The sequence below is a fragment of the Oncorhynchus kisutch genome, linkage group LG20, assembly GCF_002021735.2.
Source record: "Oncorhynchus kisutch isolate 150728-3 linkage group LG20, Okis_V2, whole genome shotgun sequence".
NCBI classification, from domain to species: Eukaryota; Metazoa; Chordata; class Actinopteri; order Salmoniformes; family Salmonidae; genus Oncorhynchus; species Oncorhynchus kisutch.
The window spans coordinates 29,277,411-29,481,826 of record NC_034193.2 but is presented as its reverse complement, the minus strand read 5'-3'; the positions used below and the strand labels follow the sequence as shown (position 1 = coordinate 29,481,826).

The window sequence follows — 204,416 nt, the reverse complement described above, 5'->3', positions numbered from 1 at the left end:
GGGAGGAGGGGAAACATTGAGTGACGGCTCAACTGGTTTCTGCTGAGGAAGGGGGCCGAGACAGAGAAAGAGTGCGAGAGAGCGAGACGGATAGAGAGAGGTGGTGGAAGGTTAACTTAGTACAAGCATTAGCGGAGCGCAGTGACATCGAAGCCTAGGCAACCAGAGTGGTACATTGATGCATGGGGGTTCACATGGAACCGAACAGATAGTTCAAACCACAGTTATGCCACTTCTGTTGGGCAATGTTGGGGGGCATTTATCATCGTAATTATCTCACTGCACCTCTTTTCCTTTCATTAAACAAGTATCAAAAGACTTGGAAAGATGAGAGAGATCAAGCATACCATTTGAGGCCTGGGGGACCTTGGGAAGCATGGAGTAACACCGTGTGTTAAAATGTGAGAGCAAATGAGAAGAACAAAGAGAAAGAACAAAAGAAGGGGAGTGAGAGTGAATAGAAGGGCAGAGAAAAGGAGTGAGGGAATAAAAGAAGAAAGGTGTTAGAGTATGAGTTAAAGGAATGACTGGTGGGGCAGCAGGAGAGGAGAGCAGGTATATCTTACTATCGCTAAGTAGAGAGAACCCCGCCGTGGAGAGAGGGGAGGGGAAGGAGGGAAAGGCAGTTGGGAGATATGACGCAGATTAAGTAGATGTGTGACAGTTGATCCCCGAAATCGACACCCATGCAGCAACTGTACAATGTCTTCTTGTGGCAGAACCAGAGCATTGATTCGGTTAATGCCTGCCGACTGACGAGAAACAAATGAGAAGACCCAGGTAAAATGTATTTTAAAGAGAAAAGATAGTGGCATAGAATATTAAAGCTACCAAAAATGGACTTTGAAAGTCAAAGACACAAATCTCTAGGAATTGGGTCAGTGGTTAACTGGTGCATTACTTGGACTTTATGGAAGTATCATATGTCATTGGTCAAAGGGTCATTTAGATTTATGCACTTTCAATCAGTTCTGTAATGTATCTCACTTCAAGTTTGAAATATTCTCAGAGTATGGTTGTTTTTCTTACTTCACTTGTAAGAGAAAACTGTGGCCAGTTTTGTAGATAAAAAAAATAAAGCCTAGTCTAGCCTAGTATTAACCCAGTTTGATGACGCCATGCAAGTCCAGATCTTTCTCTAAATCTAATACTCTAAATCTAAAACGGTTGTCTTCCCCACTGGTTTAATTGACCACTTGTGTAACAGCTCATTTTAAATGGGCACCTCCTGACCTAAAGGGTGTTACGGAGTTTCTTCTAGAGAGAAACAGAAGTTGTCATTCATCCGTGATGAATAACCTGACAAGCGGTAATCTCGGGCACCACCTATGGTCATGGTTCATTGATTAAGACACTTCAGGAGGAAACGACTCCATTTGCTCCCGTTTGCCTTACTCATGGGTCTGTGGTTAAGTCTCGGTCGAATGTAGTACAACGGAGGGACATAGGAAAGGTATTTACACATTTCTTGAACAACCATTCGGTTTTAACAAAGAACCTTAAAGACGGAAAAGCAATGAATGTGGTACAATAAAGTGACATAGGAAATGTATTTACACATTTCTTGAACTCTCATTTGGTTTCAACTAACAATTTATGGATTTGTGGGTGACCATTTGCTTTAAACAATGCACCTACCATGACTCGAGTGTTCATTTACATTTACATATGAGACATTTAGCAGACGCTCTTATCCAGAGCAACTTATAGGAGCAAATAGGGTTGAGCGCCTTGCTCAAGGGCACATCAACAAATACTGAGAAGCATTGTTCGATACTGAGAACCAATGGGCTTTCCGGGCCTTGAGTTCAGATGCGCAGGCAGCTGCGGCTGACCTTATGACCTAGGTCTCCTCTCCCTGCAGATGGGCAAAGCAGCCCCATAAAATTAATTGTACCTTAGGTGAGTAGTGAAGGGCCACATACATATCCTGAATCCCAAATTAACCCTCAGGCCCTGTACTCTAGGCAATTGTATTGATTTAAAAGGATTCACTAGATGTCTGCAGTATGGCAACTACACCTGGCATATCAGAGGGCAAGATGGAGCTACCACCATATTGCTTACACCCATCTAATTAAATCACATCTACACAAGTGCCAAGGGGTTGATTTGGGAATAAGTGATAGATGAGCAAATTAAAACTTGATGCACTCTATGTATGCATGCTTACAGTAATTGACACACGGTCACAAACAAAATATTATAAGGCTTGATACATATGTTTTCTTTTAAACGCCATATCTGTGTTCTGAATAAAAATAGCCTTGACTTCAACTATTTCATAGGCATTACATTAGTGTACAGAACAAGTGGCAAGACACATACTCTTGATAACTTCAATGTGTACAGTACACATGTCAAACGTCCCGACCTTACATGTATATCAACCAAATACAAATGATCGCTGTACAAGCACTTATTTTATTCTCAGCCTTGAATTGATTTTCCTTCGGTGTCCCCTGACATTTTAATGACACATTTTATGCTCCTTTTCCTCTGCCAATGTCTCTCAGCACCCCTCTTCTCTCCTTCATCCCCCCCCTCCTCCCCTCTTCAGCCAGGCTGGGTCCTCTCAGCTGTTGTATGGCCTGCCTGACCTCTGAGATTTGGGGGCTGTGAAAAGGGTCGGCCTGTCAGTGTCTCCCTCAGGGTAGCGCAGTGACATTTAACTCAATATCCTCGCTCGCTCTCTCTCTCTCTCACTCCCTACCTACCTCCCTCCCTCACTCTTGCTGATCTCTGTCTATGGGTGCAGTGTCAGTCAGTACCCTCTGTGCTGCCTGTGATAACTTGGGGTGGTGTAACCCAGGCACCCCGGGACACCCACAACACCCCTTCCTGCCACTCCAACAGCAGCACTAACGTGCCACACCGTCATGCCAGCCTGAAAGATCGCCATGTGCTGCCTTAACCCCCCACCCCCGGATCCTATATGCGTCCCGGTTCTGTGCGAGTGATAACTATCGCAGTGTTGCAGCTGTGTGGGTAGCTAACTTACGAAACATGAACGCAGCCTGTTCCTGCTGACTTGCACAGTTAAACTTCCAGTAACTCAAAATGTCAGAGCTATGGAGGCGCAAGTAACTCAGCTAACATATGGAATTGTTTTAAGATGGTCATAACATGTATCATTTAGCTATTTGATTTTGAATTAGGTATTAGGTATTAAAAAAAGTTGAATTATATAGAATTTGGCATTTACTACTATAGCCCTTAGAAACACATTGAATAACACATTCATAAGTGGCAAAAAAGACAGTTCAAAAATTAATCATAAGGAATAAGGTTTTGAAGTGTCTGTCCTACATCTAGGAAATATATGAAAGCACAGAAAATTTAGCTTGGGGGGACACACAACCCCTTATTTTTGTTGGCACAAAACTACCTCCATACTTCCATTAGTTTGTATGGATTACCTTCAGAAGAGTCCCGTGACACTTGTGGGGGTCTTTGAGCAAAACTGAGAACACCATAGAGTGATCATAATAGTTTGGACGCTGCAGACATTTTCAGGATGTCTCACGGTCTGACAAACACCACTGTAGCTCAGCCACCTTCCACCGCAGATGCGGAAGGCCGACATAGGCGGATGCGGTAGAATGAGACGCAGCCAAAAACGGATATCTCTAGCTTAAACTGACGGGTGCGTCAATAGACTCTTAAGGATTTATAAACTAACACTGCCACCAACCACTAACGTCCGCATTGAAATGGGCATGAAATATTTGAATGCTAATTGGGGAACATTAACTTTGTAATTTGGCTGAACTATCCCTTAAACTTTGAGATAACATGTACATTTGGTCTTTCTTCATAAACTCAATTATTCACTGGGTGTTCATCAAAGGTAGCTGTCTGCTTCATGGATCCTGTATGTGAGATACCACCCAGTTCCCTTGGCCCAGTCACTGATAAGTTCATACAGTGACATAACTCAATATGTATTGAAAACCAATAGGGACAAAAAGCCTGTTTACAACATGTGCACAATTCCAAAATACTTCAGAGCCTATCCACAGAGAAAGGAATGTACATAGCTTTAACTCTGGCCAAGTTCTGGAGTTAGCGTAACGTTAATTAGCTGTCGTACGAAGCAAATGCCTTCTGTGCAGGCCTTAAGACCGATTTGTTCTGCAAATTCAGTGTTAGCAATGAAATAACATCGATAAAAACATGAAGGTTGCTGTGTTGAGGTATTGACAGCGCTGCGTTAACTAGTAGTACACGGTCAAGGCTATAGATAAAGTAGCTATAGCGTTGGTATTAGCAGGGTTACTTGTTACAGCATTAGATACAGTAAGAATAGAAGTGGCAGCTGAGTCTCTATGTAGTCAGAATGACTCACTGGATATAAATAGCCCAGGTGACACCATGCAACTGGGCATAGCACCCAGTGTCATTTTATTTCGGGAATGCAGTTCCATAAGGTTTAGTTCCATAAGTCATACTTTTACGCATTAGTGGGGACCTTTAGATGTCGGGGGCCATTTTAGGACTTTTCCCTGCATCATGATGGGGCCTTTACTTGTCGCAAAGGGCATTCAGCAGTACATGGTTGTTCACACCATTCCTTTCACTTAGGGATATCCCACGCACAAGACTCATGGGAGCCGACAGGAAAACGAGCCCTGTTGGATGGGAGCAAAAGAGGCCTCCTTGTTTCTGACATAGTGTCATTAGTTTTGCTAGCTTGTCAGATTTGAATAGGCATTAGCATTTGACTTTTCCATTCATAGCGCAATAAGTGTGGCAGCAACTGAGGTAGCTACATGACAAAAAGTATGTGGACAACTGCTTGTCGAACATATCATTCCAAAATCATGGGAAATAATATGGAGTTCGTCCCCCTTTTGCTGCTATAACAGCCTCCACTCTTCTAGGAAGGCTTTCCACTAGATGTTAGAACATTGCTGCCAGAACTTCAGCCACAAGAGCATTAGTGAGGTCAGGCGCTGATGTTGGGCGATTAGGCTTGGCTCGCAGTCTGCTTCCAAATCATCCCAAAGATGTTCGATGGGGTTGAGGTCAGGGCTCTGTGCAGGCCAGTCAAGTTCTTCCACACCGATCTCGACAAACCATTTCTGTATGGACCTCTGCTTTGTGCACGGGGGCATTGTCATGCTGAAACAGGAAAGGGCTTTCACCAAACTGTTCCCACAAGTTTGAAGCACAGAATGGTCTAATTGGTAAAAGAGCAAGTCCATATTATGGCAAGAACAGCTCAAATAAGCAAAGAGAAACAACAGTCCACCATTACTTTAAGACATGAAGGTCAGTCATTTCAAGAACTTTGAAAGTATCTTCAAGTGCAGTCGCAAAAACCATCAAGCGCTATGATGAAACTGGCTCTCATGAGTACCGCCACAGGAAAGGAAGACCCAGAATCGCCTCTGCTGAAGAGAATAAGTTCATTAGAGTTACCAGCCTCAGAAATTGCAGCCCAAATAAATGCAGACACTTCTCAACATCAACTGTTTAGAGGAGACTGCGTGATGATGGTCGAATTGCTGCAAAGAAACCACTTATAAAGGACACCAATAAGAAAAAGACTTGCTTGGGCAAAGAAAAACGAGCTATGTAAATTAGATCGGTGGAAATCTGTCCTTTGGTCTGATGAATCAAAATGTGCGATTTTTGGTTCCAAACGCTGTCTTTGTGAGACGCAGAGTAGGTGAACTCTGCATGTGTGGTTCCCACCGTGAAGCATGAAGGAGGAGGTGTGATGGTGCTTTGCTGGTGACACTGTCTGTGATTTACTTAGAATTGAAGGCACACTTAACCAGCATGGCTACCAGAGTATTCTGCAGCGATACGCCATCCCATCTGGTTTGCACTTAGTGGGACTATCATTTGTTTTTCAACAGGCCAATGACCCTCCAGGCTGTGTAATGGCTATTTGACTAAGGAGAGTGATGGAGTGCTGCATCAGATGGAAAATAATTCCAGGTGAAGCTGGTTGAGAGAATGCTAAGAGTGTGCAAAGCTGTCATCAAGGCAGTGGGGTGGTTACTTTGAAGAATCTAAAATCTATTTAGATTTGCTTAACACTTTTTTGGTTGTGTCATTTCATCATGTTGATGTATTCACTATTATTCTACAATGTAGGAAATAGTAAAAATAAAGAAAAACCCTTGAATGAGTAGGTGTGTCCAAACATTTGACTGGTGCTGTATGTGCATTCGTAACCTACTCTCTTGAACTTCTTTCTTCGAATGACTATCTGTAATTGCAAATGGCGCATGCTAGGGAATGACACTGCAGGAATTGATGTGGCCAAGAATAGAAAAGTACAGTACAGGGAAACTATCGGAAAAGGTTTGATAGGCATCCCGTTTTTCACAGAGCAATGATCATAGAGCATAGTCATATGATGCATTTTTAGGTCTAAACTTAACACTGCTATTTCCTTCACCCCTCACCTTATTGGGGTTGTGAAAGGAAGGCATATTGATGGACAGAGCGCCTTGAAGGACGAGTGTTGATGACAGCAAGACGAATGAAAACAGAGACTGGGAGATACAGGAGAGAAATGTGATATTTGTTTTTATATATAGAATGGAGTGCGAGAGTGATCCACATTTTTTTTGCACGAGTCCACCCAGCAACATGGGATCAATATTATTGAATTACTTAAATGACATTTGCACCTAGTCATTTCTTTGTGGCAGAAGCTTCATGCAGGGGTATAGCAAGCGAAAAGTCAAATTCTACAGCATCAAGTAATGCGTTCTGTTGTTCATTAATGAGTTAATAGTATTACTTGAGATTCTGCCGTAAGCCATTCATTGACAATAACCCTTACTGGGGTGCTTAACCAATGAGAAACGTTGACCATATGAAAGTCCAATGACCCCTCACATTCTACCTCAGCCCACTTCAGTGTGGCAACTCAGAGCGCCACCCTATGGACAGCAAATAGACAACACTTAGTTGGTTGATATGTGACTAAACTATTGGAAGGTATTTCATGGCGAAATGTGAACACGCAGCGCCATGCTTCTCTCATTTGAGGCGCAGAGAATTACAGCCCCAAAGCTGACTGTCATAAAAAGGTCCCTGAACGAAACGTCGCCACAATAAAAAAAACATGTAGAGGTAGTGTGTGCAGGAGTTCTTTAAAAAAAATATATATAATTAAACTGGATTTCATAACAAAAGCACTAGTCCATGTCAGTTTCAAAATCAATTTAGGTTGGTATAGAATGAGGATTAAGAAATGGGATTTAAATTATGAAGCCCCCAGAAGGGGCTTGAAACAGAGCCAGAAAGCCACAGTACAAAAAAAGAGGGGGATAAGGGTATCATTCCTTTTAATATGACAACAAACTGCAGTGGTTAGCAAAGATAAGACAAGCAATGAATGAAGAACTTCATTCAGATTCTTGCTTTATTGGTCAACTTGATGAGACTACAAAACGAATTCACAAAAAATCTCTTTCAAGTAATCAAATCTGTACAAACCTAAATTGTGTGGTTTTTACAGCTCTGGCTCGTATGAATCTGTGAAAAGGGTCATTGTATGTGTGTGCGAGTGGAGGGCATGCTTGCTTTCCTTTGAGACAATTGACACATTTAACCTCTCCTGCTCGAGGATATTCAAATGTCTTTCTTGAAGCGGGAGTAGTCACACGGCACATACACATCTGTTTGATATTTTACAGTACAGGGGACAGGGAAAAAACTAACTAATCCCCCTTTGCACAAACACACCATCTGTTTGCACGAGTTTGCTGCTAAATTCATCAGGTCAGCTGTCTCCCGAACCCAGCTTTTTTCAGTCACAATTACTGTACAGAACGACACTGTGGTTCCATCCTTTCAAATGGGGCAAAGTGGTAAGAGAAGGGGATAGTACAAATCTCTCAAATTTTCGCACATAATGCACACACACGCACACACTTTTTAATGCTCGCTTGCAGACGGAAACACACGCATTCCATGTCTCGTTCTCTCAAACACCCACTCATAGACAATTCATAGCATTACATGTTTTTCTTACGATAAAAAAAGGAAAAAGCCCTGGGTACTGGTTTGATTTCTGGCTGTTTGGTGAAAGAGAGGAAAGAGAGGTAGAGAGGGCAAACATGGTGGGAGTGCAGGTGGAGGCTGAGGGAGGGGCGAGTCATTTCACTTCTTGGCTTTCCTGGGGGGGGTGACAGGACGTCCGGAGCCCATGCCTCCTCCACCCCCATAGAACAGCTTCTTGTCTGCAGGCTTCAGGATCTGGGAAGGTTTGAGAACAAACAAATAAGAGAATTGCATTCAAAATCAAGAAAACCCTATAATACATGCTAACTATATAATACTATAAAAACATTAGTGCAGTTTTAAAATAGTACTATATTGGTCCCAAAAAGGGGAAATGTGTTTACACCAGCTAATACAGACAAGTACCATTACAGACAAAACAAATGACACGCAGACAACGTCCTCAACACAGTACTAAAACTTAAAGATTAGAAAGTTAGTGATATCCCTTTACCTGGAAGGAGCACATGAGGGTCTCGTCCACGCTCATCATGGCTCCGGCGTTGTCAAACTCGCCGCAGTAGTTGGGGGCCGAGAACAGTGTCACTAGCTGCCTCTTCGCAAAGAACTCGTAGCCATCCTCAACCACCTGAGGAACGAAGTAGGGCTGTGTTCAGTAGGCACGAAACGGTATGAAATGGAGTGAAATGAGGAGGTACAATCTGAAATTGACCAATAAATGCAAGTTTTTGTTTTCCATTGCAAAACCAACCCCGGTTTGGAATGGGTTAACAGGGATTGTTGTGATTTTAAGGAACCAAGGTAGCTTTGTCCTTCCTCCTTTAGCTATGTAACACTGTGGACAAGTGTGCAAGGCATTCTAGGCTTATTCACTTTCAAACCACAGAGCCTGTACTAGAGGGAAGTAATTTATTCATATCACAAACAAAACCACTAAACTGTTTTAAGGCCGGGCAGTAAACCTACTGTTGTGTTAAAGGTGTAAGATAAGATCCACACCTTTAACCAAACATACTAGAAGTCGACCGATTAATTGGCATGGCCGATTAATTAGGGCCAATTTCAAGTTTTCACAACAAACGGTAATCAGCATTTTTGGACGCAGCTTATGGCCGATTACATTGCATTCCACGAGGAAACTGCTGACCACCTGTTATGCGAGCGCAGCAAGGATCCAAGGTAAGTTGCTAGCTAGCATTAAACTGATCTTATAAAAAAAACTATCAATCTTCACATAATCACTACTTAACCTAGTAATATCGTCAACTATGTGTAGTTAACTAGCTTGTCCTGCGTTGCATATAATCAATGAGGTACCTGATAATTTATCATCGAATCACAGCCTACTTCGCCAAACGGGAGATGATTTAACAAAGGCACATTCACGAAAAAAAGCACAATCGTTGCACAAATGTACCTAACCATAAACATCTTGACTTTCTTAAAATCAATACACAGAAGTATATATTTTAAACCTGCATATTTAGTTAAGAAATTCATGTTAGCAGGCAATATTAACTAGGGAAATTCTGTCACTTCTCTTGCATTCATTGCAAGCAGAGTCAGTGTATATGCCAGAATTTTACATAATTCTGACATAACATTGAAGGTTGTACAATGTAACAGCAATATTTAGACTTAGGGATGCCACCCGAAATACGGAACAGTTCCTTATTTCACTGAAAGAATAAACGTTTGGTTTTCAAAATTATAGTTTCCGGATTTGACCACAATGACCAAAGGCTCGTATTTATGTGTTTATTATATTATAATTAAGTCTATGATTTGATATTTGATAGAGCAGTCTGAGCGGTGGTAGGCAGCAGCAGGCTCGTAAGCATTCATTCAAACTTTACTGCGTTTGCCAGAGGCTCTTAGCAATGCTTTATTATAGCGCTGTTATTGACTTCAGGCCTATCAACTCCTGAGATTAGGCTGGCAATAAATACTGAAGTGCCTATTAGAACATAAATAGTCAAATGAAAAATAAAATACAAATGGTATAGAGAAAAATAGTCGACGCGTCATAATTCCTATAATAACTGCAACCTAATATTTCTTTACTGGGAATATTGAACCACCAGCTTTCACATGTTCTGAGCAAGGAACTTAAACATGAGCTTTTTTACATGGCACATATTGCACTTTTACTTTCTTCTCCAACACTGTTTTTGCATTATTTAAACCAAATTGAGCATGTTTCATTATTTATTTGAGACTAAATAGATTTTATGTATTATATTAAGTTAAAATAAAAGTGTTCATTGTTCATTCAGTAGTGTTGTAATTGTCATTTAAAAATTAAAATAAATAAAATTATATATACACACACACACAAAAAAAAATACACGTATAAAAAAAAACATGTACACAAAAAAATATATATATCATATATATTTAATATATACACATTAAAAAAAACGTCTGATTAATCTGTATCGGCGTTTTAGGTCCTCCAATAATCGGTATCGGCGTTGAAAAATCATAATCGGTTGACCTCTAAAACATACAACCAAATACTTATCACTAGAGACAAAATATTAAAGGTGGAGCAAGTAGGATTTTCATCCACAAATGTACCCACCCACATTTCGTCACAAAACAGGCCAAGTATCACAATACCACGGGGGGGGGGGGGGGGGGGGGGGGGTAATCGGGAAATTCAGAGTGGAGCGCCCTAGCGCCCTGTTCGCTCTGAATGCTTGTGCCCGTTTTCTAACCGTTATGCAGATGTGCTGCGCAAAAAAACTGTCACTGATATTCCCACTTCTACTCAATACAACACATATTGACTTCACACTGTTCACTTTATTAGTGCGTAGAATGTTTGATTTGCTCATATTTGCAAAGCCTACCTGTGATTTGCCTGGAAGAATGGGAGGAAGGAATATACTGTACATGCATAATGATCTTTATGCCTCATAAACAGACACATCACTCTCTCCAACAAACATATACACACACTGCACAACACTTTAAAAACGTTAGGCACCAAACAGAATCTAAAGGAGAAGCAGAAATAGATTTTGTATACACAGTTAAAGTCGGAAGTTTACATACACTTGGAGTCATTAAAACTCGTTTTTCAACCACTCCACAAATTTCTTGGTAACAAACCATAGTTTTGGCAAGTCGGTTAGGACATCTACTTTGTGCATGACACAAGTCATTTTTCCAGACCTCCACAAGTCTGGTTCAATTTCCAAACGCCTGAAGGTACCACTTTCATCTGTACAAACAATAGTATAAACACCATAGGACCACGCAGCCATCATACCGCTCTGGAAGGATACTAGTTCTGTCTCCTAGAGAGGAACATACTTCAATGCGAAAAGTGCAAATCAATCCCAGAACAACAGCAAAGGACATTGTGAAGATGCTGGAGGAAACAGGTACCAAAGTATCTATATCCACAGTAGAAACGAGTCCTATATCGGCATAACCTGAAAGGCTGCTCAGCAAGGAGAAAGCTACTGCTCCAAAACCACCATAAAAAAAGCCAGACTACGGTTTGCAACTGCACATGGGGACAAAGATGGTACTTTTTGGAGAAATGTCCTCTGGTCTGATCAAACAAAAATTGTTTGGCCATTATGACCATCGTTATGTTTGGAGGAAAAGGGGGAAGCTTGCAAGCCAAAGAACACCATCCCAACCGTGAAGCACGGGGTGGCAGCATCATGTTGTGGGGGTGCTTTGCTGCAGGAGGGACTGAGGCTATTCACAAAATAGATGACATCATGAGGCAGGAAAATGGGGATATATTGAAGCAACATCTCAAGACATCAGTTAAAGCTTGGTCACAAATGGGTCTTCCAAATGGACAATGACCCCACGCATACTTCCAAAGTTGTGGCAAAATGGCTTAAGGACAACAAAGTCAAGGTATTGGAGTGGCCATCACAAAGCCCTGACCTCAATCCAATAGAAAATGTGTGGGCAGAACTGAAAAAGAGTGTGTGCGAGCAAGGTGGCCTAAAAACCTGACTCGGTTTCACAAGCTCTGTCGAGAGGAATGTGCCAAAATTCACCCAACTTATTGTGGGAAGCTTGTGGAAGGCTAACGTTAAACAATTTAAAGGCAATGCTACCAAATACTAATTGAGTGTATGTAAACTTCTGACCCACTGGGAATGTGATGAAATAAACAAATAATTCTCTCTACTATTATTCTGACATTTCACATTCTTAAAATAAAGTGATGATCCTAACCTACCTAAGACAGGCAATTTTTACTAGGATTAAATGTCAGGAGTGGTGAAAAATTTAGTTTAAAATGTATTTGGCTAAGGTGTATGTAAACTTCTGGCTTACATTAGGCCTATATGAATCCTAGCTTTGAGTCTCATGAGTAACAGACCCTTTCCCTTTCTTCCTGTGCCAATCAAATGTTAGAAGGTTGTTAGCAGGCTAGGTAACATGACTGAACAACATTTGTGAACAAACCTATAATTAGCAACACAGGATTAGTTTCAAACGGCCAGTGACATGGTTTGCGAAATGATATCAAATGCGTGCGAAATCGCGCTGGAAGAAAAAAGGTAACTTTGGTAATATGTATCATATTCTTTTTTTTACTGTTTGAGCTAGAAACTCCTTGAACTGAAATTATAAATAAAATTGACTTTATAAACATTTTATAACAGGCCCCAGCTGGTTCTTTAGATCAGAGGGAGCGACAAATTTGGTAGTATTGTTTAGAAACAGCACTACGGTATTCTAAAATGTTAGTATCATAAGCATCATGACATTTTGGTACTGTAATATTACCGTGGTACTGGTATACCGTGCAACACTAATTATAAGAAAAGAGTTTATGATATGATCAGTGAATGCATAATGTAGTTATTTTGTAAGATATTTCTCCCTATTAGCTGAAATCGTATTTTTTCTAAGCTATTTTAGCTGTCACACTCATTGTTCGGTCCTAATCTAGCATAGAATCATGGGAATTTGTTGCACTGAGGTTGTCTCCCTTTCAAGGCATGTGTTGCTAGGCAACCCCCCTGGACTTGCCTGGGCAGGCCTGCTCCCCCAGCGGCCTAAAGCCAGGGTGAGAAACTAGCGCTATGAAACAAAATAAATACTTCACTCTGAACTACAAAACTTTAGACTAGGATTCATGATAGTGTTAGACTTAGCAATGAAAATAAAAATTAAAACGTGATGTTTTATTGGGAATTGCAGCTGTTGGTAAGTAATGAATACGGCAAGCTTCTAAAATGACTTACGGTAATCTTAATTTAAGGACGCATTTTTTCAAGTCTTTTTTAACTCTTATTTTACCAGGTAAGTTGACTGGGAACACATTCTCATTTACAGCAGCGACCTGGGAAATAGTTACAGAGGAGAGGAGATGAATGAGCCAATTGTAAACTAGGGATGATTAGGTGACCGTGATGGTATGAGGGACAGATTTGAAATTTTGCCAGGACAACGGGGTTAATACCCCTACTCTTACGACAAGTGCCATGGGATCTTTAGTGACCACAGAGAGTCAGGACACCTGTTTAACGTCCCTTCCGAAAGACGACACCCTACACAGGGTAATGTCCCCAATCACTGCCCTGGGGCAGTGGGATATATTGTTTTAGACCAGAGGAAAGGGTGCCTCCTACTGGCCCTCCATCACCACTTCCAGCAGCATCTGGTCTCCCATCCAGAGACCAACCAGGACCAACCCTGCTTAGCTTCAGAAACAAGCCAGCAGTGGGATGCAGGGTGGTATGCTGCTGGCATTCTAACAAGTCATCAAATAAGAAGCTGTTCTTAATTGACTTACCTGTATAAATAAAGGTTAAATAAAAACAGTATACCTGCCCGGGATCTTTCTGCTCCCTAAACCCCCTCGGTAGTCACTGACCTGGTGGGCCCTGCAGATGAGGTCCATGTCGTGCTTGTGGAGGAACTTGGTGACCACGTCGGCACCAAAGGTGAAGGAGACGCCACGGTCATTCTCTCCCCAGCCCAGCACATCCTTGTCCGGGTCTGCCCACAGCAAGTCGCATAGCAGGCCCTGGTCAGGCACGTCCGTGGGCCGCATCACCCGCCGCACCTGCTCCATAGACTGGAGATCAGGGGACAGGCCTGGGGGATGGGAGGATATAAAAAAAAAAATTATGAGGTATAGACTGTCGCACGAGAGATAGCTTGGGTGTAAAGCTTGTATAATATAGATTTTTAATATGGCTTTTCAATTACAACCACCTAAAAGATCATTAAAAATAATACCCTTTACGATACTGGAACTAATCTCGGTGATGTCCATTTCTCAGTCTGCCTAAAGCTCATCGGTCATGGTCTGAATGGCAAAAACTACAGCCTACATCCCAGCCTGGCCCTATCCAAAATATGTAATTTTTCTCTCTCTCAGCTGAGTTTTTCCTTTCACTCTTTCTACGCAGTTCATATTCTACAGTTGCAATGGGAGTTCACATGGCACATTATGACAAGGACACAAGGGTATTTCAAAATCAACCGGAAATGTGTGCAGAGGAGCCATTTGATAAATATTACAACTTCATACCTCCATGACAACAAAATATCTTCTCGTCGACGATGGCCGCCACAGGCAGGCAGTTGAAGCAGTCGGTGAAGGTCTTCCACAGCTTGATATTGTACCGCCTCTTACCTACAAGGGGCAATATCTAAATTAAATCTAGGGCGTATTCAGTAAAATGAACAGTTCAGAATGTTGGGAATTGCAACGCAATGAATAGAGATGACGATGCCCAATTCTTCATGACATAAAATAATTTCTGTTATACAAAATGCATTTCTATCTGAACGTTTTGTAATGTGTTCCACCCGTCAAAACTGAACCCTGATCTTCAAAGCTAATTAACCCGGTCTTTGCTTTGTCCCGAAAATCACTCACATAATTTATTGAATTCTTATTTTGCGCTTCGCATAATACATGCTCTGTAAGCAACCAATCAATTGTTTGTCGAACTTTTAAAAAAATGTCAAAGTTCCTCACAAAAACTCAAGAGTTCAGCTTGTTAGCGCAACTTTTATTTAATAATGTTTTATTTGGCCAGTCATGTTGAATTAAAGTCATTATGGCATTGGGGGCATAAGAGTTCAGAATGTTAATACATTTATTCTATATACTGAAGACATGGGACGACTTGAGATCCGTGTGGCAACATCCGATGCCTAACCATGAAAATTCAAGTTAAGTGTATGGAGAATAGGGTTGGGCAGCATCCAGATTTTCATATTGTCATACTGTTCTTCTCTCATCCCGCAATTTACGTTATTATCAGCTTAGTACACACACAAAGAAAAGCCCACGAAGTGCAAAGACAGGCCATCCAGCTCACAAAGTTATACATAAATTAGGTAGGTGCTACCTAATGTCATTTTTGGTGAGTTTGGAACTTTACAAGCGAATGTGAACGAGAGACATTGTGCAAATGAACACATTTTTGACGCATGCTTGTCTGGAGGAAGAACAGTACAGTACTGGCTCTGGAGCAGCATGTGTACACACTGTCTGTGTGGAGTCGCTAGGGCAATGGGCCTGACTGCTCTACTTGGAGAAGATGGGGGAGGAGGCCACGGGCTGAGAAAAAACACAAGGAAAATCAAGAGAGCAGTGGCAGCTGCACAGATAACTCATCCAAAGGGCTTTGAATTCTCAAACACGGCCAAAAGCTAATTCAATATGATGCCTTGTCATCTTATTAATTCAGCCACTTAGATAACAAGCAAGTTAAACTTAGGTGTAGTGTTAACACAGAATTCTTTGTTTTCCACATAGGACAAAATATCAAATAAGAAATATTTTGCGGCTTTTTGTAAACGCAGATCTAAAATTCTTCTTATTGTAATTTCTGCTCTGCATCAATTCTGTCCTTCAGTTGACCTTCTCTACTCGGATGAGTATTCACAAACGAGCGTTCTATCATTAAACAGCGCTCTGACTGATGTGTAGCTACTTTTTTTTGGTGTAGCCAGCCTACTTTTCTCCAGTAAAATGCAAGATTAACATTAAGCAAAACATTTGGAAAGGTAGCTGGCTACATTCTTTCTATAATAAACATTAGAATCCCCCCCCCCCACCTTTATTTAACCAGGTAGGCTAGTTGAGAACAAGTTCTCATTTGCAACTGCGACCTGGCCAAGATAAAGCAAAGCAGTTCGACACAAACAACACAGAGTTACACATGGAATAAACAAACATACAATCAATAATACAGTAAAAAAAAAAAATATATACAGCATGTGCAAAAAAATACCTTGATTTTTCATTGTAAGCTCATTTACATGTGTAAAAAACACTTGACTTTCAATATAAAACACGACCCCTGTCCATATGCAGTCAGTCAGTCGACCTCTCTCAACCTCTGAATGCTCGGCTATGAAAAGCCTGACCGGTTGCACCCTCTATAACCACTGTTTATATTATTTAACCCTGCTGGTTATTTATGAATGTTTGAACAGCTTGAAAAATGATCTGGCCTTTATGGCCATGTACTTTCATAATCTCCAACCAGTTCGGATTTAAGTATAACTTTTGTATGACTGACACCATTAGTGAGTGGTCTAATGCTTTATTATTTTATAATTCCTTCCCTCCGATTTCATATTCATTATATAAATAGGCCCATGTGCACCTTCATCAGATGATCTGCAACATGTCGGCTAAAGAGATTTAATTAATTAATGCATGTGAAAGTTTTTAATATTGTGATCTGTTATCCAACGATGATTATCATCATCATTATTATTAACCCTGCATTATAATTACATAAAAGCCCCTTAGATAGATATTCTGTGTTTTTATTTACAGTAGGGATGGACAGCTGGAGGCATTTTGTTTTTCCACAAGTGTGGTTTTAGAGTAAAACATCGAAAACATTGCAAAGTTCGCCCATTTTGGCCTTTAGGCTACACTTTACAATAGGACAAATCATTGAATTTGATCAAATTCAGTTTAAAAATGTATATGTTAATTAAGTAGTCTTGCTTGTCTCAGAGCAGCGCGAAACGCAGCTGAAATAGTTGACCACATGCTAAGCTATAGCTTCAAATCCTATTATAACAATTGGATGACTTTGGGTGTTCCAGTAAGCAACAATTTGTTGCCTTCACTAGCCTACTTTATTCCAATATTTCTGTCATTCAGTGATATTTATTATGGATCCATCCAGACAATGGATGGACAACAATGCATTTGGTGGACTCGGTAAGAGTCAATTGTCTTATCCCATCGCACAGCCTCGGGAGAGGTGAAGGTCGCGAGCCGTGCGTCCACGAAACACAACACCGCCAAGCAGCACTGCTTCTTGACAGAATGCACGCTTAACCCAGAAGCCAGCCACACCAATGTGTCAGAGGAAACACGTCCACCTGGTGACCGTATCAGAGTGCACGCATCTGGCGTGCCACAGGAGTCGCTACAGCGCGATGGGACATGGACATCCCAGCCGACAAAACCCTCCCCTAACCCGGACAACACTGGGCCAATTGTGCGTCGTCTCATGGGTCTCCCGGTCACAGCCAGCACGGGTATCGAACCAGCATCTGTAGCAACACAGATTGCACTGCGATGCAGTGTCTTAGACTGCTGCGCCACACAGGAGGCCCCATCGACAAAATGTTGTGTTGATCAATTGCCTTGGACAAAGTATCAAAATACTAAAACACTACTTAAACAGGACTATTAAACAATTTAATTTAAAATGTTTATTTTATGATCACAGAAAAATAAATTATGAAATGCTAATTATATAAAGCAGCCCATGTAATCATATGCCAGAGAGTAGCCACAATCGGCCCAGGCACCAACTAACAGATTTGGGCCAGATAACTCACACCGGAATAAGCCTGAGCTCAATCTCCGCATCCTAGCCGTAAGTAATACTGCCAGACTCGTACCACATGACTTCTGACTCTCAGCTGAGTGCCCTGACTCTCAGCCGGAATTGGCCCAGATCCAGTGTGCTAGCTGGGGATGGACTCACTGATGGTTGAAGATGATGAGCGATTGGCAAAAGCATCACTCTAATCACAGTCAGAAGACAGTTGAAGAAACTTGAGTGAACATATGGAAAGGCTCTTTTGGAAGACATTTTTATTTTTTTATGTTTTATATTTTTATTTATTTAACATTAACCATGTGTTTGTTCTCTTGTTTGTTTTGTACTGTTCTGTAGTTGACCCAATGATTCATTTGACAAAGAACTTTGCGTAGTGCCGGCCAAGGCATGGATCAAAGCTGGCGAGACATTCAATTACATCATTAATAGATATGCTGGACTCTATGTCAGAGAGGTTTTTTTGGAACCACATTATGTCTATTGTCCTGCTAATAGCCCTTGTGAAAACATGTTTTCAAAAGGCCTCCATGGCCGACAGAAGTTGCTTACTTTTTCCCTCTTCCACTCATTCTCATAGTCATTTGTTTTGGTTTGTATTGCAAATGAGGGCATAAACTGGTTCAATATCCCAGCAGAGTAAGTAGACATTTATGTAGTAAAATTAAGGTTAAATAAAAATAAAAGACCAACACTTTTAACTGCACATTACTCAACACTAGCTAGACTCATGTCATCTACGGTAGGCCTACAGTATACAGTGGGGGGAAATGTATTTAGTCAGCCACCAATTGTGCAAGTTCTCCCACTTAAAAGGTGAGGCCAGTCATTTATCATAGGTACACTTCAACTATGACAGACAAAATGAGAAAAAAAAATCCAGAAAATCTTATTGTAGGATTTTTAATGAATTTATTTGCAAATTATGGTGGAAAATAAGTATTTGGTGACCTACAAACAAGCAAGATTTCTGTCTCTCTGCCTCTGTCCTCCACTCGTTACCTGTATTAATGGCACCTTTTTGAACTTGTTATCAGTATAAATGACACCTGTCCACAACCTCAAACAGTCACACTCCAAACTCCACTATGGCCAAGACCAAAGAGCTGTCAAAGGACAACAGAAACAAAATTGTAGACCTGCACCAGGCTGGGAAGACTGAATCTACAATAGGTAAGCAGCTTGGTTTGAAGAAATCAACTGTGGGAGCAATTATTAGGAAATGGAAGACATACAAGTCCACTGATAATCTCCCTCGATCTGGGGCTCCACGCAAGATCTCACCCCGTGGGGTCAAAATGATCACAAGAATGGTGAGCAAAAATCCCAGAACCACACGGGGGGACCTAGTGAATGACCTGCAGAGAGCTGGGACCAAAGTAACAAAGCCTACCATCAGTAACACAATACGCCGCCAGGGACTCAAATCCTGCAGTGCCAGACGTGTCCCCCTGCTTAAGCCAGTACATGTCCAGGCCTGTCTGAAGTTTGCTAGAGAGCATTTGGATGATCCAGAAGAAGATTGGGAGAATGTCATATGGTCAGATGAAATCAAAATATAACTTTTTGGTAAAAACTCAACTCGTCGTGTTTGGAGGACAAAGAATGCTGAGTTGCATCCAAAGAACACCATACCTACTGTGAAGGCCCCACATGGGGGTGGAAACATCATGCTTTGGGGCTGTTTTTCTGCAAAGGGACCAGGATGACTGATCTGTGTAAAGGAAAGAATGGATGGGGCCATGTATCGTGAGATTTTTTGTGAAATCCTCCTTCCATCAGCAAGGGCATTGAAGATGAAACGTGGCTGGGTCTTTCAGCATGACAATGATCCCAAACACACCGCCCGGGCAACGAAGGAGTGGCTTCGTAAGAAGCATTTCAAGGTCCTGGAGTGACCTAACCAGTCTCCAGATCTCAACCCCATAAAACATCTTTGGAGTGAGTTTAAAGTCCGTGTTCCCCAGCAACAGCCCAAAAACATTGCTCTAGAGGAGATCTGCATGGAGGAATGGGCCAAAATACCAGCAACAGTGTGTGAAAACCTTGTGAAGACTTACAGAAAATGTTTGACCTCTGTCATTGCCAACAAAGGGTATATAAGAAAGTATTGATATAAACTTTTGTTATTGACCAAATACTTATTTTCCACCATAATTTGCAAATAAATTCATAAAAAATCCTACAGTGTGATTTTCTGGATTTTTCCCCCTCATTTTGTCTGTTATAGTTGAAATGTACCTATGATGAAAATTACAGGCCCTCTCATCTTTTTAAGTGGGAGAACTTGCACAATTGGTGGCTGACTAAATAATTTTTTGCCCCACTGTATCTAAAAATATTTTTTTCATCTCACATTGTAGATCTCCTGATTTAAACCCGATCGAACTTGTTGCAACTAAAATGTAGTTGAAATAAACATCTGCATGTTTGCCTGGCATGGATTGTGCCTCCATCTTGACGCTCTGCCAATGATGCGACTCTCCGCCAAAAGTTGCATTTAGAGGATTCTAAATTAATATACAAAAGGGGAATTTTTCATTAGATATTCTCACAGACCAGATTTGCCATAAGGGGCTTTTATATAATTTTAATGCAGGGTTAATAAAATTAATAGCTTTATAAATAAGGATGCATTATGAAAGGAAAACGTCATGCACAAGAGACGGTGCTATACATTTACATTTATTACAATTTTCTTTAACCAATTTTGGTCTTTATCCTCTCTAGGGTAGGGGGCAGCATTTGGAATTTTGGATGAAAAGCATGCTCAAATTAAACAGCCTGCTACTCGGGCCCAGAAGATATGATATGCATAGATTTAATTTGGATAGAAAACACTCTAAAGTTTCCAAAACTGTTAAAATAGTGTCTGAGTCTAACAGAACTGATTTAGCAGGTGAAAACCTGAGAAAAATCCATTCAGGAAGTAGTTTTTTTTGTGGTTTTGTAGTTTTCTATTCAATGCCATTACAGTATCCATTGACTTAGGACTACATTTGCAGTTCCTATGCCTTCCACTAGATGTCAACAGTCTTTAGAAATCGTTTCAGGCTTGTATTCTTATAAATGAGGGAGTAAGACCAGTCTGAACGAGTGGATCCTAACGTGTCGCAGAGCTTTTTCAGGCGCATGTGCATTTCTTGTTTACCTTTTATATTGACGACGTTATTGTCCGGTCAAAATATTATAGATCATTTAGGGTAAAAAAACAACCTGAGGATGGAATATAAACATTGTTTGACATGTTTCTATGAACTTTACGGAATTTCTTGAACATGGGGTGAGACATTCTTACTAATTTGTAAATAAACCCAGTTTGTTATTTAGAATGATTTATTTCTGTTTTTAAGAGGGAGAGAAACCAAAAGAACACCGTGCCTTTTTTCTGGAAAATCACCAGTCCACACGTCAAGTGAAATTCCCCCAAGTTCTCTCTTAACTCCAGGACCACCTTATACAGGACTCTAGCGGCAGAGGAGAGACTCAGACTGAAAACGCCTCCATTAATTACCACAGTTTAGACTACCGATAGTTCAGGGTTCTAACTCCCCTTGTGATAGTGTGGTGCAATGACAGAATACCACAAACGGTCAAAGCATAAACTTGCAACTTTTAAAGAAAGAACCACTGTATTTACAAACACGTGAATGGCTCAAATGTTCATAATGTAAGTTAATGTTACTGGTGAAATGACGAAAGCGATCTGCTTTATCCCCTAACGCATTGCAAAGTTGACTGCAGGTATTTCCTTAAAAAGTAGCTACAAATATAAACATTTATGGAAAAACTTCAAATAAATAGCTTCAACGGTAAAAATAATAATAATAAAAACACGCCGTGGCTATTTCCAAATACAGTATACCACCCAAGCCTGATAGAGAAGTCAGAATACCGCTCATGCTGTAGTGCTTACAATTATCCTTGTGTACTCACATTTTTTATATGCATTTACTGTGTGTGTGCCCATGACTGTTATGCTCATTTATGAAGCCTCATGTGGATGCAGGTGCTCTTTCGTATTTTTTTTTATGTCTGTCTGTGTTATGCATCTGTCCAAGCCCCAACAACTCACACTCATCGTAGAAGCCGTATATTCTGTTGATGGAGGCACACTCGTGGTTGCCCCTCAGCAGAAAGAAATTCTCTGGGTATTTGACCTTGTAGGCCAGCAGCAGGCAGATTGTCTCCAATGACTGCTTTCCTCGGTCCACATAGTCCCCCAAGAACAGGTAGTTGCTCTCCGGGGGGAAGCCTCCGTACTCAAATAGTCTCAGCAGGTCGTAGTACTGACCGTGGACGTCACCTGTGAGTGGGCAGAGTTGACCATGGTGTGTAAGGTCACAAGATAGTTACAGGAAAATGTTTGTTCAGGTTGTTACTGTATTGATGTTTGTGCTCAAAACAGAGAGGGGACTAAAATAGGCTGTTGGGCACCGTCACCCACAACAAAATGCTTCAGTTAAATTAGCTAGTAGGCCTAGTATTATTTTTTTCAGTGTTCATTGTAATGATTCCTTTCTGTCGAGTGTTGGTAAACAGATAGAGAATTTCCTAATTGCCATAGTCTACATATGGTGCTGGCAGCACTTCACTTTTCTACACTTTCTTCTCTTATTGCTAAGGAGCATGTCTTCTGTTCCTGAGCCATCTCCTGTCTTTACACTTTGTATAGCTGATGTTAATGGTGATGATGATTAATCGATTTCCCTTCTTGGAACTAACAAAGTTCTACTACTTTGATGAACAACATTTGAGGCACCTGTTTCCCAACCCCAGAAATTACAACTTGGCCTCACCACAAATCTTGAGTGGCGCCTCGAGTTCGAGCAGTATTGGCTGGCTGAGGAAGATCTCCCGGGACTTGAGGCAGAGGCCACGAATCTCGTTCTCCGTCAGCTGCACATTTTTGCCAGGTCGGGAGCCCTTCACTGGACAGGAGACAAGGACAAAGTGAATACTTGTTCATACACAACACTGTGCCTCATGTGGAGCGAGATAACTGTGTAGCTGTTTTCAACTGACTTTTCAGCAGCCGTGAATATCAAAGCAACTCGACAAAATCTTGAGGGAATCCTATGAATCGGAAAAGGATATTCATATGATAGGTAAGATATACAAAAACTTGCAGAAAGCCTATCCAACTGACAACTTCTTAGGAAAAAAAAGAAACTAGTGAACCCAATACTTAAAAATAACTGATATTGGCACAAGATGGGGGAATTTTGGAACATAACTAATAAAATTACAGTTAACAAAAATGTAGGCTTAATCCAGTTCAAATGTATAGAATTTATTATACAAGACACAAAATTCACAAATTATATAGCACAACGACAGAGTCATGTCTTAAGTGTAAAACTAACAATGACTCAATAATCCATGCCTTCTGGGAATGCTATGAAGTCCAAAAGGTATGGGTGGAGTTAGAAAGTTTGCTGTCAGAAGTATTACAATGTAAATGTACTTTTAATCTGTCTGTCTGCATATTTCAAGACATGTCATGAAGGTGCAGTAAGGTACCTGATGTGTTGGACGATACTCTTCTCGTCAGTTATATTGAAATAAATTATACTTAAACTGGAAATCAACCAATCCTCCATTGTTAAGACAATGGAAAAATCATAGGGTAGCCTAGTGGTTAGAGCGTTGGACTAGTAACCGGAAGGTCGCAAGTTCAAACCCCCGAGCTGACAAGGTACAAATCTGTCGTTCTGCCCCTGAACAGGCAGTTAACCCACTGTTCCTAGGCAGTCATTGAAAATAAGAATTTGTTCTTAACTGACTTGCCTAGTTAAATAAAAGGTAAAATAAAAAAATATGATTCATTATCTAATTATTGAAAGAGTGTGGGCGACGGAGAAGACCAAAATGGTGCAATTTGTGGTGGAGAGTAGTGCAGGTACTGGGGATAGGGGTGAGGTCTGTAGGTTGTCCTTTTTGTATTGTTTGAATTAAAAAAAAAAATATTTAACAAAAAATGTACTTAATTTGCTTTCTGGCTTTCGAAACATATGGCCCTTATCTTTCATCAGTGAGAAGGAATCCTTCAAATAAAAGACACTTACTGTAGCAGTTTTTCCCAGATCCATACAGCTATAGGTGCCTCCATCCGACTGGACTAAACATCCCAAGTTAAGCTTACATAAAGGTATTCGGAGCAAGCTAGATAGCTATTTAGCACAGGTGGTCGTGTCTGTCTTCAGTCTGTTTTCCATAAACAAGCACTTAACATGAAGATATGGCTGTGTGGGAACAATAACCCTAACCTAGAAAAAGGCGCATATCAATTTAACCTTTTGTTTTCTGAAAATTATTGCTGATATGAAATAGAGGTTGACTGATTAATCGGAATGGCCGGTTAATTAGGGCCGATTTCAAGTTTTCATAACAATCGGAAATTGGTATTTTTGGACACCGATTTGGCAATTTTTTTTATTTAAATGTTTTATTTTACACCTTTATTTAACTAGGCAAGTCAGTTAAGAACACGTTCTTATTTTCAATGATAACCCACCCTTCCTAGGCTAACTGCCTTGTTCAGCGGCAGAATGACAGATTTTTACCTTGTCAGCTCGGGGATTCAATCTTGCAACCTTACAGTTAACTAGTCCAACCCTCTAACCACCTGCCACGCATTGCACTCCACGAGGAGCCTACCTGTTACGTGAATGCAGTAAGAAGCAACGGTAAGTTGCTAGCTAGCATTAAACTTATCTTATAAAAAACAATCATATTCACTAGTTAAACTAGTAATATCATCAACCATGTGTAGTTATCTAGCATGTCCTGCATTGCATATAATCGATGCGGTGCGCATTCACGGAAAAAGGACTATCGTTGCTCCAACATGTACCTAACCATAAACATCAATGCCTTTCTTAAAATCAATACACAGAAGTATATATTTTGAAACCTGCATATTTAGCTAAAAGAAATCCAAGTTAGCAGTCAATATTAACCAGGTAAAATTGTGTCACTTCTCTTGCGTTCAATGCACAGAGTCAGGATAATAATAATAATTATTATGCAATAATAATAAACGTTTTGTTTTCGAAATGATAGTTTCCGGATTCAACCATATTAATGGCCAAAGGCTCGTATTTCTGTGTGTTATTATGTTATAATTAAGTCTATGATTTGATAGAGCAGTCTGAGCGGTGGTAGACAGCAGCAGGCTCGTATGCATTCATTCAAACAGCACTTTCGTTCATTTTGCCAGCAGCTCTTCGTTGTGCTTCAAGCATTGCGCTGTTTATGACTTCAAGCCTATCAACTCCCGAGATTAGGCTGGTGTAATCGATGTGAAATGGCTAGATAGTTAGCGGGGTGCACGCTAATAGCGTTTCAAACGTCACTCGCTTCAAGACTTGGAGTAGTTGTTCCACTTGCTCTGCATGGGTAACGCTGCTTCGAGGGTGGCTGTTGTTGATGTGTTCCTGGTTCGAGCCCAGGTAGGAGCGAGGAGAGGGACGGAAGCTATACTGTTACACTGGCAATAGTAAAGTGCCTATAAGAACATCCAATAGTCAAAGGTTAATGAAATACAAATGGTATAGAGAGAAATAGTCCTATAAATACTATATTAACTACAACCTAAAACCTCTTAACCTTGAATATTGAATTCTCATGTTAAAAGGAACCACCAGCTTTCATATGTTCTCATGTTCTGAGCATGAAATGAAATGTTAGCTTTTTTTTTTACATGGCACATATTGCACTTGAACTTTCTTCTCCAACACTTTGTTTTTGCATTATTTAAACCAAATGTAACATGTTTCATTATTTATTTGAGGCTAAATTGATTTTTATTGATGTATTATATTAAGTTAAAATAAGTGTTCATTCATTATTGTTATTATTACAAATAAATAAATAAGCAGATTAATCGGTATAAGCTTTTTTTTTGTCCTCCAATAAAATCGGTATCGGCGTTGAAAAATCATAGTCGGTCGACCTCTAATATGAAATAGAAGGTCCTTATGCTTCCAAAACCATACTGCAAGAGATGCGTCTTAATGTTCAGAATGAGCGTTGGGACTCATAACAAAACCCCCCTGTAAAGAAGACACCTTCGTCCAATGAATTATACGTAATGTAACGTAACTGTGAGTTATGTTCAAGGGTTAGCCAACTACCTATCCAGATAAAAGGTGTCTGCATACTAAGTTCGGTTTGCTCTTAGCACAACACAATATATTAATTCAATGATTTGTCAAAGGACAAAAGTACATGTGTTAACGTGTTTTTGAACATTTCAAGAACATTTGAACTTAAATAAAAATTATACTTTGAGGAAAATTTTGACATTTTTAAAAAATGTTTCTCACATAATAACATTTGTAAGTATGCATTAAGGTGTCTGGAATATAATAAATATGGTAAAAACAAAAGTTAGACATTAATAAAAGCATTACTATATCTTCCCAAATATTTTTTACAATGGTGGGGCGTGGTAACTTCAAAACAGCGCCCCGTCAGGCTTCTATTGTATTTTAATGAAACAGGCAGGGAGCAGGCCTCGAACCCTCAACCTTTTTGCCCAAAGTCCAGCGCGCTATCGACTGTGCCCCAAAAGCATGCTCAAGCGGCAGTCGATATCCGCGCTTATAAACCAAGGGTCGTTACAATATAAATAATTTGCTCGATCAGACGAAAAAGAAAAAAATCGCTTACACCAAAAATAACAAAAACGTCACAAAATGTCGTCATAATATATGCGCGACCTGTTTCGACTGGGAAGCATACGGTGAGCTTTAGTCGTTGATGCTAGCTAGCCTGTGAAGTTGCTAGTTCACCACAAAAAAAAGTGGGGAAAAAGAGCTGTTCTTACCTTCCAGAAGTCGCTGTATGATGGAGTCGATGTTTAATTTATCGGCTTCTGCCATAATATTCCTGTGATAATTTTTCCGTTTAAAATAATATTTAAAAAAATGTAGCAGGCTTGTTAACTAGGTGTGCTAGTTTAATCAGCTAATGTTAGCCCGCTAACCTTGCGCCAGATTATGCCTTAATAGTTGAAGTTGGGGGGGAAACTTTAATGGATTTCCCCGAAGAATATTTGAACAAAACGCTTTAATTATCGACTTTTCATACCGGTTTAGATTTCACCGAGTTATATTTCAATTTGTTTCACCTTCAACTGGATAGCACCCAGCCCTCAACAAAAGGACCGCTGAGAAGCGAGCAAGAATAACGAAGTACTTCCGGGTTACGATTTTTTTTGGACGCTTCAGAATAGAGGTCCTATCCTGAACACGTTGTAAATGAATAATTACAGCGACATTTGTGGAAAATGTGCACAAAAAGCGTTCTGTTATATACAAGTTATGATACAAAGAATTAGATCAACAGTGTTTTGTCTGTACACAATTTACTGCACATTGTTGCCGCAATGAGCACTTCTAGTTTCCAAATCCAGAGTTAACACCCCCAGATGCTGCTAATTTTGAAGCAATCAGGGCAATCAGTTTAAATCCATTCCGTTGTTCAAATTGTACGAACATATTGGACCATACACAATTTCCTGTACAAACAGGTAAACACGCTTGGCACACCTGTATTAGGGGAGTTCATCCCATTCTCTGCAAATCCTCTAAAGCTCTGTCAAGTTGGATGGTGAGTGTTGCTGCACAGCTATTTTCAGGTCTCTCTGGCTGGGCCACTCAAGGACATTCAGAGACTTGTCCCGAAGCCCCTCCTGCATTGTCTTGGCTGTGTGCTTAGGGTCCTTGTCCTGTTGGAAGGTGAACCTTCGCCACAGTCTGAGGTCCTGAGCGCTCTGGAGCAGGTTTTCATCAAGGATCTCTGTACTTTGCTCCGTTCATCTTTGCCTCGATCCTCACTAGTCTCCCAGTCCTTGCCCCTGAAAAACTTCCCCACAGCATGATGCTGCCACCACCATGCTTCACCGTAGGGATGGTGCCAGGTTTCCTCCAGACGTGACACTTGGCATTCAGGCCAAAGAGTTCAATCTTAGTTTCATCAGACCAGAGAATCTTGTTTCTCATGGTCTGAGAGTCTTGAGGTTTTACTGAGGAATGGCTTCCGTCTGGCCACTCTACCATAAAGGCCTGATTGGTGGAATGCTGCAGAGATGGATGTCCTTCTGGAAGGTTCTCCCATCTCCACAGAGGAACTCTAGAGCTCTGTCAGAGTGACCATCAGGTTCTTTGTCACCTCCCTGACCAAGGCCCTTTTCCCCCGATTGCTCAAATTGGCCCAGGCGGCCAGCTCTAGGAAGAGTCTTGGTAGTTCCAAACATCTTCCATTTAAGAATGATGGAGGCCACTGTGTTGTTGGGGACCTTCAATGCTGCAGAAATGTTTTGGTACCCTTCCCCAGATCTGTGCCTTGACACAATTCTGTCTTGGAGCTCAACAAACAAATCCTTCGACCTCATGGCTTGGTTTTTGCTCTGACGTGCACTGACAACTGCGGGACCTTAAATAGACAGGTGTGTGCCTTTCCAAATCATGTCCAATCAAATGAATTTACCACGGGTGAACTCCAATCAAGTTGTAGAAACATCTCAATGATGATCAATGGAAACAGGATGCACGTAAGCTCAATTTCAAGTCTCATAGCAAAGGGTCTGAAAACATATATAAATAAGGTATTTCTGTTTTTAATATTTTATACATTAGGAAAAAAGCGAAAAACCTGTTTTCGCTTTGTCATTGTGAGGTATTGTGTGTATATTGATGATAATATATATTTTTAAATATATTTTAGAATAAGGCTGCAACGTAACAAAATGTGGAAAAAGGGAAGGGGTCTTAATACTTTCCGAATGCACTGTATATTTTCAAAGAAGTCATTATTATTTGGCCCATACCGGTTAATTAGCCAGATATGTTTTTGGTCCAATAGTATATTTAAAATGATCAATTTTCCTTGAGGATCGTTTAGCACAGTTTGCACAATCGTATCAAAATTGTTGTTAATTAATATAATCACCCCTTTTGAGTTTCTTTGCCTATGAAAAATATATATTTTTTTCTCTTTTAGCCAGGTAAAAATGTATATTTTTTGTGATCTGTTAAGCCATAACAGTTGTAGCTGGTTATATTTATTTTCCCACCACAACCAATGTTTGTAAACTTATTTGACCTTTTCTGCTGCTTTTGAGACACTGTTCGATCCCTCCTTGGGGCACTTACTGTTAAGTAAATAAAACGCTAAACAATCACAAAACAGCAACTATTTGTCACTATGTATTATTATACTAATATGTATTCATTATAGAATTGTCAGTTATTGATGAGCTTCAGCTCCAGATGACAAACTCCATGGGAGTGTGTGTGCATGTTGTATTTTCTTTTTCCTTGTCAGCCACCATCTCTCCTAACCATGACCTCTCCACCAACTGTGAGTAAGCACAACTGCACATGTTCATTGTGGGAAATGGATAACACAATCTGTAGGCCTAAATATCTCCAATCCTAAAATAAAACGGAGCATACATATAAAAACAAGTAGTTACAATATATTGACATATTTACATACATCGTGTGTGTGAGAGACTGTATATATTTTATTTTTTATTGTTAGCCACCCATCTCTGCTTTTCTGCTTCATAAAAAGCTGAGGTCTGGAACTCCTTCCAGGTCATCTCTCTCTCTCCATTTCTTGGCCTTGGTTGCCTGATGACTCACCCTGAATTTTAATCGCTACATACATTCATTGTGGAGAACAAAAGATGTGGGATGGGTAGCCAGGGAATGGCTTTGGTACATAAAAATATCTAATAAATCAAACTGTTGCTTTAACTGTGAATGTACTTTATTGCACACAATCCTCAAATAAAATGGAACATACATAAAATAAACAATGTATTTACATTGGGTCTAATGTGGGGTTTTCTCTTAGAGTGAGGCCTGTTTTTCAACTCAGAAAAATTACACAATAGTCTTATACAATATTAACAGTCACACTTTTATTGGATAGATATTTAGAGTAATTATGTAGATATTGATAATGGATATGTAGTCGTAGATATCTCCAATCCTAATATAAAATGGAACATACATAAAATAAACAAGTAATTACAATTTATTTACATTGGGGATAATGTGTGTGTGACAGAGACAGAGAGTGTGTGTGCATGTTGTGTTTTATTTTTCCTTGTCAACCACCCATCTCTACTTTGTCTTGCCAGGCCCAGTGTATGCACTTCTGTGTGAGGCTGTCGGGCAGTGGTGGAGTGCATGGCAAATCTGAAAGAGAGATGCACAAAGTGACAGTAAGTAATCAGCTCAACAACATGTCTGTGTGCACATCTGTTGGTGAGAGTGAGCATATGTAATATAATTCTGAATAACCTGTATCCATCGGGGAATCCTCAAAAGTTTCTCCATCCACGTCCAGTGTAGTGGGAACTGGTACAGCCGGTAAATTAAATACCACAGCGGAGGTTGCTGTCGCTTCTCGGCCTTTTGGCTCAGATCAAGTGTAGTTACTTTGACAGTGCTGCACTTGATCGAAGAAGTGATCGCAGGCCGGAGGGCGCCCGGGAAAATTGTGCTGTTTTGCAACTCCCCCCCCCCCCTACTGTTTTGTGTTGTCTGCTAGCTGGAGTGGCTTTCTGGCTTGTTGGCCTGCTAGCTTTAGCTTGGCCTGCTAGCCTCCTGGCCATTTAGGCGTGGCAGGCTTTGTTTGTTTGTTTGGTTGACTGTATTTCCTTTGTTCCCCTTGTCCCCATCCACCTTGTACCTTTAGTTTATCCCCCAAATTGCCTTTTGTCTCAGTTCCTTGTTGTTTTGCGTTGTCAATTGGGGGACTTTTGCTGGCCGGCCTGCTAGCTGGTTAGCCTAGCCTGGTCTGCTGGTGAGGCTTGCTAGCTTTCTCGGCCCCCAAGTTTGGCAGGTGTTGTTGGTCAGTGTATCCCCTTTTGTTATCCCCTTATTTCCCTCTTACCTCAATTATTTTGTTTGTTCGTCTTACCCCCTAGTTTGTCCCCCCTTTTTGGTTTGTGTGCTTTGTTTGTTTTTGTTGTGAGGCCTCTTGGCTTGTGGGCCTGCTAGCTGGTAAGCTTAGCCTGGCCTGCTGGTGTGGCCTGCTAGCTTCCTAGCCTTTGTTTAGTTTGTGTGGTTTCTTTTTTGTCTCTCCCTTTTGTGCCCTTCCCCTTTGTGGAAAAAAATATTTAAAAAATTCCCCTCCTTGTTACCCTTCCCTTTGTTAATAAGATTAGCTTTGTGCTGTGCTAGATAGTTTGTTGTGTGCCCCGTGGTGCTGGTAGGCCCTGTTTAGCTAGCCTAGCTGAGCCTGCTAGCTCCCTCGGTTGTTCCACCCCCCCCCTTTTTCACTGGTGTTGGGTTTAAAGGGAGTGGGCTTCCATCATGTCAGCAGCACAGGCTGGCATGAGGAGGCACCATGCAGTGCACCTCTTCTTAAAGGAGAAGGGAGGAAAAAACAAGAGAGTTATCCCGATTGGATTTCTCCAGAAAATTCCTCCAAAAAGAACTCGGTTTCCATCCCACGCAGGTAAACTGCATCTTAGCCCTCGCCTATGGGAAAGGCTTCGATGTCAGTTTTGCCAATGCCAGCTTCCTGGAGGAGTTCTGGGGGAAACTCCAGAACGCCCTGAACACCCAGGGGTCCCTCACAGCAATGTTTGAGGTGACCAAGCTGACGGATAATAGCATTAAAACCGTTATTATCCGTATGTACAATGAAACCGGACAGCCGGAGGACGTTGCAGTATGGCTGGGCAGGTACTGCAACGTGAAGGGACCCTTGGTCCAGGTGAAGGATCCCGATGGGACCTGGACAGGGACCTGGAGGGTCCCTGTCCAGCAAAGGGAGGACCCTGGGGCTATGGTGGGTTGAAAGCCATCCCATCCACCATAGTCCTCAGAGGGAACAGGGGCCATGTTCACTACCAGGACCAGCCCAAGCTGTGCCGTTAGTGTGGTGAACATGGCCACCTTGCAGACGCCTGTCAAAAGGTTGTCTGCATGAAGTGGCAGGAGGTGGGCCACCGCTACGAGGAGTGCACGAACGGAAGGTCTGTGGCGAGTGGTCCCACCTCATCCTCGGCTTCCCTTCCTCCTGGGTCAATAAGGCCAGGGCTGGAAGGAGGGAGTGGGCGGCTGCGGACCGGGCTTTCGAGCGCCAGGTGGTTGGAACGGCAGTTGCCGAGGAGGTGGTTGTGGAGCCGGTGGTGGAGGAGGTAGTTATGGAGCTGGTGGTGGCTGTAGTGGAGGGTGCGGAAGGTACAGTGGTGGAAGAAGTGGGAGGAGAGGACCCCCCCCCCCCCCCCCCCCTGCCCCTGCCCCAGACTAATGTGACCTCTGAAGGAGAAAGGGCCGAGAAAGACGGTTCTGGAGAGATTTTTAGCGAGAGCTCCCCAAGTGGGTCAGACATTATAGGGACGGTGTCGGAAAGCACCATGGAGACGGTGTCAGGAGATACGGGAGAAGGGGGGGAGATTCTGGAGGAACACCTCCCCCCACGAAAAAGAAATGCTAAGGAGCTCTCCGACCCCAAACAGGGTGATGAGAAAAAAGAAAAGGTGGAATGGGAGAGCTCCCAGGGGGAGGAAGAACCTAGAACATTCCCCTCCAACTCCCCCAATTAAGTCTCCTTTTTAAGTCCAGTTTTAACCTCCTCTCCCTTCCAACCCACTTTACCCCAGAGGGAGAGAGAGAAATTACCAGAAAAGTAACCCCCTTTTAACTGTTCAAATGCCTTTTATTTTAGCACTGTTTTTACTCACCCCTTTTATGGCTTTTAAAATCACCACTATAAACGTGAGGAGTGTAAAAACAGCAATGAGAGCACAGTCAGTTTTATCCTTTTTTAGAAAGGTTTAACTCAGATGTGTTTTTATTACAGGAGTGTGGTCTACCCTTTTTATCCTCTTACAGCAAATGGGAGGATAAGTGGCAGCATGGGCCCTCCATTTGGAGTGGTTCCAATTTTAACAAGAATGATGGTGTTGCCATTTTAATCAAGACCCCACGGGTGGTGGTGAGGGGGGGCACGGTGGTGGTAGGCGGGCGTGCTCTTCTAGCAAATTGCACTTTCATGGGGAGGGATTTTAATGTGCTAAATGTGTATGGTTTTAACGACAAACATGACCGGTGCGCACTTTTAGAAGACCTGCAGTCCCACATGCTAGGGAGGGATCCTCTAGTGGTGGGTGGAGTTTTTAACTGTGTTTTAAGTAGAGCAGACAGGTGAGGATTTTAAGGTAGATAGGTCAAGTGTTTATTGCAAGGTTTGTGCAGGGAATTTAAACTGACTGACTGTTTTAAAACCCTGATTCCAAGAGAGGAGGGCTACACCTGGACCAGTGGTGACGGCACCAGAGCCTCTCGCATTGACTATTTGTTTACCCAGGACTGTCCCCCAACTGATGCTAGAATAACCCCTGCTTTCTTCTCAGATCACGTAATGCTGACGTGCACCCTTTCACTAACTTCGGGTGTGACTGTGGGAAGAGGGCCCTGGAAATTGAACTGCTCCCTTTTAGAAGATGATAGAGTAGCTATTCCATTGAAGGCCTTCACCAAGTTCTGGCCCACCCTCACGTGCTTGAAGGAAGCACTGTGGTCCTCCCGTAACCTGCTGGTAGCGAAACAAGTAGACACCACCCCCCAGGCAGTGGCCATGGTAGCCACGGAAGCCCTGGGGTGGTACGGAAGGAAGGGGGCCTCGACCCCAGGTGAAGGGTCCCCCACACCACCCTAGGTCCCGGCGGCCACGGCCTGACAGCGCTGCAGCACCTAGGGCGATGCGCCTAGGGGAGGGATCTCCTCTGGGCCCCGAAGGACGGGACAATGATTGATTCGGGAGAGCAGGAGGAGGCTAGTTTGATAAGGACTCACCCCACTCCTGAACAAAGGATCAAAGACAGCCTTTTAACAAAGTGACTTTTTAACATGTTTCTCATGTCTTAAAAAGGTTTTACCTTTGCTAAATCATTTGTACACATTTTAAATGGCTTTTACAGATTTGAGGTTTTTACAATGAAAAGTACTTTTACTCATGGTTGTTCTTATTGGTTTTAACAACATGTACTTTTTAACTAATTTAAATGTAACCTTCAAATGCAGTGTTTTATGCTTTATTGCCATTTTTATGTGTATGAAATGATGTAAAAAATGTATGAGCTGTTTTTAAAGGAAATGTGACAATAAAAACGTTAAAATTAAAATAAATAAAAAGCTTTCTGAAGTTCGCTTGATAAGTGTAATATCTTGCGTGGAAGTGTACTCTCTGGCTGTTTGCATCCTGGAACTGCTGGCCACATGGCCAGCCCCTCTTGATTGCTCCACTTGCTGTACACGGTTGATCTGTATCTTCTGCCAGTGGATTGTCGTGCTTGTGTACACTACGACTCCGTGTGCATTAATATATTGGTAGCTCTTGCTGCCACAAACTGTAATTTACCTTACACAACTTGCCGACTGGCTTGTTCTATGTCTGTTGTGAATTGCTTAAATTCATGGTTTTTCCCTTCGGCCTCGCCTTGGCACCCCGCACTTTCACAAAGTGCATGGATGCTGTCCTGTCCTGGCACCTCTCACGCCCCGAGGATTGTTGAGCCTCAATTACCTGGACGATTGGCTTATTTGTGCACATCAATACAGCTGTACTGCTGGCCCTGGGGTCTTTCCTTCCACATCTGAAAGGAAGACATGTACTGGTGAGAATGGACAACTCCACAGTGGTGGCTTACATCAACCATCAGGGTGGACTGCGGTCCCACCGCCTCCATCTTATGGCACGGGAGCTCCTTCTCTGGGCTCAGGGCTGTCTAGCGTCTCTATGCACAGCGCACGTACCTGACATCCTGAGTGTGGCAGCGGATATGCTCTCGAGGGTCCGCCACTTTGGGACTAGAGCCTACATCCCCAGGTGGTGCAGCACCTGTGGGAAGGTTCGGGAGGGCGCAGGTGGACCTGTTTCCTCCCTGGACAATGCACACTGCCCCCTGTGGTACTCCATGTCGGAGTCTCCAGGGCCTCGGCTTGGATGCTCTGGCTCAGCATGTGGAACCTCAGTAGGGCTGGAGCTTTATGCATTCTCCCCTTTTCCTCTGATCCAGGCTGTGCTGGACAGGACCAGGATGGCAGAGCATTGTCTGCTTCTGGTGGCCCCTTTCTGGCCCAGGCGACCTTGGTTCAGCCTTCTCCTATCCCTGTTGTCTGGGACATCTTGTCAACTTCCCCTGCGACCGAACTTGCTGTCTCAGGCCGGGGGAACTCTGTGGTACCCAATACCACACTGTCTCAGTCGGTGGGCTTGGCCACTGAACGGCACCAATTATCCATGTTAGGACTACAGGAGGGTGACATGACCACCATGCAGAGCGCAAGGGCGCTGGCTACAACCGCGGCATACCAGTTGCGCTGGCGGTTGTTCTGCTCTTGGTGAACTGGTATTGAGGTTGTGCAGTATGTCCTCCAATAACTGCAGTCTCGCTTGGATGAGGGCTTGGCAGCCTCTACACTGAGTGGGTGTTTGGCCTCTATATCTGCCTGCCATGTGGAGTGGATGGACAGGCCAGTGGGGCGCCATCCCTTGGTCTCCAGGTTTATGAAGGGGATTCGTCGCCTGCGTCCAGTGGGCGACAGGCTGGGGGCTGTCCTATGGGCTGGGCTATCAAAGCAGAGGCTCTCACTGGATCGTGGACACGATTACGACAGCATACCGCCTGGCTGGCATAACAGTGCTGGGATCTGTGGTGCCACATTCAACACGAGGTGTGGTTGCATCCTGGGCTCTATTGAGAGAAGTGCCCCTCGCTGAGATCTGTGCTGCGGCCAGCTGGGCTTCCTCTTGCACCTTTTGCTAGGTACTTTTGGGTAATTGTGGCACCTCCCTTTGCGTTTGGTTCAGCGCAGGGGCCGCCAATGTGGAAGGGGGTCCTGGCACAGTCCCAGGAAGGGGAGGCGACGGCCAGGACCCCCTTCCACATTGACGGCCCCTGCGTCTCGGTCCCGCGCTGGGACTTCACCGCAGGCTGGCCAGGTCCCTCTAGCACCAACTAATCTGGTACGTGTATACCAATATATTGGAGTGATCCAATATAATGAAACATAACGAAGGTTACGTATATAACCACGGTTATGTGAACTATATGGATCACTCCAATCCTCTATGGTGCTAGAGGCGCCTCAAAAATGATGTAGAGAACATGTCACGGCCATATATAGGGGCGGACAACCAGCCGTGACACAGGTGTACACGGGAGTAAATCTGTAAATACCCACCTCGGATGTATCCCTCTGCCACGGAGTGATACCAATATATTGGAGTGATCCATATAAACTCAGCAAAAAAAGAAACGCCCCTTTTTCAGGACCATGACTTTCAAAGATAATTTGTAAAAATCCAAAAGATATTCATTGCAAAGGGTTTAAACACTGTTTCCTATGCTTGTTCAATGACCCATAAACAATTAATGAACATGCACCTGTGAAACGGTCGTTAACATTAACAGCTTACAGACGGGAGGCAATTAAGGTCACACTTATGAAAACTTAGGACACTAAAGAGGCTTTTCTACTGACTCTGAAAAACACCAAAAGAAAGATGCCCAGGGTCCCTGCTCATCTGTGTGAACGTGCCTTAGGCATGCTGCAAGGAGGCATGAGGACTGCAGATGTGGCCAGGGCAATAAATTGCAATGCCCGTTCTGTGAGACGCCTAAGACAGCGCTACAGGGAGACCGGATGGACAGCCGATCGTCCTCGCAGTGGCAGACCACGTGTAACAACACCTGCACAGGATCCGTACATCTGAACATCACACCTGCGGGACAGGTACAGGATGGCAACAACTGCCCGAGTTACACCAGGAACGCACAATCCCTTCATCAGTGCTCAGACTGTCCGCAATAGGCTGAGAGAGGCTGGGCTGAGAGGGGCTGAGAGAGGTTGGGCTGAGAGAGGTTGGGCTGAGGGCTTGTAGGCGGCAACAACGTCGACAACAACGTTGTCACCGGCAACAACGTCGCCTATGGGTGACAAACCCACCATCGCTGGACCAGACAGGACTGGCAAAATGTGCTCTTCACTGACGAGTCACGGCTTTGTCTCACCAGGGGTGATGGTCTTATTTGCATTTATCATTGAAGGAATGAGCGTTATACCGAGGCCTGTACTCTGCAGCGGGATCGATTTGGAGGTGGAGGGTCCGTCATGGTCTGGGGCATGTGTCACAGCATCATTGGACTGAGCTTTTTGTCATTGCCTGCAATCTCAACGCAGTTCATTAAATCAAATCAAATCAAATCAAATTTATTTATATAGCCCTTCGTACATCAGCTGATATCTCAAAGTGCTGTACAGAAACCCAGCCTAAAACCCCAAACAGCAAGCAATGCAGGTGGAGAAGCACATTACAGGGGAGACATCCTCCTCGCTCATGTGGTACCCTTCCTGCAGGCTCATCCTGACATGACATCCTGACATGACCCTCCAGCATGAAAATGCCACCAGCCATACTGCTCGTTCTGTGCGTGATTCCCTGCAAGATAGAAATGTCTGTTCTGCCATGGCCAGCGAAGAGCCCGGATCTCAATCCCATTGAGAACGTCTGGGACCTGTTGGATCGGAGGGTGAGGGCTAGGGCCATACCCCCCAGAAATGTCTGGGAACTTGCAAGAGCCTTGGTGGAAGAGTGGGGTAACATCTCACAGCAAGAACTGGCAAATCTGGTGCAGTCCATGAGGAGATGCACTGCAGTAGTTAATGCAGCTGGTGGCCACACCAGATACTGACTGTTACTTTTGATTTTGCCCCCCCTCACCCTTTGTTCAGGCACACATTACTCAATTTCTGTTAGTCACATGTCTGTGGAACTTTTTTCAGTTTATGTCTGTTATGTTCATACAAATATTTACACATGTTAAGTTTTGCTGAAAATAAATGCAGTTGATAGTGAGAGAACGTTTCTTTTTTTGCTGAGTTTAGCTCACATAACTGTGGTTTCATATGTAACCTTCGTTAGCTAGCGCCGTTGGCATTAGCTAGCTAGCAGCGCCAGCATGTTAGCTATGAAAGTATCTATCCAGCAACAATGTCAAGGTCAAAAATGAAAAACTATGTTGAGCCATGCTGACATCGTAAGAAGTCAAATCGGACTGAAACAATTAAGACTGAATGTACAGAATGTTATATTACATCCAGGTTGGTTTACAAACCCCGTTGACAATGCATGGGAAACTGTTTAGGGTCATTTAGCTAAAGACCGCCCACTTCACCTAGTTCCATTCTAAAGCAATTGTGTTTTTGTTTCAGTTTCACAACTTCCGGAAACACTAGCAAATTACCTCAGAGCGGCGACTAGCTAATAATAAAAAACATGCATCGTTAACACAAAAAACAAAACATGGCTTACGTTTGGGAACACACACATGGATCTTCGGAGGTCGGATGGGATCACCGTATCCCATCCGTCCATGATTAATACTTACTTGACATGATAAAATTGCGTGAAGTTACATATGGGGACATTTTTTATTACTTTGTGTTCTCCTTGGGAGTGGATGGTTCCACTATGAAAAATTAGAAGAGTACAGAGGCACTTTTTTCTGATAACTAGTTCATTGCATCCACCCCGCAGTGGAGCCCAGTTTCATAATATTACCAACTGTCCCAACTGCTTGCCGTAGTTGAAAAAACAGCACTTATTTTAGGGCATTTTTCACCCTGCCAGATCCTGTTAGTTCTATTGAGCACCGTGGCACCAACTCGCCTTCCGAACATTCTATTCCCAACCTATTGTTCTACGTCACAATGCCTGCTTCGCAATTGTTGGCAAAGAGACATGCCCACGTTAAACTCATACACAGAACCCAAAACGGTGGCGCGTGCGCCATCGTGCATAAATGCATTTTGTCCCCCCAAACCAAACGCGATCACGACATGCAGGTTAAAATATCAAAACAAACTCTGAACCAATTAGATTATTTTGGGGACAGGTCAAAAAGCATTAAACATGTATGGCAATTTTGCTAGCTTGCACTTGCTAGCTAGTTTGTCCTATAGCTTGCTTTTGCTAACTAATTTGTTCTGGGATATAAACATTGAGTTGTTATTTTACCTGAAATGCACAAGGTCCTCTACTCCGCCAAGTAATCCACACATAAAACAGTCAACCAAATTGTTTCTAGTCATCTCTCCTCCTTCCAGGCTTTTTCTTCTCTTGACTTTATATTGCAATTGTCAACTTTCATAAATTTGGTGCATTACTGCCACTGACCTCGTTCGTCTTTCAGTCACCCACGTGGGTACCTGCTTCTATAAACCAATGAGGAGATGGGAGAGGTAGGACTTGCAACGCCCTTGGCAACGCAGACGCTCATTGGCGCGCACGTGCAGTGTGGGTGCAATAATTGAATAACATGTATGTCTAAATTTATTTTGCGACGCTTGGGCACGCGAAGAAAGCGGTGTAGTCAGCCTGTTAGGCTTACCTCAAGTACTTAACTAGGTTACAGGTATTTGGTGAGTGCACTCACTGTTCAACTGGGTACACAATTGTGATCAACAGTATTAACGATGGCTGGCGCATAGCCGTTAAACATTTTCGGGTCATGGTTAACTATATTTTCTTTCCGAAAAAGGTGTAAACCTAAACAAAACGCATGTCCCTGTCCTCTTTTTCAAGATGTGGCAGATGTTTTATTTTAAACAGCCAGAAGACATTTTTAAATTATGAAATAATCTATTTTTTTTTACAATTTGTTGTTTCTAAATGGCTGCTGGGTAATTTGATATTCGCCAATTGGTTTGTTAGTAGGCATTGGATGGAGCGAACGCTGCGCAGGTTCACAGAGTTGCAAACCAAATGGATAGGTCTAGCTCATTGATTTGTAGATCTGACGCAGTTGCCATCTCCGATTACGAGCCTAGCAAGTGTCACGGATTAGTTACGTAGTACCCACAGAAGGCCAAATGGAGGCGCAAGAGCTATAAACCCATTCTGGTTTTTGCCTTAAACCCTAACCCTAGTTATAACCTATTTTAGCCTTAACCCCAATTCTTGGGTAGGGTAGCCTAGAACACTTTAAACTATTTTTGTAATAATATTATGTTAGTAAATACCATTATAGTAAATCAAACCCTATGCAAGCAATTAATAAGAAAAATACACTTTCTCAGCTGCTTCACCAATGTCTGTAAATTAATAACTTAAATGCTAAATATTTCCAATAGATGGCAGCATAAGACCACGAAGCATCAGTTATAGGCATTGTTTGACATAATATAGCATGCAACCAAAGACTATGTCCCATGATTTTCTAAAATGGTCATACTCATTACTTTACAGGTAGCTATTTATCTCATATTAGGCCTGTGTTGCTTTTGGGAGAGCAACAAAATTGTGACTATAGCAGATATTGAAACCTGGCCAAATAATCACTAGGCAGGTGCACTAACTTCCACCCTAGTAGATATACATGTAAAAAAAGCATCTTCAAATAGAAAAGAGTGCTCCTCCGAGTGGCCGCCTCTGAATGTGTGACCAGAAGGAAATTTGCAGACCTGCAACCCTTGGACTGTGTGTTGGTTTTGTCACCTGGAGCTGAAAAATAGAGAGATGGGGAGGGGTGGAAGAGTGCAGTTTAAAGGTTTATCATTAATAACTGACACAATTCTGTAATGAATACATATTAGAATAATAATACACAGTGACAAATAGTTACTGTATTGTTTAGTGTTTTATTTACTCAAGTAGTGCTCCAAGGAGGGATCGAACCATGTCTCAAAAGCAGCAGAAAAGGTCAAATAAGGTCACAAAAATGTCCGTTACGGGTATACACGACTGGCCGTACACAGTAGGCAGCTGATTGTTTGCGGACCTCCAAAATACCATAGAAGAAGAAACGGATGTAAGCTAAGCGGTTTCAGCTTCCTTGGCAACGTGAGGCTTTTTATAGCTACATTTTGCTAGCATGTCTTCAATAGTGTTGGATTTTCGTGCATAAATAAAGTCACCTGTGAGTAGTTTGTCTCGTTTCCTAGTTTATGCTAGCTATTGTTTTGCGGTGCTAGAAAACGTGATGCAGAAGTAGCTTTGCAACCTATTCAAGCCAAATCGCGTTGCTAGCTAACGTTAGCTATGTTTTTATCTAGCTAACGTTAGCCGGTAGAGTTCGCACCTGTTAGACAAAAATGTCCACATACCATTTGTATCGCGCAGTGCAGCTAGTTATTGTACTTTCTGCACGTGTGACCCATGCGGCCACAGATGGAGGAGTCAACACAGAGTCTTCAATAACAACGAACAGTCCAAAAACCTATGAGCCTTTCAGTACCACTGACCCGATGTATACCGTTTCAACTGTTGCATTGGATACTTTTGCAACTGCTTCTGCTGAAACTGTCACTCAAGATGGTGTTTCCACGGTAACCAATGACCTGGCTCCATCATCTGAAGCCACCACCGAGCCAGTCATTGAAACTGTCCCACCTCCTGTTGAAACTACTGCCAAAACAAGTCTGATTCCAAAAGGTAGGTCTATTGTCTATTGTAATTGAAAAAATACATTAGTGCACTACAATAGTTTAGAGATTAACCTTTGCTGTCTTGTAGTGTGTTTATGTGATTTGACCCCAGACTTCTGTGATATTGGCTGCTGCTGTGACATTGTGGACTGCGACATCCCTGACTTGAGCTCTGTCTTCAATGGATGTTTAGATGAAGTCATGTAAGTTTATACGCCTGTGCATTTGCCTTGGGGTCATGACTGTCCAGGTTCGATCCTCGCATGGGACGCTGCATTCACCGCCACTGTTCGCTACATTGGTGTCAAGGTGGGATGTACAGTGCATTTGGAAAGTATTCATACCCCTTCACTATCACTAGCCAGTGAATTTTATACTTTCCATGTTCACATCCAGAACAGCTGTCCTGCCCTTTTCCAGAGTGGTTCTCTCATTTAAAAAAAATTGCATTACATTAACTTCAAAACTATTTATAGTTTTACAACCACTTGAGGACTCTAACCTCCTATCTTATAGACCACATTGTTTCTACTGGGCCTTCAAAAGCTTGTACAAAGCTTACATTACCTTAAATTGCTACTCAACTAGAAACTCACTTCTATGGAACAAGGTTTCACACCCTTAATCAATTGTGGCTTATTTTAGCTGCTAGGGCTTTAACAGAGGATTTGAACCCCTATACATCACATATATGTATCACTCAATGCATGCACTTATTTTAACCTGATTTGGTTCTTTTAGATATAGGTCTAGACTCACCCAGCAATATCTTAGCAGTCAGGAGATTAAGAGCTGACTCCCCCGAAGAGGGCTGCGCACAACCCACTTATCTTTCCCCTGGATCAACAAACAGTTGATTTGTTTTTTTTCTTGTTGGTCAAGACCAATTAATCTGGGTCACGGCACCATGTGTTAGCTGTTGATGTCATTCTTCAATAACACAGAGATCAAAGCAAATCAGGGGGAGCAAAATCTATTTATTCAAAGAGAACAAATCAGTTATGCTGGAAAGTAGATGTTTATTCTTCACTGTCCTCAATGGTTTCTCCACTGAAAAAAAGGAGACAGGATGTAGTTATACCCAAGCCTAGCCTGTGGTTGACCAATTAGAATTCATTGCAGTAAAATTGGGGCAATGGCAAAATACCAAGTATTCTGTTTGAGGCTCAATGTATAGACAATTCGGACCAATGAACTTGCCACATGTAGCTATGAGTCCGACTGAAATTCCTCCCGTGTCCCTGACTCATTAATCTTCAGTTCCCCATTACAAAGAAACAACTATTTCTATTGATCATTAATTCCCTATTACAGAAGAGCAACTATTTCCATCGATGGTTAATTCCCTCTTGACCTTTAGTCCTCTGTGTTGTGTATTTATCGTTAAATATTCTTACAATAGCTAAGGGTCTGAATACTTAAGGTATTTCAGTTTTTTTTAAATGTATTATTCATTTACAAAAAAATCTAAACCTGTTTTCACTTTGTCATTATGGGGTATTGTGTGTAGAGAAATGTTTTAATTTAATAAATTTTAGAATAAGACTAACGTAACAAAATGTTGAAAAAGTAAAGGAGTCTGAATACTTTCCGAATGCACTGTAAAGTGATTTATTTAGTTATGTATTGCTAAAGCACATCAAGGAACATTGATTTGACCAATTGAATTGTTTGTTTTACAGATATGGTGAATGCATTGAGAGCTGGTTGATATTCAGAGTCAATGTGGATCCTTCATGCATCACTGTCACAAACAAATTTGTCTGCATTCGACCAGAAGAGGGTAAACACACACACACACACACACGCAAAAAATCATTTTCCTGATGGTGATCCATCCATTCCTTGTCTACAGATAATACTACAGTTTCCCAGATCCTTCCAGCTCTTGCTAATACACCATTGGACTCCTCCTACCACTTCTCTTGGAAGGGATCTGCAACTTATAGTACCCACACCAAAGACTTCTACAGGGTATGTTGAGATGTGGTGTCTGTATAATAATCTTAACCAGCGATTTAATCATTCAGGCAGGCCTAGTAATTTTTCTCTCTGATCGGTCTTGTTATTTTGTCGCAGGTTGATGACACAATCATGTCCCATTTCAACAGCTCCTCCATTCGTGGGGTCCTTCGACAGCCTTCACCAGGGGCCGCCACGTCTTCCTGTGTCGACCGTAACCCTGCCAGTAAGATGGCACCTGTTCAGTAGCCAAATGTTGTTGAACCTTGCAGATAGACATGCCATGAATAGAGTTGACATGATTCCTTTAACAGTCAGACATTTTTGTTCTAAATAGCATATTTCTATCTGACTGTTGGCCAAAGTTTTGTCCTTCAGAACCGTGTCCCTATACTCTGAATAAAGTATAAATCTTACGCACTGCTGCAGTTGGCTGAAGTGCTGGGTGGTGCTAATAATCTTGGGAGACTGGGGTCTTGTTCATTTGGCACCAAATGGAAGAAAACTGACTGAAACAGGGATGGTCTACCAGGATCTGTCCAATAAGAATTGCTCATGTTTGTTTTGACCAGCACTCAAGTAATACCTTTTGTATTACGACGTTTTTGGTTTGTTTTATATTTCTATTTCTGGTCTCCCCTTGTAGGGTTCCTGAGGTCTATTTCTCTCTCTTGCACCCGCACACTGACTCCCCTATCCTGTGCCACAGACCCCAGTCTCAATGCACAGTCCTACTTCCATGACATCAGCCTACTCAAGGTTAGTGTGTGTGCTAAAGTTTTGGATGCATGCGTACAGTATCTCTATAATATAAATATCTTGGGCCTATTGCAACCACCGTTGGCTTCCGTATTAACACAATCTCTCGTTAAGTGATCAATACAATCACCCACAGAACTGATTTCAATTGCAACCATTATTGGCCACTTGATTTACCACTCCCTAAAGCTGATGTCAGTGTTAAACTTTTAGTTCAAAATCTTTGAAGACATTTTCACCCTCTGGTGGGTATTATTGAACCTGCTTATTGAGCAGACCAAGGGTAGATGGAACTATTTGTCAATCATACCATACAAGGGTCGTTCCACCTCAAAGAACAAGACTATTTCGACACCAATCATCTCAGATTGTTCTGAAATAGTTTCTGTGGTTAGTAACAGATACAATTAGCATTCCTGAAACACTATTTTGTTGAAATATAATTTGATCCCTAAGAAATGAAGCTAATTAATTGCGTGGTAAATAATGCAATCGACTTCAATTACACATGTCTTTGAACGGAGGGATTCACAGGGAATAAATTACATAATATGGAGAAGCAATACTCCAAGATGCAGCTTCATACTACAGTGGTTCCTCCTTTAAAAGTTGCGAGCTTACGGCGTGAGACTCATAGGTAATTTCTGGTTCAGTATGGTAACTTGCGTCACCACTTCATTGCTTGGGGGCGTCTGTGGCTTTTGACCATTTTTACGTCTTAAATCATTAGTAGGAAGAAGTTTGGCTGAATGAACACTTATTTTAACTTAATATAATATATCAATAAAATCAATTTAGCCTCAAATAAATAATGCAAAAACAAAGTGTTGGAGAAGAAAGTTCCTTGCTCAGAACATGAAATGGTGGTTTCTTTTAACATGTCTTCAATATTCACAGGTAAGAAGATTTAGGTTGTAGTTATTATAGGACTATTTCTCTCTATACCATTTGACTATTGGATGTTCTTATAGGCACTTTAGTATTGCCAGTGTAACAGTATAGCTTCCGTCCCTCTCCTCGCCCCTACCTGGGCTCGAACCAGGAACACATCGACAACAGCCACCCTCGAAACAGTGAAACTGTACCCATCGCTCCACAAAAGCCGTGGCCCTTGCAGAGCAAGGGGAACAACCACTCCAAGTCTCAGAGCGAGTGACGTTTGAAACGCTATTAGTGCACACCCCGCTAACTAGCTAGCCATTTCACATCGGTTACACCAGCCTAATCTCGGGAGTTGATAGGCTTGAAGTCATAAACAGCGCAATGCTTGACGCACAACGAAGAGCTGCTGGCTAAACACACGAAAGTGCTGTTTGAATGAATGCTTACAATCCTGCTGCTGCCTACCACCGCTCAGTCAGACTGCTGTATCAAATCATAGACTTAGTTATAACATAATAACACACAGAAATACGAGCCGTAGGTCATTAATATGGTCGAATCCGGAAACTCAAAAACAAGACGTTTATTCTTTCAGTGAAATACGGAACCGTTCCTTATTTTATCTAACGGGTGACATCCACAAGTCTAAATATTCCTGTACATTGCACAACCTTCAATGTTATGTCATAATTACGTAACATTCTGGCAAATTAGGCGGCCCAAACTGTTGAATATACACTGACTCTGCGTGCAATGAACGCAAGAGAAGTGACACAATTTCACCTGGTTAATATTGCCTGCTAAACCTGGATTTATTTTAGCTAAATATGCAGGTTTAAAAATATATACTTCTGTGTATTGATTTTAAGAAAGGCATTGATGTTCATGGTTAGGTACACATTGGAGCAACGATACGCACTGCATCGATTATATGCAACGCAGGACACGCTAGATAAACTAGTAATATCATCAACCATGTGTAGTTAACTAGTGATTATAATTGATTGATTGTTTTTTTATAAGATAAGTTTAATGCTAGCTAGCAACTTACCTTGGCTTACTGCATTCGCGTAAAAGGCAGTCTCCTCGTGGAGTGCAATGAGAGGCAGGTGGTTAGAGCGTTGGACTAGACTAAGGTTGCAAGGATGAATCCCCCGAGCTGACAAGGTGAAAATCTGTCGTTCTGCCCCTGAACAAGGCAGTTAACCCACCGTTCCTAGGCCATCATTTTCAGGGAAGTTAGGAACCAATATACACAGGCAGTTAGGAAAGCGAAGGCCAGCTTTTTCAAACAGAAATTTGCATCCTGTAGCACAAACTCCAAAAGGTTCTGGGACACTAAAGTCCATGGAGAATAAGAGCACCACCTATCAGCTGCCCACTGCACTGAGGCTAGGAAACACTGTCACTACTGATAAATCCACGATAATTCAGAATTTCAATAAGCATTTTTCTACGGCTGGCCATGCTTTCCACCTGGCTACCCCTACCCCGATCAACAGCCCTGCACACCCCACAGCAACTTTACCGAGCCTCCCACTTTTCTCCTTCACCCAAATCCAGATAGCTGATTTTCTGAGAGTTGCAAAATATGGACCCCTACAAATCAGCTGGGCTAGATAATCTGGACCCTCTCTTTCTAAAATTATCCACCGCAATTGTTGCAACCTCTATTACTAGTCTGTTCATCCTCCCTTTCTTTCATATCGTCTGAGATCTCCAAAGATTGGAAAGCTGCCGCGGTCATCCCCCTCTTCAAAGGGGGAGACACTCTAGACCCAAACTGTTACAGACATATTTCTATCTTACCCTGCCTTTCTAAGGTCTTCGAAAGCCAAGTTAACAAACAGATTACTGACCATTTCGACTGCCTCGCCTGGTTCACCAACAACTTCTCAGACAGAGTTCAGTGTGTTAAATCGGAGGGCCTGTTAGACTGCCAGAGGACCGGACATGTGGGTGCCACAGGGTTAAATTCTCGGGCCGACTCGTTTCTCTGTATACATCAATGATGTCGCTCTTGCTGCTGGTGATTCTCTGATCCACCTCTACGCAGACAACACCATTCTGTATACTTCTGGCCCTTCTTTGGACACTGTGCTAACTAACCTCCAGACGAGCTTCGATGCCATACAACTCTCCTTCCTTAGCATCCAACTGCTCTTAAATGGAAGTAAAACTAAATGCATGCTCTTCAACCGATCGCTGCCCGTCCAGCATCACTACTCTGGACGGTTCTGACTTAGAATATGTGGACAAATACAAATACAGAGTTGTCTGGTTAGACTGTAAACTGTCCTTCCAGACTCATATTAAGCATCTCCAATCCAAAATGAAGTCTAGGATCGGCTTCCTATTTCGCAACAAAGCATCCTTCACTCATGCTGCCAAATATACCCTCATAAAACTGACCATCCTACCGATCCTCGACTTCGGTGATGTCATTTACAAAATAGCCTCCAACACTCTACTCAGCAAACTGAATGCAGTCTATCACAGTGCCATCTGTTCTGTCACCAAAGCCCCATATACTACCCACCACTGCGACCTGTATGCTCTCGTTGGCTGGCCCTCGCTTCATATATTCGTCGCCAGTCTTTGCTAGGTAAAGCCCCGCCTTACCTCAGCTCACTGGTCACCATAGCAGCACCCACCTGTAGCACGCACTCCAGCAGGTATATTTCATTGGTCACCCCCAAAGCCTATTCCTCCTTTGGCCGCCTTTCCTTAGTTCTCTGCTGCCAATGACTGGAACAAATTCAAAAATCACTGAGGCTGGAGACTCATATCTCCCTCACTAACTTTAAGCATCAGCTGTCAGAGCAGCTCACAGATCATTGCACCTGTACATAGCCCATCTGTAAATAGCCCATCCAACTACCTCATCCCCATATTGTTATTTTTAATTTTGCTCCTTGGCACCCCAGTATCTCTACTTGCACATTCATCTTCTGCACATCTATCACTCCAGTGTTTTAATTGCTAAATAGTAATTACTTCACCACTATGGCCTATTTATTGCCTTACCTCCCTAATCTTACCTCATTTGCACACACTGTATATAGATTTTTTCTATTGTGTTATTGACTGTACGTTTGTTTATTCCATGTGTAACTCTGTTGTTGTTTGTGTTGCACTGCTTTGCTTTATCTTGGCCAGGTCGTAGTTGTAAATGAGAACTTGTTCTCAACTGGCCTACCTGGTTAAATAAAGGTTAAATAAAAAATGTAATAGTGTGTAATTTTATGGCTGGTTATGACACCTACATAAGTATTCATTGTTTTTTTTCCTGCCAAGAAGTTGCCTTTCATTTGAAAGTTTGTTTCTTAACTTGTTATGGCTGCAATCCCCCTATCGGGATAAGTGTCATCAACAACCGCTGAATAGCATAGTGCTACATTCGATATTACTACAAATATTTATATTCATGAAATCACAAGTGCAATATAGGAAAACACAGCTTAGCCTTTTGTTAATCCACCTGTCGTGTCAGATTTTGAAATTGTTTGACAGCGAAAGCAATCCAAGTGTTTGTGTAAGTTTATTGATCGCACAACAAAACATTAAGTACACTTAGCATCAGGAAGCTTGGTCACGAAAATCAGAAAAGCAATCAAATTAATCGTTTACCTTTGATCTTCGGATGTTTTCACTCACGAGACTCCCAGTTACACAACAAATGTTCCTTTTGTTCCATAAAGATTATTTTTATATATATCGCGTTGTGTTCAGAAATCCACAGGAAAGAGCGGTCACGACAACGCAGACAAATTCCAAATAGTTTCCATAATGTCCACAGAAACATGTCAAACGTTTTTTATAATCAATCCTCAGGTTTTTAAAATATATAATCGATAATATATCAACTGCAAATGTCTTTCACAGTAGGAGAGGGAAAAGCAATACCTATCCAAACTCTGTTGCGCGAGCAAAACTCAAGTGACTACTTGACGCGATGTTATCGTTCTGGCTCATTTTTCAAAATAAAAGCCTGAAACTATGTCTGAAGACTGACACCTTGAGGAAGCGATAGGAAAATAAATATGGTTCATATCCCTTTAAATCCAGCAAAGGGAGGCTATGGAACATGGAGTTTTCTAAATAGAGGCCACTTCCTATTTTGATTTTCCTCAGGGTTTCGCCTACAATATCAGTTCTGTTATACTCAGACAATATTTTGACAGTTTTGGAAACTTTAGTGTTTTCTATCCAATACTAATAATTATATGCATATATTAGCAACTGAGACTGAGGAGCTGGCCGTTTACAATGGGCACCTTTTCATCCAAGCTACTCAATACTGCCCCTGCAGCCATATTAAGTTAAGGAGAGGTATATCAATATTTCCATGTCTAACAATTGTATTTATCAACATTTATAATGAGTATTTCTGTAAAATGATTTGGCTCTCTGCAATATCACTGGATGTTTTTGGAACTAGTGAATGTATACTGAGATTTTTATATATAAATATGAACTTTATCAAACAAAACATACATGTATTGTGTAACATGAAGTCCCATCTGATGATCATCAAAGGTTAGTGATTCATTTTCTCTTTATGCTTTTTGTGACTCCTCTCTTTGGCTGGAAAAATGGCTGAATTTGTGGTGACCTAACATAATCGTTTGTGGTACTTTCGCTGTAAAGCCTATTTGAAATCAGACACTATGGTGGGATAAACAACAAGATTACCTTTAAAACAGTATAAGATACATGTATGTTTGAGGAATTTTAATTATGAGATTTCTGTTTTGAATTTGGCGCCCTGCACTTTCATTGGCTGTTGTCATATCGATCCCGTTAACAGGATTGCAGCCCTAAGAAATTTTAATATCTGAATCTTATAAATTAAAATTACCAATTTGGGTGCAATCAATTAGCTTAATTTCTCAGACAAAATGTAAAAATGGGGGGATATCCCTGCACTGTCCTTATTTTAAAATGTGTAACTAAATCAAGCCAATCATAATTGAGTCATCTTTATCAAATTAAAATGTAGTTATTTCAAATGGCACATTAAGCTATAATAATTTTCTATTTTACGATTAAATGTTTGAGTGAAATATAGGCCTACTACTTTTTTATAATCTTGTACCTAAATAAGTATTTTACATTCATCAGCCTTTCGGTTTCCGATGCTCCTGTTATGTCGTTATTTAATTGGGGGCGGGAATAGGGAACCTAGATGCCAAAAGCTGCAGCTGTCTGGTATCAACGTGAGATCAGCTATATCACTGGTTTATTCTTGTGGGTTTTGCTTTGCAATCAATCTTATTTTAGTACGCAGGTGTTAATATCATTTTAAGAAAGCCAGCAATAACACAGTACTATGTAAGAAGTTCAGCTTCTTGGTTGCAATTGGCCATATTGATATTGCCTTATCTTTCACTGTGAAAATTCCAGTAATGTTAACACATTCTGCCACAACTAATTGTCATTACAGATTCCAGTCCGTGAGAGTATTCAGATTTTACCAGATAATCTGGTAAGATTGACCACACATTAGAGGGCAAAAACATGTGATTTGTCTCAGGGTTGGATGGCACTCACTTTCTGCGGCCCCATTCTCTTTCCGAAGTGCACTCATTCACTTCCCCTCAGATTTCAAAGCATTGGATTGGTGTGAGTGTGGAGCTGGAGAGCAGCTCCACCTTTTCTTCTTACTCAAATTCCATGCTTTCAATATATCAATATACAAACGAGTACATCCTTCGGGGAGAAAGGTGAATGAGTACACAGTTGCTAGTGAAAATCTACACACACCTTGCAGTCTTCACATTTTGCTGCCCTAAAATTTAAATCTAAAAAGTGATTAATTAAAAGCATTTTCTATAATTTTTCATTCACTTTGAAAATCTGGAGTAGGTTGTGTAGATCGGTAGGAATAAAATGTAATGTCTTGATTTCATGTGTTTTCACACCCTAGTTAATTATTGGTGGAAGCATCTTTGACAGCCATTGCAGCTGTGAATCATTTTTAATAAGACTCTACCAACGTTGCACAACTGTTAAGGCAACATACATTATATCCATTGTTTTTGTCAAAATTGCTCTAGCTCAGTAAAATTGTTTGGGAATCATTGATGGACCACAATATTCAAACCTTTTCTCTGTTTTTCAATCAGATTTAAGTCAAGACTAAAACTGGACCATTCAGGAACACTCAACACCTGTCAGAAAGCCATTCGGGCGTGTCTTTGGCATTACAATTAGTGTAATTGTCCCACTGAAAAATAACTTTATCCCAGGGTTAGGTTTTCAGAAGACTATGGCGAGTTTCTCTTAACTTTTTATATTCCTTTTGATCCTGACAAACTGCCAGGTCCCTGCCAGTGACAAGCATACCCATAACATGATGCTGCCACCACAGTAACTTGAAATTACAGAGGACCAACAACATTGCAGTAACTCCAAATTACTGGCCAGTATGAAAACGTTAAAATAAGGAAGCCTGTGTTAAAAGAAAATCTGTTCCATGGGCCTCCTGAGTGCTTCAGGCGTCACTGCAAATCCGGGTTTGATCCCGGGCTGTGTCGCAGCCGGCCGCGACTGGGAGACCCATGAAGCGACACACAATTGTCCCAGCGCACAGGTTAGGGAAGGGTTTGGCCGATCGTAAGTTGTACGGTGTTTCCTCCGACACATTGGTTCGGCTGGCTTCCGGGTTAAGCAAACGGTGCGTCAAGAAGCAGTGCGGCATGGCAGGGTCATGTTTCGAAGAACGCATGGCTCTCGAGCTTCGCGTCTCCCGAGTCCGTACGGGAGTTGGCGCGATGGGACAAGACTAACTACCACTTGGATATCACAAAATTGTGAAAAAAAAGAAAAAAATCCATTCCAAATCATCCATTGGGTTTGCTATATGGCTGTTAAGTAATACAACACAGCAAAGAAATAAAAAATCTTGGCCTAAATAAAAAATTACAGGTTTGGGTCAAATTCAATACAACACACCACAGTGAACCACTCTCTATTTTTAAGTATTGTGGCAGCAGCATCATGTTATGGTTATACTTTTCACCAGGACGGACTGGAAAGCCCAGGTAAAGGATTAGAGAAACACGTCTCGATCTTCTGAAAACCTAACCCTGGGATAGTTTATTTTTAAATTACACACATTTTAAAGCCAAAGACACACCAGAATAGCTTTAAGAGGTTTTGAGTGGTCCAGGCTCAGCCCTGACTTAAATTTGCTTGGAGATCTGAGAAGGTTTGAATATTGCTGTCCATCGAAGATTTCCAACCAAATTTATTGAGCTTGAGAAATGTTGACAAAACAGCTGTAATGGCTGCCAAAGGTGCTTCCACCAAGTATATGCAATCAAGACATCTATTCATTTGGAATGTGGAGTAGGTTGTGAGATCAGTAGGAAAAAAATGTAAAGCAGCAACATTTGAAGACTGCAATTCTTTCACTAGGCATTGTACTTTGGGGAAGGGAGTGAAGTGTATTATTTGAGGCTAAGGGGAAAGATTTGGACCGCACACACTGACCTCTCATTCTCTTCCTCTGTTAGATCCCAGTCACTCCAGTAGTTGGCCATGGTTGGCCTAAACCGAGAGAACAAAATGGTTCCTGTCTCAATGTGGTGTCAAAGGTTAGAGATTAAACAATCAAGTTAAATAATAGTCCAAGAATATTGACAAAATGACTGAATATCCATTTAATCTTCCTAGCTCACATCTTCTCATTCTTTTCTACATGCAGGTGGACTACCTTATATGGTACACAATTATAGGGGAGATCGCTATGGCAACAGTAAACATGGTCTTGGTAGACACTGACTCGGATACGAATCTTTTGCAGAAGCACACTGTCCGTTTTCAGGTAGGCTTTCAATCGATGGTGTATAGAGCAATTTTTGGTTTACAAACATGTTCCAGCAATGTGCATGCATTCTTGCGTCAAATAGCCCTTTTGCAGAGTAGCTATAAGCTGATGTCGGGACTTTGACAAACTTAACGGGATACTTTGGGATTTTGGCAATGAGGCCCTTTATCTACTTTCCCAGAGGCAGATGCACTTGTGGATACCATTTTTTTTGTCTCTGCATGCAGTTTGAAGGAAGTTGCTAACTAGCTGGTGCAAGGACGGGAAGTCTATGGGTATATGCTAGCTTCTAGTTATTGCGCTAACCGATACCCATAGACATGCGCTAATGCTAGTTAGCATTGGCCCGCAAAACTACCTCTACCTTCATACTGGACACAGACAAAGACATGATTGTCAAAATCATTGCCAAAGTATCCCTTTAACAGTGAATGTGGGTGATGACCATGAAAAAACATGACTGGTGGTTATAGTTATGCATCCGGGAAATATCTGTCTCAGAGTTGGGGTCAATTCCATTTCAATTCAATCTTGGAATTTCTGTTCTCTTCCTGCATTGACTAATTTGAAATGGAATTGACACCTACCCTGGTACAGTGCATTTGGAAAGTATTCAGACCCCTTGACCTTTTCCACATTTTGTTACGTTACAGCCTTATTCTAAAGTTTGATTTAAATGTTTTTTTTCTTCCACTCAGTCTACGCACAACCCCATAATGACAAATTAAAACTGAAATATTACATACAGTACCAATCAAAAGTTTGGACACCTACTTAAGGGTTTTTCTTTATTTGGACTATTTTCTACATTGTAGAATAACAGTGAGGACAGCAAAACTATGAAAGTGATATGGAATCATGTAGTTACCAAAAAAGTGTTAAACAAATGAAAATATATTTGAGATTCTTCAAAGTAGCTACCCTTTGCCTTTGACAGCTTTCCACACTCTTGGCATTCTCTCAACCAGCTTCACCAGGAATGCTTTTCCAACAGTCTTTAAGGAGTTCCCACACATGCTGAGCACTTGTTGGCTGCTTTTCCTTCACTCTGCAGTCCAACTCATCCCAAACCATCTCAATTAGGTTGAGTGAGGTTGGGTGATTGTGGAGGCCATGTCATCTGATGCAGCACTCCATCACTCTCCTTCTTGGTCAAATAGCCCTTACACAACCTGGGTGTGTTTTGGATCATTGTCTTGTTCAAAAACAAATTATAGTCCCACTAAGCGCGAACCAGATGGGATGGCACCAGCAAATCACCATCACGGTGGTTGGAACCAAAAATCTCAGATTTTGACTCATCAAACCAAAGGACAGATTTCCACCGGTCTAATGTCCATTGCTTGTGTTTCTTGACCTAAGCAAATCTTTTCTTCGTATTGGTGTTCTTTAGTAGAGGTTTCTTTGCAGCAATTCGAACATGAAGGCCTGATTCACTCAGTCTCCTCCGAACAGTTGATGTTGAGATGTCTGCAATTTGAGGTGCAGTTAACTCTAATGAACTTGTCCTCTGCAGCAAAAGTAACTCTGGGTCTTAGTTTCCTGTGGCGGTCCTTATGAGAGCCAGTTTCATCATGGCGCTTAAGGTTTTTTTAGATTGCACTTGAAGAAACTTTCAAAGTTTGACATTTTCCAGATCGACTGACCTTCATGTCTTAAGTAATGGACTGTCGTTTCTCTTTGCTAATTTGAGCTGTTATTGCCGTAATATGGACTTAGCCGTATTTGGTAAAAGACCATCTTCTAGGGGCGGCAGGGTAGCCTAGTGGTTAGAATGTTGGACTAGTAACTGAAAGGTTGCAAGTTCAAATCCCCGAGCTGACAAGGTACAAATCTGTCGTTCTGCCCCTGAACAGGCAGTTAACCCACTGTTCATAGGCCGTTATTGAAAATAAGAAATTGTTCTTAACTGACTTGCCTGGTTAAATAAAGGTAAAAAAATATATACCACCCCTACCTTGTCACAACACAACTGATTGGCTCAAACGCATTAAGGAAAGTATTCCACAAATTAACTTTCAATATGGCACACCTGTTAATGAAATTAATTCCAAAAGGTGACTACCTCATGAAGCAGGTTGAGAGAATGCCAAGAGTGTGCAAAGCTGTTATCAAGGCAAAGGGTGTCTACTTTGAAGAATCTCATATAGAATATATTTTGATTTGGTTAATACATGATTCCATATGCTATTTCAAAGAAAAACCCTGGAATGAGTAGGTGTCAACTTTTGAATGGTGCTGTAGCCTTTTACTCAGTACTTTGTTAAAGCACCTGAGACAGTGATTACAGCCTCAAGTCTTCTTGGGTATGATGCTACAAGCTTGGCACACCTGTATTTGGGGAGTTTCTCACATTTTTCTCTGCAGATCCTTTTAATCTCTGTCAGGTTGGATGGGGAGAGTCGCTGCACAGCTATTTTCTGGTCTCTCCAGAGATGTTTGATCCGGTTCAAGTCTGGGCTCTGGTTGGGCCACTCAAGGACATTCAGAGACTTGTCCTGAAGCCACTCCTGTGTTGTCGTTGCTGTGTGCTTAGGGGCGTTGTCCTGTTGGAAGGTGAACCTTCGCCCAGTCTGAGCTCCTGAGCACTCTGGATCAGATTTTCATCAAGGATCTCTACTTTGCTCCGTTCATCTTTCCCTTGATGCTGACTAGTCTCCCAGTCCCTGCCGTTGAAAAACATCCCACCTGCATGATACTGCCACCACCGTGCTTCACTGTAGGGATGGTGCCAGATTTCCTCCAGATGTGAAGCTTGGCATTCACGCCAAAGAGTTCAAGCTTGGTTTCAACAGACCAGAGAATCTTGTTTTGCATGGTCCGAGTCCTTTAGGTGCCTTTTTAATGACGAGTGGCTTCCATCTGGCTACTCTGCCATGAAGGCCTGATCTGGTGGAGTGCTGCAGAGGTAGTTGTCCCATCTCCAGAGGTTACTCTGACAGAGCTCCAGAGTTCCATTGGGTTGGTCCCTGACCAAGGCCCTACTCTAGTCTCATAGCAAAGGGTCTGAATACTTAAATAAGGTATTTGTTTTTAAGACATTTGCAAACATTTCTAGAAACCTGTTTTCTCTTTGTCATTATGGGCTATTGTGTGTAAATTGTTTTCCTCAATGTGGGGAAGGGGTCTGAATACCTTCCAAATGCACTGTAATCAATGCTATGGTTCAATATTCAAATTTAATTGAAAGTCATCTATTTCTCAGTTATCCACACCCCCTCCTACTCCTGAACCAACCCCTGTGGTGGGACTAACAATGGGGACTCCTGTGATTGGTCAGTTTGGCGACGCAGTCCAACCTGTATCCTTTGGGAATAGCACACATCATGACATGCAGAACCAATGTTTTTCATTTTTTGGCATACTACTTGTTGATATACAGAGACATGTATGCGACTTTGTTTTAATAAAAAAACTATTCAGAGAAGACACAGAAGATCAGTGAAATCAATGGGCCTACACTACAGTTGCTTTAAAGAATCACAACCGTGACACTATGTACTGAATGTTCTTATTAGGGGTGCTGGCAGCAAAGCTGCAAGAAAACATTTGATGGATTTTTTCCCCCTTCTGATTATTCTTTCACACTTGTTCAATATCGCAATGCACGATTGGTAAAAACAATTATACTTTGGCAATATGGTCTATAGGTGGTGCTGTAATAAGCATTCTAAGGCTCAGGCCCAGTTCCCTGTTTGACGTATAAACACGAAGCTTGGTATATCAGTGTTTCTCATCATAAGGAACACATTTTAATCATGAGGTCTGCCATGTTGGATTTTTTACAATCCAGGATTTTAAATAAAATCTTAATCTTCTCATGAGCTGTAAATCTGACTCGGAACTCCAAATACACAGTATTTTCACCATGGCAGTCGCTAAAAAAATCTATGATATAAACGTCAAATGGACAAAATTGAACCTTTCTAAAAAATAAATATTGTGTTCTGAATGAAACCCTAATAACTAAACTTGAAACTGATTTGAGGGTTTTGTGGTCAGTAGTAGGAAGGTGTATGCTGAAGCAGGTGTTGATGTCAAACATGTAAACGGCATGCAATTCAGTTGTGAATCTCAAACTGTGAGCATGCCAGTGATAAAGACGTCTAAGGGTCAGGTCCACCCATGCAACCACAACACTCAGTATGAGTTTCTCAATTTAAGGAACAAACATCTTCGAAAATCATCATGAACCGTACATCCGATTGACAACTCAATCATGTCGGTCTCAAGTACGTTAGGAGTTAAAGGACAATTCCACACACTCTTGTTACTTGTTGCATTCGTCCTTTGTTGACATTCACAGTTTTGCTTGGCAACACTCAAGTTTCAAAGATCTGTAACTATCAAAATGCGGAAATCATCCCAGTAAAAGAACTTTCTATTTTCCCAAAATATTTTTCTCAATAGGCTAGAATCCTAACTTTACCTCAACTTGCATAGAACTTGTTTTGATTTTTTAGAAGGGAGGACGTATAATGCTTCCATGCAACTCTTTAAGCCTGCTCATAGCCAGCACCACGTTTCATTGCTGCTTGTAGCTATATTTACTTTTCCATTCTTATACTACACTGCACTGGTTTAAACTGGGTGAGGCGTCGTGCCAATATACTGAGATTTCCTGTTCTTTGACTCAGGGTCAGCTAACTCTTCAGGGTGTGTCACTGGGGGGAGAGTGCTCTATTAACCCCAGCAGCCGCATGCCCATCCTTTTCACTCACAACACCATCACAGGCTGTACCTTCAGGTGAGACTACACTATCCATCCATCATGCTCATCCCTTAGTGACAGTGCCCTGTCCACCTGGCTTTTCCATTTGTAGTTTTCTATGCAGTCCGGTCCAAAATTATTGGTGTCTTTTTTTGTTTTTCTTTATCAAGGGTACCGGTAATTTTGGACCCGACTGACTGTACATCAGTTACAATCGCATCTGTTGTTGTGGCAACTTGAAACACACGTATTTGTTAATCGTCTTGCTTTTCGAAAGCTCATAGTTGCATAGTCACACTACTCAAGTATGAGCTTCTTTCAAGGTACAGAAAGTTCATTTTTAAGCGAAATATCTCTTTAAAGAAAGTTCCTGAACCTCTTTGCCGCATTTAGTTCATTCTTTTCTGTGTGTCTCTCATTCTTTTGTCAATTCTTAGTTCTCCCTCGAGTAACTGCTCTAAGCTGCGCTCCCAGCTCTATAGGGTCCTCCGGGGGGTTGCCACACCCAACCTGGTTGCCATGACTGTGGGGTCACAACCAGACTGGGCAAGAGTCATCACACAGGCATGCTCTGTGACGCCACAGGTGAGTCTGTTAAAAGGATAGTAAACTATCCCTTTAATGCTTTACCTCATGCAGACTCTTAATTTACTCATTTAAATATTACATTTAGCACATGGCAACGGCACAGCGTGAGTTGAGTAGGCAACGATGCTCTTCTTTAAAGGCACAGTTACTTCCAAAATCAACAGTTTGTCGGTGTGTTGATATTCCTCAATGTCAGTGTTAGAAAAATGTACTTCATGTAATTGAGTTTAATATTCTGTGGAATACGAGATGAGTATGACTACAGATGTACAGTGCATTCGGAAAGTATTCAGACCCCTTCACCTATTCCACATTATTACGTTACGGCCTTATTCTAAATTGTATTATATATTTTTTAAATCATCAATCTATTTTTGCAAAAAATAATAATTAAATGCCTTTATTTACATGAGTATTCAGAACCTTTGGTATGAGACTCAAATTGAGATCAGGTGCAACCTGTTTCAATTGATCATCGTCCACCTGTGGTAAATTCAATTGATTGGACATGATTAAGAAACACCTGTCTATATAAGGTCCCACAGTTGACAGTGCATGTCAGAGCAAAAACCAAGCCATGAGGTCGAAGGAATTGTCCGTAGAGCTCCGAGAAAGGATTTTGTACAGATTTAGGGAAGGGTACCAAAACCTTTCTGCAACATTGGAAGTCCCCAAGAACAGAGTGGCCTCCAGCATTCTTACATGGAAGCAGAACCACCAAGACTTCCTAGAAGAGCTGGCCACCCAGCCAAACTGAGCAATTGGGGGAGAAGGGCCTTGGTCAGGGAGGTGACCAAGAAACTGATGGGCACTCTGAGATGGTTGTCCTTCTGGTATGTTCTCCCATCTCTGCAGCACTCCACCAATCAGGCCTTTATGGTAGAGTGGCCAGATGGAAGCCACTCCTCAGTAAAAGGCACCTAAAGACTCTCAGACCATGAGAAACAAAATTCTCTGGTCTTATGAAACCAACATTGAACTCTTTGGCCTGAATGCCAAGCGTCATGTCTGGAGGAAACATGGCACCATTCCTACGGTAGTGGCAGTATCATGCTGTGAGGATGTTTTTCAGCAGCAGGGACTGGGAGACTAGGCAGGATCAAAGCACAGAGAGATCCTTGATGAAAACCTGCTCCAGAGTGCTCAGGACCTCAGAATGGGGCAAAGATTCACCTTCCAACAGGACAATGACCCTAAGCACACTGCCAAGACAACTACAGGAGTGGTCTCTGAATGTCCTTGAGTGGTCAAGCCAGAGTCCGGACTTGAACCCGATCGAACATCTCTGGAGAGACCTGAAAATAGCTGTGCAGCGACACTCCCCATCCAAAGAAGGGAAGAATGGGAGAAACTCCCCAAATACAGGTGTGCCAAGCTTGTGGTGTCATACCCAAGAAGACTTGAGGCTCTAATCACTGCCAAAGGTGCTTCAACAAAGTACTGAATACTTATGTAAATGTGATTTTTTTTATTTATTTTTACTGTTTTTGCTTTGTCTTTTGGGGGTATTGTGTGTAGATTTAGGGGGGGGGGGGAATAATGTAAGCAATTTTAGAATAAGGCTGTAACCTAACAAAATGTGGAAGTCAGGGGGTCTGAATACTTTCCGAAGGCCCTGTATATAGGGAATAACCATCCCAGCTCTGCAGATTTTGCTGCAAAGAGACAATCATTTGGTACTGTCCATATGTAGCTTGTTTTTGGTCACAGGTTCAGGAATGGTTGAAGAATTGCAACATTTACCTGGAGTTAAATCTGCAAATAGCACTGCTGAGTGATCTGAAAAGTCAGTCAGTCAGTCAGTTGATAATATAATACTCTTAGCAGAAATGTTTAATTTACAATCTGTAGAAACTATGAAAATAAAACGATTCATAACTTTTGTGAAACATCACGGCAGAGTTAAATTATGGCAAATAGAAATCAAAACTAGATAGTGTTCAGAGATAGGGGAGCTGAAATGTGGGACAAAAAATAACATGTAAAATATACTGTGTCCATAAAATGTACACTACTGTTCAAAAGTTTGTCACTTAGAAATGTCCTTGTTTTTGAAAAAATTGTTTTTGTCCATTTAAAATGACATCAAATTGATCAGAAAATACAGTGTAGTCATTGTTAATGTTGTAAATGACTATTGTAGCTGGAAACGTCTTCATTTTTTAATGGAGAGGCCCATTATCAGCAACCATCACTCCTGTGTTCCAATTGCACGTTGTTAGCTAATCCAAGTTTATCATTTTAAAACCCTTTTGCAATTATGTTAGCACAGCTGAAAACGGTTGTTCTGATTTAAAGAGCATCCGAATAGGAGTGGGAGGCCCCGGTGCACAACTGAGCAAGTGGACAAGTACATTGTCTAGTTTGAGAAACAGCCGCCTCAAGTCCTCAACTGGCAGCTTCATTAAATAGTACCCGCAAAACACCAGTCTCGACGTCAACAGTGAAGAGACGACTCCGGGACGCTGGACTTGTAGGCAGACTTGCAAAAAAAAATCCATATCTCAGACTGGCCAATAAAGATTAAGATGGGCAAAATAACACACTGGACAGAGGAACTCTGCCTAGAAGCCAGCATCCCGGAGTCGCCTCTTCACTGTTGTTTTGCGGGAACTATTTAAAAAAGCTGCCAGTTGAGGCCTTGTTTCGTCTGTTTCTCAAACTAGACACTCTCGAATGTACTTGTCCTCTTGCTCAGTCATGCACCGGGGCCCCCCACTCTTTCTATTCTGGTTAGGGCCAGTTTGCGCTGTACTGTGAAAGGAGTAGTATACAGCGTTGTACAAGGTCTTCAGTTTCCTGGCAATTTCTCACATGGAATAGCCTTCATTTCTCAGAACAAGAATAGACAGACAAGTTTCAGAAGAATGGTCTTTGTTTCTGGCCATTTTGAGCCTGTAATCGAACCCACAATTGCTGATGCTCAAGGTACTCAAGTCTAAATGGAGTGTAACTTTGTGCTGTGCTGTGCTTCTCCGAGCATGGCCTATGGATCATTTTGATTGATGGAAAATCAGAGATGAGGGGCGACATTGAGCACACATCGATATATAGCCTAATAAACAACTTATTTTGAAATGTAAATTACAAAAAATTACATGACCCTCCCCTGGACTAGATTTATTCTTTTTTTTTACAAAAAAACAAACAACGAAACCCTCCCCCTTTTGAAGTAAAAAAAATACAAAATAATGACCCTCCTCCAGGTCTCCATTCTGTAAATTTCAAACCATCCCTAAATGGTTACTGCTCTCTGGGATCCTTGAATTGTCCCTAACCTTAACCCTTAACCCCTTGTCAATGGAGTAGGGATGTCCCAATGATCCCGGATAGCAAGGACCATCTCTAAATGGAGCTGCTGACAGATGCAGGCTTGCATCAGGTGAAATGCAGCAGATTAATTAAGTCTGTGAAACCACGAGAGGGAGCGCAAGGCCGTGTGCAACCGATGATTGTCCCTCAACAGGGGGATTTTCTACACATATAAATGTCTTCTCTCTTCCCTCAGTCTCCGGAGGAGTCGTGTGAGTCCGGGTGTCTCCTCCCCCACTCCCTGTCAGTCCAGGTGCTGTGGGCTCAGACAGGTCTCCTGGCCTTTCCCCAGAACTACATTCTAGGGGCCAAATACCTCTTCCACTGTCAGAAGGTCAAGGTAAGGGTCAAGCATGTCTCCTCTTGCAGTGGGTGAACAGTTTGAGCTCTCTCCATATCTTCTAATCCCCTCAAATTCAAATCTGGACCTCAAATCCAGTTCCACTGCTTTTTTCCCTCCCCATAAGTCCCCAGGGACTTATTTTGACCTGGGGACGCCAGGTGGGTGCAATTTAATTATCAGGTAGAAACAGAAAAGCAGCAGTAGTCTGGTCCTCTCAGAGTAAGACTTGAATACCCCTGCTCAATTTAGTTTAAACTGGTGGGTGTCCTCTGACCTCCTTTGCTATTTTAAAGGGATAGTTCACCAATGAAACGTGTCATTTCTGTAAACTATCCCTATAACATGTGCATAAACCTCAAGGGCTTATTATGTATGAACATTTCTGTAGCTGTGCTGAGCAGATTTTACAGCCAGAAGTGTTGAACTTCTCTGGAACCACATTAATATGATATAGCTGCAGTCTTCTGAGACATGTCACTGCAAAATAAATGACCTGGAATGCCATTGTTTCCCTCTCAACCACCTTCTTCCACCTGCACACGGTCTTTCTCCTCTTCAGTGTCCCCTCGTCTCGCCTTTCGCTGTGACCACAGAAGTGATGTTTGTTGACACTACAGTCTACCCAGAACCCCCCAGGGGAACGCCACAGCCCAAGTGGAAATTTCCATTTGACTTCTTCTCCAGAGGGACAGGCGAGCTGGATGGACAGACTGTCACCACCAACAGTAGTGACCTCAAAAAGGTCACGTGGGATATAATGTTGGTTGCACTACTACTGTTGTGCTGGTTTCACTAAAATGTTTGTTACAGAACTAGAAATGTTCACTCGATAATCAATTTAGCTTGCATGTTGGATTTTTTTGTTACTGTTTGAGGCTGAATAGATGAAATTAGTGAAATTGGGCACAATTGCTTGGTTTGAAATCTCAGGTCATTTTAAATTAAACAGTGATTTCCTAAACTACCATAGTTAATTTTTGTACATTTTTTTTTTTCTTAGTCATTATTTCACTGAGATATCGGTATGTTGCTTGCACACAGCTGTCCCTTTTCCCCCTCTTTTTGGCTCGATCGGTTTCTGTGCTCTGTGTGTCTGTTCCTCTGCCCGGTCCTGAGAACATAGTTGAGAAGGTGGATGATCCCAGCAGGCGTCATGCCAGGTAGACGGGTAGCAGCGCCCAGCTAATTTACAAAGACAAGGCAAGTGTCAAACTCAAAAACATCAATCATTTTACAAATAATGTATTATCATGACTATTTAAGCACAGGGCAGCCCAACGTTTGGTAGATAGAGCTTTGTTAGCTTTCATCAAGGAACACTCCTTTGAAGCTATAGGCCCACATACAGTACCAGTCAAAAGTTTGGACACACCTACTCATTCCATGGTTTTTCTTTATTACTATTTTCTACATTGTAGAATAATAGTGAAGACAAACTATGATATCATGTAGTAACCCAAAAAAAGTGTTAAATATAAAATATATTTCGTTTTGTTTGAGATTCTTCAAAGTAGCCACCCTTTGCACACGCTTGGTATTCTTTCAATGAGCTTCATGAGGTATGCCTCGTTAAAATGATAATTTCATTAGAGTTAACTATGCTACAGAGTTGGCGCCGGAGGGTAGGGCTGCCATCTTATCGGCTCTTAACCAACCATGCTATTTTGTTTGTCTTTAAGCGTTGTTCGTAACTTGTTTTGTACATACTGTTGCTGCTTCTGGACATCAGAACTGGGATTACTCACCTCAAGTTGGACGAGGAGTTCAATGAGTTGTATATACTACAGACGCCCGACCTGGCCCAGATCCCCATGATTCACTGGAAAAGGAAACGTAGGTTTCGCGGAAAGAGATCGGGATGCCTTGTGAAGATCAGGTGACGAGTGGCTAATCTGCCCTTGCATACCGTTCTGCTAGTTAACGTTCAATTGCTGGAAAATAAATGGGACAACCTGAAAGCACGTATATCCTACCAACGGGACATTAAAAACACATCTTATGTTTCGCTGAACGACGACATTAAGAACACACAGCTGGCGGATTATACACTATCAGCAGCCTCTGGTAAGACATGGGGCAGGGGCCTATGCATTTATGTAAACGGCTGGTGCACGATATCTAAGGAAGTCTCAAGGTTTTGCTCACCTGAGGCAGAGTATCTCATGATGAGCTGTAGACCACATTATCTACCTAGAGCTTTATGCTGTATTTTCGTAGCTGTCTACATACCACCACAGACCGATGCTAGCACTAAAACCACACTCGAGCTGTATTCCGCCATAAGCAAACCGGAAAACGCTCATCCAGAGAAGGCGCTCGTAGTGGCCGGGGACTTTAATGCAGGGAAACTTTAATCAGTTTGACCTAATTTCTATCAGCATGTTAACTGTGCAACCAGAGGGAAAAAAAATTCTAGACCACCTTTACTCCTCACACAGACGTGTACAAATCTCTCCCTCGCCCTCCATTTGGCAAATCTGACCATGATTCTATCCTCCTGATTCCTGCTTACAAGCAAAAATGAAAGCAGGAAGCACCAGTGACTAGTCTAAAAAAAAAGTGGTTAGATGAAGCAGATGCTAAACTACAGGACTGTATTGCTAGCACAGACTGGAATATGTATCGTCTTTCTTCCGATGGCATTGGAGTACACCACATCAGTCACTGGCTTTATCAATAAGTGCATAGAGGACGTCATCCCCACAGTGACCGTACGTACATACCCCAACCAGAAGCCATGGATTACAGCTAAAGGGTAGCGCTGCCGCTTTCAAGGAGCGTGACTAACCTGGAAGCTTATAAGAAATCCTGCTATGCCCTCCGACAAATGATCAAACAGGTAAAGCGTCAATACAGGAATAAGATCAAATCGTGCTCCGACACCCGTTGGATGTAGCAGGTCTTGCAAACTATTACGACTACAAAGTGAAGCACAGCCGAGAGCTGCCCAGTGACACGAGCCAACCAGACAAGCTAAATAACTTCTGTGCTCGCTTCGAGTAAAGTAACACTGAAACTTACATGAGAGCAGCAGCTGTTCCAGACAACTGTGTAATCACACTCTTCGCAGCCGATGTGAGTAAGACCTTTAAACAGGTCAACATTCACAAGGCCGCAGGGCCAGACGGATTACCAGGACACGTACTCCGAGCATGCGCTGACCAACTGGCAAGTGTCTTCACTGACATTTTCAACATGTCCCTGATTAAGGCTGTAATACCAACATGTTTCAAGCAGACCACCATAGTCCCTGTGCCCAAGAACACTAAGGTAACCTACCTAAATGACTACCAACCCGTAGCACTCACGTCTGTAGCCAGAAAGACTGGTCATGGCACACATTAACACCATGCCCCAATTTGCATACTGCACCAACAGATCCACAGATGATGCCATCTGTATTGCACTCCACACTGCCCTTTCCCACCTGGACAAAAGGAACACCTATGTGAGAATGCTATTCATTGACTACAGCTCAGCGTTCAACACCATAGTGCCCTCAAAACGCATCACTAAGCTAAAGACCCTGGGACTAAACACCTCCCTCTGCAACTGGACCCTGGACTTCCTGACGGGCCGCCCCCAGGTGGTAAGGGTAGGTAACAACACATCCGCCACGCTGATCCTCAACACGGGGGTCCCTCAGGGCTGCGTGCTCAGTCCTCTCCCGTACTCCCTGTTCACTCATGACTGCACGGACAACTCCAACACCATCATTAAGTTTGCTGATGACAACGGTGGTAGGCCTGATCACCGACAACGATGAGTTCAGAGTCCTGACCGTGTGGTGCCAGAATAACAACCTGTCCCTCAACGTGATCAAGACAAATGAGATGATTGTGGACTACAGGAAAAGGAGGACCGAGCACACCCCCATTCTCATTGATGGGGCTGTAGTGGAACAGGTTGAGAGCCTTGGCTCCTTGGCATCCACATCACCAACAAACTAACATGGTCCAAGCACACCAAGACAGTCGTGAAGAGGGCACGACAAAACCTATCCCCCCTCAGGAGACTGAAGATTTGTTACGGTTCCTCAGATCCTCAAAAGATTTTACAGCTGCACCATCGAGAGCATCCTGACATTGACTCTGTGCCGGTACCCCCTGTATATATAGTCTCACTATTGTTATTTACTGTTGCTCTTGAATTATTTGTTATTCTTATTAAAAAAATATATATAATTGTATTTTCTTAAAACCGCATTGTTGGTCAAGGGCTTGTAAGTAAGCATTTCACTGTAAGGTGAATAACTGTTGTATTCGGCGCATGTGACAAATAAAATTTGTAGTAACAGACATCAACTGTTCAGAGGAGACTTCATGAAATCAGGCCTTCATGGTCGAATTGCTGCGAAGAAACCATTACTAAAGGACACCAATAATAAGAAGAGACTTGCTTGGGCCAAGAAATGCAAGCAATGGACATTAGACCAGTGGAAATGTGTCCTTTGGTCTGATGAATCCAAATTGGGAGATTTTGGGTTCCAACCGCCGTGTTGTGAGACACAGAGTAGGAGAACGGATGATCTCTGCATGTGTGGTTCCCACTGTAAAGCACGGACGAGGAGGTAGGATGGTGTGGGGTTGCTTTGCTGGTGACACAGTCTGTGATTCATTTCGAATTTAAGGCACACTTAAACACCATGACCACCACAGCATTCTGCAGCGATACACCATCCTGTCTGGTTTGCACTTAGTGGGATGATCATTTGTTTTTCAACAGGACAATGCAACACACCTCCAGGCTATCTATGTAAGGGCTATTTGAACAAGTGAAGGAGTGCCACATCAGATGACCTGGCCTCCACAATCACCTGACCTCAACTTAATTGAGGTAGTTTGGGAATAGTTAGACCGCAGAGTGGAGGAAAAGCAGCCAGCAAGTGCTCAGCATATGTGGGAACTATTTCAAGACTGTTAGGTGAAGCTGTTTGAGGGAATGCCAAGCGTGTGCAAAGTTGTAATCAAAGTAAACGGTGGCTACTTTGAAGAATCTAAAATATATTTTGATTTGTTTAACACTGTTTTTGGTTACTACATGATCCCATATGTGTTATTTCATAGTTTTGATGTCTTCACTATTATTCTACAATGTAGAAAATTGTTTAAATTTTTTTTTTTTTTAAACTTGAATGAGTAGGTGTGTCCAAACTTGACTGGCACTGTAGTCTTAAGAGTTTGGACACCTCATTTAGCAGATGAAGATTTGGATAACCACTGGGATTCTTATGAAGGGTGTTAGATCTATTTACTAGTGTAACATGTCATTATATAAGGCCTCTTACACAACACCTAGGCTGTGTCCGGAATCGGTCTTGCTTACTTACCACTTCCTAAAACTACATACTATTTAGAATGCATTGTTTAGATAAAAATGTATGCTGTAAGCAACAAGTAACAACATACTAGGCTCACCCACACTGAGAATGTCTCAGAATGCGCAACTGCTATTTTTCCAGTAATTTGATCATTTTGGTACAGCCCGTCACCTTATCTGATTATCAGCTGTTGTCAAACACATGGGTCACACTTTTTATTTTCGCATACCCAAACAACCTATTTAGGACGCAAGTATGAGTGTCGGACACGGGCGTACATTACACTCGGTCAGTTATGTTTTTTGTCATAAAAACTACTAAAATTACTAGCGTAGCTAAGTTTCCATCCAATTGGCGACAGATTTTCATGAAAATATTCTAAAATCCCCATAAAGAAAATATGCCCATTTTCCCACCAAACTGACTTATTGCGGATAGAAATCTGTGTGCGATGACGTAGTGCACATAAAATTTCATTTTTCGCTTAAGTTTTCCTGTACCGAATTTGTTTCCATCCCATTTTCAACTACTGATAATTTTGTCACAAACTGTTGTGTTAAATAGCAAATGTACCTCCTCTGGTCTTGGCACGTGTGCTCCAGCCAACAGCTGGCAGATACAGTGCGGGTAGGCTAGTCTACATGATGAGAATATTTATTTGTCAAACAGCAGTTAAGCATTGATCATGTCATCAGAATAAAACCCTCAATATTTATTGGAAAGGAGCATCAAGCTCATCACAGTGCACTTTCAACACCCTACTCTTGTCTTATCTATGCATAGTCACTTTACCCCTACCTACATGTGCACATTCCCTCAACTAACCCGTACCCCTGCACATTGACTCGGTACCGACTATTTTTCCTTTAGTTTCACTTTTTTCCCCTTTAAAAAAGAAAAACTCTGCATTGTTGGTTAAGGGCTTGTAAATATACATTTCACTGTTGTATTCAGCAGATGTAACAAATACAATTTTGTTTCCACCACCATTTCTAGCATGATTCATTTTACTGACAAAGAAAATATCCCAGTTTGTCAATCAAACACATTATCTGTAGGTATTTATAACATTTTACCAAAACTTCCCGTTTTCATTCAGTTGTCGTAATTATATATTTTTTCAATATGACTTTACTCGCATAAACTGTGGAAATGTGGTTTGTTGTAGTTTTACTCAGACTCACAGTGTTGGGCCTGACTCGGTCCAGTATCTCTCTGACCTCCTGAGAGAGGGACACTGGTAAGGAGAGGTAGTCCATGTCAGAGGGGAGAGACAGACTTTCCTCGCTCCGTATTCTCTCCATCTCTCGACTCTGCTTCTCGCAGTGGGGTCTGTACACAGCTGAAAGCCACAAAGCACAGGGTTCAGTACATTTTAAGGTAAAGTTTAACAGACTAAACTGAGTGCGTCTGAGTGCAGTCTATTCCCTATATTGTGCACTATGTAGGAAATCGACTGCCATTTCAGACGCAGACTGATTGAGACTTAAAAAGAGCCTTTACCTTCAATCTTGAGTCGTTGTGAGTACTCAAAATATTGTGAAAGGCACTCTGGGAAGGCGGAGGCCAACATTTCAAAGGACACATCTTTATATTGCAACAGATCCAAACCACTGAGAGAGAAAGATACATGGTATAGTAAAGTTAATGAGCAGACTATATACACACCTCTGCTTGAGAAAATAGAACATCATTTTGAAAATGTAGCAAGACGTAACGCATTCACTTTCTCATAGGTTGCAGTGTTGTTAGTCTGTTTCAGAATGAGGATCACTATCTTTTTGACAACCTGTGTGTGTACACAAATACCAGATACGGATGTTTTAAGGATACTGTTCCCATACATAGAACAATAGAAAGTCAGGGCTATATTCAGTAGGCAAACCTTGTTGAATGTTGCAGAGACATTTCCTGAATAGAGCTGATATGATTTCTTATTCTACATGTCACACAGTGCATTTGGGAAGTATTCAGACCCCTTGATTTGTTACGTTACAACCTTATACTAAATAGAAAATCATAAATCTCCACACAATAGCCCATAATGACAAAGCAAAAACAGGTTTTTAGACATTTTTGCAGATTTATTGCAAATACCTATTTTACATAAGTATTCGCACCCTTTTCTATGAGACCCAAAATTGAGGTCAGGTGCATCCTGTTTCCATTGATCATCCTTGATGTTTCTACAACTTGGACTCCACCTGTGGTAAATTCAATAGATTGGACATGATTTGGAAAGGAACACACCTGTCTATATAAGGTCCCACAGTTGACTGCATGTTAGAGCAAAAACCAAGCCATGAGGTCAGAGGAATTGTCCATAGAGCTCTGAGACAGGATTGTGTCCAGGCACAGATCTGAGGAAGGGTACCAAAAAATGTCTACAGCATTGAAGGTACCCAACAACACAGTGGCCTCCAGCATTCCGAAATGGAAGTGTGGAACCAACAAGACTCTTCCTAGAGCTGGCCGCCCGGCCAAACTGAGCAATCGGGGAAGAAGAGCCTAGGTCAGGGAGGTGACCAAGAACCCGATGGTCACTCTGACAGAGCTCCAGAGTTACTCTGTGGAGATGGTAGAACCTTCCAGAAGGACAACCATCTCTGCAGCACTCCACCAATCAGGCCTTTATGGCAGAGCGGCCAGACTGAAGCCCCTTCTCAGTAAAAGGCACATGACAGCCCGCTTGGATTTTGCCAAAAGGCACCTAAAGGACTCTCAGACAATGAGAAACAAGATTCTCTGATCTGATGAAACCAACATTGAACTCTTTGGCCTGGATGCCAGGTGTCACGTCTGGAGGAAACCTATGGTGAAGCATGGTGGTAGCAGCATCATGCTGTGGGGATATTTTTCAGTGGCAGGGACTGGGAGACTAGTAAGGTTTGAGGAAAAGATGAATGGAGAAAAGTAGAGAGATCCTTGATGAAAAACTGCTCCAGAGCTCTCAGGACTTTAGACTGGGGCAAAGGTTCACTTTCCAACAGAACAACGACCCTAAGCACACAGCCAAGACAATGCAGGAGTGGTTCCGGAACAAGTCTTTGAATATCCCTGAGTGGCCCAGCCAGAGCCTGAAAATATCTGTGCAGCGACGCTCCACATCCAACCTGACAGAGCTTGACAGGATCTGCAGAGAAGATTGGGAGAAACTCCCCAAATACAGGTGAGTCAAGCTTGTAGCATCATACCCAAGAAGACTCAATACTGTACTCCCTGCCAAAGCTGCTTCAACATAGTACTGAGTAAAAGGTCTGAATACTTATGTAAATAGTATTTTTTTCCCCCCATTTTAATATATATATATTTTTTTACCTGTTATTGCTTTCATTATTGGGTATTGTGTGTAGCTTGATGAGGGGAAAAATATATATATATATATATTTAATTCATTTTAGAATATGGCTGTAATGTAACAAAATGTGGAAAAAGTCAAGGGGTCTGAATACACCGTATATTTCTATTGTAAACGTCCAACATTGTTTTCTGCTGAGTGCATCCCAGTAAATGCATGCTGAACCACCCACCGCTGAACCACTTCCCACTCACTTTAAGGTGGTGCTCTTGTTCTCACTCAGGCTGATGTTGCCCAGCTTCTCTCTCCAGCGGGTGGAGGATAGCGCCACGGACTGCAGGGCCATCAGGGCTTCCTGGAGGCCGTCCCTCACACTTACCGCTTTCTTGTATCGCCGCAAAGTCACGCAGCCCACCTCCTCAAACCCTTGCAGACCGGGTCAAAGGTCAAAATATTATTCATCCACAAAGTCTGACATGTAATTTTGAGATTGACTACATTGCAGTTGGTGACTGCAGACAGACTATTATTTGTATCAGTAAGATTGATCAGTCGAACATGGCCAGAGATGCAATATATCTTAGAATTCCTCCAGTTGGCTAATGACCGTAGTCATTTTCTAATCTTATAAACCTATGCGGCCAATAACAATGTGCACTTCGTTAACAATATTAAGCTCCAAGCTGCTGGATTTCCTGTCAGTGACTCATGCTTGACCTCATAACTGAACACAGCCAATAATACACTCTGTTCATGTATCACTACATTACCCGGGGCCCTATGTAAGCCAAAACAAGTGCACCCAGTAGTTGGGGACTGTCAGAAACACACATTATGATACCTCTGGGGGTGAGACGGAGGTCTGCGTTGTCGGGCCTGAGGTAGGTTCTGAACTCGGCGCGGCTGGTGAACATGCGGTAAGGTTCTGTTACCCCTCGGCCCACCAAGTCATCGATCAGCACCCCGATGTAGCTCTGGGTACGAGACAATGCCATGGGGGGCAGGGAGAGGGCCGTCCGACCTGCATTCACCCCCGCCCACAAGCCCTGGAGAGAAAGGGGTTTGTTGTAGCATATATTGTAGGGTCCTGTGGTGGGTCCGTTGGTAAAAAAGTGTGGCAAATGGCCGGTAGCATTGCCACGGTTGAGAGTTTAAGTCCCACAGTGATCATACAAAAAATGTATACATTCACTGTACCGTTAGTCGCTTTGGATAAGCACGTCTGCTAAATGACTAAAATGTTAAACATGTAAAATGGCTATTCTGCTACCAGCCTTCAGTCCAAGAGCGCTGCCCGTTTTCTTTTCTGATAGTAAGGTGAACAATTAATGTCACTGTTTGTTGGCCAGAGAGTCCACACACCTGGGTTGTGTTTACTAGGCACCAAATGGAAGAAAACAGACTAAAACAGGGATGGACTACCTCTACTTGCCCAAAAAGAAATGCACATTTTAGTTTCAAAACATTTTCCCTTACGTGCCCTAACAACACGACCCAGGTGTCCCAGTTCCCAGATTAGAACAGATTCAACCCCTACTTGTGCGGCTGCTTCCTCGTAGCCCGTGGTGCCGTTGATTTGACCCGCGAGGAAGAGCCCCTGCGTGCTCTTCACCTGCAGAGACGGGGTCAGCTGGGTGGGGCACACAAAGTCATACTGCACCCCGTAACCTGGAATCCAGAGAGATAAGGAGGTTATAATCGGCGTGTTTGAGGAAATAAATTTGAGCAAGGTGAGACGCAGAATCGCTAATCTTCATAACTTTAGTTATTTCACATAATAATGAGTAGCTGTTTGGGATGGAAGGTGATTTGTAGATCAGTGGTTAAGCGCAGTCCAACTATAGTGTAGTCTCTCCAAAACAACCGCAATGACGCACCTCGGAGAGTGCAAATGTAGATGTAGGCAGCGTACTAAAACGTGTTTAGGTCAATCAAGCTTGATGATAACTGTGTCTAACTTGATCTAATCTGATCGAAAGTTTAGAAGCTAGTTAACTTCTGGATTCCTCCTCAGACTTGAAAGAACTGGATGGGTGTAAGTAAAATGGCAAAAATCCTACTTAGCATACAAGAAGGCTAGCAAGGTGGAGCTATTACTATATAGTTAACACCCATCCAATTCTTTCAGATCTAGAAAGGTGCATAAATGGTCAAGGGGTACGGGATAGGTTGACCTGAGATTCTGCATACCATTTTTCTGCCTGCACTCCTCCTCACTCATTGGAAATGAACAAGTGCACACTTTGGGAGAAAGGACAGATTACTGGGACCCAGAGTGGGTGTCTGTATTTTGGGCTGCATACCAGGAGTGCGGATCTCGGCTCGGTGCAAGGCGGGGATCTCCCTAAGGAGACGGAGCTGCAGTTCAGGGGGCATGGTCATGGACAAGCCCTGGGGGTACAACAGGTCAGAGGTCAAACCTTCCGGCTCCAGCCACACCTGGTGCCGTCGCCCCGGAAACCGCAGCACCCGCGACTCGATGGAGGGACAGTATCTAAGAGCGGAGGAAAGACAAAATGCAGTTTGTAAAGTAATGTGTACACAGTTTACTGAGTGTGTGTCTCTGTCTGCGTGTGCATGTACCTGGGACCTTTGGCGTCCTGCTGTATGTGACAGTTGAGGTGGACACTCTCCCTGACCACTCTCTCCACTCCAGGCGTGGTGTGGGTCAGATAGCAGGGGAGCTGCTCTTCTGGCTACAGGGCATAGCATGTTAGAATCACAGCCAGTTTCTAGAGAATTTAAGGTGTATTATGCAACATTTTGTTTATAATTTTGTCTAGACCAGTGGTTTATAGAATAAGATTTAGAAATACCTGAAATCGCTTTGTACTACTTCTTTACCTTCGAATTAACCCCAAAACAATCTTTGCCGGGTGTAATGTTTTATGTTGGCATATTGGCAGTTGTAGTCTTTCTTTGTAGTTTTTACCTTGCAGCGGGTGTGCGTGTTGAGAAAACTGAAGGGAGTGGGCTGTTTGTCCGGGGCTTGGAGCTGAGCCAAGGACAGATCCACGGACTCCTTCACTATCCGAGGGGGTGTGCCAGTCCTCAGCCGACCCACCCTCAACCCCAATGTCTCTTTCAGTGTGTAGGAAAGTCCGGCACATGATTGAGCATCCCCCATCCTCCCCCCGGGAGAGGTGGTTTGGCCCATGAAGAGGGAGCCGGACAGGAAAGTGCCAGTGGTAAGTACCACTGAGCTGGACAAGATGGGGTGGCTTCCATCGACTAAGAGGAGAGAATAGAGAGAACATGTCCTAAAGGAACATTTGAAACATAGCATCCTTAAGTATAAGCTGCTATAATATTCAGGGTTTGTGCTCTCTTGGTGTGAAAAGCCCAGACCCAGACATTGTAAATGCTGTGTGTAGACATTATTATACTTCTAGAGACAGGGAGTCGAATAGATTTACAAACATCCTCTCCAAACAATTACAGGGCGTTTACTGTATCTTCAGTGAAATATCCACATGTAAATTGTGGCTGAGATTCAGGAGGGATTATAATATGGTTTAAATAAGATCTTTCAAATTATATCACAGCAGGGAGAATATAAATAATACATTAAAAAAAGAAAAGAAAGTCAACTCAGATTGAGACATTGACATGTGTGCAATGTACACTGAGTGTATAAAACATTAGGAACTTTCCATGACAGACTGACCAGGTAAATCCAGGTGAAAGCTGTGATCCCTTATTGATGTCACCTGTAAAATCCACTAAGTGTAGATGAAGGGGAGGAGACGGGTTAAAGAAGGATTTTTAATTCTTGGGACATGGATTGTATATGTGTGCCATTCAGAGAGTGAATGGGCAAGACAAAATATTTAAGTCTTGCCCTTGTCTCAGGATGGTAAGTTGGTGGTTGAAGATATCCCTCTAGTGGTGTGGGGGCTGTGCTTTGGCAAAGTGGGTGGGGTTATATCCTTCCTGTTTGGCCCTGTCAGGGGGTGTCCTCGGATGGGGCCACAGTGTCTCCTGACCCCTCTTGTCTCAGCCTCTAGGGTCAGTTTGTTATATCTGGAGTACTTCTCCTGTCCTATTTCGGTGTCCTGTGTGAATTTAAGCGTGCTCTCTCTAATTCTCTCTCTCGGAGGCGGACCTGAGCCCTAGGACCATGCCTCAGGACTACCTGACATGATGACTCCTTGCTGTCCCCAGTCCACCTGGCCGTGCTGCTGCTCCAGTTTCAACTGTTCTGCCTTATTATTATTATTCGACCATGCTGGTCATTTATGAACATTTGAACATCTTGGCCATGTTCTGTTATAATCTCCACCCGGCACAGCCAGAAGAGGACTGGCCACCCCACATAGCCTGGTTCCTCTCTAGGTTTCTTCCTAGGTTTTGGCCTTTCTAGGGAGTTTTTCCTAGCCACCGTGCTCCTACACCTGCATTGCTTGCTGTTTGGGGTTTTAGGCTGAGTTTCTGTACAGCACTTTGAGATTTCAGCTGATGTACGAAGGGCTATATAAATAAATTTGATTTAAGTGCCTTTGAACGGGGTATGGTGCCAGCGTGTCAAGAACTGCAACGCTACTGGGTTTCATGTTAAACAGTTTCCTGTATGCATAAAGAATGGTCCACCACCCAAAGGACATCCAGCCAACTTGGTCAACTGTGGGAAGCATTGGAGTCAACAAAGGCCAGCATCCCTGTGGAACGCTTTCGACACCTTGTAGAGTCCATGGCCCAACAAATTGAGGTTGTTCTGAGGGCAAAAGGGTGTGCAACTCAATATTAGGAAGGTGTTCCTAATGTTTTGTACACCCAGTGTATATGCCCCCATCTGACTCTTCATATTTTTATTTTATTAAAAAAAACTTTATTTATAGATTCAGATATAACAACAAAAGCAGTACAACCTCAACCCCTCATTCTCCCATCCATACCCTCCCTCCATACCACCAAGGCATCTATGAAAGTAAGTTTAATAGGAAAGAAACAAACAGTAATAGAAACAAAAACAATGGGAAAAAGTTATATAAAAATTATCAGCACAAAATGGCCACTAGAACAGATATGACTGCTTACCAAATTACACTAAGTAAAAGGCAGGCTCTCCACGTATTGTATTAATGGGGACCAGGTTTAGTCAAACTTTTGTCGGGACTCATGCAGAGTGTACCTAACCTAGCCTTATATGGACTTCCTGCCACTGGAGAACAGAACGGACAATGAGAACGGATTGTGGACTAGTTGCTGAATTCTCCTCTTTCCCAGTGTGCCAATCTCCCTAATACATTCCTAATTTGTATTCTAGTTGTGTGCGTGTTTTGTTATTGAACTTGGTGACGTGGAAACCCCACCCCATTGAGCCTGCTACACTAGGTAGTACAGGCATCTTAACAGAATTAATGCGACCTGTTAATGAAATGGTAAGAGACGACCACCTTATGAAATCCTGCTTAGTGCGCTCCAGGAGTGTTTTGAAGTTGTTTAAACAGGGCCTTAAATGAGTGTGTGACCTTTATCCCCAAATAAGTAAAGACCTGATGCTACACCTTAAATGGGAAGTTGGCATACCCAATACCTTCTGCTAACTGATTAATGGGGAGGAGCACACTTTCGTTAGGTTTAACTTATAACCAGAGAATGTACCAAAACCTTGTAGCATGTCCATGAGTATAAAAGAAGATCGTCTGCAAAAAGGACAACTTGTGAGTTATGTTGCCCCTTAATATTCCCTTAATCCGCTCCTCCGCCCGCAGGGCAATAGCAAGATGCTCAATAGCCATATCAAATAGGAAAAGGGATAAACAGAAACCCTGCCTGGCCCCCCTGTGGAGAGGGAAGTAGCTGGAGGTAACATTGTTGGTGCGAACAGAAGCCACTGGGGACGAGTACAAAATCTTAATCCAGGAAAGGAATGACAGGCCAAATACAAATCTCTCTCGTACTGTAAATAGATATTCCCACTCAACCTGGTCGAAAGCCTTTTCAGCATCAAGAAAGAAGACAACCTCTGAGTGGGCAGAATATAGAACATTAAATATTATTATAGAAAGATTACCTACCTGAGATAAATCTGGTTTGGTCAGTTAGTTATTAGGCATCACTGTCTCTAAATGGCACGAGAGGACCTAAGTGAGAATTTTATAATTGCAGCACAAAAGGATTATAGGGCGGTATGAGCCACAGTCTAGGGGATTCGTCTTTTTTAAGCAAAACCAAAATAGTCGCCTGGGTAAGTGTCTGTGGCAGTTGTGTGGTGCCAGCTCCTATCAGTTATATTGAGCACTGTGGCACCAACTCACCTTCCGAACGTTCTTTTCCCAGCTTATTGTTCAACGTCACAATGCCTGCTTCGCCATTGTTGGCAATGAGACCTGCTCACATTGTTTTATAGTTCAAATGTAAACAAAAATAATATTGGAAATCTGTGGTCTTCCCATTGTTTACTCCACAAAAGCCGTGGCTTTTGCAGAGCAAGGGGAACAACTACTTCAAGGTCTCAGAGAGTGACATCACCGATTGAAACGCTATTACCGCGCACCCCGCTAACTAGCCAGCCATTTTTCACCGGGTCTACATAGGCTTCATTAATGCCATTCAGACTTGAAGCTGATACAACAACTATGATAGCTGAGGTTCATAGATAGGTTCTGAACTACTATTCATACAAAATGTTTTAGGGTCCATACACAGATCGGCTAGATACTGTAGCTAGCTACACATGCATAGGCATACAGTTATTTTGATCTTCCACTACACAATATGCAAGGAAAAATTTGCTATGTTACTTCAGCTGCATTGCAAGGCAAGCTTACACAATTGTACATTCAATTTGCAGTAAATGCTTTTGCTAGCTAGATTTATCCACTGTTTCACAAGACGACAGCCTGGTTTGCTGGTTCTCAGGAATCCCTAAAACAAACACCACGAATCACAAACTCATTCTCCCAACACTAGCTAGCTGGCTAATGTTAGCTAGTCAGATCATTTATGAAAATCCCTATTTAGCAAGTTAATTTTATGACAAAAAAATATGCACAAATGTTTGTCTCTTCATTAGCTGACATATTCCACTCAATTGTACATTTTGTCAGCCATCTTCACCTAGGGACAGGTGGCTTGCGTCAAAATTCGTCATTGGAACCACTCTATATGATTGGGCATATAAAAACCTTGGGACCCAAATGCATAATGAGTGCTCTAACTCCCACTTGTGGTGGTCTGGAGCAATGAAGGCGTGACGCTGGGTACCTCTAAGTCCCGCGGTGCAAGCTCGCACCTTTTAAAAGAGGAACCAATGTAGGTGCGCAACAATGTATCCTTTGGCCTTAGTTGGGTCTTTGAATGTCTTCTACTCGCCGGGGGGAGTAGTGATCTTCAGTACGACTGGGTAAAGAATGCCAAATTTGGTGTCCATGACTGCAGATTAGTAAATTGGGTTTGATTCCAAATTAAATGTTACAAAATTAACACGCTGAGGGAGGTGTTGGTTAAGTATTCATAGTAAATTGTTCGCCCTGGATCGGAGCACCGAGAAAACGCATCTTCACTGGACTCTCCATATTTTAACAATATGATTTTTTTTCAGACTCTCTATTCTGATATAATTCATTACTGGTCAGTTGGCAAAGTTCTGTTAAGGGAAATCTTTACTGCTGCTCTTTCACTGTATATGTCCATTAATATGTTATTGACATGTGTCATGAAAATCAAGAATTTCCTCACTACACGCAAATATAAGCGTTTTTGTATCTCACCGGTAGAAAAAGGCCATCTACATCTCCTGGTTGTAACTAAACCACAATATCCAGAATTCATTGCGATTTCAGGATGTAGTACGTCCCAGTCGAGGTGCATGCAGTTGAGAATGAGGGTCAACAGATAGCTAACGTTACTCACCGTACCAGCCACTCTTTCATAGAACATCAGCTTGCGAATAAATATTTATTTTTGTGTCGACAACATCTGTAAAGTTTAGTCATGCTGTGTACAAACTACAAGAATGCACAAGCTGCTGGTTTGCCTGGAAACCAGTCGTTGAACGGCATTGAATTCTACTTGGGCAGAAATGTTTGAATCAGGAAAGTTTCCTATCATGACCTTTACAAGCCAGAATTATGAATACAATTATATTTTAATGCACTTTCCTAGAGAGTGTCAGCTAAAGGCTTACAGAAATCTCTGGAACATGCTAACATCTCTGTTGACAAGTCTACGATACATAAAACAATAATGGTGATCATGGGAGGACACACGATGGAAGAAGCCACTGCTGTCCAAAAGAAACATTGCTGCACGTCTGAAGTTTGCAAAAGTGCACCTAGATGTTCCACAGTGCTACTGGCAAAATATTCTGTGGACAGATTAAACTACAGTTGAGTTGTTTGGAAGGAACACACGACACTGTGTGGCACAGCACACCAACATCAAAACCTCATCCAAACTGTAAAGTATGGTGGAGGGAGCATTGCTGCTCAGGGCCTGGACAGCTTGCTATCAGACTGAAAAAGGAATTCCCAAGTTGATCAAGACATTTTGCAGGAGAATGTAAGGCAAACTGTCCTCCAATTGAAACTCAACAGAAGTTTGGTAATGCAACAGGACAACGACCCAAAACATAGAAGTAAATCAAAAACAGAATGGCTTCAACAGAAGAAAATATGCCTTTTGGAGTGGCCCAGTTAACAAACTATAGTTTTGGCAAGTCGGTTAGGACATCTACTTTGTGCATGACACAAGTAATTTTTCCAACAATTGTTAATCTCTGTTATTTCACTTAATCACTATATCACAATTCCAGTGGTCAGAAGTTTACATACACTAAGTTGCCTGTGCCTTTAAACAGCTTGGAAAATTACAGAAAATTATGTCATGGCTTTAGAAGCTTCTGATAGGCTAATTGACATAATTTGTGTAAATTGGAGGTGTACCTGTGGATGTATTTCAAGGCCTACCTTCAAAGTCAGTGCCTCTTTGCTTGAAATCATGGGAAAATCAAAAGAAATCAGCCAAGACCTCAGACAAAAAAAATTGTAGACCTCCACAAATTTGGTTCATCCTTGGGAGCAATTTCCAAACGCCTGAAGGTACCACGTTCATCTGTACAAACAATAGTATGCAAGTATAAACACCATGGGACAACGCAGCTGTCATACCGCTCAAGAAGAAGACGTGTCTCCTAGAGATGAACGTACTTTGGTGCGAAAAGTGCAAATCAATCTCGGAACAGCAGCAAAGGACCTTGGGAAGATGCTAGAGGAAACCGGTACAAAAGTATCTATATCCACAGTAAAACATCAACATAACATGAAAGGCCGCTCAGCAAGGAAGAAGCCACTGCTCCAAAACTACCATAAAAAAGCCAGACTACATTTTGCAACTGCACATGGGGACAAAGATTGTACTTTTTGGAGAAATGTTCTCTGGTCTGATGAAACAAAAATAGAACTGTTTGGCCATAATGACCATTGTTATGTTTGGAGGAAAAAGGGGGAGGCTTGCAAGCCGAAGAACACCATCCCAACCGTGAAGCACGGCGGTGGCAGCATCATGTTGTGGGGTCCTTTGCTGCAGGAGGGACTGGTGCAATTCACAAAATAGATTGCATCATGAGGCAGGAAAAATATGTGGATATATTTAAGCAACATCTCAAGACATCAGTCAGGAAGTTAAAGCTTGGTCACAAATGGGTTTTCCAAATAGACAATGGCCCCAAGCATACTTCCAAAGCTGTGTCAAAATGGCTTAAGGACAACAAAGTCAAGGTATTGGAGTGGCCATCACAAAGCCCTGACCTCAATCCTATAGCAAATTTGTGGGCAGAACTGAAAAAGCATGTGCGAGCAAGGAGGCCTACAAACCTGACTCAGTTACACCAGCTCTGTCAGGAGGAATGGGCCAAAATTCACCCAACTTATTGTGGGAAGTTTGTGGAAGGTTACCTGAAACGTTTAATCCAAGTTAAACAATTTAAAGGCAATGCTACCAAATACTCATTTAGTGTATGTAAACTTCTGACCCACTGGGAATGTGATGAAAGAAATAAAAGGTGAAATAAAATCACTCTCTACTATTATTCTGACATTTCACATTCATAAAATGAAGTGGTGACCCTAACTGACCTAAGAAAGGGAATTTTTACTAGGATTAAAAGTCAGGAATTGTGAAAAACAGAGTTTAAATATATTTGGCTAAGGTGTATGTAAACTTCAGACTTCAACTGTATATAAACACTACCAATGTTGGAACCATGTCTGTGTCTTATGCAGCTGTATGACCCAGCGGGTGAATAAACTTGGTTTGAGCTTTACTAATTGTCAGTGAGTTTTAATAGGTTCATTAGAACCTAACAGTAAATACAAACTATATTTATCTATTTATTTTCACATTTGTACTTGCACACTATTTGCACATTGTTACAACACTATACATAGCCAGTAATATAACATTTGAAAGATCTCTATTCTTTTGAAACTTTTGTGAGTGTAATCTTCTCATGTTCAGTTCACTTTTGTTTATTATCTATTCCACTTGCTTCCCATGCCAATAAAGCCCTTTGAATTTAATTCAAATAGAGAGAGAGCGAGAGAGGTTTGTTAGAGAGAGAGGAGTGTGTGTTTAAGAGTGAGAGAGAGAGGAGTGTGTGTGCAAGAGTGTGTGTGAGAGGGAGGGAGGGAGAAAGAGGGGATGCATACTACTACAGTTCAAATACTTGTACAACATATAAACCTACAATCATCCTACATAAATGACACTGTAGGGGAATGGTCAAAGATTCAACAGGAAAACACAAGTACCAGATACTAAGAGAGACATTGTGTAGAGTGTAGTGTGTGAATGTGTAGTGTGTGTTTGTGTGAGAGAGTCAGTCTATCAGTCTGTCAGTCTTTCTTACCCAGTCTTATCCCAGTGACTCTGTGGTGTCCAGGCTCCTCTGGGTTGGGTTGTGACACCAGCAACTCATCCACTGAGCCCTCCAACACTGTCAGCCTGGGAGTGGACAGCAATTCTGACTGCAGAGGAGTCAGGAGAGGATTAAAGCACTAATCATTTTTTAGATACAGATTTTCTTGAGATAGATGGTAAATTAAAAAGAGTATCACTGCAACATGGATTTGGAGCAAATATGTGCTCTTTTATCTCCCACATGGTAGACAATTTTATCTAAAGGGACTTACAGTGAGTGTATACATGTATTTCTATGTGATACATGCAGGAATTAATCCCACAAACTTGGCATTGCTAGCGCCACACTCTTACCAACGAAGCCGACACAGGACTTTATGTAAACAACTTGTCTGATTCCTGTTTAAACAATTCAATTAAATGAACTTGAACAGATCCTGGCTGGGCTGAGTGGTAGGTACCTGGATGAATTGGCGGTAGCGTTCCCGGTCCAGCTGTGCCCGGGGTCCCCACACAGCGGGCCCTTTGCTGCGGTTTAGGATGGAGAAGTGGACCCCGGCCGCGTCGCCTGCTCGCCCACACAGACCGTCCAGAGCATCCACCTCCCTCACCAGCTGGCCTTTCCCCACGCCCCCCAGAGATGGGTTACAGGAGAGGGCCCCTGAGGTACAATGAGAGGAGAAGGGTGCGAGAGAGAGAGAAGGAGTGAGTCTGAGTGGGTGGGTGGCTCAGAGAAATACTGCTCTATTCCTACTGATCCCACAAGTAAATAACAGGCGGCTCTTCCTCTCTCTCACCGATAGTCATGATCTTCTGGGTAATGAGGAGAGTCTCTGCTCCCAATCTGGCTGCTGCGGCCGCCGCCTCAGTCCCAGCATGTCCTCCCCCCACCACGATGACATCATACTGGCGCCTGGTGAAGTCACTGCCAGTCCGAGAGGATACAAATGACAGGACGTTGTGCCGGAGCAGGTGCAGTTTCTGTGCCAACATGTCAAAGTTTCATGACAACTATCAAAGTAAGAGAAGAAGAGTTAGGTTGTGCAGATAATCAACATTTGAAATTATTTTACTTGTTGAAAATAGATCAGTAAATATGAAAGTGAAACATGTTAGAATGACAATGTGGCACTACCTCCAAGACTATCCTAACAAAATCTACCTCGTACCCATGCACATCGACTTGGTACTGGTACCCCGTGTATATAGCCAAGTTATCTTTACTCGTGTTATTATTTCTAAACAAAAAATCTACATTGTTGGGAAGGTTCCCGGCTCGTAGTAAGTAAGCGTTTCACTGTTAATCTAAGCCTGTTGTTTGCTAAGCATTTGACAAAAAAAACTCAGATGCCTGCAATTTCGAAAAAGCAAGAGCATTTGAATAAGATGTAACGTTATTGATCTCAACGTAGACTTGCTCTATCTCATCCGGGCTTCATCTCTTATCTCAACTGTTCCTAAGGCCGTCATTGAAAATAAGAATTTGTTCTTAACTGACTTGCCTAGTAAAATAAAATAAAAATCTGACCTCAAATACAAAACTCTATTCTGGTTCTGAATAGCTAACGTTAGCCATGTCCACTTACCAACTGCCCTCATATCAGAATGAACAATGTGATCCGTTTTACTGGTCACGAAACAGTTTTATAATCATACAGGGGTGTTCAATATTGCAGAAGTATCAGAACAATAGGTCATTTGCTGTGAAGAGAGGTATTACAAAACATGAATCTAATCGTCCCCACCGGGGGCCGCCATTGTTTTGCCGTCAGTGCCCGTAACCGTAATATAGTGTGTATATGCGCACAAAAAATGTGGCACAGTTATGTTTAATGATGATGATGATGATGTCGGTACTGTAGGCCTAGTTTAGCTCTCGAAAACCCTTCTGCGATTAACCACAACTAGCCATGTGAACTATACTTCTGGTGCTGGTTTTAACGTTTGGAAACGTAAATAAGCATCACTTGCCAAATGGTTTTCAGAACATATGGCCCTTATCTTTCATATCAACGAATAATAATCTTTCAAATAAAAAAATATACAATTACTGTTGCAGATTTGCACAGATCGATACGTTGTGTATGCCTCCAGTTGACGAACTACACTTTCTCCCCAGTTACAGTACGCTTATGTGGTGGTGTTCGGAGCAATCTAACGCTAGATAGCTATTCATTACGCCAATTCTGTTGGAAAACGTTTCTTAAACTGAAACAAACGTAACGAAACGGGGAACGACCTAACTGAATTTGTCCAGTATAATATCTTGTTTTATCACCGAAAACTAGTGTGTCTATTGGACATGAAAGAGAGCCACCCGGCTCTAACAGGTTGACCACGCCACGCGAGCGTTGCAAAATAAATGTAGAAATCTATGTTATTCCATGACTGCACCCACACTGCTCGTGCGCCAACGAGCGTCTGCGATGCCAAGAGCCCACACCAAACGCGATCACAACACACAGGTTAAAATATCAAAACAAACTCTGAACCAATTACATTAATTTGGGGACAGGTCGAAAAGCAATAAACATATATGGAAATTTAGCTAGTTAGCTGCTCTTGTTAGCTAACGTTAATTGGTCCTATTTAGCTAGCTTGCTGTTGCTAGCTAATTTGTCCTGGGATATAAACATTGAGTTGTTATTTTACCTGAAATGCACTCTACTCCGACAATTAATCCACACATAAAACGGTCAACCGAATAGTTTCCAGACATCTCTCCTCCCAGGCTTTTTCATCTTTGAACTTATATGGTGATTGCATCTAAACTTTCATAGTATTACGGACGACTGGCAAAACATTTTGTCTTTCAATCACCCACGTGGGTATAACCAATGAGGAGATGGCACATGGGTACCTGCTTCTATAAACCAATGAGGAGATGGGAGTGGCAGGACTTTCAGCACGATCTGCGTCAGAAATAGAAAGGAGTTCTATTTTCGCCCTTGGCATCGCAGACGCTCGTTAGCGCACGCGAGCAGTGTAGGTGCAATATTTGAATAACATGGATTTCTACATTTATTTTGCGACGCTCGTGCACACAACGCCAGCGGTGTGGTCAGCCTGTAAAATAGAAATCAGTTCTATTTCTGACGCAGATCACGCTGCAAGTCCTGCCTCTCCCATCTCCTCATTGGTTTATAGAAGCAGGTCCAAGTCGTGCATTATAAGAGCAAGTCAAGTCCAGTCACAAGTCAAGTAATAAAAATCTTTACATGCAACGACTTGATCAACTAAAAATCTTACGACCAGACAGCCATTTTCATTATTTTGTCTACAACACATTTTGATTGTGTAATTGTAGAATAGTGATCTTGTAGCAGTCTTAAGGGCATAAAATCAGCAGAAGGCAAGTGTCACGAATACCACCGAAGGTGGCTCCCCTTCCTGTTCGGGTGGAGCTCGGCGGTCGTCCTCGCAGGTCTACTAGCTGCCACCGATCCTTTTTTCCTTTTAGTTTGTTTTTGTCTAATTGTTTTCACCTGTTCCTTGTTGGGGTTTTGGGATGGGTGTTATTTAAGTTCGTTTAGTTTGTGCGGGCTTGTTGTATTTGTTACGTTAGTGGTGTATCGTTGTCTTTTGGGTTTTCGCTGTCCGGGTTTTTGTAACAGCGGTTTTGGGTTTGTTTGCACGTGTGTTTAGGGCTTCACCCAGGTTTGGACCTGTTACTTTGAAAGAGGACATTAAAGTGTTTTTTTCCCATTCACTTTCTGCTCTCTGCGTCTGACTCCACACCCATCACTCACTCAGCGTTACAGAATCCCGCACCACCATATGGAGTCAGCAGGAGCCGCGACCACCCCTCTCCTCACGATGGAGGAGAGAGTTCTTCATCATACGTCCATCCTCCATCGCATCGGATCACCGATTGATCAAATGATGGAGAGGATGGACCGTTGGGAGAAGAGTGGTTTCCTTACTACCCCACCTACCCTCCCACCAGCAACTCTACCATCTCCTCCAGCGGGATCCGGTGCCAGCACTCTGCGTATCATGCCTCCGAGGGACTACGATGGAGTGGCTGTGGGGTGCCAGGGATTCCTGTTACAACTAGAGCTCTACCTGGCCACCGGCCGGCCGGCTCCCTCGGACGAGGAGAGCGTGAGTGTCCTCGTCTCCTGCCTGACGGGTAGAGCCCTGGAGTGGCCCAATGCCGTCTGGAACTGCCCGACTCAGCGAAGGGCCACTGCCTGAAGTTCACCCGCCGTTTCCGGAGGGCCGAGCGGGGACGAGGAGCGCGCAGGACTTCGCGCTGGATTTCCGGACCTTGGCCGCTGGAGCGGGGTGGAACTACAGAGCCCTGATAGACCATTACAGGTGTAGCCTAAGAAGGACGTCCGCAGGGAGCTGGCGTGTCGGGACACTACACTCAGCTTGGATGAGCTGATCGACATGTCAATCAGGCTAGACCATCTGCTGGCTGCTCGCGGACGTTCTGAAAGGGTCATGTCAGTTCCACCTCCTGGCCCCCCCGCTCCCATCCCGATGGAGCTATGAGGGGCTGCATCTAGGGAGACCCATTGTGGCCGGAGAGGGCACACTTCCGGTCGGTGCTGGAGGAGTCCATCTGGGAGTCGAGAGGGCAGGCAGAACACTCCTCGGTCACCCCAGGTGAGTAGCACCACACTCGCCCAGAGCTTCCTGTTGGTCACATGTTTTTGTTAATTTGTTTCCTGAAGTTTTTCCCATCTCTCCAGCATAAGGCGCTAGTCGATTCAGGCGCAGCGGGGAATTTTATAGATCGCGGACTCGCCCAGAGGTTGAGGATTCCGTTAGTTAAGGTAGACCCTCCCTTCCCCGTGCACTCCTTAGATAGTCGACCGTTAGGGTCAGGGAGGCAACGATTTCTATGGAGATGATTACGCGGGGGAATCATGAGAAGCGGATTAGTCTGTTCGATTCACCTGCATTTCCGGTGGTGCTGGGGATTCCCTGGCTGGCTATTCACAATCCTAGGATTTCGTGGAGACAGGGAGCTCTCCAGGGGTGGTCTGATGAGTGTTCAGGCAGGTGTTTAGGAGTTTCCATCGGTGCGACAACAGTGGAGAGTCCAGACCAGGTTTCCACCGTGCGCATTCCTGCTGAGCATGCCGATTTGGCTATTGCCTTCAGGAAGGAGAAGGCGACCCTATTACCACCCCATCGACAGGGGGATTGCGTGATAAACCTCCAGGTAAACGCTGCACTACCCAGGAGTCACGTGTATCCTTTGTCCCAGGAGGAGACATTGGCTATGGAGACATATGTCACGGAAGCCCTGGGACAGGGGTACATTCGGCCCTCCATGTCACCCGTCTACTCAAGTTTCTTTTTCGTGAAGAAAAAGGAGGGTGGTTTGCGTCCGTGTATTGATTATTGAGGTCTAAATTCCATCACTGTGGGTTTTAGTTACCCACTACCTCTCATCGCTACGGCAGTGGAATCATTTCACGGGGCGCGATTCTTCACAAAACTGGTTGGAGCGGTGCTCTCACAGAGCTCGGGTACGCCACCGAAGCTCCCCCCCTGTGCTTTTTTTTCAAAGAAGCTCGGGCCAGCGGAGCGGAACTATGATGTGGGGGATAGGGAGCTGTTGGTCATGGTTAAGGCCCTGAAGGTGTGGAGACACTGGCTTGAGGGGGCTAAGCACCCTTTCCACATCTGGACTGACCACCGTAACCTGGAGTATATCCGTTCAGCTAGGAGACTGAATCCTCTTCAGGCAAGGTGGGCCATGTATTTCACCCAATTTTGTTTTACGATCTCGTATCGACCAGGTTCCCTCAATACTAAGGCCGACGCGCTGCCCCGCCTATACGACACTGATGACCGGTCCATCGATCCTACTCCCATCATTCCGGCTGCCAAGCTGGTAGCACCGGTAGTATGGGAGGTGGACACGGGCATACAGCGGGCACTAGGGGAGGAAGCTGGAGGAAGCCAGAGGGTCGTAGGTACGTGCCGCTTGCTGTTCGTGATCAATTGATTCGGTGGGCTCATAGTCTACCCTCGTCAGGTCAACCGGGTATTTCGAGGACGGTGCAAGGTCTTAGAGGGAAGTACTGGTGGCCTACCTTGTTGAGAGACATGGGCTTCTATGTCTCCTCCTGTTCGGTGTGCGCCCAGAATAAGGCTCCTAGGCACTTGCCACGAGGGAAATTACAACCCCTCCCCGTTCCTCAACGGCCGTGGTCCCATCTATCGGTGGATTTTCTTACGGATCTTCCCCTGTCTCAGGGGAAAACGACGATCCTAGTCGTTGTGGATCGGTTCTCGATGTCCTGCCCTCTTATCCCGTTGCCCGGTCTCCCTACGACCCTACAGACTGCGGAAGCATTGTTCACCCATGTCTTCCGGCACTAAGGGGTGCCCGAGGATATCGTTTCTGATCGGGGTCCCCAGTTTACGTCCCGAGTATGGAAGGCATTTATGGAGCGTCTGGGGGTCTCGGGTCAGCCTTATCACCCGGAGAGTAATGGGCAGGTGGAGAGAGTAAACCAGGAAGTGGGTAGGTTTCTGCGGTCGAATTGCCAGGACCGGCCAGGGTAGTGGGAGAGATACATTCCCTGGGCTGAAATGGCCCAGAACTCACTAAGCCACTCCTCTACCAACATGTCACCGTTTTAGTGTTTTGGTGTACCAGCTGGTTCTGGAACCATGGCATCAGAGCCAGACCGAGGCTCCTGCGGTGGAGGAATGGGTGCAGCGCTCTAAGGAGACCTGGAGAGCCATCCAGGAGTCATTGCGTCAGGCGAGTGGATGGCAGAAGAGGAGCGCTGACCGTCACCTCAGTGAGGCCCCCGTGTTTATACCGGGGGACAGGGTCTGGCTCTCGACCCGAAACCTGCCCCTCCACCTGCCCTGCCGGAAGCTGGGCCTGCAGTGTGTAGGGCCATTTAAAATCCTGAGGAGAATAAACAAGGTTTGTTATCGATTGTTACTCGCTTCGTATTATCGTATTAACCCCTCGTTTCATGTGTCTCTCCTCAGGCCGGTGGTAGCTGGTCCCATGCAGGAAAGTGAGGTTCCGGAGGTCCCTCCGCTCCCTCTGGACATCGAGGGGTCCCCGGCGTACACGATACGGGCCATTCTGGACTCGAGACGCCGGGTGAGGGGCCTGCAGTACCTCGTGGACTGGGAGGGGTACGGGCCGGAGGAGAGGTGCTGGGTCCCGGTGGGGGATATATTGGATGGGTGTTATTTAAGTTTGTTTAGCCCGCTGGTGTTTGTGCGGGCTTGTTGTATTTGTTACGTTAGTGGTGTATTGTTGTCTTTTGGGTTTTCGCTGTCCGTGTTTTTGTAACAGTGGTTTTGCGTTTGTTTGCACCTGTGTTTAGGGCTTCACCCAAGTTACTTTGAAAGAGGACATTTCTTGTTTTGCACCTGTAAGGATGAGACGGATAGACAGCCTGGTGCGGGGTGCTGCCACCGGAGGGCTGGTGCATGGAGGTGGTACCGTATAGACCGGACCGTGCAGGCGCACTGGAGCTCTTGAGCACCGAGCCTGCCCAACCTTACCTGGTTGAATGCTCCCGGTCGCCCTGCCAGTGCGGTGAGGTGGAATAGCCTGCACTGGGCTATGCAGGCGAACCGGGGACACCATGCGCAGACCAGATGCGTAGAGCACAGGAAGTTGGCTCAGGTCTCCTACCTGGCTTCGCCATACTTCCTGTGTGCCTCCGCCCAAGACATTTTTGGGGCTGCCTCTCGGGCTTCCTTGCCAGCCGTGTTCCCTCATATCGCCGGCTCCTCTTTCCGGCTGCCTCTGCTCTCCTAGCTGCCTCCACCTGTTCCCATGGAAGGCGATCTTTTCCCGCCAGGATCTCCTCCCATGTGTAGCAACCCTCGCCGTCCAATACATCTACCCATGTCCATTCCTCTTTGCACCGCTGTTGCTGTTGCCCGTTACCACGCCGCTTGGTCCTGTTGTGGTGGGTGATTCTGTCCCGGGATTCTTCTGTTGAAGGAGAGGCGGACCAAAACGCAGCGTGGTTATTGTGATGCATCTTTAATGAAGATGATAAATGAACAATATACAAAACAAGAAATGTGAAAACCGAAAACAGCCCTATCTGGTGTAACAAACACAGAGACAGAAACAATCACCCACAAAACCCAACACAAAACAGGCTACCTAAATATGGCTCCCAATCAGAGACAATGACTAACACCTGCCTCTGATTGAGAACCATATCAGGCCCAAACACAGAAACAGACCAACAAGACATCCAACATAGAATGCCCACTCAGATCACACCCTGACCAAACAAAACATAGAACATACAAATCAAACTATGGTCAGGGTGTGACAACATTAAAGAGTTTTTTCCTGTTCACTTTCTGCTCTCTGCGTCTGAAGGCAGGTTGACGTGCTTAGAGTGCAGGTTTATTTTGCAGATCTTGGTGATCCAATGGTGAAAGCACAATATCATATAAGGCTTAAAGACATGCTTCGGTACATTGGCGACAAGTACGTTTAAAAAAAAAATGCTTTGGGCTGGATGTGTCAATGTGTAATTGATACATGTATAATATATGAGCAGAATTACTATCTCACCTCAATTAGCCACAAAATCCCTAGTTTGAAAGTATCTGTTTTCTGGATGCTGTGAATCACCATTTTCACTACATTTCCCCCCTATATGGCCGGCCCCCTAGCAATTTCGAGTTCTAGCCAATGTACTTCAGCCCCTTACCATTTGAGTAACAGTTAGCAAGATGCACACACAGTAGAGCGAGAGAGCAATGACTGCTGCACATATCTGCACATACATTATGTGATGTAGTACACAATTTGAAGGGACCACTTGGTTCGTGGGCGCTAATTTCAGAACTACTGACTAAAAAGTAGGCTATACAAAAGTACTGAATAATCCCTCGAACCTGTCCTATCTGAAAGGACACAGGTAGAGCGCAAGACTGCACAGCCTCCCCTTGAGAAACCAAATCGAATCTGTCTAACAGGAGCTCAAACAGGTACATGCAACCCCTCAGTGCCATGCAATTACAGTCAATAAACTGGTACTACAATGTAAAAGTCAATTTCCACAACCATTATTACATTGGTACATCTGTCTAAATTAGAATTAATTTTATTTCCTCACCATTCATAAATGGATCAAACAAACATTTTCTCTCATTGAATGTACTCCAAAGCATGGGGCGCAGAAACAGAAATGTCTAAGTGTTGCAATAAATGATACAGCGATGGAATGATGAAATGCTAATGTTAGCAATTATTGTAGGATTAGATGGAATATAGATTTACCACATATGCATTGAAACGTGTGAAAGCAACAGCAAACATTTCAACAACAGAACAAGCACTCTCCACTGGTGGGAGTTTGGAGTCTGTCACATCTACTCCCGCTTGATGTTGCCGGTTTACTATCCACTTGTTCTAGCAATCATCATTACGCACACCTAGTACCATCGTTATGCATACCTGAGCCTCATTATGAGGCACACCTGGACTCCATCACTACACTGATTACCTCCCCGAGATCTGTCACTCCCTTAGTTCCATTCCCCAGGCAGTATTGGTTATGTGTTTCATGTCCAGATGGTACTTCTGTTTTGTATAGGTATATGTTTCTTGTATTACTAAACTCACCACCTGCTCCCAGCTTCTCCGTTACAGAATACTGCCTCGACAAATGGAAGTAGCAGGGAATCAGGACATCTCCCAGACAGTTGACGAACAGGGATACCTACTTCGTCAACACCACGACCAACTGGCGCAACTGGGGACGGCAATAGATGAGGTCCTTTGCGTTCAACAACATCTCGAAAATACTTGAGAGGCATTGCCTTCAACTAGCGGACGATACTCTACTGCCAGTCGACCCAGTGAGCCAGCACACCAGTTCATTCAGCAGTCCGCCCAGGTCAGCGATGCCCGTTTGTCCCTCCCGGATAAATATGACGGAACCTCCCTCTATTACTCCAGTGCTCCCTCTATTCAGAAGAGGACTGCGCAAGGAGGTCCAGAAGGAACTGGCATGCAGATACGCCATCTTTCCTTGGACGCACTCATCACGATGGCCATATATCTGGATAACCTACTTCGGGAGCACCGGTACCCTCATCGCTTCTCTCCCACCTGACCATTCTGTATCAGAGCCTGAACTCATGTAGATAGGGGTCACGCACCTCTCTGCGGCTGAGCGACGCAGATGGAAACAGCTGGGGCTCTGTCCCTATTGTGGTCAAGAGGGGAACCAGCTTCAGCAGTGTCGGTTACTCAGGATCACGTGATCTTCCACCTCCTGGGGTAGGTGTGAATATCACTTTCCACCAAACCCTTTTTCATGTCACTCTCACTAGCTGACTGTCCCTCATGTACTGTTTCTACAGTGCTAGTAGATTCCGGTGCCACGGGGTACTTTATTGACCTGGCCTCCTCTCTGGACATCACCTCATACCCACTCTCCTCTCCGTTTCCAGTTCAAGCCCTTGATCCGCCACTAGGATCCGGAACCATTACACACATCACCATACCACTCACCCTCACCGTGGAGTCCAGCCATCAGGAAAACATTCCCTTCATCATTAGTGCACCAGCTCACAAGATCATCATCGGCCTCCCATGGCCCCAACGCCATAACCCCACCATCTCAAGGTCGAGGATGAGAGTCACGAACTGGGAAACCGGATGCCGGGGGACCTGATTTCCCATTCCCTGTGGTTCCACTTTGATTGAGAGTCATGTGTTTGCCCTTCAGCCCAACATCCCTGAGGTATACCAGGACCTGTAGGAGGTTTTTTCCAAAACCCTCACCACTTGTCTCCCTCCTCATCGCCCCTGGGACTGTGCCATCAACCTGCTTGCAGGCGCTGCGCCACCGCAGCGCAGTCCATCTACCCTCTGTTGGTGGCAGAAACCAAGGCCATGGTACATCCATGAGGCGCTCCAACAAGGTTTCATCTGCATGTCCACCTGCATGTCTGCAGGCTTCTTCTTCGTGGCGAAGAAGGATGGAGGATTACGTCCATGTATTCCAGCATTATGGCCTTCCAGAGGAAGGATTACAGCTCCCCACTGACTACCTTATCTCACCTTCCTTTCCTGTCTCCCTCCTCAGGCTGGTGGTTCCTGGTCCCTTGGCTGACGCTGTCCCCCACGACACCCCTACGCCTACCCTGGATGCCAAGGGAGGTCCTGCCTATGCCGTCAGATCCCTACTGGACAAGCCGACATTGTGGGTGTCTGTTCCAGTACCTGGTGGATTGGGAGGGGTATGTTCCAAAGGAGCGGTGTTGGGTTCCGGTGGAGGACATTCTGGATCCCAACATCATCCGTGATTTCCACCTTCGCTGTCCGGACCGGCCCACTCCTCGCTCTCGGGTCCGTCCCCCTAGCCGGCATCCTGCGGCCGGAGCCGCGCATCGGGGGGAGGGTACTGTCACGTCTTCTCCCCCTCTCCGGCGTTCAACATCACTGGTTTACTAGCCACTGGTCTTGGCAATCATCATTATGTACACCTGGCACCATCGTTATGTGCACCTGTGCCAGAGAGGGCACCTGCTTCTCGACTCCCAGTGTCTCCGTTACAGAGGCAAGGGCATCTATGGTGCGTCTTCGACACAGGAATAATTCATTTGTAACAACAAATTCCAAATGCTTCATAAATAAATTATAATTTTCAAGCAATTTTGACAAACCAAAAGACCAGTAGGCCTATGCTAGTAATTGTTGCTTGATGCCCCATTGCTGGTGAGCTTGCAAATTAGGCCTAAACAGTATTGATGTTGAGTTTCATACTGGACCCCCAAGGCATGTGTCAATCGCTAAGCAGCTAATGCCGCATTCAAATCTTAGTCAAAACTAGGAAAAAATGTGCTGCTTCGTTGAACGCTGTTCCGGTGCTTTCTTCGATTAAGCTGCTCTCAAACACCTACCTCCACTGGATACGGTACCGATAAATATGAATAAGAAAAAAAAATATGTATACAGTTCGGATTTTGTACATGTAATTACACCTAGCAGGTAGAGTAGGGAACATTCAGGGATGTGAGGGTGTGATCTCGACTATTGTTTAAAGAACACTATTTGGAAAATAGTTTTACGTGAAACTGCACTGTTCAAATAATTTGTTTTAGAAGAGTATACGCTTCTGTCTTAAGCATCCTAAATAATGCCATAGATTGCTTTTCTGAAAAATAGTCAACTTGAAGGCAAAAAAGGGAAGCACGATGTAAGGTGCAAACCTGCCAATCCAACTGATTGTAGGCTATTAAAGCCAATGATTTACTGCTGCGCCATAGGATGGAGTTTTGATGAAATTGGTGGAGAAAAAATAACCTTTATCTGATAATCACACATGGCTATTTATTGCTGACCAGCAGATGCCACTAATGAGCATTGTGATCGGATAATGAAGCTCAGAGTAATTAAATTATTTTCGAAACAATTGGTCACGATAACAACACCCACCCGTAGCACACGTTCCAGCAGGTATATCTCGCTGATCATCCCCAAAGCCAACACCTCATTTGGCCGCCTTTCCTTCCAGTTCTCTGCTGTCAGGGACTGGAATGAATTGCAAAAATCTCTGAAGCTGGAGACTTTTATTTCCCTCACTAACTTTAAACATCAGCTAACTGATCGCTGCAGCTGTACATAGTCCATCTGTAAATAGCCCCCCCAATCTACCTACCTACCCCATCCCCATACTATTTTTATTTACTTTCTGCTCTTTTGCACACCAGTATCTCTACTTGCACATCATCATTTGCTCATTTATCACTCCAGTGTTAATCTGCTAAATTGTAGTTTTTCGCTCCTATGTCATATTTATTGCCTACATCCTCATACCTTTTGCACACACTGTATATAGACTTTCTTTTTTTTCTACTGTGTCATTGACTTGTTTATTGTGTTATTGGCTTGTTTGTTGTTTATTCCATTCGTAACTCTGTGTTGTTGTTTGTGTCACTCTGCTTTGCTTTACCTTGACCAGGTCGCAGTTGTAAATGAGAAGTTGTTCTCAACTAGCCTACCTGGTTAAATAAAGGTGAAATAAAAATAAATAAGTAGCAAATATATGTATAGTGCTACAATGAAAAAGCGGTTTTGGTAACAGTTGACAGTGGGTTTTCCTCCAAATATCTATTGCATGACTTAAATCTTCATGATATCATACCAGGTCCTATTAGCAGAGTGTCTGAGGATTCCAAATGACCCTCCTTTATTAGAGACAACTTGTATAGTTACAACAGTACAGTAACAAATAGCTGTATAGTGCGGTAAAAGAGGTCTGTATTGAAAATGGCGATTTTCGTCAGCGGTGCCAATAGTTTTATCCCCCCAAAAATACTAATGACGCAAACCTTAGATACATTTTCTACATAATGAACAGTACAGTAGAAAATAGCTGTATAGTGCCACAATGAAAAAACGGTTTTGGTAACAGTCGACAATGGGTTTTCCTCCAAAAAACGATTGAATGATTGAATCACCCCCTTTAGTAGAGACAACTTCTACAGAATTACCAGTACAGTAGCAAATAGCTGTAGTAGTAACAGTACCTTAGAAAATAGTTGTATAGTACTGTAAAACAGGTCTGTATTGAAAATGACGATTTTTGTCAGTGGTGGCTATAGTTTTCTGCCGTAAAAATACCCTAAAGATGCAAATCTGAATTGTATAACACTGGATCCTATAAGCAGAGTCTCTGAGGATTCCAAATCACCCCATTTAGTAGAGACAACTTCTACAGAATTACCAGTACAGTAGCAAATAGCTGTAAAGTGTCAAACAAAGATTCCCTCTCCAGGGAAGAGGTTCACCTTACAACAGGGCAATGACCCTAAGCAAACAGGCAAGACAATGCATGCTTTGTCATTATGGGGTATTGTGTGTAGACTGATAAGGAGGAAAAACAATTTAATACATGTTAGAAAAAGGCTGTAATGTAACAAAATATGGAAAAAGTCAAGGGGTCTGAATACTTTCCGAATGCACTGTACACCTGTCAGCAATGGGTGTTGCTGAAATAGCCAAATCCACTCATTTGAAGGGGTGTTCACATACTTTTGTACATATAGTGTATAAGGCCCAACTATTCATGTTTTAGGGGAGATCTATGCACAGCAAGTTATTTGTCAATTAGACTATTCTTATAATATTTTTTACGTTGTCGCAATTATTACATGGCTACTGTTTAATAGAGGGAAATCCCAGCTTTCCAGGGGTGCAGATTTATTTAGGCTCTACAGTGCCGGTGGAAGGCAACAACGAAATGAAGGCTTAGTTAGCTATAGTTAACTAGAGAGAGAACTGCTACAAGTTCTGTTTTGAATTGGTGATCTAATTAGTATGTCTGTGGTTCAGCTGCTGAAATGTCGCACTCGCTCTCCTTAGGCAATGGTGCACTCACACTGGCACACAAGCAGCATCACAGACATGCACTGAAGGGTCATTCCAATAATAGTTTATATGTTTTTTTATTGATTGGTCATATTTAAAAGTGTGTTTTCATAAATTACATTAACAACAATTATGAAACACATTTCCGTGCTTTGAATGACCTTACAAACCTTGACAATTTGGAACAGCGCATCATACCATTCAGGCCAGCACATTTTATTTTTGCACAATCTCTCGACAGCCTACTGCCACGCACAGATTCACAGACTAGCAGCAAATGAATTTGAACATAGGAATCAGAAAAGTATTGCTATTCATTAAAGATCCCGCCTTCGATGTGTGAATCTGGGCCAGCAATAGGATACTTTGTTTTCATAGAGTGCCGGTATGGCGTCCCAGACAGCCCAGGCCCAAATCAGCACGGATTTTGACCTGCAGTCACCCTATGCGCATTATTTACTCCAGGCTCTCCGAATCCATCCAATCACCGCTCTTATGCTGTTGACTAAATACGTGGATTTTGTAGGCTGGAATACGCCCCTAGTTGAAAAGGGGGGGGGGGGGGGGGGGGGGTAAAGACGCGCTAGCAACAATAAATCCGTGACCTCGGCGATTTCCCTTCAAAGTAAGAGTCCCGCAAAAATGGTCGAAATTCGTCATATTTTATGAGGAAATGTGAGCAGACTTATAGCATTGACATTATTGTTACCAGCATTAAAAGTAATTAGATAGTTACTTATTATGTTAGCTAAATAGTTATTATGGTAACAACGGTAATACAAATAACAATATTGATATTATTAATAATTCCCTTCAAAGTAAGAGTCCCGCAAAAATGGTCGAAATTCGTCATATTTTATGAGGAAATGTGAGCAGACTTTTTTTTTTTTTTTTTCAGTATGAAGAAATAAACAAAAATTAATCGCCGTTATACATACATATATATTGTTTCCTGTTTTGCATGTTATTTTGGCATTCATTTGTGTCATATCAGTTTACAAACAATTCTACAAACAAACAATTCTACAATGAGTGGTTTGGAAGGAATCAATTGCTAACTGCAAGAGTTGCAAAGCAATCACTATTTTGCTTCCCTTGCCTGCTATTCGGTGGAGAGGATGTGTGGTCAAAGTCTGGGTTTAAGGATTTAAAATATCTGTCTGAAAGGGTCTCTTTTCCAGGCTTAAAAGTATCAACATTCACAAGCAACCACATGGGCTAGAAAAGGTTGAATACATTGGTCATGCTGTCAATCCAGAATGACTTCTGCCGCATTCAAATCAACTGGAAAATCGGAACTGGGAAATCTCAGACTTCAATGAGTTCAAGACAACTGGGAACATACGTTTTTTGAACCGTCATCCAACTCGGAATTCCAAGTTGGTAACTCAGGCCTCTTTCTAGAGCTCCGACCTGAAGATCACTGACGTCATGATTCAAACTTTTTTTCTTCCAGAGTTCCCAGTTGTCTTGAAAGCACCATAAATCCAGAGAATGCCAGACTTTAATGCCAAAGTTTCATGACAAAATTTGCCCACAAGAAGGACCACCTTCCTGTTCAAGTGATCACAAAATGTATTGTATGCATGATATGTATGTATAAATGATATGATATGCCAGGAAGATATTACCCTAATAATTTGGTCCCTTTCCCCCTCAGAATTTAGCCTACTGTTCAGACTTGGTAGTGCACATGTAGCCTATAGCCTGTTTTAGAGAAATGCCATAATTGAATATTGTAAGAGCTCTCTTTGTCTGCTTATATGCCTCCTTCATTTATTATATGGTTCTGTCTTGGTGTACAGGGAGAATACTGTAAGAATGTTGAGTTTGCCTCACGAAGATTTACATGCTAAAATTGCCCCTGGACATACAGTGCCTTCAGAAAGTATTTTTTGCACAATACTTGTTCTCCCCACTGTATATGCCTAATATGAGAAAACGATTGGATTTAGGCTGATAGGTCACTCTTTAAAATGAGCAGCCACGCTCCTCTGGATATTAACTCTGTGGATTTAGAAGCTAGAAGTGTGCTCCTGAGTATAATGGACACCCCTTTCACTGCAACACAAGATACAGAAAAGTGTGTAAGTGCAATAAACGATAGTACACACACAAAACACATTGTTGACCATTTTGGCTTGAACAAAGAAAAAACGTACCTTATAGAAATACTTTTACTCGATAACTAGTAGAAAATACATCGATAATTGTGCATCATTGTCAACCCAATTATTACACACGATGGGACTCTTATTCCGAAGGATTCCCAAAAATCCCTGACCCGGAACAATTGATTTATTATTGGCTTGTGACGACCACTCAACAGCGCTCTGATCGAGTGAAGCTTACATCGAGAGGTGGCGAGCGACTGCGGGTTTTCATCCCGAAACCTGAAGAAAATACAATTTAAAACGCTTATGACCAGTATACTAGCATCACAACTGAGATTCTATTTTTTAACCTTCAAGAAGAATACGTCAAGTTGACCTAAAGAAGCAAGTAATCCAGACAGGGAAGCTACCAAGCGAATGTCCAAGAGACTGCCAGCTAGCTAATGTAGCTAGCTTGGATCAGAAGAATCCTAAACCACGATCTGGTGTGAAAACATTGCTATTTTGTATCGACTTATTCTCTGTGTAGCAACAAAGTAGCCAGCCAGGGAATACAATCAGAAATCAAGGTATATTTTAATGTCGGGCCGCCTTACTGTAGCTTTCCAGTTTGCGATGCCAATTACTATTAGCGTTAGTTAGCATGTCAGTTCTCAGTCATTGAGATGAATACAGGCTAAACGAATTATTTGGGACTCCCTAAAAACACTCAACTAAGATACAGCTACGACCGGAAGTGACCATCGGTAGCAGGTTAGGACTGCATTTTCGCTAACCCTACCCTTTTTCTTAACATTAACATTAATCTAGCTAGTTAATTATACTAACCTTCAACGTTAATTCTCCAAACCTGCTACGAAAAAGTAACTTCCCGTTGTAGGTGTATCAAATTGTCTCCAATTATTTGCTCGAATAATATTTCGTTTTGTAACTTGATTTTGTGAAAGCTTGCTGCTTGGCCATGTTGAAACAACAGCCCAGCTCATGTGGGCGAAAAACATCCAACTGGACTCCGGGCCCTGCCAGTATGTCTTCCACGGCCAGTGGAATCAACAACAGAGCACAGGTTGGGAGGTGAGTGAAATTAGGATGTCCAGATAGGAAAGGCTGGTGATTTTTATCATGGCTTCAAGGCCTACCGGTCAAAGCATGTGTAGCTTGTTGTGGTGGGAAATGGGGTTATGTTGATGGGCCTGTGAAAAATATATTGTGTGTGATTGACAAGTTCTTATGGAAGCTATTTCAAGGCACCAAGAAAAGATGTCATCTATCAGTTGACAAGAGGTGCCATGCCCACTATGCCACACCCACTGTGCTGCTAGCACTGTCTCTGGTCCACACTCCAGCGCAGTAGGTGGCGGTAATGTACCAATAACGTTGGATGCCACCCTCTGAAAACCCCACCGAAGGAGGCTGCTAGCTAGCTAGGGGACACCGGTGCACTATGGGAGAATCTCAATTGCCTACTCCTCGCGTCCTCTGTCCTTTCTCCTTGCTTCTTTCTCAAAACCCATTGGATGAGGAAGCCAGAGGTCCCTCCTCCCTGACCACCTTCAATGGGTTTTGAGAAGGTGAGGAGAGACACAAGGAGTGTGAAATTGAGATTCCACCGGTGTATTTTGCCCCCACCTCCCAAAAACTGTTTTCTGTTAACATTACTTAGAGGGAAGTAGCTAGCGAGCAGCCAAATATGGCAGTGGGCGCTGGATGTCGTGACAAGTAGTGGGCACGCCATGTAGTAACCGCGGTCCGCAGATGGAGTTGTGACAGTACGTCGTTTTTGTGAGACAGTAAGTTGTTATTGTGAAATACGTTTAGGCGATATGTATCACATGAATTCAATGTGCACTTGGCATCAGGCCCGCCTCAAGTTCCAAGGATAATCTTATGTATAGCCTATAGTCAATCGCAGTGTGTACGCGAGGGAGTTATTGTTTCAGTTTTGTTGATGTGAGTTGGTGCATGTTTAATGACTTCTGGTTGACATCAGATTTAATTTATTAATTCAATTAAACCCATTAAAGGAGCAATCTAGTGTTGGTACCCCCCCCCCCCCCCAAAAACAAAAAAAACAAATCTGACTTACTGTGAGAGTACTGTAACTCATAGGGTTTAGCATTTTTGAACACCTGTAACTGCCATTTCCTGCAATCTACAGCAAAACATATATACTGTGTTAGGGTGTGGTGCCTGGCCTTAAATGGTGACAAAAACAATTGTATTAATGTTTTTACATAGTGGCGCAGCTAGTCCACAAGGTGGTGCAATGCCCCTCTTACAGTCTTTGGGGAGAACCCTGCAATATCTGTATATTAAAGGTCCTGAACAGTGGAAATCATGTTTTCTGTCAATACTTGGATAAAGCCAGTTAAAATTAGGGTTACCTAAGCATGAACAATGACTGTAGCTGGTACTTTGATTAAGTTACTGGTCCCCTCCCTCATGTCAAACACTTGGAATCAGGAGGCAGGCATTGATTTTAAATGTACACCAATGGTAGCGTGTTATCATCTTTACTAATGAGTATGTACCACCTTGAAGGAAAATTCCACCAAAAACCACTCATTCCTATAATTTTGTTTTACATGACAAAAAATATTGTTCTTTACATATTAGTGTTAACAAATGTTTCCTGTTATCGTTATAATAAAGTTGGAAGCAACGTGAAAATAATTGTGGAAATCTGTTAAACCCTCTTTTAAATGACACATTTCTCGAGGTAGGAATACCACAAAAATATGATCAATGGCTTATTCAAGAGAAGACAACCTCCTGCGTTATGACATCGGGAAGTATTGAAATCTGACATGTATGATAGACGTTTTCGCAATCTAAAAGTCGTATTTCTATTAACTTTCAGCGTAGTGAGAGCGGCTTTATCGCAACTGGCCAAATTTATGCCTGCTTGAACGGCAATAGCTCAAATACACATGGCAACATGAAATGACCCAGGGAATCGAAAGAACATCAGAGATGCACAAAAACAATATAACATTCAGAATGGGTGAATCTTTTATTTTTAAACCGTCATCACGTGTGCCAACACCTTGCTTTGGATTTGTTTACAAAGATACTGGTAACCTTTACTCTGTGGTGTGACTGTTAGCTAGCAAGCTACTTACCAGCATGCCGGAAAAAGCACACACTGTGCTGTGACTGGATGCCAGGGAGTAAATTTAACGTTACACTATTTTGTGAAGAAATCCAACAGCAGTCTGCTTTTAATTTCGGGTGGACAGGCTGCACTGAAAATTACAGTCGTGTGTGTGCAGTGTACATTGGAGCAAAGTTGCTTCATCAATTCGGTAGAACGTTTGATGGGTCTTACCAGGAAGCTAATACGGATGCTGTTATTATTTCACTTTCCAGCTCCTTTTCACTATCTTAAAGCAGACATTTTAGAAAATTCAACATCTACTCTGTCTGCACAGCTTCCCAGACAACATCTGCAGCAGGATTACAAAATGACTGCAGCAGTCATACAAAATCAGATTTCCCAAAGCAAGCAGGAGGCAAGTAGGAGTCCATAGCTGGATTTGTCTCCTACTTCAATACACACCTGCTTCAAGATGTCTACTATTATCGACTTTATTTTAAGAATATGACATTTCTGAATAAAAGTTGTGATTTATTTCATTGTAATTTTATTTGAGCACATTGCCAGTGGGTCAGAAGTTTACAAACTCAATTAGTATTTGGTAGCATTGCCTTTCAATTGTTTAACTTGGGTCAACTGTTTCAGGTAGCCTTCCACAAGCTTCCCACAATAAGTGGGGTGAATTTTGGCCCATTCCTCCTGACAGAGCTGGTGTAACAGTCAGGTTTGTAGGTCTCCTTGCTCGCACACGCTTTTTCAGTTCTGCCCACACATTTTCTATAGGATTGAGGTCAGGACTTTGTGATGGCCACTCCAATACCTTGACTTTGTTGTCCTTAGGCCATTTTGCCACAACTTTGGAAGTATGCTTGGGGTCATTGTCCATTTGGAAGACCCATTTGCAACCAAGCTTCTGTCTCTCTGTGTCTCTCTCTGTCTCTCTCTCGGGAGTTGACTTAACAACCGGATCGTAAATACCTGGCAGAAACTCTCACTTTGGCTCTGCAGTATTGAGAATGGAATGTCTGAGTACAACAGAGAGACTTTGCCAACACTTCAAACAATGAACATTGGGACAATATATTTCAATATCCAAATGTTGGGAATTATGACAGATGGAATATGGAAAATTAGTCTATTTTGTCATGTCATTAAACTTATCAGAAATAAGTTATAATGGAAACCTTGTAACTGAGAGCTTTCACAATGTGTATATCAGATTTACATCTAAATGTTGTAGAACTTATGAGTAAATATAGCAATGTGATTTTATCCTTCTAAATGAGAATTGTTTTTCTTGTAAAAACTTGTGCCAATCAGTTGCTATGCCCAAGTGAGCTCAGAGTTCTTCTCAACATGATGGAACTGCCTTTCTGGCCAGTGTGTTTAAAAGGATTTGTAACAAAATGTACATTAGACCAAGCAGGTGGATGGTGTAAGCCGGATGTCATGAAATGGTTAAAACTACAAGACCAGAAAATGGTAAGACCTTCAAACGCTCGAGGAGTGAAGAAGTTGAAGACTAGACCAAAACATTCCCAGTCTGCAGCTGGTATGTGATGTGGTCTAGGTCAATTGACCAAGACGAGAGGGAAGGACAAATCTCTCTCACCAGCATAGATACCTCGGAGGTATCTACTCTAACGGACAGGGGGAAGTGCAGATCCCACTGTACACCTTTTGACGTATCCATTCTAACGAACACTCCCAAGACAGGGGCCTACAACTAAGGACATTGACCTCTGGTGGACATCCCGAGACTTGCATCAAACTACTCGCCATAAACGGATAGTGGTTTCAACAGAGAGACGACAGAGAAAGACATCTACGCGTAAATATGTTTCACTCCTAATCCGAATGAGTGGTTGTTAGGATGCAAAATATTTATATTTATGGTGAGTGTAGTTTCCAAGTGTATGTCCACTCTCTCCTGATCTTTATCCCCCCTTCCATTGTGTAACAAGCCGTCATATTGGGTTAGTCCACTAGGGACTTACAATGAAAACCTATACTGTGTGTCTTTATGTATTTCTGTGTGATTATTTAGTTAGGCTTAATTATTTACTAACTTTCTGAATTGCTGATTCATCACTCAGGCTAGGTTTCTTGCGGATTAAGATATTTGTGATGTCCAGAATGAGACAAAATTTTAACAATTTTTATTTTACCTTTATGACGGCCTAGGAACAGTGGGTTAACTGCCTGTTCAGGGGCAGAACGACAGATTTGTACCTTGTCAGCTCGGGGGTTTGAACTTGCAACCTGCCGCCCCAAATTGACTGTATTGATGTAAGAGATCTATGTATCTTTAGAGTTTAAGTCGGGAGATGGGGCACCACGGGAAAAGTTGTTTTAAGTGTGACTATGTTCCTAATGACTTAATTGTGACATGATTAATTTAATCGAGTAATAATTAAATGGCGTAGGTAATTATTTGATAAATAGCAGTCATCACATTAATGGTAGTCACGACACGTGACTTAAACACTCGGAATCTGAATCCTGCTTGATTGAAGCGGGGTACATGGGTCCCCCTCCCCATCAACCTCTGTAGTTTTGTTGCGCTTCCTAAAGCATAAGTAATTCACTTTTACTTGGTTTGATATTTAGTTGCTTTGTATTTTTTTTAAAGCATTTGGATGAGCGATGAGTGTTATGAATCAATGGTACCTGCACACTTTAAAGGCCGGGTCCCAATATTAGGCTCATGGCAAAAACATTTAATGTCAAATGATGTCAAACCATTATTTCTCATGAGTGTTCGTGTTGATCAATATTTCCTGCTATTCTGACCTATTGTAAATGATCAAATAAATATCTTATATATATATATATATAATTCTGAACATATTGTAATTTATATTGCTAATGTAGAGGCACCAATAAATTGTCCAGTACACTTATTGTATGCTGTTTTCATGTACATTCCCTTATGTCTAATCTTCTAAGTTGACCCAGGCTTTTACTAATTCTTGTGAAGAAGCTTATCAGTGAACTGTATTCTGTAATTGCTTACTAATCAATGTAAATGCAATTGTGTATTGCTGCTGTTTGTCTGATATCCAACAGTCCATGATTAGCTCTGTTGACCATGTGAGCATTTTGCAGAGAAGATGGGTTGAGGCATACTATTTAGGCTTGTAATGACATGTGGCCCATTGTTTACCTTGTTACCTGGCAATGAACACAAGGGTGTATCAAAGAGCAGTTAGTCAAGGTGAGCTCATGAATATAAGATCCCTGCCCACTCAGCCTGTTCTTTCAGGCGTCCTGATTGTTAAAGATGAGAGAGGGTACAATTTCTTAAATTCAGAGCATTTGAATAGTGTCAAAAAGGGTATGTCTTACCCCATCAGAACCCAAAGCAAGTTTTGTTTTAATCCATTTCTTACTCCATCCATGAGATCAAAATAATAAAAATGTTAAGCTATACAGTGTTTGTTTACAATTGCATGGTCTACAAACATTGTATAGCTTTTTTAAAATTATTTTGATCTCATGGCTGGTCAGTCATTGCCTCCATATGTGAGAGTCCTTGCTTCTATGTATTTGAGACTGGTTACGTTTCTTCTGCCCCATTTCTCAGCTGTTTACCAAATAAAGTGGCGAGGAGTACGCTTTGTTTTTGTTTGAATCCCAGATTGACCCTTTTATAAGTGGTCGACCTGCAGGACTATTCAGTCAATCAAATGTAGTTATAGAGCCCTTTTTACAACAGCAGTTGCAGTCACAAAGTGCTAATACAGAAACCTAGCCTAAAACCTCAGAGCGCAAGCGGCTAGGGAGAAACCTAGAGGGATGAACCAGGCTCTGAGGGGTGGCAAGTCCTCTTCTGACTGGGCCGGTTGGAGATTCTAAGAGTACATGGCCATTAAGGACAGATCGTTCTTCAAGATGTTTAACCATTCATAGAAGACCAGCAGGGTCAAATAATTATCACAGTGGTTGTAAATGGCGCAAGAGGTCAGCACCTCAAGAGTTACTGGCAGTTGGCTTTTCATAGCTGAGCATTTAGAGGTCGAGACAGCATGTCCAGGGGGGTCAGGCTTCCATAGCCGCATGTAGAACAGCAGAACGAACAGGTGGGCTAGGGACGTGGACAGTCCGGAGTCGTCAGGCAAGGTAGTCCTGAAGCATGGTCTTAGGGCTCAGGTCCTCCAGGAGGCGACAGAGAGATGGGAGATTTAGAGGGAACATATCTAAGATCACACAGGACACCAGATAAGACTGACCCTAGCCCCCCGGCACATAGACTATTGCAGCATAGATACAGGAGACTGAGACAGGGTGGGGGTCAGGGACACTGGCCCCTTCCAAAGTCACACCCAGACAGGGATGACCAGGCAGGATATGACCCCACCCACTTTGGCAAAGCACAGCCCCCACACCACCAAAGGGAAATCAATGGGCCACTAACTTATTACCCAGAGACGAGGCTGAATATCGCCCACAAAGATCTCCCCACAGAGTCCAAGGACAGGAAGGATGGAAGAGCGCGAGCAAGCCAGTGACTCAGCCCAGGTAATATGGTCAGAGGCAGAGAATCCCAGTGAAGATTGGAAAGCCGGCCAGGCAGAGACAACGGGTGGTTTGTCACTCCAATGCCTTGCCGTTCGCCTTCGCACCCCTGGGCCAGACTACACTCAATCATAGGACCTACTGAAGAGATCAGTCTTCAGTAAAGACTTAAAGGTCGAGACTAAGTCTCCAGCTCTCACATGGATCGGCAGACCATTCAATAAAAATGTAGCTCTATAGGAGAAAGCCCTGCCTCCAGCTGTTTGCTTAGATATTCTGCATCTTGGAATAGGATCCAGTAGACAACTGGAAGGTTTAGAGGCAATTACTTTTAAAATATCTTTTTTGCGGTGCAACTACATCTAGGGTATTACACAAGGTTTTGGTCCTCGGTTAGGCGGTTAACTTATTTTTGTACTCCCACGTCCTTGGATAGGTAGAAGGAGTCTGGAAAGGAATTGAGAAATCTTTGGGTTGTTCGAGAATTTATAATGCAGCTTTTGATAATCATAGGTTGTGGTCTAAGCACATTTTTTTGTGATTGCAAACATCATAACGTGGTCTGACGATCCAGAATTATGAGGAAAAACATTTAGATCGACAATATCTATTCCATGGGACAACTAGATTCATTGTTTGATTGTGGCAATATTTTTTTTATTTCACCTTTTTATTTAACCAGGTAGGCCAGTTGAGAACAAGTTCTCATTTACAACTGTGACCTGGCCAAGATAAAGCAAAGCAGTGCGACACCGACAACAACACATGGTTACACATGGAATAAACAAACATACAGTCATAACACAATAGAAAAAAGTCTATATACAGTGTGTGCAAATGGCGTAAGGAGGTAAGCCAATAAATAGGCCACAGTAGCGAAGTAATTACAATTTAGCAAATCAACACGAGTAATAGATGTGCAGATGATGATGTGCAAGTAGAAATACTGGTGTGCAAAAAAGTAAATAAAACAATATGGGATTGAGGTAGGTAGATTGGATGGGCTATTTACAGATGGGCTGTGTACAGCTGCAGCGATCGGTAAGCTGCTCAGATAGCTGATGCTAAAAGTTAGTGAGGGAAATAAGTCTCCAACTTCAGCCATTTTTGCAATTCGTTCCAGTCATTTGGCAGCAGAGAACTGGAAAGAAAGACTGCAATGGCAGAGGTGTTGGCTTTGGGGAAGACCAGTGAGATATACCTGCTGAAGTGCGTGCTAAGGGTGGGTGTTGTTATGGTGACCAGTGAGCTGAGCTAAGGCGGAGATTTACCTAGCAAAGACTTATAGATGACCTGGAGCCAGTGGGTCTGGCGACTAATATGTAGCGAGGGTCAGCCGACGAGCATACAGGTCGCAGTGGTGGGTGGTATATGGGGCTTTGGTGACAAAACGGATGACACTGTGATAGACTGCATCCAGTTTGCTGAGTAGAGTGTTGGAGGCTATTTTGTAAATGACAGCCCTGAAGTCGAGGATCGGTAGGATAGTCAGTTTTACGAGGGTATGTTTGGCAGCGTGAGTGAAGGATGCTTTGTTGCGAAACAGGAAGCCGATTCTAGATTTAATTTTGGATTGGAGATGTTTGAGTATGGAAGGAGAGTTTACAGTCTAGCCAGACACCTAGGTATTTATAGTTGTCCACATATTTTAAATCAACTGTCCAGAGTAGTGATGCTAGTCGGGTGGGCGGGTGCGGGCAGCTATCAGTTGTAAAGCATGCATTTAGTTTTACTAGCGTTTTAAGAGCGGTTGGAGGCCACGGAAGGAGTGTTGTATGGCATTGAAGCTCGTTTTGAGGTTTGTTAACACAGTGTCCAAAAAGGGCCAGATGTATATAGAATGGTGTCGTCTGCGTAGAGGTGGATCAGAGAATCACCAAGAGCGACATCGTTGATATATACAGAGAAAAGAGTCGGACCGAGAATTGAACCCTCTGGTACCCCCATAGAGACTGCCAGAGGTCCGGACAACACGCCCTCCGATTTGACACGCTGAACTCTTGAGAAGTAGTTGGTGAACCAGGCGAGGCAGTCATTTCAGAAACCAAGGCTGTTGAGTTTACCGATAAGGATACGGTGATTGACAGAAAGCCTTGGCCAGGTCGATGAAGACTGCTGCACAGTACTGTCTTTTATCGATGGTTATCGTTTATTACCATGAGCGTGGCTGAGGTGCACCTGTGACCAGCTCGAAAACCGGATGGCACCGCGGAGAAGGGAATGATGGGATTCGAAATGGTCAGTGATCTGTTTGTTAACTTGGCTTTTGAAGACTTTAGAAAGGCAGGGTAGGATGGATATAGGTCTGTAACAGTTTGGGTCCAGAGTGTCACCTCCTTTGAAGAGGGGGTTGACCGCGGCAGCTTTCCAATCTTTGGGGATCTCGGACGATTAAAAAGAGGTTGAACAGACTGGTAATAGGGGTTGCAACAATGGCGGCTGATAATTTCAGAAAAAGAGCGTCCATATTGTCTAGCCCAGCTGATTTGTACGAGTCTAGGTTTTGCAGCTCTTTCAGAACATCTGCTTTCTGGATTTGGGTGAAGAAGCTGGGGAGGCTTGGGCAAGTATCTGCGGGGGGTGCGGAGCTGTTGGGGTAGCCAGGAGTAAAGCATGGCCAGCCGTAGAGAAATGCTTATTACAATTCTTGATTATCGTGGATTTATCGTGGTGACAGTGTTTCCTAGCCTCAGTGCAGTGGGCAGCTGGGAGGAGGTGCTCTTATTCTACATGGACTTTACAGTGTCCCAAAACTTTTTGGAGTTAGGATGCAAATTTCTGTTTTGAAAAAGCGAGCCTTTGCTTTCCTAGCTAACTGCGTGTATTGGTACCTGACTTTCCTGAAAAGTTGCATATCGTGAGGACTATTCGATGCTAGTGCAGCCCGCCACAGGATGTTTTTTGTGGTGGTTGAGGGCAGTCAGGTCTCAACTATCCTAAACAACAACAAAAATAAATCACATGTGTTGATTGGGAGAGCGGAGTCGATGATGGTTCCGGAAGCCTTTTGGAGTGGGTCTGTGGACTTCTCCGTGAATATTGAAGTCACCCAAAAAATTGAATTATCTGCCATGACTAAAAGATCCGATAGAATTCATTGAACTCAGTGAGGAACACTGTAAATGGCCCAGGAGGCCTGTAAACAGTAGCTATAAAAAGTGATTGGGTAGGCTGCATAGATTTCACGACTAAAGACAAATTTGCTGTCACAAATGGTAGCAACACTTCCACTTTTGAGGGATGCGTGGGGATATGGTCACAAGTGTAACCAGGTGGAGAGGCCTCATTTTAACTCATCAGGCTTAAGGCATGTTTCAGTCAGGCCAATCACATTAAGTTTATGATTAGTTCACTGACTATGACTGCCTTGGAAATGAGGGATCTAACATTTAAGTAGTCCTATTTTGAGTTGAGGTATTATCAGTCTCTTAAAACAATTACAGGGATTGAGGGGGACTTTATTCCAGTGAGATTGCTAAAGCGAACACCACGTGTTTAGATTTTCCCTACCTAGATCTAGGCACAGACACTGTCTCAATGGGGAACACTAAGCTGACTGTGCTAGTGGCAGACTCCACTCTTGCTGGCTGGCTAACAGCCTGCTGCCTGGCCTGCACCCTCTCAATGTGGAGCTAGAGAAGTTAGAGCCCTGTCTGTTGACCGGTAACATGAGAGCACCCCTCCAGCTAGGATGGAGTCCGTCATTTCTCAAAAGGCCAGGCTTGGTCCTGTTTATGGGTGAGTCCCAGAAAGAGGATCAATTATCTACAAATGTAATATTTTGGGAGGGCAGGAAACAGTTTTCAACCAGCGATTGAGTTGTGCAAGTCAGCTGTAGAGCTCATCACTCCCCCTAACTGGGAGGGGGCCAGAGACAGCTACTCGATGCCGACACATCTTTCTGGCTAATTTACACGCTGAAGTTATTGCGCTTGGTGACCTCTGACTGTTTCATCCTAACGTCGCTTGTGCTGACGTGGATAACAATATCCATATTCTCTTTACACTCGCTAGTTTGAACATCAGCCAGCACCGTTTTCAGATTAGCCTTTACATCGGTAGCCCTGCCCCGTGGTAAACAATGTATAATCGCTGGATGATTCTATTTAAGTCTAATATTGCGGGTAATGGAGTCACCAATGACTTGGGTTTTTGAATTTGTCAGAGCTAATGGTGGGGAGGCTTCGGCGGCTCAGACCCAGTAATGGGTGGAGGTGAGACCTTAGAACGCTTGGGCTCCGACTCGTTGTTTAGTGGGGGAAAAACGGTTGAAAGTTTCTGTTGGCTGAATGAGCGAAACTGAGAATGCCAACAGCATTTATATTCAGAAGCCTAGTGAAAATTGTCCGGCTGTGAGGACTATGGGGGTTGATTAACTACTGTAAACTACTGTAACTACTGCAACTACTGTAATTAAATAAAATGTTATTTGTCACATGCAATGAATACCGTGAAATGCTTACATACAAGCCCTTAACCAACAATGCAGTTAAGAAATATTTACTAAATAAACTAAAGTGAAAAAGAAAAGTATAACAAAAGTAATCTGGATGGCCATTCGTTTAATTTAGCAGCAGTCTTATGGCTTGGGGGTAGAAGCTGTTAATTAAGGAGCCTTTTGGACCTAGACTTGGCATTCCGGTACCGCTTGCCGTGCGGTAGCAGAGAGAACAGTCTATGACTTGGGTGATTGGAGTCTTTGACAATTTTTTGGGTTTTCCTCTGACACCGCCTAGTATATAGGTCTTGGATGGCAGGAAGCTTGATGTACTGAGCCGTACACACTACCCTCTGTAGTGCCTTATTTTCGGATGCCGAGCAGTTGCCACATCAGGCAGTGATGCAACCGGTCAGGCTGCTCTCGATGGTGTAGCTGTAGAACTTTTTGAGGATCTGGGGACCCATGCCAAATCTTTGAGGGAGAAAAGGTGTTGCCGTGCCCTCTTCACAACTTTTCATGGTGTGTTTGGACCATGATAGATTGTTGATGTGGACACCAAGGAACTTGACTCTCGACCTGTTCCACTACAGCCCTGTCGATGTGAATGTGGGAGTGTTCGGCCCTCCTTTTCCTGTAGTCCACAATCATCTCCCTTTGTCTTGCTCACGTTGAGGGAGAGGTTGTTACCCTGGCACCACACGGCCAGGTCTCTGACCTCCTCCCTATAGGCTGTCTCATCGTTGTCGGTGATCAGGTCTTCCACCGTTGTCGTCAGCAAACTTAATGATGGTGTTGGAGCCGTGCTTGGCCACACAGTTGTCGGTGAACAGGGAGTACAAGAGGGGACTAAGTATGCACCCCTGAGGGGCCCCTGTGTTGAGGATCAGCATGGCAGATGTGTTGTTGCCTACCCATACCACCTGGGGGTGTCCCTTCAGGAAGTCCAGGATCCAGTTGCAGAGGGAGGTGTTCAGTCCCAGGGTCCTTAGCTTAGTGATGAGCATTATGGTGTTGAACACTGAGCTGTTGTCAATGAACAGCATTCAAACATGGGCGTTCCTTTTGTCCAGGTGGGAAAGGGCAGTGTGGAGTGCAATGAGATTGTGTCATCTGTGGATTTGTTGGGGCAGTATGCAAATTGTGGTGCATGAATGGCATTTAGCTCGTCTGGTGTCAGTGGGCAGCTCGTGGCTGGGTTTCCCTTCGTAGTCCATAATCGTTTGCAAGCACTGCCACATCCGACAAGCGTCTGAGCCGGTGTAGTAGGATTCAGTCTTAGTCCTGTATTGACGCTTTGCCTGTTTGATGGTTCGTCTGAGGGCATAGTGGGATTTTTTATGTGTACAGATTATTGTCCCGCTTCTTGAAAGCGGCAGCTCTAGCCTTTAGCTCGGTGCAGATGTTGCCTTTAATTCATTGCTTCTGGTTGGAATATGTACGTGCGGTCACTGTGGGGACGTCGTTGTCGATGCACTTATTGATGAAGCCGATGACCGGTGTTGTACTCCTCAATGCCATTGGATGAATCCTGGAACATATTCCAGTCTGTGCTAGCAAAACAGTCCTGTAGCTTAGCATCTGCTTCATCTGGCAACTTTTTTATTGATCTAGTCACTGGTACTTCCTGCTTTACTTTTTTGCTTGTAAGCAGCAATCAGGAAGAGAGAATTATGGTCAGTTTTGCCACTGGAGAGCGAGGGAGAGATTTGTACACGTCTGTGTGTGGAGTACAGTCGAGCAATTCCTTGAGACTACCTTAATATTAGGCATGGTGCACCCGCGGTTATTGACAAATAGACACACACCCCCACCCCTCGTCGGACGTAGCTGTTCTGTTCTGCCGATGCATGGAGAACCCAGCCAGCCACGACTCTGTGAAACTAAAGATATTACAGTTTTTAATGTCCCGTTGGTAGGATACTCTCGAACGGCGCTCATCCAGTTTATTCTCCAGTGATTGCACGTTGGCCAATAGAACGGATGGTAGTGGCAGGTTACCCACTCGCCGACGAATTCTCACAAGCATCCTGATCTGCACCCCCTATATTTCCTTATTTTATTAGTCCGGGAGCAACATTATATCCTTTGCATCAGACTCATGAAAGAAAACATCTTACTTCAGTTCGAGGTGCGTAATCGCTGATCTGATAACCAGAAGCTATTTTCGGTTAAAAGAGACGGATGCATCAACACTCATAAAAGAAAACATCTTACTTCAGTTCGAGGTGCGTAATCGCTGATCTGATAACCAGAAGCTATTTTCGGTTAAAAGAGACGGTTGCATCAACACTATGTACAAAATACTTTTGATTATTTACTTACTCAAATACGCTGGCTGTTGCAAGCTACTCACCGTCAAACCACCATGCCCACTCTCTCACATCGGGACTTCCGAGCTATATGATGTTCAATGAGCAGCGCCTAGAGCGCCCTCTTCAGACAATCATTAACATTTTTTTTTAAATGACCACAAATGAGCAGATGTATGCATTTGTTCAATCTATGTTTATAATATCTGCGCTTTATGTGTAGAATAAAGACTGATTTGATAAATATTTCTGTCAAAAACTACTATCAGCCAAAATTTTTAGTTCGGCTGTACTTACCATCTCATAATGACTTGCTATCATCACAGCTCCTAGTCAGATTTTATTTTGGGGGTGGCCGGAACGGCCCTCCATACATACTAGCCAATCTGAGTTTTCATATCGAGTTTGGGCAAATAGACGATAATGTGAAGCGAGTAAAAAGTTTGAAAGCTTCGATGAGCAAATAAGGCAGGACAATATGGGATATTGATCGTTCTGCCAACCACTCACTGTGTTTCAGAGGAGGACGTTGACTCTAAGCGGTTTTTTTTTGTGGCGCGAAATAAAGAATTTTTAACTAATGACCTTCTGCTAACAAAGCAAGAGATTAGTCATAAATTCATTCACAGAGATTGTCAGACGAAAAGGTATACAAAGTTATCTTGCTATTTTCCAATGATGTCATGCTAGGTTTGTAAGGAAATTAGTTATCTCATGTTAGCTGATTAGTTTAGTCACCAAACCTCTGCTTTGTATTGTTCTACATCCACAGTTTTGTCAAGTGCATATTACAGCTATCTACACTTTGTAGGAGTCCATTTAGAAATGTGACTTTCTTAATTTTGTGGTTTGCTATGACATTAGCACACCTAATGCAATCTGTTTAGTAGGACCAGCCTTTTAAATAGTGAAAGGACTATTGCATTTTTGTTCAATGTCAAATCTGTTCTAACCCCATTGTACTCTCTTCCCCCCTCCCCCTCCCCACAGGAGTCGAACCTCTGTGAAGCCACCTTTCCTGTCCTCTCCTGTAAGTATGACTCAAAGGTTGTAGAACAACAAAACCAAAACGCCATAGAACTACGTAATTATTACCCCCTGGGTTTGTTTTGAAATACATCCCTGTTCAGTACATTTTAATGTTGTTTTCAGTTTTTTTATGTCTTCAGCTGTAGTATTATATCAGTTAAGAAATAGGCACGCAACTAACATCTGTTCTCCGTTTGAAAGCAGTGTGTATTTTTTGTCGATATTTGAAGATCACATATATTGTCATCGATTTCTGAATCATTGGCCATACTGCAAAAAGCTGCAGTCTAATGAATGGAGTTTCTTTCAAGGTGAATGTTCTGGTCCCTTTCCTAGGTGTTTGAGGGTGTCTACAACAATGCCAGAATGATACATTTCCTCACAGCTGTGGTGGTGAGTTATTTTTGTTGTTTTAGTCCTGAGACATGGCTGTAGAATTCAATGTAGTCTACAGCCATTTCTCAGGGCTATGTCTGCACGGACATTTAGCATCTTGTTATATCGAACCATAATGTTGTTGACATGGCTCATCATAGAGTGTGTTAGATAGTATTTTCTTCAATCTTCTGCTCCTTCTCTCATTCTCCTGCCTACATACCGCCCTCCATGCCCTTCTATTTTTTGCCTCCTTTACAGGGCTCCACCTGTGACGTAAGAGTGAAGAACGGCAACGTGTACGAGGGCATCTTCAAGACCCTCGGCTCACGGGTAAGTACATGAAAGTCTCTAAGATCCAAACCACACTGTATAGTTCTTGACCAGGGACCACGGTTTGTGTTCGAGGCTCTGATTTCTCTACTAGTCCTTACGGCCTAAAGAAGGTTGTCTTCCATCTAGGGCTGACCCCATTTAGTCGACTGGTCAATTGTTTGGTAGATAGGCTGTTGGTCGACCAAGATTATTTTAGTTGAGCAATCGCAAATAGATTTACAGATAAAAATGTTTCATGACAAACGAGACACCTTTCCGATTCAGGCCTGTCTCAGTGGACTAATCAATCCATTGCGAGGCCACAATGCACGGCTCTCTTCCGCCACTTTGTGCGCATTCGTTGTTTAATAACTTCACTGTGTAAATTGTTTGCCCTTTGATTGTTAGTGTCTATCAATTCCCCATTACATATACAGTATCACCAGTAGTAGCCTACATTTACCATTAATTCCCATAATTTCTAAACTACAATGTCTGTTTTGTTACAGTAATTTCTGTTAATGCATTTAATATATACAGTGGGGCAAAAAAGTATTTAGTCAGGCACCAATTGTGCAAGTTCTCCCACTTAAAAAGATGAGAGAGGCCTGTAATTTTCATCATAGGTACACTTCAACTATGACAGACAAAATGAGAAAAACAAATCCAGAAAATCACATTGTAGGATTTTTTATGAATTTATTTGCAAATTATGGTTTGGGAAAATAAGTATTTGGTCACCTACAAACAAGCAAGATTTCTGGCTCTCACAGACCTGTAACTTCTTTAAGAGGCTCCTCTGTCCTCCACTCATTACCTGTATTAATGACACCTGTTTGAACTTGTTATCAGTATAAATGACACCTGTCCACAACCTCAAACAGTCACACTCCAAACTCCACTATGGCCAGAACCAAAGAGCTGTCAAAGAACACCAGAAACAAAATTGTAGACCTGCACCAGGCTGGGAAGACTGAATCTGCAATAGGTAAGCAGCTTGGTTTAAAGAAATCAACTGTGGGAGCAATTATTAGGAAATGTAAGACATACAAGACCACTGATAATCTCCCTCGATCTGGGGCTCCACGCAAGATCTCACCCCGTGGGGTCAAAATGATCACAAGAACGGTGAGCAAAAATCCCAGAACCACACGGGGGGACCTAGTGAATGACCTGCAGAGAGCTGGGACCAAAGTAACAAAGCCTACCATCAGTAACACACTACGCCGCCAGGGACTCAAATCCTGCAGTGCCAGATGTGTCCCCCTGCTTAAGCCAGTACATGTCCAGGCCCGTCTGAAGTTTGCTAGAGAGCATTTGGATGATCCAGAAGAAGATTGGGAGAATGTCAGATGAAACCAAAATATTACTTTTTGGTAAAAACTCAACTCGTCGTGTTTGGAGGACAAAGAATGCTGAGTTGCATTCAAAGAACACCATACCTACTGTGAAGCATGGGAGTGGAAACATCATGCTTTGGGGCTGTTTTTCTGCAAAGGGACCAGGACTACTGATCCGTGTACTTCCAGGGCCGACAGAGATGGCCGCTTCGCGTTCCTAGGAAACTATGCAGTTCTTTGTTTTTTTACGTGTTATTTCTTACATTGGTACCCCAGGTCATCTTAAGTTTCATTACATACAGTCGGAAAGAACTACTGAATTTAAGAGCAATGTCAACTCACCATCAGTATGACCAGGAAAATGACTTTCCCGAAGCGGATCCTGTGTTCTGCCTTTCACCCAGGACAACGGAATGGATCCCAGCCTGCGACCCAAAACAAAGACGTCGTAAAAGAAGGAAACGAAGCGGTCTTTTGGTCAGGCTCCGGAGACGGGCACATCGCGCACCACTCCCTAGCATACTTCTCGCCAATGTCCAGTCTCTTGACAACAAGGTTGATGAAATCCGAGCAAGGGTAGCATTCCAGAGGGACATCAGAGACTGTAACGTTCTTTGCTTCATGGAAACATGGCTCACTCGAGAGACGCTAACGGAATCGGTGCAGCCTGCTGGTTTCTTCACGCATCGCGCCGACAGAAACAGACATCTTTCTGGTAAGAAGAGGGGCGGGGGCGTATGCCTTATGATTAACAAGACGTGGTGTGGTCACAACAACATACAGGAACTCAAGTTCTTCTGTTCACCTGATTTAGAATTCCTCACAATCAAATGTTGACCGCATTATCTACCAAGGGAATTCTCTTTGATTAAAATCACAGCCGTATATATCCCCCCCCAAGCAGACACATCGATGGCTCTGAACAAACTTGATTTGACTCTTTGCAAACTGGAAACCATATATCCTGAGGCTGCATTCGTTGTAGCTGGGGATTTTAACAAGGCTAATCTGAAAACAAGACTCCCTAAATTGTATCAGCATATTGATTGCGCAACCAGGGCTGGTAAAACCTTGGATCATTGCTATTCTAACTTCCGCAACGCATATAAGGCCCTCCCCCGCCCTCCTTTCGGAAAAGCTGACCACGACTCCATTTTGTTGCTCCCTGCCTACAGACAGAAGCTAAAACAAGAAGCTCCCGCGCTGAGGTCTGTTCAACGCTGGTCCGACCAATCTGATTCCACGCTCCAAGACTGCTTCCATCACGTGGACTGGGATATGTTCTGCACTGCGTCCAACAACAACATTGACGAATACACTGATTCGGTGAGCGAGTTCATTAGAACGTGCATTGAAGATGTCATTCCCATAGCAACGATTTAAAACATTCCCAAACCAGAAACCGTGGATTGATGGCAGCATTCGCGTGAAACTGAAAGCGCGAACCACTGCTTTTAACCAGGGCAAGGTGACCGGAAACATGACCGAATACAAACAGTGTAGCTATTCCCTCCGCAAGGCAATCAAACAAGCTAAGCGTCAGTACAGAGACAAAGTAGAGTCGCAATTCAACGGCTCAGACACGAGGTATGTGGCAGGGTCTACAGTCAATCATGGATTACAAAAAGAAAACCAGCCCCGTCACAGACCAGGATGTCTTGCTCCCAGGCAGACTGACTAACTTTTTTGCCCGCTTTTGAGGACAAAACAGTGCCACTGATACGGCCCGCAACCAAAACATGCGGACTCTCCTTCACTGCAGCCGACATGAGTAAAACATTTAAACGTGTTAACCCTCGCAAGGCTGCAGTCCCAGACGTCATCCCCAGCCGCGCCCTCAGAGCATGCGCAGACCAGCTGGCTGGTGTGTTTACGGACATATTCAATCAATTTTATCCCAGTCTGCTGTTCCCACATGCTTCAAGAGGGCCACCATTGTTCTTGTTCCCAAGAAAGCTAAGGTAACTGAGCTAAACGACTACCGCCCCGTAGCACTCACTTCTGCCATTGTGAAGTGCTTTGAGAGACTAGTCAAGGACCATATCACCTCCACCCTACCTGACACCCTAGACCCACTCCAATTTGCTTACCGCCCAAATAGGTCCACAGACGATGCAATCTCAACCACACTGCACACTGCCCTAACCCATCTGGACAAGAGGAATACCTATGTGAGAATGCTGTTCATCGACTACAGCTCAGCATTTAACACCATAGTACCCTCCAAACTCATCATCAAGCTCGAGACCCTGGGTCTTGACCCCACTCTGTGCAACTGGGTACTGGACTTCCTGAGTGGAGAGGGTAGTAAGTTTTAGTGGAGTGCAGAGGGTAGTAAGTTTTAAGTTCCTTGGCGTACACATCACAGACAAACTGAATTGGTCCACCCACACAGACAGCATCGTGAAGAAGGCGCAGCAGCGCCTCTTCAACCTCAGGAGGCTGAAGAAATTTGTCTTGTCACCAAAAGCACTCACAAACTTCTACAGATGCACAATCGAGCGCATCCTGTCAGGCTGTATCGCCGCCTGGTACGGCAACTGCTCCGCCAGGCTCTCCAGAGGGTAGTGAGGTCTGCACAACGCATCACCGGGGGCAAACTACCTGCTCTCCAGGACACCTATACCACCCGATGTCACAGGAAGGCCATAAAGATCATCAAGGACAACAACCACCCGAGCCACTGCCTGTTCACCCCGCTATCATCCAGAAGGCGAGGTCAGTACAGGTGCATCAAAGCAGGGACCGAGAGACTGAAAAACAGCTTCTATCTCAAGGCCATCAGACTGTTAAACAGCCACCACTAACATTGAGTGGCTGCTGCCAACACACTGACTCAACTCCAGCCACTTTAATAATGGGAATTGATGGAAATTGATGTAAAATATATCACTAGCCACATTAAACAATGCTACTTAATATAATGTTTACACACCCTACATTATTAATCTCATATGTATATGTATATACTGTACTCGATACCATCTACTGCATCTTGCCTATGCCGTTCTGTACCATCACTCATTCATATCTTTATGTACATATTCTTTATCCCTTTACACTTGTGTGTATAAGGTAGTAGTTTTGGAATTGTTAGGTTAGATTACTCGTTGGTTATTACTGCATTGTCGGAACTAGAAGCACAAGCATTTTGCTACACTCGCATTAACATCTGCTAACCATGTGTATATGACAAATACATTTGATTTGATTTGTAAAGGAAAGAATGAATGAGGCCATGTATCGTGAGATTTTGAGTGAAAACCTCCTTCCACCAGCATTGAAGATGAAACGTGTCTGGGTCTTTCAGTATGACAATGATCCCAAACACACCGCCCGGGCAACGAATTTCAAGGTCCTGGAGTGACCTAGCCAGTCTCCAGATCTCAACCCCATAGAAAATCTTTGGGGGGAGTTGAAAGTCCGTGTTGCCCAGCAACAGCCCAAAAACATCACTGCTCTAGAGGAGATCTGCATGGAGGAATGGGCCAAAATACCAGCAACAGTGTGTGAAAACCTTGTGAAGACTTACAGAAAACGTTTGACCTCTGTCATTGCCAACAAAGGGTATATAATGAAGTATTGAGAAACTTTTGTTATTGACCAAATACTTATTTTCCACCATAATTTGCAAATAAATTCATTAAAAATCCTACAATGCGATTTTCTAGATTTTTGTTTTCATTTTGTCTTGTCATAGTTGAAGTGTATCTATGATGAAAACTACAGGCCTCTCATCTTTTTAAGTGGGAGAACTTGCACAATTCGTGCCTGACTAAATACTTTTTTGCCCTACTGTATGTAAACTTCCGACTTCAACTGTACTCATTCCAGGGTTTTTCTTATCTTTACTATTTTCTACATTGTAGTATAATAGTGAATACATCAACACTATGAATTAACACATGGAATCATGTAGTATTTAAATAAAGTGTTAAACAAATCAAAATATATTTTTGAGTTTAGATTCTTCAAAGCAGCCACCCTTTGCGTTGATGACAGCTTTGCACACTGTGGCAAAGAAGGGGGTCGAGTGATAAGTGGCAGATATGTGAGAGCAGAACTAATAAACGGGCTCTGCCCGATCACTAAATTGGCCACCCCTGTCAGAACTACAGATTACAAAATGGCCGACCTGCCAAAACTACAAGTCCCAGAAGCAAGGGGAACCCTCAGAAGGTGGAGCCCACTCACAGATAAAGGGTCAAGAAAAACCAGGAAGAGGAAGAGAAAGTGCTGGAAGGAGCTATGAACAATAGAGAAAGAGACTATAGAGATTGGCTGGATTTACCGTGTATGAACTGGATTGTTTTGGACTTACCTGTTGGCGTTTGGACCTGGACCTACCGAGAACCCGATTCGTGTACCGAACCCTGCTATCCTTGACCTCGCCTACGGCCTGGGTGGACCAGGATGGAGAAACAAACACACAGGTACTGTCCTGTTCGAAAGAACTCTCATTCTTGGGTGATTTGGTGACAGTTTACCACTAAGTTTGTGATAAACGCTCCTAACCTTGAAGAGGTTTGCCACAACACTCTTGGCATTCTCTCAACCAGCTTCATCTGGAATGCTTTTCCAACAGTCTTGAAGGAGTTCCCAGATATGCTGTGCACTCGTTGGCTGTTTTTCCTTTACTCTGTGGTCCCAACTCATCCCAAACAATCTCAATTGGGTTGAGGTCGGGTGATTGTGGAGTCCAGGTGATTGTGGAGGCCAGGTCATCTGATACAGCTCTCCATCACTCTCCTTCTTGGTCAAATAGCCCTTAAACAGCCTTGAGGTGTGTGGTGTCATTGTCCTGTTGAAAAACAAATGATAGTCCCTTGAAGCGCAAACCAGATGGCATGGCGTATTGCTGCAGAATGCTGTGGTAGACATGCTGGTTAAGTGTACCTTGAATTCTAAGTAAATCCCAGACAGAGTCACCAGCAAAATACCATCACACCACCACCATGTTTAACCGTGGGAACCACACATGCGGAGATCATCCGTTCACCTACTCCGTCTCACAAAGACACAGCAGTTGGAACCAAATATCTCAAATCTGGACTCATCAGACCGAAGGACAGATTCCCACCGGTCTTTGTGCTCATGTTTCTTGGCCCACGCAAGTCTCTTCTTCTTATTGGTGTCCTTTAGTAGTGGTGTCTCTGCAGCAATTCGACCATGAAGGTCTGATTCACGAAGTCTCCTCTGAACAGTTGATGTCTCTGTTTCTTGAACTCTGGGAAGCAATTATTTGGCAATTTATGTGGCTGGAAACTCTAACTTATCCTCTGCAGCAGAGGTACTGTAACTCTGGGTCTTCCTTTCCTGTGGCGGTCCTCATGAGAGCCAGTTTCATCATAGCGCTTGATGGTTTTTGCGACTGCACTTGAAGATACTTTGAAAGTTCTTAACATTTTTTGCATTGACTGACCTTCATGTCTTAAAGTAATGATGGACTGTCGTTTCTCTTTGCTTGTTTGAGTTGTTCTTGTCGTAATATGGACTTGGTCTTTTATCAAATAAGGCTTCTGTATACCACCCCTATCTTCTGTATACCACCCCTACATTGTCACAACACAACTGATTGGCTCAAACAAATGAACTTTTAACAAGGCACACCTGTTAAATGAAATGCATTACTGGATGACTACCTCATGAAGCTGGTTGATTGAATGCCAAGAGTGTGCAAAGCTGTCAAGACAAAGGGTGGCTACTTTGAAAAATCTCAAATATAAAATACATTTTGTTTAACACTGTTTTGGTTACATGATTCCATGTGTGTTATTTCATAGTTTTGATGTCTTCACTATTATTCTACAATGTAGAAAATAGTAAAAATAAAGAAAATGTAACGGCGTTCTTCGTTCGTTGAAAGAGAGTCGGACCGAAATGCAGCGTGGTGGTTACTCATGTTTTTTAATGAAAAAAGTGACGGTACATGAAATAACGAATAAATACAAAACCAACAAACGGAACGTGAAACTTATTACAGCCTATCTGGTGAAACTACACAGAGACAGGAACAATCACCCACGAAATACAAAGTGAAACTCAGGCTACCTAAATACGGTTCCCAATCAGAGACAACAAGAAACACCTGACTGATCGAGAACCGCCTCAGGCAGCCCAAACCTAACTAGACACACCCCTAATCAGCCGCGATCCCAAATACAACAAACCCCAATACGAAATACAACACGTAAACCCCTGTCACACCCTGGCCTGACCAAATATATAACGAAAACACAAAACACTAAGACCAAGGCGTGACAGAACCCCCCCCCCCCAAGGTGCGGACTCCCGGACGCACCTCAAAACCAAAGGGAGGGTCCGGGTGGGCGTCTGTCATTGGTGGCGGCTCCGGCTTGGGACGTGGACCCCACTTCATTAATGTCCTCGTTCCTCCCCTTCGCGTCCTGGGATAATCCACCCTCGCCGCCGACCATGGCCTAATAGTCCTCACCCACAACCCCACAGAACTAAGGAGCAGCTCGGGACTGAGGGGCATCTCGGGACTGAGGGGCATCTCGGGACTGAGGGGCATCTCGGGACTGAGGGGCATCTCGGGACTGAGGGGCATCTCGGGACTGAGGGGCATCTCGGGACTGAGGGGCAGCTCGGAACTGAGGGGCAGCCCGGAACTGAGGGGCAGCCCGGAACTGAGGGGAAGCCCAGAACTGAGGGGAAGCCCAGTACTGAGAGGAAGCCCAGTACTGAGAGGAAGCCTAGTACTGAGATGAAGCTCAGGTAGGTAGTAGGCTCCGGTAGATCCTGGCTGGCTGGCGGATCTGGAAGATTCAAGTTGACTAGCAGATCTGGAAGATTCTGGTTGACTAGCAGATCTGGAAGATTCTGGTTGACTGGCGGATCTAGCTGCTCTATGCAGACTGACAGCTCTGACTGCTCCATGCAGGCTGACAGCTCCTTGCAGACTGGCAGCTCTTTGCAGACTGACAGCTCTGACTGCTCCATGCAGACTGGCAGCTCCTTGCAGACTGGCAGCTCCTTGCAGACTGGCAGCTCCTTGCAGACTGGCAGCTCCTTGCAGACTGGCAACTCCTTGCAGACTGGCAGCTCCTTACAGACTGGCAGCTCCTTGCAGACTGACAGCTCCTTGCAGACTGACAGCTCCTTGCAGACTGGCAGCTCCTTGCAGACTGGCAGCTCCTTGCAGACTGGCAGCTCCTTGCAGACTGACAGCTCTGGCTGCTTCATGCAGACTGACAGCTCCTTGCAGACTGGCAGCTCCTTGCAGACTGGCAGCTCCTTGCAGACTGGCAGCTCCTTGCAGACTGGCAGCTCCTTGCAGACTGACAGCTCTGGCTGCTTCATGCAGACTGACAGCTCTAACTGCTCCATGCAGGCTGACAGCACCCTGCAGACTGGCAGCTCAGGCTGCTTCAAACAGGCAGGAGGCTCCGGCAGCGCTGTAGAGAGAGAAGGCTCTGATAGCGCTGAACAGGCGGGAGACTCCGACAGCGCAGGAGAGGAGGAAAACGCTGGCTGCGCTGAACAGGCGGGAGACTCCGACAGCGCAGGAGAGGAGGAAAACGCTGGCTGCGCTGAACAGGCGGGAGACTCCGACAGCGCAGGAGGGAAGGAAAACACTGGCTGTGCTGAACAGACAGGAGACTCCGACAGAGCAGGAGAGGCGAGGCGCACTGTAGGCCTGATGCGTGGTGCGGGCACTGGTGATACTGGAGCGAGGACACGCACAGGAAGCCTGGTGCGGGGAGCTGCTACCGGAGGACTGGTGTGTGGAGGTGGCACAGGATGTGCAAGGCTAGGGATGTGCACAGGAGGCCTGGTGCGTGAGGCTGGCACCAACTTCACCAGCCGACTAACACGCACCTCAGGACGAGTATGGAGCGCTAACTCAGGTGCCATCAAATCCCCGACACGATCCGTCGGACGAATATGATATCTATAGCACCAAGCTAGCAACTCCCTCATTACTCTCCACTCCACTTTCCCCATTAACTCCTTCACAGTCTCATCTTCGCTCACCTCTAACACCGGCTCTGGTTCTGGTCTCCACCTTGGCTCCTCACGATAAACAAGGAGAGTTGGCTCAGGTCCATCTCCTGACTCAGCCACTCTCCCTCTGAGCCCCCCCCCCCCCCCCAATACATTTTTGGGGCTGCTTTTCGGGCTTCGCTCTGCGCCGCCGTGTCTTTCTTTTCTCCAACTCCATTCGCCTATAGCCCTCTTTGCACTGCTCCAGCGAATCCCATGCGGGCTCAGGCATTCTGGGTCGGCCGCCCACCTGTCGATTTCCTCCCACGTCGTATACTCCATGCCATCCAATACGTCTTCCCCTTTCCATTCCTCCTTTCGCTTTTCCTGCGGTCGCTGCCTGTAACCACGCTGCTCGGTCCATATGTGGTGGGTGATTCTGTATCGGCGTTCTTCGTTCGTTGAAAGAGAGTCGGACCGAAATGCAGCGTGGTGGTTACTCATGTTTTTTAATGAAAAAAGTGACGGTACATGAAATAACGAATAAATACAAAACCAACAAACGGAACGTGAAACTTATTACAGCCTATCTGGTGAAACTACACAGAGACAGGAACAATCACCCACGAAATACAAAGTGAAACTCAGGCTACCTAAATACGGTTCCCAATCAGAGACAACAAGAAACACCTGACTGATCGAGAACCGCCTCAGGCAGCCCAAACCTAACTAGACACACCCCTAATCAGCCGCGATCCCAAATACAACAAACCCCAATACGAAATACAACACGTAAACCCCTGTCACACCCTGGCCTGACCAAATATATAACGAAAACACAAAAAACTAAGACCAAGGCGTGACAGAAAAACCCTCGAATGAGTAAGTGTGTCCAAACATATGTGGGAACTCCTTTAAGACTGTTGGAAAAGTTTCCAGGTGAAGCTGGTTGAGAGAATGCCAAGAGTGTGCAAAGTTGTCATTATGGCAAAGGGTGGCTACTTTGAAGAACATGATTCCATGTGTGTTATTTCTAAGTTTTGATGTCTTCATTATTATTATTTATTGTGTAGAAAATACTAAAAATAAAGATAAACCCTGGAATGAGTAGGTGTCCAAACTTTTGATTGGTGCTGTATATATATTTTGTGTGTAGTTTATTTAATTTAACACACAGGGTGTGTCTACATATGGAAAAATACACTTTTTAAAATGCAAACCAATCGATTTGTCGAAAGAACCGATGACCTTTGGTCGATTTAAGGTATTTTTTGTTGGGGTCAGCCCTACTTCCCTTTGACTTAAATGTTCTTCTGTCTGCAGTGTGAGCTGGCAGTGGACGCAGTCCACAAGCGAGGCGAAGACGAGAGGCCCGCCCTGCCCCGGAGGGAGGAGATCACCGACACCATGGTCTTCAGCTCTTACGATGTGGTCACCATGACCTGCCGAGACGTGGACCTAAACTACGCCACCAGAGGTACAGATGAGTGCTTTTTCTCAATTGTATAAAATCTGTCACCCCCTCACCTCTCTTTCATCTTCACTAATCTATAAGAACATAGGTGAAAAGCCAGGTGAAAGCCAACCTAATGATGATCTTCCATCATATTGTTTTCACTTTGCAAGTGCAGAGGAAGAAGGACGAACTTTGAAGCAATTGCGACAGCTAGGGAGAAGTGTGATCGGGAGGGTTGGAGGGAGGGAGGGATGTGTTACAGGCTAGTGTTTGATCAACGTGTAGATTGTCTGCATTGTCCGGTAAGGGACGAGTGGTTTAATGGATTTGTAGGTCATTGTCGATGGTTACATTAACCAGGTTTCCATCCAACTATTTCATATAAAAAGTCACGACAGGCCTGATGGAACAAGGACATTTGTCAGTAAAATGCCCTGATGTCGACGAAACAAAATACGCTAGACAAGATTGGATACTTTTTTGTCGGTGAAGTAGATTATGCGACGATTGCGGTGGACACGCTTTTATGTGCAAATATTGATATAAATACAATCATGTCGCACTAAACTTGGAGTCACACAATGATATGTTACGTTTCACTACTTCTACCACCACCTCCACCATGATGTGGAACAGCATAGTTATGTAGAATAAGATAGGATGAACCTCATAACTTGTTTCATAACATCATCACAAAGGACGGTTAAGTGCACGGTGATGAGCGCCATGGAAATAAATATTGAGGGTCGGCTATTGTTTGAATGATGCTGGTGACATGATGATTGGTGCTTGGCTGCCAATTATCAAATAAAAATGATCTTGTGTTTATCCATATCATCATCATAAACTTGCCCCTCCACTTTATCAGCGAACTGTTGTCTATAGAGCATGCGCCAAAACCAAATTGGGCAAGTATGCTATTTATCGCAACAGTTTGACCAAACCATCAGTAGAAAATGCAGTGGAATCACATTGAACTTCTGTTTCTTATTCAGATTTTAGAATATTCACATAAACCTGTCACCAATTGGATGGAAAATGTTTTGCATGTCAGCAATCAAGATTCCATCCAATTGGTGACAGGTTTATGTGAATATTCTAAAATCTAAAATATATAGGACTTTCAGAAAGCTAATTGTAATTTGTCACATCATGATGATGCGGCAAGTTGCAATTTGCTTTTTGAATGTCCTATATCTTGAAAACATGATTGCTGTAATGCGAAACCTTTTGGGACTGTATCAACAATGGGTTGAGTGAATTATTCCTTCAAGGCAAAATTCCAAGTTGACATCTGAGTGCTAAACTAATAAGAAGTTAGGGTAATTTGCATGGGGTCATAGTTACGTTGTGTAAGAATGTAATGTGTTGTCTGCTTACGATAAACACACGTTGTGTGGACAGTTCATGGGTCCGATTAAGAGATCTACCTCTTCTCTGTCTCACGCATGACTTTTTGGATAATGGTTGTTTCTCTACCCTGTATGTGCAGACACGTTCATAGACACGTCCATCAGCTCGACCCGTGTCAACGGGGAAGACAAAGAGAAGGTGCTGCAGAGGTGGGAGGGAGGAGATGGCAACGGAGAGGCCTTCGATTTGGAGAACGATGCTGTGAGTCAAACACGCTTATATGTATGCACACATACAACCGCTTATACTCGCTCACTCACTCTGACAATCACACACACCATCACTCTTTTTGACACACAAACACCAGTGGCGGTCTGTGCCTTTTTAAGATGAGGGAGGTTGATTACATTTTATTATGGGCCTTATTTCTATTTCAGCATATTGGATGACTAGCATTCATATTCCATTCACCCAGCTCAATGTAACATTGATAGGTTTAGGCTACTATATGATACTCAAATTTTCCCGATACCCATCATGAGGTTGCTTCAACCTAGCCTTTCTCTCTCTCTCTCTCTCTCTCTCTCTTGCTCTCTCTCGAGTAAGCAAGGTGACAGTGACACATTCAATACTGCCTTGTAGAGGTCTGCATGGGTGCATGGGAGTGTTATCTTCATCCCGCTCCCGCCAACACCCGCAGCTTTTCATACCACACCCCACCCGCACCTGCTGCCTTTCAGTCCGACTTCCACCCGCTATCACAAGAACTGGTCCCAAACAGCGATATTATTTTAGGCCTATGTGACGCAGCTCACTTGCCCGCCATGGTCCCAGCAATTTTGCGCCCCATAGGCAATATCAAATGCACAAAAATAACTTAATCTCTAGTAAGTTAACCTATTTCTTTTCACGTGGCCCATTTATATTAGGCTATCTGTATTACTGGACTATATCAGCCAATACGCTAAATGTAGTTTAAGAGAGCATAGTTGGAGAGATTTGACCTTTCTCTTGAGCTTTTTCTATAGCCTACCTTTTCGTAGTGGGAAGATTTTTAGACAGAGAAATATGGGTGATTCATATTTATTTCTAGGCAATGTAGTAAACTATAGCCTAATCATATGTAGGAAGTACAGTTGAAGTCGGAAGTTTACATACACCTTAGCCAAATTCATTTAAACTCAGTTTTTCACAATTCCAGACATTTAATCCTAGTACAAATTACTGGTCTTATTTTTTTATTAAATGTTTTATTTCACCTTTATTTAACAAGTTCTCATTTACAGCTGCGGCCTGGCCAAGATAAAGCAAAGCAGTGCGACACAAACAACACAGAGTTACACATGGAATAAACAAAACGTACAGTCAATAACATAATAGAAAAAAAGTCTATATACAGTGTGTGCAAATGAGGTAAGATTAGGGAGGTAAGCAATAAATAGGCCATAGTGGCAAAGTAATTACAATTTAGCAATTAAACACTTGAGTGATAGAGACTGGGGTGATAGATGTGTAGAAGATGAATGTGCAAGTAGAGATACTGGGGTGCAAAGGAGCAAAAATAAATAAATTACAGTATGGGGATGAGGTAGTTGGATGGGCTATTTACCGATGGGCTATGTACAGGTGCAGTGATCTGTGAGCTGCTCTGACAGCTGGTGCTTCAGGTTAGTGAGGGAGATATGAGTCTCCAGCTTCCGGGATGTTTGCAATTCGTTCCAGTCATTGGCAGCAGAGAACTGGGAGGAAAGGCGGCCAAAGGAGGAATTGTCTATGGGTGGGTGCTGCTATGGTGACCAGTGAGCTGAGGTCAGTTACGATCACCACTTTATTTTAAGAATGTGACATGTCAGAATAATAGTAGAGTGATTTATTTCAGATTTAATTTCTTTCATCACATTCCCAGTGGGTAAGACGTTTACATACACTCAATTAGTATTTGGTAGCACAATTCAAACTTGGGTCAAACGTTTCGGGAAGCCTTCATCAAGCTTCCCACAATAAGTTGGGTGAATTCTGGCCCATTCCTCCTGACAGAGCTGATGTCAGGTTCGTAGGCCTTCTTGCTCGTACATGCTTTTTCAGTTCTGCCCACAAAGTTTTTATAGGATTGAGGTCAGGGCTTTGTGATGGCCACTCCAATACCTTGATTTTGTTGTCCTTGAGCCATTTTGCCACAACTTTGGAAGTATGCTTGGGGTCATTGTCCATTTGGAAGACCCATTTGTGACCAAGCTTTAACTTCCTGACTGATGTCTTGAGATGTTGCTTCAATATATCCACATAATTTTCCATCCTCATGATGCCATCTCTTTTGTGAAGTGCACCAGTCCCTCCTGCAGCAAAGCACCCCCACAACATGATGCTGCCACCACCGTGCTTCACGGTTGGGATGGTGTTCTTCAGCTTGCAAGCCTCCCCCTTTTTACTCCGAACATAACTGTGGTTATTATGGCCAAACAGTTCTATTTTTGTTTTCAGACCAGAGGACATTTCTCCAAAAAGTAGAATATTTGTCCCCATGTACAGTAGCAAACCTTAGTCTGGCTTTTTTATGGCGGGTTTTGGAGCAGTGGCTTCTTCTTTGCTGAGCGGCCTTTCAGGTTATGTCGATATAGGACTCGTTTTACTGTGGATATAGATACTTTTGTACCTGTTTCCTCCAGAATCTTCACAAGGTCCTTTGCTGTTGTTCTGAGTTTGATTTGCACTTTTCGCACCAAAGTACGTTCATCTCTAGGAGACAGAACGCGTCTCCTTCCTGAACGCTATGACGGCTGTGTGGTCCCATGGTGTTTATACTTACATACTATTCTTTGTACAGATGAACGTGGTACCTAAAGGCATTTGGAAATTGTTCCCAAGGATGAACCAGACTTTTGGAGGTCTTGGCTGATTTCTTTTGATTTTCCCATGATGTCAAGCAAAGAGGCACTGACTTTGAAGGTAGGCCTTGAAACGCATCCACAGGTACACCTCCAATTGACTCAAATGATGTCAATTAGCCTATCAGAAGCTTCTAAAGCCATGACATCATTTTCTGGAATGTTCCCAAGCTGTTTAAAGGCACAGTCATCTTAGTGTATGTGAACCTCTGACCCACTGGACTTGTGATACAGTGAATTATAAGTGAAATAATCTGTCTGTAAACAAGTGTTGGAAAGATTACTTGTGTCACGCACAAAGTAGATGTACAAACCGACTTGCCAAAACTATAGTTGTTAATTATTAACAATAAATGTGTGGAGTGGTTGAAAAACGAGTTTTAATGACTCCAACCTAAGTGTATGTAAACTTCAGACTTCAACTGTAGATTTTGTTGTAAAGCTATCTGCCCAGTGCTTCTACATCCACACATAGGCTAAAGCCTACTCTATTTAATGAAAACCACGCGTGCATCTTGGCTACTGAACTTGAAGTAGCAAGAATGATGACCGCAACACTTGCTACATTTTGCATATACAATATAGGCTACGTTTTAGGAGGCCGATTTGCAGGCAGAGACAAATAAATGGGTAATCAATACTTATTGAAAATGATCAAGTTGCAGTGCTCGCTCGCCACTATAGCCTGACCTATAGGCACGTTGAGCCTTTTCATTTTCAATTATTACATTTTCTGATTACACCTCGAACTCACGTTGGCCGAGTGCCATTTCTTTCCATTATCAGTATTTATTTACAGACACCGTAGTAAACCCCAGTCTAATCATATTTAAGTTGACTTGATATGAAATGAACTGCCACGTGATTCTCCACCCATGAACTCGCGCACCCAACTAGGAGAGAAAAGGTAGGCTACTGAAGTTGAAGCAGTGAATTCTGAGTGTGTGAATAATGCAAAAAAATACATGTGCTTTTAATACAATAGGTAGGCTAAAAGGCTCTGCATGGTCATCCAACATCTGAAGTGGCCGTACAGCATTTACTGAGGTGCAGCCTCCAGACTTCAGGGCGTTCATATGTTGGGGTTTGGTTTCCTTGTTCCTTGTCAATCATTGGTTCATTGGTGAAATTAGCATAATGACAATATCTTTAATTAAATCATTCAAAACCTTCATTAATGCAATTGCAGACAGACGTTGACAATCAGGAACATAGTACGTGTGTTTTCCGAGTAAGTTCTGCATCAAAGAAAAGGTCCCATGTTATTTTTTTTTTAAACCCGAAGTCCAGCCCTAGTGATGTCACTGCCTACGTCATTATCTTTTAGTCGTGACCAAAACCATGCCTATACAGCTATATAAACAAAGCTTTTAGTGTTTATCTAAAAACTTACCAGTAAATGTCTAAGTTGATTTATAGTGGAATGTCTGACTAGTCTTATCTTCTACACTCCCCTGCAGAGTTCTGTCTCAGCCACACATTTCTCAGAGGGATCTCTTTATAAGAGGCAGAAAGAGAACTAGAAAACAACTGTGGAACAATATTAGAACCTCATTGTATATACAGTGTGGAGAGCAAGTATTTGATACACTGCCGATTTTGCAGGTTTTCCTACTTACAAAGCATGTAGAGGTGTGTACAGGGTAGAGAAACAAAAACCTTTGTTTGCAATTCCAGAGATCATACGTTTCCTGTAGTTCTTGACCAGGTTTGCACACACTGCAGCAGGGATTTTGGCCCACTCCTCCATACAGACCTTCTCCAGATCCTTCAGGTTTCGGGGCTGTCGCTGGGCAATACAGACTTTCAGCTCCCTCCAAAGATTTTCTATTGGGTTCAGGTCTGGAGTCTTGCTAGGCTACTCCAGGTCCTTGAGATGCTTCTCACTCCTTAGTTGCCCTGGCTGTGTGTTTTGGGTCGTTGTCATGCTGGAAGACCCAGCCACGACCCATCTTCAATGCTCTTACTGAGGGAGGGAGGTTGTTGGCCAAGATCTCGCGATACATGGCCCCATCCATCCTCCCCTCAATACGGTGCAGTCGTCCTGTCCCCTTTGCAAAAATGCATTCGCAACGAATGATGTTTCTACCTCCATGCTTCACGGTTGGGATGGTGTTCTTGGGGTTGTACTCATCCTTCTTCTTCCTCCAAACACAGCGAGTGGAGTTTGACCAAAAAGCTCTATTTTTGTCTCATCAAACCACATGACCTTCTCCCATTCCTCCTCTGGATCATCCAGAGCTTCAGACGGGCCTGGACGGGCCTGGACATGCGCTGGCTTGAGCAGGGGGACTTTGCGTGCGCTGCAGGATTTTTATCCATGACGGCGTAGTGTGTTACTAATGGTTTTCTTTGAGACTGTGGTCCCAGCTCTCTTCAGGTCATTGACCAGGTTCTGCCGTGTAGTTCTGGGCTGATCCCTCACCTTCCTCATAATCATTGATGCCCCACGAGATTAAATCTTGCATGGAGCCCCAGACCGAGTGTGATTGACCGTCATCTTGAACTTCTTCCATTTTCTAATAATTGTGCCAACAGTTGTTGCCTTCTCACCAAGCTGCTTGCCTATTGTCCTGTAGCCCATCCCAGCCTTGTGCAGGTCTACAATTTTATCCCTGATGTCCTTACACAGCTCTCTGGTCTTGGCCATTGTGGAGAGGTTGGAGTCTGTTTGATTGAGTGTGTGGCAGGTGTCTTTTATACAGGTAACGAGTTCAAACAGGTGCAGTTAATACAGGTAATGAGTGGAGAACAGGAGGGCTTCTTAAAGAAAAACTAACAGGTCTGTGAGAGCTGGAATTCTTACTGGTTGGTAGGTGATCAAATACTTATGTCATGCAATAAAATGCAAATTAATTACTTAAAAATCATACAATGTGATTTTCTGGATTTTTGTTTTAGATTCCGTCTCTCACAGTTGAAGTGAACCTATAATAAAAATAAATAAAAATTACAGACCTCTACATGCTTTTTAAGTAGGAAAACCTGCAAAATCGACAGTGTATCAAATACTTGTTCTCCCCACTTATATTGTTAATCTGTAATCTAGGACCCTATAAATGTAAGGAGGGAGAGGGGTCTTATAACCCCTCCCCTTCTATTAATAGAACATAAGCATAATTAATTATTCTAATACATCAATCATTTGGTACAGCCCCAATCATGAGCCCTAGGTGAACTCCTGACACATACTTCTTGCGCTAAGCGGAGCAGAGCTATTGTGTAGGAAGTTGTCAAGGAAGTGAGTTTGTGTTTATACAGGACGTACCTCCTCCACCTACCGTCAACCAATCATGTCAATGCGGAGCTATACGGAGCCCTCTGCGTTGTTTCACAATTTGAGAGGCGCACGGTGATGCGGTACGGAGCTTGATTTGGCCTCTGCCTTCCCCCAGAGGCTCCGAAAATTGCGACCACATTTACAGATCAAGCATAAATTTGCTTTAACGCATACAAAGCAGAAAGATGACCGTTTCCACGTAATCTGAGGGACAACAAAAATATTTTTTGCCCAGAGTCATCTGTCTGCCCGCACCAGCCCGCAGAATGAAAAATGCAGACAGCGCCGCAATGATCTCTGTTGGGACCCGCCCTCTACCGCCTTGCACACTCTTGCCTGCATCCAGCTGATCTAGGGTGTAATCATTAGTCCAGTTGAAAATGAAAGTTTCTATTGGATAAATTCAGGTATGTTTATCCCCATTCAGTTTAAGAAACATTTTTCAACACAATCAGCGAAATGAATACACCCCTGACCACCCACAAACACAGTTCACTTTCATAGCTGCCATATACAAACTGCATGATCACTTTATTCGTTCTATAATTCGTTCTCGCATCTTTGCGGTCTCCTCCGCTCACCTTTTCCCTTCGCTTGTGAATTTCATTGCACAACAGCTATCTGTGACCAGGTGAGAGAACCTTCCCAAGCCAAACCTTCATACCCATAAACGCTACACACTGTCTACATCGTTGTTAACATAGCTACTATAACCCGCTGCAATCATGCAGTACAGGAAGCAGTTTAGCAGTTACACCAGCAGGCCACGGTGGCAATACATTTATAAAACCAAAAGCTTACCTTGATTTGGAAGCGTTCCAGTGTTAGATAGCCAGCGAGCTTTCATAGTATCACTCTCTGTTTGAGCTAGGTATTTGAGTAGACTAGCTAGCTGCCTTCGCTAGCTAAACAAGTGAACGTAATCTTTTTTTTTAAATACAATGAAATATTGCTAGCTCTCTCGCTCTCCATTATTGAAGAAATTAATTTGTTCAAAACTTTTCAACTATTGTCTTTCTCTTTTAGTCAACTACCCACCACATTTTATGCTCTGCAGTTCTAGCTACCTGTAGCTAATTATTTCAGTACTAGATTAATTCTTGATTACTTTGGTTGGGTAGACAATATGTCAGTTCATGCTGCAAGAGCTCTGATAGGTTGGAGGTTGGATCCTCTGGAACGTGTCATAATTATTGTGTACGTTTATGGAAGGGGAGTGAGAACCATGAGCCTCCTAGATTTTGTATTGAAGTCAGTTTACCCAGAGGAGGACGGAAACTAGTTGTCCTCCAGCTACACCATGGTGCTACCCCAGATAGTTCTGTTGAGGCTACTGTAGACCTTCATTGCAAAACAGTGTGTTATAATTAATTATTTGGTGTTGTGAATATATTTAGTATAGTTTCACTATTTACATTTTTATGAAGTTCACTGAGAAGGATGGTCCGCCCTTTCCTCCTCTGAGGAGCCTCCATTGACACACAACCTGGAGCTTACCGCCACAGGCTCTAGCAACTTACACAACGTTTTCTCGCCCTCTCTCAGGCCAATGGTTGGGATGCCAACGAAATGTTTCGTTACAACAAGGTGAACTTCGGTGTCGAGTCTACCTACGACTCCAGCCTCTCAATGTACACGTAAGTCCACCTCCATGTCAAGACAAAAAAAAAATGTATGTATCTATGCATAGTGTTGATCTTCATCATCTCTCTATCCTTTTCTCTCTCCATCTCCCTCCCTGTCCCTCAGGGTCCATCTGGAGAGGGGCAGCACAGAGGGCTTCCGGCAGCGGGAGGCACGTGCCACCCTCATGGCTAGTGAGATCGAGTCCAGCCCCCAGTACCGCCAACGCGTCTCGTTGGAGAATGAGGAGGGCAAGAGCGAGGAGGACAAGTGCAGCGCAGTGGTGCGCGGTGGCGAGCGGGGGGGGGGGAGCCCAAGGGAGAGGGAGAAAGGCTGCGACAGCCCCAGCATAGTCAGCAGGTGAGTGCTCCGGTCAGGCTGTATTCTTTGGCTATGTCACAATCCTCCACCCTTTCCCAGAAGTGTGCACTTCATGGATTCAACAATGGTGGAAATGAACTCTTTCTAGCCATTGATTTCATGTTTTTAAATACATGATGGTGAGTAAAAAAGTCCACACTTGGGGAGAAGGGTGGAAAATTGGGATGTGTCCTTTGGCTAGTGTGTGGGGGGGTGTCACTATTGGCTACTGCTAAGTGGTTTGTTTATTTGAGATTGACCACATTTCATTCGGACTGAGTAGAATGGCTGATCTACAAATCAACTGGCATCCCAATTAAATACTCATTATGTGATCAAGATTAGTGATTCTGCCCCTCACCTTGCTCAAACTCATCCCCTCATCATGCTGAAAGTCTTTGGCAGCAGTGGATGGATTGGGGAAAGCATGATCTACAGTACCCCCCCCCCCCCCCCATTCTTTCTTTGTTTATCTCTCTCTTACAGGGAAGGCAAATACATTCCATTACCCCAGCGAGCTAGGGAGATTGGCGCGTCGGGGGGCAGCATGCAAGGAGAACGCGAGCGGGCGGAGCGAGGCCCTGGAGGAGGAAGCGGCGGACCCCAAGGTCACAACCGCATGAGCGCCGGCTACCGCTCAGCCCCTCCCTCTTCCTCCCCCAAACCTCACCTGCCCTTGGCCACTGGTGGACCCCAGCCCCCTCCCCCGTCTTCGGAGTGCAGCAGCCCCCTCTCTGGCCGAGGTTACTCCCCCCACCACTCTCAGGGCAGCCCTGGCACTGCCAGCCCCTACGCCCCTACCTCCCCTGGGGGTCCGGCCTCGGCCAACGCCGCCCCCTCTTCAGCTAGTCCCCCCACCCCCCATTCCAACTCGCTGTCTCCGTCGGACACTGGTAGGCCCGTCAACGGAGGTGAGTGAAGTTATTAGTGTGTGTGTTTGTGTGTGTTCGGGGAGTTATCTGTGTTGTAATGGGATATCTGTGTGTCTACGTGGATGTGTTACTCCAGAAAGTGTACATGGCAGTCATGAATTATTGATTTTTATAGACTGGGTGGTTCGAGCCCCAAATGCTGATTGGCTGACAACCGTGGTATATTAGACCCTATACCACGGGTATGACAAAACATTTATTTTTACTGCTCTAATTGCATTGGTAACCAGTTTATAATAGCAATAAGGCACCTCGGGGGTTTGTGATATATGGCCAATATACCACGGCTAAGGGCTGTGTCCTCATCGGGCCTTGTTTCTTAAGTTTGCACTGTGTGCAGTCTTGAAAAGTAATAGGTGAAGCTTAATAATGGGAATTGATGTAAAATATAACACTAGCCACTTTAAACAATGCTACTTTATATAATGTTTACATACCCTACATTATTCATCTCATATGTATACGTATATACTGTACTCTATATCATATACTGCATCTTTATGTAATACATGTATCACTAGCCACTTTAAACTATGCCACTTTGTTTACATACCCTACATTACTCATCTCATATGTATATACTGTACTCGATACCATCTACTGCATCTTGCCTATGCCGCTCTGTACCATCACTCATTCATATATCTTTATGTACATATTCTTTATCCCTTACACTTGTGTGTGTATAAGGTAGTAGTTTTGGAATTGTTAGTTAGTTACTCGTTGGTTATTACTGCATTGTCGGAACTAGAAGCACAAGCATTTCATTACACTCGCATTAACATCTGCTAACCATGTGTATGTGACAAATAAATTTGATTTGATTTTGATTTACAATAATATATTGCCAGTTGATTGTCGGGAAATTTAACCTCTTCTCTCCTTTCTCCCTGCCTCAGTGTCTTCTAGGATGTCTCCCAAATTACAGAGACCCGCCCAGTCAAACCGACCGGTCCGGACACCTAACTCACACACCCAGTCCACAGGTTAACATACAACTATGCCTTTCATCTCACACTTTGTCTACACACTTGTTCAAGACGCACTCAAGACACAGACATTCTGCCTCATCATAGACTTAAGTTCAATGAATCCATTGAGAATTGCTACTAATGGTAGATGTTGGTTAGTAAACTAACTACTAACTCACATTTCATATGCATCTTATATGGCACACTATTCCTTATATATAGTTGAAGTTTACATACACTTAGGTTGGAATCATTAACTTGTTTTTCAACCACTCCACAAAGTGGAGAAAAATTGTAGGCCTCCACAAGTCTGGTTCATCCTTGGGGGCAATTTCCAAATGCCTGAAGGTACCACGTTCATCTGTACAAACAAAGGTACGCAAGTATTAACACCATGGGACCACGCAGCCGTCATACCGCTCAGGAAGGATACTTGTTCTGTCTCCTGAGTTGAATGTACTTTGGTGCGAAAAGTGCAAATCAATCCCAGAACAACAGCAAAGGACCTTGTGAAGATGCTGGAGGAAACAGGTACAAAAGTGTCTATATCCAGAGTAAAACAAGTCCAATATCGACATAACCTGAAAGGCCGCTCAGCAAGGAAGAAGCCACTGCTCCAAAACTGCCATAAAAAAGCCAGACTATGGTTTGCAACTGCACATGGGGACAAAGATCATACTTTTTGGAGAAATGTCCTCTGGTCTGATGAAACAAAAATAGAACTGCTTGGCCATAATCATTGTTATGTTTGGAGGAAAAAGGGGGAGGCTTGCAAACCGAAGAACACCATCCCAACCGTGAAACACGGGGGTGGCAGCATCATGTTATGGGGGTGATTTACCGCAGGAGGACTGGTGCACTTCACAAAATAGATGGCATCATGATGATGGAAAATGATGTGGATATAGTCAGGAAGTTAAAGCTTGGTTGCAAATGGGTCTTCCAAATGAACAATGACCCCAACAAGCATACTTCCAAAGTTGTGACAAAATGGCTTAAGGACAACAAAGTCAAGGTATTGGAGTGGCCATCACAAAGCCCTGACCTCAATCCTATAGAAATTTGTGGGCAGTACTGAAAAAGCGTGTGCGAGCAAGGAGGCCTACAAACCTGACTCCGTTACACCAGCTCTGTCAGGAGGAATGGGCCAGAATTCACCCAACTTATTGTAGGAAGCTTGTGGAAGGGTCCTGAAAAATTTGACCCAAGTTAAACAATTTAAAGGCAATGCTACCAAATACTAATTGAGTGTATGTAAACTTCTGACCCACTGGGAATGTGATGAAAGAAATGAAAGCTGAAATAAATAATTCTCTCCTATTATTCTGACATTTCACATTCTTAAAATAAAGTGGTGATCCTAACTGACCTAAGACCAGGGATATTTTACTCTGATTAAATGTCAGGTATTGTGAAAAACTGAGTTTAAATGTATATGGCTAAGGTGTATGTAAACTTTTGACTACAACTGTACTAGGGTGCCATGGCACAAAGTGGTGCACTTTAAAGGGAACAGTGTGCCATTTCACACACAGCCAAAAATGCTAACCATTTATAACATCTCATTGTCTTTCATTCTGACCTCTGTTCTGTCTTGTCCTCCCTCAGCCTCCCGCTCCCCGAAATCTGGCTCGCAGGACTCGGTGCAGTACCTGGACACGTCATCTGTCTCCATGCCCACCCAGAAAACATCAGGCCTCGCCCCGCTCTTCCCCATCGACGGTACGAACAATGACAACAATCAACAAACTATATTTATAAACAAGTGGAGACAGGTTGTGGTAGTTGAAGTAGTAGTGACGACAACGAAATTGCTCATGATAATAAGTTTCATACATTTGGCTGAAAGCAAATCTCCGGTCTCCATTTGTTTTCACTTTGCTTATCGAGTCTATATTAAGTCATGAAAATGGCCCCAACTGTCATCAGGACAGGGTCACCTGTACAAGAACCAGACAGGTGTTTTGTGGGAATCTGTTCAAGTGGTTGGGGTTTTCCAGTGGCTTATTGTTCCCCTGTGTGTTTAAAAAAATATATCTCTGTCTCTCATTCTGTCTGTCTGTTCTACAGTGAACGAGATCCTCTGCATGGCTGCCAAAGAACGATCAGCAGAGAGTCCAGGCACCACGGAAGATGGCAAGAGTAAAGGTGTGTGTCTGTGAAATGTGTGTTTGTGGGAGGGAGCTTGTGTGTGTATTAGAGGTCAGACACGCCTCGACAATGAATGGTTAAAGCACCTGCTGGGTGTCGATGAACGGGGACTGTTTGTGCTGATTCAACATGTCGACACCGTTGGAAAATGACGGCAGATATTCTGGTCGGTAGGATGGCTGGTGGCCACTCCCTATTTTTAACTGTTTGCTGTCGCGGGGTCTCACCTCAAAAAGTGTGTGCATGTTAGTGTGTCAATTAGCTGTTGTCGCAGATGAGAAGAGTATTCCTGTAGAACAGCATTTGTTTGTTTGCCATAAGGTGCTGTCTGAAAGAAAAGTGCAGTCAAAAACACCCACATTACATTCTCCCCTGCTAGAGAACCTTTTTGTATCCTTTCTCTCCCCCTTGTCTCTCAGCTCCCTCCATTCAGCAAAGGTCACAAATTGAAGAGCTGCGGAAATTCGGCAAAGAATTCAGGGTAAGACTTCTGTCGCTGCTCCTTAGCCATGTGTGAACGAGAAATCTGCAATTACCTCTGAGTCTAAATTCTCTTGGTGAAAATAATTGTTCTGTCAAGTCCTGGGCTGGTGGTATTTCAAGAAGCAGGACCAAGTTGGACAGATAAACTCAGCAAAAAAAGAAACCTCCCATTTTCAGGACCCTGTCTTTCAAAGATAATTCATAAAAATCAAAATAACTTCACAGATCTTCATTGTAAAGGGTTTAAACACTGTTTCCCATGCTTGTTCAATGAACCATAAACAGTTAATGAACATGCACCTGTGGAACGGTCGTTAAGACACTAACAGCTTACAGACGGTAGGCAATTAAGGTCACAGTTATGAAAACTTAGGACGCTAAAGAGGCCTTTCTACTGACTCTGAAAACACCAAAAGAAAGATGCCCAGGAGGGTCCCTGCTCATCTGCGTGAACGTGCCTTAAGCATGCTGCAGGAGGCATGAGGACTGCAGATGTGGTCAGGGCAATACATTTCAATGTCCATACTGTGAGACGCCTAAGACAGGGAGACAGGATGGACAGCTGATCGTCCACGCAGTGGCAGACCACTGTGCAGAACACCTGCACAGGATCGGTACATCCGGATATCACACCTGCGGGACAGGTACAGGATGGCAACAACATCTGCCCGAGTTACACCAGGAACGCACAATCCCTCCATCAGTGCTCAGACTGTCCGCAATAGGCTGAGAAAGGCTGGACTGAGGGCTTGTTGTAAGGCAGGTCCTCACCAGACATCACCGTCAACAACGTCGCTTATGGGCACAAACCCACCGTCGCTGGACCAGACAGGACTGGCAAAAAGTGCTCTTCACTGACGAGTCGCGGTCTCACCAGGGGTGATGGTCGGATTCGCGTTTATCGTCGAAGGAATGAGCGTTACACCGAGGCCTGTACTCTGAAGCGGGATCGATTTGGAGGTGAAGGGTCTGTCATGGTCTGGGGCGGTGTGTCACAGCATCATCGGACTGAGCTTGTTGTCATTGCAGGCAATCTCAACGCTGTGTGTTACAGCGAAGACATCCTCCTCCCTCATGTGGTACCCTTCCTGCAGGCTCATCCTTACATGACCCTCTAGCATGACAATGCCACCAGCAATACAGGTTGTTCTGTGCGTGATTTCCTGCAAGACAGGAATGTCAGGGTTCTACCATGGTCCCCAGAAATGTCCGGGAACCTGCAGTTGCCTTGTTACCCCACTCTTCCACCATCTCACAGCAAGAACTAGCAAATCTGATGCTGTCCATGAGGAGGAGATACACTGCAGTACTTAATGCAGCTGGTGGCCACACCAGACACTGACTGTTACTTTTGATTTTGGCCCCCCCTTTGTTCAGGGACACATCATTCAATTTCTGTTAGTCTGTGGAACTTGTTCAGGTTATGTCTGTTGTTGAATCTTGTTATGTTCATACAAATATGTTAGGTTTGCTGAAAATAAGCGCAGTTGACAGTGAGAGGACGTTCCCTTTTTGGCTGAGTTTATTCACTTTTATAAGTAGTCAGAAATAAATACTTACATTTCTAGTTTATAACCCATTTCTATTGTTAAACATGTGTTTGTAAATTAACTTGGAAATGTATTTTGAGAAATGCAAGTGGTCTAGCACCCCTTACTAAAGTTTCATACTCCTTGTAATTTTTTTCCCCTCTTGTTTCTATCTTTTTAGCATAGAGTGCATTTGGTTGTACTTGCTTTGTATGAATTGGCTGTATAAATAAAGATTGATTTGATGTGATTCTCCTCAGCTTCAGCCCAGCGGATGTAGCTCCAGTGCTGCAGCGGTATCTCCCTCTGACACGGCCAAGTCCTTCCCCTCGTACCCCAGCCCCGCCACCTCAGACTCCAAACAGACCCTCGCCCCCCAAAGTACTTCCCAGCCCTCTGCTTCCCCCTCAGGGGACCCCGCCAAGGAGCCCAGTTCCAGCGCAGCCGCTACCACCGCCAGCCCCATTTCAGACAGGCAATTGCCAGGACAATCCCAGTCAGCCAGGACCCCAGGAAGTGAGGAGTCCAGACAGGAGAAGGCAGAGCGAGTGGAGGGTGTGATTGAGTGAGTTTTGCTGAAGACTGAAAGGAGAATTCTTTCTGATAGTGCTGAGCGATTAACCAAAATGTCAGTTATTTTTCATTTTTTTAAACAACTAATTGTTTAAAGTCGTTTCAATTATTAGAATTCCATTTAGTTCGTTTTTTTCTTCTTCTGTGAGCTCAACATGCAGTTTATCTAGAGATGAATCAGATCAAGCCCAAACTGTGCAATGTAGTAGGGAGTTGTAGTTCCCAACAGGCCAAAATTCGACATAGTTTAGAGACTTGCGATCGAGAGGGATAAAGAGCAGTTGTCCCACGAGGTATCCCTACCTGAAAATACATAATCTAAGTGATTGATGGTATTCAGCAGTCATAAGTATACATAGACAGCAGCTCTATAGAAATTAGAAATATTTTATTGAAGCAGTAATGGGCAGTCACTACCATCATGGGACTTTTAATAATTGTTTCATTCTGTTTAAAGCATTCAACTCACATACTACATGCATTTTATGTTTAAAATTATCTAAACCTAAATCAATAACCGGGGTAATAAAAAAAAGAATAATCTAAGCTGAATTTACCTCAAAAAGCACATCGCCCAGCACTACTTTCTGGTTTATAGATGGATTTGGTTACAGAGCAGTGGATATCATTGTGTATACAGTACTAACAGTGTTCTCTCTCTCACTCTCTCAGTCAAGTCAGGAAGTCAACTCTGAATCCCAACGCCAAAGAGTTCAACCCAAACAAAGTCGCGCTCACTCTGGTAAGCAAGAAGGTGTAATGACATGTCAAAAGGAGCAAAATAATTAGGATCTAAAATGTCTTGATGTCTACTAACCAAACGATGACTTTGTCTTGACGTGTGGCTCAGTTGGTAGAGTATGGCGCTTGCACACATCATGACTGTCAGTCGCTTTGGTTAAAAGCGTCTGCTATCTACTGTATCTATACTATGAAACACTGTCTAGACGCGCCTATGTACCAAACGATGTCTAGAGGTCTACGCACGAAATGGTGTAGGGTAGGGATGGGCAACTTCGATCGGGGGGGAAGGCCACAAAAACTCATTATGAGGGGCCGCAGTGGCTCGTGGGTCCGCGTACCCACACATGCAGTCAGACTTTTTTTTTGATAACCCTAAGTGTTTTGCATTTTTTGAGTGTCTAACCAGGTTTCTATCTAACCATTTCATGTGGATGATTTACCTGATGCATGAAAAAAGTCAAGGCCGTCTGATGGAAAAAGGATATGCCGTTACAATTTGATAAATGCAGACAGACAATTTGTTCGTTCAACCTGGTGGGCTCTTTTTTTTGTGTCCAGTAAAATGAATAATATATTAAATTGATATAATATTGATATAATAACCGCAATATTGAAGTCGACGTGGAGTCACGCGATGATATGTCGTGTGATTCTCCCACTACGACTTGGAAAGCCATGCAGTTTATTAGGCTACAGATGAAATAAGTTATGATGAACTTCACAGGGTGGTGAAATTGCATGTGATGATGTTTCTTTCCAATAAAATATCTAGGGTCCTATTTCCGTGACATGATGATCGATGCTTCGCTGCCGTTTGACAAATAACAAGAATTATCACTCTTATCCATAATTATCTCATAATGTACAGTCCTGTGAAAAAGTATTTGCTCCCTTTCTAAGTTTCTCTAGTTTTTAATATTTTTTTTATACTGAATGTTATCAGATCTTCAACCAGATCCTAATATTAGATAAAGGGAACCTGAGTTTACAAATTACCCAAAAAATTGAGACTTTATTTATTTATTTAACACATGTATGCACCATTCAATTCCCCTGTGTGAAAAAGTAATTGCACCTTTACACTCATTAACTGGTTGAACCACCTTTAGCTGCAATGACTCCAACCAAATGCTTCCTTTCAGTTGTTGATCAGTCTCATATCGCTGTGGAGGAATTTTGGCCCACTTATGGCATGCAGAACTGCTTTAACTTAGCAACATTTGTGGGTTTTCAAGCATGAACTGCTCGTTTCAAGTCCTGCCACATTATCTCAATTGGGATTAGGTCTGGACTATGACGAGGCCATTCTAAAACTTCAAATTTGTTGCTTTTTAACCATTTTCATGTAGACTTGATTGTGTGTTTTGGATCATTGTCTTGCTGCATGACCCAGCTGCGCTTCAGCTTCAGCTCACAGACGGATGGCTTGACATTATCCTGTAGAATTCTCTGATACAGAGCAGAAATCATGGTTCCTTCTTTTAAGGCATGTCGTCCAGGTCCTGAGGCAGCAAAGCATCCCCAAACCATCTCACTACCACCACCACGCTTAACCGTTGGTATAATGTTCTTACTGTGGAATGCAGTGTTTGGTTTTCGCCAGGCATAATGGGACCCATGTCGTCCAAAAAGTTATACTTTTGACTCATCTGTCCATAGAACATTCTTGAGTCTTGATGATCATCCAGGTGCTTTTGGCAAACTTGAGTCAACTTTTTGGACGAGATGGGTCCATTTTTATTTCTGCCGGAAACCTAACACTGCATATTAGGTTTTGGTTGAAGATCTGATAACATTCAGTGTCAGAAATATGCAAAAATAGAGAAATTCAGAAAGAGGGAAAATACTTTTTCACAGCCACTGTTAGTTGCCTACCTGCACTGTATCTGCAAGCTGTTGGCTAGAGCGCACGTGCCAAGACCAGAGTGGGTACATTTGTTTTTGTGACAAATCCATCAGAGTTGAAAATGCGATGGAAACCATTTAACTTGTATTTTTCATTCGGTACACAGAGAATTTAACCGCAGACGTTATTTTTATGTACGCAACGTCATCACGCACATACTTTTATTCGCAATAAGTGCGTTTGATGGAAACACATCTCTGGTGGGAAAATGCGCATATTTTATGCAGATTTTAAACGGAAACCTAGCTGTCTGACATAAGAGATTGCTGTTGCACAAAAATCAACAGAAAAACATTTGCACTGTGTGTATTCTACTATTCTAACAAAAAAAAAAGTTATAATAAATTTGCCCATCCCTGTTGTAGGGTAAAGTTGCCCGTAGATCCTTATTTTTGTGTCCATTTGACAATGATTTAGGATTGGGGTAGGGATGGGCATTTGAAATAATTTCCATATTCAAATAATGTCATTCATTTTGGGGAGATATCGAATTTTCAAATAACCATGCCCATCCCTAGATCTGTATCGAGGGGAAAGTTCACCCTGGAGTGTACCAAACACTGCCGAGACATCTACTTACCAAACAAATATAAATGGTTCTTCCCCTTCCCTCTGTGTCTGCAGACGAAGCCCAACCCTTCACCCACGCCCCCCCGGCCACCCCCTCCCAGCCCTGCGGTGGTGCTGCAGCACCCAGGCAGCCAGGGTCCCATCTACAACGCCCCCTACCTCTCCTACATCTCCCAGATCCACTCTGTACAGGTAACGCACACACACTTCTGACACTGTGATTGATTTGACTGCATGCTGTGGGACATTCTGTTTCCCCATCAAATACTGCTCTCCCTGTTTGTATGAATGTGAGGCTTTGGGATTATTGGTAATATTATACTTGATTATAAACTGGGTAGTTCGAGCCCCGAATGCTGATTGGCTGACAGCCGTGGTATATCAGACCGTATACTACGGGTATGACTAAACATTTATTTGTAATGCTGAAATGACATTGGTAACCAGTTTATAATCGCAATAAGGCACCTCGGGTGTTTATGGTATATGGCCAATATACCACGGCTAAGGGTGGTATCCAGGCACTCCACGTTGAGTCGTGCGTAAGAACTGCCCTTAGCCGTGGTATATTGGCCATATACCACACCACCTTGTTCCTTATTGCTTAATTATAGTCAATGCTATACTTGAGTTTCACCAGTGGTGATGTAGTGTGTGACTATATACAGTGTTACGCTATTGTTTGAGCGCATTTTAGGATCTTAGGATCTAGTACGAGTTCATGTTAAAATTGCCTAAATCCCCTCATTGAAAAGCCAATGAATGAACTTAGAAAAACATCAGCCACCCATCAGCATTCCCTAAGAAGATGCAGACACTAGAGGTGCTAAATCAAGTTAACACTCAATCCCCTGCCAACTGAACAATTTTAGACAAGAGAAATTACCCCCCAAAAAAACAGGGATGACGATGTCATTAATAACAACAACTTTTTCTACGAGAAGTGTTGTCTGTTGACAAGAGACTTGTACTTGTTTAAATGTTTAAAAAAAAATATATATATATATATATGATTTGATTGCGGCTTGTAGCTTCGTGTTGACCTCTTGTCTCCTGGCTTCTGTTTCCCTCCAGCCTCCACATATGTACCAGTATACCATGTCTACAGTCTGCCAGGGGAAATACCCCCGAGTCAAAGGTATGCGCGCTCTGCACGCCTCCTCTCCGACTCCCTACCAGTGTGCATGCATTGTTTAGCCTGGTCCCAGATCTGTTTGTGCTGTCTGGCCAACTACTATGGTCAGTCTGAGTTGGCAAGACATTACAAACAGGGGCTCCCGAGAGGCGCAGCGGTCTAAGGTACTGCATCTCAGTGCTAGGGGCGTCACTGCAGACCCTGGTTTGATCCCGGGCTGTACCACAACCGGACGTGATCGGGAGTCCCATAGGGTGGCGCACAATTGGCATCGTGTTGTCCGGGTTAAGGGAGGCCGGGGCAGGCCGTCATTGTAAATAAGAATTTGTTCTTAACTGGCTTGCCTAGTTAAATTAAGGTAAAAAAAGGGAACACTAAAATATCACATCCTAGATCTGAATGAATGAAATATTCTTATTAAATACTTTTGTCTTTATCAAGTTGAATGTGCTGACAACAAAACTACACAAAAATGATCAATGGAAATCAAATTTATCAACCCATGGGGGTCTGGTTTGGAGTCAAAATTAAAGTGGAAAACCACACTACAGGCTGATCCAACTTGGATGTCATGTCCTTAAAACAAGTCAAAATGAGGCTCAGTAGTGTGTGTGGCCTCCACGTGCCTGTATGACCTCCCTACAACGCCTGGGCATGCTACTGATGAGGTGGCGGATGGTCTCCTGAGGGATCTCCTCCCAGACCTGGACTAAAGCATCCGCCAACTCCTGGACAGTCTGTGGTGCTGTTGGTGGATGGAACGAGACATGATGTCCCAGATGTGCTCAATTGGATTCAGGTCTGGGGAACGGGCGGGCCAGTCCATAGCATCAATACCTTCCTCTTGCAGGAACTGCTGACACACTCCAGCCACATGAGGTCTAGCATTGTCTTGCATTTGGAGGAACCCAGGGCCAACCGCACCAGCATATGGTCTCACAAGGGGTCTGAGGATCTCATCTCGGTGCCTAATGACAGTCAGGCTACCTCTGGCGAGCACATGGAGGGCTGTGTGGCCCCCCCACACCATGACTGACCCACCGCCAAACCGGTCATGCTGGAGGATGTTGCAGGCAGCAGAACGTTCTCCACGGCGTCTCCAGACTCTGTCACATCTGTCACATGTGCTCAGTGTGAACCTGCTTTCATCTGTGAAGAGCACAGGGCGCCAGTGGCGAATTTGCCAATCTTGGTGTTCTCTGGCAAATGCCAAACGTCCTGCACGGTGTTGGGCTGCAAGCACAACCCCCACCTGTGGACGTCGGGCCCTCATACCACCCTCATGGAGTCTGTTTCTGACCGTTTGAGCAGACACATGCACATTTGTGGCCTGCTGGAGGTAATTTTGCAGGGCTCTGGCAGTGCTCCTCCTGCTCCTCCTTGCACAAAGGTGGAGGTAGCGGTCCTGCTGCTGGGTTGTTGCCCTCCTACGGCCTCCTCCACGTCTCCTGATGTACAGGCCTGTCTCCTGGTAGCGCCTCCATGCTCTGGACACTACGCTGACAGACACAGCAAACCTTCTTGCCACAGCTCGCATTGATGTGCCATCCTGGATGAGCTGCACTACAGGAGCCACTTGTGTGGGTTGTAGACTCCGTCTCATGCTACCACTAGAGTGAAAGCACCACCAGCATTCAAAAGTGACCAAAACATCAGCCATGAAGCATAGGAACTGAGAAGTGGTCTGTGGTCACCACCTGCAGAACCACTCCTTTTATTGGGGGTATCTTGCTAATTGCCTATAATTTCCACCTGTTGTCTATTCCATTTGCACAATTTCACACATGTGAAATTTATTGTCAATCGGTGTTGCTTCCTAAGTGGGCAGTTTGATTTCACGTTACATTGTGTTGTTTAAGTGTTCCCTTTATTTTTTTGAGCAGTGTAGTGTATATATCTTACTTACCTTACGAATACTTATTATTATTCATTACTACTTCTTTGTATTCTAACTTCTTTATCTACTAATGCATGGCAAACTGTTGTAGTTCTATAGTAAAGTTGAATGTCGGGCAAAACTAGTAGTGAATTTCTCCTTGTTCCGAAGTTTCAATCGTAAGCACGTGACGTAATTTCCCCCTGGGGATCAAATCAGTTCTTTATTGTTCTTTTTAAAGCATGTTCATATCTGCTAGTGCGTCAGAGTTCCCCTCCCTGTCAACGTTGTTATGCAGTTATGTTTTGGTCTCCCCCAGGCTTAGGGTTGGGGGCCCCCCGCTCAGACCATGGCAACTCTGGCCCGCCGCAAGCCATGCTACAGGCGGCAGGGTCTGCAGCCGGAGCCCCCCTGGTGCCGTCGCCCTACCCCCAGCCCTACCTGCAGTACAGCCAGCAGCAGGTCATCCAGGCCATGACGCCTTACCCAGGACAGGTCAGTGTGTGGGTGGGAAGGTGTGTGGAGAAGTGGGTGGGAAGGTGGGTGAGTTTGTGTGTGTGTGTGGGTGGGAAGGTGTGTGTTTGTCCGTGTCTATGGCTGTACTGTGGGGGGGGGGGGTCATACCTCAATTTCCTATCCCCAGAGTTTTGAATCGAACTGCCTCCCTTTGCCTTAGTGGTTATCCAGTTTTGGTCATCATAACTGTAGCGGTCAAATACTGAAAACAATGTCTCTGTCTTTCTCTGTGTCTCACCCGCTCTCCCTTCCCCAGCCGATGTACTCCATGCTGCAGGGCGGTGCGAGGATGTTGGGCCAGGGAGGGAGTCACCCCCAGGTCATGGGCCCTCCAGGGGGCCCCCAGTTCCCTGGCCAAGGTGAGGGGCCTCTGGTGCCACAGCAGGGTATCTATGGTGAGTCCAAAACTGGTTGGATCCTGGATTTAGACTGGATCATTGTTTTTGGGGGGGGTAGCCTAGTCCAAAATCTGTTTGATGTTTGTGCTGTATACCAACCAACGACCATAGGAGTTGTGTATGCAGCCCAAACACATCTTGTACCAGGCTACTGGATCATTGTTTTGGGAAATGTATCATGGAAAGTGTCTTCAGCTCTCTCTCTCGCCCCTTTCTAGCCCCCCAGTCGTTCTCCCATCACCAGGGTGCAGTGCACCAGCCCCGGCCCTCTAGCACCCCTACGTGTAACCAGCACGCCCCCAGCCCTGGACAGGTAAAACCAACACCCCTCATTACAGCTTCAAATCTCACCATCCCTCTCCGGACCGCATACCAGTTCTAGAACATACCCCTTTTTGTCTTGGCCACGTTTTTTTTTTTATCGACCCACAGTGTTGTTGGGCCTTTTGAAGGGCCATGTTAAAGGTATACTCAGACTGCGATAGGACAAGTGGGCTGACTTTCAATACAAAGAGCGTGAAGCAAGAGATAAATCTTCTCAACTGTTGTCGTCACACAGCTATCACAATCTGCAGTATCTTTGTTTCACACTACTACTCGTGGTCACGTCATATTGCTGAGTCTGAGCTTTTTTATCCTATGCTAATGATTTCCTTCTCCATCTCTGCCCAGTCGGGACCCCAAACCCAGTCTCTATATCACTCCGGGGCGCTCTCAGCCCCCACCCCTTCTAATATGCCCCCGGGACAAACATCGCCCCAGGGCTCGTTCCCCCTTCAGGGCTACAGCCTGCATGGCCACCAGGGAATCCCGCACACGTACCCCGGTCTGGGGCAGATAACACAGGTACATTTACACTGCTGGAGTTACTCTGGGTTCTGTTGATTAGGGTACATGTTTTAAAACATTTTGCAACATAACATTTAAATGTGCTTTTCTTATTGGAAAAGTCCAGATAGTCCCTCCATGTTTCAGTATTTGTTTTTCATATAACCCTGGTTATGACTGTAACCAGAGATAATAATGTTGTTGATCTTATCAGGAATTCCTCACTTTTCTGACAGCATCCTTTATTCTTTCATAATTCAAATTGGCTCACCCACAAACAGATATCCTTCTTTTTCTGTGTTGCCTATCTATTCGAAGATGTCAAAAATATATTATCTAATGCCAGATTTGTAAAGTAAACACCTTTTGGAAGGAGTGAAAAAAAAAAAAAACTAAATTCCATCCAAAATGGGTGGCAGTGGTTAAGAGCGTTGGTCCAGTAATCAAAAGGTCACTGGTTCGAATCCCCGAGCCGACTAGGTAAAACGTTTGTCTCCTTGTCCTCGAGCAAGGCACTCAACCCAAATTGCTCCTGTAAATTGCTTTGGATTAGTCTGCTAAATGACTCAAATGAAAAAGCATAACTGTCCATCAATTTCTATGCCCAAGCAATAAGGAATTTAGAGTGATTGTAAGAACACTGTCCTAATGTTTATATTTAGGCAGATCCATGTCTTTTTACCTGTGTTTTTATATATTGGGTGACACATTTTATGTACGTTTCTGCATACTGTATGTCCCTGATCTCTCTCCGTAGGCTCACGTCCAAGGGGCCTTGCAGGGACCCCACCACCAGGGCCAACATGGCCACCCGCAGGTAGTGATGCTCCAGGCCCCGCCCCCCCAGCACGGCCTTGGACAAGTCTCCCAGCACCCCCAACACGGCCTCCAACAAGGGGCCCACCAACACTTCTACATAGGACATCCACAAGGTATGAAGGTTCCCTAAGCTTGTATTAGTGCAGAGAAGGGAACCAGAGTGTTATACTAGGGGGTGCGACATTTCCGTAGTGCAAAAAGACCGGGGTTTGGGAAGTCAATGGTAGAAGTTAAAAATGCATCCTTAGTTGTTCATTTTCTCTAAAATCCAAAGGCACAACCTGGATTTGATTCAACGTGGGGTAAGAGTAAGCCGGTCCGGCGTCCCTGCAAAATAAATAGTGGGGCTACGCCGTATCCGGTAAAACGTGAGCCGATCACAATTAATACAAAATAACAAGAAAGCTAGGCTATTACATCACTATTTTACATTACCGCATGAAATGAGTGAATTAACTTGAAACCGGGTGGTATACGCTACAACTTGTGTTGTGGTTCGACGAGAACACTTACATTTTCCCAAGGCAGAGATGAGTGGCTGAGATCGAGACGACGCGGAGGTGAGTGACAGACGTGCGCGGAAAACAGTGGATGCAATTCAATTATACAATCGCTGAATGTCATTACAATAGGCATACAGTACCAGTCAAAAGTTTGGACACACCTACTCATTCAAGGGTTTTTCTTTATAGTGGAGACATCAAAACTATGAAATACCACATGGAATCATGTAGTAACCAAAAAAAGTGTTCAACAAATGAAAATGTATATTATATTTAAGATTCTTCAAAGTAACCTCAATGACAGCTTTGCACTCTTGACAAACCTAAGCACACAGCCAAGACAAATGCAGGAGTTTTTTTGGGACAAGTCTCTGAATGTTCTTTAGTGGCCCAGCCAGTGCAGCGACGTTCCTCATCCAACCTGACAGAGCTTGAGAGGATCTGCAGAGAAGAATGGGAGAAATTCCATAAATTAAGATGTGCCAAGCTGTAGCGTCATACCCAAGATGACAAGAGACTATAATCACTGCCAAAGGTGCTTCATCAAAGTAAAGGGTTTATGTAAATGAGTACTTATGTAAATTAAGTATTTCCGGTTCTATTTTTGCTTTGTCATTATTAGGCTGTAACATAGCAAAATGGGAGAAGTCAAGGGGTCTGAATACTTTCCGAATGCACAATTATATAACATTGAGGTCCTTGAAAATTACAATTCATTTCTCGAAAAAGTCCCTGATAGTTCTTGAATTTGACTTACCAATGTTAACTTAAATACTCAGCGTTTCATTTAGAAAAGATCTCCATCTAGTCTTTATGAACCCTGCTTAAAGTTAAAGGATATATAGTCCTAGGCCTATGTTGTTGTATAGGTTGAGTTATGGGCTAATTTGAATATATTAACTTTTATATATTCCTCTAAGTACACATGTGGAACTGCATGAAAATCCTTTTTTATTTTTGTTTCAAAACATTTTGAAATGTTTATCCTAATGTGACACATTGGCCCCTTTTATTTATAGAAAGATCATATATAAAATTAATAGGGATTCAATGTGTAATTAAGCGAGCTTGCATGTCTCGTACCAGTAAGAACTTAAATCTACTTTCACCCCTGATTCAATGTTTTAAGTAGCTGAACATGTCATTACTATAACCTTGTGAAAGTTACAAACTGACACGTTTACATTGGTCAAAAACTATAGCGAATAAGTGCCTTTTCATTTGACGGGTTTGCACATGCACAGTTCAGCACGACTCCGTTGGACCCTAGGATGTGTTTTTGCGCATGAGTTTAGCTGCAACACCTACAACAAGCGTGATCTGGGATTTCTATTGGAGAAGCAGTATCTGGACTTCTTTGCATATATATTGTCTTGTGCAGTCTTGTTGTTGGCTGTGTATATAGAACTTTCCTAAAAACTGTAGTTAAAAATGCTGGTTTCTAATGTGTTTTGTGATGACTGTAGTTGAAAAGTACTTTTGTAATATTTTGTTTAAAGGTACTATTACATCCTCGATAAATATCAAATAGATGAATGGTGGCCTTTTGAACTGAAACACTACTAATCATCTTATTTTTTCATCCATAGTAATATTGTGTTAATCGATACTCAACCCTTCCTTCTGTTTTTTTCCCCCACAGCGATGCAGGTACAGACGCACCCCTCTCCCTTCCACCCTCCTGGAAACTGAGCTCCTCTGTTCTCCCCTCCCAAAAGAACTGTCCCTCTGGAACGGTCCACCCCCCTCGCCCTCTGGACATGACCACACCCAACCAAGAAGTGACACAATCACGTGACACAGTGATTGGCTTGCAGGGAGAAGCGGCAAGACCTCATTGGTCAGCTACACTTCTCAGCTTCATCGTTGCTAAAGCCTTGGTTATAGCCCAACTGAGGATGATGATGATGATAAGCGGCGCCAACAGAAGCCGCACCCAATCCAAACCTTTGTCCCGTTCTCTCTTCCAGCTCCTTCCATTTTAAAGACAAAACCACATGAGATCATCATAGTGGAGAGAAAAGACATGGACGCCAAACGAGCGAAGGACACAACGTTTGACAACATCAAATCGCTTTGTGACTGACTCCTTTAGTTTAAGTTCCTTGATATTGGGCGAATGGACAGAAGAAATACAAACACTTGCTCAGAAATCGTTGAGTGTCGCAAAAAGGAGGAATGAATGGAACGGCATAAAAGAGGATTGGATTTTTACTTTAACCCAGTATCAACCCACCCTTCCCCTTTCCTCTCTCTTATAGCGAATTATGAATAATAATAATACAAATATGGAAAATACAAAAAAATACTTTTAAATTACAATGACCAAAAAATAAAGTTTTAAACTTAACTACAGAAACATCTTGTTTGTTGAATGTATAACTTTTTTTATTGGAAGAATATATTAGTTAAGTCTCATCTCATAATAACCACTATATGTTACACCAAAGGGAAACCATTTGTAAGACACATTTCAATGTAAAGAAGTCACTAACAAATTAATCATGTCATTTAAACAAACAACCAAATGCAGTTCCCACAGTTAAAACCGATTTTTAAGCACGTCATGGGTATCCATTGTACTTTAGTCAATTAAGAGGTTTTTGTTACACTTTTACTGGAGTTTTGTTGGCAGCTTAACAATTAACATTCACACATAAACATGTCTACACATGACGCGTGGTTGCAAAATGACAGTCCAACCCAGAGTTCTTAAATGTTCACAATTTATGTAGTAATGCGTCAAATTCTTTTATAGGGTATCGTGATATAATTTTGCCAATTTTATATTGATACTGTGACTGAGTATTGATTTGCTAGGTAGTTAACGTTAGCTAGTGCTAGTCGGCTGTATTTCTCATCATAGCTTTTTCTCCGTCTTCTTTTTAAATGGCGAGCCACCATGTTTTGAGTACTTGTCTACAAAATGTGCTTTCTCGTGGCTCTCTTGTCCCTCTGCAGCAGACATGTATAGTGAGCAATATGTTTGGAACGTCAAATCGCAACACATATAGAGATCGAAGTATCGTGGTAATATCGTATAGTGAGGTCCCTGGCAATTCCCAGCCCTAATTTAGCCACTTGTCTAGCAACAGGTATTGTAAATACAGTGCACTCTGAAAGTGTTCAGACCCCTTCACTTTTTACATTTTTTATTACGTTCCAGCATTATTCTAAAATGGATTTAAATAGTTGTATTTCCTCATTCTACACACAATACCCAATAATGATAAAGCAAAAACAGGTTTTTAGAAATGTTTGCAAATGTCTTAAAAATAAACAAACATCACATTTAAATAAGTATTCAGACACTTTACTCTGTACTTTGTTGAAGCACCTTTGGTAGCGATTACAGCCTCAAGTCTTCTGGGATGACGCTACAAGTGTGGCATACCTGTATTTGGGGAGTTTTCCCCCATTCTTCTCTGCAGATCCTCTCAAGGTCTGTCAGGTTGGATGGGGAGCGTCGCTGCACAGCTATTTAAGTCTCTCCAGAGATGTTCGATTGGGTTCAGGTCCGGGCTCTGGCTGGGCCACTCAAGGACATTCAGAGACCTGTCCCGAAGCCACTCCTGTGTTGTCTTGGCTCTGTGCTTAGGTTTGTTGTCCTGTTGGAAGATGAACCTTCGCCCCAGTCTGAGGTCCTGACCACTCTGGAGCAGGCTTTCATCAAGGATCTCTCTGTACTTTTCTCCATTCATCTTTCCCTCGACCCTGACTAAGGTTGCAGTCCTTGCCGTTGAAAAACATCCCCACAGCATGATGCTGCCACCACCATGCTTCCCCCAAGGGGATGGTGCCAGGTTTCCTCCAGGCGTGATGCTTGGCATTCAGGCCAAAGAGTTCAATCTTGGTTTCATCAGACAAGAGAATCTTGTTACTCACTGTCTTTTAGGTGCCTTTTTGGCAAACTTCAAGCAGGCTGTCATGTGCTTTTTTACTGAGGGGTGACTTCTGTCCGGCCAATCTACCATAAAGGCCTGACTTGGAGTGCTGCAGTGAGAGTTTTCCTTCTGGAAGGTTCTCCTCTCTCCACAGAGGAAATCTGGAGCTCTGTCAGTGACCAGGTCTTGGTGGTTTCAAACTTCTTCCATTTAAGAATGATGGAGGCCACTGTGTTCTTCAGGATCTTCGATGCTACAGACATTTTTCGACACAATCCTATCTCGGAGCTCTACGGATAATTCCTTCGACCTCATGGCTTGGTTTTTGCTCTGATATGCACTGTCAACTGTGGGACCTTGTATAGATTGGTGTGTTCCTTTCCCAATTATGTCCAATCTATTGAATTTAGCACAGGTGGACTCCAATCAAGTTGTAGAAACATCTCAAGGATGATCAATGGAAACAGGATGCACCTGAGCTCAATTTTGAGTTTCATAGTAAGGGTCAGAAAAAGGTAAAAAAATTATTTGATGCAAACATTTCTAAAAATCTGTTAGCTTTGTCATTATGGGGTATTGCGTGTAGATTAATGAGGAAAATAATACATTTCAGAATAAGACTAACGTAACAAAATGTGGAAAAATTCAAGGGTGTCTGAATACTTTCCGAATGCACTGTACTCCCTTAATTTATCATGCATTGTCAATGCTCAATAAGGGGAAGCCTCTTGTATGACTGAATCCTCCTCCTCATTGTCCTTGGGTGTAGACTTTGTGTGTCCCAAATGGAACGCTATTCCCTATATAATGCCCTACTTTTGAACAGAGCCCATAGGGAATAGAGTTCTATTTGGGATGCAGCCCTGCTCTTGATCAGTGGGACGGAACCATTCCCTCCAGGCATCTACGTTGACATGACAGTTTTTCTGTTACACTGTGACAGCGCCACACAGGATCAATTGACTTCCTACCAAGCGTAGTTACTTTTGGGCAAGACAGAGTACAGCGACAATGCATGTGGTTAAGACAGTAAAACATTATTCTCATTCCCTCACTCACAGATTCTCTCACACATTTTCTCTCTTCAGCCGCTCCCTGTACTCCAGGTGGGTGTAGTTGCCGGGCGGGACGCCCTCCGTGCCATGGAGCAGCCCCCAGCAGCAGCAGGCGATCACCGCCGTACTGTCACTGTCACCTGGAATTGGGGGAGAAGTAGGTGAATGGGGGAGGGAGATGGATGTAGAATATAAAATGTGAATATAAAATAGATGAGGCGGGAGAGGGAGGTAAAGAGAAGGAGGAGGGGCAAGAGAGGAATCATGAAATTATGTGGAAGTGGATTCTAATGCAACCATATGGCCTGGGGTTGGTCTTGTAGTTTGTGCCACTGTAACAGATGTGAAATGGCTAGCTAGTTAGCGGTGTTCGCGCTAAATAGCGTTTCAATCGGTGACGTCACTTGCTCTGAGACCTTGAAGTAGTAGTTCCCCTTGCTCTGCAAGGGCCGCGGCTTTTGTGGAGCGATGGGTAACAATGCTTCGTGGGTGACTGTTGTTGATGTGTGCAGAGGGTTCCTGGTTCGCGCCCGGGTATGGGCGAGGGGACGGTCTAAAGTTATACTGTTACACCACCGCTGTCAGTGCTCACAGTTACAAATATGTCCCACTCCCCTTCTGGCACACTCCTATCTCTTATTGGATTGGCTAGCTGTCCAATAAACACCCGACAATTATGAAGGAGTGAAAAGAAATATGGTTTTCATATTTTTTTACACCCAATCTGAATCAAATGCACCTCTTATTTGGTTTTGATTAGTAAGGCAGGATGGTAGCATCTCACAATTGGATTTGCAGGACCTCCTCCAGACAAAAAAAAAAGAAAGCTAAGTAACATTATGCCTTCCCATTGCAGTCGCTGTACTCTTTATATACAGGAGAACTATCGCCTTGTGGCGAGGATAGCAGAGTTGCAAACTTGGCTTCAGGCGCAATCGTTAGGCAAGAGCAATCTTAAGTGTAGGAAAGGATGATGCAGCGTCTGTGCCACCAGTAAATACAGGTGGCATTGTTAATCCCTCTGCACCGTCTCAGCCAGACGATTTTCTCATGGCTTCTGGAAAGAAATGCTTTCGGCATGCACAACCAGTGTCGCTCATTCTGCAGATTTAGAAACTTTTCAACCGGTTTTCCCCACTAAGCAACAAGTCTGATTCAGAGCCTGAGCCAGCTCAGGTCTCTCCTCCACCCGTTAAGGGGTCTGAGCCGCCGAAGCCTCCCACAATTAGCTCTGACAAATTGAAAACCCAAGTCATTGATTTACCCGCAATATTAGACTTAGACTTAAATAGAATCATCCAGCGATTATACATTGTTTACCACGGGGCAGGGCTACCGATGTAAAGGCTAATCTGAAGATGGTGCTGGCTGATGCTAAAACTGGCAAGTGTGGATGGTATAGGGATATTGTTATCCACGTCGGTAACGATGTTAGGAGGAAACAGAGGTCACCAAGCGCAATATAACTGTTAACAATCGCTGTTTGAAAACTGTTTTCTGCCCCTCCCAAAAGATAGACTTTGTACATAACTGTCCCTCTTTCTGGGAGTCCCCCACAAACAGGCCTGCTGAGGAGTGATGGACTCCATCCAAGATGTAAGGGTGCTCTCATCCCATCTATCAACATAGACAAGGCTCTATCTCTTCTAGCTCCACAGGCTGTTAGCCAGCCTGCCAGCTTAGTGGGGTCTGCCACTAGCACAGTCAGTATAGTCAGCTCATGTCTGTGCCTTGATCTGGGTCGGACAAAACTAAACATGGCGGTATACGCCTTGATATCTCACTGGTAATAAAGACCACCTCCATTCCTGTCATTATTGACAGAGATTGTGATCATTTTTGTTTTACCTTTATTTAACTAGGCAAGTCAGCATGTCTCCGGACCAACTCATTGCCACAGTAATAACCTGGATCTAGTTTTGTCCCGTGGAATAAATATTGTGGATCTAAATGTTTTTCCTCGTAATCCTGGACTATCGGACCACCATCTTATTACATTTGCAATCGCAATAAATAATCTGGTCAGACCCCAACCAAGAATGATCAAAACCTGTGCTATACATTCTTGGACAATCCAAAGATTCCTAAATGCCCTTCCAGACTCCCTCCACCTACCCAAGGACATTGGAGTACAAACATATGTAAACCGCTTAACACCCTAGATGCAGTCGCAACTCTAAAAACAAAAAATATTTGTCACAAGAAATTAGCTCCCTGGTATAACAGAAAATACCAGAGCCCTGAAGCAAGCTTCCAGAAAACTGGAACAGAAATGGCGCTCCACCAAACTGGAAGTCTTCCGACTATCTTGGGAAGACAGTACCGTGCAATATCGAAGAGCCCTCACTGCTGCTCGATCAGACTACTTTTCCAGCCTAAATTTGAGGAGAATAAAAACAAACCAAAATAAAAGTTCTATACTGTCACAAAGCAGCACTTTCCATGTTTTATACTGTCGCAAAGCTAACTAAAAACCAGCATTCCCCAAGAGAGGATGACCTTCACTTGAGAGGTGATGAATTCATGAACTTCTAAGACTAAAAGATTATGATCATTAGAAAGCAAATTACGGACTCCTCTTTGAATTTGCGTATTACTCCAAAACTCAGTTGTCCTGAATCTGCATAGGCTCACTTGAGTTTTTTTGATCCTGTATCTTTCGAAACATTCACGAAAATAGTCATGGCCTCTAAACCTTCCAGATGCTTTCTGGACCCTATTCCAACTAAACTACTGCAAGAGCTACTTCCTGTGCTTGAACCTTCTATGTTGAACATAAGTAACTGTTTCCTATCCTATGGATGTGTACCAAACTCACTAGAAGTGGCAGTAATAAAGCCTCTCCTGAAAAAGCCAAACCTTGACCGTGCCAATATAGAATCTCCCATTCCTCTCAAAATTTTGGGGAAAAACTGTTGCGCAGCAACACACTGCCTTCCTGAAGGCAAATAATGTATACGAAACACTCCAGTCTGGGTTTAGACCCCATCATAGTACTGAGACTGCACTTGGGAAGGTAGTAAATTACCTTTTAATGGCATCAGACCAAGGCTCTGCACCTGTCCTCGTACTCCTAGACCTTTGTGGTGATCGGTTGGTCTACAAGGACAAGTTCTTGCCTGGTTTAGGTCTTATCTGTTGGAAAAATATCAGTTAGTCTCTGGATGGTTTGTCCTCCGACAAATCAATTGTATGTTTCGGTGTTCCTCAAGGTTCCGTTTTAGGACGACTATTGTTTTCACTATATATTCTACCTCTTGGTGATGTCATTCGGAAACACAATGCCAACTTTCACTGCTATGCTGATGACACACAGCTGTACATTTAGATGACATGGTGAAGCCCCAAAATTGCCTACCCTGGGAGCCTGTGTTTCATCCATAAGGAAGTGGATGGTGGAAAATGTTTTGCTTTTACACTATGACAAAACAGAGATGCTAGTTCTAGGTCCTAAGAAACAAAGAGATCTGCTGTTTGAGCTGACGGTCTTGATGGTTGGTACAGTCTCAAATAAAACTGAAGGACCTTGGTGTTACTCTGGACCCTGATCTCTCTTTTGACGAACATATCAAGAATATTTCAAGGGCAGCTTTTTCCCATCTTCGTAACATTGCAAAAATCAAAAACGTTTTGTCCAAAAATGATGCAGAAAAGCTAATCCATGCTTTTGACACTTCTAGATTAGACTTTTGCAATGCTCTACTCTCTGGCTACCCAGATAAGGCACTAAATCATCTTAAGTTATTGCTAAATACAGCTGCTAGAATCTTGACTAGACCCAAACCATTTCATTATATTACTCCAGTGCTAGCCCATCTACACTGGATTCCTGTTAAGGCTAGGGCTGATTTCAAGGTTTTACTGCTAACCTACAAAGCATTACATGGACTTGCCCTTACCCATCACTCCGATTTGGTCCTGCCGTACATACCTACACGTTTTGTTATACTCTACTTGACGTGATCTTCCTATCTAGTCTTGGAGGAGATCTTCATGGGCTATACTCAGCCTTGTCTCAGGGTAGTATGTTAGTGGTCTGTTGAGATCCCTCTAGTGGTGTGGGGGCTGTGCTTTTGTAAAGTGGATGGGGTTATAGCCTGCCTGGTTGGCCCTGTCTGGGGGTTTCATCAGGAAGGGCCACAGTGTCCCCACGTCTCAGCCTCCAGTATCTATGCTGCAAAATTATCTGTGTGTGTGTGGACCTGAGCACTAGGACCATGCCTCAGGACTACCTGGCCTGAGATGACTCCTGGCTGTCCCCAGTCCACCTGGTTGTGCAGCTGATCCAGCTCATCTATGAAAAGCCAACTGACATTAACTCCTGATGTGCTGACCTGTTACAACCACTGATTATTATTTGACCCTGCTGGTCATCTATGAACATTTGAACATCTTGAAGAACGATCTGGCCTTAATGTACTCTTATCTCCACCCGGCCCAGCCAGAAGAGGACTGTCGACCCCTCAGAGCCTGGTTCCTTTCTAGGTTTCTTCCTAGGTTCCTGCCTTTCTAGGGAGTTTTACCTAGCCACCGTGCTTCTACATCTGCATTGCTTACTGTTTGGGGTTTTAGGCTGAGTTTCTGTATAAGCACTTTGTGACATTATGCAGATGTAAAAATAGCTTTATAAATACATTTGATCTTAATTGTTTTATCTAGAGAAGAGTAATGTCTGACTTATAATTTAATACAATCTCTACAGAAAGTCCTGTGAAGTAAACAATGCATGGAATGCGAGTATAAAAAAGTGGCCAAGAGACCACACAAACCTTAATTTAAGCATATAGTTTATGTATTTCCTCTATTCAGACAGTGTTGCCAATATTGTCCTTTCTAAGATGGCCATCAAGTCACTCACTACCAAGGAATTGTGACATAAACACACAAGTGTCACATTCCCGGCGGATCATATTGCATTGCATCAACTAATGGTTGCATGCCACGTCCTTTACTGCGCAGTCGAGCATGAGATTGCTATATCATATGATGTGATTAGCTGAAATTTTTAACAGCTATCCAGATGTTGTAAGATCTGGCATGTGTCAGCAATGTAGTCAGACAGGAATGCGGCCAAACCATAGAGATCGATAGAACTCATCTTTGTATCTGTGCCATTATAGCGTCTGTGACAGCATGCCATTGAGGCAATCTCCATTTTGAAGTAGTCAATTTTCTTCACGATTGGCTGATGACCCAGTTGGACAGGACTCCAACAGGGTCACCAGGAGGGATCAGCCAATGAAGTTGGAAGTCCCACCCAGTTAACTACATTAAAATGGCGGAAGCCCTCAATGGCGCTGCCTATGCTAATAAGGCCTTTTGGCCACTAGAAGCCTCTATCATTCTCTAAGGCAAAACACTGCACTGTGAACTGACCTCCATGGAAGCCCCCACGGCTCATCAGCTCCTCCCAGTCTGACCCCGCCCCAAGCAGGGCATCCAGGGCGATCATTGGAGCGCCGTGGCCGCTGCAGCCCGCCCAGCCCTTCAGGCTGAAGCTCTTATAGACCTTGTCTCTCTCCGCCGGCCCATAGGACGCCGGCCAAAGCACGGGGCCCGTCCTCTCGGAGAGGCCTCTCAGCTCCAGGTACCTATGGAAGGGAAGGGGGTCATAGAACGGGATGGAGGTGTGTGGGGAAGTTGCCCCTAGATAATAATCTTGGTTAGTTTTTAAAATTTTTACCCACTAATGGTTAGGGTTAGAATTGGGGGAGGGGAAGCTGATCCTAGATACCTCTGGGGAAACGTCACTCCAGAGCAGACATGAATGCTTTTACATTGATTTTGTTTTTTCATTCCTTATTTACTGTACATCAGCATGTCATTAATTCCACCTTTCAGCCAGCTGTCTCGACTTGCTGAGGGTTATGGTTTGAAATCATAAGCTAAGATCTGTATCCATCCACATTATTGAAATTGAATGTTGCCAGTCATTTGATTGTGTATTATACTGTATAAATGTCATCCAATGTTATTGACCTTAACATGAAAAAAGTGTCTTAGCAAATAACGAACTTAAAATGATATGGCAGCTCAACCAAAACACACCCGCCCCCTATTATTGATTTTCATGTTATCATTGATGTTATTGGTTATTCTTACCACTCCCACTTCTCAGTGAAGTATCCCCAGTCTCTCTGTCTCCCTGACAGCAAAGCCCTGAAATTGAACAAAGCTCTTGGCGATTGGACAGGCCTCCTTGACCAGGCCCAGCCCCCAGGTTGTGATTGGTCGGCATTGGACGGCGTATGAGGTGAAGAGCGCCGACGCCACAGCACCGAGGAAACCGGTCGGGTGAGGGTGGGTCATCCTTCCTGTTTCCACAGCAATGGCCACCAGAGTGGACAGCTGCTCTGGACACGGGGTACCTAGAAAGGGAGATATGTGGTGGTGGATCTGAACATGGTAGGTGCATGTTTGACTACATTGTGACCCAATCCCTTACACCCATCTCTAGAATGCTCCATGTGTATTTTCTGCCATGTTGGTAAGAGTGCATTTACATCTACCAGATGATGGATGACTAAGTACCGTCTCTTATATGTAAAAAAAATATAATAATAAATAGAGTTCAGTGGTGCAACTGTATTATTACCATGGCCCATATTCCTAAACCGTCACAGTAGGAGTGCCGATCTGGGATCTGTCCATATAATCTCATTCATTATTATCTAAAAGGCAAAACTGATCCTAAAGCAGCACTCCTACTCTTCATTAGCTTAGGGCCTAATGAATTTATTTCAATTGACTGATTTCCTTCTATGAACTGGCACTCAGTAAAATACTTATTTGAAATTGTTGCATGTTGTATTCATATTTTTGTTCAGTGTATATTCTCACTCACTCACTCACTCACTCTCTCTCACACACACTCTCACACACACACACCTCAGTCCGATGCACATAGACCTCATGGCTGCCCCACATCCGGTGCCATCAGGGTTGTAGGGCACTCTGAAGCCCCCTTCAGTTCCCGGCCTCAACTGGGACACTCCTAAGGGTACAAGAGAGTGCAAATGAGGTCTAGAGTGTTTGTCACAGTACAAAAAATAAATGTAGGAACAAAGAAAAACATTTTGATAGTGCATTTGGAAAGTATTCAGTCCTCTTTACTTTTTCCACCTTATTCTAAAATGGATCAGTGTTTTTCCTCCTCAATCTACACACAATACCCCATAATGACAAAGCAACAATGTTTTTTTTATTTTTTAGAAATGGATAAAAAATTAAAAACTGAAATATTACATTTACATAAGTATTCAGACCCTTTACTCAGTACTTTGTTGAAGCACATTTGGCAGATGAAAATGAAAAACTGAAATGTCTTGAGTCAATAACTATTCAACCCATTTGTTATGGCAAGCCTAAATAAGTTAAGAGTAAAAATTTGCTTAACAAGTTGCATAATAAATTGCATGGGCTCACTCTATGTGCAATAATAGTGTGTAACATGAGAATGGCTTACCAAGAAAGGCATCCAAAAGGACAACTTCAAGGTAAAAAGGAGTTGGAGCGCTTGACAAAAAAAGGTAGTGATTTATTTTTGTTGACTTTAATCCATTGTACAGGTTGCGAACAGTTGACGGACGTTTCGACATCAAGTTGATGTCTTCCTCAGGTGAATCATATGATTTTTCACCTCATCTCTGTACCCCACACATACAATTATCTGGAAGGTCCCTCAGTCGAGCAGTGAATTTCAAATAGATTCAACCGCAAAGACCAGGGAGATTTTCCAGTACCTCGCAAAGAAAGTCACCCATTGGTAGATTGGGGGGGGGGAAAAGGGACATTGAATATCCCTTTGAGCATGGTGAAGTAATTAATTACACTTTGGATTACACTACCGTTCAAAAAGTTGAGGTCACTTAGAAATGTCCTTGTTTTTGAAAGAAAAGCAAATTTTTTGTCCTTTAAAATAACATCAAATTGATCAGAAATACAGTGTAGACATTGTTAATGTTGTAAATGACTATACTAGTTGGACATTTTTAATGAAATGTCTACATAGGTATACAAAGGCCAATTATCAGCAACCATCACTCCTGTGTTCCAATGGCACGTTGTGTTAGCTAATCCAAGTTTATCATTAGAAAACCCTTTTGCGAATGTTAGCACAGCTGAAAACGGTTGTCCTGATTAAAGAAGCAATAAAACTGGCCTTTAGATTAGTTAAGTATCTGGAGCATCAGCATTTGTGGGATCGATTACAGGCTCAAAATGGCCAGAAACAAATCTCTTTCTTCTGAAACTCTATTCCATGCGAGAAATTGGCAAGAAACTGAAGATCTTGTACAACCCTGTGTACTACTCCCTTCACAGAACAGTGCAAACTGGCTCTAACCAGAATAGAAAGAGTGAGAGGCCCCGGTGCACAACTGACCAAGAGGACAAGTACATTAGAGAGTGTGTAGATTGAACAACAGACCTCAACAACATTCCTCTCTCCAGTGTCTGTGTTCTTTTGCCCATCTTAATCTTTTATTTTTATTGGCCAGTCTGAGATATGGCTTTTTCTTTGCAACTCTGCCTAGAAGGCCAGCATCCCAGAGTTGCCTCTTCACTGTTGACATTGAGGACTTGTGAGGCATCCCCCCCAGACTTAAATTAGCAGACTTAAATTAGTGTTCAGTTGGCATCTTGAACATTTACAATGGATAATCAATCATGTAAAAGCAACAGAGGTGCAAATTATTAAACAATTGAGACGAGTTTATATAGGCCTAGATTAAGATGTAAATTGCTCGCATTTCAACATATCGTGTCACATCAAATCAAATCAAATTTATTTATATAGCCCTTCGTACATCAGCTGATATCTCAAAGTGCTGTACTGAAACCCAGCCTAAAACCCCAAACAGCAAGCAATGCAGGTGTAGAAGCACGGTGGCTAGGAAAAACTCCCTAGAAAGGCCAAAACCTAGGAAGAAACCTAGAGAGGAACCAGGCTATGTGGGGTGGCCAGTCCTCTTCTGGCTGTGCCGGGTGGAGATTAACAGAACATGGCCAAGATGTTCATAAATGACCAGCATGGTCGAATAATAATAAGGCAGAACAGTTGAAACTGGAGCAGCAGCACAGTCAGGTGGAAGTTGAAACTGGAGCAGCAGCATGGTGACATAACGTCTATACTTTTTTTTTTTTTTTTACAAGACATGCAGTGGTAAAAATAAATCTATTATGGCAAATACCCATGTTTGTAGGAAAATAATATTACAATATGCATGATCTAAAATCCATATTATGAGACACCCCACTCACCAGTCCATTGCGACGCGTCTTCCAGAGATCGCGCTTTAGAGGCAGCGACAATCTTAAGTTTAGACCGCGGCTCCAAACTCCCAAATTGTGTGCAAATAATAACTATATTTATAGATGTAGTCTGTGTCCTACTACCTCAGGTTCTTGTTCACTCCTTCGCCGTTTTTAAAGACAGAAATCCTATATTGACAAAATATATTAGACGGGTAGGCCTAGTAGCCGATTTAAATATTGAATGTTATATGTTCTCCGTCTCGGGACCACTGTCTTTGCAAATGTGTTTCCAGATTTTCAGCAAGTGTGCCGGAGAATAAACACGATCAAGGTTGCCAGGTCTAGCAAAAGTTTTTGTATTCAAAGACCACTGAAAACTTGCACACAACTCCTGAAAACTAGTCTCCATTTTTATTTGCAGCAGCAGCAAGAAAAAGTTGCCATATTTATTCATTAAACACTTTTTCCATAACGTTAGCGAGAGAATTAAGAAGCAATATCGACATAACTTAAGGTATATAAAGAAAAATTTGGGTTTCCATCAAAATAATAGCCTAAATTGTGTGCGCTAATGTGACGTAATAAAGGCATTTCAATCTCTGTGAAATAAACATGTTAAACTATTTTCTGGCAATTGTGCCATTATTATGTGTCAGATATTAAGACTACAAGTCCTTATAATTTGCATATTTGCGAGATTGACTTGTCATTTCAATAGGCATAGGCTAGCGGTCCGTGTATCCTTTGTTCATTGATTATTCCATTCAAATCAGGAAGTGTAAAAATGGGAAATGGCTCATGTATTGTTTGGTTGCAGAATTTTACGAATGAAAATCGGATATCAACTCGTTTTCTTATTTATGGTGTCCAAATGGGGCATCGATTAATAGAAAACAAATACATTCCAAATGTATCCCATTTTTCATTTTGTTCAAACCTGGAAGTACACCCCCCCTTAATAAAATATTTACTGACATGGTAGGTGTTTGTTTACGGTCTGGGTTGAGCTGCAGTGTCGGCAGCTCAGCAAAGCGATTAGACATTTGGGACGATAAAAATAGTAATATTAGTTAAGATAGTGTACTTATTGTTTGAACGTTAAATGACGAGACAGAGGCATTGATGCGAGTAACCAGTCTTGTTCAGTACATCACAACACATCCGGGTATCTCAAGCACCCCGGTAAAACACAAGAGTTGCAGTAATGAACATTTACCAACAGATGGCATCACTGTGCCATCTTACACCCATAACATCTTCCATTTAATAAAATAGGACAGGAGGTGTCAATTCACTAACAAAACAAACCTAGTAACAATTTCCAACAAAAAAAATTTTTCGGGTAACAACACATTTTGATATTCTCTTCACTTTTATCTCTGTCAACAATCCCTGATGGGAAACCTACAGATTAAGTATTTTTGGTGGCTGGGACAGACGCCCGCAGCGTGAAAAGACAGGGGGCTTGTCTGCGAGGACTGCGGGTTCCCGCACAGGCGTGTCACCTGAATGTCTAAGGGGAGAATTGATTGGCGAGGGAGCGGCAGACCTGTGATCCCCTGGCTCTTCGCCCAGTGCCTCAGGCCCCATGTGACTTGCTGGGGTTCTGTCTTTTGTCATGCGACCCCTTTGGCCTTCAGGGTTCTGAGTAGGTGCTGGCTCAGCAATCCGAAGGTCAACCCTGTTACGACGGAACAGTGATCCATTCACTTCGACCAAGTAGGAGCGTGGTGCCACTTTCTGTACACAGGATCCGAGTCTCCAGAGGCCTGTCCGGTCCCCTGGTAGTGGCTTCATTCGCACCGTTTCACTGATTTGTCGTAAATGAACTTTGAGACCTGTCTTCTGTGACGTAGCTTCACCAGCACGTCTGTCACCACACATGGCTCCAGGAGATTGCTGGCTACTGGCAGAGCTGCTTTTAAGCGCCGTGCCATGAGGCGCTGTGACCGGGCTGCTATCCATGCCTTCTGCCGGGGTATTGCGCCACTGCAGGATCGCTTTCCAGGCATCTTTGCCCTCTCGCAGAGCCTTTTTGCAGAGGTTCTTTGCGATTTTCACTGCGGACTCCGCCTTCCCATTAGCTTTTGGGTGTCGTGGTGATGAAGTGACGTGCTCGAATTCCCATCCTGCAGCAAATTTTCGGGAACTCAACTCCGGAAAATTGGGGTCCATTGACTGAAATTACCTGGCTGGCCATAGCGGGCAAACTGAGCCTTGCAGCGTTTGATCGTTGTCTCTGCTGAGAGGTCGGGGAGGAGGTCGATCTCCCAAAAGTCTGAGTAATGATCGACTACCAGCAGAAAGTCTTTGCCACTGTGCTGGAAGAGATCTAGACTTACTATCTGCCAGGGGCGCATCGGTAGCTCGTGGGACATCATCGTCTCTCTCTGTTGCTCAATGGTATATTCATTGCAGATTGTGCATTTACTGACATAGTCTTTGATTTCACTCTGCATTCCTGGCCAATACAGTGTGTCACGTGCTTGTCTGTAACAGGCCTCACCTCCTATGTGACACGTGCCAACATCTCAGGGCGCAGAGAACGGGGAATAACGACTATCTGACTCTTGAATATTACTCCGTTTTGAACACTGAGCTCCTCTTTGACTGGCCAATATTCTCTGACGGCTAAAGCAGTTTCTTCCCTGCAGTCGGGCCAGCCCATCAGAATCACAGACCTCAATGCCTGGAGTTGCCCGTCCCTGTCTGTGTGCTGTCTGATTTGTATAAGGCGCTGGTCCGTAACATTGAGGTAGTCAGCCTGGTTGATGTGTTCAACATCCACTTGCTCTGTTTGTAAGCTGCACACTGCGTGTTGTTCATGCATGGAGCGTGTGTGAGTGCCTGATGCAGTAGCCCTGCTGAGCGTGTCACTCACATACATCTCTGGCCCTGGCTTATACACCACCTTGAGGTTGTAGTTTTGTAGGGCCAGTAGCATGCTCTGCAGTCGTTTTGGGGCATTCAGGAGAGGCTTGCCGAATATAGCAATAAGGGGCTTGTGATCTGTCTCTGCGGTAATATTGTCACGCCCGTACAGGTAGTGGTGGAAGCGTTGGCATGCAAACACAATGCTGAGGCACTCCTTCTCTATCTGGGCATAGTTCTGCTCTGTTGGGGTGAGTGCCCTAGAGGCGAATGCCACAGGCTGGCCCTCCTGCATGAGGCAACAGCCAAGTCCATACTGGCTTGAGTCACTCTGAATCGTGGCAGGTTTCGCAGTACAGGTGTCTGGGTGACCAGTTGTTTTATTTCCCTCACCACTGCGTCATGTTTTGGGAGCCAATGCCAGATGGTGTCCTTGTCCATGAGCCTCCTCAGTGGCTCACACACTTCAGAGAGCCGCGGTAGGAATTTGGCCAGGTAGGTGACGAATCCGACGAAGCGCTGCACTCTCTTCATGTCAGATGGGTGGGGCATTTCCCAAGACAGCCTTCACTTTTTCAGGATCCGCCTTCAATCCGGTGGAGGACAAGATGTGCCCATGAAAGCGGACCTCTGGCACTTTAAACTGAAGCTTTTTTATGCTTAGCCTTAGCTTGACCTGTCTACATCTGACCATCAGGGCCAGCAGCTTGACGTCATGGTCACATTCTGCCTCCTCATCACTGTCCCCACAGCCCACTATGAGGATGTCATCTGCTATGGGTTCCATGCCACTGAGACCCATCAACAGCTCATGCTGTTTCCGCTGATACACCTCTGGAGCCACGGAGACACCAAACGGAAGCTTCAACCACCTCTTCCTGCCCCAGGGTGTCCAAAAGGTGGTCATGTAGCTGCTGGGCTCGTCGAGCTTGCACTGCAGGAAGGCATCTCTGGCATCCACGAGCGTGAAGACTCAGGCCTTTGGGAGCTTGTAAAGAACATCCTCCAACGTGGGCATAATGTAATGTGAACGTCGCAGAGCCCGGTTGAGGTATTTAGGATCAATGCATATCCGTAGCTTGTCTGGTTTCTTGACGATAACCATATTACTTATCCAGTCTGTAGGCTCGGTGACGGATATGATGTGGCCATCCGCTTCGTATTTGTCAAGCTGAGCCTTCGTAGCTGCTTTCATGGCCACTGGTACATTGTGGGGTGCACACTGGACAGGCTGGATTGCTGCGTCCAACTCAAAGTGGACTTCCCCGGGAACTGACTCAACCGGTGCGTTGAAGACATCATGGTACTTGCTTAGGAGTGTCTCCTTGCTCAGGGGCCCAGCCTGGACTTTGTCTATAATGTTAAGATCAGCTGGGATGGTGAAGTTAATAAGTCCAAGGCGCTCGCATGTAGAACCTGACAGTAATGGCTGTTGACTAGCCTCAACTATTTCAAACTCCAGGGTGTATTTCTGGCCACGTAAAACACACTCTGTCACAAACAAGCCTAAAGAGGTCATGAACTGGCCTGAATACAGTTTCAGCTTGGTGCTACTCTGTGTGAGTTTGTCTCTGGGCGCGAGCCTCCTTTTGTCTTTAACGACGCTCATAACGTTGCATGTGGCCCCTGAATCTAGCTGGCATTGCTGTGGTTTATTATTAAGTAGCAGAGTGACAAACCACTTTTGTCCTTTTGCCCTCACTGCCCCTATGCACTCGCTAGCATGTACATCCTCTGTGCTGCCGTTCCCTTCATCTGTGTTTGTTTCCATGGAGTGCACTTTTACCCTCCTTTCTCTTGCTTTTCATGCAGACCCTTGCGAAGTGATTAGCTGTACCACAGGATTTGCATATTTTTCCATAGGCTGGGCAGTGTTATTTTCCTAGTCCATGAGAAATGCCACAATATCGGCATGTATTGGGGTTGTCTACTGCAGAGTTGGCTGTAGTATTAGCTGTGGCAAAGAGGAATTTCTTTACTGGCTGCCTGAATGTAGCATTGACATTGTCCATATGTTGCCTTTCTAGCTCCATGGACCTTATCCGTATATCAGTAAGCTCTGCTGCACGGCATGTCTCCACTGCCAAGACCAGCGTCAGGTCACGTTCTCTCAGCAAACGTCTGCGGGTGCCCTCATCAGTTATGCCAAGCACAATCTTATCTCTGATCAGTTCATCTCTTAAAGCACCATAGTCACATGTAGCTGCCTTTTCCCTTAACCTAGTGACAAAGCTGTCAATGGACTCCCCGTCCTCCTGTTTGCAATGACCGAAAACATAACGCTCGTAGATAACATTCTTTGCTGGCATAAAGTAATGTTCAAGAGCATCAATAATAGCTATAGCGTTACCTTGCTGAGCTGCTGTTAGGTTCAGGTTGTGTTTGTATACGTGTCGGCATTCAGTTCCTATTATAGTCCTCAAAGTGGCAGCCACTACCTCATCTTCCTTTTCCAGAAGTCCCGTTGCTAGCGGATAGTCCTCCCATTCACCTCTAAATGTATCCCAGTTCGTGCTCCAATCCCCGCTGAGCTTCTTAATGGCGGGAGGGGGAATGTTCGCTGCCATGTCTAACCAGTGCTAACACTGAAGCTAACTACCAAACTCACTCTAGCTAAGGCCAATTCCGGGCGAAATTTTACACAAATAAGCATTTGTTTGTAAACCAGAGCAGGTGACTCTAATTTGCGGAAAGCATGGTTAGTTATCCGACTCTGGCACCATGTTTGAACGTTAAATGACGAGACAGAGGCATTGATGCGAGTAACCAGTCTTGTTCAGTACATCACAACACATCCGGGTATCTCAAGCACCCCTGTAAAACACAAGAGTTGCAGTAATGAACATTTACCAACAGATGGCATCACTGTGCCATCTTACACCCATAACACTTGTCATGTAGTTAGCATGCCAATAGAACGAACTCAACAACAGCTGAAAAACGTTGGCTTGCACTACCTACTGACTAACTAGCAGGCTGGCTGGCCAGCCCTACCTAGCTACTGGCTATAGTCATGCTAGCTAGAAGTAACTAGTGGAAGTTAGTCCCTCAACCTGCTACAATATACGCCTTTTTATTGATGTGGGTATAATTCACAAACCTAATTTCCTGCTTACTGAAAGGCAGATGTCGAAAAGGCATGTGTGTGGGTACTAAATTAATTGCTAGAACAATTGGCTTACTTTTCTGAATATATACCTACCACCTTTTAGGGGGACTGATAATCAATGATATGGATTCAGTCTGATATTACTTGATTACTGATTCCCCCACAAGGGGGGAATCCTCCTCAACACTGGGGCCCCACAAGGGTGAGTTCTGAGCCCTCTCCTGTACTCCCTGTTCAGCCACGACTGCGTGGCCATGCACGCCTCCAACTCAATCATCAAGTTTGCGGACGACACAACAGTGGTAGGCTTGATTACCAACAACGACGAGACGGCCTACAGGGAGGAGGTGAGGGCCCTTGGAGTGTGGTGTCAGGAAAATAACCTCACACTCAACGTCAACAAAACTAAGGAGATGATTGTGGACTTCAGGAAACAGCAGAGGGAACACCCCCCTATCCACATCGATGGAACAGTAGTGGAGAGGGTAGCAAGTTTTAAGTTCCTCGGCATACACATCACAGACAAACTGAATTGGTCCACTCACACAGACAGCATCGTGAAGAAGGCGCAGCAGCGCCTCTTCAACCTCAGGAGAATGAAGAAATTCGGCTTGTCACCAAAAGCACTCACAAACTTCTACAGATGCACAATCGAGAGCATCCTGGCGGGCTGTATCACCGCCTGGTATGGCAACTGCTCCGCCCTCAACCGTAAGGCTCTCCAGAGGGTAGTGAGGTCTGCACAACGCATCACCGGGGGCAAACTACCTGCCCTCCAGGACACCTACACCACCGGATGTTGCAGAAAGGCCATAAAGATCATCAAGGACATCAACCACCCGAGCCACTGCCTGTTCACCCCGCTATCATCCAGAAGGCGAGGTCAGTGCAGGTGCATCAAAGCTGGGACCGAGAGACTGAAAAACAGCTTCTATCTCAAGGCCATCAGACTGTTAAACAGCCACCACTAACATTGAGTGGCTGCTGCCAACACACTGACACTGACTCAACTCCAGCCACTTTAATAATGGGAATTGATGGGAAATGATGTAAATATATCACTAGCCACTAAAACAATGCTACCTTATATAATGTTACTTACCCTACATTATTCATCTCATATGCATACGTATATACTGTACTCTATCATCGACTGCTTCCTTATGTAATACATGTATCACTAGCCACTTTAACTATGCCACTTTGTTTACATACTCATCTCATATGTATATACTGTACTCGATACCATCTACTGTATCTTGCCTATGCTGCTCTGTACCATCACTCATTCATATATCCTTATGTACATATTCTTTATCCCCTTACACTGTGTATAAGACAGTCGTTTTGGAATTGTTAGTTAGATTACTTGTTGGTTATTACTGCATTGTCGGAACTAGAAGCACAAGCATTTCGCTACACTTGCATTAACATCTGCTAACCATGTGTATGTGACAAATAAAATTTGATTTGATTTGTATCCTGGAGAGAAAGAGCGAGAGCATGTGGCAGTGGAGGGATCATTCAATTATGTAAAGGTAACAAGTACATAGCCTGAAGTAGACACCAATTCAGAGGCAAACAATGTGTAAGTGTCTACGAGTAATCTATATGTAATAGCACACAACATGGAAAGAGACACACCTTGAGAGCATCATGCCAAACAGAAAGTATAAAGAAGGTGCTTTTCTTGAAAGACTGGGAAGGAGAGAAGGCGCTCAGCTGAGGTCCAAGCATTCTGATATGTTCTGTCCAGTTGTCCCTTCAAACAGGCATGTAGGTGCCATCAACTAGCCTATACACCATCTGAGTGATTGAATTGTGAGGATGGCAGAGAATCAATAATCACTGTTGAGCATTTCATTTAAAAATAGTGTAGTACTGTTCTAGAGTCGGGTACAGCAGGGTTAGAGATATGCAAACTTAGTCATGGTGCCAGGCCCTTTGCTTCTCGTCAGGATGTTGTAGGAAGAAGTAGTGTAAACGTTTTTGGATCGGGCTGAGTGACTGGACTGTGTGAATGAGAGGGTGTGACGGGAATCAATAATCAAGTAATATCAGAATGGATCCGTATCATTGATTATCAGCCCCCCTGAAAGTTGGTAGGTATACATTCAGAAAAGTAGGCCAATTGTTCTAGCAATTCATGTAGTATCCTCACACACATGCCTTTTCTACATTTGCCTTTTAGTAAACAGGAAAGGTTTGTGAAATATACCCACACCAATAAAAAGGCTGATTTTGAACATACTGCATTGGTTGATGTAACGTTAACTGGATGAAGTTCATGATGATCTGCTCAGGTGCCCTTCTCCTGCAGGCACATTCCCGAACCCACACACAATATCAGCATTGACTATAGCTTATCTGGATATTGTTTTAATGAATGCGTAAGAAATAGCTCTATAAAGGCCCAGATAGGTAGCCATTTACAGTAACTACGGTAAATTATTAGCCTACTCCATCAATGAGCACCAGCATCAGCCAGACAGAAGATCTAGCTAAATTAGCTACAGAAAGTAATTTAGAAATATCACCTTTCTGTAGCAGGTACCTCTGGCTGGGCAGCTTCATCTTGTATCAGGTTGAGGGACTAACTTACTTCCACTAGCTAGTTACTACTAGCTAGCATGGCTATATCCAGTAGCCATGTAGGGCTGGCTATCCAGTCTGCTAGCTAGTCAGCAGTAATGTTAGCCGGCTAATGCTAGCTAGCCATGTAGTGCAAGCCAACTTTGCTCAGATGTTGAGTATGTTCTATTGGCATGCTAACTTCATGGTAAGTTAAGCATCTTAGCTAATATTACACTTTTTATATTCCTGTCACAGAAATGTCTGACCCTTTCTCAGCCCAAACTGTAAACAAGCACCCAGATCCTCCGTGAACCTCATTTGTTTTGCTTGATGCGTAACTCACAATTCTTCCCTGGATTGTGAGTTCCTCATAAAGCATAAATTGAGGTTCACGGAGGATCTGACCTCTAATTTGGACAGAACTGGTAGGCCTTTTATTGTAAAGAATTTACACAAACACTTGAATGAGAAAAGGATGAACTGAAAACTGTTAAACTAAACACGGGGTGAATAACTGCTTATTGTAAGGTCTACACAACGTCTCCCCCTTGTGTGAGTAAGAACAATTAGGAAACTTTTTGACCAGTATTTCATAGTTTTTTGTTGGAGGGGTTAATAATGGTATGGAAACCTTTTGAGATGCATATCCTTAGGAAACGCTTATATTAGCATAACAAGGTTGTTGTTTGAAGTTTGTCTATCTGTATGTTCAATTAATATCAGGGGTATTTGTAATTTACTCAAACGTAAGGCCATTTTCCTGTATTGCAAACGGTTTAATGCAGACTTTTACTTTCTACAAGAGACCCATGCTTGTTCTTCCGATCGAACTTTTTGGAAAAATCAATGGGGTAACAACCACTTTGCAGGTGTTGCAGTTTTAAGAGGTGCATTTAAAGTCAAGGTCATCAGTAGTAAGACTCACCACTCTGGATGTTGGTTCATTTTAAAAGTGAATTTCAACAGTGAAATGTTTTTATTAGGGAATATTTATCCATCCAACAAAAAACAAAACAACAGGATATTATTTCAAGAATTTGAAGAAGAGATTCATGGAGTTGTGTGTGTATTTCAGGATATCAAAATTATCTTAGGTGGGGATTTTATTTCTGTATCTATTGTGAAAATAGACACATCCCCCTCCTAACAGATCCAGCATTGTTAATCCTAAATTTAATAATCATTGTCTTCAATTAGTCAATAATTGGAGATCTAAATGTCCTGATAAAAAGGACTTCACTTGGAGAAACAGGGACATGTCCAGACAGTCAAGAATTGACTTCTGGTTGATTTCTAATTCATTAGATAACACTGTACTCAAGGTATTCTTTGAACCATTAATTCTTACTGATCATAGTTATATTTTTTATCTTTAAATATGAATGGATCTGAAGTTAATAAAACAAATCGCAGTTATTGTAAACTCAATAGTAGACTTTTGGAAGATGATAATTTCAAGATGGATGCCAAAGATATTATACAAGAAAATTGGAGGAAAGCCCAACTATTTAAGTCTTATTGGCAATATTTGGAATTAATGAAGTATGAAATAAGACAAACAGTCATGAAGAGAGGTAAAGTTATTGCTGAACTTAAAAGATTGAGGGAAGATCAACTTGGGAAATACTTTCTCTAATCATTATGGAGGCCCTTAATGAAGAAGGAAAGGGTCAGTTATTTTCTGTTTGAAGAGAGAGCAAAAGGGGCATTTGTACGATCAAGAAGGAGATGGTTGAAGGTGAGAAAAAAAATCAGAATTTACCTCTATTCATAAGCTTAATACAGATGGCAAAGAAAATGAAAACCCCAAAGATATGTTTCAGAATTCTATGGTAATCTTTACACCAGTAATGTCACTAGTAGGACAGGCATATCTGCCTTTCTAGACTCTGTCTAATATTACGCAAAATTCATAGATGAAGACATTAAAAAGTCTTGTGATACATTTTTTTTTATTTCATTAATATAAATGAATTAATCAGCAAGTTAAAAGATAACAAATCTCCAGGGAATGCTGGCCTTATTACTGGATTCTATACATATTTTCAGGAGGATATTGTTGAATTTATATTTAATATTTTTAGGGAGGCAATTGATTTAGGGGACCTGCCTGTTTCTATGACAGGCCTCATTTCTGTAATCCCCAAACCAAACAAAGTTGTAGACCAATCACATTAATAAACAATGATGTAAAGATACTTGCATCCATCTTTGCAGAAAGACTTAAAGGTCTTGACCAAATCATTGATGATACCCAGTCTGGTTTTATGAAAGGCAGACATGTACAGTGGGGAGAACAAGTATTTGATACACTGCTGATTTTGCAGGTTTTCCTACATACAAAGCATGTAGAGGTCTGTAATTTTTTTAAATCATATGTACACTTCAACTGTGAGAGACGGAATCTAAAACAAAAATTCAGAAAATCACATTGTATGATTTTTAAGTAATTAATTTGCATTTTATTGCATGACATAAGTATTTGATACATCAGAAAAGCAGAACTTAATATTTGGTACAGAAACCTTTGTTTGCAATTACAGAGATCATACGTTTCCTGTAGTTCTTGACCAGGTTTGCACAAACTGCAGCAGGGATTTTGGCCCACTCCTCCATACAGACCTTCTCCAGATCCTTCAGGTTTCGGGGCTGTCGCTGGGCAATACAGACTTTCAGCTCCCTCCAAAGATTTTCTATTGGGTTCAGGTCTGGAGACTGGCTAGGCCACTCCAGGACCTTGAGATGCTTCTTACTCCTTAGTTGCCCTGGCTGTGTGTTTCGGGTCGTTGTCATGCTGGAAGACCCAGCCACGACCCATCTTCAATGCTCTTACTGAGGGAAGGAGGTTGTTGGTCAAGATCTCGCGATACATGGCCCCATCCATCCTCCCCTCAATACGGTGCAGTCGTCCTGTCCCCTTTGCAGAAAAGCATCCCCAAAGAATAATGTTTCCACCTCCATGCTTCACAGTTGGGATGGTGTTCTTGGGGTTGTACTCATCCTTCTTCTTCCTCCAAACACGGCGAGTGGAGTTTAGACCAAAATGCTCTATTTGTGTCTCATCAGACCACATGACCTTCTCCCATTCCTCCTCTGGATCATCCAGCTGGTCATTGGCAAACTTCAGACGGGCCTGGACATGTGCTGGCTTGAGCCGGGGGACCTTGCGTGCGCTGCAGGATTTTAATCCATGATGGCGTATTGTGTTACTAATGGTTTTCTTTGAGACTGTGGTCCTAGCTCTCTTCAGGTCATTGACCCGGTCCTGCCGTGTAGTTCTGGGCTGATCCCTCACCTTCCTCATGATCATTGATGCCTCACGAGATGAGATCTTGCATGGAGCCCCAGACCAAGGGTGATTGACCGTCATCTTGAACTTCTTGCATTTTGTAATAATTGCGCCAACAGTTGTTGCCTTCTCACCAAGCTGCTTGCCTATTATCCTGTAGCCCATCCCAGCCTTGTGCAGGTCTACAATTTTATCCCCGATGTCCTTACACATCTCTCTGGTCTTGGCCATTGTGGAGAGGTTGGAGACTGTTGGATTGAGTGTGTGGACAGGTGTCTTTTATACAGGTAACGAGTTCAAACAGGTGCAGTTAATACAGGTAATGAGTGGAGAACAGGAGGGCTTCTTAAAGAAAAACTAACAGATCTGTGAGAGCCGGAATTCTTACTGGTTGGGTAGGTGATCAAATACTTATGTCATGCAATAAAATGCAAATTAATTACTTAAATCCAGAAAATCACATTGTATGATTTTTTTGTTGTACCTATGATACAAATTACAGACCTCTACATGCTTTGTAAGTAGGAATACATACAAAATCGGCAGTGTATCAAATACTTGTTCTTCCCACTGTATGTAATAATATTCGACTAGTATTGAACTTGATCGGCTACAATGACCACATTATGGAAGATAGCTTTATTTTAAGACTTTTACAAGGCTTTTGATACAGTTGAACATTATTTACTTTTTGACTCTTTGATTTTTTGGTTTTGGTCAATATTTTCAAAGTGTAATTAAGACACTTTACAATAATAGTAACAGCTCTGTTACATTATCCTATGGAACTTCAGAGATTCGACATTAGATGTGGAATTAAACAAGGATGCCCAATTTCTCTTTTTTCTTTTATTGGTCACACAAGTTAAGAAATAAGGATTGCATTAGGAATATAATCCCTAATTTAATATTCCAACAGATTGGTGGTCAATAATTCTTACTCAAATGCAACTTTGATGTGGGTAAAATCCAGATTTAAGCTGGCTAACTTTCATAAACAAGTACTTCAAACTTGGAACCTCATGTACAAACATTTTCTCACCACATAGGTAAACAATCTGGAATAATAAAGACATAAAATACAAAAACAAGTCTTTGTTTTTCCACAACTGGTTTGACAACAGCATTATCTGGGTTAAACAATTATTGAATAATGATGGACAACTATATGATTATCCAGAATTCATGAGAACCCACAACGTTACATCCACTACTGAGGAGTTTAAAATAGCTGTTAAAATTTCTTGATACTACCCATCCCGCATGCGGGAGCGTAATCATAGCCTCAAACAAATTAGCATAACGCAGCGGACATATATACCCCTAGAACATTTTCCTATTCATGAAAATCACAAATGAAATATATTGAGACACAGCTTAGCCTTTTGTTAATCACACTGTCATCTCAGATTTTCAAAATATGCTTTACAGCCAACGCTAGACAAGCATTTGTGTAAGTTTATCATGGCATAATGCTATGCTAGGCTCTGCTACCAGCAGGCAACATTTTCACGAAATAAGAAAAGCAATCAAATTAAATCATTTACCTTTGAAGAACTTCGGATGTTTTCACTCAGGAGACTCCCAGTTAGATAGCAAATGTTCCTTTTTTCCAAAAAGATTATTTTTGTAGGCGAAATAGCTCCGTTTGTTCTTCACGTTTGGCTGAGAAATCGATCGGAAAATGCAGTCACTACAATGCCGAACTTTTTTCCAAATTAGCTCCATAATATCGACAGAAACATGGCAAACGTTGTTTAAAATCAATCCTCAAGGTGTTTTGCACATATCTATTCAATAAAATATCCACCGGGACAATTGGTTTCTCATAAGAAGCGATTGGAAAAATGGCTACTTGTGTACTTTACGCAAGATTTTCTGCGGGAGCCATCATGTGACCACTTGCTCAATGTGGTCCCTTACGGCTATTCTTCAACATAAATGCGTAAAAAGACGTCACAATGCTGTAGACACCTTTGGGAATACGTAGAAAACGTAAGCTCATTCGTAGCCCATTCACGGCCATATAAGGAGTCATTGGCATGAAGCGGTTTCAAAAAATGCGGCACTTCCTGATTGGATTTTTATCTGGGTTTCGCCTGTAACATCAGTTCTGTTGCACTCACAAACAATATCTTTGCAGTTTTGGAAACGTAAGAGTGTTTTCTATCCAAAGCTGTCAATTATATGCATAGTCGAGCATCTTGTCGTGACAAAATATCCTGTTTAAAACGGGAACGTTTTTTATCCAAAAATAAATACTGCCCCCTAGTTACAAAAGGCTGTCCCTAAAGGTGTTATTCTTCTTTTAGGAGAATATAACAATACTCCAAGTGCAACTGTTGACGATTTTGTAGCCTCAATACAGCTAGAAGGAATTGACGTTTTAAACTATAAATGTAATAACGTGTATATAAGGAAACTATGTCAAGATGTTAATATTTCCTCTGCTAACATTTACTGGAATGCGACCCAAGGACAAGTGAACTGGAATTGTTGTCTGGCAAATATTGTATATCTAATAAGGTGAAAGAAGTATCATACAAACTCATTCATAGAATCCACCATGTAAAGACCTTTATCATACACAGATTCAAAATAGCTATTGATAACAAATGTATTTTTTGTGGTTGTGACCCAGAAACTCTACTTTACTTTATTTTGGGACTGTTCTTATGTCAAGAGTTTGGAGTGAGTTAGAATATTTTATTTTGAAAGAAACTGCTATTAATGTTAATTTGAGAGACTGATATTGTTTTATTTTGATCCAAATGATATGGACCCTGATTTAACTTTCATTGTAGATGTTTGTTTTTCATTGAAGATTCATTCTGAGAAGTGGGCGGAGAACAAACCCCTCTTCACATTATTTAAGATAATTTATAAATAATATTTAAATTATGTCAGGAAATTTAAAAACAATGAAGCAATATGCACCATAAAACTTTGACAAATTGAATATGTATCTCGATATGTAGTACCCCTGTCTGTTAGGTTTATTTACTCTTGTTTGTATGTTTTTGTACTCTTGTTTGTATGTTTTTGTATTTGATATGTTCATAATAATACCAATAAAAATTCTATAAAATAGGTCAAAAGACCAATAAATGAATAACACAAGGACCGACTATCCACAGTAAATATTATATTAGTGTGTGTGTACTACAAACGAAAAATAGGATACATTTTGTCGTTATTTATTTTCTGTTAATCGATGCCCCATTTGGACACCATAAACGAAAAACTAGTTGATATCCAATTTTCATCCATAAAATTCTGAAACCAAACACGTGAACTATTTCCAGTTTTTCTACTTCCTGGTTTGAATGGAATTACCAATGAACGGATGATACATGGACCACAACTGAATTCAACTTTGCCGCGCTTTGCTTAGCTAGATGCAGGTAGACTAAAGTCCCTGATAGGCCTAAATCTAATTTCAGGTAGCCTAGGCAAGAAGTACGCTGAATGATTTAGCAGTTTGCTTAGTTCAAATTGAGAGACTAATTTATCCAACATGAATAGCGAGACAATTTCGAGGAACCGTGCATTCGGAAAGTATTGAGATTCTTGACTTTTTCCACGTTACAGCTTAAATCTAAAATGATGATTATTATTATTTTTTTTAAATATGGGATGGGGTCTTAATTTCAATCACTGAATCAAATAATATGTAACTGACCGGCTCAAATCGGTCTTATGTAGCAACATTTGAAATTAGTAGATACTCAGAGCTACAAAATGGTATATGGCATTTTTTAGGAAAAATTGGACAGTAATTCTGCTTTGAAAGTTTTACTTGTAAATTCACTTTTGAGAAAAGGGCCTTGAATGTTTTAGTATCTACTGGAGAGCTCTCCTTTGTCTACACCCTCTTAAAACTACTTGGCACCACACGTCCCGCTAGGGCACCTCCCCCCACTGCTCAACTGACACAGTAGCACACAGAACGCAAAAAATATTCTTAGAAATATTACACTGCATTTTTTTGGAAAAATTGGACAGTAATTCTGCTTTGAAAGTTGAACTTGTAAATTCACTTTTGAGAAAAGGGCCTTGAATGTTTTAGTATCTACTGGAGAGCTCTCCTTTGTCTACACCCTCTTAAAACTACTTGGCACCACACGTCCCGCTAGGGCACCTCCCCCCACTGCTCAACTGACACAGTAGCACACAGAACGCAAAAAATATTCTTAGAAATATTTAACCTCCACACATTAACAAGTCCAATAGCTCAAATGAAAGATAAACACCTTGTTCATCTAGCCACCAAGTCAGATTTCTAAAATGTTTTACGGCGAAAACATAGCACATATTTATGTCAAACCACCACCAAAGATAGGCTAATTTACATAGCCATTTTGTAGAACAATAGATGCAATCACAAAAGCAGGATTAAAAGTAAAATAATTCACTAACCTTTTGAAAATCATCAGATGACAGGAATAGGACATGTTATACAGTACATTTGTTTTTTTCAATAATATGCTAATTATATCCATAAATCACGGTTTACATAGAAGGTCATGGCTAAAAAATGCTACAACAATGCCTGGAGAAATTATGGTAACTCTGCCAGATAACTGAAATACACATCATAAACGTTGACTAAATATACATGTTCTATATATACTTAGAAAGATACACTTCTTCTTAATAAAACAGCTGTGTTACATTTATTTTTAACTTTACAGATTTCGTTCACTAGGCTATAATGTGAGTCGGCGCTCAGGAATTAGCATTTTGGCTCCTCCACAGAAACCCAAATTTAACACATAAATGTTCCCTTACCTTTGCTGTTCTTCCATCAGAAGACCTGGAAGGGTTTATACTTACCAAAAACAGCTTTAGTTTTGAAGTCTGTGTCTTTCGGTTATCAAACACGACATATTTCGGTTGAAATGCAGCCAAAAAGTAAAGTTAGTTCGCACCAAAACGTCGAAATTACATATTATATGTCGACTAAACTTGTCAAACTTGGTTCAGAACACAGCGTTAGCATGCTATATAGCTTCACCTCAATTCTCAGGACAAAGAGAAACACACGCATCGTTTAATCAATCTTGAAAGAAAGACACCACAGGCGCAGAATGCGTGTGAGATCTCGCGCGACCGAAAGGATTCGGTACGTCATTAATCTCGTGAGCGCGCGATTCACACAATGAGAAGCCCCATTGAAAGCGGACACCGCGCTGAAGGCATAGGAATTGTTCCCAGGACCGTAGGTGCTTGGGAAGGGTGGGGGCGATGACGTCAAAGTTGGGCCAACTTTTTGGATGACAAGAGAGAGTTTGGGAGAATGAGTGCCCTGAGAGTTCTGCTTTACTTACATACATACTTACATACATAATTTAAACGGTTTTAGAAGCTTTAGAGTGTTTTCTATTCAATAATATTTATTATATGCATATATTAGCAATTTTTTACAGATTTTTTCTGTTTACTATGGGCACGCATTTCACCAACGGGGGCAGTATTCTGCCCTAGCCTTAAAGCTAGCTCCACCCATCACTTTAAGGATTCACATGTGAGGTCATGTGCTAAACAGTGAATAGTGTAGTAAAGATTAAAAGTGGTAGTAGCCTACAATAAGGAAAAATTCCAGGTAAACAGAAAGTGTCCAGATAAAAATATTTTATACATTTTAGATGACACTTTCCCAGACAGACTTGTCTAAATTGATGGGTCATGTGAAAGAAATGCTAGAACCCCCAGCCACATCCAGTGGTGGAAAAAGTACTACATTGTCATACTTTAGTAAAATTATAAATAATTTAAAATTCCTTATATTAAACCAGACGGCACCATTTTTTATTGATGGATAGCCATAATTTACAAACAAAGCATTTGAGTCTGCCAGATCAGGTGCAGTATGGATGACCAGGGATGTTTTCTTGATAAGTGTGTGAATTGGACAGTTTCTGTCAATGTACATTATTTTATTTCAGAATCTAATGATGTAAAAGTTGGCAAAAATATAAATAGTAAAGTAATGTACAGATAACCCCCCCAAATACATTGAAGTACTTTACACCATTGCCCAAATGCCTTCACGCCAGTAAATTAGCATACTTTATATACTGTTACACACGCACTTATCACATAGTATCCCATACAAGGTAAGGCCATGAAACCTGAGTGAGGTGCACATGTACAGTACATAAACAGATGCATGCGCCATATATGTGGTGGACACTTGATACGGTTACATGATATTGTTGTGGTATGTCACAAAATCATGTTACGACCACACATATCAATTAATTTTATATATCAATATTTTGCTAAGTGGATGGGTCTCTACAGAAGGTGTAAACGGTACAGCCAAATGGTTAGTTGCATTGTAGCAATATCAGAAATAGCGTCAATATAAATAAAATAATATACAGCATGTACTAGAACAATATCAATAGATATCAGTGATAGATGACGTAGTTATAGGCATACAATCAGGGGTAAAGAGGCTGAGCAGCAGGATATAAAAAATTGTAGCAGCAACGTATGTTAGGAGGGAGTCATTTGAATAGAGGCACTGTAGATAGTGCTGATGACTGGTCCGTCCGAACCGCACATGTTTCTGTCCTTCCCTTGACTTTGGTGCAGGGCATGTGATGTCCAGTCCAGGTGGTGCTTGTACAGGCAGACCATCTATGGGAGGAAGGATGTCAGTGTTGCACAACATCAATTCGCCTCCCAAGTTTAGGTAAGAAGAATAACCTCATACAATTCAATGGAAATTATTTTCACCTGAAGTGCTGGTACTGCTTGATCTGTGGCCGCGGCCTGAAGTACAAAGTCAAGTGTTATTGCCGGCCATAGTTTTCCACCAGCACCGTATCATCCTCCAGTCCAACCAGCTGTGGGATGTTGACCCCTGTCACAGTGCTGTCCTTCACAACACCAGCAATCTCAGACAGTGTTCACTCTGGTCTTTCTGAAGCGCTGCTTGATGAGGCCGAAGCACCAGTCCGGGGGCAAACTTGGTGTGGCCTTTGATCTAGGAAGTGAAGTTCCAGACTGTTTGCTGGTTCAATAGGGGTCCCCTGAGACAGAAATAATGTGAGATCAATATGATTGGTACTACTTTTATTGGTAGTCAATTAATCAAAATGTGTTTATGCTTTACATACAAAGTGTTGATTCCTTGTAGAGAGGCCACACTGCTGCTTTTGTCACATGGGACGGCAGCAGCTTTCCAAAGAGTTTGTGTCCTGGGAGGTGTCCTGGTAATACTACTGCATTATCCTCTGTGTAGTTGCTGAAGTTCACCACTTGCTGCAAGTCCTCATGCTTCAGATGTAATCTGTGCTTGCTTGGGCCAGCTCTCTTTTTGATGGGAGGCATTAGAACATTCTCCTTGTATGACTGGTGGGGGAGAGTCCGTGTTAATGGGATTTATCTGTTAATTGAATTATTAGAATATTCCACCCTGAAACCATATAATTGTATGGAATTGATTAGAATGTATAAAATTATAATCAATAAATGTGTAGTTCTAGTCAGAATTAGGGTAAAACAATATAGCTAATGTTTATAGTATCTTAAAAACAGACTGTCTGAGCAAAATTTGGTGCTGACCTGACTAGAGATTTGTGAAAGGACAGGGAGTACGTCCCAAGGTCTCCCTAATCTTTGTCGGCTGGCTAGTGGGACAGTATGTGCGTAGGATACCTACTGTTGTGTGTGTGTGTGTGTGTAGGCTGTTTCTGTTCGTGTGGAAGTATGTGTGCAGCTATAAAATGGATGTCTTTGTATTCTTGACTTTAGATAGTTCCCGTGAATAAACCTTATTGACTATTTTAGCTGGACCTCTGTCTTTCATTTCAATCAGTATCTTACAAATCCTGATTTAGCAGACAGTAGTTTAATTGAATTGGTTTATGAACATTGAGAACATAATTCTCTTGACAGTCAGGCATGTTCTACAGATGCTGAAAGACAGATACAAATATTTTATCATTATACAATAGATATGAAATGGCATTGAGATATCACTACACACAGTTCATACATGTAATGTTAGCTAGCCAGCCATCTAACGTTACCTAGCTAACAGCAGGCTTTAACTTAGTATTTTGTTTATCTACATAATGAACCATAAGCCCAATCCATAAAGTACTAGCAATACAAACCGATTGTCATTGCTAGCTAAAGTTGTATCACATTCGGCTGTGAATGGAAGGTGCACAATCGGGCGCACAATTGGCCCAGCGTTGTCTGGGTTTGGCCGGGGTAGGCCGTCATTGTAAACAATAATTTGTTCTTAACTGATTGCCCTAGGTAAATAAAGGGTCAATAAAAATAAGTCAAATAAAAAAGTTAAACAAATAAGTTCAATGTTAGCTAGCTAGCATTAGGCTATAATACAACTAGCAATGTGAAATGGCATTTGAGAAAACATCTAACGTTGCACAGTTCATACACGTAAATTAATGTTAACTAGCAAGCCAGCCGTCTAACCTCAGCTAACGTTAGCTAGCTAACAGCAATCTTTAACTTGGGGTCTTTTGTTTAGACATGTGACGTTAATGTTAGCTAGGTAGATAAACAATGAACTATAATCCCAAGCAATAGAGTACTAGCAATACAAACCGATTGTCATAGCTAGCTAAAGTTTTTTCACTGACCGTTGTCGATAGCGCCTGATAAATTCAGGGCAGCAATGTTATTGAGAGCAGTAGCAACATATTTGCAGTTCTCCATGGCTAACGTTATATCTTTTGAAAAGCAACTGCAGTAGAAAGGATTATGTACGCATAACGAGCAGCTAATTTTATAGACACAAGATGCTACACCGTAGACCAATCTGAAACTCATCTCTGAAACTCATGTCCAGCCCACTCATTATCTCAGCCAATCATGGCTAGCAGGAAGGTTCCTTAATTTTTTACTTTGGCTAAACCAACTAAACTCGTAATTTAACAACTTCATTCGTATTTACAGATGGCATGAAAGTTCACATGTTCGAGAAGGCATTTCTGCCAAAAAACGCATTTTGATAAAACATGTTTTGTTTTTTTTTACATTCAAACGGCTCTCCTGTGAAGTCGTGACTTGCGACGTACGCCTAGTTTCCTGAAATGGTTCACATATGGATATGAACTGAATATGCTCAACAGTCAGTCAGTAAAAAAGGTCGGCCCTCTCAATCTGATTGGCCTTCAGGATGTTTACATTGCTGATGTGTGAATATCCTTGTTACCCTGTATTATTTTTGCATTTGTTGATATGCTTTTATCAGAGCATATGTTTACACATCCTGCTATTTTGTGTTCTTGCATTCCTATTTACAGTTGAAGTCGGAAGTTTACATACACCTTGGCCAAATACATTTAAACTCAGTTTTTCACTCAATTCCTGACATTTAATCCTAGTAAAAATTCCCTGTCTTAGGTCAGTTAGGATCACCACTTTATTTGGTCAGAATAATAGTAGAGAGAATTATTTATTTCAAGCTTTTATTTCTTTCATCACATTCCCAGTGGGTCAGAAGTTTACATACCCTCAATTAGTATTTGGTAGCATTGCCTTTAAATTGTTGAACTTGGGTCAAACGTTTCGGGTAGCCTTCCACAAGCTTCACAGAATAAATTGGGTGAATTTTGGCCCTTTCCTCCTGACAGAGCTGATGTAACTGAGTCAGGTTTGCAGGCCTCCTTGCTCGCACACGCTTTTTCAGTTCTGGCAACATATTTTTTTATATAAATAAAAAAAATCCAACCTAAGTGTATGTAAACCTCCGACTTCAACTGTAGGTAGTATGGTAATCATCCTCTGGGTCAGTTGGTGAAAGCAGGAGGGTCATAGTTGGGGTCAACAAAAAACAGCAAAAGCCTATCAACACAGGAACTACAAATTATAAGATACCCATTAAAATCTGGCCCATAACATTTCCAAATTTTCCAGTGAACCATTTACCCATCCTGGTCAGAACATCTTCGTCACTAGGGCTGAGAGTATTAGAGAGCTTAGACATATCAACAAGAATTTTGGTCAGGAAGTAGTCAGGAAGTAACATTACGCATTTGTCATCGAGATCCAGTCCCAGGGCCTTACACTCGCCTTCCTGTGCTGACAGCAGGTAGCCAAACTGTGCCTAGCCGTAACTGCCTTAATGACTAGATAACCTCTATCGCCGCAAATCCACATAAACCCCCAGGGTGATCCCATACCATCGTTTAGAGCAAGATAGGTCACTCTAGCGCTCTTCTTCAGGGAGTTAGCCTGCATAAGATCTACAATGCACTGTTACAGCCAAAGAGCCATTGTTACAGATACATAATGGTGGAACGCGTTCTTGCTTCAGATTCCCTAAAATTGGTTCAGCCACAGTGGTCCCCAGGTTTTCACTCCAACCATACATCGTTGGGTGAGTACACATAAGCCTTTTCCTAACTACCTTCTAATTATCATCATCCCGGGGATTATGCCGTGGCCAAAACCCACGAGTTACAGTCCCTATTTTATCCACCGCTTATCCACAGCTTCTGGATTCCCATTTCTTAAATTATATGTTCTTATTACCCTGAGCAATTTGCTCATGTCCATAAAAGAGTCCTTGGGTACAATTACACGGGCTCTGCTTGTCTTATGCCCTCCTCATAAAATACAACATTCCACAGGCCTGATCTGTCTCTGCCATTGGTCTACTCATTGAACTAAACAACTCTCTCATGGGGACACTTTTCTACCTAAGTCTCGAACAAACTTTACCCACGTGTTGACAGGGCTGGCTTCACCCACATAAACAAGTAGTGTGGATAGACCCAACACAGTCAACCACCAACAACCACATGCTGTCGTCTTCCCTCTCTTATACCCCCTAAGGGTTTGTTTATTTACAACATAACCTTGCTGATCATGTAAAACAGTTGGTTCTTCAGGGCATTGGTCTTGCCCTTCATCTATTTCAAGTATTTGGTCTAGACTCACATCTGCTTCTGCCTCTTGTTTCAGGCTGTGTCTGGTACCATAATCTCCTGTGGGCTGAACAACTTCTGGCAGTGGGACAGGTGATACCAGCCAGACCTTTCCTGAACATGGTTACCTTGAATGGCCCCATCCATCTTGGCTGGTTCCATTTTCTCTTGTGGACCCGGATTTTGATCCAGTCTCCAACCTCCACAGGCAGGTAGTCGGGGTCCTCACCTGGTACCCCCCCCATGAGCTTTCCTAGTGTGAGAGTGGAGAGATCTGACAATAGTAGTTAGCTCTTTCATGTACTCCAAGTGTTCTACTTCAGCTAGAGTGAGGTCTATTCGTCTGTCAGTCATGGGTCTGTGTGCGGGAACATTCATGGGTCTTCCTGTCAATATTTCATGTGGTGTACACCCGAGGCCTTTATTAACACTACTGCACATTTTCATTAACACCAGTGGTAAACAATCCACCCAAGATTTCTTGGTGGAGTGACATGCCTTAGCTAACCCTTTAATGGATTGGTTAGCTCTCTCGGTAACCCCATTACTCTGGGGGTGGTAGATAGACACAAACTTCTGGTCCACTCCCATCATTATGGCTACCTGCTTCACTACATCACCAGTGAAGTGGGTACCATTGTCTGCAGATAATACCTAGATTTGGTGTTCCTGAGGTTTTATCTCCCTTACTAGTAGCTTTGCTACTGTCTTAGCATCACAGTGTGTGGTGGGAAATGCCTCCACCCACCTGGTGAACCTGTCAATAAGGACTAAACAGTACATTTTCCTTTTCTTTCTGAAAGATCCATAAAATCCACGGCAAGATGGACAAATGGTCCTCTTGGCATAGGGAAATTACCTGGTTTCAGAGGTGTTCCTTTGGCAATGTTAAATTGCATGCATGTAGCACATCGAAATAGAAACTGATTCACATGCTGAGTCAAATTTGGACAAAACCAATCCAAAGAAATTGCCTCTATCATATCCCCCCTTGACAAATGGGCCACATGGCAAACAGAGGTGATAAGACAAGCTGGCAGACACAGTCTGCAAGACAGTCTGTCTCCAAATTTTGGAAACGTGGTCAATTTTACAACCCCGCAGTTGCCATACCAAATGAGAACCAACATCCAAAGCCTGTTTAGATGCCAAATCATCAGCACCTTTCCAAACAGTAGCAGAGAAGAACATGAGTGGCTATTACACTTTGAGGCAGCCAATTTAGCAGCCTCAGCTGCCATGGAATTACCCATATTCACAAAATCTTTCCCCCCAGTGTGAGCAGCAACCTTCACAAGGGCAACATCATAGCCTCCAAGAGATCGAAAACCATAGTTCTATTACGAATAGGACTTCCACAAGCATTGTGAAAACCCCTACTCCTCCAGACACCACACCAGGAGAGATAAACCCCTATTGCATAAGCAGAATCACAGAAAATTGTAACCATTTTCCCTTATCCTATTTTATAGTCAGTGGTTAGTGCCAAAAGTTCAGCCTGTTGAGCTGAGAAAGTATCTGGTAATGGTTGTATGTGAGTGGTTCTATCAATTGTCACAATACCAAACCCTGCATGTTTCTTCCCTGTAGTTTGATCTATATATGCAGAACCGTCAACGAAAAGCTCCAAGTCAGCATCAGTCAGGGCAGTGCCAGAGAGGTCAGGTCCTTTTTCCCATCTTCGAATATGTACTGGGGACACTGGAGGAAAGGGTCTGGGCCTCTTCATTGCTGAACGTCAGGAAAATTGGAACTGGTGGTGTTCTGATTTCCTTGTGGCCAGACACCTCCTCTTCCCCCTCTGTGGTTGATTTCCTCCGCGTCCTCCTAGGTGGCCAGGGCCAGGCTGGTAACCTCCTTGTGCCTGCTGGGGGGGTGGGGGGTGGGGGGGGGGTCCTCTATAGGTTTGGGGTTGCTGCTGATGTCCACCTTATTGTTGGTATCCTCCTCGGTTTCCTCCTGAAATTTCCTCTCCCTCTTCAGTTCACTCCAGGTGTTGTAGCCCATCCTTGATATTGAAGATTTTGTGGACATTGGTTCCTCATGTTGGTTCCTCATGTGTCCAAATTTTCCACACCCCCAGCATTGCATAGGTGGCATTCTGGGTGATGGTGGGCCCCATGGTTGTGGGTTCCCATAGGTCTGAGGGGGAAATTGTACATAGGGCACTATGGGCTGTGGTTCTGGTGCAGGTCCACTTGGGGGCACTGTAGGAGCAGGAGTGTTCATCATCACCATGACAGGCTCACCTCCTTTATTACTCTCCTCCAATTGGGCCTTTTTTACTGCACCATCATGCCCCTGTTTTCTTGATTTCTCTGCTTGTTTATCACAAAGCCAGTTCTGGCAGTGGTGTCTCATATAATCCTCGCATTACTCACCCGCCTTTCTATCCCAGCCCACGACCTCCCTCAGTTGCATCTGTACTTTTTCTGGGAGGTTGAGGCAGGCTCTGTCATAAAACATGTTCTCGGTGGCTTCAGAATGGTCATTGCAGTCTCCCAATTCCTCAAGCCATTTCTGTTTCAGGTTATCTATCCAATCTCAGAAATCGGAATCAGGTCCAAATTTATAGTCAGTCTACTCATGTCTCACATGGTAGGGGACATATCTCTCAAGCAGTCACATAGGTGTTGTCTGCACTGGCTTAACTACAGCTCAGCGGGTTGAGTCAATAACCCACAACGGATCATTACATAATTGAACTGTCCATGGGTGAGTGCCCAGGATAAAATTGCCTTCATATCTCCAAGGTATAGGTTCTGGTGGCCGTGCCTTGTTCCAAATTCTCTTATCCAGACTTCGGCTCCTTTCGACATTCTTGGTAGGGATTTAGCAGCAATTGCAATGTCTCCAAAACTCAAGGGCTTGTATTCAGCATAAATTTGCACCTCCCGGGCCTTGTTTGTACATTAGAGGGAACACGCCCTTTGGGTCATCGTCTGAACTTCTTGCGCTATATCCTCTACATTTTTCCTCTTCCAGTTTCATTCTTTCCATTTTCTCTTCTATATCACCTCCCATTCTTTCCTCTTCCATGAGTTGTTCTCTTAGTTTGTCCAATTGTCTCCTGTTTTTCTCAGAATCGTCATCCTGTAGGTCCCTCAGGTGTTTTCGGTGTTTGCAGACTTTACGCCTTAAGTCTTTCCATTGTTATTCTTTTACTCGTTTCAAACTTTGATCTTCCATCATATGGCAATTCTCACTGGTTTGTATGAGATCCTTTTCTTACTGCCTGTTTCCCAGTCCTTCTCCGGATCCCAGGGTCCACTACTGCCCTTATATGAACTGCTGGCCATATGCGGAATATTCCTGCCTTTTGTCTTTGCCTGGGTTTCCTAGAGGGGTTGACGAGGACCCGAATTCCGCAATTCGCCAATTACTGAAACTTTTTTCTCCGTCTTGTTCTACTCTTCTTTTTTTGTAGACTCTCACCCTCTTCTCCTTCTTCATCTTCTTTCAATAGTTCTCCTTTAATAATTACCTTTGTACCAGTTGCTGTTAAAGGGTATGAACCTTCTCTCACTTCCACACCTCCTTCTTTATCTTCATAAGGTTGGGGAGCTGTAGAGTGAAGGGGCCCACATCCCGGGTCTCTCCTTTTCCCATGTTCCGCCACACTTTGACTCTTCAACTTTCAACTGACTTTGAGCATAAAATGTCTGTCCTTCAGTCCGAATTAGTCCAAATATAGTGGCTGACAGTATGGTAACCTTCTTATTACTCTTCTTCTTACTGCCTTGCCTTCCCTTGACTATGTCACTTATCACATCACACTTAGTCTTATCAAATGGTCTTATCAAATGGTCTCTGGTTGAATCTGTCATAGTGCCCCGCGATTTTGTTTTAATGGTACTGGAGAAAAACTGTATGGTACTGTAGAAAAACCCAGTTCTATCCCCAGATTGTTATTTTCTTTACCTTTTATTTAACTAGGCAAGTCCGTTAAGAACAAATTCTTATTTTCAATAACTGCCTAGGGACAGCCCCTTGTTCAGGTGCAGAACAACCTTTCGTTTACTAGTCCAACACTCTAACCACTAGGCTATTTGCCCCGCTAGTAGAACCTAACATAGGAGGATATACAGTTGAAGTCGGAAGTTTACATACACCTTAGCCAAATACATTTAAACTCAGTTTTTCACAATTCCTGACATTTAATCCTAGTAAAAATTCCCTGTTTTAGGTCACTTTATTTTAAGAATGTGAAATGTCAGAATAATAGTAGAGAGAATGATTTATTTCAGCTTTCATCCCATTCCCAGTGGGTCAGAAGATTACATACACTCAATTAGTATTTGGTAGCATTGCCTTTAAATAGTTGATCTTGGGTCAAACATTTTGGGTAGCCTTCCATAAGCTTCACACAATAAGTTGGGTGAAATTTGGCCCATTCCTCCTGACATAGCTGGTGTAACTGAGTCAGGTTTGCAGGCCTTCTTGCTCGCACACGCTCTTTCAGTTCTGCCCACTGATTTTCTATAGGATTGAGGTCAGGGCTTTGTGATGGTCACTCCAATACCTTGACTTTGTTGTCCTTAAGCCATTTTGCCACAACTTTGGAAGTATGCTTGGGGTCATTGTCCATTTGGAAGACCCATTTGCGAGCAAGCTTTAACTTTCTGACTGATGACTTGAGATATTGCTTCAATATATCCACATAATTTTCCATCCACATAATTTTCCATCCTCATGATGCCATCTATTTTGTGAAGTGCACCAGCCCCTCCTGCAGCAAAGCACCCACACAACATGATGCTGCCACACCTGTGCTTCACGGTTGGGATGGTGTTCTTCGGCTTGCAAGCCTCCCCTTTTTCCTCCAAACATAACGATGGTTATGGCCAAACAGTTACATTTTTGTTTCATCAGACCAGAGGACATTTCTCCAAAAAGTACGATCTTTGTCCCCATGTACAGTTGCAAAGCGTAGTCTGGCTTTTTTATGGCAGTTTTGGAGCAGTGGCTTCTTCCTTGTGAGCGGCCTTTCACATAATTTTACTGTGTATATAGATACTTTTGTACCTGTTTCCTCCAGCATCTTCACAAGGTCCTTTGCTGTTGTTTTGGGATTGATTTGCACTTTTCGCACATCATCTCTAGGAGACAGAACGCGTCTCCTTCCTGAGTAGTATGACGGCTGAGTGGTCCCATGGTGTTTATACTTGTGTACTATTGTTAGTACAGATGAACGTGGTACCTTCAGGCGTTTGGAAATTGCTCCCAAGGATGAACCACATTTGTGGAGGTCTACAATGTTTTGTCTGAGGTCTTGGCTGATTTATTTAGATTTTTCCCATGATGTCGAGCAAAGAGGCACTGAGTTTGAAGGTAGGCCTTGAAACGCATCCACAGGTACACCTCCAATTGACTGGAATGATGTCAATTAGCCTATCAGAAGCTTCTAAAGCCATGACATCATTTTCTGGAATTTTCCAAGCTGTTTAAAGTCACAGGCAAGTTAGTGTATGTGAACTTCCGACCCACTGTAATTGTGATACAGTGAATTATAAGTGAAGTAATCTGTCTGTAAACAATTGTTGGAAAAATTACTTGTGTCATGCACAAAGTAGATGTCCTAACCAACTTGCCAAAACTATAGAAATTCTTGATATTGACTTGCATATATCCATTCGCTGTTATCAAATACACTCAACTCATACAACAATTGTCCCACACCAAATCTATAATCCCATCAATTATGCAAATATCAAAACAAAACCAATGCCTTTCTTCAGGTAAGGACACCAAACATAAATCCAGTGTCTTCCCTCAGGTAAGAACACCATACACAAAACCAGTGTCTTCCCTCAGGTAAGAACACCACACATAAATCCAGTGTCTTCCCTCAGGTAAGAACACCATGCACATATAACACTTTCAATCACTTGTCACCCAGTACCTCAGTACTGACTTGGTTCATCCTAATCTATAACCAAGTTCCTCACACAAGGTTCAATTAGACCCTCAGTAATTTCTAACTATTACACCTGGGGTTCTGTGTCATTTATCACATATACATCCTATTACGGGCTTATACAGAAATGTAGGTATCGACTGTTCCTGTAATTATCAACCCTATGAGTGAGGTGCCACTTACATACTGGAATGAGTCATCAACCACACAGTGCTTTTTCTAATTTCAGACTTTTGGTTTAACAGGCATCTGCTTACCTTATAATTTGATGCACTGCACAGTGGGACGAAGATCATCCAGACGGAGTCGTCACTCACTCCTGGCAAGCTCGCCAAATGTTGGCTGGTCCTTTGCATGGAGTGATGTACGTTTCCTTTAACAATCAGTCTTCTAGATAGATGACACAGAAAACGTATATATATAAAAAATATATATAAAACTCTTTAGTAATAAAATGCAATTGCAGACAGAGATTCACATACAGTGTACCTTAGTAGTCTATAGTAAAGATCTGAGTGACGAAACAGGAGACCACACTCTTTATACAACCTACCGTCAATCATATCTTAACATTGTTGTATTGGATTAGATACAAAGTATCTAAGATGAGAAAAACATGTCTTGATGGTGGTTTCTCACTCTACTATCTCGGCCTTGAGCCGGCGTGACTCAGCAGGTGCAGACAATTCTCAGCCTGAGAACTAAAGCAGTACATCAACATTTACCCAGTACTTTTCCATCATTGCGCATTGCGAGCATACAAAGGTTATCACATTTATACAATAATCATGGCATTGGTGTAGCCCCATACCCGCCCAACCTACCTTTCCAACAAGTCAGTTTGTAAATTTTTTACCCTGCTAGAGCTGCCACGGTCAACTGTAAGTGCTGTCATTGTCAAGTGGAAACGTCTAGGAGCAACAACTGTTCAGCCGCTAAGTGGTAGGTCACACAAGCTCACAGAACGGGACCACCGAATGCTGAAGCACGTAGCAATCGTCTGTCCTCAGTTGCAACACTCACTACCATGTTCCAAACTGCCTCTGGAGGCAACGTCAGCACAATAACTGTTCTTTGGGAGCTTCATGAAATGGTTTTCCATGGCTGAGCAGCCGCACACAAGCCTAAGATCACCATGCGCAATGCCAAGCGTCGGCTGGAGTAGTGTAAAGCTCGCCACCATTGGACTCTTAGCAGTGGAAACGGGTTCTCTGGAGTGATGAATCACGCTTCCCCATCTAGTGGTGTGGGGGCTGTGCTTTGGCAAAGTGGGTGGGGTTATATTCTTCCTGTTTGGCCCTGTCCGGGGGTGTCCTCGGATGGGGCCACAGTGTCTCCTGACCCCTCCTGTCTCAGCCTCCAGTATTTATGCTGCAGTAGTTGTGTAGTTGTGCTGTGTCGGGGGGCTGAGGTCAGTTTGTTATGTCTGGAGTACTTCTCCTGTCCTATTCGGTGTCCTGTGTGAATCTAAGTGTCCGTTCTCTAATTCTCTCCTTCTCTCTTTCTTTCTCTCTCTCGGAGGACCTGAGCCCTAGGACCATGCCCCAGGACTACCTGACATGATGACTCCTTGCTGTCCCCAGTCCACCTGGCCATGCTGCTGTTCCAGTTTCAACTGACCTGAGCCCTAGGACCATGCCCCAGGACTACCTGACATGATGACTCCTTGCTGTCCCCAGTCCACCTGGCCATGCTGCTGCTCCAGTTTCAACTTCCACCTGACTGTGCTGCTGCTCCAGTTTCAACTGTTCTGCCTTATTATTATGCATTGTGCACAAAGGTCCATACAGAAATGGTTTGTCAAGATCGGTGTGGAAGAACTTGACTGGCCTGCACAGAGCCCTGACCTCAACCCCAGTGAACGCCTTTGGTATGAATTGGAACGCCGACTGTGAGCCAGGCCTAATCGCCCAACATCAGTGCTCAACCTCACTAATGCTCCTGTGGCTTAATGGAAGCAATTTCCCGCAGCAATGTTTCAGCATCTGGTGGAAAGCCTTCCCAGAAGAGTGGAGGCTGTTATAGCAGCAAAGGGGGACCAACTCCATATTAATGCCCATGATTTTGGAATGAGATGTTCGATGAGGTGACCATATACTTTTGGTCATGTAATGTATCTCTAGTTGCACAAGTGTTTGACTTACAATGACGTAGTCTGGTCACAATAATGCCCATCAAATATATTTTGACACACATGGCTAGGGAAACCCCTTATCGCCCAGTAACTCTCCCTCTGACCATATCCTCATCCCTCTGGCTGATGATATCTGTGCCCTGTTGATGGACACTATGCCCCCAGGCACAGAGAAGAGGGATCACCAACTCAGATCATCAAACTGTCCAATCTCTGGAGGGAACAACAAAAATAGCTCAATCTCAGCTTGGTTTGGCCCATGTGCCACCCAGCCGAACAGTCTAGTATTTTAATGCATAAATCCTTTAGCTATTGTATTTTAACATTGTGTGTGTATTTCATACACATTATTTCATACATATTATTGCTTTGTAACTCTCAGCAAAATCTGTAATCGTGTCCATCAGGGCAACATTGTTAAACGTCAAACTCCATTCTCTTATAAGACAAGGTGAACAGATGGACAGTGGATCAGCAGCCGTCAGTATGTAACCTGACATCACCGGAGGTGTTGATGGTATTTGTGTAGAACAACAAAGAAGTAGGCGGGCAGTACAAGCAGAACTTTTGTGAATTATTTACATAAATAAAATAATATATATAAGTAGGAGAAAATCTAAATCAAATGACATTTTATTTGTCACATGCGCCGAATACAAATCAAATGTATTTATATAACCCTTCGTACATCAGATGATATCTCAAAGTGCTGTACAGAAACCCAGCCTAAAACCCCAAACAGCAAGCAATGCAGGTGTAGAAGCACGGAGGCTAGGAAAAACTCCCTAGAAAGGCCAAAACCTAGGAGGAAACCTAAAGAGGAACCAGGCTATGAGGGGTGGCCAGTCCTCTTCTGGCTGTGCTGGGTGGAGATTATAACAGAACATGGCCAAGATGTTCAAATGTTCATAAATGACCAGCATGGTCAAATAATAATAATCACAGTAGTTGTCGAGGGTGCAGCAAGTCAGCACCTCAGGAGTAAATGTCAGTTGGCTTTTCATAGCCGATCATTAAGAGTATCTCTACCACTCCTGCTATCTCTAGAGAGTTGAAAACAGCATGTCTGGGACAGGTAGCACGTCCGGTGAACAGGTCAGGATTCCATAGCCGCAGGCAGAACAGTTGAAACTGGAGCAGCAGCACGGCCAGGTGGACTGGGGACAGCAAGGAGTCATCATGCCAGGTAGTCCTGAGGCATGGTCCTAGGGCTCAGGTCCTCCGAGAGAAATAAGAGAGAATTAGAGAGAGCATACTTAAATTCACACAGGACACCGGATAAGACAGGAGAAGTACTCCAGATACAACCGGTGTAGACCTTGCCGTGAAATGCTTACTTACAAGCCCTTAACCAACAATTGCAGTTCAAGAAATAGAGTTAAGAAAAGATTGACTAAATAAACTGAAGTAAAAAATAAAAATAACACAATAAAATAACAATTACGTGGCTATACAGGTACCGAGTCAATGTGCGGGGGTACAGGTTAGTCGAGGTAATTTGTACATGTAGGTAGGGGTCAGCCTGTAGTTTACAGCCACAAGAACGTTACCATATCCCTGGCCAACAGCAGTAGCTCAGGCAGCTCCATCCCAATGTCGATGTCCACGTACCCCAGAACTCCCTCATCCCAATACCCCTTATCCTCCTCCTGTATATCCTGCTCGCCCATCAGGAGGGCCTACTGATGCTCCCTTGTCCTCTCCTACATCACCCCGGGATGCCAGTGGAGGGCTGGCAGGCCATCCAAAATAGACAAAGCAAGGAAATGTGTAAACAATGTGCTTACCCCATTTGTTCAGGGTTTAGGAGGGCACTGAGTAAGCCATCCTTACATTAAACATAATAGCCCTGACCTTTTTCTGTGTGACAGAGTTTATTTCACACCTTTGGAGCAATTCATTTTTTAGATGCCATCCACCATATCGAGCTCCCGAGTGGCGCTGCGGTCTAAGACACTGCATCTCATTGTTAGAGGCATAACTACAGACACCCTGGTTCGAATCCAGGCTGGATCACAACCGGCTGTGATTGGGAGTCCAATAGGGCGGCGCACAATTGGCCCATCGTCGTCCAGGTTTGGCCGGTGTAGGCCGCCATTGTAAATTTAACTAACTTGCCTAGTTAAATAAAGGTTAAATAAGAATAAAATAAATAAAATATCCTTAGAGATAATATATAGAGAGAAACACAATAAACCACTGCTGTATGTTTTATGTGAGCATGCGGGATGTTTCTCCCATTTAATTGTATAATTTCTTAAATAGTTGTTTTTAGTCAAAATATTTATTTTTACATAAATATTATTTGAACCATTCTTACTCTAATTAAAACATTGTTCATTGTATTAAATAGCAGGATATAAAGTACCTTGTGTTGTACTCATATTGAAGAGACCAGTTGAAGAGATCTGGCGGGGGTTAGAGAGGATGACCCCCCTGTAGTTGCAGAAAAACATATATCAGACATCACTCCTAATATTGGTTTGACATCACTCACAATGTCTGAGCGTTTTATAGAATACTGTTGAAGTTGATAAACTAATAGTACAAAGAGCTTTTATCAAATACTGTGTGTGTATACATATACACTGGGGCAAAAAAGTATTTAGTCAGCCACCAATTGTGCAAGTTCTCCCACTTAAAAAGATGAGAGAGGCCTGTAATATTCATCATATGTACACTTTAACTATGACAGACAAAATGAGGAAAAAAAAACAGAAAATCACATTGTAGGATTTTTAATGAATTTATTTGCAAATTATGGTGGAAAATAAGTATTTGGTCAATAACAAAAGTTTATCTCAATACTTTGTTATATACCCTTTGTTGACAATGACAGAGGTCAAATGTTTTCTGTAAGTCTTCACAAGGTTTTCACACACTGTTGCTGGTATTTTGGCCCATTCCTCTATGCAGATCTCCTCTTGAGCAGTGATGTTTTGGGGCTGTTGCTGGGCAACATGGACTTTCAAATCCCTCCAAAGATTTTCTATGGGGTTGAGATCTGGAGACTGGCTAGGCCACTCCAGGACCTTGAAATGCTTCTTACGAAGCCACTCCTTCGTTGCCCGGGCGGTGTGTTTGGGATCATTGTCATGCTGAAAGACCCAGCCACGTTTCATCTTCAATGCCCTTGCTGATGGAAGGAGGTTTTCACTCAAAATCTCACAATACATGGCCCCATTCATTCTTTCATTTACACGGATCAGACGTCCTGGTCCCTTTGCAGAAAAACAGCCCCAAAGCATGATGTTTCCACCCTCATTCTTCACAGTAGGTATGGTGTTCTTTGGATGCAACTCAGCATTCTTTGTCCTCCAAACACGACGAGTTGAGTTTTTACCAAGAAGTTCTATTTTGGTTTCATCTGACCATATGACATGCTCCCAATCTTCTTCTGGATCATCCAAATGCTCTCTAGCAAACTTCAGACGGGCCTGGACATGTACTGGCTTAAGCAGGGGGACACGTCTGGCACTGCAGGATTTGAGTCCCTGGCGGCGTAGTGTGTTACTGATGGTAGGCTTTGTTACTTTGGTCCCAGCTCTCTGCAGGTCATGATCATTTTGACCCCACGGGGTGAGATCTTGCTTGGAGCCCCAGATCGAGGGAGATTATCAGTGGTCTTGTATGTCTTCCATTTCCTAATAATTGCTCCCACAGTTGATTTCTTCAAACCAAGCTGCTTACCTATTGCAGATTCAGTCTTCCCAGCCTGGTGCAGGTCTACAATTTTGTTTCTGGTGTCCTTTGACAGCTCTTTGGTCTTGGCCATAGTGGAGTTTGGAGTGTGACTGTTTGAGGTTGTGGACAGGTGTCTTTTATACTGATAACAAGTTCAAACAGGTGCCATTAATACAGGTAACAAGTGGAGGACAGAGGAGCCTCTTAAAGAAGAAGTTACAGGTCTGTGAGAGCCAGAAATGTTGCTTGTTTGTACGTGACCAAATACTTATTTTCCACCATAATTTGCAAATAAATTGATAAAAAATCCTACAATGTGATTTTCTGGATTTTTTTTCTCATTTTGTCTGTCATAGTTGAAGTGTACCTATGATGAAAATTACAGGCCTCTCTCATCTTTTTAAGTGGGAGAACTTGCACAATTGGTGGCTGACTAAATACTTTTTTGCCCCACTGTATATATATATATATATATATATATATATATATATATATATACACACACACATATACAGTGCATTCAGAAAGTATTCAGACCCCTTGACTTTTTCCACATTTTGTAATGTTACAGCCTTATTATGAAATAGATTAAATCACTTTTTCCTCATCTATCTACACACAATATCCCATAATGACAAAGACATATCATATAATGACAAATAAAAATATTCACACGCTGTACTCAGTACTTTGTTGAAGCACCTTTGGCAGCTATTACAGCATCAAGTGTTCTTGGATATGTTCTTGGATATGACAAGCTTGGCAACCATGTATTTGGGGAGTTTCTCCCATTCTTCTCTGCAGATCCTCAAGCTCTTTCAGATTGGATGGGGAGTGTCACTGCACAGCTATTTTCAGGGCTCTCCGGAGATGTTCGATTGGGTTTCAAGTCTGGGCTCTGGCTGGGCCACTCAAGGACGTTCAGAGACTTGTCCTGAAGCCACTCCTGCATTGTCTTGGCTGTGTGCTTAGGGTCGTTGCCCTGTTGGAAGGTGAACCTTCGCCCCCAGTCTGAGGTCCTGAGCTCCCTGGAGCAGGTTTTCATCAAGGATCTCTCTGTACTTTGCTCCGTTCATCTTTCCCTCGATCCTGACTAGTTTCCCAGTCCCTGCCGCTGAAAAACATCCTCACAACATGATGCTGCCACCACCATGCTTCACCGTAGGGATGGTGCCAGTTTCCTCCAGACGTGACGCTTGGCATTCAGGCCAAAGAGTTCAATCTTGGTTTCATCAGACCAGAGAATCTTGTTTCTCATGGTCTGAGAGTCCTTTAAGTGCCTTTTGGCATGCTCCAAGCGGGCTGTTGTGCCACTTTCGTCTGGCCCCTCTACCATAAAGGCCTGATTGATGGAGTGCTGCAGAGATGGTTGTCCTTCTTGAAGTTCTCCCATTGCCACAGAGGAGCAATGTCAGAGTGACCATCATGTTCTTGGTCACCTCCCTGACCAAGGCCCTTCTCCCCCAATTGCTCAGTTTGGCCTGGCGGCCTCGCCATCACACCTCCTCCATGCTTCACGGTGGGAACCACACATGCGGAGATCATCCGTTCACCTACTCTGTGTCTCACAAAGACACAACGGTTGGAACCAAAAATAAAACATTTGGACTCTTCAGATCAAAGGGCAGATTTCCGCTGGTCTAATATCCATTGTTCGTGTTTATTGGCCCAAGCAAGTCTCTTCTAATTATTGGTGTCCTTTAGTAGTGGTTTCTTTGAAGCAATTCATGTTAAACAAATCAAAATTAATTTGATATGAGATTCTTCAAATATTCACCCTTTGCCTTGATGACAGCTTTGCACACTCTTAGCATTCTCTCAACCAGCCTCATGAGGTAGTCACCTGGAATGCATTTCAATTAACAGGTGTGCCATTTTAAAGTTATGCTGAACCACACTGCTGACATTTTACGATATTCTTTAGGTCAGTGTTTCCAAAACCCGAATCTGGGCACCACAATGGGTGCAAATATATATATATATATATATATATCTTTTTTTAACTTCATTACACAGCTGATTAAAATAATTAAATATTATATTTGAATCAACTGTGTAGTCGTATTAATGCATAACCCCAATTTCCACCCCTTGGGGTCCCCAGGACCGAGTTTGGGAAACACTGCTATCGGTTTTTGGCAGAGTCAGCAGTCAGATCAAATAACTCAGCTAGTGTCTGAAAGAAACGGGAGCTTGATTAGTGGGGAGTTTCAGTAGGGTCCAAAAGCAGCTGGTCAGTGGTAGAACCGGCCAAGCTGGGTCATGGTTCTAGGTTGACTCCGAATGGACAGCTCTTTGGGAACAGTAGCATTAGAATAACAATATTGAGTTAGATGTCAACTGGGTAGTAAGGATGACTTGTTAAACAGAACAAGACATTTGAGTCGTTTTATTGAGTCACTCTATAAAAGTAAATAAAAGGAGGCAAGAAGACCAAATGCTGGAACACAAGCCAATAACACATGGTTGCTGTTCCTGATGACTTGTTAACTCCTTCCATGTGTGAGTGGGAATGGATGACGGGGTGTGTCAATGTGTGTGAATCGGTGCATGTATTGTTTATTCACTTCAATGTGTCATCATTATGCAATTTTTATCAAGTTGTCATAGGTTTACTTTTAATTTGTAATTTCATACTTCAAAACATTTTCTTCATAACAACTATCAGATTATCTTGAACCAATAACAAACGGATAACAATAACTTTGCCTTTTATTTAACTGGTAACATTGCCCAGTCCCTCAACCCAATGGTACAACAATAGAGTGAGGGAGGGAACTGACTGTAATCAACCACAGAATGCATATATTGATTAGGAAACAACATATTAATAAATGTAGCTAAGGATGCACAACACATGACTTGGCTAGTTAGCAAGCAAGCCTACATGGAGCAGAAAACTGTTAGCTGAATTCTCAGTGGTAGAAAAAGTACTCAAGTGTCATAAAAGTCTTAATAGAAAATGACTCAAGTAAAAGTCATCCAGTAAAATATTACTTGAGTAAAAGTCTAAAAGTATTTGGTTTTAAATATACTTAAGTATCAAAATAATTTCAAACTCCTTATATTAAACCAGAAGGCACAATTTTCTTGTATTTTTATTTATTTATGGATACACTCCTACACTCAGACATTATTTACAAACAAAGCATTTGTGTTTAGTGAGTGTCAGATCAGAGGCAATAGAGATGCCAGGGATGTTCTCTTGATAAGTGCGTGAATTGGACCATTTTCCTGTCCTTTTAAGCATTCAAAATGTAACTAGTACTTTTGGTTGTCAGGGAAATGTATGGAGTAAAAAGTACATTTTCTTTAGGAATGTAGTAAAGTAAAAGTAGTCAAAAATATAAATAGGAAACTACAGTTACCCCAAAAAACCACTGAAGTACTTTAAAGTATTTTTACTTAAGTACTTTACACCACTGAGAATTTCTGTTTTTAATCAGATAATGTTACAATTTCTTAATTTCTTAATTTCTTAACTTAACACCCGTCGGAAAAGAGTGCTTTATCCTGCCGTCAAGCATCAATTGCCCTGTTTAGTCCCTGAAAGAAAACAGATTGAAAAATATATTTCCAACATTTCTCATTAACTGGCTAGCCAGATCATCAATTCAGGATTTAAAAACTGAGTGGTCCTTCATAATTTACACATTCCTGAATTAACTAGTTAATTTAACTTTGCTTGTTCATGTAAATAGCTGATGAGATTTGCCTACTATACAGTAGTTAGCTAGGTTGGTTAGTGGGCGGATCTCGAAAGCACACACTCTGCGTTGCATGCCCCAATGGTCAAATTGAACATTCATCAAAGTCATTAGTTTAATATTTTAACATTTTTTGAATAAATAAACATTATACTCACATTTCATGAAGTTGTTCTTTATTTTTATAGTTAGCTAAAAAACGTTCTCCCAAGAAATGGCTGAATGAAACACTGCTTCGCGTCAAGAATTTGTCCTTAACTGACTTTTCTAGTTAAAGGTTAAATTAAAAATATATATAATTATAACTGACACAAAGATTATCCCAATGAATGGAGATCCCTGACTCTCATCTGAAGCGACATTTGTGCATTACAATACATCGACAGGCAAAAAAATATATAAATTCTGTTAGCACAGAATGCAGATCCACAAGCACTTTTTGAATGCACAAATTCACATTCCACCGTTGTAAATGTTAGGTATTTCTGAACATTTGCTCACAAATCATTCTACATTTGTTCAAATTGTATTTTTATTTGTGAGCTGTGTTGAATATAGTGCAAATCAATCCCAGAACAACAGCAAAGGACCTTGTGAAGATGCTGGAGGAAACAGGTACGAAAGTATCTATATCCACAGTAAAACGAGTCCTATATCGACATAACCTGAAAGGCCACTCAGCAAGGAAGAAGCCACTGCTCCAAAACCGCCATAAAAAAGCCAGACTACGGTTTGCAACTGCACATGGGGACAAAGATAGTACTTTTTGGAGAAATGTCCTCTAATCTGATGAAACAAAAATATAACTGTTTGGCCATAATGACCATCATTGTGTTTGGAGGAAAAAGGGGGAGGCTTGCAAGCCGAAGAAAACCATCCAAACCGTAAAGCGAGGGGGTGGCAGCATCATGTTGTGGTGGTGCTTTGCTGCAGGAGGGACTGGTGCACTTCACAAAATAGATTACATTTATGAGGGAGGAAAATTATGTGGATATATTGGACCAACATCTCAAGACATCAGTCAGGAAGTTAAAGCTTGGTTGCAAATGGGTCTTCCAAATGGACAATTACCCAAGCATACTTTCGAAGTTGTGGCAAAAAAGGACAACAAAGTCAAGGTATTGGAGTGGCCATCACAAAGCCCCGACCTCAATCCTATAGAAAATCTGTGGGCAGAACTGAAAAAGTGTGTGCGAGCAAGGAGGCCTGCAAACCTGACTTAGTTACAACAGCTCTGTCAGGAGGAATGGGCCAAAATTCTCTCAAATTATTGTGTGAAACTTGTGGAAGGCTACCCGAAACATTTGACCCAAGTTAAACAATTTAAAGGCAATGCTACCAAATACTAATTGAGTGTATGTAAATCTCTGACCCACTGGGAATGTGATGAAATAAATAAAAGCTGAAATAAATCATTCTCTCAATTATTATTCTGACACTTCACATTCTTAAAATAAAGTAGTGATCCTAACTGACCTAAGTCAGGGAATTTTTACTAGGATTAAATGTCAAGAATTGTGAAACTGAGATGAAATGTATTTGGCTAAGGTGTATGTAATTATCCGACTTCAACTGTACATATTAGATGAGTATGTAAGATATGTAAACATTATTAAAGTGACTAGCGATCCATTTATTAGTGGCCAAAGTGTGTGGCCAAAGTGGCCAATGATTTTGAGTCTGTATGTAGGCAGCAGCCTCTCTGTGTTAGTAATGGCTGATTAACAGTCTGATGGCCTTGAGATAGAAGCTATTTTTCAGTCTCTTGGTCCCAGCTTTGATGCACCTGTACTGACCTCGCCTTCTGGATGGTAGTGGGGTGAACGGGCAGTGGCTCGGGTGGTGGTTGTCCTTGATGATCTTTTTGGCCTTTCTGTGACATCGGGTGGTGTAGGTGTCCTGGAGGGCAGATAGTTTGCCCCCGGTGATACGTGCAGACTTCACCACCCTTTGGAGAGCCTTGCGATTGTGGGTGGTGCAGTTGCTGTACCAGGCGGTGATGCAGCCCGATACGATGTTGCACCTTCTTCACCACAATGTCTGGTTGGGTGGACCATTTCAGGTTGTCCGTGATGTGTACGCCAAGGAACTTAAAACTTTTGATCTTCTCCACTGCCGCCCGTTGATGTGGAT

At 43.0% G+C, this 204,416-nt stretch overlaps 5 protein-coding genes and 2 long non-coding RNA genes across 14 annotated transcripts; 3 read left to right on the top strand and 4 right to left on the bottom strand.

Moving 5' to 3' along the window:
• Positions 1-7,288: 7,288 nt before the first annotated feature.
• Positions 7,289-27,050, bottom strand: ppp1cab (protein phosphatase 1, catalytic subunit, alpha isozyme b). Its single transcript, XM_020453917.2, has 7 exons — positions 26,650-27,050; positions 22,616-22,747; positions 21,892-22,122; positions 14,519-14,623; positions 13,856-14,079; positions 8,486-8,620; positions 7,289-8,226 (listed from the first exon to the last, which is right to left on the bottom strand). Exons 1-7 carry the CDS (start codon positions 26,702-26,704, stop codon positions 8,131-8,133), a joined length of 978 nt encoding a protein of 325 aa, XP_020309506.1. The 5' UTR covers positions 26,705-27,050; the 3' UTR covers positions 7,289-8,130.
• On the top strand, positions 26,365-33,998 carry LOC116355396 (uncharacterized). Its single transcript, XR_004204418.1, has 2 exons — positions 26,365-30,060; positions 33,208-33,998. It is a non-coding gene; the product is annotated as an uncharacterized LOC116355396 (long non-coding RNA).
• A 6,500-nt stretch (positions 33,999-40,498) lies between these two features.
• On the top strand, positions 40,499-62,639 carry LOC109865606 (tectonic-3). 2 transcript variants are annotated; one of them, XM_020453916.2, is made up of 15 exons: positions 40,499-40,700; positions 41,028-41,291; positions 41,373-41,487; positions 42,967-43,067; positions 43,140-43,258; positions 43,364-43,472; positions 43,893-44,005; positions 50,334-50,375; positions 52,408-52,488; positions 52,599-52,718; positions 55,927-56,022; positions 57,365-57,468; positions 57,870-58,017; positions 61,529-61,672; positions 62,235-62,639. In XM_020453916.2, exons 2-15 carry the CDS (start codon positions 41,105-41,107, stop codon positions 62,469-62,471), a joined length of 1,716 nt encoding a protein of 571 aa, XP_020309505.1. In that variant the 5' UTR covers positions 40,499-40,700; positions 41,028-41,104; the 3' UTR covers positions 62,472-62,639. The 2 variants fall into 2 exon arrangements, with proteins under 2 accessions (XP_020309505.1, XP_020309503.1); XM_020453914.2 differs by having other exon boundaries at positions 40,499-41,291.
• mto1 (mitochondrial tRNA translation optimization 1) lies at positions 59,828-82,955 on the bottom strand. Its single transcript, XM_020453913.2, has 13 exons — positions 82,743-82,955; positions 81,954-82,167; positions 81,618-81,817; positions 81,146-81,263; positions 73,226-73,524; positions 72,877-72,989; positions 72,597-72,787; positions 71,831-71,961; positions 71,135-71,339; positions 70,548-70,719; positions 68,499-68,608; positions 68,180-68,337; positions 59,828-62,857 (listed from the first exon to the last, which is right to left on the bottom strand). Exons 2-13 carry the CDS (start codon positions 82,147-82,149, stop codon positions 62,684-62,686), a joined length of 2,067 nt encoding a protein of 688 aa, XP_020309502.1. The 5' UTR covers positions 82,150-82,167; positions 82,743-82,955; the 3' UTR covers positions 59,828-62,683.
• A 14,843-nt stretch (positions 82,956-97,798) lies between these two features.
• LOC109865608 (ataxin-2-like protein) lies at positions 97,799-152,240 on the top strand. 5 transcript variants are annotated; one of them, XM_031799534.1, is made up of 24 exons: positions 97,799-98,376; positions 98,571-98,697; positions 112,979-113,018; positions 113,354-113,410; positions 113,654-113,725; positions 124,318-124,471; positions 125,943-126,064; positions 133,514-133,605; positions 133,718-133,951; positions 134,438-134,862; positions 135,783-135,869; positions 137,463-137,576; positions 137,925-138,002; positions 138,425-138,486; positions 140,278-140,582; positions 141,263-141,332; positions 143,865-144,002; positions 144,885-144,948; positions 147,141-147,316; positions 147,594-147,732; positions 147,954-148,048; positions 148,408-148,581; positions 149,321-149,495; positions 151,528-152,240. In XM_031799534.1, exons 2-24 carry the CDS (start codon positions 98,585-98,587, stop codon positions 151,575-151,577), a joined length of 3,036 nt encoding a protein of 1,011 aa, XP_031655394.1. In that variant the 5' UTR covers positions 97,799-98,376; positions 98,571-98,584; the 3' UTR covers positions 151,578-152,240. The 5 variants fall into 5 exon arrangements, with proteins under 5 accessions (XP_031655394.1, XP_031655396.1, XP_031655395.1 ...); XM_031799536.1 differs by having other exon boundaries at positions 97,831-98,108; positions 147,594-147,696; XM_031799535.1 differs by having other exon boundaries at positions 97,831-98,108; positions 148,426-148,581.
• Positions 152,241-154,401: 2,161 nt separating this feature from the next.
• Positions 154,402-161,968, bottom strand: LOC116355482 (protein ADP-ribosylarginine hydrolase). Its single transcript, XM_074933772.1, is given in 5 exon segments — positions 154,402-154,964; positions 160,201-160,415; positions 160,927-160,962; positions 160,964-161,192; positions 161,711-161,968. Coding segments are annotated over 5 exon segments (810 nt in total). The 5' UTR covers positions 161,913-161,968; the 3' UTR covers positions 154,402-154,836.
• Positions 161,969-181,541: 19,573 nt separating this feature from the next.
• On the bottom strand, positions 181,542-185,021 carry LOC116355481 (uncharacterized). Of its 3 annotated transcripts, none has more exons than XR_004204492.1 (4): positions 184,550-184,744; positions 183,053-183,287; positions 182,670-182,965; positions 181,542-182,570 (listed from the first exon to the last, which is right to left on the bottom strand). It is a non-coding gene; the product is annotated as an uncharacterized LOC116355481 (long non-coding RNA). The 3 variants fall into 3 exon arrangements; XR_004204493.1 differs by lacking the exon at positions 184,550-184,744 and adding an exon at positions 184,947-185,021 and having other exon boundaries at positions 181,710-182,570; XR_004204491.1 differs by having other exon boundaries at positions 183,053-184,743.
• Between the last annotated feature and the right edge of the window lie 19,395 nt (positions 185,022-204,416).

Bases quoted from the DNA above. Each gene is read 5' to 3' on its own strand.
- ppp1cab (XM_020453917.2), bottom strand. From the start codon at position 26,704: ATGGCAGAAGCCGATAAATTAAACATCGACTCCATCATACAGCGACTT. The intron at 8,621-13,855 runs GTCAGTGACTAC...TTCGTTCCTCAG, and splicing joins TCATCTGCAGGGCCCACCAG to GTGGTTGAGGATGGCTACGA. The intron at 8,227-8,485 runs GTAAAGGGATAT...AAACCTTCCCAG, and splicing joins CCCTCATGTGCTCCTTCCAG to ATCCTGAAGCCTGCAGACAA.
- LOC109865606 (XM_020453914.2), top strand. From the start codon at position 40,952: ATGTCCACATACCATTTGTATCGCGCAGTGCAGCTAGTTATTGTACTT. The intron at 43,259-43,363 runs GTATGTTGAGAT...ATTTTGTCGCAG, and splicing joins ACACCAAAGACTTCTACAGG to GTTGATGACACAATCATGTC. The intron at 50,376-52,407 runs GTAAGATTGACC...TTCCTCTGTTAG, and splicing joins AGATTTTACCAGATAATCTG to ATCCCAGTCACTCCAGTAGT.
- mto1 (XM_020453913.2), bottom strand. From the start codon at position 82,149: ATGTTGGCACAGAAACTGCACCTGCTCCGGCACAACGTCCTGTCATTT. The intron at 81,264-81,617 runs GTACCTACCACT...ACTCCTCTGCAG, and splicing joins GCTACCGCCAATTCATCCAG to TCAGAATTGCTGTCCACTCC. The intron at 72,788-72,876 runs GTACATGCACAC...CTCCGCTCTTAG, and splicing joins CAGGACGCCAAAGGTCCCAG to ATACTGTCCCTCCATCGAGT.
- LOC109865608 (XM_031799534.1), top strand. From the start codon at position 98,585: ATGTTGAAACAACAGCCCAGCTCATGTGGGCGAAAAACATCCAACTGG. The intron at 134,863-135,782 runs GTGAGTGAAGTT...TCCCTGCCTCAG, and splicing joins TGGTAGGCCCGTCAACGGAG to TGTCTTCTAGGATGTCTCCC. The intron at 138,003-138,424 runs GTGTGTGTCTGT...CTTGTCTCTCAG, and splicing joins GGAAGATGGCAAGAGTAAAG to CTCCCTCCATTCAGCAAAGG.